Consider the following 207,500-nt stretch of genomic DNA (forward strand, 5'->3'; position numbering starts at 1 on the left):
AGAAATTCACTATACACCCACAGTATTAATATTTGCCCATCGATGCCTCGCCATAGCACCCGAGAAATATTTAAAGCATGCTTGTACACATGTGGAAAGTTGAAAAATGTGCAGCCGCGTTTTGAGTCAATTCGAAGCGTAATGAGAAAAGAGAGTAAAAACAGGATGTTGCAGTGTGTGTGTGTGTGTGTGTGTGTGTGTAGCGACATTTGGCAGCCCTACCCGGCGCGGTACAACAGATGCCATCATTATAACCTTATTTAAGACTGGACCGCCATGTCTCCCCACTGTTATTTTCACAGTGAAGTCGGATGGATGTCTGCATATGTGTCTGTTATGCTGTTTGTCTCAAAGTTCCACTACAGTCTCTCTCTCTCTCTCTCTCTCTCTCTCTCTCTCTCTCTCTCTCTCTCTCTCTCTCTCTCTCTCTCTCTCTCTCTCTCTCTCTCTCTCTCTCTCTCTCTCTCCAATTAGTCTCACACTCAAGTAACAAAATTACAGTGAAGGAGAGATGGCGTCGTTGGAGTAATTTCTGGTGCGACGAAGATTGCCAGACGAAAGTTGTTTGTCGTTGGGAGTCACCCATCATCCTCTTCACCATCATCCTCTCTACCACCACCACCACCTCTTCCTCGATATCACCAGATAGGTTGACTTCGCTTGAAATTCCTTGAGGTATAGCTATGAAAGACCTCAACCTCACTTCCATCACCATTTACATCACTTCTATCTACTTTGTGAGTGTATTGACCTGCTTGCGGGCGCTCACACACACACACACACACACACATACACCAGACTGGCTAGAAAAGTATATGCTGGTTACCTATTCAAAAGTCATCAATTCATTCTCTAATTCTTTCATCATCCCTTCTTATTCTCAACTCCATTCCACTCACACAGTCGTCCCCGGTCTTATTATCATCAACCTCGTTTCACTAGCACAATTTTCGCTTGTCTCCTTATAACCCTCATGTCATGCACACACTCTTTTGGGAATCGTTGCGTGCCTTCAATACATCCAATCCGCATTAATCACCACCTTCGACGTGTTAATGTGTCGCCATGTTCGGGGGTTGCCGTCATCATCATCAGCAGCACCAGGAAGAGCAGCGCCATCTGTCGGTCTTGGCCTCGCTCGTAACCAACAACATCCTGCCGTCAGGGAAATATTTGCGGCCGAGAAAGACTTAAGCCAATCTGCTCCCGCTTGATCGAGTGTCTCCAGCTCATGAAACAGCCAGTCAGTCGTCCCACCCGCCGCCCCGAACCCGCCCAGCGCCCTCAAGTGACAAGGACCCGACAGTTCAAATGGTATAACCTTCAAGTCAAATATGGCTCTTCCGTGCGAGTGACAATGCAGCAGCCAATCTCACCTCACCACGCCTCGCCTCACTTCGCTTCGCTTCACCTCACCTCTGATGTTGCTGAGATGGTAACTTGTATATGTGTGTGCATGTGGGGGGAGGGGGGGCTGTGTGTGCGTGTACGTGTGCGTGCTTGTGAGTGTGCGGCCGACAAAACAGTGTGTATGGGCTCCCAGTTCCAGATCTCCAAATGTAGAAAAAAAAAAAAGTTCATGTCAGTAGAGTTTAGGGACGACACAGAAAGAGTCACTCATGCTGTTTCGTGATGGCCGCCTCGGTATCCGTAACATCAATCATCGTTGTCTCAGTATCAATCATCGGTGTTTTATCGTCAGCCAGGTGCTTGTTCAGAACTGCCACCACTCGCAACACACCTGAGTCGCCATGATGAGAGGAAACACGATCCCAAACAGGAAGACAAAGCTTTTAACTCCACGCGAATCAATCGAGCCATCAACACTGTGGGAGAGGACAGAGATATGATGGTTGAAAATAGAAAATAAATAATCCAAAAACGTGAGAACCAGAAACGAGGAGCATGAGATGTGAGCCGACGTTAACACTTTTAAGACCTCGGCAGAAACATACTAAGTCATATAGATAGATTTTCCTAACAATATAGCACAAGAAACTAACTCACTCTATTCTCACTCACTTTTAAGACCTCGGCAGAAACATACTAAGTCATACAGATAGATTTTCCTAACAATATAACACAAGAAACTAACTCACTATTTCTCACTCACAGTATCATAGCTAACTCCACGCCATTTAATCGAGCCGTCAAAATTGTGCGAAGAGACAAAAATAAGACGCATGAAATAGAAGATAATCCAAAACCGTGAGAACCAGAAGCGGAGAGTATTTGGAGGAGATATGAGCCAACGTTTACACTTCTAGACCCACTGTAAAAACATACTTAGTCATGTAGATAGATAGATGAATGGAGACCTCTCTCTCTTCGTGCCCCTCACAGCATCGTAGGTAAAGATGTCCTCCTCTCCCAAACACTAGCGATGCCCATGGCCAAGTTAACAGCTACGTGAAGGACGGACGGACAGGCGGATCGCTACCTGCATAACGGCCTTGCTTCTCCTTACTATATAGCGGCAGCCTCCCCCCCCCCCCTCTCTCTCTCTCTCTCTCTCTCTCTCTCTCTCTCTCTCTCTCTCTCTCTCTCTCTCTCTCTCTCTCTCTCTCTCTCTCTCTCTCTCTCTCTCTCTCTCTCTCTCTCTCATCCACACGTAGGGGAGACAACTCAGCTCACACAATAACTGTATATCACGTAGAGCGACACACAAAAACGGCGTGGCTATTTCCTGAGGGTGGACTGGGTGAGCGAGGGAAAGAGAGGGAGGGGGACAGGGACGGGACGTTAGACGGAGGAAAGGGATGGGATGGGAAGGGTTGGGGAGGGATGGCAAGGGTTGGGATGGGGTCTGCGTATGGCTCTTCCCTCCCTAAAAACAGGTGGATGTAGGAATAGATCAGCCACACTAGTCAGGCCTCTGTGGAAGTGTCCAGTATAGTACTAAGTGGAGGGAGTGTGAGCTGCCTCTCCTCCTCTCTCCCATACCCTCCGGCTCACTCCTGTTTTCATTTTCTTCATCCTCCTCTTCATTAAATACCTACAAAGACTACTGCGGCTACTTGTTCTTGTCCTTTTCTGTTTTCCTCAACCGTTCAGCCTATGGCGCCGGTAGAATTTTTTGATGGAGCCTTCTGGATGGTCCTAGTCCATTCGTGGCGCGGCAAGTATTTTATAGTGGCGTCATCTTGCCTGGTTCATGCTACCCCTGGGAGCTCATCTTTGATCCTCTTTAGAGAGTTTATCTTGAGCCCGGATTGATAGGTGGTGTTCAGAACACACACACACACACACACACACACACACACACACACACACACACACACACACACACACACACACACACACACACACACCTACAATTTATGCCCATTCAGGTGACCTCCGTAACACCAAACGGGGTAACACCAGAGGCATCTCAAAGCCTTCACTTTCAATCGATAACTTGACCAATAACTTCGATCACCTGACCCCCGGAAGCGTTAATATGGGAGAGTCCGTCTACCTTCTCCTGTCTTGACCTCCGCCAGTTCTGCTTCATCATTCTTTTCCTTTAACCTCTCCAACCAGACCTTTCCCCTTCCCTTCCTTCATTTATCTCCTTTATACCCTCCTTTTCTGTTCTTCTTTCTCCTCCTTCTCTTTGTCTTCTCACTTTTCTATCTTTCTCATGTAAGCCCCTTTTCTTCCCCTTTCCTCACTTCGCTGACTTCCTTTTAGCCTTTGCTCAGTTCTCTCTTACCATCTCTTCCTTCTCCACTTCCCTTCTTCTTTCCTTCCCTTCCTTTCCTTACCTTCACATCCTTCACTTCTACTTCCATCTTTTATTTTATCAATTTATTATCTTATTTCTTTCCATGGACCTCCCCTTTTCCCCTTTAGACCAGTTCAGACTTTCTCAATTATTTTCCTTCGGTCTTTCGTTTTACGCCGCTTCACTGTTTTCTTTTCCTTCCGTTCATGTCTTCCTTGCCCTTTCCTTTCCTTCCCTTCCGTCCTATTATTCCTTTTTCCCTTTTCGTCCTCTGGACATCCCCTTCCTCTTTTGCTAATTCACAAAACTAAATTATTGTCCTTTATCATGTGTGTGTGTGTGTGTGTGTGTGTGTGTGTGTGTGTGTGTGTGTGTGTGTGTGTGTGTGTGTGCACGCGAGCGCGCTCGCCAACGGTGAACATTAATTCAAATGGTCCTTTTCGAGTAAATTTTCTCAATATATTTTTTTCATATATCCCCTAAGAAAACACACACACACACACACACACACACACACACACACACACACACACATCAGTAAATGGAAGTAGCACAATATTGCCAAATATATTTTACTTCCCTTTATTCTTTATTTCCTTTCAGTCAGTTCACATGTATCTTTTTAACTATGCTTTACAGTCCCTATAAAAACACGATGATCAGAAAAAGGGTAAGTAAAAGGCCGTAACATGCATTAACAATCACCTGCTTTATCCTTCTGTTTTCATCTTCCGTCGTGTAATTGAAAACACAAAATTGCATCTCCACCCTGTCATTGTTCGTTACATGGGAGGTGCTAATGAGACCCTGTGAAAAGCAATTTAATGCAATTCCCTTTTGATATTCTCTCTCTCTCTCTCTCTCTCTCTCTCTCTCTCTCTCTCTTTTCTGCTCCACTGCATATTTCAAGGCTGTTGTGTGTATTGTTTGTCACTCTTGTTATTCTTGTAAGACGTATTAACTCTAAATATTCAATTTTTTTCTAACAATATTCTCTTATTACGTGCACGTGATTGTGTGTGTGTGTGTGTGTGTGTGTGTGTGTGTGTGTGTGTGTGTGTGTGTGTGTCTGTTTGCGTTTCTGTGCCTGTGTGCATATTTACATTTCAACTTAACTGCTTGTTCTAATGTGTATTTGCATGATAGTACTTGTATCTTTCGTATCGTCGCTGCCGTCATCACGATGGAGCGTTCAACATGTGATGTGCTGCAGAGAATAAAAAGATAAGATAAACTAACCTTCACCCATAACCTCCTTTACCACGTGGCTACCAAGAGTATTAGTGGTTGTGGTAATAATGGTGATAGAAGCAGAAGCAACAACAGTAGTGGTAGTAGTAGTAGTAGTAGTAGTAGTAGTTGTTGTTGTTGTTGTTGTTGTTGTTGTTGTTGTTGTTGTTGTTGTTGTTGTACTAGTAGAAGTGGTATTATTATTGTTATTATTATTATTATTATTATTATTATTATTATTATTATTATTATTATTATTATTATTATTATTATTATTATTATTATTAGTAGTAGTAGCAGTAGTAGTAGTAGTAGTAAGTAGGTACGTAAGTAAGCATTAGCAAATAGTAGCAATGAGAAAGGAAGTGCACGAGGATGTTTTATGACGTAGGAATAAGTAAGAAAGAAAAAGAGAGGCATAGGAAGATAAAAGAGTAAAAGGAGAAGGATGACAAGGAGGAATGAAGAAGATGGAGGTAAAGGAAGTAAAAGGAAGCAGAGGAGCCTTGGACTAAGGTAATTCCGCGGAGGAAGCTCGACGCGGCTTAATGTGACGCTCCCGCATTTGTCGGATTATTTACGTGGCCTGGGAAGTGGCGATTACATGGAATTGCCTCCCTCGCGTGGCTCGCAGGACAGGTAGGGGGACAGGTAAGCGGGAGGGGGGGGCGGGGCTATGATGTGGGTGTTTGGGGTGGGGCGGTGATGGGGATGGAGAGGGTGGTGGGGCGGTGACGGCTCACCCACCAAGGTGCATATGGATCTGTGGTTCTGTGAGATAGGAACTAGCAGAATTTATGGGTGCCGTTGCAAGCAATGAACGAGGGTTTCGCAGCGTTCCTTTAATCGTGGTGTTTGTTGAGCTGAGGCGTTTCGGGGGCATTGGTTGTCTGGCGCCGCTTTCACAAGTGATTGATAGATAGGTCTAGAATGCAATTTAGAGAGGAACAGTTGCAGGCATTGATAGTAAGTAGATAGACATTTAGCTGGAGTGATTCATAGATTTTGATTAATTGATTGGTTCATTGCCTTTTTACATAAATAGGAACTTGGAATTTGCTATGCTACACGTAGCTGTCATTATGAATTGACATATTATTATGATTATATATTCTTGAACTAATATGTATATCCATAAACAAAGATAAATAACTTTTTCTACTTCCCGATAAATAGTTCCTTCGATAGCTCAGTTGGTAGAGCGGTGGACTGTAGTGGGCCAGAAGCAGACATCCATAGGTCACTGGTTCGAATCCGGTTCGAAGGACGAATATTTTTATGAACCGAGTATTGCTATTTCTCGGTCAGGGTGAGTGTCCCTTGCTTCCCTAGGCATGACCAAGTCCTTCGTTAGTGTGTTCTTCCCAAATACACTTTTAACATAAGAACATAAGAACGTAAGGAGTCTGCAAGAGGCCGGTTGGCCTATACAAGGCAACTCCTGTACACTCAACCCCACCTTACCTCACCATCCATGGCTTTATCTAACCTCTTCTTGAATGTATCTATGGTATTGGCACCCACAACATGGGTTCTTTTTTTCTGAAACGAAATAGTGCAAGTGAAAAGTCAGCTTATCTATGTATAATACCTCAGCGGTGATGGTAACCACTGGTATTTTTTCTTGTGTGTGTGTGAATTAAGCTCATAGCCGACCTGCGTGTGAGATCTTGGTGTGGGTTCAAGTGTAGGTGTTCCTCCTCGTGGGAGCACAGGCCACGGCATCGCTGAGCAGCGTCGTCTGTGGAGTGCTGCGGGTGGCGCTTGTCGTCCTTTTATTGCCTCTTGTCTGGGCACCTCAGGGACCTGCTGGGGGCAGAGGCACTTCTCTGACCTTGCCTTGGCGTGCTGGAATAAGACTGGAATAAGGCTGCAGGTGAAGGCTCACGCAATGACCGGAGAACACTGGCGGCTGTTGGGTATTCCCGTCAGACCTAAGCTGACACGCTTTTCGTCTGGTTGGCTGTTTGTGCTTTTCTGCCAAGTGCTATATTCGACGGTTTTAAAAAAACTATGACGTGCACAAGAGGTCACGTTTATAGATGTCCTGGTTTTGAGAATGAGTAATGATAAAGATAAGAAATGTTGCTAATTAGTATATTAAAACATTGTTGTGAATCAATTCTTGCAAAATTCCCAGAAATATATCGTCAAAGGCAGTGAAAAATGTTTAGAAACATAAAAATTGCGATATGAGTTCGAATACATTGCTGTTTTGATTGGGGAGGGGGAGGTGGGGTGTTGTGGAAGTGTTGCATTTCTGTTGTGTTTACTGTGAGCCTGGCGGAGGCGGGGGGGAAGGGGGGGGGGGGGGATGAGTGAGGCGTCAAGCTCAGTGTTGGTGGATGTTATGCGAGGCGCGGCGAGGGGAGGCGCGGCGGGGAGAGCTGAGGCAGGGAAAGAAGTATTTGTGGACGTGATGCTCATGGCAGGAAGCGATGAGCGACGTCCATGCCACACTTCATTGTTTAGTGTCATTCTCTTAATTTATTCCACGGTGAAAGTTTAATCATACGCGTAGTTAATAAAGAAAAACTAATCAAAAAAAGTGCTGTTTATCACTCTGTACTGAAAGTGTCGGGAGGTACTTTTAAGATATTGTTAATGGTTTATACTGCAAGACTTACATTATTAGACATAGACGAAAAAGGAAATCTTAATGAAATTATAACTGATAAAAGTCAAAGAAGCAATAATTATGTAGGAACCACTTAAATGATAGAGATGAAAAGGACGGAACTGTTAACAAGAAAAATATTCAGAAAAAAAAAACTTATGCTAAACTAATCATAACAACAAAGACAACAACAGGGCCAAAATAAGTCAGCATCGCCATTTTTCTTTCCCCCCCTAAGACGAGGCCGTGGCAGGAGGCTCCAAGCAAGGCCTCGAGTTCAAGAGTTTCCATGACGCAAATCAAGTGTCAACAGGTGAACCCAGGTAACATGCGGATCACCAAATCACGTGTGTCCGCTGTAATCCTCTGCTTGTCCACCTGCCTTTGCCGGGGGGGGAGATGCTTGAGGGGTTGTGAGAGGGGTGGAGAGCGACCTCATGTCGCTGCATACTTGGCTGGGGGGGCGGGGGGAGGCAGGTGACATGTCCGGTGGGTGTCGCCTGATGCTCTACACACTTGGCTTTCGTCGGGGTGCGCGTCCCCTCCCCGCCACATTGCTATATTTGCGTCTAATTTTGTCTTCTATTCAGTTGGTTTCCGTCTTTTTCTTCTTTTCCGCCGCTCTTTTCCCTGCTCCGAAGGTGTCAACTTAGCGATTCTTTTGTTCGAGGAGAGAGAAAACTTGGTATTCCTCCTCGGTGTGATGTATTTTTTTTTCTTTATCTTTAGTGTTGTGACGCATGTGTTTTCGTTCTCATGATATAGTGATTCGACTTGTGTTATTTCGTTTTCATTGTATTTGTTGTTTGATTTCCGATTCCTCTTTTTATTTGATTTGCTTGGTAGTTTTATTTAGGGACCTATTCCATATATCATCAGTATAGAAAAAAATACTTAGTTTGTGGTAATGCTCCCCTAAGGATATATATATTTTTTTTGTCTAAACTTTCAAAGTCTTCCATATGCTAAAGAAGGAGGATTAGTTGACTTACCGAGGCCGTAGTAGATGCTCGTGTGTTCAGTCACTAAACAAATGCAGATATTCAAGTGAAAGGGATATAAATAACGTACGTCATTAGCTTTTAAAATGACTGTACGGGGAAATGCTTGCAAGAGATGTCGCAGAATTTTTTTCTATCTATATGTATTTCTCTCTTTATCTATCTATCAATCTACATTTTTCTCTTAATCACGTTCTATCCATCCTCAGTCTTCACATTAGAAATAATCATGCTTGTCATCTTCTTTTTGGCCCATGTACTGAGGTGTAGCGTCACATGGAGCACCGAAAAGTACGTCCGTGATGACTAAGTAATAAAGAGAAAAGAAGATTTATCACAATCAGATGTTTGGCCTTGATTTGCCACCTGTAGCAGAAAGGAACCAGCCACTTAGTCGGCCATTTGACCTGCCATTTAGTCCTCTTATCCCCTGCTGACCTAGCCGTCCTGACCCCATCTCACCTGGCCGTGACCTGACGTGTTGGCTGGGCGTGTGCCTTGTATGGAGACCTAAGCGATGTTTTGACAGCTCGGCCACTTGAACACGTCTTGTTTGCTATAAATATTGACCCGCCGCTACAAACCGCCGACACCTGGGACTCACGGATTCTGGGCTCCTCCTCTACTAGTACCGAGGGTGCCTGTGTACACCTGAACTCTCCCATTTGTCCTAAAAGTTAAGAGGTCTTTTATATTATGTGTATGAAATTAGTATTGGGTGCAGTAGATGAGGCTGATTAATAGAAGGATTATTATAATTTCAAGAAGTTCCCGTTTATTGAGTCAGGTGGAAAAATAAATTAAGGTGAAGAGAAAGATTTGGAGAGAATGTGTAAGGAGGACGGTGGTAGCATAGATTTGAAAAGGATGTGTAAGGAGGTGGTGGTAGAATGAAAATAGGACATTTAAGGAAAAAAATATGTAGAAGAGCGACTTTTAATAAAGTGAGCGGAAGTGAAAAGGATGTATAAAGTTGAAAATGGAGTGAGAGAGGGTTACCAAGGTTGAGATGACCTGGAAAAATGCGAAAATACGTAGGAGAAGACGAAGAGTTTAGTCATAAAAGGAAGATACAGACGGGAAAAAGGTGGATAAGAAGGAATATAAACAGGGAAAGGTTAGGTAATGGTAGAGAGAGCGGAGAAAGATAGTTAAGGATGATATAAACAAGGAAGGATAGGCTGGCAAGAGATTAACACAGAACATAAGGAAGCTAGGAGTCTGCAAGCTTGTTAAATAACTCAGACCACCTTCTAGAGACGTAACGCATCTTTATTCACGAATTATTTGTTCTAACATTTTCTTTCCGACCTATCGTGTTAGCATTTCACCATGTGATTGCCAAGCCTGTTCCAGTCATTCTATCTCGCTTCCGCTATCAGTGTTTTGCCTTTTGTTATCAAATCTGAGTTTATATAACTTAACCTATAGCAACTACTCCTACCCATCTACTAAGAGCCTCACTAGCATTAAGTTTATGAAAAGCTCTTCATCCACATATAAACTTCAATCACCACTGCAGGTAGGCTTCGCTATTTCAAAGATGTTTAATCTATCATTATAGAATAAATTTCTCAAATCAGCAATTTTTTGTATGATTTTCATCTGCACGGTTTTTAAGATTAGTGCCAGTTTTTAATAAGACCCCCAAAACTATACGACATAATCGAAGTCTTACTAATGGGGAGAGCTTTTGCACTTCAGTTGATGGAACTTCTTGGAATTAAAACAAGTAGCTTATTAACCTCGTTTCTCTTTCTCATCAGATGCATTGGTTCCCTTTACTGAGGCCTCTTTCAAAGCAAGGACGCTTTAGGAGAGCGTTGGTTGAAGATTAGCTATGTAAGGAGTTAATATTTCTGACACTCATTTTGATACACTTCCTGACATACAACTCCAATTGCCACTTCCACGACTAATCACACAAAGAGGTTAAGGATGAGGAGACGGGAGGAGGAAGGGGAGGGGAGGGGACGGATGGACGAACGCAGCCTCGGTCACTGTTAGCCCTGCCTCCCAATCGTTGACTCACCTGTATGTAAATGTTTGCTTGGGCCGCCGCTGCAGCTGCTTCGTCACATCAGGTGTACCCAGCCACCCTCTGAGGCCACCCCTCCTTTACCCTCCCTCACCTATTTGTGAGGGTGGTGATGGGAGTGATGGCTTTATTGTTTATGCTTGTGTGTGTGTGTGTGTGTGTGTGTGTGTGTGTGTGTGTGGGTGGGTGGGTGTGTATTGCATGTGCATGTATGTGTGCCTGTATATATGCGTGTGTGTGTGTGTGTGTGTGTGTGTGTGTGTGTATTTCACCACGGCCTGATCACGAGTTGGGCTCGCAATCGTCATCATGTACCCTCCCGATTAGTACAAGGCTCATTAGTCGATCTCTGGGTACTGCCAGGACCTCACATACCACACACCACATCCCCCTTCCTCAAGGGGGGACAGTAACCACTCATAGTCAGCGAAAAAAAAAAAAAAACAGCCTGAGCGGGGATCGAACCTCTGCTTGCAACGCCGCGAAGCCTGGCAGCGCAGCGCTTTAACCGAGTGAGCTATCGGAGTGTGTGTGTGTGTGTGTGATCGCTTTTCATTCAAAGATGATGCTGTTAATTGGGGGAAAAAATGCCGCTTTCCAGTGCTTTAAGTAGAATAATAACAATCAGGTTTTGCGAAAATGTGCCAGTGAAAATATGTAGTTTATTTTCTCTTTCGGTTTGTCTGTCAACCCTGAAATAACATTAAGACCTCTTGTAGTGGTCATTTACCTCAGATAAATGCCGACTCTCAGATATATGGAGAATATTTGTTTTTACTTGACAGCATATAAAATGGTATAAATATGAAATGATAGAATATGAAAATAAAAATCAATGTAAAAGAGATAGTAATCTTTAGAAGTGGCGAAAAGGGACAGAGAGAGAGAGAGAGAGAGAGAGAGAGAGAGAGAGAGAGAGAGAGAGAGAGAGAGAGAGAGAGAGAGAGAGAGACTCCCCATAACGGAGGCTAGAATGAAATAAAAGAAAAAAGAACACTGGGGAAAAGGAAATGGACAATAACAATAACGATAACATTTACGGTACCGAGGAATTAGTAATAATAGAAATAGTAGTAGGAGTAGCAGTAGTAGTAGTAGTAGTAGTAGTAGTAGTAGTTGTAGTGGTAATTGTAGAAATAGTACCAGTAGTCGTAGTTGGAGGAGGAGGGGAAGGTGGTGGTGGTGGAGGTGGCGGTGTAGGGAGAGAGTCATATGAGCTCCTGTTTGCCCGTGTAGCTGTCAGCGGCGCCGCACCTGCCTCTCCAATAGGGAGCGTCGGCGAGGGCGGCAATATAACGAGTTTTTCAGGAGGCGAGGGTGACACAGCGGCGCGGATTTCTGCTCTCTCTCTCTCTCTCTCGTGCACAATTCTTTTGAAGGTCGTTCCTGGATTTGACCTCAGCGTTTCCTTGGTCGTGTCATGCAGAGCTCGTGAGGGACTTGGTGTTCGCTTCCGTTGGCTAATGTTTTTGTCTTCTGGTTATAGGCAAAACCCTTCGCGCACTTATACAGGCAGAACGCGGGAGTTGGTGCGGGCAGTCACGCTCTGTCACCAGTAGCATTCCTTGATGAAGCATATATATATATATATATATATATATATATATATATATATATATATATATATATATATATATATATATATATATATATATATATATATATATATATATATAACAGACTATCGAAAAATATCATCATGGAAAAATAACAACAAAAACAACAACAACGATTAGCTTCAACGACAACACAACAAACTCTAATAACAACACTGAACGAAAACGGATAAAACTGGAGCAGAATAAACAACAGCATCCGAAACAAAACTAACAATCCAACGTAAAAACTCAAGTCTGTGTCGGGTCCCTTAAACTCGCGTGTGAATGGGCGCGAAGGTTGTGTGGAATATGAATGGGGATGAATGAGGAGCTGTTCCAAGGTGTTTATAAAGAGGAGTCTCAGAGTGGCAGGTTGGTTACGTCGAGTGACTCTTAGTTTTGGAGTGTACCGTCTTCTTGACTTGAGCGCGTGCACACACACACACACACACACACACACACACACACACACACACACACACACACACACACACACACACACACACACACACACACACACACACACACACACACACACACACACACACGTGTGTGTGTGTGTTTGGAAAATATTACCTCCTTTAGATATATTTTTCTTCTTAATCGATGTCAGGAAGTGTTGTGTTGTCTTTGTTTTTTGCTTATGTGTTCTTTGTGTGTATTGTTGTCTGTGCGTTGCTGAAGTGGTATTGTCGGATGGGGTCGAATGTTTATTGAGAAGTATACGTTGACTCTCCTTTGTGGTAAGCAGTGTTGCATTTTGATATTGTTACTTGTTGTTGTTGTTGTTGTCGTTGTTGTTGTTGTTGTTGTTGTCGTCGTCTTCGTTGCCGTTATTGCTGTCTTCGTTTTTGTTGTACTCGTTGTTGTTTCCCTTGCTAAGTTTTGTCGTGGGAGGCATGTGAGAAAATTGCCTCTCATCCTTTTCTCCCACTAATCGATGTAGGGACAGGTCGTGCTAAGTTGCTGTTGTTTACTGGGGTGTTACTCGTGTGTCTAGCGCTTTTTGTTGTTCCTCTTGCTTGTGTGTTGCTTGTGTGTTGTTGTCGTCGTCCTCGGTGCTTCGTGTTATTGCCGGTGCTCGGGGGAGGGTCTGCCCTGGCCGCAAAGACAGGCGATTAGCGCGTGTAAGACTATAAGGCCGTGTAGAGTGTGCCGGAGAACTGGTTGTTTCGAGGCTGTCTGAGGGGCTTCCCTTACTGCCTCACGAAACTGGTTCCTCCTCCTTATCCTTGTCCTCATCCCTTTCTTCCTTGTCTTCCTCTCTCCTCCTCCTCCGCCTTGCCTCCCTACGCGTCTTATTACTCCTTTCCGTTCTCTTCCCCTCTTCGCTCTTCTCATTTTTCCTTTCACCTTCTCCTCTTTTTCGTTTTCCTCCTCCTCCTCCTCCACCTCCTCCTTTATCCCCGTTCTCCCTTGTCTTCTCATCATTGCCATCCTCCCGCATGCTCCATTATTTTTCCTCGTTCACGCCTTCTCATCCTTGTTATTCTTTTCCTTGCTCTTCTCGTTGTCATTATGCTACTTTTCTTTCCTATTTCTCTAACTTCATTCTCCTCTTTATTTCTCCTCCCCCTTCACCCTCTTTAATTTGATTCGCTCCTCATTTCCCAGCTCCCCATTCTCAATCGTGTTTATTATCCTCTTCCTCCTCCTTCCCTTAATTCTCGTAACTGTAGTTTTAATCGTAATACCCTTCTTTTGAAAAATCGCGCACAGTGTTTCATTTTCTACAGGTGTACTATTTGGCATGTGTTCCGGATTATGTAAAACTGCAACTGTCCTCATTCATCATATCCTAATATACTTACTTTATTTTCCCCTTCAGAGCACCACGTCCTGTGCAACCTTAAAAAGAAGAAAACTACTGCAGCACAGGTCAGTAAAGTCTTACGGTTACATAGATGTTTCTCATATAACACAGTGACCCCTACATATTTTTCCACACCACTTGGCATTCTGTTTATAACCACACACTCCTTATAGCATTTGCGAGTATTAGGTTCAGCATATATACACAAACATGGCGTATATAACCTCGGTACCTAGATAGTGTTATATAAGTAACCAGCACGTAGGTAAGCGGGATTTACCTGTGTGTGTGTGTGTGTGTGTGTTGGAGAGAGAGAGAGAGAGAGAGAGAGAGAGAGAGAGAGAGAGAGAGAGAGAGAGAGAGAGAGAGAGAGAGAGAGAGAGAGAGAGAGAGAGAGAGAGAGAGAGAGAGAGAGAGAGAGAGTGGGGGGGGTGGAAAGAGACGGGATGGGGCGGGAGGAGCCGAGAACGAATCTGTTTATAGTGTTAAGGGATGATATAAGTAGAGGGGCGGGTAGCTGCTTGGCTTACAAACTATTTAGGTATTACGAAAAAAAAAACTATGGGTTGGTGTGGGGGTGCCCAGAGTGTGAATGTGACAGCCTAGGAGAGTCCACTTGAAGAGACAAACAGCGCCATGAACATTACTAAAGGAATATAGAAGGAAAAGGACCAGTCAAGCAAACCTACAGATGGTTTTAAGGGAACCTGAACAACAAACAACGCATATATTCAAAAGGGGTGAGAAAGAGGAAACCCACTAATGTATAACACTGAGGAGGATCTTTAAGAATTATATTGATGCTTACGTTGAATCTCAAGAGGGTCGTTGGAGGCTGGGAAACGGTTTGGAAACTTTTGTAAAGGAAGGGAAAGGGTTTTGGTGAACTATTTCTGTTGTTGTTCTTGGTATTGTGGGTGTTTAAGTGGTGTTGATGTTGGTGGTGTTAAGTGTTGGGACTGTTTATGGTATTGTTAGCCGTATGAGTGTTTCTGGTTATGGTAGTGTTTGATATTGATATTGTTATTGGTGGTGTTGGTGTTTAAGTATATGGAATGTGACGCTTGAGAGACTCAGGGCCGGTTAAAGCGTGTGTGTGTGTGTGTGTGTGTGTGTGTGTGTGTGTGTGTGTGTGTGTGTGTGTGTGTGTGAAGTGAACGTTGGAAAAATCAAAGTAAAATGCCTTAACTAATTACAGGTTAAAAAGACAGCAAGTGATTTTTAGATTTACTACCTCGAGGTCAGAGAGAAATTACGTGTCTCATAGGCCAGACACAGGTGTTGCTGGCCTTCATCTTTCACCGGTAATTACAACATAAGTCAGCACTGTTATGAAGTGCCAAGGTGATATGGTGTGTGTGCAGGAGGAGGGAAGTAAACAGGATGGCATACAACATTCACCTGTCTTCATATCCGCAGACGTCTCAGGTGGCTCCATTTTTTTCAATCACCCTCAAAGTGGAAATTATATAATACGAAAAATCGGAATAATAACACTATGAGCACGTGAGGGCAAGGTGTGAAGCGGGGCTCAGGCATCGGGTTACGACTGGGGCAGAGGTGTGAAGAGGAATGCAAGCTGAAGAAACCTGAAACCTGTTGTGTCACTCTGAGCCAACCCTGCCGCCCTGACGCCTCCGACCCTCCACCGACCCTGGCCGTCCACTGGCCCGCCCAGGAGGGTGCTGCGCGGCTCCCTATCCACCCCCTCGCCTTCTGATGGCACTGAGGGCTGGAAAAAGCATAGGAAAATGGTGTTTAATCGTAGATAAATGGATAAATGTGCAACGTTCCCCTCCCGACTCCGGCCCGCCGCTGGTAATGTGATATGTGCTGCCATCTTGCCGTACCAGTCCGCACTAACACCTGACTGGCCACCTCCTCAAGCTTCACCTGCCCAATCAGCTCCACAACGCCCCCCGAAACACGCCCATCGGGACACGCAGCAGAAGGGCTTATCTACCGTGTCTCAGCTACGTTGTTACGCCCTTCTGGCCGACCCTCTCCCTAAGTATCAGTTTTCCTTGTCCTACGACATTTCCTGCGCTGCTTTGCTACTGTTTTGTTATTCAGAGATTACAAGTAAACAGCTGATCACGCAAACGCTCAGTCCAGGGCTGAGGTGTGTCATGAGGGTGTGTGCGTGAGGGCGCAGCGGCGGGCGGCAGGTGTAGGTGTGCATGGGTAGGCTCCGGGTACCGAGCAACCCAGGTGTTACACTCACCCCTCGCCTCCCCACACCAGCTCGGTTTCCAGAGATCAAAATAAGTTATATTATTGAGGAAATTCATATTAAAATCAAGACTACGGATGTTGAATGTAGTACAGAGAGTGCAGTGTGTCTTATCAACAGTTATCGTTCTGGAGACTTATCGCGTTATCCATATTGTTGTAAGTCGTCTATTCTCCTAGTTTGCATAATGTCGGTAAATGCCAGTCATTTTTCCCGGTGTGTGAGTGGCGTAACGTCGATTCTTTATCCTTGTTGCTTTGAGAGGTACAGGGCGAGGTTCGTGAGCGAGGGAGGGAGGGAGAAAGAGAGAATGGGAAAGAGGAACAGACATGTTTCATTTCAATATTAATTTTGTGGGCGGTGCGGATAGGGGGAGGGCGTGAATGGAAACTGAAACACGGATGCTGTACTGTGCGTGTTGATGGAAGGGACGAGTGGCTAAGTTGGCTGCCTGTGAGTGTGTAGTATGAAAACAGTGAAAGTGAACCTCGAGCCCAGGCCAGGGAGACACACAAACGAAAGTGAAATGGTTGTCATTGTTGTCGTAGGTGAAAGTGAGGAAGGCATACTAAAAGGAATGTGACACCGAATGGTAGTTGTGTATAGTGACATGACTGAACGGATGAGTGGTGATGTGGAGGGGCTGATGATGATGACAGTGATGGTGGTGATGGACTAGGTCTCGGAGGACAAGAAGAGGCTGCGGTGGTGGTGGTGGTGGTGGTGGTGGTGATGGTGATGAGTAAGACCGGTGAAAGTGAAAGTGTTAAGAAATGAGTAGGGGTGTAAATGAGGTGTTGTTTGTGTGGTGCGTGCTCATTAGTGTTAGTGTTAATTTTGCTGATTATGTTGGGAAAGAGTTTAGAGGATGGGATGGTGATGTAAGAAGAGTATCGTTGTTGTTTTGGTGGTGGTGGTGGTGGTGGTTAGGCTGGTGGCATGAATATGGAGTTTAATAAAGGTGGTGGTGTTGGGAATGCGAGATGAAAAAAAAAAAAGACTACAAAATGGGGTGCTTGGGAAAATACATTATCCGGAGATGTTAGAACGGTAATCGAAGTGGTGGTGATGATGATGATGATGATGATGATGATGATGATGAAACGAATAGCAGTGGGAGGCAGGCAGGTTGTTCAACAGAGGTGGTGATGAGGATACTGGTTAGAGGAGGTAAATGCGTATAACAGTAATCTTGGTGTTATAGTAGTGTTAGCGTTGATGAGGGAGAGTGTGATGAATGATGAATGAATGAACCAGTGCGAGTGTAACGGTGAATATGGAGGTGGAGGAGGTAAAGGTAAGAGGAGGAGGAAAAAGAGGAGGAAGAGGTGGAGGTGGACTTACAGGTGAAATAGAGAAAGCAAATGAATGACAGGTGGGAGAGAGTCGAAGAGGAGATTCATAAATAAAATTAGAAGATGGAGATCGGGAGGCGAGAAGATGCGGTTCGGGAAGGAGTCTGGGGTGAGTGCGAGGAAGAAATAATCGGGGCCAGTGACTAGGAGGGTGCGTGTCCCGTTTTCACTCTCAGGCTCCAGCACACCCTACCTGGCCTCCCTTCCCTCCCCTCGCTACCTCCATTCCAGCCCTGCCTCTCTTCTCTTCCAGCGCAGCAGCCTCCCTCTCCTCCCCAGCCGTGTTCCGCCCCGCCAGGCCAGCTTGGGGCGGCATTGGGGTGGACAGCAACAATAACAGCAGAAGCAGCACTTTTGGCGGCAGCAGCAGCAGCAGGAAGAGCTGAAGTGGCCGTAGCAGGAGAGTGTATAGTCCGGGGCGTTGAGGTGTTGGCGCTCCTCTGCGTTCCGTCGCGGACTTTGTTAAGGCGGCGGGTTGTGCGGCAGAGGTTTTGAGTTGTTATTGTTGATGTTTTTAAAGTTGTGGAATAAGATTTCTTATTGTTATTTTTCTATAATAATAAAAATAATATTATTATTATTATTATTATTATTATTATTATTATTATTATTATTATTATTATTATTATTATTATTATTATTATTATTATTATTATTATTATTATTGTCATCATTATAATCATTATTATTATCATTATATATTTTGTTTTTATTTTACAAAATGATATTAGATAATAATAATAATAATAATAATAATAATAATAATAATAATAATAATAATAGTAATAATAATTTAGTTTTGCTAATTTTTATTAATATTTCAACATCATCATCATCATTATTATAATATTGTTATTATTATTATCGTTATTATTATTATTATTATTATTATTATTATTATTATTATTATTATTATTATTATCATTATCATTATTATTATTATTATTATTATTATTGTTGTTGTTGTTGTTGTTGTTATTATTATCGTTATTGTCGTTATTATTATTATTGTTATTATTATTATTATTATTATTATTATTATTATTATTATTATTATTATTATTATTATTATTATTACTATTATAATAATTATTATATATTATATTATATAATATTTGATTTTTGTTGTGGAAAGTTAAAATAAAGAAGCATAATTTTTTTCCATCAGTTAGTTTGTATGTCTTTTTAAAGTAATTTGCCAACAATGATTTCTATCAGTATTTTTCATAGAGAAAAGACGAAGATGACTTGGATTGTGAATTCTTAGTTTTCAAAGTTATGATATTGCTCTTTCATTATTGATAAAAGTGTTAGTGCCTGTGTGTGTGTGTGTGTGTGTGTGTGTGTGTGTGTGTGTGTGTGTGTGTGTGTGTGTGTACACCCTCCACTTCAAAAGTAGCGATATTATTATTCTTTTTGCGGGAGAAACAAGACAACATGTAATAGAAAACGTGGTTATCATTTTATTTTGTTCAGTATGAATGTCGTTAAATATGTACACAACTTGCACGTCTAACTACGGGGCTAAGAGAGGGTCGGGTGAGGGTCCTCCTGACAGAGTTACGTAACAACGGACACGAGAACAGCTACAGCAGCCACTCCTGAGGAAGGTAGCGAGTCACACTGGAGTCACACCTGGATACGTGCTACCCAAGAGGAGGAGGAGAAGGAGGAGGAGGAGGAGGAGGAGGAGGAGGGGGGGTAAGTAGGGGGAAGAAAAGTAGGAGGAAGTAGAAGAAACAGGAGAGGGATGAAGTAGGAGAAAGGTGAGGAAAAAATAATTGGTCACTGTGTCACCAAGGTCCTTCATATTGAGCCTTCCGTGAGGGGAGGTAGAGGCCGACTTGTCATAGTAGAAACACCGGGCTGTGGCGCCTCTGTTGCATGCTCTCACGGAAGAAAGGCTGCGCGATTATTCAGTTTTATTATTGTTATTATCCTTTATTTATTCTTTATTTTTTGTTTTGTTTTTTGCGGACAAACTCTGAATTACCTGGAGTAACGGTTTTTGGACAGAAGAAGAGACTGACCGGAGCTTTGTTTTGACGCGGGAGGGAAAGGGAAATGAGAAGGGGGAAGGGAGGGTGGAGGAAGTTTATATAGTAACCTTTTGAAAGGGTGGGGGGAAGGGGGGAGGGGAGGGGATTAAGTGATGCAGTCTCCTCCTAAACACACACACACACACACACACACACACACACACACACACACACACACACACACACACACGATGTCGAGGATTTATAGTTTTTTTTTTTTTTTCAGGTGACTTTTTTGTAATATTTTGTTATGAACGCGGCGGCGGTGACACTGTTGGTTTATCTCTAAGCTAAATAGTTTTGGTCAGAGTTATGTACAGCCGCCCCACTGCAGAGAACGGCGGCAATCAGGTGGATAGAGTCTGTATTTTTATTTATCTTTATATCTTAACTATTGCCTTTGAAAACATTGTTAGTGTTGCTTTACTTTCATTAATGTACAACAAACAGCCTTGATCAGACTCCACCGCGGGAACGGCTGCGGAGGGAGGGTCGGGACTGCTCCTGGGGCCGAGGAGGAAGGAGGGAGGGAGGCTAGGAGGGGGTAAAAGGAGAGGGGAGGAAAAGAGGGAGGGAGGGAGAGAGGAGCCTTTCCCGTCCTTGAAAGGTTAGACTTATCACTCAAAAAAAAATCTGTATAAAATTAAATTACTTTCAGTAAACAACTTAACTTTTATTATAACTTTCGATGCCTAGTGGAGGTAACATAAGGTAATAATATTTTTTACATATAATAAAAAAAAATATTCATGGAACTTAAAGAACGGTTAAGGTAACAAAAATAAGGAAGCTATATGACATCAACTTGGGTGTTTTTACAGGACAGTTTCAGATCACACACTGTTTACTGTACTGGGGGAAGGGCCGGCTGGCTGGCTGGCTGGCTGGCTGGCTGGGTTGGTGCCGGCAGTTCTGGCGGGAGGGGGCCTTGGACGGCCTTACCACCCCCGACCGGGAACTGTTGTGTATTAAAAATAACAGCAATTTTTTTCCGGGGTAACACCTGGCCCGGGAAGGAGCGGGTTTGGCACATGAGGATCAGAACACGGTGACAGGAGTGTCCTTTGTGGTGCAGCGGCGGCGGTGAGTGTGGCGGTGCAGCTAGTCCGTGCCGGGCCGTCTTGTGCGTGTAGCAACACACACCACGGATCACAACACCCTTGTGACTTTGTTCTCGATGCAAGTTTCACCATCGCCATTACCACCACAGCAGCGTGTTCAAAATGTCCGCCAGACCAGTTAGCAACACAGCTGATTTAGCTCAATTTGGCATAAAAATATATTTCCCATATGGATATGAATGAAAATGTTACTCTTTTACTCTTTAGGTACGTGGGTCGCCAATGCTTGGAGAACAGCACCGGTGACGCCACTCGGCGGTGGCGCCACGTGTTGGTGCCGCACCGACGCTGCTATCAGTGACCAATCAGTCCTGTCGTATATTAGTAGTCGAGGCCTCATTATCACCGCAGTGCTTGTGTTGATTAATAATGGAAAAAAGTCACACACTTTCCTAGATTCCCATGTTTTTAATTTTATGGTTAGTCCTCTATACTATCAATGCTGCATGACGACAGTATGTGACAAGCAATATCCACCCTTAGTTTGTAATGACATTACGGTAAAATTCATCTTTGTTGTTGTTGTTGTTGTGCAGTAAGAGACACAAAGTGACATTGAAGAGAAAAACTGTACTGTAAAAAATACTCAACAAACTGAAGAGTGAAAATCGCCTGTCCATTCGTGGTGACAAGTGTTCGGATGCGAGTAAAATGCTAATCATCCGTCGAGTCACATTAACTTCAGTAAAGACTTTAAACTTAATTGTATCGTTAAGGACTTTACAAATTACACGATCACATGGTTGATGAGACACGTACGGCACATCGGGAAGGGTCCGGCACTGCTTGCTGTCGCCCAAGATTCGTCCCGAGGAGTCTTGGGTGGCGGCTCAGGAACACCTGGTGGCGGGTTCCGAGGTGGTCCGGCGAGAGTCTGGCAACACCCACCTCGCACCTCACGCCGGAGACCCAGACTGCCCGATAGGAGGGTTGTGGTGCGAGCGTCTGTCCCTTGTTGCATTTGTTGTTTCATCGTTCGTTCACTGTTATCTGGGATCATCAGCACTTTAGCCGTGGTGAGCGTAGCGGGTGACGGTGACGATGGAGGGGATGGTGGTGACGAAGAGATGATAACAACACGTCCACCTCCTGCGGTGCTTCCGTGGCGCCGCTGCGTGGGCGCCGCGGTAACCCCCCCCTAACACCCAACGGTCAGGGGTCGCGTCAGCAGATGGTTACTGTGTCCCTCCGAAGGAAGCACCGCCTGGTTCGTAGTCTCACCACACATTCTTATTGATCATGCAATTGCACTCCACTTCAATTGTACTTACGCCGTTTTCTAATGAGTTGTATAACAATAGTGCAGCCGCATCTTTGAGCTACGTCAACATATATATCACAGATAATAATATTCAGTAAATATTACTCTTCGTCGGTACTCTAAAATGAATTGCAACCTAATCACTATCAATTTAAAAATGATTCCAAAACTCAGTGCCGTTGCTGCGGTGTGCTCATTTGCGGTCCGGCGCATTGCCCGGCGGCCGGGCACGGCGGCAGCAACGGGAATTCCAGTGAAAACAAAAGTAAATTAACAGGTCAATTACATTCGCGTCACATGTCATGGCACTCATTGTCTTCAGAAGCAACACAGATGGCACCGGCCATTAGGGCGCCGCGGTAAGCGCGCCCTGTGGCACCGGGTGCTACAGCGCCACGCCGCTGCGTCACGGCAGCGCGGCGCCGGGTCGTCAGCGTTCATCGCAAAAATATACACTGCACTGCATCTGTTTTCAGGATTGCTTTCCTTAGTCGTGGATACATTGCTGATCGGGGCACAGGATTCAAAACATCAGCAGGCTGAGGCTCACTGGCACTGCGGGGGGCGAGGAGAGCAGCTGTACAACATTTTGTTTCCGGGAGGAGGGGAGGCTGGCAGTGGTGCACTAGAGCGTGACCAGGCAGGTACGAGGCTAGGCAATGACGGAGGGCCGCGGAGGAAGGCGTGGTGGGTGCCGAGAGGCGTCGGCCACTGCACCAGTGATGCCGCCACTGTCCGTCAACTCATCTCGCGGTGAGATGCAGACCAGCGGTGGACACCCGGTGCTTGCTGCCTCGGCTGAGAGGGTTGCCACTGTCCTCCCTGCCCAGGGCCCCTCAGTGCCCCACGGGACCCCTCGCGGCTGACCAACACGTCTCATTTGACTCACAAACGAGACGGTTCACCATGATGGATCTCCGCTTGGCCACTCCTGCCACGCCGCCACTATCTCGCTCGCCCCTCCCTCCCATCCCTTTCTTGCGGCTGCTGCTGCTGCTGCTGCTGCTGTTGCTGTTCTTGACTTTCCCATTGCAGGTAATTTGTCGGGTACAGTTGTCGCTGCTTTTTCCTGCTTCTCCTCCCCTCGCCTGTTACTGCTCCTCATGGAGACACTCGTAGGTCTCGCCCAGCAGCAGGAGTGTGCCGTCCAGCGCGCTGCCCCAGGCACTAGCATCACCAGCCTGCCGAGAGGAGAGAATGACATTACCAGTCGCATCACCAAGCCACGCAACTCCCCCACGCGCACACACACACACACACACACACACACACATAGGTTTGAATATCACTAGCCAAGCAACTTCTCATGATAATCATAACATTATTATAACAACACATGTGGTTTATGGTACTCTTTCGCCGCCTTCACCTTGCCCGAGCTGGTATTTGCATTATAGTCATATAATTTAAGCCCATGCATTCACGATAAACACCCATATGTTTGTATATATGTGATGTCATATGTTACTTGTTATCCTGGCCATCCCCTGTTTTTTGGTTTTGCCACCACGTTAAGGTGCATGGGCCTTTTCCTTCTCCTCCTCCTCCTTCTCCCCCTCCTCCTCCGCCTCCACCTCCCCTCCGTCAGACATGAGGCCGCCTTCGCTGCACCAGCCACAACCACGTAATAGGGTGATCATGAGTGCGGGACCGACAGCCACTCCTCCCGCACCATTTTAAAAGACAGACATTAACACTGACTTCCTGGAACGACAGCGGCCGACAGAGTGAGGGTCGCTGACCTCGCGACTCTCTTGCTTTCATTTATTTGTTCAGGAATCTGTTCAGTCTCTCCCCTCCTCCTCCGCCTCCTCCTCCGCCTCCACCCTCACCTCCACCTCCGCCTCCGCCTCCTCCTCCGCCTCCTCCTCCGCCTCCTCTCTCCTCCTCCATCTCCTCCTCTTCCTTCCTTCATTCCTTCCTTCGTTCCCTCATCCTCGTCTCTACCAACATATTTTTTTCCCCGCGAGCACGAGATACACACACTTTTATAAAACCAGTTTCTGGAGTTTCTCTTTTCCTTCTCATCTTTCCTTGTTTTCTGTTCATATTGTTTTCTGATTTCACGTAGCTTACTCAGAATATATAAAATGGAACTTTAATTTTGTTCCGGGATTTGAAGAGAACAGCGCAGTGAAAGGAAGGACTGAAAATGAATTCATACAATTCAAAAAGACATTCGTCAGAATATTTTTTGAAGGAAAGACAATACGATGATTGATTACAATGGTAAAAAGAACTCTTAACCTCCCTCCTTCTCCTTTTTCTCCGCTTCTTCATCATCGTCTAACTACTCTTCCTACTGCTCATCCATCCCTTCCTCCACTACATCTAAGGGTGGGAGAAGGAGTGGGAGAGGGAGAGTTGTTGCGTCATATGACCCGCCCCGGGGCAGGCCCAGCACGGTGTTGACTGGGAGATGAGAGTGGGGAATGGGTGGGTGGGTGCGAAGTGGGTGGGTGGGTGCGAAGTGGTTGGGTGGGTTAGAAGTGGGTCGAGGTGGGGATGTAGGGATGATTAGATTAAATGGATATGCTTATGTATGCGTGTTTGGGGTTTCTCTCTCTCTCTCTCTCTCTCTCTCTCTCGAGAGAGAGAGAGAGAGAGAGAGAGAGAGAGAGAGAGAGAGAGAGAGAGAGAGAGAGAGAGAGAGACCTTCCCATCCTCACCTACAGACACATACTCTTTCTCAGAACACGACCGAGAAACCTTGAACGTGGCAATGACTGGAGACTGGAGACTGTAGGACTGACCACGTGAGAGAGAGAGAGAGAGAGAGAGAGAGAGAGAGAGAGAGAGAGAGAGAGAGAGAGAGATGGCTGGCGGCGGCGTGTTTCTGTCACCGTGGATGATGGCCCGGCCTGCTCGGGGTCGGGTCACTCTGCTTCATAATGTTTCACTCAGTAGCGGACGACCGTAGCCAGAAGAGAGAGAGAGAGAGAGAGAGAGAGAGAGAGAGAGAGAGAGAGAGAGAGAGAGATTGTGTCTTTCTATATAGCCTATGCATGTTATCTATCATCTCGGTTTCTCTCTTCTCCATAAGAACATAAGAACATAAGAACGCAGGAGTCTACAAGAGGACGGTAGGCCTGTACAAGGCAGCTCCTTTGACCCTAAGCTCCCGTGTATCTAACCCCACGTAATATCGCTGTCCATGAATTTATCTAGTCTATTTTTGAATGTGACAATTGTATTGGCACTCACCACATGACTGCTAAGCCTATTCCACTCATCCACCACCCTGTTAGTAAACCAATTTTTGCCTATGTCCCTGTTGAATCTGAATTTATCCAGTTTAAACCCATTACTTCGTGTCCTACCCGGTTCTCTTACCAACAAAACCTTATGAATGTCTCCCTTATTAAAGCCCTTCATCCATTTATAAACCTCGATCATGTCTCCACGCACCTTTCGCCTTTCTAGAGTATGCAAGTTTAACTGTTTGAGTCTTTCCTCGTATGGCAAGTTTCTCAACCCCTGAATCATCTTAGTCATCCTCCTCTGCACCGATTCCATGCATCATCACAGTCTCTCTTCACCCCACAGGTCAGGTGAGGCACAGGTATAGATGGTAATAATAATGTCCCTCCTCCAGGTGCTCACCCCCCCCCCCCCCCTCTCTTTACCTGTCACCTGCCCGACTTTCTACCAACTCTCGTAACTCATTTCCTTCCTTCATCTTACTCTCTCTCTCTCTCTCTCTCTCTCTCTCTCTCTCTCGTTCATTCCTCTTTTCATGTTTTTTTTTCCTCACTGTCAGACGTTTCCATTCCTTTCCTTTTATTAACTTCTGCTCTTGCCTTTCATTTGTCATCCTGTCTTTCGTCTGCCATCTCTAATAGTTTCTCTTCTCCCCACCCCCCCGGGGACTTCAGCTCTCCTTCTATCTCACACACACACCATGGATCTTTGTTTCTGATCCTTTTTCATCTCACCTTTGTTCCACCTCCACCACCACCACCACCATCACCACCAATAACAACAACAACGTCCTCCCTAACAAGGTCCCGCACAAGTTGTATCTCATTTTGTCCTATTCATAATTATTGTTTTTCGTTGAGCAATTACGGAGGCACCGCAACGATTCCCTTTACTTAATATAACGTCAGCGAGCGCAGGGATAACTTAGGATGATGATGATGGAGAGGAGGAGGAGGAGGAGGAGGAGGAGGAGGAGGGGGAGGAGGAGGAGGAGGAGGAGGAGGAGGAGGAGGAAAGACCATCAGGGAGACATGAAATAGGAAGTGACCCAGAGAGAGAGAGAGAGAGAGAGAGAGAGAGAGAGAGAGAGAGAGAGAGAGAGAAAGGGGGGGGGGGAGGGGGAGGCAGAGAGGCAGACAGACAGATATAGAAACACCACCGAACTCTTTATCTTACGCCTTTCAATAACACAAGTAAACGCTGCCTCTTGAGAATCGCCAAACTTATACAAATAATTTCCCATAATGAGGCTTTGTAACATCCTCCGCCTCTACAAACAATTACACGTTGGCTTCACTTAGTCGAGGATGCAGTGCGGGGCCCCTCCAAGCAGCGCTCCCTTTCCTTAACCACCGCTCAGCGCCCTTGAGACTCGCTGCGACCAGTCCGAGGATATCTGAACGCGGACGAAGGAGATGGCGTGACCGATAATTCATTTCTTCAATCAAAGTTGCCGTATGACTCCCGGCGTGTGTTTATTTTTCAAAGCGCGCTCCTCCTTAGAACTCAGAACGGCGGCGGTAGTGACAGAGGATGTGGCGGCGGCGACTTGTTGTGGCGGTAACGGAGGCGGCGGCAGTGGCGGTCTCTTGTATGGCTCTACTTATCCACCCTCACATGCGGCCGCTGCTCATGTCTTCATCCAAGCACCCACAGAGAGGACATGGAGCGAAGGAGGAGGAGGAGGAGGAGAAGAAGGAGGAGGAGGAGGAGAAAAAACAAGAACGAATAAAAGCAAAAAAAAAAGAAAGGGGAATGATATCGAAATTACAGTGCAGGCACCAATGAAAAAGGCTTCGGGGAGTGAGGATCAGGTCGCTGGAGGACGGACGCTGCTGACCCCATGACCCGCAAACACACGGCCACAGCTTGTGCTCTTCGGCTGCTGCTCGGGTGGACATCACACGACCCAGATGGCGGCGGGAAGTCAAGGGCCCCGAGGCTGGCTGGCTGGCTGGTCCCCGCCGTGCTCGTGACGTCACTCGGTGTTGTGGTCGGCCATCCGTTGAGGCGAGTTTGATTGCGCCGCGGCTGACCTCCTTGACTTGGGCGGCGAAGGGTTGAATTATTCGGCGGGAGCTGCGAATTTAATGGGCCGTCCCTTGGCCTCTCTCGCCGTCTCCGGGGGGGTAATGGGAGGGAGTGTTGTTGTCTGTGTTTACCTCGCCGCCTCGTCCGCCGCGCGCTGAGGAACGTGACGAAGCTACGCGAAGGAGGGAAGGACTAGCAAGGACGGCGGCAAGGCTTACTGAGTGTGTGTGTGCGTGTGTGTGTGTGTGTGTGTGTGTGTGTGTGTGTGTGTTCATTCGTACACCCCAAAAATTATCTAGAATTATTAGGTCACTTGAAGCAAACTTACGATCTCATTGATTCCTGAGGTGTTCGTGGGTTTCTTATAGATGACGACTGTAATATCTTCCTATACTCCTTCCCACCACTGTCGTCCCCTCCACCACTACCCCTGCCACACGAACACCAACACCCACCGCTCTCTTCCTCTTCCCTCCAGTCGCAGCGCCTCTCCCTCCTCGTCGTCTTCGTGGTCGTGGCGGTGGTGGATTTGCAGCCGCGGGGACGTTCATCAGTGCCTCTTTTAACGCTCATCCCGACGCAGCTCGGCGTTAAGTGTCTCGCCGCTTAATATAAATGTCACAATTAATCGTTATCAGGCGACGCTAATTAATTGTGGCAGAATCCAAACAAAGGCGCCTTATGCATAATTCACTAACAGACAACCGTCCCCTCCATACAGAGGAGCGAACCGAATATTTAATTTCTTTTAATTAAACTCCTCAAGAAACTTTTTTGCCCCTCTCGTTCTCTCTCCCCTTTGTTCCCCATTTTAACGCTTGCTAATTCCTTCTTTAATTATCTTTTTCTTAGGGGCAAGTTGTTTCTATAGTGGCCACACGGCTGACTATTTTTCGTCAGCGTTGAAACTTTAAACAAACAGGGTGAAGAAAAATGCGAAAAATCTTCCTGAAATTGGCGAGCGAGGGTCCTGGTTATCAGCCTATCGCGACGCCGATCACCACCCAAACCTTGCGACGAGTGACCGGCATCTGAGAGCCCCGCGTCCCGGTCCCTGAATGCACCTCGACGAAGACCTCGCCACCGCCACCATTCCAACCTTTGTATTCTCTTACGTGTCCAGACTGTACAGAATCTTTGCTTAAACAGAAGAACCGCGAATATACTCGTGTCTTAGTCGCCAGGAGTTCATTTGCAGGAGAGTCCTCTCCGCAGGTGTTTGGGCCAGATAAACGAACACTCAAGGAGCGCCTCAGCCTGCGAGATCAGCCCGGCTTTGAAGGTGTCGCTGCCACGCCCGCCGCCCGATGGCCACGGCGCAACAATCAACTCGTGCGTATTCTTTCCGTCCCTCGCCGGGCAAAGCAAGTATGTAGGTAATCTGGGAGGTAATAGTTGCCGGCACTTTATACTACGTTATTAATGGCAATTAGGGCAACCCTCCTACTGAGGAGCCGCCACCGGGGATGAATTCAGATGGCGGCCGTAGACATGTCCTCACCTACCTGCTGATTACACTGGCTTCACGACACGTAGGGTCCTGCTGTGACGGGGCCCCCTTGTACCTGCTGCGCCTGCTGGCACGGCATCTGCTGTTGAGTCGCCATTTGCGGCGTCTGTTGTGGTACCTGCTGGCTTCCCTGCTGGGCACTGGAATGAGAACCGATGGTTAGTCCGCCGCACGAACCAGAAGGCGCCCGGAGCCTCTCACACACCTGAGCCACAGAGGTTTGTGTGCTGCTGACTTGTGGCACTAGAGATACAAGTTTTATGGGATACATAACAATATTTCAGTTATTTTCGCATTGAAGCAACTATAGGAACAACTTACTTCTTGTAGACGGGCGTGAAGGCGGTGTTGGCAAGAGAGGTGACGGTGTTGGCGCCGTGCGTGGCGGCGTGGGAGCCGTTGCCACCTTGGTATCGCTGATGGAGATTCGCGTCACCGACGGAGGCGCCGCCACCCACCCCTTGGGCCGACAGGGGCGCCGTGGAGCCGCGGGAGCAGGAGGATAGGCCGCCCATGTTGCTGCCGTAGCTACCGGAGGAAGATCCTCCGAGGAAGCTGCCTGAGCCCAGCAGCCCCGCCCCCTGCCCCTGCTGCCCCTGCTGCCCCTTCACGTTGGGCGGTGTCTGGGGGGGCGTATCGGTGCCCACGCCGTCACTGAGACAACAACATGAGGAGTCAGCGATACATTGCAAGGACGGAGTGACAGCTGCTGAAACATTGACACAACACCGCCAGCAACTCCATACTGGCGGGAATCAATATTGCCTGAGGACACCGGCAAACAGTAATGAGTTAGGAATATGCATAACGACGCACAATGTTCCTCTCAACACAGACTGCACCGTATGGGAATCTGTATCTGCCCGAAATTATTACTGAATGTAAATCACCTGCATCAAACTGGCATTAATTTCTAGGTATAGGCGTGATAAACCTTGGCAGTATAGTAATATAAAAATGGCCTTCAACACACACTGACGTATATAAATGAGATACACAATAAGCTAATGTAGCGCATAGCTACAACGCAACACAACACACACCTGTATCCGCCCATGTACTGCGCGGGGTTGACGCCGCCGGACATGAGGTGGTTGAAGCGGGTGCTGTGTGGGTACTGTTGTTGGGCGGGCGGGATGGTGGGCGGCAGTGGGAAGGTGGTGCCGCCCGCCAGCCAGCCACTCCCAGGTGGGCCGCCCACTCCACCTGTGGGCGGGGGTGTCTTGCATGCTGCCGTGTCTGCCAGCGACCATATCTTAGGTTTTGCCGAGGGTAGAGACACGGCGCAGTCACTCTGTGGGGAGAGATTTGCTTTATGCCAAAAGGACGTCATGCAAATGGTGTTATATAGGTCAGCTTTCAGTGCTTTTTCCACTACCACAGCGCGGGTCAGTGGATCAGGGGTTCTCGCTACTTTGTAATACGTATTGAAAAAATGAAGCATGTAATTTCTTTCTGATAGAGATAAATAAAAAAAAAGTATCTGCGTTCACTAGTGCTGGTTTTCTCATGCCATTCTTTCCATTGCTGCCGTGACTGCTGGATCCATCTCATGATCTATTGCAATATATATCATTACGTGTTGCTGTAGACTGATAGGCGTGTGTATTACGTTTATAAAAAAAAATACCGTGCGTATCAGTGGTCCGTAAAAGGTGCTGGAAAGTGCGAGTGACCAGGTGTTAGAGGTGAGGTAATCATAAGTTCCTCCTCGTCCTTTCACCAATACGTTCAGGAGAGGAAACGAAGACAAAGAAAACGTAAAGGAGAATAACTTTCCTCGGACAGTAACACGTTAATGAATAACAATCAAATCTTTCCACCTGAACGAACATTATTACCGCTGGTTTGAGGGAAAAGTCCAAATGTTTGTCTGATAAGAGTTAAGCAAATACTTAATATTTACAATCAGATACTCACTTCCTATCACTTTGCTAAATATTTGACCTTGACACGCGGAACGAAGATAAACGTGGCCTTCAAGAGGTTATTAGATTGTGAAGGGACGCGCAGTTAGCCTTAAGTTTAATCTTCCTCGTTTTCTTCCTATTATTATTATACTTGTTTTTCTTTCTATTATTATTATTATTATTATTATTATTATTATTATTATTATTATTATTATTATTATTATTGTTATATGTATCAACATTATTATTATTTTCGTCGGCTCCGTATAGTCAGAGGTTGACGCTGTTTCCGACTTTTCTCCTATTTTTCTTATCTATTGCATCTTCTATTCTTTGTAAGTTCGCATAAAGTTCATCTCTCCACTTTACTACAAGCATCCGTCTCCACCCTGATCTTCCTTCAAAATGCTCTCCATTCATTTTATATATATATATATATATATATATATATATATATATATATATATATATATATATATATATATATATATATATATATATATATATATATATATATATATATATATATATATATATATATATATATATATATATATATATATATATATATATATATATATATATATATATATATATATATATATATATATATATATATATATATATATATATACTCCTCTTCTCATCCCACTACGCATGACCAAACCATATCAGTTTTGACATCACTATCGTCTCCGTAATACTTTCTACTTCTGCTATATTTCGTATTCTTAAATTTCAATAAGGATAAACAGATACAGTGATTTGTCATGTTTAACGAAAAATGTCAGTGCTTATAGACTTTTGTATTGTTTGTATACATAAGGAGGCTATGCAGTAGTGTTATAAGTATTTTTGTGCAGGTGTAGTCAAACAAAAATTATATGTTTTGAATCGCAAAGCAAACATGGGCCAAGTCATGTATTTCTATTCATTTTGTTTTCATAGTTAAACTCAAGCGCTTCAAGTATCATATAAAAATTGTTTGGGAAGAACTTGAATGTGGCAGGTGTTGCCTATTCACCTCCTAATTTGAATTTAATAAATAAAAAATCGTTAGAGCAGAAAATATACATACGTGTATATTAGTAGAAGCGAGCAATCCATGCATGACACACACACACACACACACACACACACACACACACACACACACACACGCACGCGCACACACACGCAGAAACATAACTTTCACATGCACAGAAGAAAACAGCTTGTCTACGCACCATGAGGCTCGCCTTCTCCCCCTTGGGCACGGTGAAGGGGTTGGCGGAGTGGATGCTGGGGTTGGGGGACGGGTGCAGGGTCGGGGTGGGGGAGATGGCCGCCGTCACCGCCTTGCTGTTCGCCACCACGCCGCCCTCGCATGACTTAAGCTCCGTCTGGCCCTCGCCTTCCTCAACCTTGGTCTCCGTCACTATCAGGGTGAGAGGAAAAAGAGGAACTTGAGAATGACGCTGATGGTGACGGCAGGTGTCCGGTAAATGTCGTAGGTATCTATTAACTTACATCAGGTGGGGAAAAGAGTCTAGTCATGGTGCATGTGTTGCCTTTGCTCTTTTTTTTATTACCTGGTATCAAATGCAGAGTCAATGCAGTGAAATATATTAAACGAGCTGGAAATAGAAACCAATTTATTAGTTTATGATTTTTTTTATTTTTATGAAAGAAAGTATTTTTTTCATCTGAAAATAATTTCACTATCCTTTTTTCCTACAGTCGTGATCTGGCGAAATAAGGAAGTACACCCTTTAGAAGACTTGTTGAAATTAGATGGGAACAAATTTTCCTCGCCATTTAATATCCCACTTGTCTGAGAATGTCGGTAATCTGTCTGCTTGCTAAAAGGTCAAATCTTCTCAAATGATGGCTGGGTCAATAAATTTTCCACAGACGAGACGAAGAATTTCTCACACACCCTGAACCGACTATAGTCGAAGGAGTCTTTTTTTTCTTTCGAACAGTTACTCTCCTTGCCTTTTTCTCGTGAATAGTAAGAATTTGTCATGCCTATAAGAGCCTTTTAAAAGATTACTAAGAATATGATTTATTTTCTGTATATAGTCGCCATGCAAATTTTCATTTCCTGTGTGATCCTTAAACTAATAAAAGTACTTTGCCGATAGAAGATTAAATCTGAGGAACAAATTAGCTGGCGGCGTGAATCGATGAACTAGTTATGCCGCCACACCCAATGCAACTACGCATGACAATGGACAGTGGGACCAAATTTATAGTGTTTTTTTTTTATTACTGTCATGCTCGTGGCTTGCTGAGTCACGCTCCGCTATTTAGTACATTCATTGATTCATAAGGTTACGTAAAAAACGTATAGGAGCCTTTATACAAACTGGTATTATTGTTGTGGGTAAAATTCAATCCCGGGTCCATGTTAGTTTCTGTTTAGTTTAGTTTCTAGTTCTTGGATGAGAGTTTCGTTTTGGCAAGGTGTAACTGGTGTGAAGAAGACTCCTCTCAACCGCTGGTAAATATATAATAATGCTGACAGAATGTGACAAGGGATCAATAAAAACTTAGCCTTCGTTACATTCTCCCACAGGCAACGGTTGTATTAAACATATTTAGTGCACTAACCATTTTAATTTAGCGTAACAAGGATTATAATGTAGATTAATCTTATTCAGTACTTTGGCTTACGTTATGTCTGAGCTTTCCTCTAAATAACTCATATTTGTTAGAAGTAGTTCATTGTTCTTGTAAGCGAAACATATTTAAGACAGCATGACTTACTCTGCGCTTGTTGAACAAATACGTTATTTTCCGCTATGAACACTCTAAAATACATAGGAATAATAGTGTCTTGATTTATTAGACGCAATGATATTACTGTTGTTTACTAAAGTGCTTTGAAATATTGATCACTTAAAATTTCATAAAAAACACAAGCTATCGTACAAGTAGATATTACTCGTTTTCGTCACAATCTTAACAAAATAAATAGACTGAAGCATATTGAAATGTCACACGGATATAAGCAATATCGTTTGACCACTAAATATAGCGGCAGCATTAAACATTTGGCAGTAACTCCCCGCCCGACGCCTCGCTGCTGGCCATGCACGCGGAGGCTTTACCTTCGTCACGCCTCTTCGGTCCAACAAAACATTGAAAAGCCATCGAGTGCGGCCGATAATTCATGCATGCCTCATATTTATCGCGACATGTATTGTTGATGCCCTTAGCATGTTATTGTATCCCCCGTGAATTATGGACACTTTGACAAAATATTTCAACAGCTTACCTTGTCAAGTTAAGTATTTACCTGTCAAGTGGCTGTGTACTTTATCTCCCTTTTCTTAAAAGATTTTTTTATAATTTTCTGCTTAGCCGTTTTGTTTGTTTGTTTTATTTAACAGTTTGTCAGGATAGTTGTTTTGTGTTTGTGCGTATGAGAAGAGTAAGATAATGTACGTGCGCGTGTGCTTTTTCATATGTAACAAAATTATGCAAAAAGAAACATCGTATCAGCTTACGTAGGTTAAGTTAGTACATACACCAGAAGCAGGCAGGCAGGCAGATATGCAGGTAGGTAAGCAGCACATACGTAAGCAGGTGAAAAGTTCCCCACTCGATGACATATTTTGCTTTACTTGGCAACGTGTGGCTCGTAAAGGTACACTGTCACCTCAGATTGCAGCGACCGTGGGAATGAGGGACGCAACATCCGAGGGGCGAACTACCGAACACAGATGGACATGAACTTAATTTTTTCCCCTTCCCTCCTCGCCCACACATCCATAACTAGCAGCCCAGTGTTTTCTTTTTCTTTTCTTTTTTCATTCTTTTATCTCATCGTTTTTGTTGTCTTCGTTTTTTTTTTTTTTTTTTTTTTTAAGAGGGGTAAAGGAGATGGTGAGAAGAGAAGGTAGTGCTGGTGAGGGAATGGCGGGGGGAGGAGAGGAGAGCGTTTTGTTAAGGAGGTGGTGATGAGGATGAAGGCTGAAGGTGGCGATAGGTGGTGATGAGGGGTGAAGGTGATGAGAGGCTGAGGGCGGGTGGACGGTTGAAGTGAGAGAAGGAGTGGGGATCACGGTGAGGGAGGGGGGAGAAAGGGTGTCGCCATGGAGGAGACAGAAGGGTGTAGGTGTGAGGGAGATAAAAGGTGCTGGGGTGAGGGAGATAAAAGGTAGTTAGGTAAGGAAGGAAACATAGGACCTGGAATGAGGGAGGAAAAGGTGGTTGGATGAGGGAGGAAAGACAGGTATTAGGGTGAGGGAGATAGAATATGGTTTGGGTGAGGGAGAAAGAGGATGGTGAGGTGAGGGAAGAGACAGAGAGTGGATGGAGTGAGGGAAGAAAGATAGGTATTGGGGTGAGGGAGACAGGAGATGGTTGAGGTGGAGGAGACAAGGTGGCCGGGGTGAGGGAGACAAAGGGTGTTCGGGGTGAGGGCGACGTGTGGACAGATAGAGCAGATCCGTTAGGTGGCCAGGGGATGACACGCGCCTGTGGCAGTGGTGTTGGCAGTGTTTTTCTAAGATGTTTGTCGCGCCGGTGAGTGAGTCGAGGAGGAGGTGGCGGCGGTGTTTCGCTCGGCTAGGTTGTCGGGCGGGATGCTGGGAAGGTTTTTTCTTTTGGCTGTGTTAGGGGGATGATAGGATGTGTGGGGGTTGGGGCAGTGGGTGGGGAGGGGGGAGTTGGTGTGGGTGTGAGTGGGTGTGTGGCTGTAAGTAGACGAAGAAAGAAAGGGTTGGAAAATACCTACACACATAAGTTCACGAAGGAGGTAGTCCGCAGAGACGCAGGAAAAGTGGGCATTGTGTGTGTGTGTGTGTGTGTGTGTGTGTGTGTGTGTGTGTGTGTGTGTGTGTGTGTGTGTGTGTATTTAAACAGTGAAGAAAAGATTTTCTCATTGTCAGCTTTGAAGAACAAGTGAATTTTCAAATAATGAAAAATATTAATATTATATAAAAATGTAATCTTGTTTTTACATCATCAATTCCAGCGATGAAAAAATTACGCAAGGAAAAATAAGATGTGAAAATTGGTGTACAGAGGGACAAACAAACGAATATGAAAAAGGAGGACGAGGAGGAGGAGAGAGGAAAAGGAGGACTAGGTGGTAGGAAGGAAAGGAATATAAAGGCAAAGGCGGAACGACACACACACACACACACACACACACACACACACACACACACACACACACACACACACACACACACACACACACACACACGACTCCCTTTTGACCCGCTGACGGACGAACCTAATCTGTCGTCCCCCCGAGAGTGTTCCCCTGTGGCACTCCTCCTCCTCCTTCATCTATTCTGTCCTGTTCTACCACACGTAGATTACTAGTAGTAGCGGTAGTAAACAGACACCCTCCCCATAGACCGATAGGTCTTCTGGTGTCTGTTCTTCCTATGTATTCCTATGTATTCCTCCTCCTCCTCCTCCTCCTCCTCCTCCTCTTCCTAGCCATCTCTGTTTACTCAGCCCCATCATACAGTTCACAGTTCACACTCACATCTCCGTTACACATTCTCGCCTCACACCCCTCCTCCTCCTCCTCCTCCTCCTCCTCCTCCTCCTCCTCCTCCTCTCTCTCTCTTGTATCTCTCTCTCTCTCTCCTCTCTCTCTCTCTCTCTCTCGCGCTAACTCCCACTCTCTCAGTCTCTCTCTCTCTCTATCTCTCTCTCTCTCTCTCTCTCTCTCTCTCTCTCTCTCTCTCTCTCTCTCTCTCTCTCTCTCAGCTAAGTGGCACTGTCTCTCTCTATCTCCGTCGCCGTCTCTCTCTCGTTCTCTGTCTCCCGGGAAGGCGATAAAACAACATGGCTGCGAGTTCACTTATCTCTCGAAAACGACTCGGACTGACGGGTTTACGGCGCACTCTCTCACCCTGATCATGTTTTTGCTGCTACAGGACAAGTCAGCGAGGTGCCCCCGATTCGCTCCTCCTCACACGACGTCCTCACCCCCCCCCCCCCCCACCTCCCGATTCACTTCTCACACTTCGTCCTCACACTCCCTCACTTCTTCAGCCGATCCCCCTCCTCACTCCTCGTGGCCCTTGATCGGTTTTCTACAGTATTTTTAAACTTCCCCCTTTCCCTATTCTTTTATTTTTATTTTTGGTTGTTTATTCGTTTATTTGTCTTGTCAAAATTTTGTTCGTGTGTTCTGTTTATTTTTAGTTTTGTCGTTGATATGTTTCCTGGTCCTTATTCCGCTCTTTTTCTCCTTCCATTCTTCCTTTCCGTGTATGTTTTATTTCTTCTTTGTTTTCCTCGTTTTTCAATCTTTCTTCCTTCATTTTGCATACATTTCTCATTATTTTCCGTTTTCCAATCACCCACCTTGGCTCTGTTAGAGGGTATGTTCAGAAATAATATCGCCTTTTGTGAAACGTGAATCGATTTCATCCTGCGTTGTTTCCTGTGATGCAATTAGTCAGTCAGTTAGTCATCTATATATTCAGTCAGTCAGTCAATCGTTCAGTGACTGTTGACCTCCTTGTGAACCGGTCCGTCTGTCGCGGTTGTCTGTAATGCTTTGAATTTTCTTAGGAGAGCGTTAGTGTAAGTGAATGATTTGGTTTGATACTGTAAGCCGGTGAACACTTTTCTCCACGATGGCTCATTTTCGTGTAAAGGTATAACTTATTGAAGGCGTATACTATGTAAGGGTCTTGACTGACTTTGAACCTTCACCATTCATTCATTCATTCATTCATTAACATTGTGTGGTGCGTTCTATGTAGCGCCGAATATCCCTGAATGTCAGCAGCGAAATTCACATGTGTAGATTAACTAAATATAAGCAGTAATCGTCTTTCTTATTCTTCCGTCAGTCAGTCCTACAGGTATACCAAAATAATTCAATGGCTCTATTGCAAATCTTAGGGAGCAAGGAAAGGAAATTCGGCACAAAAAAAATAATGTTATGGAATAGTTTACATTAATCATACTACACAGCCACAATTGTATTAGTTATGCTGTTCTTCCTTTTTACATTCATCAATATTTCTAAAGCGCGACTCCTAGACTGGATGATTGCGTTGTGTCTTTAGAATAAGCAAACGAAGGGCGAAAGTAAGAAATTCAAGGAAGATAAAGAGCGGTAATCAGGTTGTCTCGGGATATTCCGTGTCTCGTGGCAGGGGATACATCTCACACACACCGGATCAGAGAGCGCCGCGCACCTGCCCGGCTACTTCTTCATCTTCCTGTTTACCTGTTATGACGCGACTCACCTGGGCAGCTTGAGGACTTTGCTCTCTTGCTCTGCCACATGATCCCCTCGCCACCCTTCACACATTTTTTTTTTTCCTTAGCAAAATCAGACTGTCCTCCTTTCCTTGGATTTATTTATTCTTCCTTTCCTGATTTCCTTCCTTCCTTTTCTTTCACTTTGTTTTCTATCATTCAGCTTGTCTGCATATACTTTTTGATGTAGATATCTTTCATTTATAACACAAACAAACTAGTTCCCATAAAAACTACCCATATAACTAATGAACTTCGGAATTTTGGTAACTAGGTTGTTTTAAGATGTCCTCAACGATGGCTTATTTTGTGTGACTCATTTTGTTTACAGGAGAAAAAAAAGTTTCAGAAGTGGTAAAGTTGTGTGTCGCAGGAACGTTAATCGACCACACGTTGAATCGAACCTCATTTAGCAACTCGCGTGAATGTGATGTACAGTCCGTCATAAGGTTGATTCCCTCGTTACTCATTTATTCATCAGGTCCATTTTTTTCTCTCTCTCCCTCTCTCCAGCTAGACGCACCTATGCATGTATATCGATCGGAGCTAAAGAGTACCGATTAAATTCACTGCCAAGGTCTTGAAAAATGGCCCCCCTTTGTTGACCAAGTATAAGTTTTTTTCTGTTCCTTCATTTTTCTTCTCCTTTTCTCCTTTCCTCCCTTCTTTCCTTCTTGCCTGCCGTGCACCACCAACCATGCATGCACTAACTCACCACCATCTACATCATTAACCTAACCACTGTCACCACCTTCACAGTCATCCTCACCACCACCACCACCATACCATCACCACCACCTGGCCACGTGATTGGGGTGTTCACGTCTCCAACTCTTTTTTTTTTTTTTCTTCTTCTTCCTTCTTTTGACTCTCAGCTTAAGTGGGTTGCTGAGAAATTGCTGCCCCGCGGAGGAAGATTCTTGGCTTCGGTCCGAGTCACTGTACTGTTAGGCGGAGGAGTGACAATGGTGGCGTTCAGTGCCAGACGAGGGAACAAGCCAATTAGCCTGTTGTTGTGTCTGTTGTACAAGCCGAGTCCGTGGGAAAGGCGGCGGCGAAACGAAATGCAACTGTTTAAAAGGGTATTGATTGCTGTGTTCATTTGTATTTTCTTATTCATTTGTTTATTTGTTTGTTTATTTATATTATGACTTTTATGATTGCATATTTAAGCGTACTAATTCCGTTTTGTTGATACGAAGATGAATAAACTTTGGCAATCTAATCGTCCCTGATACACTATTTACGAAAATATTCATATCAAATAGCGTTCCTGGGAGGCGAGCAATGGACGCGAACGCCTAAATCATGAAGCAAATGAAGAATCAACAAGCAAACGATGCTTTCTATTAGTTACGACAACACCATTCCGCTTTACGACTCGCAACGCAAAACGGAACAAAAATATTTACATCGAACTATTAATTAAAAATGGCTTTTGCCCGGAAGCGATTTAAAATGGAACAACAAATATCGCTAAACATGAGCCGATTGTTCAGATAAATCAGCCGGGGCCGATACATTTTTTTACTACAGCGAGGCATGAGTTTAGAGAACAGTCGATTGTATGCACGACCCATCGCATCGTTTCTCGTAACTATCAAGAACTGAATGCCAACTAAGAAAAAAATAGACAACATTTAACTAGTGTATAAAAAGATATTTCCCTTACCCCTTCGAGACAACATTTCCCCCCAAAAAATAATCTAACGAAAAATCTGTAATTATTTTTCTATTATATGTTAGGGTTTCGTTTTTGTCAACTATTTCTATCCGCAACACACACACACACACACACACACACACACACACACACACACACACACACACACACACACACACACACACACAGGCCCCTCCCCCTCTTTCCGCCACTCTTAGTTGTACATTTAGTGCCAAAACATCCTCTCCAGATTTAGGAAGATTAAGTGACCAGGAAGTGACACCGCGAATCTAATATAATAATAATAAGGATAATAAAAATAATAATGATAATGTTAATAATGAGAGTAATAATGATGATGATGATAATTATACGGTACAAAGAAAAAGTGTGTGAATGTGAGGCCTTTTGATCTAATTTTGATGTCTTTTATTTTTCATCGTGCTGCTGCCAAGTTCGTTCCCCTCGTTTCAAGCACACGAACATGTTTCTATGTCATAAGATCGATATTAAATCCTAGTATCCAACACAGAAGACGTGTCGCATTAATCTGCGTGCATTATTTAACAGTTAACGAAGTAATTAACAATAGAAAACCCGTCGTCACGTATAAAAATAAATTAGTGGAAAAGATATTCAATTAGAAGCCGAGAAATCTTATTGCCTGACATCCAGATCATTAAAACCATACAATTAGGAACATTAACTTTATGGAGTCGTCACGAGAGGGCGCCAAAGAGGGCCAGACACATTAGATAACCCGCTACTAATAATATGTAACCACGCTCCCTTCACCCCTTAACCCTAACCCCTCTACGCCCCACTTAACCCTTCCCCCATAAAACCCCTTCCCTTATCTATACACCACGTACCCTTCCCTCCTCATAACCTTCCCCATTAACCTCTCAGTATTACACCTTTCCCTTAACCTTTCACCCCTTTATTTAGAAACCACGCACCCTCCTCCTCATAACCTTCCCCCATTAGCCCAACCCCTCCCCATTACACCTCCCCTTAACCCTCTTTTCGATAGGTGCCAGACCAATATATCATTCCATTCATCAGTCATCAGTTTCTCCTCCGGTCCCCCTCAAGTCCCCAGTCCTAGTCTCGGCCTCTGAAAAACGAATGCGTGGTGGAGGGAGAGGAAAAAAAGGAGCTTATTAAGGGAGGGTATCAGCGAGGGCGTGTCTGCCTAATGGGATGTGCAGGTCCCCGGGTCGCGATGAGCTAATTATCAGTGAGCAGGTTCGTGTGAGGTGTTACTCGGGACGCCCAGATGCAATTAGGGATTAGTTAGGGAAGTAGTAAGTTGAGTTAGGTGATTATGGATGTGCCTCCGCGTCCCCACCTGCCTTAGTTACGCCCTTACCTGTTGGAGGGGCGAGGTGGTATCGTTCCCAGGTGAGTTTGAGGTGTGTAATGAGATAGCGTCAAATAAAATGTGGATTAGCTGGCCTCTGCGAATACCTGGACGGCTTTCGGATATGGGTGAAGGTTGTTTTGAAGCGGAGGAGAATATTGAAGACTATGTGGTTGTTATATTCCACACAATAATGAAAGATAAACAGGACAACATATGAATTTCCTGCTGTCTTAGATTTGATTTCATTTATTCATTCACGTAAAGTATGCAGACGCGGCTAGCTCTCTCAGAGTTTTTATTGAATATTGTGTTTTTTTTCAACTACTTATGATTCAGTTCTTCTTAACGTAGGAGCGCAAAATAACCTTCAGGGGACGATACACAAACATTCAGTGACCCTTTTATGCCACTCCTCTTTCTTGTATCCTTTCTGGCATGGGTTTTTTTTCTCTGGGAAGGGAGAGATAGTCAATCCGGGGCGGGGCTGTAACGTTAGGAAAGGACGGTGAATAGCTGGTCGGGCTGGGCGGGGTGGTAAGGGGCAGAAACGTAAGGTCGAAATGGAGAAGAAGAGGCGCCAGGGGACTGTGCTCTGAGCCGCTTTGTGTGTCTGATCCTTGTCGCCACTCACGGGGAGGTCGGCTAATCGGGGAGCGCCGCGCCGACTCGCTTTCTGTGGCTCCTCCGCGGCACTGAACTGTCACCCGCGAGCCTCCGAGAATCTTGTCAAATCCTTACTTAAGCCCCGGAGATGAAAAGGACATTCCGATCGTGCCCTTCAGTTGTATGCCTCCCGTGACCGGTCGAGGGCAAGGGAGAGAAAATGGGAGGCGCGGAAAACTGGGACATCAATAGAGAAACAAAGAGAAGTGTAAGGTTGGATCTATGAGCTGTAGGGGTGGGGTGTAATCTGTTCCCCTTCTCCTCCTCCTCCTCCTCTTCCTCCCCCTTCCTCCTGCATCTCCCTCAACTATCAGACTTGCCTTGTGGCGTTTGTGAGTGTATGTGTGGGGGGGCCACTATAAATCTCTCTCTCTCTCTCTCTCTCTCTCTCTCTCTCTCTCTCTCTCTCTCTCTCTTTCTCTCTCTCTCTCTCTCTCTCTCTCATTCACGAAAAACTTGTCACACCCTAACAAAACAAGGTACTGGGTGGCTTATCCTTCTCGTGTGTGTGTGTGTGTGTGTGTGTGTGTGTGTGTGTGTGTGTGTGTGTGTGCACGTAATCTCACAGGTAGCGTGCGTGTTAATTGGACGCACACACCTGTTGGTCGACGCGAGACCTGAGAATTACGAACGAGATAAACGAACACGAAAATCCAAGATACATCTTACCTTTGTTTTCCTGATGTCACCCCTTCCTCCCCCCTTTCCCCATCCTCCCTCCCCTCACCTTCCCTCTTTACTCCCCTTTCTTCATAGCTTTCCCTCTAATTAGCCTCACCTTACCTTCTTTGTTCCCCATTTCTTTTCACGCGCCTCCTTTCATGTCCCATTCTTAATTCACCCCTATTCTCTTCCATTTTAAACACCTCCCTTACCTCGCCCTCGTCTCTTTCCTTTCTCTTTCAGCTCTCCCTTTCCTTCCTGTCGCCTCTAATTATTCTTATCATAATTTTACCTCTTCTGTTCCCCTCATACTCTTCCCCTCCCCTTACCGCCTCCATTTTACTTCAACCTCTTTTCCTTTTCTGGTTCTTCTACACACCCTCACTACCCTTGTCCCTCTTCCTTCTCCTTATTAAGCTCCCTTCACCCACACTTGTTCCCACCAGGTGTTTCTACTCCCCACTACCTCCTCGTACCTTTCCTCATACCTACCTTCGTACCTTTCCTCACACTCTCCCCCAGCCCCTCTGTCCCTACTCCCCCCCTCCCCCCTCCAGGCCCCCAGGTGACCTAACATAACCTTCTGTCAGGACTTAAGAAACAGTGTTCATTCATCGAAGTATTTACGTCGGCAGGAAAACATAACAACGGCACTTTTACGAATTCGTGTTTTTGCTTTTCTTGGCCAACTACCCGTACGTGTGTGTGTGTGTGTGTGTGTGTGTGTGTGTGTGTGTGTGTGTGTGTGTGCACGTAAGGTGGTGGACCCTTAGTTTAGAGGTAGCCATGACTAAACTACTGAAGGCGCGCGCACACACACACACACACACACACACACACACACACACACACACACACACACACACACCTATGAATGTATGAACAAAAAAAAAACAAAAAAAACAATTATCCAAAAATAACAGACGTCAAAAATCAACAAAACAAATGTATATATGCAAGAGAGAGAGAGAGAGAGAGAGAGAGAGAGAGAGAGAGAGAGAGAGAGAGAGAGAGAGAGAGAGAGATCCAGTTTAGGTCCGCGGCGGCAAACAGGTTTATTTGTGGGTGATGAGTGATGGATTGTTGTGGCGCGCTGTGTATACACCCGCGTGATGGTGGTGGCGGGGGTGGTAGCGGTGGTGGTGGTGGGTTGTCTACTTATACCCGCCTAGCCCGCTTTTTATCATTCATTATTGCCAGGTTAGCTGAATGTGTCATACTTTCCCGACTCTTCCCATTCTCGTTCTCTCATACCCTCGCTCTCGCTCTCTCGCTCTCCTCTCACTTCTCTCCTTCCTTTTTTATCGGGTTGTTTTTGTCGCATAGTATAAAAAAAGCTGCTCCGATTAGTAAAAGCGAATAAAGAGAGAATATTTGTCGCTGTTTTTCTCTTTAGTTTTAAGAATGATTTAGAATGTCAATCGTATCATATGTTTTTATAATTTTTTATTGTCGATCTTTTTTAGAACTTCAAGTAATATTTTTCATTGTCTTTTTACGTAAAATTATCGTTTCTATTTTATATTATTATTTTATTATTATTTTTTATTATTATCATCATCATCATTATTCTTATTCATTTTTTTTTATTTATTATCAACATCCTCGACACGCACATTACCACAATTGGCTCTCAGACGCTTGCATCTGTCTCCTGTATGTAAAAACGATGATAATAATAATAATAATAATAGCGTGACGACGCCGCGCCCAGGACGACGCGGGTTCGCGCCCCGCCCGGTGACACCATGCTGGGTTTTTTCAGTCACCGCCGAGTGGCCTAAGACTACCCACATGTTGTCCAGAAGACCACTTATCAACCCGGACTCTAGATTCTAGGATCAAAGATGAGCTCCGGGGGACAGCATGAGCCATGCAAGATGGCGCCACTATAAACACTCGCCTGCGCCACAACGGGCTGGGCCCGACCATCAGGCCCTACTAGGCAAGCTTACTGGCGCCACTGGCGAAGACGTAAAAAAAAATAGTAGTAGTAGTAGCATCATCATCATTATCATCATCATCAGCAGCAGCAGCAGCGGTAGCAGCAGCATCAGTGATTTATGTGGACACTAATTAGCTTGTGTCTTGCTTTTTCTGTGGCTCTCTCTCCTCTCTCTCTCTCTCTCTCTCTCTCTCTCTCTCTCTCTCTCTCTCCTCTCTCTACCTCTCTCTCTCTCTCTCTCTCTCTCTCTCTCTCTCTCTCTCTCTCTCTCTCTCTCTCTCTCTCTCTCTCTCTCTCTCTCTCTCTCTCTCTCTCTCTCTCTCTCTCTCTCTCTCTCTCTCTCTCTCTCTCTCTCTCTCTCTCTCTCTCTCTCTCTCTCTCTCTCTCTCTCTCTCTCTCTCTCTCTCTCTCTCTCTCTCTCTCCTACCCACTCACTCACTCACTCACTCTACCCCCGCAACACCTCCCATTCATCACGCCTGTTTACACATCTTTCCCAACAATAACATTTATGTAACACCTCTTCCCACTTGTCCTTCTCTTCCCATCGCTCCTCCTCTTCATCCCTTACCGCCTCCCCTTCCACCCTCCTCCTCTACCCTTGTCCTCTCCCCGTGCTCCTTCTCCTCTTCCTCCCCTCCTTCCCTTTAAGCCAGCGGAGGTAGAAGCAGGTCCTCCGTCAGCGTAATGTATGGTGGCAGACGGAGCAATAAATCCCACTGTTTACGTTGGACGTCGGGGGTGGGTGGGGGCTCCTGAAGGGAAGGTTCCGGAGGGCCGTTCATCATACAGCGGGAGGGATGGGAGGGAGAAACGGGAGGGGAGAGTAGGAAGAAAGAGAGGAATGAATGAATGAAGGAAGGAAGAAGGGAATGAGAGGAGGGAGGGTGCCGAAAAATAAGAAGTGAGAGGAGGAAGAAGGTAAGTAGAGATGCGGAGAAAGGGAGGAAGAAAGGAAGGAAGAAGGGAATGAGAAGAGGATAAGCTCGGAAGGAAAGGAAATGAGAGGAGGAAGAAGGTAAGGAGAGATGCGAAGAAATAGTAGAGGTGAGGAAGAAAGGGAGAGAATAAGGAATGGAGGGAGTAGAGAATGGAGGGAAGGGATTGTATGACCCAGGAAAGGAAAAGGAGAGAGAGAGAGAGAGAGAGAGAGAGAGAGAGAGAGAGAGAGAGAGAGAGAGAGAGAGAGAGAGAGAGAGAGAGAGAGAGAAAGGGAGAGACAAGCGTGTGAGAATGATAAAAGGGAAGGAGAGAGAAAAGGAGGGAGAAGCGTGGTGGGCAAGGCAAAGAAGCTGAAGGAAAGAGAATGGGAGAGAAGAGGGGAGGAGATCGAAGCTGCGGGAGATACGCGGAGGCTGTTTGGAGGGAGGAAATGAATGAATGCCCGGAGAGACAAAAGATGGATCAGGACAGGAGGGGGAAAGGGAGAAGGGAAAAGGTCAACACTGAGAGAGGAAGGGAAGACGGAGGTTTTGGAGGGGAAGAGAAGAAGAAAGTGAGGGAGAAAGGAAAGTATGAAATATAGTTCGAAAAAGTAGGGAAGTAATGGATTAATGAAAATGTATATGAACGTAAAATCTATATGAAAAAATGAAAGAACGATGAGAACAAAACATATGAGATAGAAATGAAAAAACAGAATAAAACAGGGGAATAGAGATTGGATGATGTAAACAGAGGATAAACAAGCGACATAAGGGGAGGAGAAGAATGAACAGGAACATAAGGAAGAGGGAAAAGGAGTAAAAGGATAAGACTTTGGAAGAAGGCAATGAGGAGAGAATGAGAGAGAAGGAAGAAGAGAAGAAGGAGGACGAGGAGGAGGAGGAGGCGACGAGGCAGGCCCGGGTCAGAGCGATAGCGAGAACAAACACAGCTCAGGGAAAACTTTGTCATCCTGTACATTAATTAGAGAACCTTCCTCTCTCGCTCTCTGTCTCTCTCTCCGCCCCTCGCCTCCCTCCCCCCTTCACCCCTTCGCCCCTTTAGAAGCCTCCAGCGCATCAAGACTTATCAGGCCCGAGCCTCTTCTCAAGACTTATAATGTGGCGTCAGATTTGTCTTCATCTTAAGCCACTTCGCTCTCCGCTGGTTGTATTGATGAAGTGTTGATTCTTTCATCTTTCTATTACCCGATTCCTTTCTGCTACATTTTTTTTTCTTTTACTTTCATGTTTCTCCTCAGTTTCCCTTTTTCGGTTTCTTTCTCCTCCTCTTTCTCTTCCCTGTCTCGCTTTCTGTTCTTTTTTTTTTCCTTCTGCTCCTTTTCCATCTCTTTCTACTCCTATTTCTCCTCTCATTTCTCTTCGTTTTATCTATCTATCTGTCTATCATCTATCTATCTATCTATCTATCTATTTTTTTCTCGTTTTATATCCTGTCATATTAATTATACCCCAATTTTTGCTGTTTTATCTGATTTTATTTTTTTCATATTCATATTCTTTTCCTTTTTAATGAGATTTCGACCGTTGGAGTATCCCCCTTCCACACCTCCCTCAAGTCTATGCTTAGCGACTGTCTTATTCCTGTCTTTAAGAACATTCACTCAGCCCCCTTGTTATGCCATGCTGAAAGCCACTTCCTCAGGGCGACACACACAAACACACAATCCAGGAATAGTAATTTGGACTTTACCCGCGCCGAGGGGAAGCAAGCGGGTATAGTCATCTTCCCGCCCGGTGAGATTATGCATTCGGGTGACAGAACGTTTCCCTGCACGAGTTGTGTGCACGAGGCGGCAGGAAGGAGCAGCTGCAGCTCTGTTGTTGGAGTTCGTGTTCTGATCTTGCCAAATTACTTGTTCTCGTCATTGAGTTGGTAATACACAGCTGCCTCGCGTGCGGGAGGAGAGGTGTCGAGCTTCGGGGCTAGTCAGTCAGTCAGTCAGTCTGTCCTCCGCCATTTGGGCTCCTTCACACCTTGCCTGCTCCAGTTTCTCTCGCCGTAGATTAATGTTTCAGAACTTGATTATCTTACTTCAGAGTGAAAATGATTTATTATTTTCTTACTTGCTTTTTATCTCGAGGGGCTTGGCCACGTAGCTTGTTCAAGAAAATGTAATATATTATTGGAACTAATTTGGGTAGTAAGGATTAAGATTTAGTAACATATGAAGATAATGTTCACTTCCCAACCCACCTTGCCACCGAGTTTCTGAACAGGCTGAAGGAAGCATATCACCTTTAGATTGGCCTAACCAAATAGAGACAAAATCTGGAATGCTTGGAGAAGAACAACCCAACTTTCCGAAAGTTCAAAAGGTTTTTAAAAGCTAAACGCCACACGTTGACATTTTATAAAGAGAATCTGTAACACACACTTGGAGAAGAGGTCAGCGGCTGAGGAACAGGGTGCAGTTAGACAGCGGTGACGCGGAGAACCTGACGCACCTGGAGAGGAGGACAAACTTTCGTATAAGGAGCGTCTGAGAGGCGGCACAACGACTCGTCTCCCTCGTCTGCCTCGTCCCTGGAGCGGGTGATGGCGGTGGTGGTGGCGGTGGTAGTGGTGGTGGTGGCGGTGTCTGTGGCTGGGCGGGTCGCAGGGTCGTGGCGTTGGTAATGTTATGGGAGGCAGCAAAATAACCGTGTGTGTGCCTGCCGTTACGAGAAGCCAGCACGGCCTCTCCTCCACTCTCACTCTCACTCACTCCACAGCCGCCGCCGCCGACACTTTACTGTTATTCCTGCGGCACTGCCACCACCACCACCACCGCACATAATATAACCACCACCACCTCCATTACTATTTCCGCTGTCAAGACCGCCACTACCACCACCGCCACTACCACCACCATCACAATCCCATCACATCCCTTAATACAATCATCGCCACCACTACTACTTCTACTATTACTATCACTACTACTACTACCATTGTTACTATCGCCATCACTACTACTGTCGTCATTGCCACTGTTGCTGTGTCTGATTTTTTTTTTTTTTTTTTTTTTTTTTGTCTCCGCCTCCGCCACCTCCGCCTCTCAGTTTCACTCTCACTTTCTTCTCTCACTCATTCACTCGCTCGCCTCAATACGCTCTTTCTTCCTTTTTTGTATTCTCGTTTTTGTCTTCATTTTTTCCTTGTTCTATGTGTGTGTATGTGTCTATTTGTCTATCTGTTTGTTTGTCTGTGTCTCTGTCTATTTCTCTGTTTCTTTGTTTCTTTCTCTCTCTCTTGCAATGCTTATACTCACCCTCGTCTATTTCTGTCTAGTTTCCCTTTATTTTTCTTTACATTAGCTAAGTTTTTTTTCAAAGTTCAGTTTTCAGAAATTAACCGTTTTCTTCTTTTTCTTCTCGCCCAGTCTGCGGGTGTCGGCGTGTCTATCTTTGGTTTCCCGTTTCTTTCTCCTCTTTGTGTGTGTGTGTGGGTGTGTGTATGTGTGTGTGTGGGTGTGGGTGTGTGTGTGTGTGTGTGTGTGTGTGTGGGTGTGGGTGTTAGGGAGAGGTTTTATTCTTTAAGTTTTTGTTGCAGTATATATATTTTATTATTATGTTGCCTTCTTTTCGAATCTCTTTTCCATTCTATTTTTTTTTCTTTTCTTTACAATCAGATTTCTGTTTCTCGATTTCCTGTTTCATCTTTTTCAATCAATGTAACAAAAAGTAAAGTAAAACCGATGCGTTATTCTTTTCAGTTTTACTCCGTCTCTCTCTCTCTCTCTCTCTCTCTCTCTCTCTCTCTCTCTCTCTCTCTCTCTCTCTCTCTCTCTCTCTCTCTCTCAACATGGCCGCCGCTCTACACAGGTGACATGACTGAGGTGCGCAGGTGAATCAGACACTATCACTTCACATCTCACACGACCTCAACCTGGTAAAAACTCTCCCTTACTCTGCAAAAACTCCTCCTCCTCCTCCTCCTCCTCCTCCTCGCCGTCACCTGTCTCCACTTTCATGGACTCTTCCTCGCCTTCACCTTTCTGATTTCTCACCTTGATCATGGAAGTAAGGAAACAATGACTAAACATCCACACAAACTTGATTCTTCTTTGTTTGTGTGTTACTGAAGGATGTGTGTGTGAGAGAGAGAGAGAGAGAGAGAGAGAGACACTACACACACAAACAAAAATACACACACACACACACACACACACACACACACACACACACACACACACACACACTAATTAAGAACCCTGGCTTGGTCTGTATCTCTCCTCCCTTCCCGGCGTGGCTGACGTCAAAGGCCTTTATCCAGTGGTCTATTGGGTCTAATGAGCGGCTTATCGGAGGTTTTATGTCCGTGGGTTAACGAGGTCTAATGGATGTTTTATCTCTGGGGTTTCACGATCGAGGATGAGGTTTAATTGGTCGTGTTACTAAAACCAGGTGTCGCGGGAGACTCAGGTACGCTAAGGTGTGTTAAGACTTTTTATTCTTTTTTTTTGGTCATTGTTTTTCTTTTGTTATTCGCCTAGTGAATTATCATACTACGTTAGGGAAGTGTTGTGGTATAGTGTAGGTTACTATTTTTCCCTCCCTTTGCTAGATCGTTTCACTACATGTATGATAATAGATCTTTTTATGCTTTCTTTTTCAACGTGAAATAACGGCATTTTTCTCTGAATTGTTCTTTGTGTGTGTGTGTGTGTGTGTGTGTGTGTGTGTGTGTGTGTGTGTGTGTCTGTGTGTGTGTGTGTGCGTGTGTGTGTGTATTGAAAGTGTGCATGGTCATATTTTTTTCCTTTAATTCTTGGGTCGGAACGTGGAGGTAGCCAACGTTTTTTTATGTACCTGAGAATATACTGGGGTGAATGAAAGGCCGCCCGTTGTATCAGGAATTAGATATAAGATTTTTTCTTGCGTTTCCTTATAAGCGAGAGAGAGAGAGAGAGAGAGAGAGAGAGAGAGAGAGAGAGAGTTGTATCTCCAAAGGGGAAAAGACTAGTGTGGAATAAGTGAGAAACGCATAATCCCGGATATGTGGTATTAAGTATAGTAACTCTCTATCTATCTATCTATGCACCTACCTACCTATCTTTCTATGTCTATCTATCTATATCTATATCATTTATCTATTTTCTGCAATGTGGTAGCAAATCATTCTTATTCTCTTAGACCACACACAAAAAAACGACTAAGTACCATTACAACAGCCCAGAACGACTCCTTTATAAGACAACGCGGACAAAAACGACTCTATCACCACGACCATGCACACGAATCCGTAATAACGACTCTTTTTTCCGTCACAGCCATGCACGAGGACAGACACGACGGGCGACTTTTTCTTCCCTCCTCCCAGACCTCGAGGACAAGAGCGACGGGCCGTCCAGCCTCGTGCCGTCGTTGTGGTGTGGGTCGCCCGCTAAACAAAGTGACAGGACAAAGACGAACACTACGATCACCTCCCCTCCTCCTCCTCCTCCTCCTCCTCCTCCTCCTCCTCCTCTTCCTCTTTTTCTTCTTCTTTTCTTCCCTTTTCTTCTCGCTTCCCGTGCATGGTGTTGTTGCCTCTGCTTCAGCTGTTGTTGTTGCTGTTTACTGATTGCCGGATTTCAAAGTATAATGCTTTAGTTTCAGCTTGTGTGAACTCTCAAATGACTTCAGTTGTCAGGATTCTTCGGCAAAAGAAACAAGAGCAAGAAGGCAAGAAGTGGCATCAACATATAAATGACCATTAAAGCCCAGCCTGACATAAACGCAAGCCAGTGATCTGGTTCCTTGATATTCATCTCATTTCTCCGGGTAGCACAATGTATAGCCCGCCCGTCGCCCGCCCAACACCGCCTCTGTCTACCGCCCTCACACAGCGCTAGACTTACCACGACTCTGAGGGCTCTTCATATACCTTTGGATGAGTTATCTGGATTTACTTTCATGGGCCTTTGTGTGGAGTGAACGAGGGAACGAGTCACTGGAACGAGCCGGCACGGGCGAGAGGACCAAGAGACGCACACGAAGATTTATAACATGGCTACGAATGAACGGAAACACGGCGGTCAGAGTCCAGCGTCCGGCTCACCCCCATGTGATATGATGCGTTTTTTATACGGGGAGGGTTGACAAATTAAAAGCCTTTCTTTGTTACCTGTCACATGTGTGGCGAGCCTCGGTTGACAGGACTGCATCTTGATGATAATGATGATGATTATGATGATGTTCATGGTGATGAGGCCGCGACACACCGACCGGGAGGAGGAGGAGGAGGAGGAGGAGGAGGAGGAGGAGGAGGAGGAGGAGGAGGAGGAGGAGGAGGAGGAGGAGGAGGAGGAGGAGGAGGAGGAGGAAAAGGAGGGAAGGAGGAGGAGGAAGAAGAAGAAGAAGAAGAAGAAGAAGAAGAAGATGATGATGATGATGGTGAGGAATAGGAAGAGAAGACAGTACACTCACCTCCACCACCACTACCATCACCATTACCGCCACCACCACCACCACCACCACCGGTTTTTGCTTCTTCCCTCTGAATAATTCCTCCTCTTTCTTCTTTTTCACTTTTGCGCTCGTCAATGTGTTATTTAAAGAGCGTCCATGTATTGGTCGTCTTTCTTGGCGGATGGGCAAGGCACGCGACCGATTTTTCCGCCCCGTAACCCCGATTTTCTCCGCCTCGTCGTCGGCGCCTGCAGCTCGCTATTGCACTTCTCCTCCCTCCGTCAGCAGCCGTCCCAGCAGCAGCAACAGCAGGAGGAGCAACACCCGCGGGGCCGGCGTTCAGGGCAGACCAGACCACCACAAGCACCTCATAACCCATCACATTTTAATTTACGGCGGTGGCTGGTTGGTTTGAAGTAACACACACACACACACACACACACACACACACACACACACACACACACACACACACACACGCAGACACGCACACACACACCGATGGCACTGCTTAATTCCTCTCCACGTCTTCGCTATAGCTTCGAAGTCTCGCCTCGTAAAGAAAAATCGAAATTACTAATGCCGCCCCATTTTCGACGTAAACCGGAACAGCCTGACTAACCAGCATAATTGGCAGTTAGTGAGAAGGTTAAAGTCTCAGGCCGAATCTGCCACTCCATCAGGGACCCATCGGAGGCCTGATCTGGAGGGCGACTTTACGCCTTAATGGCGGAGGGGCAGAAGGGTGAAGACAGGATGGTCTTGAGGGCCAGGGATACGTTCTTAGCGCCCACGGTAGCGAGACCGAGACAGGAGTATGGGGCATTAATGGCATCTGGGCGCTGATTATCCTAAACTGGGATTTTTTTCACCCATACCACCTCTTAGGCGCTTAATTTGTAGTGCGGTAATTACGCATCCCTTTTGGGAGACGGCGAAAAGGGAAAGGAAGGAGGTTGTTAGCGTGGTGATGGCGGTGGCTGCTGCGACGGGCATGTGAAAGAGGGGGAGGAGGAGGAAGAGGAGGAGAAGGAGGAGGAGGAGGAGAGGCAGCAGGGTGGAGGAAAAGTTTGTTTTGACTCTTCCTCCTCTCTTTCCTTCTTCTTTTGTCCCTCTGTTCCTTAATTGTCTCCTCGTTCTCTCAGTTATCTCCTCTTCTCCCTGCTGCTGTTCTTTTTCCTCCTCCTCCTCCTCCTCCTCCTCCTCCTCCTCCACATATCCCTCACCTAACACAGTCCTGCAATAAAACTTCAAACCAGAGATTTCACACGTGTCTGACTCAACATCGCGTTGTATATAAAATATTTTCTTTTTACCTGAATAACCAGCGGCGCGGAATGCGTGGTATGTCCCTGGCCCACGATGACGGATTATCTGCATCACGAACACTCATAAGTTAGCTGCTAATTGCTTCCTATCCGCAGCCCGATCAAAACCACGGCGCCGCGACCACGAGGGTTCTCCCGTCTGGCTGCATGGCTGGTTCTGATTCTGGTTCTGAGTGGGGGAAGGGGGGGGGAAGGAAGGGGAGGGGAAGCAGAGGAGGCAACCTTTTGTTTTGTTTTTGTTGTATTTTGCTTCAGGGGACGAACGAGACAAACAAAAACAAACTAGCAGGAAGTAATAATGATGAGGAGGAAGAGGATGACGGGATGATGTTGATGTGATAATTATGACGACAGTAGTAATAGTAGTAGTAGTAGTAGTAGTAATGATGATAACAAAAAAATAAAGTAATAACAGCTATAACAATAATGGCAAAACTCTGAATATATCACGAAAAAATTATAAGAGCAATTTAACTTTGATCACTCCTCCTGTGTACTTTTTTTTCTGATTCGAGTCCAAATTGAGAGATTCTGAATAGTAAAGACAGACAAATAAAAAAAAAACATCCACACTATCGTAGAACTCCTTTTTTTTCATATTTCCATTTTTCTTTTTTTCTCCTGCCTTTTGACGCACCCAAAGCTTTATCAGGTACACACGTCTGTATATGAGAAAATAAGTAACGGAGAGAACTGCCGTAGACATGAGCGTGTGACCGACGGAGATGAACAACCTGAACGGACTGTTTTGTAAAGTATGAAAGGACGCACCAAAACAGCACTATATATTAACGTCATCATAAATCCCATGTCACTCTACTCTTATTATTGTCATTGAGGAGAGAAAATAATATACAAACAGACGTAGAATCGCCAAGACAGGTAGACAGGTAGAGAGATTTACAGGTAGACATACACGGTAGGACGAACAGATAGATGAGGGAGACATATGTTTACAAGCCTTCCATTAGTGCCATAAGGAGCCGTGAGTGAGTGAGTGAGTGTGTGCGTGAGTGAGTGCGCGCAGGGAGCGTGACGATAATGACGGCCTTCTCACCATCACTTCCCGCAGGGCCTAAAGTGGTGTTGATCGCGGTGGTGGAGACGATGAAGGTGTTGATGGTGATGATGGCGGTGAGGGTAATTGTGGAAGTTGTATTGGTATCGGTAAGGAGTGGTGGTGGCGGTGGTGGTGTTGGTGGTAATGATGTGGAAGATGGAGGTGGTGTTTGCGGTTGGGTAAAGACAATGAGGATGGAAGAAGAGAAAATGAGGAAAAAAGGAAGATGAGGAGGAAAGGAAGAAGAGGGCGAGGATGGGTAATAAGAAGTGAAGTGAATAGGAGTGTGAGTAGTAGTAATAGTAGTAGTAGTAGTAGCAGTAAGTGTAGTAATTGTGATTGTTGTGGTAGTAATAATCATAACTAGTTCCAGCGTTTCAGTAACCCTTTCCCTTTTCTTTTCCCTTCATTGTTTTCCCTTTCCATACACCTTTTGAGTTGCAGGTGTGGTGATGATAATGATAATGACGGTGAAAACGGTAACTATTTCCAGATCTTCAAGTGCCCCTTTTCTTTTCTCTCTCCTTTCATTGTTTTCCCTCTCTACGCCTATTCACGTCCCTCCCTCACTCCTCCATCCCTCCTCCTCATCCCCTCCCTACCACCCACTCCCTGCCATTTGTGTCTTTCCTGGTTAGGGGAAAATGATGACAGATGATATTTTTTGTTGGGCTGAATCGTTTGTTTCCTCAGATCACACACACACACACACACACACACACACACACACACACACATACCACGGTTGCCGCATTTTATTTTTCCCCGTCATGTCCGAAGTAAAGGTCTTGTTTGTTATCGTTCGTTGGGTGAGCAAATAAAATAAATGGACCAGTGAAAATGAGTTACGTGATACTTTAATAATACGAGGAGTAGGGTATGACTTATGTAGATTCATAGTAGGCGAAAACAAAACACAAACTAACAAACTGTACAGCACCATGTAACCTCATTAAAAAAAACGTCTACGAAATGCTGAATTGTAAACGAAAGATCAGTAACAAGGGAAAAATTAGAGAACGTAAACACCAAGTTACCTCATGGTCCAAAAACGTCAACAAACACTAAATTCCAATACAAAAAAAGGTAACAAGGAAAAAAAATTAGAGGGAAAGACGAACCGCAAACCTAGGAGTCAGAGAGGCACGCATGTAGCCTGTTTATTATATTAATGACCCGAAGAGACGAGATGAATGGGAGGCGGAAGTTCTAAGCAAGTGTGAGAAACGCGGCGGCTGTGCAAAGGTGTCATTCGTACGTCCATTAACACCCGAGTTCCTGGAAGGGTTTGCAGCCTTACCTGGCAATAACGCGGAGGGGACCAGCCACCATGCAGCCCCTTACTTTTTCCCCTACTTCCGTCCTTCTTTCACTCACGCCCCTTCCTTCCTTCTTCCCCTTTCTTCCGTCCTATTTTTTTATTCACATCTCTTCCTTTTTTGCTTTTTTCCTTCTTTTACTCACGCCTATTCCTCCCTTCCTTCTGTCCTTTTTTTCATTCACGCCTCTTTCTTTTTTCCTTCCTTCATTCCTCTTTTTCATTCACGCCTCTTTCTTCTTTCCTTCCTTCATTCCTTCCCTTTTTTCACTAACGCCCCTTCTTTCTTTCCTTCCTTCATTCCTCTTTTTCATTCACGCCTCTTCCATCTTTCCTTCCTTCGTTCCTTCCCTTTTTTCACTAACGCCCCTTCTTTCTTTCCTTCCTTCGTTCCTTCTTTTTATTCACTAACGCTCCTTCCTTCTTTCCTTCCTTCCTATCTTTCTTCTCATTCACGTCTTTCAACACATTTCTTTCTTCGTTCATTCACACCTAATCCTTGTTTCCTTCCATCCGTCCTTCCCGCCTTCCTTCTTTCCTATCGTCTCTCCCTTTTTTCTTATTTTCTATGAGTCCTGTTGTGTTACATACAAAAAAAATTACGGATATGAGAGAAAAAGAGAAGAGACGTACATACATACATACATACAGAAAGACAGACAATATTGGAATTAGTGCTTGCTTTGCTGAGTGTGTGTGTGTGTGTGTGTGTGTGTGTGTGTGTGTGTGTGTGTGTGTGTGTGTGTGTGTGTGTGTGTGTGTGAATGTCCATTTATCATTTTATTCCCATGTATGCTTGTAATCCTTCATGCCGCTTCCGTCTGTTAAGAACGCTTTTTCTCTCACATTATCGCTGGCAAACAAGCGAGCGTGCACACACACACACACACACACACACACACACACACACACACACACACACACACACACACACACACAATCTCTCTCTCTCTCTCTCTCTCTCTCTCTTTTTCTCTGCAGTATAAACCACCTAAAGTTGAGGAAAAACTCGTATAGTGTGTGTGTGTGTGTGTGTGTGTGTGTGTGTGTGTGTGTGTGTGCGTGCGTGCGTGTGAGTGTGTGTGGCGGGGCGGCAGAGCAGGTTACGAGAGCCCGGCGTAACACAAACCAGACCCCGTAATCTCCACTAACATTACCCAAATTACCAGCCAGACAGCTAACTACCTTACCGAGCCAGCGCCGAGCCACGTCACACCACACTTCCCGCTCGCATGCGTACTATTCCCTTTTGTTTCGCTGCTTCGCCTCTCTACCTCCTTTTTTCCCCCGCTTCCTCCTCCCTCGCCTTTCCATTCCTGGTCGCACACTTGGCTGCAGTTTCTCCGTTTCTAGACCTGCATTTTTCTCCATTCTTTTACCTCTCTCGATTTTCCTTTACCGCTTCCTATTCTTTCTGTCTTTCTTTTGCTTTGGGTCGTCTTGGTGATGGCGGCGGTGAAGGGGAAGGCTTGCGTGGCATCACCAACTCGCCAGTCAGTGTCCACATCTTCCTCTCGGTGTAATAATCGTCTGCCGGGGTCGCGGGGTTGATGGATAGAACAGGGACAAGAGGACGCCGAGTGATCACTGTGCACCCCAACTCCTGTCTTTCACTGTCTCTTCCTCTCTGTGTCTGCTGGTACTCCCAACTCAAGTGAACGTTCACCCCGCGCCAATGATTGTGATTTATAAGCCCCCCACATGTTTAGGGCTGTTACAACGCTTTGTTCCGACCGTGAGTTAATGTCGGATGATGGACTTTCTTCCGTCATACTGAGGAACACGGCTGCTCGTCCTCGGCGCCTCCCGGTTCCCAGTAGCGGGGCTCCCTCTACCATGCAGCGGTGGGAGTGTCCGATTTTGACACTGCCTCCGCCGCTCTAGTCGTCCTTCACGTGCAATCGATTGTCCCTTCAGTGCCCTTGACTTAGAGGCGGGAAGGAAGACCAAGTGTCCCGTGCAGAGCTGTTATTACTACCTCGGGGGCGTGGCGTAAGGGAGGCAAAGACACAGGTACATCGAAGCTATGTACAATCGGCGCAATAGTCGAGTAGTACCGCTCCAGCCCTCTGCACCCTAGTTCGCAGCCAGCCAGTAGCCAGACAGCGCCTCACCCACACCACAAACCACCAGTCTGTCATGTAGCCAACCACCTAACCACCGGTCATCCATCAGTCGCCAGTCTTCGTAGAAAAGCAAACTAGCCACCCTCTCACCACCGGAACCGCTTTAACATCCACCCACTCACTCACTCGCTCACCCACTCAACTGTTAATAACACGTGGCATTTACTATACAAATTATCCATCACCCGTTACCTATGCAGTGTGCCAGGTATCCTTAAATCCCTAAGTAGTCAGTTTCTAAACCCTTCAATGGTCACCCAATATGCATCTCCTTTGGGCATATATAGAACACCATATTCATTCATTCACTTCCTACCCTTCTTCCTTCACACACTCAGGTCTTCGCCATGGAGCGCCTCAGTTTCACACTTAAAACACGCGAAGAACATTTCAATTCAAGGTATTGCTTTCAAGTAACAATTTGGAACCTAATTTGATTAAGTCACACCACCTGTCAGTCATTACGTCACCTCCTTGCTTGGCGCTCACTGCTAATGCATCATTTATCACCCACAAACACCCACACAACGCCTTACTTTCAATTCAGAATGCTTAGGAGAGAAGTTGGACTATAAAAAGTACGCAAGTATCTGCTACTCTGAGGTAAATCATGGGCCGTCTCCTTCTCTCCCCTCCTCCCCCATTCTTCTCTTACCTCCGTAGCCTGCAATTTCCGACGTGGCAAAAACGTATTCAAATGCAGATATATTAGGAAAATTATAGTAATGTTCGTAGCTCTGTTTCTATCCATGTGTGAAATATTTCGCCGCTAAAAATTCGAAGGTGGCGTGGTTGATTGTAAAGATTGGATTCTGCAGTATAGTTATATATATCAACAAGACCAGTAACGTGTGTGTGTGTGTGTGTGTGTGTGTGTGTGTGTGTGTGTGTGTGTGTTCTTCCTAACAAAGTCATCATCGATTGCTAATTCATGGGATAAAATGAACTAAGCTACCCATAATTGCCAATGAAGTATGATGATTATTAATGATTATTTCGACGAAACCACAACCTGGCGAAATCTTTTTGATTAGTATTTGATTATTATATGTGAAACTGCACCCACCGCGGTAAGTCAATTAAGGAAACGTAAGAAATTTGCATATAAACTCGCATCATTGCCCGAAATTAAAGTCTTGCCATAATACGAATGGGCAGCAGGTGCAGTAAAATAGAGCTAACAAACAGAGACTTTGCAGACTTCCTTCCAAGCCATTCGTGAACACACAGAGTAAGCTAATAGTCGCGGCTGAGTGGAACTTACAGATTTTCCCTTCACGGTTCACCTGATGACGAAGGTAGACTTATACAACCCAATCCAAACGACGGAACACTGCAACAGATCAACGGAATGAGAAAACTTAGAATAACTCCGGGCAAAGAAATGAAAAAAATGTAGAAATAACTCTCCAGAAAGAAAGAGCACTGTAAACGCGGCCTTCACTTCCAACTCTCCAACACTTTAGTAAGGCAGACGATTGTGAGGTCTATAATAAGGGGTGCTGCGTTCGCTAGACCTTGTTTAAACGACTCCGGCGTGACCTCCGCGCCGTGCATTTTTCACTGGTTACAGACGCGTGCATATCCATTCTCGTTCCATTTCGATTCCCATTTTCCATGACTTAGACGCCGTTTCCTCATCTTCTCCGGCGTTTTTCAAAGAGTTATAGGTAAACATTGCTCGGAATAACAGTGTGCAGGGCAGTGAAGCCAAGGACGGTGCGGGTGTTGGTGGGAGAGACAGGAAAACCAGACGGCAGGTGAACATAGCTGACTGGTACCTGGCGGCGGTGACGTCACACTGTCACGAACACCATACGTCCCGCCGACCCATCAAGATGTTATGACAGAAGCTCATTTGCAAATAAGTCTTCAGGAGACATGTCTGGTGAGCTGCGGTGTGGCTGGCCCTTTCTCTCTCTCTCTCTCTCTCTCTCTCTCTCTCTCTCTCTCTCTCTCTCTCTCTCTCTCTCTCTCTCTCTCTCTCTCTCTCTCTCTCTCTCTCTCTCTCTCTCTCTCTTTTCCCCCACCTGTACAGTGTCTTGTGGTTGCAAAAGTGTTATTATTATCACACATAACATATATTATTTTTTTTACATTTATCATATGGCCTGGACAGGAAGACATTTCTCCTTTTCCACTCCACCCATTTTCCTTTCCTTCTCTTTCTATCATCATCATCACCTCCTCCTCCTCCTCCTCCTCTTCCTCCTCCTCCTTCCCCTCCTCCCCCTTCTCCTACTCCTCCTCCTCCTCCTCCTCCTCCTCCTCCTCCTTTTTTTCTACCACTGTCACTATTTTACTATTTTTCTTTCTCACCTTCCCCAACACTTTTTTTCTTTAACTGCACTTTTTTTATAATTCCTCCTCCTCCTCCTCTAAGTTTTTTTTTTCTTCCATTCTTCGATCTATACTATTTTTTCTCCTTTTCTCCTGCTCCCTCTCCTCTTCCTCCTCCTCCACTTGTGGAACGACCTTCCTGCAGAAGTAGTCGGTGTGAAAACGATCAGTTACCTAAAAAATCTCACTGACCGTTACTTAGTTCCGTCAGGAGGGAAATCATCGGTCCTAGCGTACGTACAGCAAGTGCTGTTTCTCAGGTCACTGAAGTGCCTGACAAACTGGTTAAATCACTAAACCAGGCAACCTCGTTTTAATCAAATATGCTTTTTGTTGCCCGCTACTCCATGTTTTCCTGCATTCATATTTCTTCTTCGCTTCAGTTGCTGGCGATCGGGAAGTGCATGGGTCGAAGGCACGGCAGGTTAGCGATACGCCAACACATGAATCACAGGTAAACACCGCCGTTATGGAATTATGCGGCGAGGAAAAGAGAAGCCCTGACCTTCTTTATCGCTTCCCGTCAAGTGGATACTAACATTACGGCGCGGAGGTGACGCCTTGTGTGTCCCCGTGCGCTGTGGAACACCTGGGTAGGTGAAATGTAATGCAAAAGAGAGAGTGACGTAAACGCCTTTCGTTGGCGTATCTGTCCTTACGAGTCTTTATTTTAATAGTCTAAAGTTGTCTTTTTATTTCTGAACAAAAAGATAGCCGCTCCAAACCATATTGTCATATTAGTATTATACGGTAGTGCAGCGTTACTCGCCTGACCCCGGATGAAGTTAAAGAAAAATATTAGGTGCCCATTCCACTCTGTTTGTGCTCACTCACTGTCTGTGTGCTGTTTGTGCACTTTTTGTGTGTTTGTGTGTTTTTGTCTGTTTGATTGTTTTATTTACATAGTTATATTTTGTTCCAGTTATCTCTATAGGTATTTATATATATATATATATATATATATATATATATATATATATATATATATATATATATATATATATATATATATATATATATATATATATATATATATATATATATATATATATATATATATATATATATATATATATATATATATATATATATATATATATATATATATATATATATATATATATATATATATATATATATATATATATATATATATATATATATATATATATATATATATTATATTATACAGGTTTTTTTGTATTGATATTTTTTTTGTTTTCCTTTTCCTTTGCCTTAACGCGATACACATGCCGTGTTCAATCCCGTGCTCCGTCCCGCTGCCCCCGTCCCCTTTCTCATCCAGCCATCCAATAAATCGCATAATTCAACCCTCACACGTGTGCGCAAGGATCGGTGTGTGTGTGTGTGTGTGTGTACTCAGGTGCATCGCGTGTCTTGTCTTTAAGTGTCATATACAGAAGGTGGGGCGGCGGCGGCGGCAACGTGGGCGGTTTCATGCTTTAGTAATTCTCATGTTCTAGAACTGAGTTTTTACTTCAAAATGAAATCGGAAAAAATAGAAGAAATTTAACTTTTCCTCATCCTCAAAGTAAAGATATTGATTGAAGCAGCCATATTTTTTCCTCTTCTAGCATACCAGTGAACCTAAGAAGCCCCAGACTAAGACACCAGTTTAATGCCTTTGATTGTTAAGGTAATTACCGCAACTATAAAAACGAGACAACGAGACTACCACATCCACACGCACCAATCTTCACATGCATCAACAATATAATATAAAAAAAGTCCCAAATATTAAACACCTTTTTTTTACAGTACAGTAAAGAAAGCAGCTCAACGGCAAAAATAAGTAAAATAAAGCCCATGCACTAACACTGCTCCTATAAAAAAAAAAGTAAAGAAGGGTAGCCAAAGGAGACGTCAGTTCCGGATGGAGAGGTGTCTTAATACTCCTCTTTTGAATATACCTATTTTTCTTGCATTACCTCCATTTGTCAAGGCGTCACGGGCCACTAGGCGACCAGTGATTAAGGCAGCACAGAGCGCGTGAGAGGACGAGAAACAACCTGCCCATCAAGTCTTCCTTTCTCCCTCCCCTTGGTCTTCCTCCTCGTCTTCCTTCCACCTAATTGCTCAGCCCTATCTTGTCCTTCCTTTCCTCTGTCTCTCTCCTCTCTCGTGTTATTTGACGCACGAAATTATAGCAGCGGACGGGAGACTGTGTAGTTACGTCGTGTCGTCGTCCTGAATGTATTAAGTTATCAACGTAATATCTCGCGGCCGTTACCCTGCGTGACAATTGTAATCTCGCAAGTAACACCTTCGTCGACGATAGCAGAAGCGTTACGACTTTTCCGACTCCTCCCACTATACTTCTTTCTTGTTTCTTCTCCTCCTCCTCCTTCTCGTGCTCGTCCTACGCCTCCTCCACCTACTCAGCCCTTTTTTGCTCTTTTGGTGTTGCTCTCCTGTTTCCTTCTTTCTCATCTTTATGTTCTCCCCTCTTCCTATTCATCGTCGTCCCCTCCTTATCCCCGTCTTCTTCCGCCTCCTTTTGTTTTTCCTCATTCTCTTTATAGTTCTCTTTCCCTTCCTCCTCCTCCTCCTCCTCCTCCTCCTCAGCTGTACAACTTTTCTCACCTTACAGATTACGTCTTGTACTGTGTCGCGTGTTGTAGTTTTCTTTTTTTTCTTGTTTTTGGTAGTGTTTCGTCACGTTACTTTTCTTACTTATCACGTTTATGTGTGTCAGTGGCCACGCTAGGGATCTTTTTTTTCTCGTGGATGTTTGTAATTGTATTGATGATGAGGATGATTACGACAACAAGGAGTCGTTGAAAATAGATGATGATGATGATAATGATGATGATGATGATGATGATGATAATGATGATGACAACTAGTAGAAGTAGTAAGTAGTAGTAGTAGTAGTACTACTACTACTACTACTGCTGCTACTACTACTATTACTACTACTACTACTACTACTACTACTACTACTACTAATAATAATAATAATAATAATTAATGAGGAACAATAAGATGTCAGTCATTAACACACACACACACACACACACACACACACACACACACACACACACACACACACACAAGACTATCAATGGAATGCTTCCATGCCCTCGTGTCCCCGGCAAGGATTCGTACCCCGTGTGTGTGTGTGTGTGTGTTTGTTATCAGTGCAAAATTTATTTAAAAACAAATTTGAAGTCCGTGCCCTCTGTCCGGGTGTTTTTTCTTTGATCTTTGAATGAGTTTTATTATTATTGTTATTATTAATATTTTTATTATTATTATTATCATTATTATTATTATTATTATTATTATTATTATTATTATTATTATTATTATTATTATTATTATTTATGATTATTTTTTGTTTTATTATAGTCATTATTATCAGTAGCAGTAGCAGTAGTAGTAGTAGTCGCAGTAGTAGTAGTAGTAGTAGTAGTAGTAGTAGTAGTAGTAGTAGTAGTAGTAAAAGTAGGAGTAGTATTATAGTAGTAGTTGTACGTAATAGTAGTAGTAGTAGTAGTAGTAGTAGTAGTAGTAGCAGTAATAGTAGTAGTAGTGGAAGTAGATGGGCTGTTGGTGATAGTCGTAGTGGTAGTCGTAGTAGGGGGGGTGGTGGTGGTCGTAGTCGTAGTAGTAGTAATGGTGGTGGTGGTGAAGCATAGGAGTAATAGTGGTCTTTATCCTCGCCACATGTTTTCTTTTTACTGACAATAGTTTTTATATATTTTATATCACTGTGTTCTCGCTTTATCACCGTCCCTCTCTTTCATTTGCATATTATTTGACTGATTGGCGACACATTTGTGCCTCAGTAATATAATAAGTTTTCACACGACCAGTTTTTTCCTCGTTCAATGACTTCATGCTCGTAAAATGTTGAGTAAATATTAAAGAATATTAAAACCTACATAGTTTCGTGTGCGTGTGAGCGTGTGTGTATGCGTGTGTGTGTGTGTGTGTGTGTGTGTGTGTGTGTGTGTGTGTGGCTCGCCTCCTCGCATATGTTATCGCCTCAGGAACATGGCCGGGAGACTCCGAACCTTTGTTTTCACACGAGGTTTCTGTGTTATCTGGAAGGTGCATTACTCATCTAATGAACTAGATAACGCCGCCTTGCCTGTACATGATTCCCACGCCCGCTGGACACAAAAATTCCTTAGAACATCAACGAATAAGCCATCCGTCCCTCTTACCTGTACCATTTACCTGTTTACTTTTCACAAACCTGCCTCTTTAAGCATACAAACAAGAGCTTTTTCAGTACATCGAGAAAACAGTTTAAGAGAAGGAAAGGGAAGGCACGGGAAGTGTGTGTATTTGGTGCTTGTTGCGGTGGTTCGGGGTGGTGATGAGGCCTATCGTAAACTAGTCATCCTATATACTCAGGTGGACCCTCACTATCGCCCCGTAATCGAGTGGTCATGATAGGCGGGTGTTTACGTTCGCCCAATACTCGCCTCCCCTAAAATCGCGAGCCAACCCATCGACCTCATTTGGCTTTGTGTCGAGAACCGTTGGCCCTGTCTCTCCCTCGGCCTCTGACACGCCATGGCACTAATTTGGGCTACGCTTGTTGTTATCTGGACTTGGCGTGTTGAAAGATAAATCGCGACCCGGGTAATGACGGCGGGTAATCACATGACAAAATCTGGGTCCGCTACACGTGTTCCCTGTGTCGGTTTCATGTGGAAGTGTTATCAAGTGAAGGTTTTGCTCGCACTCACTAAGTCGGGACTCCACGCCACGCCACATCACGCATTGCTTCTCATTGCCACAGTACGCCTCGCCATGGAACATTGCACCACACCACGTCACCAGGCCACACCAGAGCACACCAGGCAAACCATATCACACCAAGCCACACCATTTCACACCGGTCCACACCACGTCACCAGGCCACACCAGAGCACACCAGGCAAACCATATCACATCAGGCCACACCATTTCACACCGGTCCACATCACACAACACCACGTCACATCAATCCAGACCACATCATACCACAACAGGTTACATCATACCGCACCAGGTTACACCATACCACAATAGGCCACTCCATACATCACCAGACCACACCATGCCATACCACACCAGCCCACACCACACCATGCCACGCCACGCAGCGCTACACCGCGACACATATGGATCCAAAATAAAAGATAAAAACAGATGGATTTGGGTCCTTGGGTTCGGCTGTGTCGTGTGTGTGGGTTACTTTTTTTTCCTAAAACGATCATGAAAATGTAATTAGTAGTCTCATGGTTCTTTTTTTATTTCACAGTGCGGGAAATTATGTCCACTCACTCCTTGATCTTTGGTCAGTCCAGCGATACTTTTTGTGGTTCAATTAAAACAAAGCGATTGCAACACATCCACTCGACAAGAAATTCCGAGTCACTAGATGAACGCATTAAACAGAAACAAGAAGGGAAGATTTGATTGCAACTAAATTCATAAACACGGTTAGTGTTGTTTCCATATTCTCTTTTGTAGCCCTTTTGTAAGTCTAGTTTTCTCCATTTAGTTGATTAACTGATTGAATGGTCTATGATTCTTTTTAAAATACAGGCAACGATTATTTTTCGATTTCAAATTCCATCAAGGTAAATGATTTATCAATAAAATGTTTTTCAGTCAACTCGTGATTTCGGTTCATTGCTTGTGGAAAATTCTGAGAACAATAATAGTTGATCTATCACCTGTAATTATGTATCTCGAAACGGCCTTGAGGAGATAGATGAGGAGAAAGAAATAGTAGAAAAAGCATATGTGGGGCAGGTGCAAAAAAGATTAACACACGCTATTAAAATAAGAGATGGATATAACAGTTATTGTCATCACACGCAATTTCACTAATGTTCCTAACGAGAACTTCTGTCTTAGCTGAACTTTATAACCTCGAAGTTCTTGGTGGCCTTGAGTACACAGGGGGTAGGGGTGGGGCGGTAGGAGACGGTCAGGTGGGCAGGTGCTGACGGGAAGGCGCCCGCTTGGCTGCCGCTCCCCAGCTGAGGCGACGCAGGGCAGAACCACACCCCGCCTATCTGACACCGAGCCCAGCCTAGGCCTAAGAGCGCGAAAACAAGATGTGTTGCTGTGGAGACGAGCCTTGCTGAGGGTCGTATTACATTTCATTGAAGCGGCAGCAGAGAGTTCTCGGGTGTCGGTGTAGGAGGGGAGGGGCTGGCGAAGGTAGAGGGTGGATATGGACTGGCGTGTGTGTGTGTGTGTGTGTGTGTGTGTGTGTGTGTGCGTGTTTTCTTACGGAATGCCAAAGTACGCTTTATTTATATTTTTTAAACTAGGTGTCGTTTTTTCTGCCTTGGTCCTTGTGTCAGCTGTTAGTGGTGTCAGAGCGAGTGTTTGTGGAGCGCTCGTTTATCATACCTGTGATTGATTCTCAAGGAGGTGCATCACAGAGGTCCTTTTTTTCACTGCGTTGTTTATACTTCTGTGCTTCTATCGTTCAGTCCGGTTAGCAATGAACGATGACGAGGAGGAGGAACAGGATGAATTTTGTCCGGTTAGTAGTAGATAAATAAAAGTTAACGAATAGAAAACTGATACTCGTCCACTCTGGTTAGTGATGGAGAATGGCGAGGAGAGTGATTGTATATTTAGTTAGGTAGTTTGTGAATGACGACGATGGAAATAAATGATGTATTCCGCTTGATGAACACTGGATGATGATGAAGTACAAAGGAAACGTAGATCAATAAAAAAAAGATGACGGTCACGCTGTTCCCAGGCCGGAGTGCATCTACCTCTGTTTGATTGTTGCCCCGCCGCTTATGGTGAAAATAATACATATCACAGAGAGAGAGAGAGAGAGAGAGAGAGAGAGAGAGAGAGAGAGAGAGAGAGAGAGAGAGAGAGAGAGAGAGAGAGAGAGAGAGAGAGAGAGAGAGAGAGAGAGAGAGAGAGAGAGAATTTATGTTGCAGCAAGTAATCTTTAACACTATTCTGGACAATGGTTTATTAAGTTTGCTATTTTTTTTTATGTGACAAAAATGCCTTTTGAAAGATTGTGTGTGGCGCTGGCGTTGGCGGGGTTCGGACGTGCTTTGGTGAGCTCCCATCTTAAGAAACCGGCGAAACTATACCATTGGTGCTTGAAGCATTGTTAGGGGTTAGGTGTACTACATGTAACGATTAGTGCTGTATTGAAGCAGGGTATCCCGCATTTGAAGATCTTGTAAAATACAAACAACATAAATTTTTCAAAAGTATATGGAATGACCGACGACCCTCTGATACATGTCATCAACATTGTTATGCGTGATAACTATCTCACGAGCCACAAGATGAACGAGTATTTCAACACAGATTTGAAAGACCTGAATTCAATGAGACAATGTATGACTGAGTGTGTAGCAAGGAGTGTCTCATCGCGGCGAGTAACATACAATGATGTAGCTATTACCTTTAATTATTGTGGACTACAGTATTTTGATTATACATAACTCGGAATTTAGCTTATTCGTGTTCTGGACATAACGTGTGAGAAAAAAAAATTATTGTAAAGCTGTGGTTAATAAACTACTACTACTACTTCTATAATTAAATATTTTTTTTCTTTATTCATTATGAAAAAAATGTTATGACGAAAGAATGTGTGTGTGTGTGTGTGTGTGTGTGTGTGTGTGTGTGTGTGTGTGTGTGTGTAAATAATATGAATCAGCATTATTATAGACGTGAGAAAAGCGCATGTTATGAAGAAAAAAGAAGATTAATTTTAAAGTGGCATATTGTATGTAGAGAGGCCTATTTTTTTATATATATGCACGATTTGTCTGCCAGTCTATCATTATCTTTTTATTCTCTTTTCAAAGTCTTAAATACACTTAATTAAACGTCCTTGACAGAGAAAAAGTAAAAGATCACCTCCGTCTTGGCCTCAATCAGCGCTGGATCGGAAAGAAGCGGCGCCGGACCACCAAAAACTCCCGGGGCTGAATTAACCTTCTCGTGCTGCGGTGTTGGTCCAGGTTTTGTGAGAGCCCTTCCCCCCCCTCCTGCCTTGCCCTTTTCAATCCCTTCTCCCCACGTCCCAGCCCCCCTGACAACCTCCTACTGTCCCCTGTGCCTCACCCTTACTTCCCTCACGCCCCTCACCCTCCCAACTACTCTCTTTTCCCCTCAGCACATCTCTCCATCCTTTTTCCCCTGTGCTCCCCCTCCCTCACCTCTTCTTCCACTCTGCCTCACCTCGCCCTTCTTACTTAACTTGCTAGTCCTTTTCTTCCTCCATTTCTTTACCCCTCTCTCCACCCACAATCTCCACCCAATAGGTTACCCCCAAGTATCTTCACCCTTGAACTACTCAATTTCTTTCTCATTCAAGATCTTTAACCTGTGGAAATTAGTACACTTTCCCTAAATTTATCCCTGATTCATCTCTCTAGGACAGTGGATGTGCTGATAGAAGAGAGGAATGGCGCAGGTAAATGATAATGAAGGGAAAGGGGCGGAGGTGATGGTGATGATGAATGAAAGGGTGGAAATAATAGTGGTGATGAAAGAGGTGGTGGAAGTAATGGTGTTGAGCGAGAGAGAGGGTGGAGGTGTCGATGGTGGGGCTGGTGGTGCTGGTGGTGATAAAGGTGGTGGTGGTGCCAGTAGTGTGGTGAGGCAAGGCTGGCGGGGAGGGGGGGGGGGGGTGATGGAGGGAAGAGGTTTGGGGGAGTGTGAGGGAGAGGGGGGAAGGGGCAGGGGGAAGGGGGGGGATGCAAGTGTCCCATTAACAGCACAGTCATGATACCTTTGAATTATTTATGTCACGACACGATGCATTTACTTGCTAGACTTTCATTCCTTCCTTCCTTCCTTCATTCATTCATTCATTCATTCATTCATTCCGTCCTTCCTTCCTTCTTTTCATCCTTCTTCCTTCCTTCTTTTCTTCCTTCCTTCGTTCCTTCCGTCTTTCCTTCCTTCCTTCCCTCTATCCTTCAACCTTTTTTCATTCCTCACACGTTCCTTACCTCTTTCGTCATTATTACTTGTCAGCCTTTACTTTCTTTTTCCTCCTTCCTTCATTCTCCCCTGCCAGCACTTCCTTCCTTGCTGCCTCCTCTATTGTTTGTCATTTCGTCTGTTAGTCTCATTTTCCCTGCCATGTTTCTCATCTAAGCTGGCAACTCCATCATTCTCCTCCTCCCTCGTTCATTCACTAATACTGGCAGCCCCTACTCCTTATCCTCCTCCTTCTCTATCCCTCTCTTTCTTTCTTCCTTACTTTTCATACCACCTAATGGATATGAAGTAATCCGTCTCCTTAACCCTCTCAAGAAAGACTTCAGTGCCTTGGACGCTATTTACTTTGTGTCATGCCTCATCAAACACTGCAAATAATCACGGACAGCCGACAAATCTTCGTATAAAATAATGATACCTTGCTTCAGTCTGTTTATTGGTGTTGCTACCTTGCTATTATGTGGATACTGAACATTACTTTCATCTAGATATCTGAATGATGTAAATATTAATGTCTTTCTATATGCTCCAAATCTATACAGTGATAAAGATGTATAATTGTTTATTTTTTTATAACTATTTCGCTGCACGTAAACTCAGAGAATAATCAACATTACATTACATAAGTGAAGAGTAAACATAACTTCCGTTAATTATTTTATGCACTACGTTTGTGTAAAGCATGAGTTGTAAGAAGTAATGCCTCGGTATGCTTAACAAAAAGGTCACCCGCCTCGATGCTGGCGTGTTGATGATCATTACTTACGCCTTTCCTAGAAACAGTAATTGTACGTTGCGGCGCGGCCATTATTATTGCTACATAACTCCGCTGTTATCTGCTCTTTTTCTTGTCCTGTTTTCAACCACCTCTTATCCTCCCCCTCCACCCCCCCCCCCCCCACCCCCATACCTACGTGTGCTCGGCCGAAGAACAGACGCCGAACAATTGATATGAAAGAAAAAAATCACGATGTTTCAACAGTTTCAATGTTATCATGAACTTTGTGCTTTTCTTATTCGCCAAAGTAAGGCATTATATCTTCTCAAAGGAAACGAATGGAGATTATGGAGATTACATTACTCCTGCAACGTGTTATTTGCGGATTATTTAGCCCACAAAGTAACTGCTTGAAGGACACAAAGAACCTGACCTCATCTGTATGCGTGCGATTACCGGGGAAGTTTTTACATTGTATTCTTGTTTATATTTGTTTTTTAAGGCATTTCATTTTTATTCAAGTTTATTCAAGTATCACGAGGCGTAACTTTGTCCTCGGTCGAGAATCTGAAGCTGTAAATAATGTTAACAAACTTTTGATCACTCTACTCTTCAACCCTAATCCCCAATACATGATTTCAGAGTATGAGTTTATGTTTAACTTTTTTTCTAGCAATCCTCTTTATATCCTTGCCTCCCTGCTGTCCGTCCTTCCTCTTTCCCTCCCCCTCGACCCCTCGTTATGTGCCCCCTGCCGTGGTTGTGGTTGTGGCGGTGGTAGCCGTGGTGGTGGTGGTCAAGAAGCAAGCGAATTTATAGGTTCAACTTTACCGAATTTCAATACAAAATGACACGGGGCGTTCGTCACGGCGCGAGAAAACTATACCTCTTCTATGTTTAGTAATGACGGTGTTTTTCGCGTTGACTCGTTCGTGTGTGGCAGTATGTCCCAACTTTTATTAGATCCGGCGAGCGAGTAACTGCCTGGTTACACACGTGACTGATGCTGCCGGGGGTGGGGATGGGGAAGGGGGGAGGGGAAAGGGAGTGTCGTGTTGGGGTGGGGAGAGATAGGGAGTCTCCCACACCTGAGTAATGTCGCGGAGGCACGGCACTGACAGGTAAGAGCCACACAATGCAGGTGTTTGCGTAGGTAAAAAGAAAGGGAAGGGAAGGAAAAAGAGAGGGAGAGTGAGGGAGGGAGGAAGGAAGGGAGGGAGGGAGGGAGGCAGGGAAGGAGCTATGTTGTTTTCCCTCGCTAATGACGTGTGTGTGCCAAGGTAAATCCCGCCGAGGCAATTAGCAGGTTTAAATTTGCAACCATCCGGAGTCCACCTCACAAATAATGCTGTGGTGGGTGGGGTGGGTGACGGTGGTGATGTGGTGAGTGTGGTGGTGGTGGTGTGGTGGTGGTGATGTAGATGATGAGGGTGATGATGAACTTGGAGTGATGATAATAATGGTGGTGAGAAAGTTGTTACTATGATGGTGATGAAACTATGGGTTGTTGATGATCATGGTGGATGTAGTGATTCATGCTGGGTTTTATTTGGTAGTGTATATGGTGATGGTGATGGCGTGATGTAGATGATAATAGTGGTGGATTAAGTGGTGGTGTGGGAGTGTTAGTGGTGGAAGAAGCAGGGGCGGGAAGGAGAGGCCGTGTTGTTTGTTGTGGCGACGCCCGGCAGGAGGGGCTGGCATTCCCTCACATCATATTTACGGCCAGTCTGTTGAGCTTTTCCTGCGATACGGTCTTGTTGGAGCGCCAAACTTTCACGTTTATGGCGCAACATACTCGCCAAAATAACGATTTTATTAGAGAAAGCTCCCGCGGTATGCTGCCCACGCCTTCAGTAGCCGGAAATAGACCAGACGTTTTTGCGGGGCATTATATCAGCCTTTTAAGTGTTTTCCGTCAAGACCCAAATATCAGGCAGGGTCTAGCAGGGTTCAGTAGGGTCTGGCAGAGTCTTCTTCCACGTAGCCGAGTTTCTGCAGACTTTCCGCGCCACATTTTATCGCCTCGACAGAGCTGTGCTCACGCCGCTCCACATAACCATTAAGTGTTTGATGATGAAGCCAATTACAACAGTACCGGTTTAACTACATATTATCTCCATTACATTCCTTCGCAAACACCCGCGCAAGCTATTTTCGCCGGCGTGTCTGGACTTTTATTTTTCCATCATGTAACGTTGATTTTTCCGCTGCCCGAACCATGTTGAGTCAGCTGCGAGACAACAAATGGTGGATAGCATGTACAGGAAACACGTTTATTAACATTAATTTTTGCTTCACATCTTTATCCATCAATCTACCATCTGGAAGAGAACAGAAATCCAAATTCTTTTCAGGTCTTTCTTGTTCATGCTTTCTTGGACTGTGTAGTATTGTATTATATATTATAATATCATGTTGTTTTCATTCAAATACGTTATTTCTTAATAATCGATACTCGTCTACCACTGCACTTGCCTTTTGGTCTACGTGTTTTTTTTTTTTTCCTCAGTCGATATTGCAACTCTGTCAAGTTTCTAATCTAGGGGATCAATTTAAAGTTCTGAGTTTGTCTTGACTTAAAGTCTTCCTACAATACAGCAAAACCATTCTAGCGCACCAGCTCCCTTTTCCACCTCCGATCCCTGTACCTCTTAACCTTTCTTTGGAGTTTGTAATATGCCTTTTTCTTTTCCCTTGACAGCTGCATCGGCAATGCTGTGCTTATATTTATCAAACTCCTCGACCTCTTGTAAATAAATGCTGGATTCCTGAAGTTGTATGCACCTCCTGTGATAGAGCGAATTCAAAACATCGATAAAGGTGAAGGGTTGTGAACTCTTATCCGAACGCATGTACACAAAGTCTAATAAGTATGATTTGCCCATGCTGCTGCCATTCATAGTTGGTGCAAACCAGTGATGGGCATAGATATTTCATAATTTTCATGTAAATTTTTTTTTTTGTAGAGCAATGAGTGGAAGTTAAATGAAGGAAGTTTACATAATAGGTTAAATAGACTATATAGTTTATCTAAGAGAGAAAAAAATAATAAAGATGATAAAATAAGCAGGAAAAGGGAGAAGAGCGGGAAGCAGTGGAGAAGGAGTAAGAGGAGGAGAGAAGAGAGAGGCATGTTGGGGTGCAGTGACAGGTTGCGTGGAAGGGTGGCGGCGGCGGGGGCGGTGAGTGAGTGGGTGGGTGTGGGTGTGACCGGCTGGCTGGCTGGCTCACTGCACCAGCTCATGCCTCCGCCACCACCTGCCCGCCGACGCCACATCCATTTACCTCACCCCTAACTTAGTGTGTGTGTGTGTGTGTGTGTCATATGATTGTTATTTATCAAAGACTTATTTTGAACTCTAATCGGCCATGGGAAAAAGTCATTCATATTTATTTCTTAATTGTTTCAGTATTTGTGCGATTCGCTTTTTTTTCCACTCAGCGCGCGTAAGCTTTATCAGTAGTTGTTGTAGTAGTAGTAGTAAAAGAAGTAGTACTAGTAGTAGTAGTAGTAGTAGTAGTAGTAGTAGTAAAAGTAGTAGCAGCAGTAGCAGAGGCAAAAGTAGCAGTAAATGGAACAAAACTATCTGTGGCACAGCCTGACACGTAGCCGTCAAGATATCCGGGAGCGAGTGACGTGCAGTGTTACCAAGGCGGCGACAACCAGCGGCAGGTCAAGCGTCCCATCGATCACACGCCGACAATCAAGCTGTCCGCGCCGCTCCGGCCTGGACAATCTGGCACAAGTGTTTGACGCGGAGCTGCCAAAACCACCACTTTGCCCCTCACCTGCTGCCCGCGATGGCCCCCGTTGGGTATGGGAACAGAGGAGGCAGGAGGAGGAGCAGGAGGACGAGGAAGAGGAAGAGGAGGAGAAGGAGAACAGAAAGAAAAAAAAAATGTAAGAAAATAAAAGAAAAGTACAAGAAGAGGAAGAAAATCTAGAGAAAAAAAGGAATAGTTACTTAGATAATCTCCCTACAGCTAATCCTTTTCACAGTTTTAATAAAGGAAGATAATTCAAATGAGAGAAAATATACATGACAGAAATAACGGAAACAAAGCCGGAACAAGGACGCAGAGGAGGAAGGCAAGGGAAACTAAACTCAGACGATGACAATACTAAAGTGAAAGACGGAAAAGAAAAAAAAGAGGTCAAGTCTCAGGTAATTGATTCAACAAAACAAGTCAAAAGGCTTGGAACGTCAAAGGAAAATTTCTGCAACACAAAATCAGGTGCAGAGAGAGAGAGAGAGAGAGAGAGAGAGAGAGAGAGAGAGAGAGAGAGAGAGAGAGAGAGAGAGAGAGAGAGAGAGAGAGAGAGAGAGAGAGATTTACATAGAAAATCAGACCACACAGACCCCATGGTCCAGACTTGGTGGTCTGTCCTTAAACCTAAGTGATTTTACATTATTCAGAAGACTCCAAAACGTTGCATTTCTACTCTAGTTGATATTAAGTTGAAGGAAGTGACGGTCGAGCTTATTTTTGAAGGAGTCAATCGTGTTACACTGGACCACTGATGGTGGAAGCTTATTCCATTCTCGCACTACAACGTTGGTGAAGAAAAATTTGGTGCAATCTGAATTTACTCGTCCACATCTGAGTTTTACGCCATTGTTCCTCGTGCGCAGACTGTCATCGATCATAAACAATGTTGATCTGTCTACATTCGTGAAACCATTAAGTATTTTAAAACATTCGATCAATTTTCCTCGGAGGCGACGTTTCTCAAGAGAGAACATGTTAAGGGTAGAAAGCCTTTCTTCGTAGGATTTGTTGCGCAAGGAAGGGATCATTTTCGTTGCCCGACGCTGAACACCTTCTAATTTAGCAATATCCTTTGCATGGTGGGGGACCAAACTGTACCGCATATTCCAAGTGGGTCTGACTAAACTGTTGTAGAGGGAGTATTACATCTTTATTCTTGAATACAAAGTTTCTTTAATGAAGCCCAACATTCTGTTCGCTTTATTTGCTGCATCGATGCATTGCTGTGAGAATTTGAGGTTTGTCGAGATTTTGCACCCCAAGTCTTTGACGCATTGAACGCTTTTGAGTTTAACGCCGCGCATTTCGTATTCGAACTTCTTATTCCTCGTTCCAACTTGAAGGACCTGGCACTTGTCTACGTTAAAGGGCATCTCCCATCTATCCGACTGTTGAAATTTTGTGCAAATCCTCTTGGAGGCTTTGCCTGTCTTCGTCAGTGAGAACCGAGTTACCAATCTTTGTGTCGTCTGCAAATTTACTAATGCGGTTATTGAGTCCAACATCCACGTCGTTGATGTAGATAATGAAGAGCACTGGGCCAAGGACCGAGCCCTGAGGGACGCCACTAGTGACAGGCGCCCACTCTGAGTTAAATCCGTCAATCACTACTCTTTGTTGTCTGTTGCTCAACCAATTCGCGATCCATTGGTTTACTTGACCGTAAATCCATTGGTTTACTTGACCGTATCCATTGGTTTACTTGAGAGAGAGAGAGAGAGAGAGAGAGAGAGAGAGAGAGAGAGAGAGAGAGAGAGAGAGAGAGAGAGAGAGAGAGAGAGAGATGTAAGAATTCAACAATGATTATAAATTAAAACTCGAAAATAAGAACAAGACCAGAGGAGGAAGGAAGAAAGAAAACTCAACAAAATTATTAAAGCGAAGAGACACGTCAGGCTCTTCATTTCATGCTTAGCGGTGCCGTGTGTGTGTGTGTGTGTGTGTGTGTGTGTGTGTGTGTGTGTGTGTGTGTGTGTGTGTGTGTGTGTGTGTGTTCATATCTCTTTTCACGTACCGGCATCTCAAGTTACAATGAAAAAAAAATAATTTGAAATAACAGCATAGAATAAAATCAAGGCTATAAAAGTAAATAGTATAATGCTCCTTCTCATCAAAACAATAATAATAGTCTTCTTTATGCGTGCCAGGTGGAAAAAAAGATAAACCCGAGCACCTTTGCCAAGCCGAGGCACGTGTCACGGTGTCAGGTCAAGACGAGAAACTTCTGGTCACGAATTGGCTTTCTTTGACGACTTTCCCACAACCCTTCGAGTACAAGTAACTATAAATCTTCTGGTTGCGTTTCACGTGTCGAGAAGCACAAGAATTGTTTGTGTTACACGTGTACTTTGTTAAACTTTGTAAACCCTACGCATTACTTGTACTCCTTTTGTTGTTGTTGTTGATGTTATTTCTCCTTTATTTCCACTTAGATTTTTAGTTAATATTTCGCGAGCAAAAGCAAAGTCATCATTCATCATTCTTAAAAGTGCAGGCGAAAATAAAAATAAAAAGTTAAGAAAGATGAATAAAAAAAAATAATAACGGTTGGGTACTCACTCGTGGCGTCCGGGTCCTTGTCATCCTTCTTGATGTCGTCGTCATCTTTGTCTCCAGGCTCCTTCTCGTCGTCCTCGTCGTCGGAGAGCTTGGCGTCGTCGTCGTCTGTCTTGTTCCTCGGCTCCCACGTCATCTTGTTTTCCTTTTTCAGTCGTCGACGAGCGTTTGCGAACCACGTGGACACCTGGAAAGAGGAGAGGAATAATGAGAAAGAGAAGAGAATATAAACACTCCCAAGAAATCAAGAAAACGAAAAAAAATAACTGAAGGAGAAGAAAGTGAAAAGTTAATAAATCAAGCCAAACAATCAAGACAACTAACTACATTAATGATGAAGGGAACTAGAGAAGATTAGAGAAAAATATATGAATTAAAAAGAGCAAAGAGAGAGGAGAGCATAAGAAAACCCTTGAACAAGACAACGTCCTTAAATGAAACAAGAGATCCAAAGAAAAAAAAAAGCAATGATAAAAGGAGAGACTGTATAAGGAAACTAATGAACGAAGAAAATAAACTAGAATAAGTGAAAGTAAACTAGAGAAGAAAAGTATAACAAATCTAAGTGCCTAAAAGAGAAGAAAGAAAGAAGTAAACATTATAAAAACTATATAAAAAAGATGAAGTAAACTAGTGAAAAGTAAAAACAATCAAGGTCCCCCCAAAACAGGAAGGAGAAAAAATGACATAAACTAAATCAAAATAGCAATGCAACTTAAAAGAGAATGAAAGTTTGAGAAAAGCAAGAACCCTGACTAGCACGTCCACCCATCAACCCCCGCGCCAACCCACCTGTGTGAGCGTCATCTTGGTGATAATGGCCAGCATGATCTTCTCGCCCTTGGTCGGGTACGGGTTCTTCTTGTGCTCGTTCAGCCACGCCTTCAGGGTCGCCGTGGACTCCCTTGTGGCGTTCTTCCTTCGGGCGGCGAGGTCGTAGCCAGCACTGTACCTGCGGAAAGAAGAAAGACGCTTATGAAGGGAGGTATTTGGGTCCTGACTTTGCTTAGATGATGTTAAATAAATAGAGTTTGAATTGAAAGAAAATAATAATTGTAAAAAAAAGGGAAGTAACAGAAATAACTAGTCAAAGAATAAAAAAGAAGAAATTGAATTGTAAACACATAAAGGAACACGAAATTCGCAAAGACGGAGAATAAAAAAAAATAAAAGATAAAATATTCTTTCCCCGTTTTTTCCACTTTTCTCGGCATAAGCAAAGGCATAACGTACAAGAGAGAGAGAGAGAGAGAGAGAGAGAGAGAGAGAGAGAGAGAGAGAGAGAGAGAGAGAGAGAGAGAGAGAGAGATCTCAATCTATTCCGCTGGATGGTGCTCATGAGAGGGGTGGACAAGAGAACATTTTTATTAATATGACGCAACGACGGAGCCAGAGACACAACCCATCTAACTAGAGACTCGGCAACTCTAACCAACGAAGAAGGAGAAGAATCAGCAGGAAAAAGAAAAAGGAAAGGAAAAAAAAAGAAAAGTAAAAGAATAGAAAGAGAGTGGTGAAAAAGAAAAGAAAGAAAAAGGAAAAGAAGAAGAAAAAGGGGGAAGAAAGGAAGAAAAAAGATGACGATGATGATGAAGAAGAAGAAGAAGAAAATAAAAAGGAGAAAGGAAAATGAGCAGGAGAAAGATTAGAGGGAAGAGGAAGAGAATGAGCGTGAAGAAGGGGACTTAGATGGACAGCCGGCATCAGGAAGCTTACGCACTCTACCTGCCTTACCTGAGCATTATAATCAATTATGCGCCGAAACACAACACGACAAGAGGAAGGGGGTGCAGGTACGCCATTAGGAGGAACAGTTACCTTGGACGATGTAAGGAAACGATTTTTTTTCATCAATTGTTACTTTTCTTCCTCCTACTTATCACATGGAGTCTTCCGCTTAACCCCCACCCCCACCCCAACCCCCTTCCACATTGTTCCGTTTCTGTCCTCATTTTATCCTTTTTAATTATTCTTGTTTCTCGTTTTCCTCCTCTTCTCCTCCTCCTCCTCCTCCTCTTCCTTCTCCTTCTCCTTCCATTTTCGTCCTCATTTTATCCTTTTTAATATTCTTGTTTCTCGTTTTCCTCCTCCTCCTCTTCTTTCTCCTCCTCCTCCTCCTCCTCCTTCTCTTCTTTCTCCTCCTCCTCCACGCCAACCAAAATGCTCATTCTCCTCATTTTCATTCTTCTCTTCCTCCTCCCCTTCCTCCTTAATTTATCTCTTTTATGTGGTCCTTTTTTTTTTTGGCTGGCCGGACGGAACCAGGAGGAAGAGGAGGAGGAGGAGGAGGAGAAGCAGGAGAAGGAGGAGGAGGAGGGGGAAGAGGGGAGGACAGAGGCCGAGGGAAAGGACAAACGCTGTGCAGTACAATATATCTCCCGTTTATGTAGCGTGAAACAGCCGTCGGGGGTACCCACTTTATACACCGCCATAACAGTCGCATCAAGCTAGATTATACCCTGACCAAGTGACCGCTGCTAAGTGCTCGCTCCGTCTCTCTCTCTCTCCCCCTCTCTCTCTCGTTTTCCCTCTCGCTCTGGTTCTTTTGTCTCTCTAACTACAGTAACGACGAGATAATTCCCTAAAGTTAATTTGAAAGTGTCTCTCCCGTACCTCCGAGGTGGGTGTGTATATTTGATGAATCGAGCGTTCATACCGAAAGGAATAAAGCCAGTTTGTCCGCCTTCGGGAATTCTGTTTCTCTCTATTATCGTGGCATAGATTTCTGCCTACCCCCCCCCCCTTCTCTCTCTCTCTCTCTCTCTCTTTTTCCTCTTGCTGGCTGGTCTGTTAGCTTACTGGTGTGCTTCGGTTTTCTCCTCTTTCTCTTCTTCTGCTTCTGCTTATTCTGCTTATGTTGCTGCTTCATTTTCTTCTCGTTTTTCTTCTTCTTCTTCTTCTTCTTCTTCTTCTTCTTCTTTCTTTCTTTTTCATCTTCTTCTTCTTCTTCTTCTTCTTCTTCTTCTTCTTCTTCTTCCTTTTCCCCTTCCTCCTCCTTCTCCTCCACTCTGCCTAACGTCACACGCATCATTTATCGCACCGCACTGACCCTCGATAGACCAATGGGTGTCACGCTTGCACACTGATGTTTTTTTTTTTTCGCCGCGTACACACACACACACACACACACACACACACACACACACACACACACACACACACACACACACACACACACACACACACACACACACACATGAATATTCTTGTTTTATGTCACTTTGGATCAGTGCAGCGGAATTGCCTTTAGATCTACCTCCCTCCTCCTCCTCCTCCTCCACCACCACCACCACCACCACTATTACCACCACCACCACCACCACCACTATTACCCATCACCATCACTACCACTTCCAAAATTACTCTCCCTCCACCTCCAAATATATCATCACCTATCTCTCCTCTCACACTCCTAGAACCACCACAATACCATCCTCACCACCATCACCACTGTCCTTCCACCGTTATAACCACCACCACACCGCCACCGCCACCACCACTCTACCGCAACCCTCAGAACATTGCCATTTATGTACCCTTATCCACCTCCCCTTCAACACCACACCACCTACATCACCACCGCCACCACCACCACCACCACTCACTTTCCCCGAGGAACCGGCACGCCAACCAACCAACCACTCCAGCAACCAGTGTCTCCACCCTCGCCGCCGCTTCCCCTGGTTAATATTCATATGAATTTCAAGGGTTTATCCGTTGGCTTTCCGGGCGGGTGATCTAATTCCTCCCGGACGCTATTATTCTACCAATTTTCCACTGGATCAATCAAGAACATTGGAAGCCAAACTTGGGGGCCGTTTACGCTTTTAAAAACTTGGCCATCTCAGCGCTTCCCTCAGATTTCAGATTTCCGATGCGAAGGGTAAATTGTGCTGCTTCGGCTCGTGGCTTTGAGAGGAGGAGGAGGAGGAGGAGGAGGAGATAAAGAGAAAGAGAGGGGTTGTGTATATTTGAAGTGAAGGAAAAAGAGGAAGGGAATAATATGGAAAGACGATTCTTATTATAAGATAAGATAACGATAAGATAAAAAGAGGCTGTTTCCTCCACCTCCTTGTCCTCCACCTCCTCCACTTCTTGCCACCTCTACTCTTACCCTACATCCACTGCGCTGTATTGTACCCCTCCTCCCCTCCTCCTCTTCCTCCTCCTCCTCCTCCTCCCCCCCGTGTCGCCTCGTTTCCTGCCAGGCCGCACAAACGATCATTCAACGAGACATTTATATGGGCGAGGGACGGCCGCTCCATTTGGTAGGGGGGACCAATGCTTCCTTAGGGCAGCGCCTGGACACCACCACCACCACCACTACTGAAGATGATGATGATGATGACGCTAGGGAATGGAGAGCCAGAGAGAGAAGGACACAACAGAAGGGTCGAAACACTTGTTAACGCTGGGATTTTTTTTTTTTTTTGGGGGGGGGGGGGAGTGGCAGGGATGACTGTGTGTTAGTTTCGATTATTTTTGTTTATTTGTTTATCGTTATCTTATTTCTGTTCCTTCTTGTGGGTACCTCTTTGTGTTTGTGTGTGTGTGTGTGTGTGTGTGTGTGTGTGTGTGTGTGTGTGTGTGTGTGTGTGTGTGTGTGTGTGTGTGTGTGTGTGTGTGTGTGTTTCTCCTGTATTTTATAATCTCCATAATTTTCTTTCATTTATATTTCATTGCCAAATTTTCGATTCCTTCCTTTTCTTTATTTCATGTATTTTCCATACGAGTTCTTTATCCTTCTATATGATTTCACTGATAAGAAATGTTTTCGGTCATTGCTTTCTTCTCATTCGATCGTTTCGTATTTCAAACAGAAAATCAAGCAGGAAATTCATAGGACATCATCAGAGGATGACTGGATGGAGTAAAGGAAAATCTAATATTATGTATTCAGTCATTAAAAATATCTTTCGTCTCAAGTAAATTAAATATAAATGCCGGTAGGTCCCAGAATACCCTAAATGTAAATACATCGCTGGGTTATCAAGACTTCTTAATTATCTTTACTTTTTAAACCCGGTAAGACAGGTGACCAGACAGTTTATCGTGAGGTAATAAGTAGAGGTTCCGATAAGCAAGGTATTACTGGGTAGCTGGTGCTGTGCTTGAAGATGGCTCGCTTTACATTACCATTATTTTTTGCTGTATATCAAACAAGTTAGATAAGGGATATATTTATTGGTCGCTCAGAGACAGTTCGACTCGATTGCCTGTTTTCTTAGTCTGATATTTTTATTATTATACAGTTGTGGTGTTTTCATTGTTTTTATATTTTTTTGGTGCTTGTGTTTGTTTTCTTACTCATCGGTTTTGGTCCAGGAGTGAGTAATAGTTTCCTGTCTTTGTGTTTTTCTTTGCTTCATATCTATTTATTTTTCTTTTCGTCACTCCATTTTTATGTTTTCTTTCTTTCCTTCATTCTCTCTCTCTCTCTCTCTCTCTCTCTCTCTCTCTCTCTCGTACCTCGCCACTTATCAATCCTTGCTTATCCAATATCTCATCTATAACTTTCTTAATGGCGACAATAAACAAAAGCAAATAGCCGGAGGGAGAGAGAGAGAGAGAGAGAGAGAGAGAGAGAGAGAGAGAGAGAGAGAGAGAGAGAGAGAGAGAGAGAGAGAGAGAGAGAGAGAGAGAGAGATAATTGGGGTGATTGGAAGGAGGAGGAGGAAGAGAGAGAAACTTAGTGTCTTGAATTAGTAAGAGTCGTAAAGAGAACAAAGAAACTATTAAAATGACAACAGCAGCAGCAGCAGTAGTAGTTGTAGTAGTAGTAGTTGTAGTAGTAGTAGTAGTTGTAGTAGTAGTAGTAGTCATAGTAGTAGTAGTAGTAGTAGTAGTAGTAGTAGTAGTAGTAGTAGTAGTAATAGTAGCAGCATTAAAAAAATAAGAGGGATTTCGGACCTCAAACAATTCTCTCTTGCCTCGTCGTTCCACTTTTATCTCATCTCGCTTCAACTTCAATCTCCTGCTTCTCCATCTCGCTTCGTACTCATCCTCTCCTATCCTCTCCTCCTCACCTCCTGTCTGGCCCTCTCCCCCCCCCCCCCACACTCTCTGTGCCCCACCCCACCCAGCAGACCTCCTGCATAACCCAAGGAAACAAGCCCATTCGTATCTGACTTGGTAATGAGGAAAGTTGGCTCGAATTTTCTGAATTATCACGCTTTCCGAACAGAGTGTCACATTTAACCTCGCCCGGCGCTCCTTGGCAGCCCGATGCACTACACTCGGCCTCCCTAAACCCCTGTGAATCGTCTCCTTCGGTGGGTTTCTTATCGCCCTTCGCTGTCGCCTCGTCGTTTGGCTGCAGGGCGGGTTGGAGCTCGAAGAGGGAAGGGCGTGCGGCGTTTGGTCCCTCAGAGCTAAGGATGATCAGGGAGGAGGAAGCGCCCGTGTTTGTGGTTCTTGGCGGTCCGCAACAATTTGAAAAGAACCCGAATGCGAGTGGAATTATGGGGCTGGGAGAGCTTTAATTCATCTGTTTTCATTCATTATATATCAGCGCGGCGGAGGAAAAATGGAGGCCCCCAAGTTTGTAAGTAAGGAGTTTTGGTCAAAGTTTTTTAATGTGTAATCATAATTCAAGAGGGATTTTTCATTAGGAACTAAGGGAAAACTTCATCAAAGATTTATAACCCAAGTTTTAATTCCTTTTGCATTAAATGTTTTTAATTCCGACTGATGCTTTTTCCATGTGACGCCCCCTGAAAGACAAAACTTTAAACTTTGAATTTATTTTGCGCTCAACGCGGGGTAATTATGCATTATATCCCTCGCCCGCCATGCCAGCCAGCCTCCCTCTTTCCCCTCCCCCCCCTCCTTCCCCCCTAGGGCCCCCAATAAGAGTCTTAACTCCGACTCAAATCTAAGTTTCGCGCGGCGGCTCCCGGCTGTCCCGCACGCTGACTTACGGGGGGCGACCTCCTCGAGAGTCTTTTTTACGGCGCGCTTTAGGAGGCAATATAATCCTGTGTTTATACTTTGATTATATACTTCCTTGCCGAGTTCGTTATCCGTGCCGGGAGATGTGGAGGGAGGGGGGGGAGGGGGAGCGGCGGTGATACGGTAAGAGAGAGAGAGAGAGAGAGAGAGAGAGAGAGAGAGAATGAATACATCCCTCCTTCTCCTCCTTTTAACTCTTTACTTTTTTTCATTCTCATAACACTGATAGATAAATAAAAGGTGGATATTTGTGCCTAAGCCGCGCCGAGCGAGGTGTAACGTTGAGTAATTATGCACTAGCCGAGAATACTAACTAACCAACACCTGGATTATGGTAAATTGATGCCGTAGTAAAGGTAAAAGGCCGCCGTGATGACTGAATTATTAGGAGTGGTGGCGTGAACGTGTTGATCCTTTATTCTCTCTCTCTCTCTCTCTCTCACTTTGTCCACTTTTTTTTTCTTACTGCTCTGCCGCTGATGATTGAAAAAATATGGTCTTTATTTTTCGCACTGTGTCTGTACAACCCCCAATATTGGTATACACGTTTTGTTATTATATCCATTACTATTCTACATTTTTGTTTTTACCAACTAATATGATTCGTGTGTTTCAGTACTTTTCCCCGTTCGGTGTTTTGTCGAAGTGAATTTGTACTGAAAGTCATTTTAAGCCGTACCCTTACAATCGTTCCATAACATAACTTTCAAATAATTCTGTAATACGTCTTTTTTTTTACAGCTAAGGAAACAGCTCAAGGGCAACAAAAAAAAAGTGTAAAAAAAAAGCCCGCTAATCGCTGTCTTTCAGATCATTCTGCAGCATACCTTTCAAATAATTCCCTATCACAACTTTCGCCTTCCGACAACTTCCCAGACCGAATGATTAATCTGTCAATGCCAACACGACAAATCTACTTCCGTCACCTGTAGTGTATTCAACCTCCGTTGATTAACGTCCTCCACGCGCAACAATGTACACGAACTAGTGATTACATGATTGATTAACAAGACAAAAGCCACAACTATGATATATAGTGCCTTTCAGTCAACATTTTAAAAACAATTGAAATTTATGTCAGTTCTCAGCATATGTCGTCATCACTTTTGTGCACAAGAACACCTGGATGCTTGCACGCGTTCTTTCTGAGCAAATTACAAGTTTATATTAATTGAACAGCGTGTATTGTGAAATCGCTAAGGAAATTGCTCATGTCGTTGCAATGTTAATATACTCAGACGTTTGTTCTTGCACGTGAGAGCTCGAAATATGTGTCGCCGCCTGCTCTGAAGGAATTACAATATAGCAGCTAAGCACCATTGTTATAGTTTGCCTTCAATTTAACACCTGACGGCCGGGCAAGTGCGTGGCTCACTGCTTTTAACATTTGAATTACAAGTATAATGTGAGCGATAGCTATTAAGCGACTGGCTTTAGTAATTTAGTTTAGCGTACAGTTTTCTTTTGCATTCGTTCTTTGCACCCGAGCCCCGGACAGGTGTGAGGCTGGCGGGTGGTTATGAGTACTGAGCGATCAAATATTTACACGCCAGGGGAGCGGCGTCACCTGGCGGCCAGCATCTACCTGAGTAGTGAACATTTCATTCATTGAAGCAGATAAATAAACACGACCGTATTGTGTATTGGTAATCATGTGTGCGCGTGTGTGTGTGTGTGTGTGTGTGTGTGTGTAAGGAAATTATTTGTATACAGTTCATATTCACATTTTAGGCATTGCAAGAAAAAGAAATAGATCACGCCCTTCCAATCCACCTCTACGTGTATCTGTGTGTGTTATTTCCGCATCAATAATTTTATTTATATTTATCGTTTTCAATTCAATTCATGACCGCAAATAATGGAAGTGGATCAAGTCAGGCGTGTAATGATGTGGGTCACAACGTTTCATTTGCCTCGGCCCTCAGTCCCCCCTCACCTCCGCCTTCCTCACCACCACCACCTCCTCCTCCTCCTCCTCCTCCTCCTCCTCTTCCGCCCTCGCCACAGCTAATTACCTGACGCTGATATTTCATTAGAGCGTTTCCCATACGTTTACCTGCCGAACGAGAATAGGAAACGCGTGCCTCCCTCCTTCCCTTGTGTGTGTGTGTCACTCACCCATGGTATGAGCACGTACTGGACTCGTGATCGCCACCCAGTACTCTCCTAGAAGTTCTCTTTCAGCTCAAGAGGACCAATACTAATGGGATCTTAAACACCACACCCTCCCATCCCTCTTGCTCAAGTGGGAATTTAACCTCTCCTATCAACAAAAAACCTGTGTGAATGTATAGGTATGGGTATGGGTGTGTGGGGGGGGGGGGGGGTGCGAGTTTGCCTTTGATGAAAAATGACTTTAATGTTCAATGAATTTCTTTATATTTTATTTATTTTTAACATAAGAGTCGCTAGGAATTTTTATTATAATCACGTTACAGTGTAACAATTTTACGCTTTCTTCAGAATTTTATTAGTTCAGAAGACACAGTTGTTACTATTTTCCTGTAATGCATGAACGTGACCGCCCATGAAATGCGAACTACTTCGATACAATGTACATCATCGAAAAAAATTCTGAAAAAAAAGTTAAAAAGTTGGTTCAGCAAGAATGAATATTGGCTGATCAATCGCATGTGTTGAGGTGCATGACAAGTTTCCTGCATGACCCCTTCAAACATAAGACATGCTCCCCTGTCATCATGCCCGCACTGACATTCTCATGTCGCCAAAATCAAACTATGGAAAGCAGCCCAATCCAAGCACTTCCCTGCCACCCATACGCCGCCGCCTCGCCGCCACTCAACAACGCAACGCTTCAGGGAGGAAAGTCGACCGATATGCACCGCCGCCTCCCATCCTATCTTTCCCCTGGAGCCTCAACACCACAACCACCGCCTCCCTACTCCCTAGACTCCCACCACTCACCGCCGCCGCCGTCACCTTCCCGCCTTACCTATTCAAGCCCAACCCATCCCAGCCCAGACACACCCCCTCCCCCCGTCCCCCCGCGTACTGCACTGTAAATCACCCGACGCAACACCCAGTAAATCATGGCGTCACCCAGCCAGCCGCCCGGCGCGTGCACCCACCAACACGAGCAGCCAGCACCGAGGACCTCTGGGGCGGAAGGGATGGTAATTCAGCGGTTGGCGTTGTGGTGGTGGCGGCGGCGGCGGCCTCAAACCACCTTCCAGCAGCTCCGCCAGCCCGCCTCTAGTCCCTGTCAGTCCCTCCAGCCCCGCCAGCCCCCGACAGCCACTCTATTAGCCCAGAAGGGAGCTCGCCGGCCGGCCCGCAGACCAACATGAGGCAGCCCACGAACGAACCCCGCCGCTGGCCTTTGCTGCACGCTGCTGCTGCTGTTGGTGCTCCATAGTCGGTCATTTCCTGAGGCGTTTATGTGGAAGGATGTAGGGGAAGGGAAATAGAAGGATATATTGGTGATGGAGAGAAGGAAGGGAGGGAAGGAGGGTGGCATGGAGGCTGGTAAGAGCAGGGAGGAATTGGAGGGATTTCGGGTGTCTTTAGGTATATACGGTTATAGCGAATCACTGTGCCTTTGTCTGTTTGCGTGTTTGTTGGTTTGGGGGAATTATTAACCAAGTAATTCGCTGGGACATTTTTATATATTTTCCGCTTTATGATTTGAGTTATTTTACATATCTGTTTTTCCTCCAGGATAGTGCCATTTGAGTGAAGAGAACATGAGTGTGTTCGGGGGTAGCAGTAGTTCCAGATGTAGTAGTAGTTATAGCAGCAGGAGCAGAAGCAGCAGCAGTATTATTATTGTTATTATTAGTTGTGGTGTTGGTAACAGTAACAAAAGTAACTGCTTTTGCTGATGCTTTTTTTGTGACAGTGCACGTGGTGGCTTTGGTGATGACGAGAATATATCCATGTTGTTGTAATTATAATCTCTACGTTTTGTGGCTCTGATGGTGCAGCTCATTAAACAGTGCTTGCAATGCAAAATTTACAAAGTCTTATATTCTAAAATGCATGTCACAGGACTTCCATCACAAGACAAAGAGCTCGACATGAACTTGCGACCTATTCGTAAGCTTGTTTCAAAGTACGTGTCACGATTTATGATGTATTCAGTAGTGCATGGCATTGCACGTTCCTGTCTTTCATAACTCAGCAACCTTCCCGAGCGGTGGCCTCCTTTCCTTTGTTCTTTATAACGCCGCAAAGCAAAAAAACACCCACGAACGAATTACCTGCTTGAAACCCATTCTTTTTGTTTTTTGCTTCACGGCTTTGTGCTACAATAATCGCGATGAGTTAGATATGACTCCGCAGATATGAAATACAACGATAATTAGCCGTAGATCCACGGTGAATTAATTTAGTAAAGATATGAGCAGAGACAAAGATTGCAGTGTATTTCCTGTTCACTGTGAGGAGAAAAATTAATAAGAGGAAATATGTAAATGACTAAAGGTGCATGTGAAGAGAGAGAGAGAGAGTAGGATTAACGCTGCCCCCTATTCAGTGTAATCAGTGTATCCGTCCGTCGGCTCCACTCCGTCACTCTGTTATCATCGTCATCAGAGTCATCATCAGCGCCCGGAAATACCCCGTTCATGTCACCCGTCACAGCCACTTGTCCTTTCAACATAGCAAGGCCGCCACGATCGAATGCCAATTTACTTAAAACTCACAAAAAAGGAAAAGATATAGTTATTTCTCTCTCTCTCTCTCTCTCTCTCTCTCTCTCTCTCTCTCTCTCTCTCTCTCTCTCTCTCTCTCTCTCTCTCTCTCTCTCTCTCTCTCTCTCTCTCTCTCTCTCTCTCTCTCTCTCATCAACACATCGTCACTCTGCATACCTTTCATCACCTCTGGGAACATCACCTCACACCTTTAAAGTTATTGTGGACGAGCAACTAACAGCTCGAGTATCACCTGTGGCTTCGTCTATTTAACACCTGCCGCGCGCCCCTCCCCGAGCCCGCATGACGCACTTAACACCTGGCTTCACTTCACTCAGGTATAACAGTCTCATCTAGAACCCGTTTTTCATCACTCCGTATTGCCTTCCTTGATATACCTTCCTTTTCGAAGGTGAACGTAGAAGCACATTATTTTTTACTGTACCAACAATAAACTCGGTGTTATTAGGACTTCTCAATCATGCTTTATCGCCTTTCAATAGAACACAAAATAAGAGTGTCAGTATCAGTATCACTTCGCCAGGTCGAGCAAGGGAACACAACGCTCACACAAAAACACCAACGCACAACCAGCCAGCACATTTCTCGGTCCATGTGCAACGACTCACTCTCGAGGGAGACTCACCTAGACGACCACGGGGAGGAGGACGACGACGAGGACGAGGAGAACCAAGGAATAAGTTGTCAGATGCCGGGAGAGAAACCTTCACACTGCCCTAAGTTACTCTCGCGGCGCTTCCCGAGACACTCACAATATCGCCTTTATCCCCGCATGCAGACCGGTCCACATTGCCATCTTTTGTCTCCCTCACGACCTGCCCGGCGACACACCTTATGGGCCCTGGGTAGTGTCTCCGCACGGATAAAAGTAACAAACAGTCATGAATACGCCGCTGCTGTCAAGACCGTCGCCTCTGAAATGGGCTCTGGGTGCTGGAGAATTAGAGGCGATTATCGGGGAGTGGAGGGGGCGCCAAGGAGGACACTCGCCCGCGGTCAAGAGGATTCGCACGAAATCTTCTCATTCTGGCTTTGCTCTGTTCCGGCGGGTGTGGCGGCTGACCTCCCTCTCTCTCTCCTCCTCCTCCTCCTCCTCCTCCTCCTCCTCCTCCTTTTCCTCCTGTTTCTTCTTGCTTCTGCTTGGTGATGTTGATGCTGCTTCTGTTGCTCCTGTTATTCCCTTTGCTGTATTCGTATTGCCGTTGCTGCTGATAGAGTTTTATATTCAGCCAGGCTTTTGTTTTTGTTATACAGTCTATTTGTCTGTAGCATACACCGAGAACCTCTCTCTCTCTCGGCGGATGTTTCATAAGCAATTACAGGACCTGTCGGGGATGACGAACCAAATGTTGTCTCCTATGTTGCGAGGATCGTTGAGTTACCTCCTCCTCCTCCTCTTCCTCCTCCTCCTTCCAGCTGCTGCGTCCACCATTTTTTCCCCTGCCCCTACCCGCTGTACGTATATGCCTCGTCACTGTTCTTTCCGATGCTCTCGACCTTCTCCCGCCCGCCGCCCCGCCCACGTCATCAGAGGCTCGCATCCTCCACCGTGGGTCTCGCCGAGGGGAGTGCTATGGTGGAGCGTAGTAGTGGAGTTACTGTTCGTGGTTAGCATCCTTTGGGAATGTCATTCACAGGGGATTCGTAGCTGAGTTTAGTGTTTAAACTATAACGTTGTAGGTGAGTTGACAGTAAATTGTCAATTCTTATTCAATACATATGATTTAAGAGGAGGATATATTACATATAATTTGCTGTTTGTCTATTAAATACATTTTTCTATATTTTTCCTTAATTTTACAGTTTGAGAGAACGATAACAGCAATGAATTGTGGCGAAAAAAATAAAACGTTACATGAATGGGACAAAACAAGAGACATCCTGTAATCAAGTAGTGGAACACAGCTTCCCGGATAAAGAATAGAGACAAAGAAAATTCATATACATTAATAAGAATATAGAAATTAACACAAAGTCGTAGCAGAAAATTGCATTGAGAAAACAAGCTGTGCTGAGATTAAAATATTTTGTTTCAACCTTTCTTCTGCGCTCACTGAAACACGAGACCTGAAGTTTGTCATTGTTCGTTAATAAAGGATGATGCATTGCTGTACTGGAGTAGAAACAAGGAAATAAAAAGCTCTTAGATAATTTCGTCATATATAGAGAAGAAAAATATAAATGATAAGAAAGCTCTCGTCTTCACTCATTCTCTCGTACTGCATTATGAAGACGCTGGCATGCATTTTTCGTCACTTCTAATCAGGGAGTGAAGTAAAACGGCAAGCATCAGCCCAAGTAAATAAAGCCATCGTATATTTTACGTGTTTCTTCATTACTTATGTTTTCCGCTTGTTTATGTGTGTTTTGTCACTGTTTGTGGATATGCGTGTGTTTGATTCTGCTTATGTGTTTGTTATTATGATGGCGTGTTTATATATGTGTTTGTGCATATGTTTGTGTATAAATTTATATATGTTTTGTGGGCACTTAACTATAATATGAAAAGAGCAAACGATGTAGAATTCCAGCAAGTTATAGAGTCATGACATTCTCTTTTGTTCGACTCCGTGTTGAGTGTTTCCAGTCCTCGGTTGAACCTCAAGAGTTGGTGCAAAGTTTACGTCGTAATTGTCCCCAGGATATTTTTGACTATCCCTAATTATCTTGGAGTTTCTTGCAAAGTAAAACATCGTCGATTTTCAAGTTTAAGACCGATTTAAAACTGTATTGATTTTTTTTTTTTTTTTTTGGGGGGGGGAACGTTCGTTGTTTGTTGTCGTCTGTTTCTTACTTGAGTATTCTGGGATTAATGATTTTCGACCCAGGCGTTTTATGGACCCATTCTGTTTTGTGTTTCGTCTTGTTCTCCATAATTTGGTTAATATTTCTTGGCTGTGAGAGTTGAGGTCATTGCTGGGCGGGGTGAGGACAATACCCGAGTTAAGCATTGAACTGGTTAAATGTTACCTAAAAAAGTTTTACAATGTTCTCTTGTCTTAAGAATAAGTATTTAGTCATCGGTAAAAGGCGCAGCACTGAATTATACACATTTGTATTGGCATTAATATATTGATCCTCATAGTTGCGTGTACGCTTCTTGCTCTAAATATGCTCGTTGCAATTTATTTTATTTAACTGATTCTAATAATTGTCCAACTGAAATCAAGTTCAAAGTTTCCTGCTTCGTGTCCTTTTGTACTCAGTCATCATGTGATTGGGTCAAGTTTATCTTTTTACTGACACTACTAGATGTATTTCTTATTCTCTTCCTTGCTTTCCTCTCTTTCTAGTGTTTCCTTGTCTCCTCCACACTCCCCGCACACCCTCTCAAGCTACCTGACCACCGCTCACTACTACTACTACTACTACTACTACAAGAACAACGAATCATGTCCCTCCTTTCTTTCTTCCTCCGCGCAAAAAGCAGAGAAGATAAAACTCGGTCAGGTTCTCCCCCATACACTTTTCCCCGCGTGCTCCCCCTCATTCTCGCGTTGTCCCCTTATTCTCCCCTTCCCCTCGCCGTGTCGCATCATCATCGGCTCTATCATTCCGTCCTACAATCGAACTTCTTAAAATTTCCGCGGTTTTCTCCCTCTTCTCGGTGGTAGGTGGCGAGGGTAGGCAGGCAGGGAGGGAGGTAGGCGGGCGGGAGGGTCGTCGGGATGGCTGCAGGTCGGTCATCGGTCAGTCGCCATGCATGTTTGTCTGTTTGTCGGTGTCTCGGTCTCATCGCGGCCCCATAGTGTGATTCTTTCCTCCCATCATCTCATTTTAGAGTCATTCTGCCTCGGAGGGTCGTATTTCCCTCGTCATTCGGTACTCATTTTCCTTCCTTCCCCCTTGCCATTATAACGCTGGACTAGACTGGACCGACTGTGTGTGTGTGTGTGTGTGTGTGTGTGTGTGTGTGTGTGTGTGTGTGTGTGTGTCTTTGCTCGCACTTATTTGCTCGTGTATATTGTGAAGGCCTATCGCATACTGTCTGTCATTCATCTGTTCTTTAAATGTTGTGGCTCAAGTCTTTTATTTTCGCTCCTTTGTTTCTATGAGGAATGTTGTTCACGTCGCGTCGAATCTTTTGTCTTGTGCTGTTTTTTTTTTTTTGTGTGTGTGTGTGTGTTGTTGTTGTTGTTGATGTTAATTCCCTGCCTGTTTCCTTCGCAAGTTCTTAATTCTCCGTTCCTTCTTCTTTTACACTGGTTATTTACAATGTCTTGGTGTTTAGTCGATATTTACAATGTTCCCTTTTTACATCCTCCTCGGTTTCCTCTCCTTCCTCTACCTTGCGGTTGTTGTTGTTCGTTCCTGATATTTACAAGTGTTGATTTTTTTTTTTCTCTTTTGTTTTTCAGCGTGAGTGAGACCTTGATCTTCGCCTCCACTCCCTGAACCCAAGACAAGGGATTGGACAAAAAGATCGCTCCTTCGCGTATTCCTTAACTGCATGAGGTATTGTGTTTGTTTCCTGCTTGCTTGTCTGTCTTGTTTTGTTTTCCTCTTTGTCTGATTGTCCTCTATGTGTTCTTTGTTCAACACCCGAGTACGTGCTGGCGCATTGCTCGTGTATTATCAGAAATGCAATTGTTTTTCGTGTGTTTAATGTCGTGAATTTCAAACTCAACTTTATATGAATGAGAGATTGAATTCGTTGAACTTCTTTCGCTTTGCATGTCACAAAGAGTACGAATGAATGGCCGAACTATAATTACACTCGCCGCGGCATTCCTCACGATGTACTTACAAAAGAATTACACTGCCAGTAAGACTTTCTCCGCTTTATAATTTTCTACATTGAAATATAACTTTGCAAATTAACTTCGGTATGTCACGACTTTAAGAACAACGCTGGGGAGTTATTATCTCACTTTCATTACACCTTCCATTATTTACTTCTTTGATTCTTACGGAGACAAAATATTGCAACTCAAGAGGGAGACTTCGCAAACCCCTTGTGAACGGAGCGAAGAAATGGACTAGCAAAATAACTCCATAACGTCTTCGAATGATTAGATTTTAGGTCGATGCGGCGGGGCGTAAGAGCGACACACACAGCGCTGGTTGGTATTTTCAGACGCTTTTGCTCCTCACATCAACTACTTCCAATGTCTGAAGAGGAGATTAATCGGGTTCGATTCTCATAAGTTTAGTGTTCTTAACGTTCTCCATTCCTACTGCATTAACCTTCTTCCATCCCCTCTCCCCTCTCTCCCCCTCCCTCCCTCCCCTCACCTCTCTCTCCTACGAAAGCCTTATAAAATGTGTGTGCTTGAAATGTTTGAGGTCCATTTCTTCAACGTATCGGGCTCCCATTACGACTATTTTCTTAGGCCACAGAGAAAGTTAACCGGGTTTTCTTGGATGATTTTTTCCGCTCAAGACGCTAAAGTCGAGTCGAGTGAGGAGCAGTAAGTAGCGGGCTTTTTTTTTTCATTATTGTTTTCTTTTTTTTACGCACTTGCATTGTCTCCTCTGCTGTAATAAAAAAAAAAAAAAATCACTAGGATCACAAAGCAATCCCCGAAAATCCCAGCAACTTTTACGAGAGACTTTTCAAACAGGCGAATTGAGGCGCCGATACGCTTATTAAGAACACGGGCTTAAGAATCTGGCGAGCCAACGTCCCCGCCGCACGCAGAAGGCAGCCACTGACCCGCGAGGAATGAAGGAAATGAGGCAATATTGACCTTGAGACAAATAATTTTCTCGTGTCCAAACCGCGCCAGAAATTAAGGTACTTGGACGACATTCAAGCAGGAAACGCCGCATTCAGGACCCGGAAGAGTTTTTTTCTTTTCTCAAGTGAATGAAGCAATTGTCGGACCAGGCATATAAAAATGGCGTATCTCTCTCTCTCTCTCTCTCTCTCTATCTATCTATCTACCTTTCTATCTACCTTTCTCTCCATCTCTCCCGCTCCCATCTCTCTCTTTCTCCATTCCTACTGCTTTTACCTTCTTCCCTCCCCTCTCCCCTCTCTCCCCCTCCTTCCCTCCCCTCACCTCCCCTCCTCTTTTTTCCTTCTCTCCCCTTCACCCTCACACCTACCTACCTCTCTTCCACCCTCATTTCTCCCTCTCATTCTCCTCCTCCCCCTCACATTTACCCACTCCCCTCCCCCCCGTCTCTCCCGCTACCCTCTCCCTCCCTCTCCCTCTCCCCCTTCTCCCCCCCCCCCACACACCTTGTCATGCAGGCGGCCACACTGCAGATATATTCCCTGACACATAGATGCGTTCAGAGACGGGCGTGTGGGCTGGCGAGAGGAGGGAAGGGAGGGGAGAGAAAGCGGTGCGGGGCGAGTCTGAGGGGAGGACGCAGCTTTGTTTTCACCGCTTGAGTGTCTACGTCAATAATGAAGCAGAGAAGGGGAGGCGGATCAGCGGCGAAGTGTTGGTAACCAGCAAGCAAAATGTGGACGACTGGATTTCAGGGACGATGTTGCAAAGGGTTCGAAGGGATTCTTTTTTTTTTCTTTTTTTTTCGTCTTCCTCTTGTTGTTGTTGTTGTTGTTGTTGCTTATCCCGAGTGAAAGAGAGGGTTTGGGAGAGAGAGAGAGAGAGAGAGAGAGAGAGAGAGAGAGAGAGAGAGAGAGAGAGAGAGAGAGAGAGAGAGAGAGAGAGAGAGAGAGAGAGAGAGAGAGAGAGAGAGAGATTCCCCCTCCCCCTAGATCCCTTCTGTCAGTTGTTTATTAATTTGTTCCTGATCCCTTATCTTTTCCTCACTTTAAGTATTTTTTGTTATATCTACTAGCTGTGATTTAATCCCCTAAAATCCCAATAATCCCCAACGTATATAAGAATAAATAATACATCAACAAATCCTTAATGAAACAAAGATACAGTCATGTGTGTGTGTGTGTGTGTGTGTGTGTTTCTCCCTGGCTGGGTCCTCACGGGTCCCCTCAGAGCTGAACGAAAACAAAACCCACCCACTGAGGTCCATTTTCCTCTTAGATTTATTTTCAGCGGCGGCCATAACTATTTCCCCTCATCTCCTCTCCGTTCTCTTCCTTCCTTTCCACTCCCCTCGCCGCCTCTCCTCCTCCCTCCTCTCCCTCTACTGCCCTCTCCACCCTTCCTTCTCCCTCCTCCCCCTCCACTGCCCTTCCCTCGTCTTCTCATTACTGATGAATAAGCTGGTCGGTGAGTTGATCTTCATTTTATCCCTCGAAAAATCTACGTCAAAGATATCACGAGCAGGTATATATTAACGGAGGAAAAAGAAGAGAAAATGGGAGAGTTCGACAGCATGTTAAATAAGCTTGATGAAGTATTAGTGACCATTTGAACCAAAGAATGAAGGAGAGGTTGAAATTGGATGCTTTGTATATATTCATTGTGTTGTTGCGCTCATTTTCCTTCTTACCATGACAACTTCGGAACGTTTGGTGGTGCTGTATGTTACTGTGGTTGTTGTTGTTGTTAGTGGTGGTGGTGGTGGTACTGGCAAAAGGAAAACGAATATATACAAAAACTAAAAGGTAAATAATCGGAATAACTGATAGCACAAAACTGATGCAGCAAATACGGATAACAAGATAAATGTAATTACAGTTAACAGAAGGACAGGAAGTAAACTAATTAAAAAAAAAAAGTGACACAAATGAAGCAAATGGTATACTGGTGGTGGTGATGGTGTTTTAGTTGGTGTTGGTTGAAGTAGTGGCGGTGGCTGTGGTGATGGTGACAAAGGGGAGGGGATGGGGATGGTGGTGAAGGTGGTGGTGGTGGGGAAGGGGACGGTATAGGGATGGTGATGGCTGCGGTGTTTCCTTAGCCAGCCAGCTCCCGCACCGTCAGCACCAGCAGCGAGAGGCAAAGAAAATGGTCTCCTGCGTTTCGTTGTCATAGTAATTTATCGTATCCTCGGTATGTTCATTTTGATAGGCCGTGTTGGCATTTTTTGTAGATAGTAAAAAAGGAGGAAATATAATAACAGATGGTGATATAAAAAAAATAAGTTCGATAATATGAGAAAAGTAAAAATAGTAGCCGTAATAGCAGCATCCGAAATAGTAGTAATAGTAGTAGTAGAAATAGTAGTGTCTGTTGTTATTCTTGTTTAGTTTCGTTATTTATAAGTGCTTCGTTGATGACATTTACTTGGGACGATCATGCTCTGGAGTTATTTACATCCATGCATAAAAGACCCGTTGCACTTTGCCTTTATAAGAACATAAAGTACATAAGAATATAAGGGGACTGCAAGAGGCCGACTGGCATACACAAGGCAGCTCCAGATTACCCGCCTTATATACTTGCTAAACGACGCCACAGTAAGGTTATGTGACCCAGAATTCCCAAAGACACGCAGACACTTGGCCACTAGCGGAGGTATTTCAGTTAATAGAATGAAACGAAAAACTGAGAGGAGAGTATTATGCTAAGATGGAGAAAACTGGAAGAAAACTAAAAATGAATAAGTGAACGAACAACGACTAGACGAAAGAAGAAAGCAAGAGAGATAAGGAGAATAATTGCACAAGGAAATGAAAGGAAAAATACTGCCAAAACGGGAAAGACTGCGACAAATAACTGAGCGGGAAGTGGAGGATAAATGAAAAGTAGAGGGCGGTGGTGGCGAAGAAAAGTTGAAAACGAGAAAAAACATGAAAGCAGCGGCGGTGACAAATGAGAGGAAAATATAAGGTATGAGGCAGGAGAGCGGCCATGAGGGGAGCAACACAAGAACGGCGGAGCGGGTGGAAACTTTGGCCTTATGTAGCTGTGCCATAAAGACTCTCCGGTGCTTATTTGGGGTCCTCATGAGCATCACTAATAATACGTCATCATCCGTTTCCTCCTCTTCCTCTTCTTCTTCCTCCTTCTCCTCATCGATTCGTCTTCTTCCTTCCTCCGCTTTCTCTCCTTCTTCATTCGAATTCAAGTTTTTTTTGCTCTTCCCCCCAAATTGAGATCATTTCAAGCTCATCTCTCTCAATCGCATCTACATATCCGCCTCATTTCATCTCTCTCCCCACCTCTTGTTTTTCTCCCTTCTCCCTCGTTCATGCCAGAAGTACTCTCCCTTCTCCCTTCCTTTTTTTTTCTCTCCAATAAGAAATCACTCCAATAGGCCTCTTAACTCTCCCTTTTCCCCTCCTTTCTACCCTATTTCCTTCCTTCCTTCCTTCCTTTCTTTCTTTTTCCTTCCCTCCCGTCGCCTCCCTCCCTTAACCAGAATCAGGCTGACGAGAACCATCTGTCAACGCCTTTTGGCCCGAGATCAGACGGGAAGAAAGGAACATTCCAAAACATTATTCCCCCTTCTTCTCCAGCCCTCTTCCCCTCCTCCTTCCTTCCCCTCCATGCCGCCACTACCCTCCGCCTCCTTACCCCTCTCCTCCATCCCCCCTTCCTCCTCCTCCTCTTCCTCCTCCTCCTCCTGCTTCTTCTCCCCCTCCTCGGCCCCACCTTTTCGCCATTATTCCAGAGGATTCCGTTAATTGGCTCCACCTTTTCCATGTCAGAACGGTTGGCGTCAATTTGCCGCCCCGTGTTGATTTTGCTGGGTCAGGCGAGGTCAAGGGGAATGGTTGGGGGGGAAAGAAAAGGGTGGGAGAGGAGGGGGGAGCGGGGGAGTGCGGAGGGCGGGAGGAGGGGAGGGTTGGAGAAGGGAAGATTTAGGAAGAGTGTGGGGGTGGGTGAGGGGTCCGGGCCTGACTCTCTCCGTGTGTGTGGGTGTGGGAGAGAAGGGAGGAGGAAGGAGGGGGAAGAGAAGGAGGGGAGGGATGGAGAGTATTCTGTGGCGTCGGAGTCATTTGGGGATAAAAAGGAGTGTGTTTATAGGGGGAACTGAGGTCTTTGGGGAGACTTGTAAAGGAAGGAGTTTGGGTGAAGCGATGGATGGCGGCCGGTGTATTTAGGGCGAAAGTTACCGCGGAGAAAAGGGAGTGAGAAGATGAGAAGGAGGAAGAGAGGGGACGAGGAGGAGGACGAGGAAAGGTAATAGGAAGCATTATTGTAGGAAGGAAGGAAGAAAAGAAAATAGGATTGAAAGAAGGAAGGTAAGAGGAGAAGGAGGAGTTACTGGAAAAGGAAGGAAGGAAGTAAAGAGCAGGAAGAGGAGAAAGAAGCGAAGGACGAGAACATGGAGGTGGAGAATGAATAGGGAGAGTTGCTGTAAAAGGAAGAAAAATAGGAGGAAAAGGAGGAAGAAGAGGAGCAGTAAGAGGAGGAAGGAAGAATATCAGGCAGGAAGGAAGGAAAAAAAAGGACGGAAGGAGGGAAAAAAAGGAAGGGCGAAAAAATGGAAGTTAATAAGTAAAACTAGGAAGAATGGAAGGAGGAGATAGAGAATGGAGAAAATTAAATAGACTCGAAGGAAGAAAAGTGAACTGAAACGAGAAATAAAACGGAAAAGCGGAGAAATGGAGAAAGCAAAAGCGATAAAACAATTGAAAAGAAGAATAAAAAGAAGGAAAAAATGGATGAATGAATAAAGAACACAGGAAACGCGAGAAGAAAAAACAATGAAAATAAAAAAAAGACGAGAAAACCAAAAGCGAGAGAAAGCGGAATATGAAAGAAGAAAGTAAAGCGGGATGAAAAAGATAACTCAACATCTAACAAAACTATAAGAAACAAGAAATGAAAAAAATAAGAAAAAATATATATAAGGAGGTGAAGAGGGGGATTGGTAACGCGATGAAGCAATAAAGAAGGTGATGATGAGGGTGATGGCGGAGGGTGACGGGAAGGGAGGGGATAAAGGGGAAAATTAAGGAGGAGTTAATTGAGGCTGTTGGAGTTAGGTCAATCATTAATTACAGAAGGGGGAGGAAGGGAGGGAAGGAGGGGAGAAAGGGAGGGAAGGGAGAGGAAGGGCGATTATACGGAGCTGCTCCTCTTCCCTATCCCTTCTCTTCTCCCACCCCCTTCTCCCTCTGCGCTCTCCCTTGCTCCCCTTCCTTTGGCCTCCCTTTTTGTGTCTTAGCGTGGAGCAACTCTAGGTGGTATATGGAGATAGATAGATAGAGAGAGAGAGAGAGAGAGAGAGAGAGAGAGAGAGAGAGAGAGAGAGAGAGAGAGAGAGAGAGAGAGAGAGAGAGAGAGAGAGAGAGAGAGAGAGAGAGAGAGAGAGAGAGAGAGAGAGAGAGAGAGAGAGAGAGAGAGAGAGAGAGAGAGAGAGAGAGAGAGAGAGAGAGAGAGAGAGAGAGAGAGAGAGAGAGAGAGAGTTGATAATTATAATTACTTGATATCTATGACCACATTTTTAAACCATCATTGTAACCTTGAACTTAGACGAAGATAAAGAAAACAGCAAATGGGAATACTTCTACAATTTACTAATTAGCACAAATGCCACAATTTTTGAAAACTGTCTAAAGTTTACGTTTAGGTTCAGCCAGGAAATAAATCACCATGACTCATGTTTTTGATGATTTTGTTATTCATGGTTTTGGTTTTGTTTATCTTCAAATAAAGAAAAAACATGGATGGATGGATACCACTGAAGGGAGAGGGTCGGAAGTAGGTGGGGCGGGGCGGGTCGGGGCGGGCGGCCCCAGTGTCTTCGTTCGTGAAGTTTTGAGGCTAACAGGAGAACTGGCGGCGGAACCTGCACTTCGGGGGCAGGGTAGGGGGAGTACCGAGGAATTATGGAGCAAGAAAAATGGAAATAGATAAATTAAGAGATAGGGGAAAGAACTGCTTCAGAGGACGCGTATAAATTCTTTTTTTTTCATTTCTCCCTCTCGCAACCGAAAGAGAGAGAGAGAGAGAGAGAGAGAGAGAGAGAGAGAGAGAGAGAGAGAGAGAGAGAGAGAGAGAGAGAGAGAGAGAGAGAGAAGGGTCGGCTCCGTCTCAATTGTCTATCGATTAAATCAGAGCGTCAGCAGCGGTGGCGGGGGCGGCAGCGACGGTGAGGAGAGCGGTGGCAGCGGCAGAAACGGGTAGCGATGGCGGTGTCGGCGACAGCGGCGGCGGCGAGGGTGGCGGCGTCAGCGGCTACTCGGTAAACAGATCCCCACGCGTGAGCACAATGGTCGCCGCGGCAGATGTTTGAGGGCAGCGGCGCCGCGACTTAATTCGCTTGATTAGAGTCTTGACCTCGCGGTGGTGGTGGTTGTTATGGTGGTGGTATTACTGCTGACGATAAAACTTGGACGTTGGTGAAGTTTAGGTGCTCTTGTTTCTGTTTCTACTTCATACAAACACAAACAGAAGTATAACTGCCCTTCCTCGTACATGGAACCATCAACGCATTATTTTTCCTTTCTCTCCCTGGTCTGTTCAATTTCCATTTTCAAATTAGACACGTTAAAATTCTGCTGGCAACACCTGCCTCTTGTTTGCTTATATCAATATATGTTTATTATGTACTTTGTTTGAAAATATTGGACTTGATAATTATATATATATAAAGCCTTTTATCTCGCTCCCTCTGGTCCACTTTAATTATAGACTTACATATCACGTTTTAATACACTTCAATGATGCCGCTATTTCCTGCCAAAGCTGTTATCAAGGACAGAGACAAATATAAAAATATGCTAAAATTCAGGAATTCACGTAAACTGAGGGATGTTAATGATGGTGATGTAGGAAAAGACATAATGATGATATGAATAATAATAAAATAACCGCCATGCAATATAAGGAAACAACAAAAAAGTTAAAGTTTAAAAAGGTTAAAGGAAATAAGAAGGAAAAAAAGAAGAAAAAAAGGAAAAAAAGAAAGGAAAAAGAAGAAAAGAAAATGACGGAAGACCATTACAAAGAAGAACGATCACAAAGGTCCTCCATTTGACACGAATCCGCAGAGGAACGATAAACACACAAACAAATAACAAACAGCAAACAAGCCTCGCGACGGTGTAATAAGTTCCCAGGAGGACACTAAGCAAACACACACACACACACACACACACACACACACACACACACACACACACAATGGAAGAACGCAAGGCAATGTTATATAAAGTCTAGAATACAACTGTGTAAACTCAGGAGGAGGAGGAGGAGGAGAGGAAGAAAAAGAAGAAAAAATAATAGATAAAAATAATGATAAGAAGAAAAAGAAAAGTAGAAAAAGAAGAAGAAGAAGAAGAAGAAAGGAAAGAAATTTGTTAATGATGAAAGAACAAAACAAGGCCAAGAATCAGGACAAGGAAAAAAAAACAGAAACAAAGCAAGACTACAGAGTAACATCAATAACAACAATAACTTCAGTAACATCAAGACGAAGAAAAGCAAGTACGAGAACAACGTAAACCACGAAAACAATGATATAACCTAAAGAAACACAGAGACGAGAATAAACCTGACCAGAAGAAAGACGAATGGAGAAGAGGAAGAAACAAGGATAAAAAGAAAAGACAGGAGGAAGAGAAGGAGGAGGAGGAGGAAAAAAGAGGAGGAAGGGAAAAGATAGGAGGAAGAAGAAAAAATAGGAAGAAAAAAACATGGAGGGAAGAGGCAGGAGGAGGAGGAGGAGGCTGAAAAAAAGGACGGATGGAAAAGACATGAACAGGAAGAAGAGGAGAAGAAGAGAAGAAGTAAGAGGAAGAGGCAGTTTGCGAGTATTACCGTTTTTACGCTCATCAGTGAAGCGATTTATCTTGCCCGTAACTCTCGCCACCACAGATAAATCTCCGGGCGAACCAGAGGAGTAAGTTGTATGGTGTCATTACGGCGCGGGAAAAAGAGAGAACCTTCCGCGGCCCTCCCGAGGTGACGCAGCGGCCCCGAGGCACGCCGGAGACTCACCTCTGTCCATTAACCTGATTTACACGTGAGTAATCTGCATCTTCGGCTCTTCCTTCCAAGCGCCGGGTGGTGATTTGTAGGGTTTTTCACATATCCTGCGACAAGGCCCGTGCGAGTCCCTGATGGGTTTGCAGTCTCTCCTTTTTTTGGTGTGTGTGTTTTTTAAGTTCGCCCTCAATAAGGACTTTTAACCCCGACCACGGCTCCTGCATGATTTGTGGCTTTCCCTGATGGGGGATTGATAATTAGGGTGAATCAGTGTGCTGGGACGTCGAGGCTGATGTGTAAGGGTGTGTAGGTGAGGGATGTCGGTGTAGAAGGCGTATACAAGGGCTGACACTACCGCATGTTCCAATCCGCCATATTCACTCTTTTCGTCTTGTCCGGTGTTAAGAAGGTTGTACATCATCCATTCACCTCCTTTACCTGTCTCCTTTCCTTCACCTTCAGGCCTTCCCTTTGCTCTCCCTCTCTCTCACTCCTCTCCCGGCCCACCAACTGCTTCTTACTGTAATTGCCCGCCGTTCAGTAATTGCTATAATGAACTGTATCATCCCAGTCTTTTGGAAGCAATCAGATAATGGGAGAATTGCAGGCCTTTCACGTATCATTTACCTCGAGGAGAAAAGATGAAAAAATACGTACTTTTACAACATGTTCATTACCCACGTTGAGGTCTCAGGAGGCAGGAGGAACAAGAAAACAGAAACGAGTACACAAACGTTCATTAGAAAGAAATTATGATGGTTTTGATTAACGCGGTGCACACACGAACCGCTCGTTATCCCGCGTCGCACGATGAACGCGGGGGCACACGTTAACCCTGAGCAACGAGGAACCGGCAGCCAGATGATCGTTGGCTGAGGGGAAAAAAATAATAACCGAGAAGTAACTGCGAGAGAACGAACGAGATGTGAGCAATTCGTAATAGAGGAGGAAGATCAAAGCAAGTAAGTAACCAACTGGAGAAGAAAATCAGTAATCAGGAATATAAAAAGAAAATTGCGAGGGAACGAAGGAAATGTGACCAGTAAGTAATAAAAGAGGAGGATTGATAATGAAGAAAAGTGAAGCAAGTGGAAAATACAGCAAAAAAAAGAGAGGTAATCAGAAATAAAACAAGAAAATGTTAGAAAAACAAGACGTGAGTAGAAATAATAAAAGAGGATTATTGAAGAAAACAGGAAATAAATTGAAAAAAGAGAAGTAATCGGAAATAAAAGAATAAAGTGCGAGAGAACGAATGAAATGTGAAGAAAACGTAGCAAAAGAGGAAAATTGAAAAGGGAAGAAAAGAAATAATAAGAAATAAACGAAGAAACAGTGAAAGAACGAGATGTGACCAAAAAGTAATAAACGAGAAAGACTGATAAAGAAAATAAAAAGTCAAAAATAGAGAAGAAAAGAAGACAGATAAGCAGATATATAACAGGTAGATGTGAAATAAAAGTGGAAATGGAAGAACACACATAATAAATTGGAGAGAAAAAAACTAATCATAAATAAAACCAAAAAAAATATGAGAGAACGCGATGTGAGCAAAAATAAACAGAAGAGAAAGATCAAAGACTACAGATTGCAAATAGGAAAAAAAAGGAAAGATATATAACTAGAAAATGGGAGAGGGAAAGGTGTGACCAAAAAGTTTATAAAAAGAAGATTAAATAAGTGAAAACAGGTTGAAAATATTAAAAAAAAATGGTCACCAGAAAAAAAAGAAAAAAATAAATAAACGAAATAAATGAGACAAGTTACCAAAACCAGAAAACAAACAGAGGAAACAACAGATAAACTAAGGAAAAAAAAAGTTAGACGCGTTAGCAAAGCAAAAAAGGTAAAAAGAACGAACCAAAAAATGAGAGTTAACAGAACAGAAAAAGACAGTGGAAAAAAAAGCGAACAAGTCGGAGGTTACGAAACTGGAACAAGACGAAATAGGAAAAAAGAGAGATAGATAGATAGATAGATAGATAGATAGATAGATAGGTAGAGAGAGAGAGAGAGAGAGAGAGAGAGAGAGAGAGAGAGAGAGAGAGAGAGAGAGAGAGAGAGAGAGAGAGAGAGAGAGAGATTGTTTATATTATGTACTCAATGATATGGGTGATTTTAGTGATTCTCTTACAATATACTGATGTGAGAAAAGAGGAGAGAAGGTTAGACTGCATCTTAACCCCAATTACGGGCACAATGAAGGGTTAAAGATGGGTAAGAAAGGGAAAGGAGAGGAAGGAAAGGGAGGGAAAGGGAACGGAACAGAACGGAAGGGAAGGAAAGGGAAGAAAGGGAGAGGGAGAGGAAGGGAAGGGTGGGGAACAGATGGGAAGGAAAGGGAAGAGAGGGAAAGGAAAGGGAACGGAACGGAAGGGAAGGAAAGGGAAGGGAGGGAGAGGGAGAGGAAGGGAAGGGAAGGAAAGGTGAGGGAAGGAAAGGGAAGGAAAGGTAAAGGAAGAGTAGGGAAGGGAAAGAATGGGATGGAAAGGTAAGGGAAGGGTAGGGAAGGGAGAGGATGGGATGGAAAAGTAAGGGAAGGGAAGGGAAGGGAAGGAAAGGGAAGGGAAGGGTAGGGAAGGGAAAGGATGGGATGGAAAAGTAAGGGAAGGGAAGGGAAGGGAAGGGAAGGAAAGGGTAGGGAAGGGAAGGGATGGGATGGAAAAGTAAGGGAAGGGAAGGGTTGGGCAGGTAAAGGATGGGATGGAAAAGTAAGGGAAGGGAAGGGAAGGGAAGGAAAGGTAAGGAAGGGACGGAAAGGGACGGGAAGAGATTGGTGCTGGTGCTGGTGATGGTGGTGGTCCTTCAAATTTAGATGCAAAGTGGTGATAGGTGTAATTCCAGCTTGTGTGATGGTAACGTTATGGAGATGGTGGTGATAGTGGTTATTCAGTGGTGTGGTTTGTGAGCTAATATGGCGCATGCTTTATTTATTGTCAGTGTGCGTGTGTGTGTGTGTGTGTGTGTGTGTGTGTGTGTGTGTGTGTGTGTGTGTGTGTGTGTGTGTGTGTGTGTGTGTGTGTGTTTGGTCGTTGTTCTTGTAGTGAATTAGGTGTTTGGTGCTTCAAATGGTGGTACTGGTGGTGACGATAATGGTGATGAATGTGATGGTGATGGGGCGAAAGGTTGGTGGGCTGTGGTGAGTGCGGTGACGATGATGTATGCTGGTTGTGGCGTGGAGGTGGTGGTGGTGATGGAGGTGGTGGTAGTGGTGGTGGAGGTGATGGTGAGGTCTTGGTGGTAATGAAAGGTGGTGAATCAAAACAATGCTCTCCCTTTTTTTTTTTTTTTTTTGCACAAACGGAGACAGACCGAGTGTGCAGGAAAACAACAACAACAACAACAACAACAACAACAACAACAAACAGCAAATAATCTCTGACTCCCTCGAAACAACACATGAAGACGTAGTTACTGACACCGTGAATGTTTTGACACCATAATGATCCTTACAATATAATGACGCCGAATCTACATCAATCAACGTATATTTCTCATTCATATTATATCCCTTGTTGTTGTTTTTCTTCTATTTAGTGCACTCCCTGTCGTTCTGTTATCTGTAATCACATTTATCTTCCCATCTATATTTGCTTCTATATTTGCTACGACAGTTTTGATATACCAGCTATCTCAATTATTTGTATTTTAGCTCACATACATATTCATTTTCCCTTCACAAAGTCTAACATTAATCTTTCTCTTCTGATGTCCATTTCCTGTAATTTATCTTTCTTCTAATCCATATTTACTGTTACGTTTTGTATGTTCAATCCTCTAGTCCCTTTTTATCATCCCAACCCGTTCTTGTACATTCTCCTTTATCATTACTCAACTAAATTCTGATCTATTTCCTCTATTTTTTATCTCCTTATACCCATCCTTCTCCTCTTATTAAACAACTAAATCCTCATCTTTTCTTCTATTCTTTATTCCTCTACACCCCTATACCCTCCCTCCCTCCCATCATCCCTCCTAAGACACTCACACCGTCAACTTACTTTAAATCGCCCAAATGAATATCCATCCGCCCAGAAATTACTCCTAAAAGGCTTTCTCTTTGGGCAGTCGTCGGCGGCATCCAACATTTCAAACAACACGACCAGCCTACTTAAGGTCTAGCGGCCGCCATCCATAATGCAGTGACCTTCATTCAGCGTCTAGACTCGGGGCAGGACGAGGACGAGGACGAGAGCGAAGAGGAGGAGATAGAGGAGAGGAAGAGGGAGAGGAGGAAGGGGGAGAGGGGGAGAGGAAGGGAGTGTCTATTTGATAGACGGGTGAAATTGGGAGTAATAGTAATATTAAATCGTAGTAGTAGTAGTAGTAGTAGTAGTAGTTGTGGTAGTGGTAGTTTGTGGTAGTAGTAGTGGTAACTGTAAAGATAATGCTGGTTGCTTAATTTTCATGGCGTTGTTGTCGTCCTTTTCAATAATGTTATAGGAGAGTAAAATTAAAGGAGGAAGAAGGAAAATAAAACAAAAAAATATATGAAAATCGTGCATAACTAAGCTAAAAGATAAAATAAGAGCAAAGAATGGAAGAATTGGAAGAGAATGTGGAGAGAACAACAAAAACTTAAAAAACACCAGAAGAGGAGAAATAAGAGACAGAAAGGAAGAGGAAGGAGAGAAGCTGAAAGAAGTGAATGAGGAGGAAGAGAACTGGAGAGCTTTTTTTTTTTTTTTACGCTAGTTTAAGTATCATCGACATTTTTGGTTTGTCGAAAGAATGCAGTTTTTGACACATTGATATCCATAAAAATAACATCGTTTGAGGAACACATATCGGTACCTTTAGAACGGCGAGCTTGAAATTCATGGCCCAGGTACGAGAGAGAGAGAGAGAGAGAGAGAGAGAGAGAGAGAGAGAGAGAGAGAGAGAGAGAGAGAGAGAGAGAGAGAGAGAGAGAGAGAGAGAGAGAGAGAGAGAGAGAGAGAGAGAGAGAGAGAGAGAGAGAGAGAGAGAGAGAGAGAGAGAGAAATGTTAGTTTTATTGTCTCTTCATCTTAGCAGCGGCGTAAGGTATGAAGTCAGATTGATTTACGAGAGTCTGTGTGTGTGAAGATAGATGGATACTTGAATAAATAACAGAGAGAGAGAGAGAGAGAGAGAGAGAGAGAGAGAGAGAGAGAGAGAGAGAGAGAGAGAGAGAGAGAGAGAGAGAGAGAGAGAGAGAGAGAGAGAGAGAGAATGAAAATATTAATAATGGCAATCGAGTTATTAGAACGAAACAAAAGAGAAAAAAAAACAGAAGACCGATAGGAAATTTAACTTTACCCAACAACCAAGTAAAAAAAAAACATAAATAAAACTAATAATAAAAAAACCCACACACACACACATCCTAGTATTCGTTCTCTTCAAACTTTCAGCGATGGGTTACCAATCATGCAGGGCGCCTAATTTACTTGTTGAAACCACAATCGCGTTTCTTCATTAATACGCGAGGCGGCCGAGGGTGTACATACATATTCTTTCAGAGGCGGCGTGAATACTGCAGCCCAGGTAAATGTTGCACGAGGTCTGAATCATGGATGTTTGCGCTCGGTCGTAGTCTCGCAGCACACCGGTGAGAGAGAGAGAGAGAGAGAGAGAGAGAGAGAGAGAGAGGGAGAGGGAGAGGGGGAGAGGAAGGGATACTCGCTGGACCTCCCTCTCTTCCCTCCCTTTCCCTTTCCACTGAGATGAGAGAGAGGAGAGAGGGAGAGAGGCAAGGGGAAGGAAGGGAAATGTGACAGAAGAGAGACAAGGGGCGGGTGTGAGATACAAGGGAGGGAGGGAGGAGGAAGGAAGGGAGGAGGGACAAAGCGAAGACCTCGTGAAGGACGCGTTGTGAAGGAAAATGAAGGAGGGCAGTTGAAGGTAAAATGGAAAAAGAATAACGTGGAAATAAATAGATGAGATGTGTGAACCGTCAATAAAGAAAATTACAATAAAGACAATGAATGAACAAATAAATGGTGGGGTTGTGAAGGTGATGGTGATGACTTAAGTATTGGTGGCAGAGTTGAATAGAATAAATGATGGACAGTATGAGTTATTTGTCAACCATTATAAAACAGACAAAAAAAATAAAAAGTGAAATAGTCGTCGTCAAAAAGTGAACGCCTGAAAAATCTAAATGTAGACAAAAGAAGAAAAAATATCCAGCGTGAAATAATAGATGACAAAAATACATGCATGCAAGATTGAGAAGACGGAACATGGACGAAGGAGAAGGAAGGAAGGAGGGAGAGAGGCGGTGGAGAGAGAGAGAAAGAATGAAAGACGGAGAGAGAGAGGGAGACAGGGCAAGGAGTGAGGGAGAACCGGAGGGACAGAAGTAGGGTTAGGGTAAAGCTGGCCAGGGGAGAGACAGAATCAGATGTGCGAATGTAAGGGGAGAAAGGGAAGGTAGACAGCTAGGTTGACGGGAGACAAGGGGACAAAGGAGAGCGAGCGAGAGTACGTAGGGAGAGCAAGCGAAAGGGACGAAGGAAGGAAAGGAAATGAAGAAATACCAAGGCCGAAAGCGAAGAGCAATAAGGGAGAATAGTAGATAGGGAATAAGGGAGAAAGAGGGATATTAAGATTAGCATGTACGTCCAAAAGGGAGAATGATAGGGATGAGTAAGGTTGGTGAGGGGAAAAGAGGGAAAGGAAAGGGATTTGAATATAGGAGTTATTAGACATTGTTAGTAAGCAGAAAACTAAAGAAGCTGATAGAGAGGAAAATGTTCGATAAAGGGAAGAGGTAAGAGACAACAGGAAAAGTAGTAGTTAGAAAAAGGGAAAAAAATTGAAAGGAAGGATTACATTAGAAAAAAATAATGAACAAAAGAAATAAGACAAGAAGGAAAGCAGGAAACTAATGACGAAGCTAACAGAAGAAAGAGGTAATTGACTGTAAGAAAAGTAGAAAGTAGCATAGTTAGAAAAGGGAAAAAAATATCGGAAGGAAGGAGAACATCAGAAGAAATGAACAAAAAAAATGAAGACAGGAAAGCAGCCGATAAAGAAAAAGGTTCAAGATGGGAGGGTCGGATGGAGGAGAGAAAAAAAAAATATGAGGAAGAATAATTAGGGCGAATACAAGAGAGGCAAAGGTAGGAGGAAAAGATGGATTGAATGACGGAGGGAAGGTCGGGTGGGATAGAAAAGAGGAAGAGGAGGCGGAAGGATGAGGTGTGACAGACGAAGGGAAGAAATACAGGAAGGGAAATGTAGTTAGAAAGGAGGGAAGCGTGGGATGGAAGAAAAGATTTGAAGGGAGATCGAACGCTGAAAGAGAAGGGAAAAGTAAATATAAAGGAAAAGAGAGTGAAATAAAAGAACATAAAAGGCGTAGAGAGGGATGAAGGAGGCATGCAGGGTGTTCAGAAAGAAAGGAAAACAAGGATTGAACGGAATAGTGGAATAGCAGAAAAAAAAATGTAAAAAGAGATGGAGGTAGTTAGAGCATTGGGAGAAAGGAGAAAGTGGATAGAAAGGAAGAGGGAGTTGAATAGAAGAAAATAAAAGGTGCGATGAAGGAAGCAAGGTGACGAAACAGAAGGAAAGGGTAGAGTGGAATAGAAGAAAAGAACGGGTGAAAAGAGGAGGAGGAGGAGGGAGGCGGGGCAGGGCAGGGCATTGAGTCAGCCGTGAGTTCAAAAGGGGAGAACAGGGGGGAGGGTCATGCACGGATAAAGAAATAATTAGACTTGTAATTACACGTTTTTGTTTTACTGCACGGCGGACCTGATGTCTCACACACGTAACGCTTCGCCTTTCATCCTGGCCCGTGTTTTGTGTAGTTATCATTTATTTTACGCCCCCATGCACGCTTTGATCCCCTCCCTTAACACACACACACACACACACACACACACACACACCAGCAAATTACTAAACAACTATACTTTCTTATGTATTGTCAACCACCTTTTCCTTTTTTTTCCTTTTGTTTCTTTCTTCTTTCCCTTCATTTTTTTCCAACCAAATTCTTTTCCTGTCCTTTGTTTTCCTATACTTTCTGATCCTCTTTTTTTCCATTGACGTTGGTTCCCTTTTCTCTCATATTAATAAATGTAAAATATATTGCTTAAGTCGATACCGGCATAATATTCATTTTGACGTGAACCCACAAAATATAATGCAACTAAGCCCTTGAATTAGTATAAACATCTGCAGCAAAAATAAAACTTTACATTTATTCAAATTTTAGGTGTAATAATTTCTTATCTTCTTTTGATCTATTTGTGGCTGCCTTACTTATCTTACTACTTCTGTTACTAGTCATTGGTCACTGTCTGCTTTTACTGCAAGGGAAAAAAAAATTGATGGAAAAAAACGGGCAGAGCAGGATTCGAACTGATGTTGCCTAAGAGTGCGAGGCGCGAGGCTGAGCTAAGCGTCGTCACGGGCTGTCGTCTCCTCGGTATGGTTTCCTGAGGGCGGCGGGCAGGTAGCGGCGGCATGCAGGATTTACCCCGCTGAGGCTGGCCGGCGGGCTGACCTTTGGAGTAAGCCTCTTTTCCCGGCGGAGGCGTGGGCTGGATTTGGTGATGGTGGTGATAGTGGTGTTAGTGGGCGTGGCAATGGCTGTGTTGTGGCGGTAATGGTGGTGGTGATGATTGGGATGATTGTGGTTTTGATGGTGGTGATGATGGTTTTAGTGGGCGTGGCAATGTGTGTGTCGTGGTGGTAATGGTGGTGGTGGTTGAGGTGATGATGGGAGCGGTTGTGGTGGTGATGATGGTGATGGCTAGGGTTGTGATTGTGACCGTGATAATTTTAGCATTGATGGCAGCATTGAATAAAATAGATGATGGACAGTATGAATTATTTGTCCACTTGCTTTTAAACAAACTACGCATTCTTATACTTTTTTTTCTATTTCTTCCATTTTTTTTTTTTTTTTTTTTTTGGTTGTCCCTTTTGTTTTTTGGTCTCCCTTGATCCCACTTTGCTATTTCCCTTACATTCCCCGCTCTCACTCCTTCGCCACAGTGTTTCTTTCTTCTTTCCTTTACTGCCTGACGCTTTGTTCCCCTTTGCTTTCATTCCCACGTCTACCTCCCACCGCTTGCTATTTTCTCCTGCTCTTCCATTGCTCTTCCTACTCATTCCTACGCCTTTACCTCCACTCCGCCTTGCACACCTGTCCTTACCTTGCTTTTTATTCAACGTACCTGCTCACACAACAGCGGAGGAGGACACTAAAGACTCACTGCTCTTTACTGTGGATTTCTTTCGGCTCACATCGGACTGCCAGCAACTATATTATTGAGCCATTGATTCGCGCGGGTTATATCAGGGGACACTACGGTTTATATCAAGGGGCCGGGTATAAATTCTGTTGTTGTCGCGCGGAGCATCTTGTGTGCCGGTGTAGTGGTTGCACGACACGCTCTTAAAGAAAACGCTGTAACTGCTGCATTAGGTCATGGCACCGTCCCTGCGTAAAGGTTAATATAGTACGTGAATTTTGCGTATGGCTGCAGTTACGGAGCAAATACATACATATCCTGCTCGAAATTTAAAGTATGGCCACTTAGTATAATGGAACGAAAGGTAGAAAATGAGGTACACAGCGAAGGACGATAACACACGAAACCTTCAATAGCGAAAATGTTCAGTGACAAGTTAGATAATTTATGACACGATATATTTAGCGTCCAGTTGGTAGAAGCCAGACATGGCGCGTTTCCATTAGATAGATATATTTTAGCTTCTTTGCGTTTGACATTATGTAGTTTCCAGTAAAAGTGATCATGGCATACGGCTGTTGCAGTTTTTTCTTTACTTTTATTAGTGAGTATTTATTTTTGGTTTTGAATAAGTCTCATATGTATCCTAAAATATTTCTTCAGTTCCACCTTTTTACCTTCCATATTACATTTTTATGAACGATGAAGACGACGACCTTTTGAATACATAATACGACTTTCTTGCTGCCACTAAGAGAAACTCGCTCCCTAACTCACCGGATTCATACAATTCTTCTTAAAATCTCTGCTCCGCGATGCCGCCATAAATTTAATAAAGACAAGAAACTCCCTGATTAAATTAGGTAACCAGAAGAGAACCAGAACTCCTTAATTGGCGTGCACGTGAAAGGAGCGGGCTCGGGGCGCTCACCTGGCCTCGGGGACCTCTTGGGATATTCACCTGGAATCTTTGATGAGTCAGAAGCGCCCCGGAATATTCCTCCTTGAGACACGTGTGACATATGGCTCCCCCGCCCACCTTCGCCTCACTCAGACATGACCCTTAAGTATCGCCAAGACGCAAGGACCACTTTCCCGTCCGCCCGAGAATCCCGAGCCAGGCTGAGTTGCATCATTGACGAAGCTCTGTACCGACTCCTATTCGTCACAGTTTTCCTGGTAAACCAAATTAGAGGAGCGGGTTGGTGGGCTGTCTCACAAAGCATGCCTCCCTCCTCCTCCTCCTCCTCCTCCTCCTCCTTCCGGTCCCTCAGAAGGTGCAGCCTCCTCGCCTGGAATGATTTCTCTAAGGACGTCAAGGGTTAGATGGAGGAGAAGGAGGAGTAGGAGGAAAAGTAAGACTGATTAGGCGAAAGATGGATACGAAAATAAGTGGGAAGAAGATGGAAATATATCAATAAAAACATTGACGGAGGAAAAATTAATGCAAAGTACAAGGTGTACTTATGCGTGAGAGAGAGAGAGAGAGAGAGAGAGAGAGAGAGAGAGAGAGAGAGAGAGAGAGAGAGAGAGAGAGAGAGAGAGAGGTAATAACAATTTCATATCGTTCATCAAGTGCAAGTATATATGATTTTCTTACTGCGCACCTGTTTGTTATTGGATCGGGTACCATGTGTGTGTGTGTGTGTGTGTGTGTGTGTGTGTGTGTGTGTGTGTGTGTGTGTGTGTGTGTGTGTGTGTGTGTGTGTGTGTGTGTGTGTGTGTGTGTGTGTGTGTGTGTGTGTGTGTGTGTGTGTGTGTGTGTGTGTGAAAGTCGGTACAAAAGACAGGTGTTGGCTCCCTGGCGTCACGTGCAGTACAGGTGTGCGGCGCTGAGACAAAAAATCCGCAGTACACAGCCCCATAATCACATCCTTCCACTTTTGCTGCACTTTTGCCCGTACTTTATTTCACCGAATGCTCGCTTATCCTCCAGCGGTATACCTTTCCCGCTACCTCTGCTGCTTTTGTTTTCCGTTACTGTTTATTTCGTCATATATATATACCACTGTGTTTTGCTGTATTCTTTTGTTTTCACCATTACAACTTCTCTCTAAACGCTGCTAATTTCGGGGCTGACTTAGCTTTTATAATTGTTTTTCGTTGGAGTGTTTTGTTGTTTTCACCATTACAGCTTCTCTATAAACACCGGCAACTTCGGGACTGACTTATCTCTTTCATTTGTTTTTCATTGGTGTGTGTTTATGTTTTCCCGTCAACGTGGCACTGTTCTTACTCACCCGTAGGCGGCGAAGGTGGGGTCGTAGGGGTAGTAGCCGGCAGGAGAGGCCCCAAGGCCACTCCCGTACATGGTGGAGACGTCAGCGGCACTTCCGTCCTTCATGCCATACCCGGAGCTCTGGAAGGCAGAAAGAAAAGATATGTCAGAATCATATAAGCGGATGAAATGCATGTAGTACAGAGGAACAGGAGCTGAGAAAGGCGAAGTAAAGAAAGAGTCCTCCATTCCATACCCGGAGTCCTGGAAGGAAAGTAGAAGACGTGGGATAGAATCGTATCGGAGTAAAACATTTCTTCTTCTTTCCATCACTCTCTCCTTCCTCACATTCATCCCTTACTTACTGAAATGCTGAAGAGGAGTAAGAGCTGAGAAAAGAGAAGAAAAGAAAGTCATTCATCCCCTGCCTTAAATTCTAGAATGAACATAAGAACATAAGAACGTAAGGAGTCTGCAAGAGGCCATGAAGGACTTAGCATTAGGTATTTAACGAAGGCAAAAGAATGAGAAACAACGATTAGAAAGAGTAGGAAAAGAGTTAAAAAAGAGTGAAAGGAACTGCATATACACGAAAAACTGTTGAAGCAAGAGGAAAAGTATATCGGACGAAGAATATTAAGGAAAGAAACAGAGAAAGGAAATAGTAAATGGTAGAGTACCTAAATAAATAAGGAACTCGCCCAAGAGGAGAAAGGATAGAAACGAATAAAGATTAAGAAAAGAAAGAAGAGCCAGAAAGTATAGATTAGAAGGTAGGGACAAATAAAAACAAAAAAAAGCCTGCCCGTTCTGTTCTCTTGTCATCTCATTCCACTGATGGCCACAAATAATTGTATCATCAGGAGGGAAAAAAATAAGAGAGAGAGAGAGAGAGAGAGAGAGAGAGAGAGAGAGAGAGAGAGAGAGAGAGAGAGAGAGAGAGAGAGAGAGAGAGAGAGAGAGAGAGAGAGAGAGAGAGAGAGAGAGAGAGAGAGAGAGAGAACAATGGACGTGACTCGATAAGGCAAACAAGGAAGGTTAAAAAATCCCACTGTTTCGAGTCCATTATTAAGAGATCCAGTCCTCTTGAGGCGCTTATTGCTGCCCCTTGTCCCGCCCCGCCCTTTGACCGATGACCAGGAAAGGGAGAGAAAAAACGCTTCATTCAGCTTCTTGACCCATCCCCCCCCTTCCTCTCCCTCCTCCTCCTCAGTCTCATCCTTCTCTTTCCTAACCTCCACTTGCCTCCACCCCTTCCAGAATAAAGTGTTTCTTCTGAATTAATATAAAATGTGTTACTCTCTCCTCCTCTCCCCTTTCCTCTCTCTCCTTTCACCTTTTCTCTCCTTTCCCTTCTCCCCCTCCCCTCTTTCTCTCCTCTTCCCTTCCCACTCTCTTCTCTCCCCTTCCCTCCCTCACCTCTTTCCTTTCCTACTCCCACTTCTCCCTTTCCCTCCTATCCCCTTCCCATTTCTTCTCCCTCCTCTCCCCCTTCCTCTCCCTCTCCTCTCCCCTTTTCCCTCCCTCTCCTCCTCCTCCTGTCCCTCTTTCTCTCTCCAGGTTTTAAGGTGAAAGAAGGCGAGCGGACGCGAGGGAAGTCTTAATTGTCAAAAATTCGCTCGAGGTTTCATGGAGAGGAAGATATTGGTGCGTGTGTGTGTGTGTGTGTGTGTGTGTGTGTGTGTGTGTGTGTGTTTTGGGGTGAAGGGGGTGAAGGGGTTGGTGTTGGGGTGCTTGGGGGGGTTGTATAGGGTTGGGTTTAGTAAGAGGATTGTCTGTCTGTCTGTTTCTCTGTATATATGTATGTCTCTCTCTCTCTCTCTCTCTCTCTCTCTCTCAAACTCACCAGCACACTCCCCGACAGATACCCCACCCCCCCTACAAGGCCCCCCTTCCTAATCCAATACAGCAAGAGTCCCCCAACAACGCAGAAGTCCCCCAGCAGTCTTCCACGAGTCCCCCGCCTCACCCCTACCTCACCACCACCACCTCCACCACCACCACCGCCGCTCCGCCATTTTCTCCGCACCTGCCTCGCTCTCTGCCTGTCTTCTCGCCATGCACAGCAGCTGACCCCTCCTCTCCCTCCTCTCCTCCTCCTCTTCCTCCTCCCCGACCTCCGCCACCATCCGTGCTGCATCACTCCTCTCTCTCTCTCTCTCTCTCTCTCTCTCTCTCTCTCTCTCTCTCTCGCTCTCTCTCTCTCTCTCTCTCTCTCTCTCTCTCTCTCTCTCTCTCTCTCTCTCTCTCTCTCTCTCTCCCCCTTTTTCTCTATCCATCATTTACTCTCCTTTCCCCTAGCTCTCCCCTCTACTGCATCCTTCTCCTCTCTCTCTTTCTCTCTTGCGTTTTCTCAACTCGTCCACATCTCTCTCTTATCTATCCAGCAGCTTGGCTTATTTACTTTTTGCCATTCACCACCATTTTTCTCTTTCCTCTCTCTCTTTCTCTTTCCTTCCTCACACTCACCCTCTCCCTCCCCTCCCTTCATTTCCTTTCTTTTGTCTCGCTTTCTTCACCTTTCTCTTTCCGTTTCTTTTCTCCGTCTCTCTTGCCCTCTCTCCTTCCTCCCCTCCTCCCTTTTTCTCTCCATTCCCTCCCTTATCCCCCTTTCTGTCTTCCTCCCTCCCTTCTTCACGTTCTTTTTGCTCCCCTTCTCTCCTTTCCCTCCACTTCTTCCTCACCAGCATCCTCTTCTCCGTCTCGTCTTCCTTCTCTACCTCCCCTTCTCTATCTCTGTCTCTTAGCGTCCTTCCGCACAGCTGCTGGGTGTCATTATCAGCTAATTAACTTATTACACGATATCCTCCTAAGTACTAATTAATCCTTCATATTTTGTACGTAAGTGATAAGTATAGCTTCGTTTTTTTTTGCGTGTGTATATATATAATTTTATTCTCCCTCGCCTTCGAGTCACCTGGCAGCACAGCGGGACCTTGTTTAACACCTTGAATGTGTGTTATTAAGTGTGTGTGTGTGTGTGTGTGTGTGTGTGTGTGTGTGTGTGTGTGTGTGTGTGTGTGCTTACTTTTTATATCTTTTTATGTAGTTCTTTTATATATCAAAGCTGTCCTCTTTTTTGTATACGTATTTAATTTTTTTAGTGTTGATAATAATGCTGTACTTGTCTCGACCCTGTTTTTATCTTCGTGAGTAATTTACGTTCCTGTTTTACTTTTTTTCCTCTTTTTTTGTTGTTGTTTGAAGCAGATGTCGATTCTTCTCCCACTTCCTTCTTCTCTCCGCTCTCTCACCTGTTCTTGCCTTCCATTTTACATTCCTCTTCTTTCTCCACTTTTCATTTTCTCATTTACTATTGCGTTTCAACCCTTCCGTCTTTCTCTTATTTTTATTTTTCACGTTGCCATAACCAATTCCTCCCCTTCTCTAAATCTTTTTCCTCTTCTAAATGTCCAATGCTCCTTTCCTTCCCATCCCACACTACCACAGCAACCACTCCACTCTTCCACTTCCATACAATCCTTTATTTTTTTTCTTACCAATATACTCCACCATTCCAAAAATTACCTCTTCCGCCATTACTTCCACCACTTCTCCCTCCACCTTCACCACCACCACCACCACCATCACTACTAAGACATCACGCCCGCTGCATTCCCTCGCTATTTTAATTAGTGTCTGCGATCTGTTACACTGGAGGGAGGGGAGGAGGAAGGGAGAGAGAGAGGAGAGGGAGAGAGAGTGAGGAAGGGAGGGAGGGAAGCTTGGCAGAGTCGGCGGAGGCGGTGGCGGCGATGGGGGAAAGGAAGAAGCTGGATAGAAAAAAAATGAATGATATTAATAATGGTTATAATATAGGAGGAGGAGGAGGAGAAGGAGGAGGGAATAAGTCTGCGAGGAATGCATTAACGTGTCGAGAGAAGCAAAGACGGAGGGAATATTAAGAAGGATTTTATCTGTTGTATTTGAGTTCCCTGAATTGATGACGAGGATCAGTTACCTGGGATTTAGTTATTAGGGGACAGGGATTGGAGGAGGAGGATGTGGAAGGGGGGTGTCAGGGATGACGGTGGGGAAGAATTAATACAAGGAGGGTGTTGAGGTATCCTGCTTCTTGCTTTTCTCTCTTCCCTTCTGTCTATATGCATGTATGTATGTATGTATGTTATTGTGTATGTATTTGTGTGTGTTCGTGAATATTCTTGTCTATCTTTCTCTTTCTGTGTTTACCTGTCCGTCATCCATCCACCTGCCGCAGCTGCCTCACCTGGCCTCCTGCGACACGCCTCCCACCTGTGCTGATCCGCCTCGTCGATAGCATGCTAATAGTGGACCGCCATTAATGCGGCCTAATGGATGGCATTGGCGTCCGAGTGCTTATTGTTTTCTCTCTGATTGTATATATGTGTCAAGCGTTTTCTTTCTCCCTCGCCTCACTTCTCTCCGTCTCTCTCACCCTCCCTCTGCCTCTCCTCTTTCCAGTGCTTGTCCTTCCCTCCCTATAACTCCTCTTCCTCTCTTCCTCCCTCCAACACTAACCCCTCTCATACTCTCTCTGTCTTTCCTCTCTCCAACACTAGTCCCTCCCACTCTTCCTCTGCCTCTGCTTCTTCCTCCAATATTAGTCCCTCCCACCCTCCTTCTGCCTCCCCATCTCCCTCCAGCATTAGTCCTTCTCCCCCTCCCTCTGCCTCTCCTCCTTAGCAAAGAAGTGTTACGACATGCTGGTGCTATATCGCTTGGGCAGGCCGGGTTATAATGAGCTCACGTTTACCTGCCGCTCCTTGATCACGTGATATATTTCAGGCGTTCAATAATCCTTACTCGGGTGTCTAATTATGGAGGTGCTATTCATTACTCACCCTCTTTGGAAATTACACACATTAGGTCTGCGACAGCGTATATATTTAGTGTGTGCGCGGGTATTTTTTTATTTTTATTGGAACAGTATTGGCAGTATTGTTTTGGCAGTGAGGGATGCGAACGTAAAAAAAAAAAAAGAGGTAGGATATAAAAAAGACTACATTTTTGCCGTTAAAGGAAATGACGAATGCAATCTATTATGAAAGGGATGTGGACGGCCATAAAATAAATGATTTACAGCTGGTCGATAGCGCAAGAACAGGGAGACAGACACAGAGAGAGAGAGAGAGAGAGAGAGAGAGAGAGAGAGAGAGAGAGAGAGAGAGAGAGAGAGAGAGAGAGAGAGAGAGAGAGAGAGAGAGAGAGAGAGAGAGAGATCCCCCTGGTCGCTCGACTCTCTACATAAGGCCCCTGTGTCTATACAAGCGATATTAGGTCCCGGAGAAACAATACATCTCTCAATGGAGTCGGATCGTTTATAAACACTACCGGATCCTCTATCGGCGCCCCGCAGAGAGGCTTCTTGGTATTCAGTCCTCCATCCACACTTGTTTACATAGAGAGAATAAGCTCGCCTCCGTCGCCGCCGCCGCCGTTTCTGCCTCCGCCGCTGCTGTCGCTATACATCCACAGAGACCACCGCCACCGCCGCCTCCATCCAAGTCGTGTGAGTCGCTAAGGATGTCGGTAATAATCGGGGAAGGTAATGGCATTTTCCTCTCTCTCTCACTCTCTCTCACCCCTTAATTTCTTTTGTTTTATCGTAGGAAGTGAGGCAAGAAGGAGCGAACTTCCGATACCATTATTTAGGGATATTAGTGTCCTATGTTATCCGTAAGCAGATGTCCGCTTCGGCTTCCCTCTCCGGCAGCAGCAGCGCGGAAAGACGAAGGGAAGGAATGTCTGAGAGAAAAGGGGTAAGGCACGACGGGCGGAGGAGGAGGAGGAGGAGGAGGAGGAGGAGGAGGAGGAGGAAGAGCCGCAAATGCGTTATCCATGTATCGCGGAGTCATAAAGATAATCAGAATTGTTTCGCTGTGGACAAAACCAGGGAAACCGTCGCTTAGTTCTGCTTTATCAGTCCAGGACATCCGCCGCTTCCTTCCTCTTTTACCCTCACCTCACTCCCCTTCTCCCTCCCTCCCTACATGCTTTCCCCTCACTCCCCCGTCCCCTTGTTCCCCCCCAGGGTACGTCGCCCCCTCACTGCCCAAGGAAACGTCCAGTAAGTCTCATGATGCCGCAGTTCGCGTTGAATACGAGAGAGGGATTCGGGTAAGCGGGGTCAGGAATTAACCAGATCCCACAGGTAGTAAAAGGCTATTAAAATGTGACAGGTGTTGAAGCAGATGAGGGGAGAGAGGCGATACACTCTGATAGCGACACCACACACACACACACACACACACACACACACACACACTGTACTTAATCATCGTCTGTCCGTCCGTCCGTCCGTCCGTTAGTTGCTCAAGGCCGTACTTCCACTGGCTTTCACTCGCCCAGAAAAAAAATATATCGATCTTTTTTCTTTTAGTCTTTACCAGAGCTGGGCATCGCTAATGAATTTGAACTTCCGCTATCACAAATCCGCTAACTTATGCCATAACTTTCGCAATCGCTATTCTGCAAATTTCGAGATATAGTTTAACGCAATCCCAAATCCGCTATCGCAAATAGCTACACAATATTTGCAGTCTTCCGCCACAAAGCTTGACAACGCACACGCAAACCGCAAACAAAAGTTATATTCCCAATAGCTCTCGAAACTCTTTTCACACTGTTTACGATGTAATGCTGTAGCTATGCATTCAAAGTTACAATTTTTGTTTTAACGCTAATCCGCAAATTAGCGACCTTTTTGTCACAAACGCAAATCCCCAAATGAAATGGAGCTTCTGCTATTGCGGATTTGCAGATTTGCGGACTAATTAGCGGAAGTGCCCAGCGCTGGTCTTTACACACATTTTCGGTTCACATTTTTCCACCTGTTTCTTTCACAGTCACGTCACGTCTGTCTCGAAATGACTCTGGTTGGTTAATCATTATTTCGCCACCACCTTTACCGCGCATTTTTACTTAGTCATTTTGTGTTAATTTTCATCTTACTATTTCTTCACCACTTATTTCTGCTGCTATTGCTGATGATGATTATGATCTTCCTCCTCCTCCTTCTCCTCCTCATCATCATCATCCTCATCATCATCATCATCATCATCATTTATCATCTTATCATCTTATCATTTTGAAGCGAGGAGGAGGAGGAATGCAAAGAGGAGGTCAGGGAGAGGTGAGGCAGGTGAGGCAGGCATCGTAGGTCTGCGTGAGGCTCCCGCGGTGATATTGACGGAGGAATTAGGTGCAAATTGCCCTCACTCTCGCGGTAAAGACTAATGAGACAGGATTATGAATAGTAAAAGGAGCCTAAATTACTGTTCTATTGATGGGGCAAGAGGGACCTCCTGCGGCGAGGGGGTGAGCGGCTAGCCAGGTAACACCCCGTGACAGCCAGGTGAGTCGGGCGATGACAGGTAACAGCGGGGAGGTAATGTACACCATCAACAACAATGAGCACCGGAGGAAAGAGGGACGCGAGAGGACTGTTCCCGCGACCCACTACATGGCTGAAGGGAGGAAGAAAAGACGGAAGGAAAGGGAAGGAGGAAGAAAGAAAGGGCGAGGGAAAGGATAGGTATGTAAAGGGATATTGGGAGAGTGGGGAGGAGGGAAAGGGGGGGAGTGTAGTCAGAGGTGTAGGTAGGTATGGGTAAGTGGGTAGGCAGGTAAGGAGGTGGGCCGGTCGGGTAGTCCGTCATTATTGTCATTATGAGAGGGGTTGGACTCGGCGTGTTAGGTTTGTTTCCAGTGTTAGTGAGAAAACCTGTTTGTATTTTTTTCTTGTTTCTTTTTTTGTGTGTTTGTCCTCGCCCCTGAGAGTAGCCATGGTGACCCTCTGTGTTGCTGCGTTGTTTCCGCTTGTTTGTCGGCGGAGTGTATTATATCTTTAACAGTAACGGCGGCGGCCTGACCACCCTTCACCTATACCTTGACTCTACCGCCGCCGCCGCCGCTGGGAACAACCGAGCCCTCTGTGTAGTACTAATTATATCCCATCGGACAATGTAACGAAGTATCCCCTTTTGGAAACACAGAAAACGCTTTAGTCGTTCATTCAAAACATCGAAACATCTTTTTTTGAGTTTACGTATTTTTAAACCACAACCAAAACCGTTCCAAAAAAGTAATAGGATAACAGGACATTGGTAAGGGTTATAGGCAGCGTGATGTGATGTCAGAGGGAGGAATGTGATGTGATGTGATGTCAGGCAGAAGAGATAAAATTGGCGTCAGAGGTAAAAGTGTGACGTGAGGTGATGTGTGATGTATGTGATGTCCGTGATGCGATGTCCTGTCAGGGAGGAAAGTGTGATGTCCGCGATGTGATGTGATGTCAGGGAGAAAAGATGAAGTAATAGTGCTGCGGACCTCCTACATCACCCCGTAAATCCAAAATAATTACACAGCCACTCCGCCACGAGGCATCCGGTGTTAATGTCGCCGTGTTGCCCCGTCACGCCACGCCACATCACCATTAGCCCCGTCACAACCGCCCCCCCTCACCCCCCTCTGCCCTCCAACAAGCCGCTTCCTTCCCTTGCCCTTCCCGGTCCACCCTTTCCCTCAGTCTCCCCCCCCCCCACAGGCCCGGCATAATCCCCATAGTCAGAAACAAAAGGCGAATAAACTTGTTGCGAATATCCTGAGTGTAACGAGTGAAGCGGTGTGTGAGGGGGAGGGAGTCAGCTGGCCGCCCTCTGTCCCCCACCCCACCCCTCCCCACCTCTGCCCCACCTCGCCCCGCCCCGCCCCGGCCGGTCAGCTGGTGAGAGTTATTAGTGCACCATCTTTTGTTATGCTAATTACTCCCTACCTCACCCCTACCCCTCCCTTCCCTCGCCCTGCCCCGGCCTCCCGCTCGTTGGCAGCTTTTTATTATGCAAATTGAGTAACGAGATGCATAATATGGGACAAGGCTTTGCATAGAAGCGTCTTTATGTCCATCATTCCGAGATACAGCCCGCGGCGCCTTTATTAATTAACAGACAAACAAGATCTGACACAATGTTGCACTGAGCTCTGTCTGTGTGTGTGTGTGTGTGTGTGTGTGTGTGTGTGTGTGTGTGTATATATATATATATATATATATATATATATATATATATATATATATATATATATATATATATATATATATATATATATATATATATATATATATATATATATATATATATATATAAAACATTGTTTTCACCAAAGAGGAAATTCTTCCCTCCGAACTCTTGTTTTGTATATATTTTTTCCTCTCCTTTTTCTTCTCATTCTTTCCAGTCGAGAGAACTTTTTATTCCGTTCCCGAGCGAACTCTAAACTTGGGGAGTAGAGATATCTGCTGCGGTGCTAAACTCCGCCTGTCACCCGCTGTTCCCCTAAAGTTGGGTGTTTGGTGAGGCGACAGCTGCGGCCACGGCGAGACAGGGAGGAGAGGGAAGCGGAGAAAGAGGATGTGGAGGAAACACAGAGAAGGGACACAAAGACAAGGAATACGAGAAACTTTAAGAAGATACAAAAAAAAAAAAGGAGAAAGGAGAAGATGAAGGAGGGGAAAAAGGAGACGATAGAAAAAAAAAGAAAAAAAAGAAGAAATGGCAGCAGCAGGAGCACTTCCATCACCACTAAAACCACCAACATCACCACCATCAACACCTCCACCACTACCCTCAACAAAATCAACAATGACAACAACAACAACAACAACAATAACAACAGCAGCAGCAGCATGATGATAATAAGCGAAAATAAAATAGCAAGACAAAGGTGGAATGGAAATTATGAAGTAAAAGAGGAAAGGGATGGAAAATTAATTACGAAGAAAACCTTGGGAGAAAAAGAAAAGAATTTGGTGAAAGAAAAGACAAGAGAGAGAGAGAGAGAGAGAGAAAATCGTTGGAGAGACAAAATGACAACCAAAACGGAGGAAGAACAACCTAGTCAATTAGGAGAGAGAGAGAGAGAGAGAGAAGAGAGAGAGAGAGAGAGAGAGAGAGAGAGAGAGAGAGAGAGAGAGAGAGAGAGAGAGAGAGAGAGAGAGAGAGAGAGAGACAGAGAGAGAGAGAGAGATAGGAGAAGCAAGAACACGGAGACATGGAAAGAATTAAGGTAGATAAGAGAGAGAGAGAGAGAGAGAGAGAGAGAGAGAGAGAGAGAGAGAGAGAGAGCACGGCAGCGAGAGAAGTTGAAGAAAAACGGAAAAAAGAAAGAAAGTGAGGTAGAAAAAAAGGTGGATGCAACAGGAAACAAGAGTAAGAGTAAATAAAGTAAGAGCGAATGAAAAGGCAACAAGAGCACAGTGGAAAAAAAAAAGCGGCGGGCCAGAGCGAAGGAAAAGAAAAAGAAGAATATACTTGAAAAAGGAAAAAGCTTGCGTTAAAGAAAAAGAAATTCATATGCACAATTTTCGGACGGTGGAATAAAAGAGAACCAGATAAAATAAATAAAAGGCAAATGATAGTCAAATAGAGAAGAAATATAACGAAAAATAGAAAGACAAAGAAAAGAAAAAAAATTATAAGGAAGCACCCGAAATGATGGACAAAACAACAACAATAACAAAAAAAAGTAAAGTGTGAAATCCCAAACCCTTCCCTTCCTTAAGAAAATAAAAAAAATAACAAAACCAATGAAAAGAAACAGGAATAAAAATAAAAGATCGAGAGAAGAAAAAATGAAGATCAATAAATAAGAAAGACAAGCAGTGAGACTTTAAATTTATTGAACAATTGTGGGAGTCAGGGAGGATGGAAATAAAAAGGAAAAGGGAGATAATAGAAATGACGAAGAGGAGGAGGAGGAGGAGGAGGGTGAATGGAGGAGGGTGGAAAGCTGATGACGTCGATAATGAAAGGGGCAGAAGGGGAAGGAAAGAGTGAGGCGGAGAAAGAGAGAGAGAGAGAGAGGAGAGAGGGAGGGAGGCTGGAGCGCTGGCGAGGAAGAAAAAGAAAAGGAAAATAAACAGAAGGGAAAAAAAAAAGGAATGGAACGACAGACAGAATGCTCGGAAGGTGATGATGATTGGCAAAGGGGAAAATAAGGATGAAAAGTTATGTTAGAAGAAAAGTTTAGAAAGGAATGTATAGCGTGAAATTAATGTTTAGAGAAGGGATACCAACTTGAAATTAGAATATATTTGATGTTTTGAAAGAAAATTAACATGAGCAAGAAAAGGAACAAGACGAAGAAAAAGAAGAAGAAAAGGAAAAAGCAAAAGAAGAAGGAGAAAAAGAAAAAGAAGAAACGGAGGTAGAAATAGAGAATAAAGACAACAAGAACTAAACTCGACAACAAGCATCAACGACAGTAACTAGAAGAAGAAAAAGAGAGAAAACAACATGATCTTTCTTCCTTCCTTGGCCACTATGACATCCTCCTCCTCCTCCTCCTCCTCCTCCTCCTCGATATATTCTGCTCTTTCCTTCCTCTTTCTAATTCAATTTTCCTAATAATTTTGTCTCATTTGTTTCTTTACATTACACTTCGTCTTCTTATTCCTCACTTCCTCTATTCACTTCTACGTTAGTTCTCTTTTCTTTCTCCTCTTGTTCTTTTTACACTTATTTCCTTCTCAACGTTAATTTTTCTTTTTTTCTCCTCTTTTTTTTCTTCTATTTCCTTCTTTACGTTAATTTTTCTTTCTTCCTCCTCTTTTTTTTTACTTCTATTTCCTCTTTTTTTTCCAACTCTAATTTCCTTTCGTTTAGTTTCCTTCGTTTCATATTGTTCTTGCTCTCCTCCTCTTCCTCCTCCTCCTCCTCCTCCTCCTCCTCCTCCTCCGTCTCAGCGTATGTAGACTGGTTAACCTTGCAAGCATCGTATAAGGATTGCACTCTTCTTATTACTATTATCATTATTAGTAGCATTTGTATTATCATTGTTATCTCTCAGCGTTTAACCACCCGCCATGTTTCCATTTCTCTCGGGTCCCTCACAGTCACTCATACTTTATTAAACTCTCCTTCCCCTCCCGTCACACTCACCCTTTTTTTTCCCTCCTAGCTCTCCCCCTCACACTCCCGCTCATTCCCTCCCTTCCTCCCTCCCACACTGTTCTCCCTTCCCTCTTTCCCTCCCTCTTCCACTGTCGTCTTTCTCTTTTTTCCCAATAGTTTTTAATCCTTCTCTATTACTAATATTACCAATCGTTTCCTCTTTCTCTCGATTTTCCTCCTCGTTTTAAGCTCTTCCTTCTCACGGCGTCTCTTATTACTTCCTTTATCTTTCTTTTCCTATCGTTTTGTTTTACCTTTTCCTCCACGGTCTCTCTTCTTCTTCCTCTCTTGCTTTCTTATTACAGTTTTTGCATCCATCTTTCCTCTCTCATTTTATTATCTCTTCGTCCTGTTTCCCTTCCTTCTCTCTAATTTCCTCCGATTTATCCGTATATACTTTAGCTCTCCTTGCTTCCTTCCGTCTCAGCGCTGGGTTCCGCTCCTCCTCTGCACTCTCATCCTCCTCTTTGTTCTCCCTCCCTCCCGGTGATCGCTTACCAAGGCTCGCTACAATATGTCGCCTGTGCTATATGCAATATGCAATGAGCCATCTGAGACCTCACCCTCTTATATCAAGGACTGTCAGCGCCCTCCCCTATACCTCCTCTTCCTCCTCCTCCCCCTCTTCTCCCTTTCTCTCTCTCCCGTCTTTCCTCCCTATCTTCCCTCCCTGCCTCTCACTCTCTGTCTCTGGTCTCCCGTACCATTCCCTTTCTCCGTGTCACCCTTCTCCTCCTATTTCACCCTCTCTCCCCTCGTACTTTAGCGTCCCCTATTCACTCCCAAACACCATCCCCATTCAGAGCTAATTGTTTAACTGTCAGCGCGCAACTGGCGGGCCTAAAGCGATGCGTCGGCCGCTATTTAGCTCGAATATATAGCTAGTTTGTTTTGGTGGGGGGCATTTGTTTGTGGTGTGGCCTCCGGCGCGGCCCGGGACTGGGAGCTGCCGGCCCTCCGCACATCTGGAACTCTTTGCCGAAATGCTCTGAGCGGGAATTAAAGTGGCGACGACGGGAAGATCCACCAGATGGGCCGTGAGTGAGTGTGAGTGAGTGAGTGTGAGTGATTGAATGACTGACTGACTGACTGAGTTGTGGTAAAATAAGTACACAATTACACGAGCTGACTCATTATATTCTTCCCCTTTTGAAGTATCTGTATTTTTTTTTCAGCTCTGTTTGTGTTTTCTTCGATTTGTCGTCTTTTTATTTCCAACTTCAAGCTATTTCAATCTCTCATTCGGATGTTGATGAGTTTACTCACTTTTGCAAACTCATTCTTAATCTTAACCATTCTTATAATGTCAGCATAGCAAACATATATTCAGCACAGGCTCCGGTTTAATAAGCTATCACTTCACGAAATCAAAACAGAATATTTCAGTAACTTACAAGACTCTCATCCCTTTATTATTTTCACTGAGACGTTCTGACTCTGACCTAATCCGTCCATAACAAGGACTCAAAAAATCATCAACATCCAAAATGAATGGCAAGAGGCAAGTTGTAAATCCAGGAAGGGAAAACGTGTGTGTGTGTGTGTGTGTGTGTGTGTGTGTGTGTGTGTGTGTGTGTGTGTGTGTGTGTGTGTGTGTGTGTGTGTGTGTGTGTGTGTGTGTGTGTGTGTGTGTGTGTGTGTGTGTGTGTGTGTGTGTGTGTGTGTGTGTGTGTGTGTGTCCATGGCGCGTTTGACCTTGACAGGGGAAGTCCAGTGTCAAACGCAAACTCTCGAGGAGCAAGAACAAGAAATTACCGCGAGACTTATGTGCGTCGGGTCTTCCTTTTCCTGCCCACCGCCGTGAACCCAATTTAAAGAGAACCGGAGGCGAGGCGAACCACTGATCTGGGTCAATAATTCAACATTTTGAACCCCTGAGTACTCAATCCCCTCCCACCCTCTCCCTCTCTCTCCCTCTCTTCTCCCTCTCTCTCTCTCTCTCTCTCTCTCTCTCTCTCTCTCTCTCTCTCTCTCTCTCTCTCTCTCTCTCTCTCTCTCTCTCTCTCTCTCTCTCTCTCTCTCTCTCTCTCATAGAAGAATGAAAACAAAAAAAACAATAACACTGAGGCACATAATAATCTCATGACTAATTTACTTATTTATTGAGTGCTTTGTTTCACCAGTCATTTCTACTCCCATGTCCTTTAAAATCATGTCATATTTGCATGTCTTTCATATTAAACACTCATTAAAATCCCTCTTAATCCCCCCTTTTTCTATCGTTTAATTTACTGCTTTTTACAGTCTACCTTCTCATGCCCCTCCCTCGTGTCCATTCCTCGACCTCTGCCTCGCGAGCCAAACATTCCCACAACTCAAACAGTTTTTCCTCGCCACAACCCTTCCTGCTCCCCTTCCTTCTTTCTCCTACCCGCTACTCCCTCCCTTCACCCCCCCCCCTCGTACTCCCACTTCCCCCCTCTCCCCCTCATCTTCCTCCTCTCGGGGGTTGGGGTGAGGGGTGCTGGAGTCGGCGGTCCCGTAATGGTGTCAGGTTTCACGGTCGTACATTGGTTGCTAAATCGTCCTGATCACACATGTTTAGCAGCGGTTACTGTCTTTGGGTGCGGAGCTGCTCCGGGGCTGCTGCAGGGCACGTACAGCCAGGACATCGCGGGCTTAATACCCGCCCTCCGTCATGCCCTTACACGCCACACTCGACGCCGCACACGGAAACCTCATCCCCGAGCACGCCAGAGAGCATGTGACAACGAGTTCTCTTTTGCAGCCAAGGGTTCCGGGAAAAGTACTGTTCTCCTTGCCGGCAGCAGCAGAAACAGCATCAAGGCAACACGGCAGGGGGGAGGGAAAGGGGTTGGTGGAGGGGGAGGGGGGGTAAGGGAGGGTATACTCTGCTGCAACACAAGACGGCATAGAATAGTATTGTCCTTCTTGCCAGCAACAGCAGAAACAGCATGAAGGCAGCACGGCAAGAGGGAGGACAGGGGGAGGGTTGTCTTCTGCAGCATTGGACAGCACAGAGTAGTTTTATTGTCCTTGCCAGCACCAGCAAAACAGCATGAGGGCGGCACTGCAGGGGGGGGGAGAGGGAAAGGGGGGTTGGGGAGGGAAGGGAGGGAGGGGAGGGGAGGGTAGAGTATTGACGCATTAGTGAAACGTTCGTGCATTGTGAATCGGCAGCTTTGCACAGCATTTGTTTTATCGCTCACTCATTTTATTTTTCTGGCCGGCGTGAGTGAAGCGTTCTTTCTAAAACATGATGAAGCGGCGGAGAGGCATCAGTTCAGCCGAAATAATCTGCGCGTTATGAAGTATGAAGGAACGAAAAAAAAATCGGTATACTTCTTTTTCTCACATCATCCCGTGAATATAAAAACATTCAGTGTTACTCGGCTCTAAAATAAAATGCCAACACCGACCTCTCGCCTCCTCCTCCTCCTCCTCCTCCTCCCTGCTATAACGCTGCATATTGACCCTAGTGCCCAGGGGAGGGAAGGACCATTACACGCCTCGCCCCCTCGCCGTTATCGCCCCAATGTTAAATTAAACAGGGATGAAAGCCCCAATGATGTTGCTTTTGTAAAGTTTGCCTGCAAGTATTGAATTAATCACGTGTTTTTCTGACGTGCAAATGAATTACTTAATGGTTCAGACAAAGACTCGGAAACGGCCGTGCTTGGTGACGAGAGAGAGAGAGAGAGAGAGAGAGAGAGAGAGAGAGAGAGATATTCACGCCCTCCCATAGCGACGGTTTTCCCTCCAACCCTTTTGTCTTTGTCTTTTCATCAGCTTTGTGTGGTCGAGGCAGCACAGTCTCTCTCTCTCTCTCTCTCTCTCTCTCTCTCTCTCTCTTCATTTTTTGTTTATTTTTCCCTTTTATTCTAACTCAAATTTGGTGTACCCGTGTTCTTCGTGTCCTCTTTTTTTTTCACTAATTAGACTCCCCAACCCTTTCCCCTTCCCTTTTCCTTCCCCTTCCCTTACATCCTCTACCTTCTCCCTTCCTTCCTCTCCCTCTTTTTTCCCCTAAAATAGCAGTCTCCTCCTCCCTCTGATCTCCCTCCTCTTCCCCCTCCCCCTCCCTTCCCGTCACCCAGTCCGTCAGCCACGCCCAAAATGTGACAGCCACAGTGTTAGAATGGTCCCTGACACTCTCCCTTGACCAAATTAACTCGAGCTGTTAGCGCGCACCCGACTCTATATTGTTCAAAGGGTGGGACGGGAATGGTGGGCTGCCCATGGACCTTTTAGCTGCCTTGGGGTGTTGTTGTAAGTGTTGTGGCCGGGGTGTTGATAACGTGGGTGTTGTTTGTGCTGATATTGGTGGAGATGTGAAGAGAGGAGTGTGCAAGAGAGGCTGTTGGTCATTCTTGTGGTGGTGGTAGTGATTGTAGTAGTAGTAGTAAAAGTAGTAGTAGGAGGAGGAAGAGAAGGAGGAGTAGGAGGAGTACTAGTGGAAATGGTAATCTATTGTGGTGAATAGATAAGGTGGAAATGGTTAAGATAATAATGGTTGCTCTGATGATGATGGTGGTTGTGGTAATGTGGATAGGAGATGATGTAGGGTTGAATGAATTTGATAGTGGTGGTGGTTGTGATTGTACATAGGGGTGGGATACGTTTAAAAGAAAAAATGAAGGTGATGGTGGATGAACTGTGAAACTATGGATGATGATAAAAAACAAGCTGATTCTTTTTTTTTTAGGGGGGTGGGGGGCATCAGCCGATCGTGGCTATTAGGCGAAACAAACTGAGGTGGGGTTTTTTCCCTCCTTTCCCCTCCTTTCCCCTCTCTCTCTCTCTCTCTCTCTCTCTCTCTCTCTCTCTCTCTCTCTCTCTCTCTCTCTCTCGCTCTCTCTCTCTCTCTCTCTCTCTCTCTCTCTCTCTCTCTCTCTCTCTCTCTCTCTCTCTCTCTCTCTCTCTCTCTCTCTCTCTCTCTCTCTCTCTCTCTCTCTCTCTCTCTCTCTCTCTCTCTCTCTCTCATCCTTCTTCTCGTTTATTTCCCACTTGTTAGTTCCTAATGAGGGATAGATTCACCGCGTCGGAAGTGGAGGCCAGGAATGAGGGGACCTTCCCTCACCCCGGGGCGCCGCGCGGGAAGGGCAGGAAGGGGAGAAAGGCAGCCAGGAAGGGAAGAAGTGAAGAAAGGGTCCGGGCTGACATGAACGAGGGAGCCGCGAACACGACGAAAGGAAACAGGGAATGAAAATGGAGAAGAAAGAGCACGAGTTTGTTGAAGGAAATAGAAATCCGTCATTCGCTATTGTTTGCGTGGCAGGACAATGCCAAGTATATAATTTTGTTCGAGTAACAATGTCTCTGACTGAGGAAAGGAAGAATGCATTGTTTTACAGCTGAAAATGAGTAAAACATAAAGTGTATATAACAGCATTAAGTTTAACATAATCTGAAGCTCTAATTTTGTGGTAAAACACTGCGAATATTACCGATTGAATTAGCGATCAGTGTATGTAACAAGATAAATTCAAATTGCGAATTGAAATCTTTACTAAAGGAGTGACCGGTGTCGAAATACAGCATGATGACATAATAGATTAATGAGCGCTAAATTATAATTCTAATAACTAAATGTACATCCATTTAAAAAGATATACTTTTGATTTGGTTATTTCTTTTAAAAGGGAGTAGTCATGCATGCGCGCAGATGCAAGCGCAAGCGCAAACTCCTACACACACACACACACACACACACACACACACACACACACACACACACACACACACACACACACACTTATTGGCTTTAAGTACCATTTTTCTATCAAACGTACCATTGTATTATTTTAGTCCTTGTACGCAGTTCTTAATTTGCTTCACATCCTCTGTAATTTCCTCGCGTTTCCCGGATAAAACTCCTGAATTCTTAGTTGTAAGTAAAAGTTTCCAAGACATTTTTCCCGGGTTTCTCTATAGATGTATTGTTTTGAATATATTAATTCGTTCATCGACCATTTTCATGCTGTTCACACGATTATAATGAACGACCATTATCACGCTGTTCACACGTTTATATTTTGACGCGAGTTTCATACGTGTTTCTTCCCGGTCGTACACATGAATTACAAGCCGCAGTGACTGTCAGCAACATCTTCATCGCCCTCCTCTTCCATCTTTATTTTCCTCACAGTTCCCTCCATCAACGCCACTCAGCACAATCTTCCTGACCAACCGACCAGTTCTTCCCATTACCACACAATTTACCTTCACCACACTACACAGCCAATACTCTCCCCGCCACTTAACGCTCGTCACCACCACCCACCCACTTAGTATCGGGGTACAGTCCCTCTCACCACCACTTGTAGCCTCATCATCACCCCGCTACTGCGTTCCTTGCCCCCCTTCACACGCACTATCCCTTTCATCACTTCAACAATTCATTTCATCCACTCAAAAATCTCTCCGTCAAGTCACCATCCTCATCTTTGTCTAACAGTTGGATGAGTGTATGGATGTGTAGGTGGATGAGGCTGTGGGTTTACGTGAAATTAAGTCCCTGTACTCATCCTTCTTATCTTTGTCAGGTGGATGAATGGATTAGGGGGACCAGTCTTCTCAACTCCCCTAATCAAGCCTCTACACCCATCATCATCATCATCATCGTCTGGTAAGTGGTTGTGTGGATGAGTGGATAAGTGGATAGGTAGGTGGATAAGTGTGTGCATCTGTGTCTAAGCGAGTGGTTGAGGCGCCCCTTCACTCCCCTATTTCCCACACATCCTCCCCTGGCGCCGGTGCTCGCGGGGGCTGAAGAGGAGCTTGTTATCTGTTAATGAGAAGGGAGAGCGCCGCCCTAACACCCCCCGCGCCCCAGGGAAACGGCCGTGGGGTTAACAGGGATCACCGCCATTTTTACGACGCAAGGCACAAGTTCATTTTGTTGCTGCAGTTTGAGGAAGAGAGGGAAAGGGAGAGAGGAGGACCGGATGTTGAAAGTGGATAGATGGATAGGTGGATGGATAGATAGATGGAGAGTGGTTAGAGGAAGATAGTTAGGGAGGAAATGAATGAAGGTAAGCTGTTGAAAATAAACTTATGAAAAGATGGATGAATGGAAAGCGGTTTGAGTAAGCTAGAGAGAGAAAACGAAGACTAGTTGAAAATGAGTAGATGGCTTGATGGATTGATTGGCAGATTAACAGACTGGTAGATGGTAGAGAGTAAGTCTAAGGCTCTTCGTCTCATCAGCTCTCCTCCTCCTACTGATGGTCTTCTACCTCTTAAATTCCGCCGCGATGTTGCCTCTCTTTCTATCTTCTATCGATATTTCCACGCTGACCGCTCTTCTGAACTTGCTAACTGCATGCCTCCCCCCCTCCCGCGGCCCCGCTGCACACGACTTTATACTCATGCTCATCCCTATACTGTCCAAACCCCTTATGCAAGAGTTAACCAGCATCTTCTCTCTTTCATCCCTCACGCTGGTAAACTCTGGAACAATCTTCCTTCATCTGTATTTCCTCCTGCCTACGACTTGAACTCTTTCAAGAGAAGGTTATCAGGACACCTCTCCTCCCGAAATTGACCTCTCTTTCGGCCACCTCTTTTGATTCTTTTTTAGGAGCAGCGAGTAGCGGGCTTTTTTTTATTATTGTTTCCTTTTTTGTGCCCTTGAGCTGCCTCCTTTGTTGTGAAAAAAAAAATATGATGAATGGTAGATAACAAATTAATAGGTTCATAAATTCGATATACATGCAGATAGACAGACACAATCAAATAGATCATCGAAACACCATACACACACACACACGCACACGCACACGCGCACACACACACACACACACACACACACACAATCACTACCACACAAAACAAAGGAAAGGAGAGCAAAACCAAAAGCAGGGCGATTGGGTACAGAGAGTCGCGGGATAAATTGAGGAATATCTGAAGGGGAGAATTTATACTCCGCCTGAGGGAAAACGGGAGGAAGGGCGGGACACGAAGGGCTTGAGGCGGCGGCAAGGCGAGGGAAAGCTAAGAGAGAGAGAGAGAGAGAGAGAGAGAGAGAGAGAGAGAGAGAGAGAGAGAGAGAGAGAGAGAGAGAGAGAGAGAATCAATAAACCTTTTGCATAGAGACGGTGGAGTAAGGTTAAGAGCAAAGCGTTTACCCTCACAATCAAGAGGAAGAAGAGAGAGAGAGAGAAAAAAAAAAGAGGAAAAGGAAGAGGTGAATAAAACTGGTTCGTAAAAAAAATGTCCCTTGAAATAGCGAGAAACAATATCGAATAATAGCACAGCAACAAAAGAGAGAGAGAAAAAATGGCTGAACGAGACTCCGATGAATAGAGAAAGGGCGCTGAAAACAAGGAAAAATTAATAAGAATACTTGAGTGAAAATTAAAACTACAAAAAAGTATTCCAGGCAACAATAAAAATGTCTACCTTCCCGTGGACGAAAAACACCAAAAGGCAACCAAAACATATTAAAAAAAACACCTTGACTATAAAAAAGAGACAAGACTATAAATGGGATGAAGAAAACAGATGAAATAGAATCACAATAACCCCTGAAGAAAAACAGTCAGAAACCACCAAAATATCCAAGAAAACAGCAAAACACCAAGACTATAAAAAGAAGGAAAACAAAAAGGAGAAAAAGAACCTTGATAACAATAATGACAAACACCATAAGATAAGGAAGAAAGACTATAAAAGGGAAGGAGAAAACTGACGAAAAAAAAACAAGAAACGAACTGTAAAAGGAAAAATGAAAACTGGTGAAAAAGAAGCACCAAAAAAATAAAGAAAAACGCTCAAAGCAACCAAAACATCCAAGAAAACCACAAAACACCAATACTGTAAAAGAAAAAAAGGAAAATGAAGAAAAAATAACCACAGTAACAATAACAACAATGATTCGCCACCAGCAGGAAAACACTCACTCACGCAGACCAAACCTGACCTGAACCAACCAGCAGAACTTGAACCCAAAAACGAAAGCGGTAGAGGAGGCGGAAACAAGGAGAAGCGGGGAGAAGGGAAAGGAACCCAAAAGACGCGGAGTCAAGTATATAACCTTACGAGACAGGAATGAGTCCCTCGATCTTAAGAATGGGGCCATTGGAACCACCGGCGGCCCGCTAACACGCCCGGAGAGTCGCCGCGGGACTGTTACGACGCTTAAGAGTTAGACGGAGGCGGTGCAGCAGGAGGCAGAAGACGGAGCTGGATGGACCGCCGCACGAGCGAACTTCTTGAGGCTCGCTGACTTCTAGGAGCTTCTTGGGGTGCCGTAACTTCTTTGCGGAACTCTAACGATACTTCTTGCGGCTGCTGAATGAGAAGGAGCAGTGTCGTGAAGCCTAGGGGGGTGGGGGGGAGGGATAGGGGCGCCGCACATACTGATATCTCCTGGCACTGTGATTTCTTCAACTTAAAGGTCAGTTTTTTGCTACGTTTAAACTTTGTTCTTGTGTGAGTGTAACTTCGTGAGAGACTGTATTCAAACTCGTTGCGGCAGTGGAAGGTCGGAAGAGGGCTATAAAAGGGGAATAAGGAATGGTGGAGAGCTATATGAATGTTTTGAATGTGAGGGTTGGCAGACTGCATGAGGTGAGGAGATTGAGCAAACGCGTGGAAGGCTCGAAAACATTAAAGGGCTGATAAATTGATGGAGAGAACTGCGCCGTAAGAGGAATAAACATAAGATAATCATAGCCAGAATGTGATGCTGTGGTTTGATGGAGAGAGGAGAGTAGGGAGAGTATTTTGTAGACTTTGAGAAACGTTTGCATAATTATTGATCTTTATGAATGCACTTAACTAAGGAATGACAAACAATTGAAAGCAATCTAATGCTGATCGTGCAATAGTTACGAGGGTAATGTGCATGGCGGGGAGGGGCTTTGGTGAAGTGACAAGAAAGAAAAATTATTTAAGAACGGTAGTTAGGAATTTTTTGGAAACTTAGAAACTCGAATTACGGAAGGTAGTTAACTATGATAAATGCACTAAAATCCGCGTTATATATTGATACTTGATCGAAATAGGAATAACAAGCGTATCTTAACCCCGCACACTTTCTGATACGGGGAATAGAGAGAATAAGACTAAAACCAGGCAAAGAAGGTAGAATAGGAGGTGAGGTCACGACGAGAGAGAGAGAGAGAGAGAGAGAGAGAGAGAGAGAGAGAGAGAGAGAGAGAGAGAGAGAGAGAGAGAGAGAGAGAGAGAGAGAGAGAGAGAGAGAGAGAGAGAGAGAGAGATGATGGTACTGGGCGAGGGCTGAGAAATCAAGTCCCAGGAGAAACGAGGGAGGAAGAGAGGGCAGCAGGGAAGAGGGGAAATACAGGCTGCTGGCGGCTACTTTTTCGACACGATCTTCCCCTCCAGAAGATTTTTGCGGAGCGCGGTAAAGAGCGACACAGCGGAGGCGGCGGTGGCGGTGACGGCAGAGGGGCAGGAGGAGGAGGAGGAGGAGGAGGCGGCGGTAGCAGAAGGCAGGAAAAGGAGGAAGAGGTAGAAGGGGGGAAAGTGGCCAAAAGTGTTAATGCTTCTCTACTTTTTAACCAGAAACTCCTAAGTCTCGTGGGGGCTCGGCCTTAGCCTCGTCTTGGTGTTGTTGTTGGTGTTGGTGGTGTTTGTGGTAGTGATGGTGGTGGTGAGTGTTGTGGTGATGATGGTGGTGATGGTGTGTGTTTAGGGTCGGTTGTATGTAAAAAAAACTCGCCTTATGTAAGTGGCAGACTCGCCTTATGAAAGATGAACATAATGAAGAAATAATGGAGATATTAATAATGAAAATAATGATGAAAGTGGACAAGGAGGAAAAGTATAAGGAATTTGACACACAAACGATCAAATAACGTCACAAGACAAGTAAATAATAAGTAACGAGGCTATTAACGTTAAGTGAAGGTGTGGCGGTAAGTAGGGAGGGTAATGAATTGCCAGCCAGGTGTTAAGTATATAAGTTTTGACCAGACGTGAGGAGGCGTGTAGAGGTGGTGATGAGTGGACGAGGTGTGTTCCTGCCCGGCTACATGCGAGGAAGCCCTACACCGTGCGAGGAGGAAGGAGGAGGAGGAGGAGGAGGAGGAGGAGGAGGAGGAGGTGGCGGCCAGCAGGTGTCATCCAGGTTAGTCCTCCTGAAGTCATAAGTCGCTTGAAAGTACTTGCAGGAGGATGACACATGCTTGTAGGTGATAAAACACATCTTACAAGCCAATACTCACAGAGGATTGGATTTAAGGACGAGTTAAGAACGAGTTGAAAGAAGAACACTGCAGCTAGAATGTCCTCAGGAATGTATACCACGTCCAGCACTGCACCGTACACCTATACATATTCACACTCAACGATAATATGGACCAGAACCCGATGATAAATTTTATGAAAGCTAACAAGAGTACGGTCCCCACAAATGTACATCTACCACTCCTAATACCAGAAATCTCAACTCAGAAAAACGAATTTAAAACTAAAGTAAGCCAGTAGCAATCCAACCGTGTGTACAACCGTGTTTCGAATCCAGGGCAAGCTTTCTGAATGTAAAACAACGCATCGTCCCCCGTTTGTTTCGTTACGTCGGGGAGTGTGTTAGTGACGCGGCTGTCTGTATGGCTGTCACTGGCTGTTCTTCGAGTGACAGTGGGATATTGTACGTGTGTCAACATCTGAGGGGGGTGGAGTGGGGGGAAGGGGAACGGGAGGGGAAGTGTGATGCGTGAAGGTATACGGCCGGTAAAGGGAGGTGAAAGGTGAGGTGCAGGAGGGACAGAGGGGTGAGAGAGAGAGGCGTCGAGGGGAGAAGGGATGGGACAGAGGGGAGTGAGGGTAAGAGACAGAGGAGTTCGAGGGGAGGCTTGCTGCTTAAAGTGGAGACCTGTGTAAGGGACAGCGCCGGAGGAGACACTGCTGAGGGGACGAAACTAGGCCTATAATGTGTGTGGTTGTTGCTGAGTTTGTGTGTGTGTGTGTGTGTGTGTGTGTGTGTGTGTGTGTTAGAGAGAGAGAGAGAGAGAGAGAGAGAGAGAGAGAGTTAACATCAGGAGTTTTGTAGTGGTGGTGGTGGTGATGATGGTGGTAATGGTGATGAAATAAGTACCTCTGTAAATAGTGATGGCGGCAACGATGATGGGGCTTGTTGATATTATTGCTATGTTTATTGTTGTTGTTGTTGTTGGTGGTGGTGGTGATGGTGATGGTGGTGATGGTGGTGGTGGTGGTGGTGATGGTGATGGTGGTGGTGGTGGTGGTGATGGTGGTGATGGTAATGGTGGTGGTGGTGGTGGTGGTGGTGGTGGTGATGGTGGTGATGGTGGTGGTACGACTGGTGATTTAATCTTAAGTTAACAAACCAATCGATAAATGATACATATTGAGAGTAGAAATAGTATTGTTTGTATTACTTTTATCACCATCATCATTTCTATTATCATTATCATAAGCAGTAGTAGTAGTAGTAGTAGTAATAGTAGTTATTGAAGTTGTTGTTTAATATTGCCATTATCATCATCATCAGAAGCCCTTATTTCCAGCAACAGACACCAAATCCGTCTCTCCACCCCTCCCACCTATGCGTCCAACAACCCGACACTCTCCACTCACCGAGAAACCCTTATTCACTCCACAAACGAAAAATTCTACCCAACCGCCCGCCCCACTATTTCCTCCTTCCGCCCATCCACCCGCCCCACCATCCTTTTTTCCGCCCATCCACCATCCTTCTCCAGCCTATCAATCCACCCCATCATCCTTTTCCCGCCCAGCCACCCTTCCCACCATCCCCCTCACCTGGCAGGCCGCTGGGAGCCGCGACCTAAACCCATGGCGGCCTAAGGAAACCGTAAAAGTCCCGCCGTGTTGTTCTTGGCCCCTAGAGGGTGTTGGTGTCGCCCGCCGCCCAACCTGTCGCCAGATGTGAGGGACGAGCTGCCGTGAACAAACATCCGACACGCCCCTCCCGCCCCCGCCCAGCCGCTAAATGTGTCAAGATACTTAATATTCTCCTGCGCCTACGAGAACAGAGGAGGAGGAGGAGGAGGAGGAAGAGGAGGAGGAAAGGGGTGAATGGCAGGGGAGGTGGTAGAAGAGTGAGGAGTGGGGTAAGATGAATAGGAAAAAAAAAAAAAAGGGCAAGGAGGGTAAGGAAAAAACACCCCTGAGAGATGAAAAACAACAGTAAAAAAGGAATGTGTCAGTGTCTTAACTTCTCATTCCTCCCCCCCCTCCCCCACCCACCCCCCGCCTCTCCCCTCCATACTTCCCTTTTCCCTCCTTCCCTTCCTCCTCCTCTCCCCCCTTTTCCGCCCTTCCCTCATTTCTTATTAATTTTCCCTTACCTTCCTTCCCCCCTTTTCTTTCCTCCCATTTTCTCCGTCTTTTCCCCCTCATTAGTGTTTCCTCCTTCCCTCCTTTCCTTTCTTTACATTCCTCTCCTCCCTCCTCTCCTTACTTTCTTTCCCTCCAATCGCTTCTTTCTCTTTTTCCTCTCCTTCCTTCCCTACGTTTCCTTCTCTCCATCCGAAGCTTTTCCTCTATTCATACTTCATTTCCTTCCTCTTAACTTTTTTTTTTCATCCCTTCTTACCTCCTCCTGCCTTCTATTCCTCCTCTTCCTCTCTCATTCTCTCCATTTCATTTCCTTCTCCGTTACCCTTCTTCTTCTTTCCTCTCTTACCTTCTTACTTCCCTTCTTTCTCCAATCCTTCCCTCCCTTTCCCTTATTTAATCTTTTGTTTCCTTTCTCATAACCTTTTTCATCTTCCCTTTCTTACCGCCTTCCTGCTATCCCCCCTCGCCCTCCCTCCTTCCCTTCATTCAACTGCACTGTTCTATCCATCACATCCTTCTCCTTAATCATTTTTGTTTCCTCCCTTTCATTTCTTACCTCCTTCCTTCTATTCCTTCTCTCCCTTCCTCCTTCATTCCATCCCACTCCTTTCCGCAAGCCATCACTTCCTTCTTCTTAAACCTTTTTCTTCTTCCCTTCCTTTTTCTTTCCTCCTTCCCTCCTCTCCCTCCCTCCTTGCTTCCACCCCTCGTCCTGCTGGCGGTGTGTTTAAGTAGTGCCAGTTAAAGTATCGCCTTACCCTAGACACACACCTCTCGGCGGATGTGAGCTAACAAACCGTATATCTGTCGAGGGCTGCGGACACACTAATGCCGAGATGCGCCCTGTCAAAACACACACACGAAGAGATGAAATGCGTGAGAAAACAAGCCTGGGAGTGTATGAAAGTGGAATGGCTGAGAGGGGTGCAGAAGGGGATGAGGGGGGAGAGGGAGAGAGAGCAAGGGAGAGACAATGAATAAGTAGTAGGTTTGAAGAAGGAAGGAAAGGAAGGGAAGAAGAGAAGGCGGCTGAGAAGGAGGATTTGGAGTGGCTCAGGGAAAGGGAAAGACAGTCAGGAAGGAAGGAAGGTAGCTTGGAGAATGAAGGGAAGAAAGGGAAGAGGAGGCAAAGGAGAAGGAGGAATGGAAGAACTCAGAGAATGGGAAAGAGACAGATAGGAAAGAAGGAAGGAGTCTTGGAGAACGAAGGGAAGGAAAGGAGGAGAAGGGAGCAGAAGAAAGGGAGAGGAGAAAGTGCAAGAAATAGAAAGGGAGTTGGAGACAAAAAAAGTGAAGGAAAGATGAAAAATAAAAAATAAAAGATGAAAAGAGGAAGTAAAGGAGACGGAGGAAGAAAAAGAACAGATTAGTGGGTGGAGGAGGTGTGGAAGGGCCGTGTAGGCAACTCTAAACGGGAGCAGAAGGAGGGAAGGGGAGATAAGGTGAGGGGAAAAACCTTTAATGAGGGGAGAGATTAGAAGAGCAACTTGCCTCCTCGGGTTCGCGGCGGAAGACAAGGTTTTGATTTTGATTGTGACGGAGGGGTTTTCACTTCCTCCTCCTCCTCCTCCTCCTCCTCCTCTTCATCTTTTTTTTTTTTTTTTGCCCAGTCGCTAATCGCATCGTAATTTTCGCCTCCGGTTCTTCAGGGAGTTCGAAATTACGAGCCGCTTTCGTTTCACTTCTTAAAATTGCCTTCAGACGATACAAATGGTAATAACTTTGAGATTTAGGAGAGGATGCGAAGGAAATAAGAAAGAACGCGAAAGAGGAGGAGGAGGAGGAGGAGGAGGAGGAGGAAGAGGAAGGCAATCAAGAAAATGTTTGCCGCTGGAGAGGAGAGGGTTAGAAGAGGGGGAGGAAGAGGAGGAGGCGGAGGAGGCGGTGGCTGCGAAAGAGGAGACGAAAAGATAAAGAACACTTAATAGGGGACGTGAGGAAGAGGAGAGAAAAAGGAGGAGGAGGAGGAGGCACGAGGAAGGAGGGAAGAGGAAGAGGAAGGTGACGAATGTGCCATGAGAAACGATCACTCACGCACCTCCTCACACTCCACCTCCTGTTACCACTTGGGGGGAAGGGAAGGGGAGTAAGAGGAGGAAGGAGGGGAGAGGGGAGGGAGGGAATGATGGGTAAAGTAAGTAGAGTAGTGGAGGAGTGAGACCTAAAATAAAGGTGAAAAGTAGAATAAACAGAGAAATTGACAAAAGTAAAATAAAGAGAAATTGACAAAAGTAAAATAAACAGAGAAATTGTCAAGGATGAAAATAAGAGTTGAAGTCACTGAGGAGGGAGAGAAATAGAGAGGGTGAGGCAGATAAATATTACGAATTATATATAAAAAAAAATAGGCTTGTAAAGAAAGGGGCTGGAGATGGGAGAGGAAATAAAGGTAGAGAAAAATAAAAGTCAGGATGAAAGAGTGGAAAGAATTGAGTTATCTCGGAAACTAAAGCGGACTGTAGAAATATTCATATGTGGGGCGGAAAAGAGAGAGAGGAAATATCAACGGTTTTTCAGTTTAGGGTTTGTGGATTATTGAAAAGGGATAAAGGAATAAAAGGCTATGTAGTTGAGGGAAGGAAAGGACAGGGCACACACACACACACACACACACACACACACACACACACACACACACACACACACGCACACACACATACACACATGACAATCAGTATGTGTGTGTGTGTGTGTGTGTGTGTGTGTGTGTGTGTGTGTGTGTTTCTTTCTCTATCACCCTGTCGGTATTTATTTATGTATGTGCGTATGTAAGTTTGTTTCCATCTCTGTCAGTCTTCTTGTCTGTGCTTCGGCCTGTCTGTCTACGTCTGTCTGTCTGCGGTTGTTTTGAGACTCCTTGACACACGCTTACGGAAGGTGGCCATTACCGCTCACCTGGGGGGGAGGGAGGGCAGGTAGAGGACAGGTAAATGGAGGTATTGGTGGTTTCGTCTGATTTATCGAGTCTCCGGAGCGTCGGAAGCCCGTCATTACTTCATTTGTTGCGCCTTCACCTCTCCCTTCCCTTCCCATCCCTTCCCCAGCACTACCTAACCTCCACTACCCCCTTTACCCTCCAGCATCCAACCTTCCCCATTATCTTACCCTTTTATCCCTTTCCTCTATTTCTTCTCTACTTTTTTTTTCTTTATATACTTTTCACTCTCCTCATCCTCCTGTTTCTCCTTGTCCAGCTCATCCTTCTCCTGTTCATCTAGTTCATCTTTTTCCTCCTCCTCTTCTGTATTTTCCACCACCTCCACTTTTCCTTATCTTTTCCTTAATCTTCTTTATCCTACACTTTGCTTGTTCGTCTGCATATGTGTTCGTGTATGTCTAGTTCATTTTTTTTTGTGTGTGTGTACGTGTGTGTGTGTGTGTGTGTGTGTGTGTGTGTGTGTGTGTGTGTGTGTGTGTGTGTGTGTGTTTGCGTTTATTTTTTTTTAGTATTTCCAACTCTGGTTCATATAATGTTTTTTTTTTCCTTGTGTGGATTGGTGCCGAGGTCACCATGTATTGTTGTTGTTTTTGTTGTTTTGTTGTTGCTAATGTTGGTAGTTATTGTTGTTAGCTATGCAGGCAATCCTGCTTTGTTTGCTTGTTTGTTTTGGTCTGTAGTAATTGAATTGTCATTGTTGTTGCTGTGATTGTTTGTAGTCTTAGTAACGGTGATACCAGTGTTGTCTTATTATTGTTGTTGTTGTTGTTGTTGTTGTTGTTGTTGTTGTTGTTTTGTTGTTGTTGTTCTTCTTCTTCCTCTTCTTCTTCTTGTCGATGTTGTTGTTGTGGTTGTTGTTATTGCTGTTAGTAGTAGTTGTAGAAATGGTGGTGGGAGTGCTGTTCTTGTTGTTGTTGTAGCCATTGATGTTGAGTTTTTTTGCCGCTTTTTTTGTTATTCTCGGTATTAGCTATAGTCTTGTTTGGCTATTTTTTTTTTCTGTTGCTGGCGGCGGTGGTTCGTAAATTCTTCATCCGCTGTAATTCGTTCTACCTACCGACACTTTTTTTTTACTCTCCTTTTTTTTACTCTGTCTCCTCTCTATATTCTTTCTCCCCAACACTCTTCTAACCTTTTCTGACTCTGCCATGTTACTTTATTTTTTTGTCACCCTGTTACCTTTCCCTCTCCCGGCCCTTTCCTTTTAGTCCACCGCCTTTTTTTTAGAGAGAGAAGTTTCTGAAAGTTTATTCTTATTTTACTTTTTTTTTTTTACTCTTCCCGCCAGACATTCTCTCTCTCTCTCTCTCTCTCTCTCTCTCTCTCTCTCTCTCTCTCTCTCTCTCTCTCTCTCTCTCTCTCTCTCTCTCTCTCTCTCTCTCTCTCTCTCTCTCTCCCCTTTTCTCTCTGTATCACTTTCCACTGTTGATTTTCCTCCCTCGCCTTGAGCTTTCCTTCCCCTCTTTCTCTTCCCCTCTCTCCCTCCCCTCTTCCTCCCTCCATCCCTCCATTTCACTGTCGATGCTCCCCTCTTCCCTTTCTCGTCCCCTTTTCCCTCTTCCCCTCCACTGGGATGCTGGTCGAGGGGAGGAAGAGAGAAAGGACAGGAGAGGGAGAGAATAGGAGACAGGGAGGAAGGGAGATAGAGAAGAGGGGAGAAAGGGGAAGAAGAGGGTGAAGGACAGAATGAGTGAGAGAGTGAGAGGAGGGAGAACACGGGACGAGGGGAGAAGGGAGAGGTAGGGGTATTTAGGAGGCAGGGAGGGAGGGAGAGTAGGAATGGGGACAGGAGGAGGGAAAACAAGGAAGAAGAGAGAGAGAGAGGGAGAGAGAGAGAGAGGGTGGGTGGGTGGGGGGGGAGTGAAACCCACCGGACTACAACTGTGAAGGTGTTGTCTTACGCGGGGCAGGAAGTGGGAGGCAGAGGCAGACCCGCTCCTAAGTACTCTCTCCAGCCTGCTCCGGCAAATGATTCCCTCCCTCTCTCCCTCTCTCTCTCTCCTTCTCTCTCTCTAGCTGCTCTTCCTCATTTAGCCTCTTTTCCTACACTCCCAGCCTTCTTTGACCCTCATGTTTTTTTTGTTTTTTTCCCTCTTTTCTTCCCTCCTAGATTCCCTCCCTGCATTGTCTATATCCTTTCCCTACTCCTGTACTTCTTCATTCCCTCCCTTTTTCCTTCCCTCCCACATTCTCTCCCCCCATTCCCTTCATCTTTCCTTCTTCCGTTCCTTTTCTCCCAGCTTCCACCCTTCTTTCCTTCCTTGCACATTTTTCTCCTCCATTCCCTTCCTTCTCTTCCTCATTCTTTCCACTCTTTCTTTCCCTCCTACCCTTTCTCCCTCCCTCCCTCCAGTCCTCATTCTTCTCGTTCTTCCTTTCTCTCCCTCTTCTATTGATGCAATATTATTCCAAGTTACGCCAGGCATCCATGGATCCTCCCTTATTCCTTGTGGTCTCCCTGGCCCCCTACCTCCCTTTCTTCCTCCCTCCCTTACCCGCTAGTGAGGGTATTTTTGGGCTATCGATTCGTTTCAATAGGCAGCTTAAGGTCGTGGTATCCGCTATTTATTTATTTTCTAGCTAATAAGGTCACTATAAAATATTTAGAACCGTTGCTTATTTAGATTTATGTCCACGTAACTGATACTTTTGCATGCCTCTTGAATCATTAATTGGGACAGACTTATCTGCTTTTCCTCCATAGGCAGGAATAGTTACTAGAGAAAATAGGGAAGTTACATACTTAAAACGAATATGTGAAATTTAAAAAGTGTTATGGAACAAGTTTAGTTGTAGTCTACGTGTATGACCAAGCTCCATAAACCATATTTCTTTTCTGATACAATAATTCCACTTAGAGAATACCTCACCCTGACCATGCTGAAAATATCAGACAACCGATAAGTGAAGACTGAAATAGATTAGTGAATGATATAATAATTCAGGTCGTTCCGGTCATTCCGATTGCGCATCAGGATTTGCAGAAGATAAAAACAAATCACTATGTATATATATTTTAATTTATATTTAGTTTCGTTACTTTCCTTATTAATTTTGTTTTATCAAAGCATCCAATTTCGTCCTTACAGTAGTTCGCACCTGTACTGCGCCTCCACGTCACCTGTACTCTACCTGCTGACCCTCAGACCTCCCCCCCACCTCACACCTCACCGTGCAACTTTCACCCACGTCCATACACTTCACTCTCCCTTCCCTGTAACCTTATCTCGCCCCCTCACCCCACCCCGCCCCGCCCCGCCCAGCCCCGCGTCTCTGCCCCGCCCCATCACACCCTTCACGCCGCATTAGTAGCATTCGTTAAGTGACCTAAATAGTTTTTTGTTTTTTTCTTGGGTGTATTTATCTCCATGATCTTATTGGTTCTGTGTTTGGTTTATCGGTATTATGTACTTATTCTCTCTCTCTCTCTCTCTCTCTCTCTCTCTCTCTCTCTCTCTCTCTCTCTCTCTCTCTCTCTCTCTCTCTCTCTCTCTCTCTCTCTCTCTCTCTCTCTCTCTCTCTCTCTCTCTCTCTCTCCTCTTCTTCCTCCTCCTCCTCCTCCTCCTCCTCCTCCTCCTGCTACTCCTCCTCCTCCCCCTCCCCTCCCAATAGTCCCTCACGCCAGGTTCCTTCTCGTGGTAGCAGCATAATTATCAGTGTATTTTGTCCCCTCCCCCATCCCCCTACCCTGCCCTACCCTGCCCCCCATACCCCCGCCCGCTCGCCCCCCCTGCCATATCTCCCGCCCCCATGAGTTAATAATTATTATGTCCACCTTGCCAGCGTAGGGCGAGCGGGTGCCTCAGGGGGCCGCGCCATCACTTATCCAGCGCCTCCTCCATCCAGAAATTATAATTCACTCGTAGGAATAGTCGAGGCGGGACCACCGGCGCTCGGCTCGCGGGTCCCTCTCAAGATATTAATTCAGGTTGAGTCTACACGAATATTTGTTGGCGTGCGTGAGGAGCAGAGGCTGGGAGGGAAGGAGGGAGAGAGGGAGGGGCATAGAGTAAAGAGTCGCACTAGTGTCACAAAACAATGGAGAAAATTCAAGTCAGTATGTTAATATATTCATTTGTACTTATTTCCATTTATTTACTTCATTATTTATCTCATTTACATACATACATACAATTATTATGTACTTTTTACTAGGTCACAGGGGAAGATTATTATTATTTTTTTTTTTTTAAGCGGCGTGCGGTGTGGTGGTTGTGGTCCAGGTGGTGACGAGCGGTGCGGTGCGGTGCGACGGTGGTGCAGCGGCTCGCGTGCCGGTGGTAGCGCCGCGTCCCACTAATAAACAAAGCGGCCGTGATAGCGATCTGAGTTATGGTGTGGGAGTGCACAGGTGAGGCGACCCGCTGTCCAGACTCACCTTTGGCGCCGCTCACGTTGCCGCGCAGCCCCCAGAATGCACGTCCCCCAGCCACCCTCTATTATCGAGCCCTACGCCATCAAAAACAAGTAAAGTAAATATGGTGGGAATATCGCACTTTCCGGTGTAAATCTTCGCGGCGCTGAGGAAGTGTCGATGTTCGTTAAGCTCGTGGCCTTTAAGAGGTGAATCATTTCGAGGCAGCGACACTTGGTTTTGAATAATGATCGGACACTTATATTCCTCGTGGTACGTCTACACGAGGCGGGGCAGGGTACGTCCACTGATACCACTTCATAAGTACACATCGATGAGGTACACACCCTCCCTAAACACACACACACACACACACACACACACACACACACACACAAGCTACACGCAACACAGAGGTTATATGTTTGCCACACCCTTCCATCAAAATTCATTGTCGAAACTCAAATATAGGTGTGGATATTTTTTTTTCTTTATTTTTTACCCACGCACGCGAACGAACGAAGGTCTTGGTGACTCTCCATCGCCAAGTACTTTTCGGAGCTCAGAGTCGTTGTTATAGGGCAGGGAAGATGGAAAAGGAAATTGGTGGCCGCAGGAATCCACATTTAAAGCTATAACGATACAGTCTTGTCATGGTGGTAGGGGGATGTTTGCTTTTTAGTATATGGTCTTGAAACATATCACGCTTCAGTCATTCAGTCTTAATCCCAGGCAGAAAGAAGACATGCAGGTGTTGCAGAGTGAGGCAGGTAAAGCACGGTGATGAGAACTATCCTAATTGTTTTGAGTGTATCAGATTCTCGGTACGTGCAGTAAAGAAAAGAAAATATATTGAAATTACATGTAATGAAGGATAGTTTAGCTAGTTTAAGTGTTTAAGTTCATTTTCTTATTGATAATTCAACCACTCAGGACGCATCAGTTACCAATATTGCGCTGTGATTATTATTTTCAGCTGTCCATTTCTGCCGCGATGAGACGTGGGTGAATTTGATTGGGAAAAAAACCCTCTGTAATAATAAAAAGGATGTTTGATCGTCTGTCAAAGTCCAGAAAAAGAGTTGCATCTCCTGGCTAATTATTCCCGCTTATAAAGTTCTGAGGTGGACGCAAGACAAAAGTGACCTCTTGTAGGATTAGCTTTTGATTTCATGCATTATCACAACCTTCACAACAATTGGGCAGGAAGCAATATCAATTTAACGTCTATCTCTTCTATCTCTCATCTGGTGTTCCAGAATCAAGTTATTTTCAGCTTCGTCTAAAATCTACATTATTACTGTTCTCCTATTCAAGATTTTCCTTTTGCTCCTTCTGTTTCAGGCTTAGGTGTCGCTTTTAAGGCAGTGCTAATTGTGACGTGCTTCGGGCCTTCTACCTGTCAATCCTCGATGGGTTGGGCTCAGGTTAAGAGGAAAACATGGTAATTAGTTGGAGATAATTTTCCCTACATGTTCGAGCCTGTATGAAAAATTAAGGGTTCTTTTTTTTATTTCAGAAAGGGTAATTACTCCTGAGTCTCCAAAGATTTAGCAATACACGTTCCCGAAGTATCCAGCCCATTACGGACCGTCCAGATTGTTTGTTTCATTGTTCTTTGAAACCCCAAGTGGCCGCCTCGCCTGTCTCCTCTCCTCGTTCAATGTCACTCATTCCCCCCCTTTTTTCCATCCCCTGCCCTTTCCTAACTCTCCCTCTCCCTCTCCCTCCGTCTCTCCCCTCACTGTCAGCACCCGCCTCTATCATTTTTTATACTCTTATTATCCCTCTCTCTACACCGTTCCCCTCTTTCCCCCTTGTTTTCGACTGTTGCTCCTCACTCATTTTCTCGATTCTTAGGCACACACACACACACACACACACACACACACACACACACAGAGGGCGCCACTGCAGGTCGCCACCCGTCCGCCCTGTCCCCCTATACACACACATCCCGACACACGCTGGGTGCCAACGCAGTGGGAAACAGGCCGGGTTGTGTTACGCCGCCGGAAACACAGAGCCACGGGTCACAGGGAAGGGGGTAAGGGACACAGGGTTGCCAGGGGGTAGGAAGAGTGGCTGAGGGAGGCAGGGACGGGGCCACAGGCAGGATTAGGTTGGGTAGAAGGCAAGGGAGGGGAAGGAAGGGGAGAAGGTTGCCCTGAGATCCGACTCCGCGCCTAGATGGGTAGATAAGGGAACAGAAGGTCGGAGGAGCAATGATAAATAGTGTTGTGAACCAATACTTGTGTTGTTATTGTGTGTTGTGGTTTAATTTAATGTTTCAAATGGAGCAGTTTACGAAGACGTTTCTATGATCGGTGTTCGCTTACCAATATAGAGAATTATTAACCATTTGAAAAGGAAAAATAATGCAGTAATAACAACAGTTCGTACTGACAAAATACGAGTCTGGGGATGACAAAACACACACACACACACACACACACACACACACACACACACACACACACACACACACACACACACACACACACACACACACACCGCTCCTGCGGCTCAATCGGTAGAGCGCTGCGCTGCGAGGCTTAACGGCCAAACAGGCGGCGGTTCCAGTCCCGCTCAGGCCGGATTCTTTCGGTTGATTAGGACTGGTAACTGTCCCCCCTTGAGCAAGGGGGATGGAGTGTGTGGTGTGTGAGGTCCTGGCAGTACCCAGAGATCGACGATAATGAGCACTTGCTCTCGTCGTAAGGTTACCTGCTGGCGAAAACGAGTCCAACTCGTGATCAGGCCGTGGTGAATTAAACACACACACACACACACACACACACACACACACACACACACACACACACACACACACACACACACACACACACTTACACACAGCAGTACTCACCAGGGGATTATAGAAGGCGGAGGAGTCCATGCCGATAGAGGGGTACGGGTTCTGTTCGCTGGAGGTGTAGGTGGTGCCGTAGACGCCCCCCGTGGCTCCGAGGGACGACCCGATCCTGGAGTATGACCCGATGGCCAGGCGGTCGTACTGGCAGGAGCAGACGGGCTGGCCACTCACCGGGTCTGTCATGATGGTTCTGCCGCCTTCACAGCAGCCCGAGCCCCCCGTGCCGCCCCCGCCCTGCCCCACCAGCAGCTGTTGACGCCATGCACACGGGGGACAAAAGGGTGAGCGTCAGTAGGGTGCAATGGGGGTGGGAGGGATGATTGTGAGTGTTTGGGGGGGTGGGGTGATGGAGTGTGTGTGTGTGTGTGTGTGTGTGTGTGTGTGTGTGTGTGTGTGTGTGTGTGTGTGTGTGTGTGTGTACAATGTAGTTGCTGTCAAAAATCTGCTTAATGTGTATAATGATAAAGAGAGGCAATAATATTCTTCAGTTTAAATGGCATGCCTGATACTTCGGTTTATATATTTGTTTTATATTTTCTATCTTTGCAACAATATTGTTACTATCACTGTAGCTATATCATTAGTATTAGCATAATTGTTATTAATATTTTTATCATTATCATTTTAATATTGTTAGCATCATCATCAGTGTTGTCAACGCTAAACTCTTACAAAGGTTAACAACTACACGCGTCATACTTCAGGTGTGACGTGTGTTCACATTTTTCACACACAAGTTTGATCCATGTCTGAATTAAACTCAAAATATTATTATGGCACCAACCTTAATGCCCAATAAACATCCAATTCCTAAAGAAAGAAAAAAACGTAACTTTCGCTTTCACTCCTCAAGTATACGATTTTAATGCACGTGAATAGGAAAAAAATCAATCATAGTGATCATAATGTTGGACAAATTTACCGTAAGGATGAAGCACCTTGTACATATTTCATCGTGCTCCGTCCCTCTGTCACACTCACACATACATCTTAGCCTTCGCCCGGGACCTGAATACAAGGCGACAAATCATGCACAAAGACACCATGAATAAAACCACCGGCGGACAAGGCGAATTATAGGCCGGGGGCGTGAGTTACAGGGCGTCGCATGCTTCTGCTGAATGATTGACTCCGCCAGACCGATAGATCACCGTTTGACTCAGCGCTCGACACACGCTTTACATCGTGGAAAATGACGCCCACACCACTCACACCTCACGCCACCACTACACCTGACTTGCTAACTGGCTGACTGACTGACTTGATGACTGACTTACTGATTGATTGATTAACCGACTCCTTACATTGCACGTACTCCACACACGCCACTACACCTTCTGGCTTACTGATTGACTGATTGAACTGATGACTAACTGACTGACTAACTGAAAAAAAAGAATCCTTTTCAGCACATACTCCTCTTCACTTACTGACTGACTGACTTTTTGATGGCATGAAAAAAAAATGAGACTAACTGAATGACTGACTGAAAAGCGGTAAATAATTTTGTTTATAATAGACCAAACCGCGTATTTACCAACACTTTAACATCAGTCACGCGAGGGGGAAGAAAGGAAGACGTGGTGAATGGATGTAGTGGAAAAGAATTTACATGCGACAGTGTAAGTTTGAAGGTGAAGAGGGATGTACAGCGTGAGTTGAAAGTAACGTGACGATGATGTATTGTGGTGAGGTAAAGAAGTAACGCGGAAATATGATACGTTCCTGGCACGGTGAAAAAAATATATATGAGCGAAAATATTAACGCATTGAAATGTGGCTCTTAAGCAAGATGGTTTTGTGCCACGTTGAAGAGTCGTAATAATGTTTGCAATGATGAAAAATAAGAAAATAATAATAATAATAATAAGAAGAAGAAGAAGAAGAATAAGAAGAAGAAGAATAGTAATAATGATAATGAATAATCGGAAAAATAAATTGCAATAATAATAATAATAATAATAATAATAATAATAATAATAATAATAATAATAGTAATAATAATAATAATAATAATAATAATAATAATAATAATAATAATAATAATAATAATAATAATAATAATGTAAGAAGAGGAGGAGGAGGAGGCAGCAAAGGAGAAAGAGTGAAAGGGCAGAGCTTAGAAACTCAAGGGAAGAGGAGGGAGAATGGTAGGGAAAGGGAGGGAGGCAGGAACGGGAGGAAGGGAGTGGGAGGGAAGGAGGGAATATTTGTCTGCGGTAATAGGGAGGTCGGCTAATAGGCAGAGGAGGAGGAGGGATGAGTGATAATAGAGGAGGTAGGTGAAGACGCCTTAAAATGGGGGGTGGCAGGACTGTTGACGGCAGGTGAGGGAAAGGAGGCGAGAGAAAGGAGGAGGAGGAGGCGGAGGCGGCAGGTGAGTCGAGCCTCCTAATTACACGGCAGGTAATGTGTCCGTCTCTAGATGCCCCTCGATAGCAGCCTCACCTGTCAGTGCGGTGTTTCTCGCTGAGCTAATACACACATACACAGGTGAGCCCTTCATTACGCGCACACCTGGTTCGTAACGCTGCGAGAACCGAGGAACCGCGGCCGTGCAGGAACAGGTAAAGGGAAAACACGTGAACAGAAGAACCTCGACCTTATAAAGACAAGTAAAACAAACACGCAAACATAAGAACTGCATCCGTACAAAACAAGTAAAACAATAGTACCTAAACAGAAGAACCGCGACCCTATAAAAACAAGTAAAACAAACACGAAAACAAAAGAACCGCTGTCTGTAAAGAAAAAAACAAGGAAAACAAAAGCAACTACATAGAAGAAACTTGACCGTGGAGAAACAAATAAAACAATACAACCGTGATCGAGTAAAAACAGAATTCAGAAACATACTTAAGGAAAAAAGAACGCTATCAACAAGACAGGTAAACAGAATCACACCTGAGTACAAGAATCGCGATAAAAGAACAGGTAAAAAAAAACACCACACCTGAACAGCAGCACCGCAAGGAGAGGAACAGGTGAACAGAAATACACCTGAGCCGCGCCGCCATGAGTTTAATCGACGCGAGGGGCTGAGTGAGGGATGAACGCCACTCATCACAAAAATGTACCACAGGATAAATAAACTGGCGCCAACATGTAATCTGCTATTCTCCGCCGCCGTCAGTATTATTACCATCATCGCTGGACGTTCCGCCCTCTCTCTTTTTCTCTCTTTTCTCTTTCTCCTCTCTGTTTCTCTATTTCTGTCTCCCTTCCTCTTCCCCTCTTTCCTGCTCTCCTCCTATTCACCAACATGACTCCTGCTACCCATCCCCTCTTTCTCCCCACCTACTCCCTCTCTCCCTCTTCCCCCTCTCCCCTCTCCCTCCACCACTCACACCAATAACGCCACAAACATCGACGTTACCAACCAAAGTCATGTCCCAACCCAACTTGAGTGGAAGGTTCTGGGGGGTGAGGGAAAGCCATGTGTGTTTGGGTGATGGGCAAGGCAGATATATAGGAGTGAAGGGAAAAGAGGTGAGATAGTGAATGGAGAAATGTATGGGGGTGGGAAAGAGGGAGGTGTAGAGGTGACGGATAAGTATGAGGATGACAAGAAGACGGACGTAAAGGAAGATGAGGAGAAAAGAGAGGAAGACAAATATGACAGGATAGACAGGTGTTTAAGTCACAGACAGGTAAAGATGACGGGGAAGAGTGACACAAAGAGGGACAGATGTGAAGGGAGGAAAACGGGAAGTGAAAGAGACTGAAAGAAAGGGAGAGAGAATTGAAAGTTGTCGATGCGTGAGTATTGAGAAAAAAAATAGCAGGTGTTTAGGATACATAGAGGGAAAAAAATACAGGTGTGTGTTAGGATTGGGGGACAGTAATAAATGACAAGTGTGCTGAGAGGAAGGGAAACCGGAAAAAAATCGGTGGGTAGAAATAGAGAAAAAATATCAGGTGTTTATGGGAAGAGAGAGAGAGGGAGAGAGAGAAAAGGCAGGTGTGAATGTGGTATGAAAAAAGAAGACAGGTGTTAAGAGGAGGAGGAGGAGGAAGAGGAGGAAGAGGAGGAGGAGGAACGAGAGACACATATGCGTGGAAAGTGGCTGAAACAAAAGGCAGGAAGCGAGGAAGGAAGAACCGAGCGACTGCCACTTTGTCCAAAAAATTTATTCGTCTCAATTTCCGACGAGTTCTGCTTCAGTGGATTCCAATTTGTCCGATTAAAACACCCGCATTACTATTTCCTCTCCTCGTCGCCTCGCCCCGCCGCCGGATCGATCGGACTCCCTCATGCACACAATTTCCCAATAAAGTTAATGAAAACCCGTAACAGTAACCGCCGCCACCTCTCGTTTGTCCTCGACTCACTAGAGAACGAGGGAAAAAATGTAATGATTATCTCTTCCTTTCCTCGTTTTTTTGCTTGATTTCCTTCAACTTGAACTCCATCGGGCGGGAAGCACGTCTGCGTCTGGTCACCGCTCGATCATGAACTGGGAATTAGCTTTTCTTCTTTTGTTTTATTTATTATGGAGGGAGGGGAAAAGATGACTCGAAGTTGCTGTCTGTTGGTCGGTTGGTCATCGCGGCATAAAACAAGATGAAAAATGGACGCAGTGACTTACAAAAATTACTAGAATTTTTATAATCAAGGAAAAATATACCGTAGTGAGTAGTCGCCTTAAAAAAACAATAACAAAAACAATACAGCAAGAAACGAAAAAATATAAAGAAAAGAAGCAGAAAGAACGAAAATAATTAAACCCATCAAGAAAAACGAACGCGATTACACACACACACACACAAAAAAAAATCTGATTACCCTCGATGAAGATTATACTGAGTGGATAGTGAGCCGCCTAAATCATCGCATCACTGTCGATCATCACGAGGAGGCGATGACGATGAGCGCTCACCACTTGGCTTGACCGCAGGGGATTAATTGACCGCATCCGGCCCGCCGCTGAGGGATGGCGGGATGGCGCACACCTCGCCCGCCGCCGCCACGCCACGCCACGCAGTATTTGCCAATAGCCAACTCACCTCACCTGATCTCACCTTGTCTCACCTCACCTCAGCTTTGCCTCATGTTACCTCACCTCACCTAATCTCACTTTGGCTCTCCTTATCTCACCTTATATCACCTTGCCTCACTTTACCTACCATCACCTAATCTCACCTTGCCTCACCTAACCATCTCCCGTCACCTTTCCTACAGCCAAACATCACGCCACGTCACTTCACTTTACCTCTCTTCACGCCATCTCACCTCACCACCTCACCTCACATCACCTCTCATCACATCATATACCCTCACCTCACATCACCTCTACCCATCGCTACCACTGCAAAATCCTAGAACCTTAATTTTAGTGAGGCAGCGGAGGCTCAGCTCGCCGACCTAACTCCAGCGGCCCTGCACTGTAACGCTCAATGTTCTGTTTTTATGTTAATTGTTACTGCTTGCCGCGGTGCCCTACTCCGGTCCGCCCCCGCAAAAAGGGGAAAAATTGTACTGTGGGGTTAGGATCGGCGCTCGACAGGATTTTTTGGGCTGGAGATTCCTCTTTGTTTGTTTGTTTTCTATATGTGGCCAATCTTCTGAACTCTTTTTTAATGGGGCAGTGTTTAGCGGACTTTTTTTCTCATTATTATTTTTTTTTTACCCTTGAGCTGCTTCCTTTGGTGTAAAAAAAAATGTAATATTTCCGTTGTGAAGAGGAAGGCGATACGCATATTGTTTTGTGTAGCCACGCAGGTTGTATCCATAGTCATCATTGTGGTCTGTGTTTCCAGTGACTATGATCTCAGAGACGGCTTTAAGGACTAAAATAATCCAGTTAAATTAATGAAATGCTTGAACTATTTTCTTCATCCTATTCTTATGTCACTAAAGAGGTAAACGGCTCAAGATTTATCCACTGATCCACAGGAAGTAGTTCGATTCCTTGCTGGGGGAAAAGCTGCACGGCGTAGTGAGATGGCCGTCTTACTTAGGAGGCCAGTTGATAAGTGAAAACACGAAAAAAACTAGTAAGGATAGTGTGCTAAAACCCGGATGTTACTTCTTTCCCATAATTTGTAGGATTTTTTTTCCGCTACGGGGTTGAAGACTAAAGAAGTGGATCTGATCACCTGTCGCGGCTCTATGGACTTGTCCTAGCGGGGAACCTCTCCACACAGGCCGTTGTTTTTATCCTAGGCTGTGCCATGGACGAAAGGAGGCACAGGTAGCGGGAGACACCTTTTTCCTCATTCATAGAGTCATAGTAAATGTTGTATTAGGCTTACGTTGTCTTGAACTAACATGGATTGCTTATACTAGTATCATAAATCGCTGTTGGAAATTTGTTGTATTATTTTCTTTGGTGTTTATGTTGCTCTTGAACAACTTTAAATTAACCTTTCATCATCGTTTACATGCGTTTTCTTTTGCTTCATACATTTCACACTTACAGTAACAATCATACTTTTATTTCACTGATATATTTTCTAACTTTTGCTGTAATATTTTAGTCCCTGACAATACCCGATAGTTTACGTGTTAAATAGTATTTTTTTTATTTCTTAGACGTACAATGCAACCTACGCCCCGGGGCATGTTAAGAAAGCCCGTGGGGAGAGAACATGTGGAGTACCCCGTCGTTATGTGGGGACAAGTGAGGCCGGGGCGTGTGATGTGACTGACAGGGCTGAGGTGTGTGGGGGAACAAGTGAAACTGGGGTGTGGGGGAGAAAGGAGGCCGGGATGTGGGGGGAGGAGTGAGGTTGGGGTGTGTGAGGGACAGGTGCGGCAGAGGGGTGTTGGGGACAGAAGAGGCAGGGGTGTGCGGGGCAGAGCTGCGGGGCGGCGGTCAGGGGTGCCAAACAACAGGGGCCGGGCGGTTGGTTCACAGTTGTGCGTTATAACTTTCCCTGGAAACCCCGTCAGGGGCTTTGTTTTATTTCTCAAGAATAAAGTGCAGCAATTTGTACTCTATCTTTTTTATTGTTTGTCTTAATGGGAGCGTCATCTAGATCCACCGCAGAAGACAGACAGGGACCGATCGTATCACAATAATTATCTTCATTAAGAAGTTTGAGCAATTTGCTTGCCGTAATTTTCAGTATATATTTTTTTATATAGCATTGCAAGGAGATGTACGCGGGCACACTCATCTCTGTAAAAAAAATATATAGGCAGTTTTTCCTTGATCATCGTCTGCGCTGTGTTTCCCCACTACAAAGATTGTGGTTGATATAACGTGGCTCACCGACCGCCACAGTGTTTTTACAATGTGTATATTTTGTTTGTGTGTGTGTGTATGTGTGTGTGACTATATATATATATATATATATATATATATATATATATATATATATATATATATATATATATATATATATATATATATATATATATATGTGTGTGTAACTGTTACTGATTCTCACGCATTACACACAGACCTTTCATTTTAGGTTCTTGAAACACTGCTGTATATATTTGTTTCCCTGCTATCACGGACCATTTTCACAGGCATGAGCAGAAACTGAAGCTTCATCTTTCCTCTTGCCATTTGGGTTCAGTTTCTGTAATTTTCAATGACGCGTCCGAGGCAAGGCTGTGGCGGGGACGTGCGGCGCACCGCCGCGGACGGGACGGGAGGGAGAACGCAGCCAGAGGTGACGAGAAATTATGACGGTGTAGCACGCAAGCTGCAGGCTCGTACCGAGGATAAGGACACGGCGATCAAGATTAGGACTCTTACGCGGGCCAGGGACACGTACACATGCCCTAGTTAAGGACACGCAGTCGGTCTGACAACACATACTTGAGCAGGGAACACTTCCTCCCATACCAATACACTCCCGCCGCCCCGCCCTCCCGGACCCGCGGCCAGCCATAGGAATACGAGAACAACGAAGGAAAATGTATTTTAACGATAAAATATTCAAAACTATAAGAAAGAATATAGGCAATCTAATGGTTGTTGCTAAAACTTTAAAAAGCTACTCAAAACTGCAATCCCACAGCTTTTTTTTTTTTAACCGAGTCAATAGTCATAAAAAAAATCGTATTTATCGGCCACTGTAAACTGATAGTGATATTTAAACGTAATATTGATTGAGGCTCGATAGTTGCGCCAGGGTAGCAGCAGCAGCAGCAGCAGTAGCAGAGGGAGTAGGAGCTGTGCGTCTTGGGTCGGGTCAGGTCAGCGGCGCCGAGAATAAGTTTATGGGGAGAAGTAACATCAAAGTAGAAGGAAGGTGGTGATGGCAGAGGAAGTGGGGGCGATGATGGTTGTTATTTTAGGGAAAGTGGTGGTGATGGCGGCGGTGATGGAAGCATAAGTGGTGGTGATGGTAGTGGAAGGGGTGGTGATGATGATGGTTATTTTGGTAGAAGTGTTAGGGATGGTGATGGTGAAGGAAGTAAAGTGACTGTGATGGTGGCGGTGGTGATGGTTTTTGGTGGTGCTGATGATGGTAGTGGAGGTGGCGGTGACGGCTGTGGTAGTGAGGTGATAATGGTAATGGTAGTGATGGTAGTTGCGTGCTCAAGTGTCTGATAAAAGGAAGTTGCAGAATCCTAACTTAGGTAAAAATAAAAATAAAGAATAAGGAAGCGTCCTCTATAAGCCGAAGGTGATCAGGTTAGGTGAGGCGGGTAACGCAAATAAGGTGGGAAACTGAAGGGGAAAAAGCGAGGACGAAAGAGGAAAAAAGGAAAATCAATAGTAACTTACGAGAAGAGAATGACAGCTAAGATTCAGAAACAAGGGCGATATAAAGCAAAAGACCCTAACATGGAAAAAGAAAAAAAGGAACCAGGCAGTCGAAGGAAAAAAATGAGGAAGGACAAATGAAAGAAGAAGAAGAAGAATGTCAGTGTAGAACAAACAAGCAAACATGTAATGAGGAAAAAGAAAACAAGTAAAAAAGAAAAAAAATCAAAACGGGAGAAAAGAATGATAAGTAGAAGGGAAAAGAAACCATGTCATTATAGCCAAACAGATTCGTCCGGGATAAAAAAAAATATTGAAGAAAAATCACAATACCAGAAAAAACACAAAACACTCAGGTAGACGGACAGGTAAAGGACATCATTCTCCCCTATACGCGGCCCATTGTTACCCTTCACTCACATCTCGGCCGACTTACTGACCTTACGAACACACACACACACACACACACACACACACACACACACACACACACACACAACGAGGCCCAAAATCAATTCCACGTCAGTAGAATGAGAGAAAAAAAATTACGTCGATCGTTAGGCTCCCTCCTCACACAACTTTTTATTTCATGTATAATTTTAGTAGACAGCCGAGCAGGTAAACAGAGAGAGCGGAGGACACCTTTCCCTTGCTCTTCTCCTTCCCTCACCTTGATCTCTTATTATTCCCCCGAAATCCCTCACAGGAACACAAAGATCTCGCTTATACATAATCCACCACGTTGGGTTGGGACTGACTGATAAACACGAGGCCTTAACCGTCCCAAAATCATTATCACACGCGTAAATAACAACAGCCAGCCACCCAACACCGGTAAAGTAGTCGTAATCGGCCCTCCAAGCCTATGAAATATACAATACGGGCTGTCGTACCCCATCATTGGCCTCGCGGGGGGTTGGTCACCTTAACGCCTAATTCGATTTTCACACTCGATTTGGATTATAGAGGCGAGGGGGAGAGGCGCGAGGCGGGTCATTGTGCCGGGCGACGTGAGGTGAGGGCGCTGAATGGGCTCCCGCTGCGCCGCCTGAGATAAGAGGGAGAGAGTGAGCGAGGAAGCAGACGGGGCACCCAAGAGTGGCGTGTATGAAGGAGGGCAAGGCGGCGGCAGCGGCGGACGGAGGCACATCACACACGCCTTTACCCTTCCCTGCCCTGCCCCGCCCCGCCCTGCCCTTCCCTCTCCCAGGTATCTCAGCCGACGATTACACTTCTCTCAGGATAATTATAGAAGGGTAATTGCGCTACTTACTCTTAATACGCTAATTAGAGATGAGATAACTACCGGAGACCGCCGCCCTCCGCTAAGTGTCCCGAAACATGCAAATTTGTCCCTCTTTGTGCCTTTAAAAATCCCTCCGCCTCTTCCCATACACTACACGACATGGCTCATGACACCTCGCACCAATAGCATCAAAGGTACAATAGGAGAGAAAGAAAGAAAGAGGGAGAGAGAGAAAAAAAGCCACCACAAATATTTAGAAGGTCTACGAAAGTGGTGCCCAAAGTCTCGTTTTATACGGCCATAAAAAGTAGGATCAGGGAAGAGGAATCTTTGTTACGCTGGACAGGTAAAGGTGTAATGGCTCCGTCTGCGCTAATTGGTCCTCGGTGAGCGGAATAACCTGGGAGTTTAATGAAGAACAGACTGCAGAGAGCGAATAACTGGCGCAACGAGAGTCGCCCCGCAATTAAATCCCCTGCTCAAGCACCGGGAAAGCGCCGTAGACAATAAAGCATTCCTACGAAAATACATTAGTCTCAGGGGCAAATTTCCTCACCTCGACGGACGCGGACTCTGAATGAACGGAGCGAGCGAGGCGGCTATTGCTGGACGCAGGTTAAATAATTATAAACACACTAAATCCGTACTTAGCTGAGGTATGATAGAGGGAGACGAAGTACACACACACACATACACACACACACACACACACACACACACACACACACACACACACACACACACACAAAGAGGCACGCACATCGTTTTCATCGTTGTATCCAAAATCCAAGGTAATGTCATACTCTTGAAGATGAGGTTCTTTGTATAGGTGTGAGCGGCGGTGACCGGGACTTAGCAGGTAGTAAGGAGGAGATGGCGACGATGATATAATGTCGATGACGATGATAACAGTAATAATAATAATAATAATAATAATAATAATAATAATAATAATAATAATAATAATAATAATAATAATAATAATAATAATAATAATAATAATAATAATAATAATAATAATAATAATAATAATAATAATAATAATAACAATGATAATAATATAGTTATATGAATATAATGAAGATAAGTATTATTATCATTATTTTTACCATTACCGTTATATTATTATTATTATTATTATTATTATTATTATTATTATTATTATTATTATTATCATCATCATTATTATTATTATCATTAGCTATTAATATAATTTGTGATTATAAAGAAACTCACATTCATTTAACCAACTCAAGTTGCGTTACTGTGTAAGTACAGTTTATTTTTTTTCTGCTACAGAGAGTCATCATTAAATTTTAATGATATGAAAGTTGCATTTCTAGGTCCCTTGGCCGCCGTGCGAGGAGGTGACCACATCGAGTACTGGCGATAACTTGCATTTGGTAATAAATCCTTTCGAGTGTTTGCCGTAGTCTCTGAGTGACTTGGATGGACAAAACTGAATGACGGCGGACACAAGGAAAATACAACCTAAAGCAGCGCAAGGGACACCTCTAGGAAATTGCCTGAATGAAAACAATGATGAATAAAAACTATGATAAAGAGAACCAAGCACACATGTCTATTTCTTTTCTATGACGACGGAAAGGGGAAATCACGGCTTCTTTTATCTAATTCCACAGCAATGGCCCGGGAAAACATTCACCGCGGAACCGACTATGACGTGAAAATTTAACTGCGTGAAACACCAAAGCTCTGTACAATAATTTATATGGAGCGGCGCGCTGACAGGTATGAGGCGACGCTGGTGATGGTGATGGTGATGGTACAGGTGCTGACCGGCCACCACCAGCACCCTCACTCTAGGCCTACCAACACCAACTCCCTCCTTTGGTTAGATAGATGGCGGAAAGTCTTGCACAACTATAACAAACATGGACATTCCTCTTCATGACAATGCTTACTCTTGGTGGAATGACGACACACGGATAGTAAACATCTATTCCATGCCAAGTTAACCGATTCTTTTTCACCAGACAAAACTTTAGAACTTAACAATGAACGTACTCAAAATCCCACACGTGATAACCTTTCTTTACGCTATTGTTTCCAAACCCTAGCGAGCCATTGCGGTTTGTTTGATAAATTTAATAAGTTATATACATATTCAGATGAAAGTGTATTGTAGTATCAGGCAAAATACGCTCACCACACGCACTGGACTCGTTACTTCACACGAGTTATGAAGTTTTCCCTCATTATCAAGCAAAAGGTCAATAAAATAATCTTCTGGCGGGGCACACAGCTCAGCCCCAGGTGTGACTTCCGCTTATTATTGTATCAGTACCTGAGAGACGGAGCTTTGTGATTGGCTTATTATCATACTCTTATACTTCACACCTGATACTGAGCCAGCTTCCGGCTTCCGCAATCATTTTCCGATCTACAGTCACAGCTCAAGCAACCTCTGCGCGCGCACACTTCAACACCTTTACTCCTTCCTTCTTCACTCTTCTGTCTCGATACACGCCGTTCAAGTCTTGCGTCCTTTATTCAGATCCGTCGCACTATCAGTTATATTTCTCAAAGATTTCATCGATTTAAATACGCTCCATACTGCTTCAGAGGCGCCACACAAGCACTCCTTCATCCTTTCGTTCACCCCTACTTCAACAGCAAAATTAAAGGTTCATTTTCCTCTTCATTAAAATCTCTCACCTGTTTTGTATTCTTTTTTTCAACTCATGAACTCATTCTTCATAATACAGTAGGTTCTTTTTCTCCGATACCACACCAGCGCTTAATCACTTTCCCACCCCAAATCCTTATACCATTCATAATCATCATCAGCATCAGCATCCCACTCATCTATGGCGGTCAACGAAGAGGGTGGGGAGAGAGAGAGAGAGAGAGAGAGAGAGAGAGAGAGAGAGAGAGAGAGAGAGAGAGAGAGAGAGAGAGATGACCACAGTATAATGTATGCAACACTGGTGATTTGGGGCAGAGCCATGCACGCCTCGGCCGCCATGTCGAGTCTTATCACGGAGTGGCCGCCAATTATGAGCCGCGAGTCGTAATTTCATCGAGTGTACCTCCATGTTGGTCTTCAGCGTCCGCAGCAACTTCATCCCAAACTTCGTCAATAATTTCTTGCTATCATCACTATTATAATCATTACCCTGTCCTCATTATCTTCATTAGTCGTTACCGATATCCATGTCTTCCTCCTACACGCTGCCTATACCTTCTAATATTCCTACAAGCTCTACAAGGCTCTCCTCTCGCCCCTTGCCTCCTTCTCCTGTGATGGTGGTGATGTTTGTGGTGGTGAGCGGCGCTACGTCCACCTCCACTGACTGATTCACTCACACCTGAGCTGCAAGGTGTACTGTCACATTCTGCTCCTATGTCTCTGTGATTATTGCTAAACGCTTTATACTTCTCTTAGCAGCGTTATCGTGTGTTGTAGCTCTGCTCGGTCGTATGGCTTAAGGTTCTCTGCCCAGTACGTGTGTGTGTGAAGGGGGCTGGGGTGTCAGTGTGTGAATGCGACTGTTGTTATGGGGTTTATAATAAGAAAAATAAAAATAAACTATGATGAATAATTATACTGGTGGTGGTGAAGATGATGATGACGATGATGGTCATGATGATGACATTAACAATGATTATGATAATGATAATAGTAACATTGCAGTAATAGTAACAATTTAATAAATTACTAATATAGCTAGTGATAGCGATAATATAATAATTATGATAATAATGATAATAATAATAATAATAATAATAATAATAATAATAATAATAATAATAATAATAATAATAATAATAATAATAATATCATAATTGTTATCGTTAGAATATTCGCTATAGTTATTCTACGTATTTGTATTATTCTTTTTTTTCTACTTATAGTATTATTATTACTTTATGATAATAATAATAATTATTATTATTGTTATTATTATCATCATTATAATTATTATTATTATTATTATTATTATTATTATTATTATTATTATTATTATTATTATTATTATTATTATTATTGCTGATAATAATATAATCATGATATTTAATACTATAATTATGGTTTTGACTGTTATTACAATTGTCACTATTTGATTATCATTATATATTAAAAAATAAATTTCTCTTAATAGCGTTGTTATAAATGTTAAAATGTGTACACCTTATAATATTATTATTATCATCATAGTTATTATGGAGATGATTATTATTATTATTATTATTATTATTATTATTATTATTATTATTATTATTATTATTATTATTATTATTATTATTATTATTATTATTATTATTATTATTGTTATTATTATTATTATAATTATTATTATTATTATTATTATTATTATTATTATTATTATTATTATTATTATTATTATTATTATCATTATTATTTTTTTATTATTATTATTAATAGTAGCAGTAGTAGTGTTATTATCATTATCATTATTATAACTAAATGAGGGTATTATTTCTTCATCATCCCCTATTCCGAAACAAAATCGTTATATTAGCAATACTTTACTATCACCGCTTGTTATCTTTGCCCGATCATCGTTATCATCATAACTGTCATTATCAATATCCCCGTCTTTCCTCCACTCCACTTTCTCAAACGTTAGTTCCTCCGTCCGCCAATACTCCTGCTCAGGTTGGTTTTTGCTCGGCCGGTCCTCGTCGCCAGCTGCCGGAAGCCTGGTGGTGCAGGACGGGCCGGCGGTGGCTTTTGCAGGAAGTGTGAGAACATGAGTGGCGAGATACTGCCCAGTCCAATGTTTAGCGTCGTGACACCAATTAACAGGGACGCGAGGAATGGCAGATATGGGAGGAGAGGAGATAAGGGCGTGAAGAGGTGAGGGAGGGCGAGGGGAAGGGAGCGAGACAGGGAGGGACAGGAGCGAGGCTGCTTAAATCACAATGCCAGCCTCTCTGTCTTGTTTGTTCAGTTCTTCCTTTACGTTATTTTCCTTTATTCGTGCCCATGGCAGATGTCGAAGCGCGTGTATCGAAATCACAGCTTAAATTTTCCTTACTTATATTTTTTTTTCCTTATAGTCACGATCCGTACTATCTTGGTTACTGTTGTTTTTGCTTGTCGGTAGGTAGTGCTACAATGGATGAGTCTTCCTTGAAAGAATGCTTTGATATTGTCTGAATAAAATATAAACAAAGTGTGCACGTAAAGACCGGTCTGCAAAATAAATACCGTCATGAATATCCTAAACGTATGACGGTATTTGGGAGAGAGTTGCACCCACGCATGCACACACACACACACACACACACACACACACACACACACACACACACACACACACACACACACACGTATTCGTATAGACACACACGTAGTAGCTGTCAGCAAACACTATGAAGGGAGGACGAGGACGAGAACGATGTGGTTAAGGTGAATACTTCATCGCCACGTAACTACGCAAGACTGACCGATGCGAATTGAACAACAACCGCGCCATAATCTAAGCCAGTGAAGATTTTGCGAGTTGTAGGGTGGGTGGGAGGTGATGAGTGGACGGTGGTGTTGATTGGTGGTGGGTGGTAGCGATCTGAGTGGGAGGTTGACTTTCTGGCTGACTGGTGGCTACGTCGCGTGGTGTTGGTTGGTATTCTTCCCCCCGCAGGTGGAGTGGCCGCGGCGGCATACGGGATGACCTGGCGCGGCCCGTTTATGAAGATGTTGCCATTCCAATCAGTCTGACCGGCGATTCTCTGCTCCGTCACTCTCTCTCTCTCTCTCTCTCTCTCTCTCTCTCTCTCTCTCTCTCTCTCTCTCTCTCTCTCTCTCTCTCTCTCTCTCTCTCTCTCTCTCTCTCCTTCTCTCTCTCTCTCTCTCTCTCTCTCTCTCTCTCTCTCTCTCTCTCTCTCTCTCTCTCTCTCTCTCTCTCTCTCTCTCTCTCTCTCTCTCTCTCTCTCTCTCTCTCTCTCTCTCTCTCTCTCTCTCTCTCTCTCTCTCTCTCTCTCTCTCTCTCTCTCTCTCTCTCTCTCTCTCTCTCTCTCTCTCTCTCTCTCTCTCTCTCTCTCTCTCTTTTTAATCAGCCGCGATCTTCTTGTTTTAATTCTTTTTGTGTTGGCAATTTCCGGCGATTAGCGTCACTAAGGAAGCGTGGATAATCAGGCGCCGTTTTTGCCTACGCTTTTCTTTTGCTCCAGTTTGTCGGGTTGTGCAGAAAGGAATCAATAATTAGAGGAGCCCGCCAGCCCGCCCTCCCGCGCATACACCTGTGATTGAATTGGTTGTTGCTGTGAATAATAAAGAAACACAGAAATGGAGGTTATAGTCTTTCGTGGCTAAACCTAATTCTGAGTCTCAATAATTTCCATAAATAAAAATGTGAACGTCTGTTGTAGACGGCTCGCAAGTCACCGTATTTTCAACAGGTGGAGTGTCGCCCTTAATACCTTCAGCACTAATTATCTGGCGCACCTGCAACCCCGCCGTACCATTAGCAGCAGAGACTCATTAGTAATTTTCATCTTTAGACGCCACCTGTCACCTCACTCCAGGCACTTCATCACTGTAACACCACAACCACACGAGTCTTCGTTACAAACTCCTTCCCAAATTGTTCCGTCTCACACTTCAGGTCATCACCATTACCGTCGTGGCCACGCTGTGCCCTCCATCACAAACATAACAGTCAAAAGCGATTTACCTTCCAGCTTTCCTCGACACCAACCATCTCGACCAGTTGAGCTAGGACGAGGTGGAGACGGTGGTGGTGGTGGAGGTGGCGGTGGTTATGGAAGTATCGGTGATGATTGTTCCCGGGGCGTGCCGAGGGACGGCTGATGATGGATGGACACCGTGACTCCTTGGGTGTGTGATGCCGCCACTCACGGACGGAGCCGCTGCAGTGGTGATGCAGACCGCGAATGAGACGCCTACTTGGCCGTGACCAGATATCTAAACCCTAGATACATAAGTTACCTAAGTATGTGCATAGAGATATATATATATATATATATATATATATATATATATATATATATATATATATATATATATATATATATATATATATATATATATATATATATATATGCGTTCGTACATACTTACATACATACATATATATACACACACATATATTATGTAATGTAACATTACATCACTCCTTGAACTTCAGTACACTGGTCAACTTCGGACTTAATTCTTGACTTCATAAGTAATTCACAAAGTATCTAAAATCACGGAAAGCACCTACACGAAAAATGTTAAAAAAATGTCAGCAATGTAAGCTTACCGACAACATAAGAAGCTGAGTTCGGTATGACTTCGGGTGTCCGGTGTGCTCACAAGTAAAGTATTAGTGTCCACTAGTGCGAGCACTGGGTGTTGAAGGCACGGCTCCACCGCCGCCTACAGGGGGGGCGGGGGTCACCTGGTGGACTGTACCTGCGCGCGGGCAGTACAAGTGCTGACCAGCGGCGACGCACTGTGTCCAGCCTGCCGCCGGAGGAGGGGGGCTGGGGGGCAGCCAGCGTGGGAAGGTACACGGGGGAGTAGAAAGGGTAGGGAATCCAAGTGAAAACAGCAGAACAGCAAAGCAGACGAGCTACTCGTCAACACGTGAAGGATGACCCAGGTCATATATTTCTGTGGATAGCAGGTGTTTGAGAGTCGTTCTGTCGTCACCACCACCGCCACCGCCACTGTCGCCGCCACAGTCACGGTCCTGTTCTCGGCATCGTCATATCGCAGCAGTGAGTGTTATCCACGACCCGACACGTCACACGCGGGCACGGGTCACGGAACACGGCCACGCACGGCACATTCACCGTCCACCTGACCCGAGGTGCGGTGCGTGGCAGCCCTTTGTTGTGTCTGGCAAAGTGCAGCGCCGCATGTGTGGCATCTTGAACTTCAAAGATGCTTCAGGAGCCTCATTTAGCATGACAGTTTATTTAGATACTGATATATATATATATATATATATATATATATATATATATATATATATATATATATATATATATATATATATATATATATATATATATATATATATATATATATTGATGTTTATATGTGTGTATTTTATGTTTAGTTTTTTTATTCATTTATCTACCTATATTCATATTTGCTTTAAATCATAACAGAACTTTGGAATGCACTTCATTTTAGTATGTGGTGAATGAAAAGCCATGGTTCCATATCCCTTACACAACTTCACCTCATCCTTGCACCTCTTCGCTACCGTCCTCGCCACGGGCCTGACAGTGTCAGTGCAGCAGCCGTGGCCAGGCGGCGGACGCTCATCTCCACCTGGCTAAGTGAAAATGTATTGTTCGAAAAGTCATTCTGCCAGTCAGAAGGGTGGGACACGCAGCGCTTAGCCTTGCCGTGCCTCTGATAGTTTCAGTAAATGCAACACATGGTGCAAAGGAAACGGACCAGTCACTTCCTGGTGTCCGCCGCCACCCTCACCTGACACCACCGCCTGGCACGCGGACCTCTGTCATTTTGTCACCAACACTATTTATTAAATATGCATAACTCAAAGGAAGTGTGTTTGGGGCGCCATGATAGTTGTAGAGGAAAGTGTTAGGCTGTCAGTGTCTACTGCTACAGGGACGGCCGGCGCCGCGGTGACGGAGAAGGATGAAACTAAATGACATGTTGACCTCAACAAATAGAAGCTGTTAAAATAGCCGTAACATTCGTGGCATGTTCAAATGTACACCCAACCAAAAGTATACATTAACGAAAGGTAAACGACTTCCCCATTTTAATTCAGGATTTTAAACAGGCAGGTCCTTGATGCACACCTGTGCCTGCGACTAGACCTGCGGAGGGGGCCGCTTAGGGGACGCACAAAACCGCCTTAACAATGAGTCTGTCTCTGAGAAATGTTTGTCCAGGCTGTGACGCCCAACGCAATACGTTTGTCTGCTTTACTTGCTGGCATGCATATTATTGTTTCCCAGGCGTTGCTGCTTTATGATTACATATAAAGTTACTAATATATATATATATATATATATATATATATATATATATATATATATATATATATATATATATATATATATATATATATATATATATATATATATATATATATATATTGATTATTTCGTGTACCAATTTATTAATAGAAAAATATCAAGTAGAAATAATAATATTAAAATTTTTAAAAATCTCTTGATTCTATTATTATAATTTTTTTTTTCAGTAGGACATTAGGTCCCGTCAACTCATTACATTGTAGATTACCTCATCTCTGTCTTTCGCTCGATTGTGTTGCTCCCCCCTTCCAGCCCACCTTGTACCCGGTAGGCCATCCTCTCTATAAATCAACGTTTGTCCGTCATTAAAATAAGTGAGATAGAGAAAAGAGGGAAGAAAATGACCTGAGTGTCATTAAGAATTCTGGGAGTCAAGTGATCCTTGCCCTCGCCTCCTCCCTCCTGCCGCCGCGACGCCGTGTCCCGCCGTGGGCCGTCGCTAAGACCCTAACATGTTCCTCCTCACTGACGCTCGCTCCCTGCCGCTGCTGTGAGGCTGGCGGCTCAGCGCGGCGTGCTGCACGGCCAGCTGCTTCACCTGCTGGCATGGCCGGGGTAACGAGCGGCGGAAAGCGAGGACATACTCAAATCGTGAAAGAGAAACAAGTCAGAGGCCAAATCTGCCAAGGCAGGAGCCATGAAGCTTTGATGTGAGGACAAGGAGGTCAGGAGGCGGCAGCTGCAGCGGCCCGCCTTCCACCACTACCACGCCGCCGCCGCCGCCGCTGACACCATCGATCCAGCAGAGGAGTTCGGTAATATATCCGCGAGCGTGAATGTTGATAGCGGTGCTAATTGGGAGTCTGAGAGGTCCTTTTTACCCGTGCCAGCGCCTCGGTGCCAATCTGGCATCGGTCTCGACTCAAGGGGGCGGGGAAAAATATGAATTATTGATTCATATTAGCGACATGCGCACCACAAAGCATATAAAAAGACGGCATTTTTACGGTGAGTCTCAGAGCCACACGGGGCCTTGAGGGGACGTGAGGGGCTTTTGGCCCCCTTGAGGGGCTCGAGGCGTCCCTCAGGTGTTGCTGGGACTTACCTGGGAGGCTGCCGTTGGGTAGGTGTAGCCGAATTGGGTGTAGGCTGACATGGTGTTTTGTGCAGACTGCAGTCCTTACAGGATGAATACAGTCCACTGCCGAGTGTAGGCCGGGTCTATGGCACCTCAGTGATGTGTACCTTGCAAAGTGTTACTCTCACTAATTACACATCCCATCGACACTGGCCACCGGGCGGTCACTGGCCAACACAGTAGACACAACTGGTCACTGGTGTCCGACATACACAAGACTAACAACACACAACACGTCCTCCACTAACTCCATACAAGCGAGCCAATGGGGCGGGGCCTCGGCGCGGAGGGCGGGGCCTCGCGCACGAGGGCGCCTCGCATTGGTTGTCATGGCGGCATCATCTCTCTCTTTTAACAAATCTTTTCGACGATTGGCTGTTGTCCACCCCGAGCGTCTCCTATTGGCTACGCCTCACTGGCATCTTGGGATGGGACAGAGAATGAGTGGAACATTTCGTAGGACTGTCTGCCTAATATTTTCGACATGTGTTTGGCAAACAGAAATACACAAGTACCGTGATTTTTCCAGGATGACTCACTTTGTTTATGAACGTATTTGAGTTTGCGACAGACTCCAGGGGGTCGTAATGAAGGGGCAGACAAGGGGGTAATAACGCCATCGTGGCCTCCAGTTGACCGCAAGGGACGTGATAACACACACTGGCCGCCCTAATAGTCTGGAGGGCCGTGCCCACCGCGTGACCGAAACATCAGGCTGGAGGGAAACTTATTTTCCTGGTCGTGCATAATGAATGAGTCGCCGCCGAGGGAAAGTCGTAGGCCTGGAGAGCAGGGAGGGGGAGGAGGAGGAGCAGGAGTACAATGTCCGGAGCCACAGCCGCCAGCCAGCGACATGAGGACCGCCGGTAAACATCGTTACCAACACCGCCACACATGAGGTGACAACGGTAAACTTACGCCTCGCAGATGTTTACATAGGAAGTTTACCTCTGATTATTTAGTACCTTGAATTAGAGCATAAAGGTCAAGCGAGGGGGAGCGGCACTGCACTACACACCTGCGGTCAATGTACAGGTGCTCAACCATCTCTGCCTCTCACCTCTACACAAAAAACAATAAACACACAATCACCTGACTCCACAGATAGTCCTCGAACCATAATTACCTTGATTGTGAGTTTAAACAACTCATATCTTCTCGTCATTGTTTTCTTTTACACTAATGCTTTATTTATTAAAATTAGCCACCGTCAGACAACCCTTATCAATTTTATAGGTCTGTTGTCTGGATTGAGAATTTTAACAACTTATATCGTCATTGTTTTCCTTTAAGCCATTGTTTTCATTAAAGTTATACACCGTCAGAGAGCCCTTATATCAATGTCTTAAAGGGCTTCTTATTGATCAACGCAAGTAAATCTTGTATGATGTTTCTGCTTCCTCTCTTTATTTTCCCTAAGTGAGTGTGTCGGCCAGAAGAGGTCAGTCATGCAAGGGTTCTCACAAGTCTCGCAACCATCGACCGGAGAGAGAGAGAGAGAGAGAGAGAGAGAGAGAGAGAGAGAGAGAGAGAGAGAGAGAGAGAGAGAGAGAGAGAAACGGTCCTTTGGGGGACGTGAGACGTGATGGGTCGTCTATCTCACCGCCGGGACACAGAGCTGATTGCGATTCCTCTTCAACATCAGCGTTTCTTTGGGATTTTGATTTTCCCGGTAAGTTCAATACGAGGCATTTTAATTTAGTTTGGTTTGATTATGATGTTCTTTCCCTCATCGGAGTCTCATGCTCACTGCGCCGTTGTTTGTCATCGTGCGTTGCTATTTATATATTAACCGACTTGAGCTGATGACGGAATGTGAGGGTTGTTGCGACGAGTTATTGAGAACGACCGCCACGTATTTCAGTTGTTCCTCTTGTTCTTTTTTTTCTCTTATCAATTTTAGTGTGTGTGTGTGGGGGGAGAGGGGGGGCTTTTTTTTGGTGTGTGTGTGTGTCTGTCTGTCTGCCTGTCTGTCTGTCTGTTTGTCTGTGTGTGTGTTTAGTCAGCCGGGAAGCATATAGTATACATGGATATCGATTCTCTTCGCATGTTTTACCCTTCAAAAATACTCATAAAAAAATAAGAAAAAAATAAAATAAATAAAAAGATGCACACTTATCGTACTTTGGAGCGGCGTTTATAATGACTGAAAATTATCGTCTCTTCACTCGTTCGTACTTTCGCATATTCAACAATCTTAGATGTAAAAAATATAAATACTATAGTTCCCCACTTTCTGGTCCTAAGGGTGGTGTTTCTTGCCACTTTCTGTATTAATGCAAACGAGAATATGATGAACAGTGTATCGGGGGGACATTCGGCCGCTGTAACAACACAGAAATCCGCATGTAGATGAAATAATGAAAACCAGTTCCTATTGCAAAATCTGAACCGCCATTTTCATTTGTTTTCGGCCTTAGTTTCTGTGCAATTGTTAATAAGGTTTTCATACACCGAACCTGTTATCATGTCTCGATTTGTATGTGTGGTATGTATGTGTGTGTTTGTGTGTGTGTGTGTGTGTGTGTGTGTGTGTGTGTGTGTGTGTGTGTGTGTGTGTGTGTTGGCTGGTAATCTGTTCCTGATTTCGTTTTTCTCTCACCCAGATAGACTGAAAATATGATAAGCAGACAGACATAAATAAACAAGCAGGAAAACAGACAGACAAATAGATAGATGATAAAACAAGCAGGCAAACAGATAAAATAGACACCGAAATAAGCGGACAAGCAAACATAGATAGATAGAAAAAAAGACATTTCGACAGAGAAGTCAACAAGCAAGCAGACAGATAGATAAAGAGATAATGAAAACAGGCAATCAGACAGGTAAATAAATAAAGGGAAAGGCAGACAGACAGAGATAAACACATACAGACAGACAGACAGACGGACAGACAGATTGGAGATAGATAAATAAACAGCGAAACAAGCAAATAACCATGGACAGAAAGACATATTGACAGAGAAACGGACAGGCAAGGAGGTAGATAGATAAACAGATAAAAGAAAGACAAGCAGACACATATGATTAAGAGAAAGAGAGATAGACAAAGAGGGACAGACACACAGATTGACAGAAAGACAGACAGACAGACAGACGGACAGGCAGACGGCACAGGTGTCATCGAGGGGTCCACTTATACTCACCATCGCGTGTGACAGTCGCCGCCGCCGCCACAGCCGCACCTCGTTACGTTACTCTCTGGGCCTCGGAAAATTTGGGTGTCAGGCTTATCACTTCATCACGTCATCCTTTTAGCGGGTCACTGTTGGGAAGGGTTAGCGTTATCAGATGCTCTCCTCTATCAAACACTCATGCCTACGGAAATACACGCTTCTCCTTTCCGGCAGCACACACGCAGCCACAGATCAAACACCGCTTTCTTTTGTCCCTAACCCTGAGTCCATTCCTCCCTCCCTTCCTCCTGCCCTGCTCTCCCACTCCCTCCCCCACCTCCCTGTCCTCCTTCTCGTCCATCCCTCACCCACATTCACCACCACCACCACGGTCACCATCAGCACCAGCCAGGCCTCTCACTGTACTCACTGTTTTCCCAATCGCCTCACTTTCCGAAATCCAATTTGACTCCATAACCAAACTGATATATGGGCGAAATAAAACACTGCGCAACAAAAAAATATATATGTGCTCGTTCGTGAATATCTGTCCGACTGGTTCTCTGTATAGCGACGGCACAGAAGAGCGGCCCGCGGAGGGTTAAGGAAAACTGTATTTGCCTGTATTTGACTGTATAACCGAGGCACACCAAAGCCATGGACTGTCCGATTTTTATTTAGCTGGCAATATCAATAAAGGGGCTATACTGCCATGGGAGGGAGGAACGGAAAGGGGGGGATGGGGGGAAGAAGGGGGGTTAGGGGGATGTGTATCTACTACTCTCGTATTTTTGGGAATTGGTGCACAGTTTGAACGCACAGATTTCATGGGGAATAAATGAATTAAGCATCGCGTTCTGTCGGTGTTATTATTCGCGTACACAATATTTATACAATTTCATGGACGGTTAGAAGGGGGGGAGGGATGAAGGGGGAGAGGGGGTGTAGGTGGGATGAGGATTACGCCGCTGCATATTTTGACGCTTTGATTTTTGTTGTTTTTTTTGTTTTTTTTTAGGGGGGTGCTCGTGTGTTCCGTATATAATCGTTAGCATTGTCAAACTAAACTAACCATCCGATGTTTTTTTCATTTTTACTGGAGAAGAAAAAAATGGATGTTATTAACAGCACTACCACTAACAATAAAAATTCCCTCTTCTACCACCATTGATAACAATAATAATGATAATAATAATATTATTAATAATAATAATAATAATAATAATAATAATAATAATAATAATAATAATAATAATAATAACAATAATAACAAATAACGACGATAATATTTTAATAATAATAATAATAATAATAATAATAATAATAATAATAATAATAATAATAATGATAATACCGTAATAATAATAATAGTAATGATGATATAACATCATTAGTAATATATACTATATGACTTTAATATACTTATGTTAATGAAGTAATAATAATAATAATGATAATAATAACAATAATGACATCATCAATAACATATATTATATAATATATAATATATGACTTTAATATTATAATTATGTAAATGACAATAATAATAATAACAATAATAATAATAATAATAATAATAATAATAATAATAATAATAATAATAATAATAATAATAATAATAATAATAATAATAATAATAATAATAATAATAATAACAATAATAATAATAATAATAATAATAATAATAATAATAGACTAATATAATGAAAATAGTAATAACAATAACAAAAATAATAATAAAACTATTAATAATGATAGTCATCATAGTAATGATGATAATGATAATTATAATAGTAATAATAATAATAACAATAATAATAATAATAATAATAATAATAATAATAATAATAATAATAATAATAATAATAGTGGCCGATTGGTCATCGTGCGGGCGTGGTGAACCCATGGACCTAGATTCGAGTCCCACCAAAACATGCTGATTTTTCAAGTCATCGCCGAGTTTCGGAAGATTACCTACATGCTGCCCGGATCTTCAATCAACCCAAACTTCAGCGACTTCGTTCAAGTGGAGTACCGGGGGGCAGCATGGGCCAAGCAAAGAGTCATGTATCACGGCACCCACAATAAACAGAATTCGCCTGCGCCACTAACGGGCTGGGGCCGTCCACGAGACCCCTCAAGAGAACCTACCGACGCTACAGTCAGTACCTAAAAAAAAAAAAAAAAAAAAAAAAGTAGTGGTAGTAGTAGTAGTAATAATAGTAGTAGTAATAGAAGTAGAAATATTGAAATTATTACTATGACAATAGTAGACTTATTATTATTATCTTTATTTTAGTCACTGTTTATATTATTATTGTTATTATTATTTGAAATAATCCCAATATTTCATTGGTGTGTTATTCGTTATTATTATTGATAATGATGTTATTACTATTTCATTGGTATATTATTATTATTATTATTATTATTATTATTATTATTATTATTATTATTATTATTATTATTATTATTATTATTATTATTATTATTATTACCATTATTATTATCATTATTATTTTTTATATTAGCATCACTCATTATAATTGCAATAATAACGACAACATGAACGTCATTGAACACAAGAATAAACATGAACCATCAACACTCCCGATACACTCACTTTTCCTGCTCGTCCCGCCCCGCAATAAAACAGCGGCCCGAACAGCCCCCGCCATCATGTTCCCGGCGCTGCACCGCGGCGGGCAGGTGGCGGCGCTCTGTGCACCTGCCCGCGCCAGCTGAACCCTTAAAGCTGGGGGTCATTAGCTCCCTGACCCCCACTCCTCAGGCTCAAGGAGAGGAAGTGATGGGGACGGCGCTTTCTGTCTGTCTGTGTATCTGTTTGTCTGTCTCTGTCTGCCTGGTGTTCGATGTGTTTGTCAGTACGCCTTTGTCCGTTTGTCTGTCTGTCTGTTCGTTTTTCTGTCTGTCTGTGTCTTTTTGTTTGCCTAGTATTCGACGCATTTGTCTGTTCGCTGTATTGTTTGTCTGTCTGTTTGTTTTTCTGCCTTTCCCGTCTTGAGAGCTTCCATTGGCTGACGTCTGCGGTGCGTGAAAGCTGTGTTGTGCGTTCGTCCTTGTCCCGCCATTTTGTTGCTCTTCATTTGAATTATCTTCTTGTCATTCTTTCGTCTTGTTCTTTTTTATCCTTTTCTTCTCCGCCGATTTGATACGCTGCAACTTTCCATAATCATTCGTCTCCTTGACCAAAAGATGCAGCATCCATCTGGAGGATTTAAGATTGTTGCTATTATGAATTTGTGTCAGTCCCGTGCATGGAGAACCCTCTTGGGGCATCGATGTAAGTGGAAGCAGACAGGTGACCGCCTTCTTTACCTCCACCGCTATTTACCTGTCCTTCCATATCCTTCTGTTGTCAGTTATCCTTACCCGACATTCCTTTTCTTCCCTGCAATGAACCCGTGCATGCGTATATCTTCTCCTCATTCACTCAGTCATATCTGTTTTGCCTTACTCGTCTCACCGTTACTCATCTGATCGCACGTAGCCTAACTGTTCTCATCGATTTATCGTTACCATGCATCATTCATTTTCTCCCTAACACTCACTGAATCGCTCACTCAACTATACTTATCCGCTCACACTAAGTCTTGTTGGGAACCTCCTATCTCCCTCACTCATCTTTTGTTTTTGTTTGTTTGCTTTTTTGTGTGTGTGGTGGAATCTCGTTTAATATTTAACTCTTAATGTATAACTCTCATTTATTATTCACACATAAATACATGAAATACATTAACCTTTCAGTATATGCCGTAGACATTAACATAAAACTTACAGCACTTCTTGAATAATGTAAAAAGTATACCAACCATTTTAAGAAGAGTAAGAACAAACGGCACGTACAAACAACACATTCTAACTAAATAATATTCTTAAAAAAATAATAATACGCCGTGATCCAAAGGTCTCAAAAGCACGTAATATATTTAGTCGCCACTCCATAATTTATAAGCGTTCCAGTTTTCCCCCATTAAACAACGGGGCCGCCCTATTTCTTCACGCCGGGTTTAATATTTCCAGAGAGTCCCGTTTGGAGCCAATTTCCGACTGTGTTTCGGCGCACATTTGGCCCGACGTATTTCAGGGCGGGACTGGTGGCCGTCGCAATATTGTGCTTGGCTGCGGCCCCTCACACTGCACGGCGGGTGAGGAAGGTGTGTGTGTGTGAGAGAGAGAGAGAGAGAGAGAGAGAGAGAGAGAGAGAGAGAGAGAGAGAGAGAGAAGTTATAAAGTCATGGTAACGTGAGATGTGTCAATGTGAAGGTTATAAGTCGTTCTTAGGATAAATATTCCCCTCTCTGTGTCTCTCTGTCTGTCTTTGATTCTCTCTCTCTCTCTCTCTCTCTCTCTCTCTCTCTCTCTCTCTCTCTCTCTCTCTCTCTCTCTCTCTCTCTCTCTCTCTCTCTCTCTCTCTCTCTCTCTCTCTCTCTCTCTCTCTCTCTCTCTCTCTCTCTCTCTCTTCCCCATATATAAAAGAAATATTAATTCCCAAACCAACACACACACACACACACACACACACACACACATTCTCCACCCATCACTAAACACCAATCCGATACGTTCTTAAACTGAAAAAAAATAGCATAACTTTGCATACCAACTGTACAATGATAACTAATTCACCTCATCATTACTTCAAATATAGTCTGTAATATAACACCCCATGGCAAAAAAAAAAAAAGGATGTACCTTATGTATATTTATTTCGTTTCCACTCTCAACTCTGCATGAAAAAAAAAAAAGACAGAATAAGAAAAGGGCATGAGAGTGGTGGATGTGGGTGTGCATGATGCTGCGGTCTGGGACGAGTAACAAAGAGAAGAGTATGTATTTAGGGTAGTGTTTATGGGTGTGTGTAGGGGGGGGGAGGTTACGTGTGCCTGTGTGTGTGTGTGTGTGTGTGTGTGTGTGTGTGTGTGTGTGTGTGTAATGAGTGAGCCAGAAGTTAAGAGGAAGGGACAGAGGAAGGAAGGGAGGAAAAGGGGGATGCTGTCGTGGAGTTGTTAGCAGTTATTGTGACGCTTTAATAATACACAGAGATGAAGGAATAGTCTAATGGTGGCGATACAACGGAAGTATTATTGAGAGAGAGAGAGAGAGAGAGAGAGAGAGAGAGAGAGAGAGAGAGAGAGAGAGAGAGAGAGAGAGAGAGAGAGAGAGACGCTACTGTCTGACACACACACACCTGTAGAGAAGAACAGAATAATGAATGTGTTCGTCATCATGAGACAAACCGGCAAGGTGATATTTACACAGTCCGCCTCGTAGATTAGTATTATGGTGACAGGGTATGCTAACAGGAAGAAGGAGAGGCGGGTAAGCGGTAATAATATGAAACTCCAATATGAAAACGACGTTACATCAGCTGACAAATATAACAATTTTGCGTGTATACAATTTAATGGTTCAATAATGTAGTGAGAGTTTAATTCAAAAAAGGAAATAGATATGAAACTGAAGCTGTATAATTTACTTTTACTGAGGGCGAAAATATTCAAATGTCTTTTTCACTTTGTAGTTCGTTTGTGTATTAACTAGGATATGTAATTACGTTGTGACGGTGAGACGTTATTCAGATGCGGTATGTTATTTTTCCCCATGCCTTCTTCTATTAACCTTGACAAGTGGCGGAAAATTACGAAATTATTTAATTATTCTCATCCCACTTATCGACAGCTGCTTTATTCATGTTTTTTTTAGCAGGACACAAACACACAAAAAATAGGCCCACACACCATGCAGGCTAAGTGTTGAGGGCCGCGCCTCCCCGCCGCCATCATCATCACCATCACCACTCGTCATCACCATCACCGTCACCGGCGCCGTAGCAGGAGTTCGCGTGTGACGGACAGAATGTGGCGGCAGCTTTAACAGTCTGCTCTTCCTCTGTTTCCGAGAAAGCGAAGAAGCGTGGCGGCAGTCCAGACCTCCACCACCATCACCACCACCATCATCGCCACCATCACCATCACCCTCTAGCACCACCACCACCAATACCACTCTTTTTCACCACCGCCAGGTCGCGTTATGTCCCACACAACTACAAAAGTTCTATAAAATCGAGTCCAAAGTAGACCATTTCGGGGAAAGCCTTGCAAATCCACTTTTAGTTTCTTTTTTTTCTTTTTAAACAACCATTTTCAGCGAACCGTATTATCCAACGATCGGCTGAATTCATGTTGTTAGGGAAATCGTTGTGTTCATGTGAATGTGTGTGTGTGTGTGTGTGTGTGTGTGTGTGTAAGTTAGTGAACGAGAAGGGTTTAGAGAGGTGTATTTCACATTTAGCAGAGGAAGACGGAGGGTGGTATGCTGAGGTGATGGTGCGGTGATGGCAGACGGTGGAGGAAGGTTTAGGAAAGGTACCCCGACATGTCCGTAGGATGGCGGCGGCAGCGGCGAGGCGGCAGGAGGACAGCAGGCGGCGGATGGCGGGCGGCGGGTGGCGGTCGGGCGGGCAGGCGGGCGGGCGGGGAGGCGGGCGGCGTCCCACAAGGAGGGTGTCGGCGTCCGCTTTGCCTCACACAGAAGGTTATAGATTATCGGCCACAAATCGGGTATTCTTGTTTAAGCCGGTGGCGCATGAACCGTCTTGTTTCATATATTTATGTACAACTTTGACATTCTGAGGGACCCATCCATTATTAACGTGACCGCTGCCAGTGTAGCTTATCCTTAGTTTTATACACAGGCACGCCGGAAAAGTACGAGCGTCATGCATGAATCTCGGGGACATACCATGAAGGTTAAAGATATACGTCCACGCAATCCAGCACTTGGGAAAGACAAGTTATGATGGTTGTGGCACTCCGTCCATGGTGTGTGTGTGTGTGTGTGTGTGTGTGTATGTATACTTTCCTATTCGGAATCACAAATAGGACACAATGTTGAAATAAAAATTAGAACTATTATGATTATTCACGAGTCTCTTAGTGCTGGAAATCAATGCTACTATTGTCATTATTATTGTTTTTTTCTATCTTCCCATGTTGTATTCAATATAATAATGACCCATACACTCAAACTTTAAAAATAAACCGATTTAAAGGACTCTTCATTCACTGATCTGAGCCCGTCACGTTATTACACACAGACGCGCCATTTAGATTTTCTCTCGATAAAAATCTGGAGACGTGTCATGCCGGGGGTGGCGCGCCTCTCACGCCTCGCCGAAGACCCAGCCGAGATGTCACTCAAAGTCAGCCGGAGCCCCGCAGCAGTAGCTCCCGGGGGGACGAGGTCCCCCTCTCCCGCAACCACCACCACCTCACCTCCGAGAAGCCCGCAGGTGCCTTCCTAACATCTCTCATGACACTATAAAACACTCGACTTGCAAACTTTCAACATACTTTATCTCAACTTCTGAATACGTTATTGCATCTTTCGAAACTCTTGCTTAAGTTAGCTTTTTTTGAGGGCCTGTAGCAAGCACAGGTGGTGGTAGAGGTAGTGATGGCGGTGGTGGTGGTGGTGGTGGTGGAGGAGGGAGGCGCGGGGGTGTGGTGGTGACGTGTGTTTGCCAGCAGATGGCGCGGCGACGCTTCCCTCCACCACTGCCTCACACCACTTGAAATGTCTCCCCTTCTTATACCTCCATAATGCGAAAACTCTTCCTATGTTCATTCAAAATACATTTAAATCCCTTTCTTCTTTGTCCAATACCATACATGAGCACTTAGTTATACCTCCGCACGATCAAGAGGAGCCAACAGATCAACAAAGGCGAGCAGACATGGCGGCGTCAGGGGGCAGGAGTGTCTTGCATGTCTGTGGTTGGAGTCCCCGTCTGCTGTTTTAGCGGCGACCCCTTAATGCCCGGCAAGGCGGGGCTCACTTGGGCCGGCTGGGCGTACCTGTATATGTCCCTGTCAACCCCTGTAATTATTATCATTCCGGTAATTACTCTCGGTTATGAAGTTCTTCCGAAATGAAACAAGAGATCTGCGGTGAATTTCTTCTTTGGAAAGGTTCCGACATTAATCAAAATATATAATACATAATGTTCCTCTCTCCTCCTCTGCCGGTTTCTTCGTCCTCGTCCTCGTCCCCGTCTTTTCCTCGTCTTAAAAAGGAAGGGAGAAACAAAAAGTAATTGGGAAAGAAAAAAGTATCAAGGGCCTGACAAAAATCAGATTTTTTACCCCTGTTCCGGCGAGCCTCGGGCAGCGGGCCTCCCTCACTCACAGGATTTAGGACTGGCGAGACGGGCGGCGGGTGGGCGGGCGGGCGGGCAGAGCGGGGCGGGGCGGGGCGGCTCCCTCTCCCGCCGCTCTTTTCTTTTTTACTCCTTGTCTCTGGCGCAGCTGGTGTTTGTTTGTTGCAGCATCAGGGAGAGGAGGAGACGCTGACGGTCGGGGTGGTGGTGGCGCTGTTGCTGCTGCGTAAACTGTGATGGTGATGTATAGCGGTGGCCCGTGATCGTGGTGGTTATGGAAGAGTTTTGGTGATGTTGGTGGCGCTTGGGAACTATTTTGTCCACATTCCGTCACGCTTTTCACTGAAGTTGTGGAAGTTAAATGACAAACGACACACTTTTTTTTTTTCTTCACTTTTTCTTTCCTTATTTTTACAACATGGCTGAGGAAGCAAATAACATTAACTTTGCGGTAAATGTCGGCTTAGCGTGAGTCCTTCTGGTCATGTCCATGTTGATGATGTGGTGTGATAGTGGTGATGAGAATGATGGTGATGATGGTGGTAGTAGGGTGGTGGTAGAGATGGTGGTGGTAGGACGGTAAGCAAAGTGAAAGAGCTGAGGGATGAACTGTGTAATGATCGGGTGTTGTTATTCTTGTTGTTTCCGACGTCGCTGTTTTTGTTATGATTAGTGACTCCGTTTGTGGTGTCATGGTAGCGATGGAGGAAGAGGAAAGGCAGTGAAGAAAATTGAAAGTACTGCCTCGTTCCTTCCCCTATTAACCGTAACACCACGGAAAAAAAAAAACATATCACTCCACTTTTGATGGTTACAGTCAGCGAATCTATGGAAGGATAAGAAAGGTCGGGAAGTTTTTTTATATGACCTCTACCACCAACTTCAATGATCGTTCAGCCATTCATTCAGTTATTCATTCTCTCAGACTCACAACACATCGCTTTACTTCCCTCAGCCTCCTACAACCTTAACATCACTACATCACTACTGCGTCACCACTCAGAGCTCCATCTCATCACCACTCCATCAACACTCCCTTCACGTCACAGCATCACAATCTGCATCCATATTCCCACTCCTCTGTATCCTGTCTCATGACCTTGTTTCAAAAGATAAAAGTTCTAATTAATATACTTAACATGACTATTTTTTACTCTCTCTCTCTCTCTCTCTCTCTCTCTCTCTCTCTCACCCCCCTTCCCACTGTCACAGGTAAATTAGAGGGAGATCTGTTTCGGCGTGTTACGTGTAAATCAGATCAATTCAGGTAACCACGCCAGGTAGAAAAAGCGTCGCGTTTTTGGTGTATGTTTGAGGCACTCGAGGGAGCGCGTTGGTGCTAGCGGCGTGCTGTCGAGGCCTCTCTACCACCACGCACTTCAGAATACATCACGGCCTCATAATTCACCATCACCGCCAACAGTAGCGTACACTGCCTCCGCGCACCACCACCACCACCACCACCATGACCACCACCACCACCAACAACAACAGAAACAACAACGATACTACCACTCACCACAACACAACATCAGCAACAACAGCACTCAGCACACACACACACACACACACACACACACACACACACACACACACACGTCTCATGTAAACCGCATCAACCACGAAGTTACACATTTTTTCCATCAATTTCTGGGGTGTTTCTCAGCGTTCATGATGCATAGGGACGCTCAATCTCTCTCTCTCTTCCAGATTTACTCTTACCTTGCCAGTGTATTCCACTTTTACTCTTGTCTTTATTCCACTCTCCGTTGTTCGCCCTCCTCACCCTTCGCTTTCCCTTCCCTTTCCCATTATATAAACATATCTCTACATATTACCCCATCAAAGTGAACAACCTCTCGCTGTTCTCTATCCCTCTACCGCCCTCTCTTTCCCCTTCTGCGCGCCTCCCCTCACTCACCCTCTTCTCTGTGTTTCTCTCTTTCCGACCCTCTTTCTCTCTTTCTCTTTCTATATCTGTCTGTCTGTTTGTCTGTTTGTTTGTCTCTCTATTTGCGCGCTGCTTCTCAAAGATTTATGGTTCTTTGTTTTATCTTTTTTCGTCGTTTTCAGATTTTAAGTCCTCTGTTTATCATCCCTTCAAGCTTCCTTTTTTTTACATCGCTAAATCTATTCGTCAATTCATCTATCTTTACATCCATCCATTCATCCATTCACAGAATAGTCCACCCACTCATCGATCCATCTATCCATCCACCTGACCTCCCTCACGCTACCTCTTTTTCACGGATATCTTCAACTCTTTTATTTTTTAGCAGTCCATTCCATTCCTTCTCACTTTTCCGTCCTCCCTTCTACCCAACCTGTTTCATATCTACTTTTCCTACTTCCTGTCTTCCTCGATCTTTTCACTTTTGTCCTCTTCCACCTCTTTCTCCTTCTTCTCCTGCTCCTCCTCTTCGTTCTTCTCATCCTTGTCCTCCTCCTCGTTCGTCTTTTGTCTTCCTTGATCTCCACTTTCTTTCACTCGTATTCTCCTCTCATCTTCCTATTCCTCGTTCTCTCCTCCTCCTCCTGCTCTTCATCCTCCTCCACTTCCTCCTCCTCCTGTAGCACCCTCCCGCAGGTCGGCGCTCCCCATCACGGAACGACCCAGGGCAGCGTCTAATAGCCCGCCTCGGGGGCCGCTATAACAAGGGAATTAGATGCAACTTTGTAAAGGAATATTGGAACTCTGCGGCTGCTTCTGTGTTGACGAGCTGCGTGTGTGTGTGTGTGTGTGGGGGGGGGAGAGAGAGAGAGAGAGAGAGAGAGAGAGAGAGAGAGAGAGAGAGAGAGAGAGAGAGAGAGAGAGAGAGAGAGCTCAGCCATCCAGGTGTTGCAAGAGGCGGTACCACTGAGCGGCCCATCGTCGTCTGGGGTGATGTTGCCGCACGGTTACTCGGAACAACAAGAATGTGACACTGACCATGCCGGCCCTCTGCGCCCCAGAGGCTGCCCCTTTGCCCCTCATAAACGCCCGAGATTATCCTCTCCGCTGTCTTCTGTGTGACGCTCAAAGATTTAAGGTTACGGTGGCTTTCCGGCCGCTCCTCCGCCGGCCAGGTCAGCGGGGCGTACGGGTTACACTCGTGGTTATTCACCTTACCGAAGCTTTATTCAGTCTCGCCGGTCCGTCACGTATACTCCAACAGTTCTTCGCGTTTTATATATATTTAATATATATTTTTCGGGACAAGTTTCTCTACACGTGGTGTAGAAAGATAGAATTGTAATCACTTTTTAGGACAGTGTATGGCTTTCAGCGTAAATTGATTAGGTGGTGCCATCACGGTGGCTCGAGTATTTCAACTTTTTTTTATGACAGCACAGGAATTCATATTACTAGCTTATAAAAAAAATATGTAAACTTTCTCGAGGTGCTCCTTCACTGATTAGTGTGTCAAGTTATCCCGGGTATAGGATATTAAATATCTGAACACTTCTTGGTGCAGTTTTTCCTGACGGTGACTGCCCTGCCAATTTTTAACATAGCGTGTCTTCACTGTAATACTTGAGAGAGATGACGCTGTAGAAGGAAACTAAACTTAATATAGAATGCCACGAGCAAGCCTTTGCAAGGGTGATAACGTGGTGCGATAATCGTCAGCATCAGCCTCGAGGTGTCGGGTTCTCGCCGCCAACCAGCCATCAACCATCACGCGGGGAATAAACCCTTGTTGCAGGGATCCGCGCCGGGCTGTGGCCAACATAATCATTGGCTTCATACTTCTACTTTTTTTCGTTTTCTTTCGGAGAAAGTGACTGGGGGTTCACCCTCACAAAGTTGAGGTGCATCTCTGTTTATGTGTGTTGTCCTGTAGGGAATTTAGTTTAATTACTGTTATTCTTATTATCATTGTTATTATTATAAAAAAAAATATTATTATTATTATTATTATTATTATTATTATTATTATTATTATTATTATTATTATTATTATTATTATTATTATTATTATTATTATTATTATTATTATTATTATTATTATTATTATTATTATCGTTATCAAAATAATAATCATCACCATTTTATTCAACATTATCATTGCCATCATTATCATTCAGTAACTTTACAACAGCATAACCCCAATATTTCCTTATTTTTAGCAACACACACACACACACACACACACACACACACACACACACACACACACACACACACACACACACACACACACACACACCACCCATCTATCCATCCATTAATCCTTCGATTTTTCATCTCATCAGTCCTTCGTCCTGCGCCAGGTTCAAGTCCAGTCAGCACACCTCCATCGCTCAGGTGTGATGTTGCAGGTGAGGTGAGGCAGGTCGACGCTGCTCCTTCTCTCGCCCCACGTCGTCCCTGGCTGGTCCCTGCACACAGCGGCGCCATCCTCACTCACACCGAGTATTATCATTTTAGAAGATTGTACCCGAAGCAGTTATTACATTGCATTTATAAATTCTCCGTAATGACGTAGCCGTGTGGTCAGGGCAACCCGGCAGCTGCAATTTTCAGTAACACCAGTAGCCACCCTTCGATAATAAGCTTTCTTTATGATGTATCAATTAATGACAAAGATTAGACTGTAGTGGTAATATTTCCGTCGGAGGGTTCCATAAATAACCCCTCAGCTAAAAGAACGAGGCGAAGTACCTTCATTACGGGCCCACGCTGTAATAATCCCGCCACGACGTTTGGGAGGTAATACCGATGGGATTGCGCCTGATGACAGCGAGGACGGCAGCAAAAACAATGCACTGGCCGTATGGGGCGGTGGCGGCCGGCCCTCAGGACTCCACTTAACTCGCTCCCTCCCTTCGCGTGGCCTGTCCGTGGACGTGGGCTGCGGCGGCGGCGGCGACGGCGGCCACACCCACCCACTCCCCTGCCTCCCTGCTGCTGCTCCTCGCCTCTTAGCTTCTCTCCTCCTCATCCTCCTCCTCCTCCTCCTCCTCCATCGCGTCGATATTCACTATTGTGTAACTCAATGCTTTGTAAAGTTTTACGTAAAGTGTTTGTTTTTTCCTGTTCATGTCTCGTACACATCCTCCCCGCTGGCTCGGGCGGGAAGTGTTTGAGGGAGTTCATGCGTACAGACATGTTTAGAGTCAGGGGTTAAAGTCGTAAAAGGGCAGTGCTGTGGGGACTCAGGTGACGAGTTATGATTGAGTTATGGCTCGCCCACTTCAGGGTATTTCTACCCACCCACAAGGCACGAGGAACAGTGCCGTATAGTCAGTGCTCATAACGCACCGTGCATCACCACCACCGACGCCGCCGCCAGCTCTACAGTGGACACTCGGTCGCGTGTGGTTCGTCTTGTCGGTGTGTCCCGGCGTGCGGCAGACGCCCCTTTTTTACTTCTTTTTTGCCATCCGTGTCTTAACCACAAATGTGGCTTTGTCGCACACAGCCCCCTCAGCCTCCGGCGCTCCCTGCCTTGCTCTCATCAAACCTAGGCCTCGTTCCGCTTTTTAAGGTTTCATGTTATATTTTCTTATTTCGTTGAATATTTTTCATTGTTGTTCGTTGTAGTTATATAAATATGAAGCCTTTATTAAATTTTATACCTTTACCATTGATACCAATCAAACTGGACTGGCTGATTCCTGTCGTGGAGGAATACTAACGAGTGAGATTGCAAACAACCCAACCGATAGCGGACATTGCTTGTTGTCTCAAGGTCAGTCATGTAAAAATGTAATACCTTCGCAGGAGGGGTCGCGACACTCAGGAAGGTATGGAAGTCAGGTTAATGATTTCCTCCAGACAGTTTATATTCAATTTCTCAAAATCTTTATCCTACCAAGTTTTCGCACAAGCTCATAGTTAGTTTAAAGAACAATAAGGCAACCCCACCATCAACTTATTTACTTATCAATAACATGCCTACAAAGTTACGAAGACATTAAAAAAAAGTTGGACCGAAGATAGCGAAGTCAACCTTAATTTAACTCCATACCATTTATATTTTTCGGTATATAATTCACTTATTCATCGTTTTAGTGTGAGGCTCGTCCCGGCAGCACCGCCTGGTCCATATCACAGAAACCTCCTCAAGATTCCGACCAAACCAGGGAGGAGGACCCAGAGCCTTGCCCCCAGCCGAGCGTCCGTCATTATTCACTGTTAAAACTCATCATCTTCCCCCCATCCATCACCTTCGCCTGTGTGGTGTGCCCGCCGCTGCGCCGCTCCGACCAGCACTAATCTGTCATCATTACAGCCTCACCATCCCCTCCCTCCGCTCCCCCCCCACCTTGGGCACCACCACAGACACCGTCATCATCATCATCATCATTATAACCACCATCATCATTGTCATCATTGTTAGTTATTGATGTAAGGATTACTACTATCGTTATTCTGTTATATTTTTATGATCATTCACTTTGTCTATTATTATCATTATCATTATTATTATTATTATTATTATTGGTGGTGATGGTGGTGGTGTTGTCGTCGTCGTCGTCGTCGTCGTCGTCGTTGTTATTGTTGTTGTTGGTGGTGGTGGTGGTGGTGGTGGTGTCGTCGTCGTCGTCGTCGTCGTTGTTATTGTTGTTGTTGTTGTTGGTGGTGGTGGTGTCGTCGTCGTCGTCGTCGTTGTTATTGTTGTTGTTGTTGTTGGTGGTGGTGGTGGTGGTGGTGTCGTCGTCGTCATCGTCGTTGTTATTGTTGTTGTTGGTGGTGGTGGTGGTGGTGTCGTCGTCGTCGTCGTCGTTGTTATTGTTGTTGTTGTTGTTGGTGGTGGTGGTGGTGGTGGTGTTGTCGTCGTCGTCGTCGTCGTTGTTGTTATTGTTGTTGTTGTAGTTGGTGGTGGTGGTGGTGGTGTTGTCGTCGTCGTCGTTGTTAATGTTGTTATTGTTGTTGTTGTTGTTGTTGTTGTTGTTGTTGTTGTTGTTGTATAGGTTTCTCATATCGCCACCATTTGTCATAGTATAGGCTAATGCATTCAACTGTTTTGCTTCCTTGCTCTTTACATCAACATCAATGAATATTTATACTATTACTATTATTACTACTACTATTACTACCATTACTACAACTACGACTGCTAATGCTAATGCTGCTGCTGCTGCTACTTGTATACTGTCAGTCACTATGTTTTACCTTTTTGTTGGTGCTAAAGATTCTTACCATCGAGAAAAATATATATAATATAATAGACATTTTTATTTGTTTGTTGTGTGTCAAATAGCCGAGCAAAAACTTTAAAATCTTTCATTTTATGCGACACTGCATCTTGAAAAATTGCAGTCTAAAAAAATTCTTGACGCTTAAGTTTAAAGAATTGTAAAACTGAAAGACTAAAACTTATGTTAATTTTAAATGTGTGTGTGTGTGTGTGTGTGTGTGTGTGTGTGTGTGTGTGTGTGTGTGTGTACAGCCTTCACCACCTCAACCACCACCACCACCTCAACCACCACCACCACCTCAACCACCATCACCACCACTACCACCACAACCACCACCACTACCACCACAACCACCACCACTACCACTACCACCTCCATCACTACACTGTTCTTCACCACCGTCACCACCATCACCATCACTACACCAGTCTTCACCACCACTTCTCATCACCAACACTATATATACTCCTTTCGACACCCTCACTACTCACAATCACCACCACCACCTCCACCACCACCACCACCACCACCGCCGCTGTTGCCGCCGTCGCTCCCGTCACCCTGAGAAACTGGGCCTGTTGCTGTAGAGTGATATTAATGCAAGCCATTTTTAAAGGATATTTGCGGCGTGTCGGTGCGGTCTGCGGGCAATTAGTGGTGATTTCAGTGGTTGGTGCTCATGTCGCTGCTTTGGCCCACGCCGTCCCAGCCGTCTTTGTTTTCCTTCTCCTCGCCCTACTTCGCCTCGCTGCTGCTTCGTCCTCTTGCTCCTCTCCTCTCCTTCTCCTTGCCTTACCTTCTCCTCTGCCTTATCCTCTTGCTTCTCTCCTTCCTCCTCTTCCTTCACCTGCTGCTCTTTGCCACAGCCTCAGGAATCGGTAACGTGGAGTTGATGTGTTTTCCTTCTCGCCTCTGCGCCTCTCCTTCCTTCCCTTCTTTTTTCCTTCACCTGCTCCTCTTTGCCACGGTTTCATGCCCCTCTCCTTCCTTCCTTCTTTCTTCAACTACTGTTCTCTGCCTCGGCCTCAGGAATCAGGAACGTGGAGTTGATGTGTTTCCTTCTCCTCGCCATTCTACTCCCTGCTGCTGCCTCGTCCGCTTACTCCTCTCCTTCTTTCCATCTTCCTTCCCTTGCTGCGCTTTGCTATACGACCTCAGGAATCAGTAATGTGAAGTTGATGTGTTTCCATTGTATTTAAAGGTTTGCAGTCAGTGTTGTCTCTCTATCTAATCATAAACGATGCAAAAGATGAGAGCCATGCTCAGTTTTAAAGAGATTTTCGTGTCTTAAAGTATAGTCCCCAAGAACTCAGTGATATAGGATGAATTTATTGCTTGTTTCTTTCTTAACCTCTGCAGCGAACAGATTCAAATAATGATTCTTTCCACTTTTTTGAAGTTTTATGAGCCATGAAAATACGTCAGGAAAAGAAGACAGTGAGAGGGAGAGAGAGGGGTGGTGGTGGGGGTGGTGGTGGGGGCTTTCCTATGCAGTAGCCCTTGTAGGTGATAAAGAAAATTCCTGTCAGGTATAAATTTTCTGCGTGTGAGGCCGTGGCAGGTGTCGTTGTCCCGAGGCCGCTAGAAAATGAGTGTCCCTTTCCCAGGCGCTCACGGCAGAGGCTCCTCCTCCACGCACTCATCACCGCTCGTTAAATACTTGTTCGGAGCTGGTGTTTGTGGGTTTGTGTCCGGATCCGGCTTAGTGATAATTATGGTCTTTGTCGTAGATCTTACACGACGCCAACACCCTGCTTGCTTCTCCGCGCCCAGGGATAAGAAATTGTTGTCCTGTGTTGATTGTTTTGGGGGGTGTTGGGGGATATGAGGGATTTAGAGGAGAGGGTTGGGTTCTGAGGGATTTGGGGGTAGAGTCGGGGTGTGAGGGATTTTTGTCTCTTTACTTTGCCTGACATGATCGTACCCATGCAAGAGACGACGGCTGGAGGAAGGACGTCATTCTTTCAAGGGCGTTTGTATTTATACACATGGACGACCGCAAGCCATTGAAAGAGATGTGCTTTGGCTATTAATCAAAGCTAATACATTGGATTATTTTGTATTTCCGTGATGTTTCATAGACGATAGCGTAGACTTTGTAGAGTAATCGAACTTTATTTATCACCAATAGACGAAACAAATAACAATAATCCCAATATTCCAAGACGCCGACATCAAGACGAGCAGTAATGACCAGTCTTGAGTCCTCCCTGACCTAAGGAAACGCCTTCATCTTTTGAGAATGTTTTAAAAGACGACGCCCTCAAGAACGTATTTCACTTGCCTCCCTGGACATCTTCAGTGTGTGCCGGCAAGGACCAATGGACGCCTCAAGAACACGAAAAAGACTCGGCTATAAACACTGCGACTAAGAGTTACCCTGATTTATGCGTTTTGTTTACCGAAGGGAAAAGAGAGAGAGAGAGAGAGAGAGAGAGAGAGAGAGAGAGAGAGAGAGAGAGAGAGAGAGAGAGAGAGAGAGAGAGAGAGAGAGAGAGACACGCCGCCGCGTCCACCCATTCTTTGGAGGGAGAATGTGCCGTTCCTGATCACTATCGCGGCAGGACGGAATCGGCTCCGGCCCACTTACAGCCTTTCAACACTGGTTTGCAATTAGCTCGACAATTCCAGCGACGCCCCTTTTGCAACTTGAATTTCCCCGACGCTGGAATACGAGCGAGGTAGGATGACGGGCGGGGAACATAAATAACCCTTTATATATCGCAGTAAGTCCTGGAAAGTGCCCTGGAAGACGGAGATAGAGGAGATAGGGATCGTATGACTTAGGGGAGGAGGAGGAGGAGGAGGTGGAGGTGGAGGTGGAGAGGGGGAGGGGGAGGTGGACGAGTGGGAGCAGCAGTGATGAGGGGCGCGACAGTCTTGGTCACCTGCGAATTTATGTCCATCAAGGTGCGTCGTAAAGAGAGTCAACCAGGACCTCTGTGCTTTTTATTATTTTTTGAGTCCCGTTTTCCCTTTTTTCTGCTCTCATATCACGCGTTTTTAAGCCTTCCTGTCTCTTCTGTACCGAGTCCTATTTATTTTTTTTTTCTTTCTCACGTAGCTGCTTCAAACCTTCTCTCAAAGCTTCAGTTATCTTCCTCTAGTTACTAATATCGCATCCTCTCCCTCCCCCCGTCCACCTAATCTCTTCCTCCACCCCTTTATAAAATACTTACAGTCATAATAAGAAAAATATAGGCAAAGAATATTGTTTCTATAGTACACGTCGATTTCCGGTTTATTTTACGAAACATTAGGTGTACATTATGCTTCCTTGTACAGTAAACGTATACCAGGGGGAAGATGACTTGGCGAAAAGAGAAAAATGGCATCACGTTGAATATAAAAGTAAAGAAATATAGCACCACGAGAGAAATTATTAATGGACGAGGAAAAGGGGGCGTAGGGAGCGGGGGAGGGAGGGAGGGAGGGGCAAGGGAGAGTACGCAAACATCATCTGCATAAATCAAGTGAAATAAATAGTTCTTACCACGAGGGCAGGGTGAAATGTGTGACACGACCTGCTGGGGAGCACACCTTCGCAGCACCATGCAGTCGTGGCGAGGAGTGGATTGAATTTGGTTAGTCAGATCGATTTTTTTTTACCCTATTTTATCTTTGCGTTTGTTCGCTTTGAGTACCGTAGACTGAATGGCGAAGTGTTGCAACATAAAAAAAATATGAACAAGGACAAGAACAAAAAAAGTTTCCGGAGAGAGAAAAAAAAGGGACAATGATAATGATATTTTCCCCGCGCCCTTCCGCCTCCAGTGTCGGTGTGTTGTTGTTACTGGGCTGCCACACCTCGTACTGGCACATCCTCCCCACCCCCAGCTCCCTCTCTTTCCTCACCTTCCCCCTTACACAGGTCATTCCTCCCCAGCACCCCCCGTCTCGCCGTTTCTTGCGACTTTTCCTATTCAGTCTCACTTTTTCCGCCTGTCTTACTGTCCTCCTCCTCCCCCTCCTCCTCCTTCTCCTCCTGCTCCTCCTCCTCCTCCCTCCTCCTCCTCCTTCCGCCGTTGCCGCAGTTTTTCAGGCCTTTGTTATCTGCTTCCCGACACACGGCTCGTAACACGTAATTAGGGGAGACAACAGATTCAAATTGCATATTATTAACAACGGCAAGTGTCTTTCTCGTGTTTTATCATCACCTCAGAAATTTTTGTAGCACTTATTTTTTTGTTTGACTTGGCTAGGCTAGAAATGAATGTAGATTTATTATGCACCGTAGGACGAGGTATCCTTAAGTGAAGTAACCAGAGCGAAGAAAAAAAAACGTATTCTTGCAGTCACTTATAGCGTCTTCCATTTAGCGTAACCTGTTTTGGGGTCGTGATCTGTTGAGTCCCTTATAGAGTCCCGACTACCTAAGATTTGAACGCCATTATTGGGCCTGTTTTCGCCGTGCTTTTCAAACGCTAGCACACGCTCTCGTGGTGACAACAGGCCTAATAATGGCGTCCAAATCTTAGGTTGTCGGGACTCTATCAAGGGACTCTACAGATCACGACCCAGAAACAGGTTACGCTAAATGGAAGAGGCTATTAATTTCCTCTGCCCGAAACAATGGACCCAATATCTCTTTAAATAGGACTCACATGGACACTCAAATCTCAGTCCTACGCTTAGCTTCACTTTTTAGTATGAACAAGCGTTATATTATTGTTGTTGTTTTATTATTTTTGACTGGTCGAAATACAATGCCACACGCCTGAGCCACCACCCGCACCGGAAATGGAATGAAAAAGAGATGCAGGAAGAGAAGATGGATGGCATTAGTTCGTTTACAAATTAATTACTATTTTTCATGTTGTGTCTGTATGTATCCATGTCTACCTTAATATATGAGGTGATTATATTTTTGGCTTTTCATGCTGGTGACTGAATACCCTCGCTGTGACAAGAGGCAGCAACTCTCGTCCGACACACAAACGCCAACACACGCTGATCCACTCGAAGCCATACGATTGTCCTTAGTCGAAACACCTGCTGGATACTCATTGGGGTTAGGGACACCATCAACACACACACAAAAAAAAAAAAAAAAAAAAACGCCAACACTAGCAAGCAGATAAATACACAAACTCATACACAGAAAACATGTCCCATCAACAATAACCAAGTCTGTATGTAATGAAAACAACAGCAACAATAATAACAGTAATAGCAACAACAATGATAATAATAATAATAATAATAATAATAATAATAATAATACGACAAAAGGAAGAGCTCACCAATCCGTTGCTATCATTCCTCGCCCGAACACTTACACACTCCCACAAAGACATCCTGACGATGTGCAAAACGTTAATAAAAAGCGTCCATATCTCACCTGCGCCGACTGTATATATCCATTAGCCAGGTATGCCGAGCGGCCCACCTGATGAAGCACCCAGTTTTTGCTCAGGTGTCCGGTCCTTCCTTGTTGATTTATGGCGCAGGTGTGTGTGTGTGTGTGTGTGTGTGTGTGTGAAAGAGAGAGAGAGAGAGAGAGAGAGAGAGAGAGAGAGAGAGAGAGAGAGAGAGAGAGAGAGAGAGGTGAAATATGGATGGATGGAAGTGGGATAACGTAGGAGAATATGGCGGAAAACATTATGAGGTGGATGATGCCAGTTGCGGATCCAGGGGGTGGGGTGGGCACCTGGTTACGAGCCCCCCGAAGATATGAGTCAATTGATGAATGACTATTTCCTTTCAGTTTTCACGCAGGAAAATCTAACAACCATTCCCGAGAGAGTCCAGGTATATGAGGACAAGTTGAGGGATGTGATCATCACTAGGCAAGTAGTCTGGGATGAGATGAGTAGGTTGAAGAAAAACAAATCGCCGGGCCCGGACGGAGTATTTCCATGGATTCTGAAAGAGTGCAAGGAGGTCCTCAGTGGCCCAATGTCCGATATTTTTAAGATGTCGGTAAATTCAGGGTATGTGCCCAATCAATGGAAAGTAGCTAATGTGACACCGATTTTCAAAAAGGGAGACAAGTCAGCCACCTCAAGTTATCGCCCAATTAGCTTAACATCAGTTGTAGGAAAGATGTTGGAGTCAATTATAGCCGGGAACATTCGGGACCATCTAGAGAACCATAGTTTAATTCATGATTCACAGCATGGGTTCACAAAGGGCAGGTCTTGCCTTACTAATCTGTTGTCCTTCTACAATAAAGTAATCGAGGCGGTTGACCGAGATGAAAACTATGACATATTATATTTACATATATTTCAGTAAAGCGTTCGACAAAGTTCCTCATCACCGGCTATTACTAAAATTACAGGCTCACGGCGTAGATGGGAAAGTTTTGAACTGGATCAGGGCGTGGCTTAGTGGTAGGAAGCAGAGAGTGCAAATCAATGGTAAAAAATCTGAATGGGGCAGTGTTACGAGTGGAGTCCCACAAGGGTCGGTGCTGGATCCTCTGCTTTTTATTATTTACATCAATGACTTGGACACAGGAATTAGTATAGTAATGTCAGTAAGTTCGCAGATGATACCAAGATCGGTAGAGTAATCCAATCAGACAGGGACGCTAGCGTTCTCCAGGATGAGCTTGACAGACTATATGATTGGGCGGGGAAGTGGCAGATGGAATTCAATGTCGGGAAGTGTAGCATTCTGAGTGTAGGTAGGAATAATCCCTCACACAATTACTCCTTAAATGACACTCCTCTAAGCAGGTCTGGGCGTGAGAGAGACTTAGGAGTCCTAGTGAGCGCTGACCTCCGTCCTAGGGCTCAATGCATTCAGGCTATAAATCGGGCAAACAGAGTACTTGGTTTCATCTCAAGGAGCGTAAGCAATAGGAGCGCTGAAGTCATCCTCAAACTTTACTTAGCACTAGTTAGACCTCATCTCGATTATGCAGTTCAGTTCTGGTCCCCCTACTATAGAATGGATATCAAGATGTTAGAATCTGTACAGAGGAGGATGACAAAGATGATTCAGGGGGTGAGAAACTTGCCTTATGAAGACAGGCTGAACCATTTAAATCTACACTCTCTAGAAAGGCGAACGTTGCGAGGAGACTTGATCGAAGTCTATAAGTGGATGAAGGGCTTTAATAAAGGGGATGTCAATAAGATTTTGATAGTAAAAGAGACAGGTAGGACGCGTAGCAATGGTTTTAAGTTAGACAAATACAGATTCAGCAAAGACATAGGCAAGAATTGGTTCACGAATAGAGTGGTAGATGAATGGAACAGGCTTGGGAGCCATGTTGTGGGTGCCAATACCATAGATACATTCAAGAAGAGGTTAGATAAAGCCATGGACGGTGAGGTAAGGTGGGGTTGAGTGTACAGGAGCTGCCTTGTATAGGCCAACCGGCCTCTTGCAGACTCCTTACCATAGCTGGGCACGATAACAGAAAACCTTATTCCCGATAACCGATAACTGATAATGAAAAACCTTATCGGTGATAACCGATATTCGTTAACTGGAGACACAAATATAGGCGATAACCGATAACCGATAGCCGATATAAATCCACAATTCCAATACATAGATGAATTCAAATTTTCATTATCTGTATTTTAGAAAACTTATAAAACCTGAAAACCACACGTTGACACGTACATATGGACGGTAATACTAGAACCGCCTGAACCGGTGTTGTGTTATTTGGCGTCCCCACCGTCAAAAGCTGGCGCTTTTGTTTACAAAGATTTTTAACCGTAATTAAGAGTTGCTGGAAGGCTGAATCAGACATACAGTACCACTACCACCATCCTCGCTGTTTCTAGAACGACACTGTATGAGTTGTATTTATATGTACAGAGTGTCGTTCTAGAAAAGGCGAAGATGGTGGTAGTGTATGTCTGATTCAGCCTTCCAGCAACACTTAATGTGTTAAAAAACTTTGTGAGACTGTACAGGGCTACACTTACTGGTCTGAACTTACGCAGTTCACGAGAGACCAGTGTTTGTAAATAAAAGCGCCAGCTTTTGACGATGGGACACCAAATAACACAACACTGGGTGCCTTCAATACCATGGCATGGTAACAAACGAATATGGAATATCAAATTTGAGGCAGTGAATAATCATTTTGGGGGCAAAGTTAAATGATTTTACTCTCTGATATATTGATTTTTGAGTCTAACATAAAAAAAATAACCTAGTGATTTAATGTTGATAATCTAAGTATGAAATCTCTTCACCGAAGATATTTCATACCCCAAAGTTTTTTCATACAAAACCGGGCGCCCGGCACGCATGCGCAGTAGGGAGGAAACAACGTTGTTTTTTTTTCTGAGGCGGAAAAATGTATCGATTATCGCTAGTTTGGTTACAAAAATAACGAAGATACCGATATATATTTAAATAAGTAGCGGATGGCCGATAACCCGATTTTGTTATCAGCGATAAAGTATCGCGATAACTTATCGCGATAACGCCCACCTATGCTCCTTACGTTCTTATGTTCTTATGTTCTTATGTAATATTATAATTTTTAATAACGGAATTATTATTATTATTATTAATAATAATAATAATAATAATAATAATAATAATAATAATAATAATAATGATAATAATGATAACAATAATAATAATAATAATAATAATAATAATAATAATAATAATTATTATTATTATTATTATTATTATTATTATTATTATTATTATTATTATTATTATTATTATTATTATTATCATTATTATTAAAATGCATAAATGAACGTTTACTACTAGTTCGTGTAACATGTTGTAAAGCTAAAAAAAGAAAAAAACGTGAAATACTCCCCCAGAACAAGTATCTACACTTCAGTTTATTCACGCTCTGCGAGTTTCGCCTCTCTGACTTTTCTAGTACACGTATCGAGCAGGTACTGGACAAGGCGGAGAGAGAGGCTCAGCTAGAGAGCTGCGACTGGTCGCTATTGATGTTCAAAGACTACCTCTTAAATGATCCAGTTCTGGGCCTGGATGATTTACATGATTATGTCACTGAATTCAGAATGTGGAGATCACGTAGTCTTCTGTACCTAAAAGCTCCTTGTCAAATACTGTACTTTAAACATATGAGCAGTGCTCACAAAATTATCCTGTTACAAAGAAAATATTACTTATTTACGCCACTTTGCCTGTTCCATCTGCTATAAGTCTATAAGTCATCTATAAGTCTATAATAATAAGCCAAATACTGTACTTTTTACATATGAGCAGTGCTCACAAAATTATCCTGTTACAAAGAAAATATTACTTATTTACGCCACTTTGCCTATTCCATCTGCTATAAGTCTATAAGTCATCTATAAGTCATCTATAAGTCTTCTACCTCTTAAATTCCGCCGCGATGTTGCCTCTCTTTCTATCTTGTATCGATATTTCCACGCTGACTGCTCTTCTGAACTTGCTAACTGCATGCCTCCCCCTCTCCTGCGGCCCCGCTGCACACGACTTTCTACTCATGCTCATCCCTGTACTGTCCAAACCCCTTATGCAAGAGTTAGCCAGCATCTTCACTCTTTCATCCCTCACTCTGGTAAACTCTGGAACAAACTTCCTTCATCGGCATTTCCTCCTGCATACGACTTGAACTCTTTCAAGAGGAGGGTATCAGGACACCTCTCCTCCCGAATTTGACCATGCTTTTGGCCACCTCTTCTGATTCTTTTATGGGAGCAGGGATTAGCGGGCTATTTTTATTATTATTGTGTTTTTTTTTTGTGCCCTTGGGCTGCCTCCTTTGTTGTAAAAAAAAAAAAAGTGAACGAAGTTTTTCTACACTTAAACATAAAATCATGCAGACGGTCAACTATGGGTGAGGAGAGATTGGATGGGCTTGCAAAATTATGCATTCACCGTGAACTGACCAACGGTGATCTGATTGAAAATTTTGTTACGGCTGTCACTGATGTATTTTCAAAAAAGTATTTGGAGAAATTAAGTTGATTATTAGATTAATAAGTTGAAGAATATTTACAATTATAGGTCTTTCTTTTTCTTTGTTTTTCTTTTTCGATAATTTTCTGTTCTTTTTCTCTTATTCTTTCTTTCTTGATGTTCTTTTCTATATCATCCTTTTGTTGATGTTCTTCGATGGCTGGGTGCGCCGCTTTCCTCCCAGAAGAGACCCACCCATAATTTTGGTAATGTTACTGAGGGCCGAAAGGTGGATGATGTTTGTTATATTTTTCTTTTCTTGATGTCGTGGTTTTCTTGTTCTTTTTCTTGATGTTTTTCTTTTTCGATATTTTTTTCTATTTCTCTTTTTCATCCTTTCTTAATGTTCTTTTCTCTATCATCCTTTTGTTGATGTTCTTTGATGGTCTGAATGAGCCTCTTTCCTCCCAGAAGAGACCCACCCATAATTTTGGTGATGTTAGTCAGGGCCGAAAGGTGGATGATGTTTCCTTGTATTTTTCTTTTCTTGATGTTGTTCTTTTATTGCTGTTACTTTTCTTTTTCGATTTTTTTCTGTTCTTTTTTCTTATCTATATTTTTCGGTGTTCATTTCTACATCATCCCTTTTTGATGTTCTTTGGTCTGGATGAGCCTTTTTCTCCCCAGAAAAAACCCACCCATAAATTTGAGGATGTTGGTTAGGGCCTAATGGTGGATGATGTGTGTTTGGTTTTTCTTTTCTCGATGTTTCGTTTTTATATTTTCCTTTTTGTGGTGTTCTTTTTCGTTTTCTTTGGTGGTCCCAAAACGTGGATTGTCTACGACATCTAACGGGCACCACAAGCCCGGGTTTGTTGTTCGGAGTTTGCTCTCCTAGGTGAATTGCCTACCACGGCTAACGACCTCCACCTGCCCGGGTTTGTTGTTCGGAGTTTGCTCTCCTAGGTGAATTGCCTACCATGGCTAATGACCTCCACCTGCCCGGGTTTGTTGTTCGGAGTTTGCTCTCCTAGGTGAATTGCCTACCACGGCTAACGACCTCCACCTGCCCGGGTTTGTTGATCGGAGTTTGCTCTCCTAGGTGAATTGCCTACCACGGCTAACGACCTCCACCTGCCCGTGTTTGTTGTTCGGAGTTTGCTCTCCTAGGTGAATTGCCTACCACGGCTAACGACCTCCACCTGCCCGGGTTTGTTGTTCGGAGTTTGCTCTCCTAGGTGAACTGCCTACCACGGCTAACGACCTCCACCTGCCCGGGTTTGTTGATCGGAGTTTGCTCTCCTAGGTGAATTGCCTACCACGGCTAACGAGCCCCACCTGCTCGGGTTTGTTGATCGGAGTTTGCTCTCCTAGGTGAATTGCCTACCACGGCTAACGAGCCCCACCTGCTCGGGTTTGTTGATCGGAGTTTGCTCTCCTAGGTGAATTGCCTACCACGGCTAACGACCTCCACCTGCCCGGGTTTGTTGATCGGAGTTTGCTCTCCTAGGTGAATTGCCTTGATTGTCTCCGACATCTAACGGGCACCACAAGCCCGGGTTTGTTGTTCGGAGTTTGCTCTCCTAGGTGAATTGCCTACCACGGCTAACGACCTCCACCTGCCCGGGTTTGTTGTTCGGAGTTTGCTCTCCTAGGTGAATTGCCTACCATGGCTAATGACCTCCACCTGCCCGGGTTTGTTGTTCGGAGTTTGCTCTCCTAGGTGAATTGCCTACCACGGCTAACGACCTCCACCTGCCCGGGTTTGTTGATCGGAGTTTGCTCTCCTAGGTGAATTGCCTACCACGGCTAACGACCTCCACCTGCCCGTGTTTGTTGTTCGGAGTTTGCTCTCCTAGGTGAATTGCCTACCACGGCTAACGACCTCCACCTGCCCGGGTTTGTTGTTCGGAGTTTGCTCTCCTAGGTGAACTGCCTACCACGGCTAACGACCTCCACCTGCCCGGGTTTGTTGATCGGAGTTTGCTCTCCTAGGTGAATTGCCTACCACGGCTAACGAGCCCCACCTGCTCGGGTTTGTTGATCGGAGTTTGCTCTCCTAGGTGAATTGCCTACCACGGCTAACGAGCCCCACCTGCTCGGGTTTGTTGATCGGAGTTTGCTCTCCTAGGTGAATTGCCCACCACGGCTAACGAGCCCCACCTGCCCGGGTTTGTTGATCGGAGTTTGCTCTCCTAGGTGAATTGCCTACCACGGCTAACGACCTCCACCTGCCCGGGTTTGTTGATCGGAGTTTGCTCTCCTAGGTGAATTGCCTACCACGGCTAACGACCTCCACCTGCCCGTGTTTGTTGATCGGAGTTTGCTCTCCTAGGTGAATTGCCTACCACGGCTAACGACCTCCACCTGCCCGGGTTTGTTGATCGGAGTTTGCTCTCCTAGGTGAATTGCCTACCACGGCTAACGACCTCCACCTGCCCGGGTTTGTTGTTCGGAGTTTGCTCTCCTAGGTGAATTGCCTACCACGGCTAACGACCTCCACCTGCCCGGGTTTGTTGTTCGGAGTTTGCTCTCCTAGGTGAATTGCCTTCCGCGGCTTACGAGCCCCACCTGCCCGGGTTTGTTTAAAGTTTGCTCTCCTAGGCAGATTGCCTACCACGGCTAACGAGCCCCACCTGCCCGGGTTTGCTGTTCGGAGTTTGCTCTCCTAGGCATATTGCCTACCACGGCTATGGAACCCCACTGCTCGGCTTTGTAGCCGGAAGATCTCGGGCACCTCCGTCGGGGCCCCGGGGGATGCATATGTGCCCTGCCGGGAGCCCTCCACTCCTGCCACGCTCGCCAGGGAGACCTTGGGCTCGCTTCTTAAAACTACCAGACTGGATTATGAAATTAATCATAAGTACCGAAACGTCGCTGATCACCGCGTTTATCGGTTCTGGGATGGAAGGCCGAAGGGCCTCGGGGACGTACACAAGCATTCAAGGGAATCCTCGCGACGGCTCGCGGCGCAGCGTCCGTTTCCCCCTCTTCTTACGTTCGATATTTTCTTTTTATTATATCTTCCTTTTCTGAGTGGTTGACTGTTTGATATTATTTAGTAAGAATTAGTTCACCAATTAACACCTTTCAGGTTCATTACATTCATATAGCTGATGAGATGAAACACTGGGGAGTGTGCTGCTCTCACGAGGACGGCGGCCCACTAAAGTTTCCAAATATTTCCATTGGCGTCCTAGGCAAAATGCATAAAAAGATTTGATTACATTTGAGTCCCAAGCAAATGTTCTAAAGCCCTTACGAAGTAAGCCTGTCTTCTGTGCAATAGTGGAAGACATGGAACGGATGTGCTTCTCAAATGTCATCACCAAGTGTAAGTAAACTCAAGAGCAAATATTTTCTCATACTCCAGCCTCTCTTTCACATTCATCTCACAAATAAAGCTAATGAAGCTCCTCTTGTAACCTAACATTTTAGAAGTACAATATGGAGGACAGGCTGGGATGAGAAAAATTAGTAACCCAGAGACTAACCTACAATGTCTTCCTAATTAAGTAATACTCGTAGGTAAAGTGGGGAGCATGCGATATTGCTGCGCGTTGCATCGGTGCCCATTTCCACCTCCTTGACCTTTTGAGCCTTTGGTGACTTGTATCCACTAGCCCAGGGATACTTGACCCTATCCCGTCAGGACTCCCACAATTTACCTTCTCCAAGTTTCCCCAGGTACCGGTTTATCAACCAACCCAAAAGGAAAGATGAACAGGAGCAATAGCTGGGTGGGCTGTGCCGAAGTCACCTGATGGGACTCGAACCGGTGTCCCGAGGAGTGGTAGGCGGTCACAAAAACCACTCAGCTAGGGAGGTGCAGGGGCTGGGGTGTAAAGAGAGAAAGCCCATTTTAACTCTCACTCTTCCCGGGAATAGAACCCAAAATCTCTATTCAACCGAGAAATTTCGGTTGCGAGCCGAGTGCCTGTAACCCCCCCCAAAATTATTTTCTAGATCCGCCACTGGATGATGCTGTGGTGAGTGTTATGGGAAAGGTGTGTTAAAGAGAAAAAGAGAGACAAAGACGGACAGACGGACACTTAAGTAGCTCATATCTATCAAGAAAAACTATTTTCAACCTTGAAGAATTCCTCAAGAATAATAAAACTTACAAACACAGGTAAATATCATGATTTCACCAAACACATGTGCATACCTACCCATAACTAATTCAGATACAATAAAAATCTCACTCTCCAAGGAAAGCAAAACGTAAAATATGAAAAGAAACAGATAATTCCTCAATCATATGCTCTCAGTTATTTTTTTTCTCATACATAAACTTTTTTTCTATCTAATATGAGCGAATTTTTTTCCTCGATAAGATAGATAGGCAGGCAGGCAGAAGGCAGGCGGTGAGAGTGAGGGAGTGAGTGAGTGATGTCGGGTTGGCGGCGATGGTGGCGGCGGCGGCGGTGGTGACGGTGTTGCGCGGCCCCAGGAGATTCCGGGCGGTGGGGGGAGAAGAGGAACACGGCTGCTCGCTGCCAGTAACTAACACGCCTCTGACCTCGCTAAGGGGGGCGGGGAGGCAGGCAGGCGAGGCGGCGGCGAGGCATGCAGGGGCGAGGAAGGGAAGCGGAGTGTGAGCCTCAGCATATGGAGGTGTACAGAGAGAGAGAGAGAGAGAGAGAGAGAGAGTGGTTGCTCTCTCTCTCTCTCTCTCTCTCTCTCTCTCTCTCTCTCTCTCTCTCTCTCTCTCTCTCTCTCTCTCTCTCTCTCTCTCTCTCTCTCACATGTATACCAGATCACGCCGGGCGACATGAAATTCAGATCTTTTTTGCGTCCATTACTTATACGAATTGCTGCCGTTTCGTTATTTAGTAATTTCATCTAGAGTCCGCGTTTAATTTTATGGCTTTTCATTAACACACACACACACACACACACACACACACACACACACACACACATGGCTACCTGAATCACCAAAAAGAGGGAGGGTTTACAGCGGTCATTAATGTAGGTTTCTCTCTTTCCTTCCTCCGCCTAATAACGTTCCTTGATAATATTCCCCACAGTTGTATCTCATTGATGTCTTGTTCTCACTCAACCAGTAATATTCACTGTATTGCAAGCTACGGGTGTTCGGGTTTTGTGTATGGTTGCCTGCTTCCGTTTCTTCGTTGATCCAGTTTTATTTCATCGTAGTATAAACATTTCGTGGACCTCTCTCCTTTGCGTTTCAGACATATTTATCGATCTTCTGTTGTACCCTTGTTAAGGAAGCTAAATTTCCATACATATGACAGATTTGCCTTATTTAATTATTTTTTTTATTTTAAAGTATCGTCTTGAATGCATGATATCGCCAGGGATGGAGGATCAAGCACGGGTGACAAAAAAAGTTGCATGTATAAACTAGATATTTTTTTCAGTGTTTTCTTTTCTTTACAGCAGCTGAATTATGATATTATTTCAAGTGCAATATACTTACCCCACGATCTAATACTAGAAGAGATTATTGTGTGTGTGTGTGTGTGTGTGTGTGTGTGTGTGTGGATGTGTGCGTATGTTCCCGTCTGTCAGTCTGTCTATTTATCTCTCTCTCTCTCTCTCTCTCTCTCTCTCGCTGGTAGGGGAGGCTGGACGGTATGAAGAATGCAGCTGTGGCCCGGTTCATTAGTGGTACACGCTCACCTCGCCTGCTCCTCTTTTTCCGCCAACCCGCTCCTGCTGCAGTATTGAGGCCTCCACACCCTGGCCCACACATCCCTGCTTCCTACCCCTACACCCTCACCCCCCACCACCCCTTGCCTGATGAGCCCCCTCCCTTCCACCCTACAACCACCCACCCACACCTACCCATCAGTCCCCCTCCTCTTGCTTACTCAACCTCAAAACCTCTCGCCCTTTGTACCTGTCCGGTTAATCAGGCCCATTTACCTGCAACTCAGAAATGCCTCACGAAGCCTTCCCTGCCCACACACACACACACACACACAAACACATCATCCTTTTCTGTCACAACATTATTATTTCTGTCACATGTGCCGCTCTCTCTCTCTCTCTCTCTCTCTCTCTCTCTCTCTCTCTCTCTCTTTTCATATCCCTACCACCATAAATATATTTCCACACTCATATTTCCTCCTACACACACACACACACACACACACACACACACACACACACACACACACACACACACACACACATTTATACTTCTCCCCCACACATTTCTTTACATTAAACAAATCTCACCCTGAACATTTTTTCCCACCTACAATTTGTCTCATCATTCTCTTTGCTAACCTAATCTCGTCTCCCAATAATGTTGTGTCTTCGTGAAAACCCTCTCCTACAGCGCATTTCTCACCATACAGTTTATCGTTCACTTTCCTCCCTCATATTTTTCCCTCCACCCAACAGTTTCCTCCATAAATACCTCCTCACCAGTGTATTTTCCACACACACATCTCCCATTTGACAGCTCCCTCCCCCTATACCCATTTCCCCATGGAGACGACACACGTGCATTGTTTTGTTTTCTATTACCAAAAATCGTTCGGTATATGTGATGCGTTCCATTCTTTACGTCCGTCTAATTTATCTCTAATCAGTTATCACCATTTCTTGTTAGCATGTTTTTCCCCTATTCTGCTGTACACGCTTCTGGATCAACAGCGCTCGTGTTTGTCGGCTCTTTATTTCCGCTGACTCGGTAATCTGTGTTCTTATTCCTGTTTTTCTTCGGAATCACAAATCAGACATGAATCAAAAGGTCTGACCCTCTTAAATCGGAACACTGATGAAGCTGCGCGTTGTTCCGATGTTGGTGAAATAAACACTGAGAATTCACGTAAAAAAAAACAGAAAAAAAGAAAGAAAAAGAGAAGGTGTAAGACGCAGCTGAGATGTTAATGGAGAAACAATATATAAAAATTAAAATAAAACCACACCGGGATGCAAACTAACAACACATATTTTTGCTTGATGACCTTGGCTTATCCACCCTGCTGTTACCTCCCTTCTCCCCTGATCTTTTCATAGTCATGTCGTTTCTTCCACGGCGCACACGGTGGTCACGATTGAAAAAAAAAAAAGCATCATTATCTTCATGACGTAATAATATACTTAGTTCGGTTGCAATGCTTTCTTTAATTATTGTCATTATCATCATCATCATCACCATCGTTATCATCATAGTGTCAGATGTACAACAAAATCTTTTTAAAAAATCACCATCAGTTATATGCGAGTGACGCGGACAAATTCTAAAACAGAACTGAATCAACGTTGACGAGTTTCACAAAGCAACAGCAAATTGGGAATGAAAAAAAAAAAAACTGAATGATTCCTCGGCCTAAAACATTTCACATATTCCCCACGTCCGCGCCGCTTGTCGTGTTGGGGAACCTGAAAGCTGCTTGTCAATATTTCATCTGGTACTTGAGAGTCCAGGGCGTCACGGGTTCGCCATTTATAAGAGTGCAGTGCTGAGGTAACGTTGGTGGGCTGTGTTGAGGTGACATTGAGGTTGAATAGGGGTGACATGGGTTCTTTATTGATGTGACTGAGGGGGAGAGGGGGGACTGCATGAAAATTACGTTTGATTTGAATAATGTGACGTGAAGACTGAGTGGAAGTGATGCTGGGGTTGAATTGAGGTGACATAGGATTTTAATTGGTATGATGTGAGGGCTGCATCAAAATTACGTGTGGGCTGAATTAAGGTGATGTGGGGACTGAATTAAAGTGATGATGGGCTTGAAATGAGGTGATACGGTTTCTTCATTGACGTGAACTGAAGGATGGATTAAGGTGACGTGGGACTGTTTTACGGCGATGCGGGTTATTTCGAGGTGACGTGCATTAAGGTGACGTGAGTTCTATAGTGAGTTGACGTAAATTAGACCCACTTTGGCAATATCCTAATTACGTTTCAAAATTACACAATATTCTGAAGAAATGTATTTACACTTTCAGCTTTTTCCAGCACCGAATAAACAAAGAATAATGGCGTTGATGAGAAAAAGTATGTTTGTGTGAGTCACCCCAAGCAAGGAATGGATGTGTGTGGTGCTGCAACTCTCCTACAAATTAGCAGTAACCATTGACAACACGCGGAGTCACCACTGGAGAGGTAGTGAGCGCGGCCGTGTATAGTCTGCCAATACCTATATTTTTACAAGTGCATTGATTGGCACATATGTATTAGTGCGTGTGGGGGGATGTTTTTTTTTTTTTTTCAAGTTGTAGATAATATAGGTACATTCAAAGCAGTCGTGGTCCATTCCATATGCGCAGGGACTTTTCTTAATTCCGCCCAGTTGGTAAATGATACGCCATAATTACCCCCGGCATGAGTACCACCAACCTAATTACATGTCCCTGCCCTAATTACCCTCCTCCACCCTGCCAGGCTCGTGGTAGTAATAAGCAATGGTCGTGTTCTTCCTAACGTCCCCCTTCCTGCCTTCCTTGTTGTCTTCATTCCTTTAGTCTTACATCCCTTCCTCTTCCTTATACTCACACACCAAGGTCACGCTACATCGATACCCGTTTAAGGCTCCCCGTTTTATCTTTCCTTTGCCTCAGTTTCTTCCGCAAAAAAAAAAATTCTCTTTTATTTTTATTTTTGCCATCTTCAGTTCTCCATTAACTCTCTATGCCTTCGTCTTCCTTCTCCTCCTCCTCCTCCTCCTCCTCCTTCTATCAGCGAAGTGTTGGGAGAGAGAGAACTCGCCCCAAGACGTGTCATCCGCCGGTATTCTTTCACGTCCCTGTGCCGATGGAGCTCCAAGCAAAGGTAGCTCTTTCTCCTCGCCGTGCTGGGACCCCGAAGGTCACACATCCTTACTTTACTCTCTCGGGTCAGATGTACGTGTATTAGAAGCAAATATACGAAAAAAATAGAACGCATAAGCTAGATACACACACACAAAAAAAAAAATCTAGATGGATGGACAGATTGACAGAAAGAAACAGACAGACGCTCTAATTACCAGGCGGTAGGTGTGGAGCGGTCAACCTTACCTGCCGGGGACTTGGAGACACACAGGTGCACCGGCAAATTATCCGCGGCACCTCGAAATTAATGTTACCTGTCGATTCGATTATGTGTGCTTTTCAGGTTGGAAGGGGAGGGAAGGAGGGAGAGAAGAAGGGAAGGAAAGAAGGAGGAAAAGTATGAGAGAAGGAGAGCGTGTATACCTATAGTTACTTTCTCCTTCCACCCCTTCCGTATCTCCCTTCTTTCCTCCCTCTTTCTGTTCTTCCCGTCCTTGTTACTTTCTCCCTTCATCCCTTTCGTATCTCCCTCTCCCTTTTCCTCTTTCCGTTCTTCCCGCCCTTGTTACTTTCTCCCTTTATCACTTCCGTATCTCCCTCTTCCTTTTCCTCTTTCTGTTCTTCCCGCCCTTGTTACTTTCTCCTGTCATTCCTTCCGTATCTACCTCCTTCCTTCCCTCCTTGCCGCCTTCCCTCCCTCCCTCCCGCCCGCCCCCGCTGCAGTATTCAGGAGTCTTCAGGTATAGATGAGCCGCCTTATTGGTACACGTCTGGGTCTGCATAGCGGCATCAGGGCGACGCTGCCTCTCCCGGTGCACTCGTGTTTGCAGGTGATAAAAGTCGTGCCGGACAAACTCGTACCTGGAAAAAAGGAAAATGTGAATACGTCGATGTGTTTTTTTTTGTTTTTTTTCGAGTTTTGGTGTTGTGATCAGCGTTGATTTGGTCAGCCTTCAGTGTTCATTATTTAAACCATTTACCTGTTTGATTGTTTATTTAATTATGTGTTTGTTTAAATAGTTATTTGTGAGTAATTTTTTATCATTGATTTCACTCAGTATGTAATTTATCTAGGTCTCAGAGGTGGGGTTTTTTTTATATTCCTGATTTATCTTTGATGTAAATAAATAAATAAAAAGCTACGACTGTGTATATTATTTTCAGTTTTAAATGGTAGCAATGGCACTGATGGTAGAAAGAGTTTAAGCTCTGGTAGATGTGGTAGTGAAGACAGTGGACTTAGCAATAGTGGTGAAAACAGAGACAGTGGTGGAGATGACGTGTGTAGAAATTTGGGCTGTGGTGATGAAGCTGGAGGCTGTGGAGGCAGATGAGAGAGGTGACGGTGATGTAGGCGATTAGATAATAGTTAGTGGGATCTGCCCTGTTAGTGGTGATATCGTTGTTAGTGGAGGTGGTAGCGTTGCTGTTGATATCGATGTTACCGTATATATACGTGGTGGTGGTGGTGGTGGTGATAGTGGTAGTGGAAGTCCTCGCCATTAACAATTAGGCAGTGTTGATGGTATATGGCCTTTTAGTGGTGATATTGTTGGTGGAGGTGGAAGTATTGCTGTTGATTTCCCTATTGCCGTTGATGCAGGTGGTGATGGTGGTGGTGGTGATAGTGGTAGTGGTAGTCCTCGCCATTAACAATCAGGCAGTGTTAATGGTATATGGCCTTTTAGTAGATGATATTGTTGGTGGAGGTGGAAGTATTGCTGTTGATTTCACTATTACCGTTGATGCAGGTGGTGGTGGTTGTGGTGGTAGTCCTCGGCGCGGCCCTTCACCACCATTAACAATTAAGGTGGTGAAGGGAAGGAGTCTATAATTCACTGTGAACTGCAGCGTGATGATGGCGAGCAAATTGTGTGCGTCCCCCGGGGAGTGCTGCCCCGCCGCTGCCGATAATTAGGAGACTTGTTGTTGCTCTCCGGCTCCTCCTCCTCCTCCTCCTCCTCCTCCTCCTTCTCTTCCTCCTCCTCCTCCTTCTCCTCCTCCTCCTCCTCCTCCTCCCTCCTCTTCCTCCTCCTCCTCATATTCCCCTTCTTCCTTGTCCTCCTCCTGTTTCTGTTCTTGTAGTCTCCCTCTTGTTTATCTTCTCTGTTCATCTGCTTTGTTTCTACCTCTTCTTTGCGAGTCAAGCGTAGCATATCAGACAAGGCATGATAGGGATTTTATTGGCTGTGTTTGGCCTTTCTTCGGTTTTCCTTCCTTAAGTTAGTCAGTCTGTTGGTCAGTCAGTCTGTTTTCCCAGCAGTCTGTCTTGCATGTTTTAGTGTCTGCTTGTTGGTTTGTCGATGAGTTTGCCTATTTTGTTGTTTGTCTGTGTGTCTGTCCGTGTGTCTATCTTTTGAATTCACTCTATACAGTTCTGCGTAGTCATCATGGAACTCGCAGACTGGACGCACATTTATTCATCACTGATGCGCATGCACTCATTTCTATTAGTACCCTTCTGTATTTTATGTATTTCGACATTTAACCTCTCGCAAACCAACTTGACTTTTTTTTATTGTCTATCTTTTCCTTGCTTTTCTAAATGGCGCACTACTCGATTTCCTCAACAGAACTGTAAAATGAAATGTTTTCTAAGCTTACCCAGACACGTGCCAGAATTCACTCTTAAAACTCTAATGTACATAATTAATTTACATTCATTATACATTTGTTCGGTTATGATGAAATTTCA

At 44.6% G+C, this 207,500-nt stretch overlaps 1 protein-coding gene, 2 long non-coding RNA genes and 1 other non-coding gene across 55 annotated transcripts; 2 read left to right on the forward strand and 2 right to left on the reverse strand.

The window, feature by feature from the left end:
* The first annotated feature begins 6,117 nt into the window (after positions 1–6,117).
* Trnay-gua (transfer RNA tyrosine (anticodon GUA)) lies at positions 6,118–6,206 on the forward strand. The gene is given in 2 exon segments: positions 6,118–6,154; positions 6,171–6,206. It is a non-coding gene; the product is annotated as a tRNA-Tyr (tRNA).
* Positions 6,207–19,050: 12,844 nt separating this feature from the next.
* On the reverse strand, positions 19,051–168,160 carry LOC126995601 (homeobox protein caupolican-like). The gene is made up of 10 exons (XM_050855297.1): positions 167,768–168,160; positions 147,781–148,035; positions 112,455–112,573; positions 76,505–76,664; positions 75,716–75,899; positions 31,894–32,084; positions 29,801–30,051; positions 29,079–29,411; positions 28,753–28,897; positions 19,051–23,196 (listed from the first exon to the last, which is right to left on the reverse strand). Exons 1-9 carry the CDS (start codon positions 167,816–167,818, stop codon positions 28,771–28,773), a joined length of 1,671 nt encoding a protein of 556 aa, XP_050711254.1. The 5' UTR covers positions 167,819–168,160; the 3' UTR covers positions 19,051–23,196; positions 28,753–28,770.
* Positions 168,161–196,140: 27,980 nt separating this feature from the next.
* LOC126995603 (uncharacterized) lies at positions 196,141–198,361 on the reverse strand. 3 transcript variants are annotated; one of them, XR_007750501.1, is made up of 5 exons: positions 198,227–198,271; positions 198,017–198,090; positions 197,745–197,880; positions 197,056–197,259; positions 196,141–196,987 (listed from the first exon to the last, which is right to left on the reverse strand). It is a non-coding gene; the product is annotated as an uncharacterized LOC126995603 (long non-coding RNA). The 3 variants fall into 3 exon arrangements; XR_007750500.1 differs by lacking the exon at positions 198,017–198,090 and having other exon boundaries at positions 197,056–197,191; positions 197,745–197,886; positions 198,227–198,361; XR_007750499.1 differs by lacking the exon at positions 198,017–198,090 and having other exon boundaries at positions 197,745–197,886; positions 198,227–198,361.
* LOC126995602 (uncharacterized) lies at positions 196,886–198,728 on the forward strand. Of its 50 annotated transcripts, XR_007750476.1 has the most exons (7): positions 196,886–197,029; positions 197,234–197,369; positions 197,506–197,573; positions 197,787–197,854; positions 197,923–197,990; positions 198,263–198,330; positions 198,399–198,728. It is a non-coding gene; the product is annotated as an uncharacterized LOC126995602 (long non-coding RNA). The 50 variants fall into 50 exon arrangements; XR_007750457.1 differs by lacking the exons at positions 197,787–197,854; positions 198,263–198,330 and adding an exon at positions 197,651–197,718 and having other exon boundaries at positions 197,855–197,990; XR_007750452.1 differs by lacking the exons at positions 197,787–197,854; positions 198,263–198,330 and adding an exon at positions 197,651–197,718.
* The last annotated feature ends 8,772 nt before the right edge of the window (positions 198,729–207,500 follow it).

The sequence above is a fragment of the Eriocheir sinensis genome, chromosome 8 (genome assembly GCF_024679095.1).
Source record: "Eriocheir sinensis breed Jianghai 21 chromosome 8, ASM2467909v1, whole genome shotgun sequence".
Lineage (NCBI taxonomy): Eukaryota > Metazoa > Arthropoda > Malacostraca > Decapoda > Varunidae > Eriocheir > Eriocheir sinensis.

Bases quoted from the DNA above. Each gene is read 5' to 3' on its own strand.
- LOC126995601 (XM_050855297.1), bottom strand. From the start codon at position 167,818: ATGTCAGCCTACACCCAATTCGGCTACACCTACCCAACGGCAGCCTCC. The intron at 112,574-147,780 runs GTGAGTACTGCT...TCTGCCTTCCAG, and splicing joins CCGCCTTCTATAATCCCCTG to AGCTCCGGGTATGGCATGAA. The intron at 28,898-29,078 runs GTAAGTTGTTCC...TTCTCATTCCAG, and splicing joins TTCACGCCCGTCTACAAGAA to TGCCCAGCAGGGAAGCCAGC.